Source organism: Trichomycterus rosablanca, chromosome 12 (assembly GCF_030014385.1).
Source record: "Trichomycterus rosablanca isolate fTriRos1 chromosome 12, fTriRos1.hap1, whole genome shotgun sequence".
Taxonomy (NCBI): domain Eukaryota; kingdom Metazoa; phylum Chordata; class Actinopteri; order Siluriformes; family Trichomycteridae; genus Trichomycterus; species Trichomycterus rosablanca.
In genome coordinates, this window is record NC_085999.1 from 22007282 (window position 1) to 22284655 (window position 277374).

General features: G+C 39.0%; 2 protein-coding genes and 1 non-coding gene across 3 annotated transcripts; 1 reads left to right on the forward strand and 2 right to left on the reverse strand.

Annotated features, from left to right (window-relative positions):
- Nucleotides 1–24025: 24025 nt before the first annotated feature.
- On the reverse strand, nt 24026–24189 carry LOC134324765 (U1 spliceosomal RNA). Its single transcript, XR_010014226.1, has one exon. It is a non-coding gene; the product is annotated as a U1 spliceosomal RNA (small nuclear RNA).
- A 61169-nt stretch (nt 24190–85358) lies between these two features.
- Nucleotides 85359–241736, reverse strand: pou2f1b (POU class 2 homeobox 1b). Its single transcript, XM_063005372.1, has 15 exons — nt 241691–241736; nt 136357–136422; nt 132581–132672; nt 130908–131090; nt 116454–116462; nt 111724–111844; nt 111566–111657; nt 111215–111388; nt 108652–108793; nt 108184–108329; nt 107662–107841; nt 105488–105596; nt 105067–105409; nt 88761–88849; nt 85359–85651 (listed from the first exon to the last, which is right to left on the reverse strand). The coding sequence occupies exons 1-15, from the start codon at nt 241734–241736 to the stop codon at nt 85359–85361; spliced, it is 2085 nt and encodes a 694-aa protein (XP_062861442.1).
- On the forward strand, nt 179459–182117 carry LOC134324342 (uncharacterized). Its single transcript, XM_063006154.1, has 2 exons — nt 179459–180534; nt 182031–182117. The coding sequence occupies exons 1-2, from the start codon at nt 179534–179536 to the stop codon at nt 182071–182073; spliced, it is 1044 nt and encodes a 347-aa protein (XP_062862224.1). The 5' UTR covers nt 179459–179533; the 3' UTR covers nt 182074–182117.
- Nucleotides 241737–277374: the final 35638 nt, after the last annotated feature.

Sequence of the window (277374 nt, forward strand, 5' to 3'; positions counted from 1 at the left end):
GCTGAAAATGCATTGTTTCATAATCTGTCTCTTTAAGCTTATCTGACGCGAAAATTGCATTGTTAATGTCATTATCAACAAATTAACAATAACGTGCAAACATTACTAAAACACCAAAGATATTTGCATTAAGCGCTCATTTGAGCTTGTCTGACTCTGAAAAGACATTGTTCAATGTAATTTCTTAACAGATCAGTAAGAACGTTTAAAAAAAAGTAAACTCTAAATTGCTGTGTAAATATTTCTTTAACCTTGTCTGTCGCTGAAAATGCATTGTTTAATGTAACTCATGAATGAAATAGGGATGTACAAAATTACTAATACACTGCAGAAACGTGCTAAAAGCGCTACTGTGAGCTTTTCTAAAGCTGAAAAGGCATTGTTCAGTGTCATTATCAACAGGATATAAAAACTTTCATGACTGTGATTAAAGTGATTCGTTTAGCTTGCCTGACGCTCAAAATGCATTGTTGAATGTCATTATCAACAAAGTAATAGAAATGTACAGAATTATTAAGGCACTACAGAAATGTGCTTCCAGCTATTATTTAACCTGTTCTGACGCTTAAAAAGCATCTTTGAGCTTGTCTAATGTTAAAAAAGCATTGTTAAGTGTAACTATCATCAAAGAAGTAGGGATGTACAAAATTACCAATCCACTGCAGAAAGGTGCTTCAAGCGCTCATTTGAGCTATTTTGAAGCTTTAAAGGCGTTAATCAATGTCATTGTCAACAAAGAAAAAGGAATGATGAAAAATACATTGCAGGACTTTGCTGAAAGTGATACATTGAGCTTTTCTGATGCTATTAATGCTCTGTTATCAACAAAGTAACAGAAATGTACAAAGACACTGAGACACTAAACAAATGTGTTTATTCTTTTACTACATCTTTTTTGAGGACGAAAAAGCGTTATTAAAAGTCTTTTTCTACTGAATATTAAGATGTTACAATATTAAGATTATGTTCAAAAACACTAAACACTTTAATCCTTTGCCTGAAGCACTTCTTTGAGCTTGTCTACGCTAAAAATGCATTGTTTAATGTAACTATCAACAAAGAAACAAGAATGTACTAACACGTAAATCACAGAAATTGTCTTCAAACGGTGATGTGAGCTTGTCTGAAACGGAAAATACATTTTCAATGTCATTATCAAAAGAATGAGTATGGTGGAAACTGTTTAAAACCTTGTTTGTTGCTGAAAATGCATTATTTCATAATCTGTCTCTTTAAGCTTATCTGACGCGAAAATTGCATTGTTAATGTCATTATCAACAAATTAACAATAATGTACAAACATTACTAAAACACCAAAGATATTTGCATTAAGCGCTCATTTGAGCTTGTCTGACTCTGAAAAGACATTGTTCAATGTAATTTCTCAACAGATCAGTAAGAACGTTTAAAAAAAAAGTAAACTCTAAATTGCTGTGTAAATATTTCTTTAACCTTGTGTGTCGCTGAAAATGCTTTGTTTAATGTAACTCTCATGAAAGAAATAGGGATTTAGCTTTTCTAAAGCTAAAAAGGCATTGTTCAGTGTCATTATCAACAGAACATAAAAAATTTCATGACTGTTATTAATGTGATTCGTTTAGCTTGCCTGACGCTCAAAATGCATTGTTGAAAGTAATTATCAACAAAGTAATAGAAATGTACAAAATTCTTAAGGCACTACAAAAATGTGCTTACAGCTATTATTTAACCTGTTCTGACGCTTAAAAAAAACTTTTAAAAAAGCATTGATAAGTGTAACTATCGTCAAAGAAGTAGGGATGTACAAAATTACCAGTCCACTGCAGAAAGGTGCTTCAAGCGTGGTAGTACATTCTTGTTTCTTTGTTGATAATGACATTCAACAATGCATTTTGAGCGTCAGGCAAGCTCAAAGAATCACTTTAATCACAGTCATAAAGTGTATTCTTTATTCAAATCAGCGTTTTAAGCAAATTTCTGTGGTTTACATGTTAGTACATTCTTTGTTGATCGTTACATTAAACAATGCATTTTAGCGTCAGAGAAGCTCAACAAAGTGTTTCAAGCACAGTCCTGACGTGCTTAGTGTTTTTGAACATTCATAAAACTCAGTTGATAATGACTTTCAAAAAAAGCCTTTTAAGTGAAAGAAACTATTAAACGAGAGCTATAAGCACATTCTCGAGGTGTTCTAATGATTTTCTACTACTTTGTTGATAATGACATTCAACAATGCCTTTTTATCGTCTGACAAGCTCAGAAGTGCTACAAGGAAAGGATTAAAGTGTTTAGTGTTTTTGAACATAATCCTAATATTGTAACATCTTAATATTCAGTTGAGAAAGACTTTAAATAACGCTTTATTAGCCTCAAACAAGATGTAATAAAAGCCTAAACACATTTGTTTAGTGTCTTAGTGTCTTTGTACATTCCTATTACTTTGTTGAAAAGGACATTTAACAGAGCATTTTTGGCGTAAGAGAGGCTCAAAGAATTACTTTCAGCACAGTCCTGAAGTGTATTTTTCTTCATTCTAATTTCTCTGTTAATAATGACATTGAAAAATGTCTTTTCCGTGTAAGACAAGCTCAAATGAGCGCTTGAAGAACCTTTCTGTTGATAGTTTGACCTTTTTCTTGTTGATAGTTACATTAAACAATGCATTTTTAGCGTAGACAAGCTCAAAGAAGCCTTTCAAGCGTCAGAACAGATTAAATAATAGCTGTAAGCACATTTTTGTAGTGCCTTAATGATTTTGTATTATTCTATTACTTTGTTGATAATAACATTCAACAATGCATTTTGAGCATCAGGCAAGCTCAAAAAATCACTTTAATCACAGTCATAAAGTGTATTCTTTATTCAAATAAGCGTTTTAAGCAAATTTCTGTGGTTTACATGTTAGTACATTCTTTGTTGATCATTACATTAAACAATGCATTTTTAGCGTCAGAGAAGCTCAACAAAGTGTTTCAAGCACAGTCCTGACATGCTTAGTGGTTTTGAACATTTATAAAACTCAGATGATAAAAACTTTAAAAAAAAGCCTTTTAATTTAAAGAAACTATTAAACAAGAGTTATCAGCACATTCTTGAGGTGTTCTAATGATTTTCTACTACTTTGTTGATAATGACATTCAACAATGCCTTTTTATCGTCTGACAAGCTCAGAAGTGCTACAAGTAAAGGATTAAAGTGTTTAAGTGTTTTTGAACATAATCTTAATATTGTAACATCTTAATTTTCAGTTGAGAAAGACTTTCAATAACGCTTTATTAGCCTCAAACAAGATGTAATAAAAGCCTAAACACATTTGTTTAGTGTCTCAGTGTCTTTGTACATTCCTATTATTTTGTTGAAAAGGACATTTAACAGAGCATATTTGGCGTAAGAGAAGCTCACAGAATAACTTTCAGCACAGTCCTGAAGTGTATTTTTCATCATTCTAATTTCTCTGTTGATAATGAGATTGAAAAATGTCTTTTCCGTGTCAGACAAGCTCAAATGAGCGCTTGAAGCACCTTTTTGCAGTGGACTGGTAATTTTGTACATCCCTACTTCTTTGACGATAGTTACGCTTATCAATGCTTTTTTAACATTAGACAAGCTCAAAGATGCTTTTTAAGCGTCAGAACAGGTTAAATAATAGCTGTAAGCACATTTTTGTAGTGCCTTAATGATTTTGTATTATTCTATTACTTTGTTGATAATGACATTCAACAATGTATTTTGAGCGTCAGGCAAGCTCAAAGAATCACTTTAATCACAGTCATAAAGTGTATTCTTTATTCAAATCATCGTTTTAAGAAAATTTCTGTGGTTTACTTGTTAGTACATTCTTGTTTCTTCGTTGATAGTTACTTTAAACAATGCATTTTTAGCGTCAGAGAAGCTCAACAAAGTGTTTCAAACACAGTCCTGACGTACAATGTGTTTTTGAACATTTATAGAACTCAGTTTATAATGACTTTTAAAAAAAACCTTTTAAGGTAAAGAAACTATTAAACAAGTTATATAAGCACATTCTTGAGGTGTTCTAATGATTTTCTACTACTTTGTTGATAATGACATTCAACAATGCCTTTTTATTGTCAGACAAGCTCAGGAGTGCTACTAGCAAAGGATTAAAGTGTTTAGTGTTTTTGAACATAATCTTAATATTGTAACATCTTAGTATTCAGTTGAGAAAGACTTTAAATAACGCTTTATTAGCGTCAAACAAGATGTAATAAAAGCCTAAACACATTTGTTTAGTGTCTCAGTGTTGTTGTAAATTTCTGTTGCTTTGTTGAAAAGGACATTTAACAGAGCATTTTTGGCGTAAGAGAAGCTCAAAGAATAACTTTCAGCACAGTCCTGAAGTGTATTTTTTCATTCTAATTTGTCTGATGATAATGACATTAAAAAATGTCTTTTCCGTGTCAGACAAGCTCAAATGAGCGCTTGAAGCACCTTTCTGCAATGGATTGGTAATTTTGTACATCCCTACTTCTTTGACGATAGTTACATTAAACAATGCATTTTTAACATTAGACAAGCTCAAAGATGCTTTTTAAGCGTCAAGAACAGGTTAAATAATAGCTGTAAGCACATTTCTGTAGTGCCTTAAGAATTTTGTACATTTCTATTACTTTGTTGATAATTACTTTCAACAATGTATTTTGAGCGTCAGGCAAGCTTAACGAATCACTTTAATCACAGATAAGAAATTTTTATACTCTGTTGATAATGACACTGAACAATGCCTTTTCAGCTGTAGAAAAGCTCACAGTAGCGCTTTTAGCACGTTTCTGCAGTGTATTAGTAATGTTGTACATCCCTATTTCTTTCATGAGAGTTACATTAAACAATGCATTTTCAGCGACAGACAAGGTTAAAAAAATATTTACACAGCAATTTAGAGTTTACTTTTTTTTTTAAACATTCTTACTGATCTGTTGATAAATTAAATTGAACAATGTATTTTCAGAGTTAGACAAGCTTAAATGAGCGCTTAATGCAAATTTCTTTGGTGTTTTAGTAATGTTTGTACATTATTGTTAATTTGTTGATAATGACATTAACAATGCAATTTTTGCGTCAGATAAGCTTAAAGAGACAGATTATGAAACAATGCATTTTCAGCGACAGACAAGGTTAAAGAAATATTTACACAGCAATTTAGAGTTTATTTTTTTTAAACATTCTTACTGATCTGTTGATGAATTACATTGAACAATGTCTTTTCAGAGTCAGACAAGCTCAAATGAGCGCTTAATGCAAATTTCTTTGGTTTTTTGGTAATGTTTGAACATTATTGTTAATTTGTTGATAATGACATTAACAATGCAATTTTCGCGTCAGATAAGCTTAAAGAGACAGATTATGAAACAATGCATTTTCAGCAACAAACAAGGTTTTAAACAGTTTTCACCATTCTGATTCTTTTGATAATGACATTGAAAATGTATTTTCCGTTTCAGACAAGCTCAAATCACCGTTGTAAGAAAATTTCTGTGATTTACATGTTAGTACATTCTTGTTTCTTTGTTGTTAGTTACATTAAACAATGAATTTTTAGCGCAGACAAGCTCAAAGAAGTGCTTCAGGCAAAGGATTAAAGTGTGTAGTGTTTTTGAACATAATCCTAATATTGTAACATCTTAATAATCAGTAGAAAAAGACTTTAAATAACGCTTTTTCATGGTCAAAAAAGATAGAGTAAAATAATAGACACATTTGTTTAGTGTCTCAGTGTCTTTGTACATTTCTGTTACTTTGTTGATAGGGACATTAAACAGAGCATTAATAGCTTCAGAAAAAGTCAAAAAATCACTTTCAGCACAATCCCGCAGTGTATTTTTCATCATTCTAATTTCTCTGTTGACAATAACACTGAATAACGCCTTTTAAGCTTCAAAATAGCTCAAATAAGCGCTTGAAGCACCTTTCTGCAGTGGATTGGTAATTTTGTACATCACTACTTCTTTGATGATAGTTACACTTAACAATGCATTTTTAGCATAAGACAAGCTCAAAGAAGCCTTTCAAGCGTCAGAACAGATTAAATAATAGCTGTAAGCACGTAATTTCTTAACAGATCAGTAAGAACGTTTAAAAAAAAGTAAACTCTAAATTGCTGTGTAAATATTTCTTTAACCTTGTCTGTCGCTGAAAATGCATTGTTTAATGTAACTCATGAATGAAATAGGGATGTACAAAATTACTAATACACTGCAGAAACGTGCTAAAAGCGCTACTGTGAGCTTTTCTAAAGCTGAAAAGGCATTGTTCAGTGTCATTATCAACAGGATATAAAAACTTTCATGACTGTGATTAAAGTGATTCGTTTAGCTTGCCTGACGCTCAAAATGCATTGTTGAATGTCATTATCAACAAAGTAATAGAAATGTACAGAATTATTAAGGCACTACAGAAATGTGCTTCCAGCTATTATTTAACCTGTTCTGACGCTTAAAAAGCATCTTTGAGCTTGTCTAATGTTAAAAAAGCATTGTTAAGTGTAACTATCATCAAAGAAGTAGGGATGTACAAAATTACCAATCCACTGCAGAAAGGTGCTTCAAGCGCTCATTTGAGCTATTTTGAAGCTTTAAAGGCGTTAATCAATGTCATTGTCAACAAAGAAAAAGGAATGATGAAAAATACATTGCAGGACTTTGCTGAAAGTGATACATTGAGCTTTTCTGATGCTATTAATGCTCTGTTATCAACAAAGTAACAGAAATGTACAAAGACACTGAGACACTAAACAAATGTGTTTATTCTTTTACTACATCTTTTTTGAGGACAAAAAAGTGTTATTAAAAGTCTTTTTCTACTGAATATTAAGATGTTACAATATTAAGATTATGTTCAAAAACACTAAACACTTTAATCCTTTGCCTGAAGCACTTCTTTGAGCTTGTCTACGCTAAAAATGCATTGTTTAATGTAACTATCAACAAAGAAACAAGAATGTACTAACACGTAAATCACAGAAATTGTCTTCAAACGGTGATGTGAGCTTGTCTGAAACGGAAAATACATTTTCAATGTCATTATCAAAAGAATGAGTATGGTGGAAACTGTTTAAAACCTTGTTTGTTGCTGAAAATGCATTATTTCATAATCTGTCTCTGTAAGCTTATCTGACGCGAAAATTGCATTGTTAATGTCATTATCAACAAATTAACAATAATGTACAAACATTACTAAAACACCAAAGATATTTGCATTAAGCGCTCATTTGAGCTTGTCTGACTCTGAAAAGACATTGTTCAATGTAATTTCTCAACAGATCAGTAAGAACGTTTAAAAAAAAAGTAAACTCTAAATTGCTGTGTAAATATTTCTTTAACCTTGTGTGTCGCTGAAAATGCTTTGTTTAATGTAACTCTCATGAAAGAAATAGGGATTTAGCTTTTCTAAAGCTAAAAAGGCATTGTTCAGTGTCATTATCAACAGAACATAAAAAATTTCATGACTGTTATTAATGTGATTCGTTTAGCTTGCCTGACGCTCAAAATGCATTGTTGAAAGTAATTATCAACAAAGTAATAGAAATGTACAAAATTCTTAAGGCACTACAAAAATGTGCTTACAGCTATTATTTAACCTGTTCTGACGCTTAAAAAAAACTTTGAGCTTGTCTAATGTTAAAAAAGCATTGATAAGTGTAACTATCGTCAAAGAAGTAGGGATGTACAAAATTACCAGTCCACTGCAGAAAGGTGCTTCAAGCGTGGTAGTACATTCTTGTTTCTTTGTTGATAGTTACATTAAACAATGCATTTTTAGCGTAGACCAGCTCAAAGAAGTGATTCAGGCACAGGATTAAAGTGTTTAGTGTTTTTGAACATAATCTTAATATTGTAACATCTTAATATTCAGTAGAAAAAGACTTTTAATAACGCTTTTTCGTCCTCAAAAAAGATGTAGTAAAAGAATAAACACATTTGTTTAGTGTCTCAGTGTCTTTGTACATTTCTGTTACTTTGTTGATAGGGACATTAAACAGAGCATTAATAGCATCAGAAAAGCTCAATGAATCACTTTCAGCAAAGTCCTGCAGTGTATTTTTCATCATTCTAATTTCTTTGTTTACAATGACATTGATTAACGCCTTTTAAGCTTCAAAATAGCTCAAATAAGCGCTTGAAGCACCTTTCTGCAGTGGATTGGTAATTTTGTACATCCCTACTTCTTTGATGATAGTTACACTTAACAATGCATTTTTAGCATTAGACAAGCTCAAAGAAGCCTTTCAATCGTCAGAACAGATTAATTAATAGCTGTAAGCACATTTTTGTAGTGCCTTAATGATTTTGTATTATTCTATTACTTTGTTGATAATGACATTCAACAATGCATTTTGAGCGTCAGGCAAGCTCAAAGAATCACTTTAATCACAGTCATAAAGTGTATTCTTTATTCAAATCAGCGTTTTAAGCAAATTTCTGTGGTTTACATGTTAGTACATTCTTTGTTGATCGTTACATTAAACAATGCATTTTAGCGTCAGAGAAGCTCAACAAAGTGTTTCAAGCACAGTCCTGACGTGCTTAGTGTTTTTGAACATTCATAAAACTCAGTTGATAATGACTTTCAAAAAAAGCCTTTTAAGTGAAAGAAACTATTAAACGAGAGCTATAAGCACATTCTCGAGGTGTTCTAATGATTTTCTACTACTTTGTTGATAATGACATTCAACAATGCCTTTTTATCGTCTGACAAGCTCAGAAGTGCTACAAGGAAAGGATTAAAGTGTTTAGTGTTTTTGAACATAATCCTAATATTGTAACATCTTAATATTCAGTTGAGAAAGACTTTAAATAACGCTTTATTAGCCTCAAACAAGATGTAATAAAAGCCTAAACACATTTGTTTAGTGTCTTAGTGTCTTTGTACATTCCTATTACTTTGTTGAAAAGGACATTTAACAGAGCATTTTTGGCGTAAGAGAGGCTCAAAGAATTACTTTCAGCACAGTCCTGAAGTGTATTTTTCTTCATTCTAATTTCTCTGTTAATAATGACATTGAAAAATGTCTTTTCCGTGTAAGACAAGCTCAAATGAGCGCTTGAAGAACCTTTCTGTTGATAGTTTGACCTTTTTCTTGTTGATAGTTACATTAAACAATGCATTTTTAGCGTAGACAAGCTCAAAGAAGCCTTTCAAGCGTCAGAACAGATTAAATAATAGCTGTAAGCACATTTTTGTAGTGCCTTAATGATTTTGTATTATTCTATTACTTTGTTGATAATGACATTCAACAATGCATTTTGAGCATCAGGCAAGCTCAAAAAATCACTTTAATCACAGTCATAAAGTGTATTCTTTATTCAAATAAGCGTTTTAAGCAAATTTCTGTGGTTTACATGTTAGTACATTCTTTGTTGATCGTTACATTAAACAATGCATTTTTAGCGTCAGAGAAGCTCAACAAAGTGTTTCAAGCACAGTCCTGACATGCTTAGTGGTTTTGAACATTTATAAAACTCAGATGATAAAAACTTTAAAAAAAAGCCTTTTAATTTAAAGAAACTATTAAACAAGAGTTATCAGCACATTCTTGAGGTGTTCTAATGATTTTCTACTACTTTGTTGATAATGACATTCAACAATGCCTTTTTATCGTCTGACAAGCTCAGAAGTGCTACAAGTAAAGGATTAAAGTGTTTAAGTGTTTTTGAACATAATCTTAATATTGTAACATCTTAATTTTCAGTTGAGAAAGACTTTCAATAACGCTTTATTAGCCTCAAACAAGATGTAATAAAAGCCTAAACACATTTGTTTAGTGTCTCAGTGTCTTTGTACATTCCTATTATTTTGTTGAAAAGGACATTTAACAGAGCATATTTGGCGTAAGAGAAGCTCACAGAATAACTTTCAGCACAGTCCTGAAGTGTATTTTTCATCATTCTAATTTCTCTGTTGATAATGACATTGAAAAATGTCTTTTCCGTGTCAGACAAGCTCAAATGAGCGCTTGAAGCACCTTTTTGCAGTGGACTGGTAATTTTGTACATCCCTACTTCTTTGACGATAGTTACGCTTATCAATGCTTTTTTAACATTAGACAAGCTCAAAGATGCTTTTTAAGCGTCAGAACAGGTTAAATAATAGCTGTAAGCACATTTTTGTAGTGCCTTAATGATTTTGTATTATTCTATTACTTTGTTGATAATGACATTCAACAATGTATTTGGAGCGTCAGGCAAGCTCAAAGAATCACTTTAATCACCGTCATAAAGTGTATTCTTTATTCAAATCATCGTTTTAAGAAAATTTCTGTGGTTTACTTGTTAGTACATTCTTGTTTCTTCGTTGATAGTTACTTTAAACAATGCATTTTTAGCGTCAGAGAAGCTCAACAAAGTGTTTCAAACACAGTCCTGACGTACATTGTGTTTTTGAACATTTATAGAACTCAGTTTATAATGACTTTAAAAAAAAACCTTTTAAGGTAAAGAAACTATTAAACAAGTTATATAAGCACATTCTTGAGGTGTTCTAATGATTTTCTACTACTTTGTTGATAATGACATTCAACAATGCCTTTTTATTGTCAGACAAGCTCAGGAGTGCTACTAGCAAAGGATTAAAGTGTTTAGTGTTTTTGAACATAATCTTAATATTGTAACATCTTAGTATTCAGTTGAGAAAGACTTTAAATAACGCTTTATTAGCGTCAAACAAGATGTAATAAAAGCCTAAACACATTTGTTTAGTGTCTCAGTGTTGTTGTAAATTTCTGTTGCTTTGTTGAAAAGGACATTTAACAGAGCATTTTTGGCGTAAGAGAAGCTCAAAGAATAACTTTCAGCACAGTCCTGAAGTGTATTTTTTCATTCTAATTTGTCTGATGATAATGACATTAAAAAATGTCTTTTCCGTGTCAGACAAGCTCAAATGAGCGCTTGAAGCACCTTTCTGCAATGGATTGGTAATTTTGTACATCCCTACTTCTTTGACGATAGTTACATTAAACAATGCATTTTTAACATTAGACAAGCTCAAAGATGCTTTTTAAGCGTCAGAACAGGTTAAATAATAGCTGTAAGCACATTTCTGTAGTGCCTTAAGAATTTTGTACATTTCTATTACTTTATTGATAATTACTTTCAACAATGTATTTTGAGCGTCAGGCAAGCTTAACGAATCACTTTAATCACAGATAAGAAATTTTTATACTCTGTTGATAATGACACTGAACAATGCCTTTTCAGCTGTAGAAAAGCTCACAGTAGCGCTTTTAGCACGTTTCTGCAGTGTATTAGTAATGTTGTACATCCCTATTTCTTTCATGAGAGTTACATTAAACAATGCATTTTCAGCGACAGACAAGGTTAAAAAAATATTTACACAGCAATTTAGAGTTTACTTTTTTTTTAAACATTCTTACTGATCTGTTGATAAATTAAATTGAACAATGTATTTTCAGAGTTAGACAAGCTTAAATGAGCGCTTAATGCAAATTTCTTTGGTGTTTTAGTAATGTTTGTACATTATTGTTAATTTGTTGATAATGACATTAACAATGCAATTTTTGCGTCAGATAAGCTTAAAGAGACAGATTATGAAACAATGCATTTTCAGCGACAGACAAGGTTAAAGAAATATTTACACAGCAATTTAGAGTTTATTTTTTTTAAACATTCTTACTGATCTGTTGATGAATTACATTGAACAATGTCTTTTCAGAGTCAGACAAGCTCAAATGAGCGCTTAATGCAAATTTCTTTGGTTTTTTGGTAATGTTTGAACATTATTGTTAATTTGTTGATAATGACATTAACAATGCAATTTTCGCGTCAGATAAACTTAAAGAGACAGATTATGAAACAATGCATTTTCAGAAACAAACAAGGTTTTAAACAGTTTTCACCATTCTGATTCTTTTGATAATGACATTGAAAATGTATTTTCCGTTTCAGACAAGCTCAAATCACCGTTGTAAGAAAATTTCTGTGATTTACATGTTAGTACATTCTTGTTTCTTTGTTGTTAGTTACATTAAACAATGAATTTTTAGCGTAGACAAGCTCAAAGAAGTGCTTCAGGCAAAGGATTAAAGTGTGTAGTGTTTTTGAACATAATCCTAATATTGTAACATCTTAATAATCAGTAGAAAAAGACTTTAAATAACGCTTTTTCATGGTCAAAAAAGATAGAGTAAAATAATAGACACATTTGTTTAGTGTCTCAGTGTCTTTGTACATTTCTGTTACTTTGTTGATAGGGACATTAAACAGAGCATTAATAGCTTCAGAAAAAGTCAAAAAATCACTTTCAGCACAATCCCGCAGTGTATTTTTCATCATTCTAATTTCTCTGTTGACAATAACACTGAATAACGCCTTTTAAGCTTCAAAATAGCTCAAATAAGCGCTTGAAGCACCTTTCTGCAGTGGATTGGTAATTTTGTACATCACTACTTCTTTGATGATAGTTACACTTAACAATGCATTTTTAGCATAAGACAAGCTCAAAGAAGCCTTTCAAGCGTCAGAACAGATTAAATAATAGCTGTAAGCACATTTTTGTAGTGCTTTAATGATTTTGTATTATTCTATTACTTTGTTGATAATGACATTCAACAATGCATTTTGAGCGTCAGGCAAGCTCAAAGAATCACTTTAATCACAGTCATAAAGTGTATTCTTTATTCAAATCAGCGTTTTAAGCAAATTTCTGTGGTTTACATGTTAGTACATTCTTGTTTCTTTGTTGATAGAACAATGCATTTTTAGCGTCAGAGAAGCTCAACAAAGTGTTTCAAGCACAGTCCTGACGTGCTTAGTGTTTTTGAACATTTATAAAACTCAGTTGATAATGACATTCAACAATGCCTTTTTATCGTCTGACAAGCTCAGAAGTGCTACAAGCAAAGGATTAAAGTGTTTAGTGTTTTTGAACATAATCTTAACATTGTAACATCTTAATATTCAGTTGAGAAAGACTTTAAATAAAGCTTTATTAGCGTCAAACAAGATGTAATAAAAGCCTAAACACATTTGTTTAGTGTCTCTGTGTCTTTGTACATTCCTATTACTTTGTTGAAAAGGACATTTAACAGAGCATTATTGGCGTATGAGAAGCTCAAAGAATAACTTTCAGCACAGACCTGAAATGTATTTTCTTCATTCTAATTTGTCTGTTGATAATGACATTAGATAATTGCTTTCAACAATGCATTTAAAGCGTCAGGCAAGCGTAACGAATTACTTTAATCACAGACATGAAAATTTTATACTCTGTTGATAATGACACTGAACAATGCCTTTTCAGCTTCAGAAAAGCTTACAGTAGCGCTTTTAGCACGTTTCTGCAGTGTATTAGTAATTTTGTACATCCCTATTTCTTTCATGAGAGTTACATTAAACAATGCATTTTCAGCGACTAACAAGGTTAAAAAAATTTTTAGCCAGCAATTTAGAGTTTACATTTTTTAATTATCCTAACTGATCTGTTGATAAATTACATTGAACAATATCTTTTCAGAGTCAGACAAGCTCAAGTGAGCGCTTAATGCAAATTTCTTTGGTGTTTTAGTAATGTTTGTACATTATTGTTAATTTGTTGATAATGACATTAACAATGCAATTTTCGGGTCAGATAAGCTTAAAGAGACAGATTATGAAACAACGCATTTTCAGCGACAACCAAGGTTTTAAACAGTTTTCACCATTCTGATTCTTTTGATAATGACATTGAAAATGTATTTTCCGTTTCAGCCAAGCTCAAATCACCGTTTTAAGAAAATTTCTGTGATTTACATGTTAGTACATTCTTGTTTCTTTGTTGATAGTTACATTAAACAATGCATTTTTAGCGTAGACAAGCTCAAAGAAGTGCTTCAGGCAAAGGATTAAAGAGTTTAGTGTTTTTGAACATAATCTTAATATTGTAACATCTTAATATTCAGTAGAAAAAGACTTTAAATAACGCTTTTTCATGGTCAAAAAGATGTAGTAAAAGAATAAACACATTTGTTTAGTGTCTCAGTGTCTTTGTACATTTCTGTTACTTTGTTGATAGGGACATTAAACAGAGCATTAATAGCATCAGAAAAGCTCAAAGAATCACTTTCAGCACAGTCCTGCAGTGTATTTTTCATCATTCTAATTTCTCTGTTGACAATGACATTGATTAACGCCTTTTAAGCTTCAAAATAGCTCAAATAAGCGCTTGAAGCACCTTTCTGCAGTGGATTGGTAATTTTGTACATCCCTACTTTTTTGATGATGGTTACACTTAACAATGCATTTTAGCATTAGACATGCTCAAAGAAGCCTTTCAAGCGTCAGAACAGATTAAATAATAGCTGTAAGCACATTTTTGTAGTGCCTTAATGATTTTGTATTATTCTATTACTTTGTTGATAATGACATTCAACAATGCATTTTGAGCGTCAGGCAAGCTCAAAGAATCACTTTAATCACAGTCATAAAGTGTATTCTTTATTCAAATCAGCGTTTTAAGCAAATTTCTGTGGTTTACATGTTAGTACATTCTTGTTTCTTTGTTGATAGAACAATGCATTTTTAGCGTCAGAGAAGCTCAACAAAGTGTTTCAAGCACAGTCCTGACGTGCTTAGTGTTTTTGAACATTTATAAAACTCAGTTGATAATGACATTCAACAATGCCTTTTTATCGTCTGACAAGCTCAGAAGTGCTACAAGCAAAGGATTAAAGTGTTTAGTGTTTTTGAACATAATCTTAACATTGTAACATCTTAATATTCAGTTGAGAAAGACTTTAAATAAAGCTTTATTAGCGTCAAACAAGATGTAATAAAAGCCTAAACACATTTGTTTAGTGTCTCTGTGTCTAACATTCCTATTACAAAGTAACATTCCTATTACTTTGTTGAAAAGGACATTTAAGAGAGCATTTTTGGCGTATGAGAAGCTCAAAGAATAACTTTCAGCACAGTCCTGAAATGTATTTTCTTCATTCTAATTTGTCTGTTGATAATGACATTAGATAATTGCTTTCAACAATGCAATTTGAGCGTCAGGCAAGCTTCACGAATCACTTTAATCACAGTCATGAAATCTTTTATAATTTGTTGATAATGACACTAAAAAATGCCTTTTCAGCTTTAGAAAAGCTCACATTAGCGCTTTTAGCATGTTTTCACAGTGTATTAGTAATTTTGTACATCCCTTTTTCTTTCATGAGAGTTACATTAAACAATGCATTTTCAGCGACAGACAAGGTTAAAGAAATATTTACACAGCAATTTAGAGTTTACTTTTTTTTAAACATTCTTACTGATCTGTTGATAAATTACATTAAACAATGTCTTTTCAGAGTCAGACAAGCTCAAATGAGTGATTAATGCAAATTTCTTTGGTGTTTTAGTAATGTTTGTACATTATTGTTGATTTGTTGATAATGACATTAACAATGCAATTTTCGGGTCAGATAAACTTAAAGAGACAGATTATGAAACAACGCATTTTCAGCGACAAACAAGGTTTTAAACAGTTTTCACCATTCTGATTCTTTTGATATTGAAAATGTATTTTCCGTTTTAGACAAGCTTAAATTACCGTTTTAAGAAAATTTCTGTGGTTTACATGTTAGTACATTCTTGTTTCATTGTTGATAGTTACATTAAACAATGCACTTTTAGCGTAGACAAGCTCAAAGAAGTGCTTCAGGCAAAGGAATAAAGTTTTTAGTGTTTTTGAACATATTCTTAATATTGTAACATCTTAATATTCAGTAGAAAAAGACTTTAAATAACGCTTTTTCATCGTCTAAAAACACATTTGTTTAGTGTCTCAGTGTCTTTGTACATTTCTGTTACTTTGTTGATAGGGACATTAAACAGAGCATTAATAGTATTAGAAAAGCTCAAAAAATCACTGTCAGCACAGCCCTGCAGTGTATTTTTCATCATTCTTATTTCTCTGTTGATAATGACATTGATTAACGCCTTTTAACCCCTTGGCAGTCCAGCCTATTTTTGTGCATTTTCCGTCTGAAGGGCATACTCAAATTTTATTGCTGTTTATTCACAAATTACATATGATATTAGAAAATTGATGGTTTAATGTGACTGAAAACCCCATAAAGTATCAGGAAAAAACTGCTTAAGCTTCAAAATAGCTCAAGTAAGCGCTTGAAGCACCTTTCTGCAGTGGATTGGTAATTTTGTACATCCCTACTTCTTTGATGATAGTTACACTTAACATTGCATTTTTAGCATTAGACAAGCTCAAAGAAGCCTTTCAAGCGTCCGAACAGATTAAATAATAGCTGTAAGCACATGTTGATAATGACATTCAACAATGCATTTTGAGCGGCAGGCAAGCTCAAAGAATCATTTTAATCACAGTCATAAAGTGTATTCTTTATTCAAATCAGCGTTTTAAGCAAATTTCTGTAGTTTACATGTTACATTAAACAATGCATTTTTTGCGTCAGAGAAGCACAGTCCTGACGTGCTTAGTGCTTTTGAACATTTATAAAACTCAGTTGATATTGACTTTCAAAAAAAGTTTTTTAAGTGATAGAAACTTTTAAACAAGAGCTATAAGCACATTCTTGCAGTGTTCTAATGATTTTCTACTACTTTGTTGCCTTTTTAGCATCAGACAAGTTGAGAAGTGCTTTAAGCAAAAGATTCAAGTGTTTAGTGTTTTTGAACATAATCTTAATATTGTAACATCTTAATATTCAGTTGAGAAAGACTTTAATTAACGCTTTGTTAGCGTCAAACAAGATGTAATAAAAGCCTAAACACATTTGTTTAGTGTGTTACGGCCTAGTCTAGGTTAGGCTGCAACACATATAAGGAAAATGGTATAGTTAGGGGAAAATAGACCACCAAGAACAAAAGAGTAAGTTTTAACCAAGTGTATTTACAATTGTGAGACAAAGCAAACCAGTATACCTTCAGGAGTGACCCAGGCCAAAATAACAAACAAAACACACACTATCTAATGTACCCACTAAAACTAGCTTCCCTAAAACAAAAGAAGAATTAAAATAAAAGACAAAGTACTTCCCTAACTCCCTACCTAACATAAACAGAGCACATAACATAGATGACAAACAAAATGGCAGCCACTCCCTACCACTGGTGTACAAACAACATAGCTATATACAAGTGAATTATTTACATAGCAATCTAAATCCAAATCAGTAAGCTTTCTCAGTAAAATGGTCATACACAGGCAACAAGGCAATAGGCAACAGGCAAATTTAAACAAGCAAAAGGCAATGGGCAAAAAGGCAAACACACACAACAAGCTCCAAACAAAAGAGAGAGAGCGAGGCGGGGCTCCTCAGCTCCTTTTAAAGGTGAATGGCAGAGATGAAGACCTGGGGTGGATCTGATCCAGGAGGGTAGGAGGTAGACTCTGGACTGGATCCTGGAACACATATATACATATACATATACAACACAACATTTTATGGACATGACACCTCCCCCCATAAAGTTGAACTTTACAAAAGTTCATTCAAGGGGTCATAACAACGTGACAAGGCATCAGCTACAATATTTTCAGAGCCCTTTCTGTGAAGGATAACCAAATTAAAACCTTGAATAATTAGCGACCAGCGCATAAGGCGTTGGTTTGTGTTTGACATGCGTTGAAGAAAAACCAGGGGATTGTGATATGTGTAAACTGTGATGGGAACCAAACTACTACCTAAATAAACCTCGAAATGTTGCAAGGCGAGAAGAAGAGCTAAAGCCTCTTTCTCGATGGTACTATAAGCAAGTTGGTGTTTGATGAATTTTCGGGAGAAATAACAAATAGGATGATCAATTTGGTGATTGTCCTCTTGTAATAGGACAGCGCCGGCACCCGTTTTGCTCGCGTCCACTTCCATTTTAAACGGCTTATCAAAATCAGGTGTGGCAAGAACAGGAGAACTACTCAATAAAGCCTTCAAGGAATCAAAAGCAGATTTGCAAGCAGAGGACCAGACAAACGGGACATTCTTACCTAAAAGGTTAGTAAGAGGCAACACCACATCAGAAAAGTTTCTACAAAAACAGCGATAATAACCGGTCATCCCCAAGAAGCGTCTAAGCTCACGTTTTGTTTTAGGTGCTGGGAAGGAGCTAATAGCTTGGATCTTTGCATCAAGAGGTCGTACAGTACCATTACCAACAGTTTTTCCAAGGTAGGTTATCACACCTTTTCCAAACTCACACTTTTCGAGGTTCAGCACCAGGTTAGCATCTCTAAGTTTGGTAAAGATCGTTTCTAGTAATTTCAGATGGTGCATCCAAGAATCTGAGTAAACAACCACATCATCCAGATAAGCTTCACAGTTTGGTACATCACCTAACACTATATTCATTAGTCGCTGAAAAGTGGCTGGAGCGTTTCTTAAACCAAATGCCATTACGGTATACTGAAGAAATTTATCTGGTGTAGCAAAAGCAGAGATCTCAGAAGCTTGAGACGTAAGGGGAACTTGCCAGTAGCCTTTTAAAAGGTCAAGTTTACTAATGACTTCAGATGAACCAATACGGTCAATACAATCTTCTAGTCGAGGAAGAGGAAATGAATCAGGAATCGTCACAGAGTTTACTTTCCTATAGTCGGTACAAAATCGATAAGTATTATCTTGTTTCGGGACCAGTATGCACGGGGAACACCATGGGCTATTACTAGGGATCGCAAGATTGTTTTCCACTAAATAATCTGTTTCAGCATTAAGGAGAGCACGTTTGTAGGGGTTAACACGGTAGGGATGTTGTTTAATAGGCGAGTGTCCATCAACATTAATGTCATGTTCCAAGACCGAGGTGCGGGATGGAACATCGGAGAACAGTGTCGGGAATTTACTAATTAGAGATCTGATCTCAGACTGAGCATCGAAAGGCAAGTGTGACAGTTTTTCAGAGAGTCGCAACAAAGCATCAGAGTTAGGGAGATGAGAGCAAGGAACAATATTGCGACCTAGATGAATGTCATCACTTTCAGGAGCATATTCCAATATTGAGGCGACAGCTAACACCTTAGGCGAAGAAGGTGAGGGCAAAGACCCAGAAAGATCGCCCGTATCAATGGAACTGCGATCAAGGTAGGGTTTCAACAAATTCACATGACATATGCGAGTCTTACTACGGCGATCTGGAGTTGCTAATATATAGTTACTGTCAGTTTGCTTTTCAATTATTTTATAGGGACCGGAGAATCTGGTTTGCAAAGCGAAACCAGCAACAGGTAAAAGTGCCAGGACCCGATCCCCAATGTTAAATGTGCGACTGACTGCCTTGATATCGAAGTGAGCCTTCATTTTCTTTTGAGAAGAACACAGATTTTCACTAGCAATTTTTCGGGCCAAGCAAAGACGTTCACGGAGATTAGTAACAAACATTTGAAGGTTATCACTTTCTGTTGATGATGAGGATAGCCACTGCTCATAAAGCACTCTAAGTGGGCCACGGACAGACCGTCCAAAAACAAGAGCATTTGGGCTAAACCCAAGGGATTCTTGTACTGTATCCCTAATTGCAAACAAAAGGAGGGGTACTCCCTCATCCCAATCCTTTTGTGTTTCAAAGCAATATGCTCTTAGCATATTTTTCAAGGTTTGATGAAAGCGCTCAAGTGCGCCCTGAGATTCAGGATGATACGCACTAGAGACCGAATGTTTAATTTGTAGTTCACGTGTTACTTGTGCAAATAGTTTAGACATAAAATTGGTACCTTGATCCGACTGAATGCATTTTGGTAGACCGAAGGTTGTATTATTAAGGCCTTAACCACTGACTTTGACTTTATGGAGCGCAATGGAATAGCCTCTGGAAATCGGGTAGCAGCACACATTAGTGTTAAAAGGTAACAGTTTCCTGAGCGAGTCTTTGGCAAAGGACCTACACAATCAATTAGTAATCTTTCAAATGGCTCTCCAACAGCAGGTATGGGATAAAGTGGAGCCGGCGGAATAGACTGATTCGGTTTTCCAACCATTTGGCAGGTGTGACAGGACCGACAATAACGAGTCACATCTGTTTTAAGAGAAGGCCAAAAGAAATGCTGAATGATGCGATTAACAGTTTTCCAAGGAGGTGGAGTTGAAGCGGTTGAGCTTAGCAGGTAGCAGTCCTATTCCTCGACCACGGAGCAGGCTCTCTCCTGCGGCTCACATCCCAGCCCATATCGAAGTCTCGACACCTGCTGCACGTGCAGCAGGTGTCGAGACTTCGATATGGGCTGGGATGTGAGCCGCAGGAGAGAGCCTGCTCCGTGGTCGAGGAATAGGACTGCTACCTGCTAAGCTCAACCGCTTCAACTCCACCTCCTTGTCTGCCTCCACCTTTACTGCTTTTAGGCGCAACCCCTCAGCCTCCCGCTCTTGGATTTTAATTTCCAGCTCCAACTCCTTAAGCCGGATTGCCAGCATTGGGTCAATCCCGGAGAAAAAAGTGCTACTGGGATCCATGCGTGTCCGCACCACTGGGGCGTCTGCAACCTCAGTGGCTGCCGCACCCAGGGAAGGACTTGAAGCAACACCCAGAGACTCTTCCTTTTCCGGTAATATCCCCCTTTCAACCAGCTGAGTGCTCAACTCCTGCTTAATCTCATGTTTTGGAGCATGACGAGATATGGTAGCAGAGAAAAAGTCAGCCACAAGCAGTAAATCAGCCTTTCGACACTGATCAAACTGTTCCCACGTAGGGAAAAGGGTAAACTGGGTGAAATCAAATTTTTCCATACCTTACACAATCTGGTTTAAACAGAGAAACGATTTAGGAGAGACTCTAACAATAGGTACAGAAAACTGCCAAGAAAACTACTCATGTATCCCGGACGAGCCCCCATTTATGTTACGGCCTAGTCTAGGTTAGGCTGCAACACATATAAGGAAAATGGTATAGTTAGGGGAAAATAGACCACCAAGAACAAAAGAGTAAGTTTTAACCAAGTGTATTTACAATTGTGAGACAAAGCAAACCAGTATACCTTCAGGAGTGACCCAGGCCAAAATAACAAACAAAACACACACTATCTAATGTACCCACTAAAACTAGCTTCCCTAAAACAAAAGAAGAATTAAAATAAAAGACAAAGTACTTCCCTAACTCCCTACCTAACATAAACAGAGCACATAACATAGATGACAAACAAAATGGCAGCCACTCCCTACCACTGGTGTACAAACAACATAGCTATATACAAGTGAATTATTTACATAGCAATCTAAATCCAAATCAGTAAGCTTTCTCAGTAGTCACAAATACAGGTAAAATGGTCATACACAGGCAACAAGGCAATAGGCAACAGGCAAATTTAAACAAGCAAAAGGCAATGGGCAAAAAGGCAAACACACACAACAAGCTCCAAACAAAAGAGAGAGAGCGAGGCGGGGCTCCTCAGCTCCTTTTAAAGGTGAATGGCAGAGATGAAGACCTGGGGTGGATCTGATCCAGGAGGGTAGGAGGTAGACTCTGGACTGGATCCTGGAACACATATATACATATACATATACAACACAACATTTTATGGACATGACAAGTGTCTCAGTGTCGTTGTACATTCCTATTACTTTGTTGAAAAAGACATTTAACAGAGCATTTTTTGCGTCAGAAAAGCTCAACGAATAACTTTCAGCACAGTCCTGAAGTGTATTTTTCATCATTCTAATTTCTCTGTTGATAATGACATTGAAAAATGTCTTTTCTGTGTCAGACAAGCTCAAATGAGCGCTTGAAGCCAATTTCTGCGGTGTACATTTTCTTCATTATTTTAAACTTAGCATGTTGATCGTCAGAACAAATTAAATACAAGCCCAAACATATTTCTTTAGTGTCTCAGTGTCTTTGTACATTTCTGTTTCTTTGTTGATATGGACATTAAACAGAGCATTAATAGCGTCAGAAACGCTCAAAGAATAACTTTCAGCACAGTCCTGAAGTGTATTTTTCATCATTCTAATTTCTCTGTTGATAATGACATTAAAAAATGTCTTTTCCGTGTCAGACAAGCTCAAATGAGCGCTTGAAGCAAATTTCTGTGGTGTACATCTTCATTCTTTGTTGATTGTAACATTTAAGGATGCATATTTAGCGTTAGAGAAGCTCAGTCCTTCAAGCACAGTCCTGACGTGCTTAGTTTTTTCGAACATTTATAAAACTCAGTTGATAATCACTTTTAAAAAAAGCCTTTTAAGCGACAGAAAATATTAAGCAAGAGCTATAAGCACATTCTTGCAGTGTTTTAATGATTTTCTACTACTTTGTTGATAGTGACATTCAACAATGCCTTTTTTAGCGTCAGACAAGCTGAGAAGAGCTACAAGAAAAGGATTAAATTGTTGACTGTTTTTGAACATTATCTTAATATTGTAACATCTTAAGATTTCGTTGAAATCTTATCGTCAAAAAAGATGTAATAAAAGAATTAACAAATTTCTTTAGTTTTTCTGTGTCTTTACATTTCTGTTACTTTGTTGATAAGGTCGTTAAACAGAGCATTCATAGCGTCAGAAAAGCTCAAAGAATCACTTTCAGCACAGTCCTGAAGTGTATTTGTCATCATTCTAATTTCTCTGTTGATAATGACATTGAACAATGCCTTTTCAGCGTCAGAAAAGCTCAAATAAGCGCTTTAAGCACCTTTCTGCAGTGGATTGGTAATTTTGTACATCCCTACTTCTTTGATGATTGTGACACTTAACAAAGCTTTTTTTTACATTAGATAAGCTCAAATAAGCTTTTTAAGCATCAGAACAGGTTAAATAATAGCTGTAAGCACATTTCTGTAGTGCCTTAATGATTTTGTACATTTCTATTACTTTGTTGATAATGACATTCAACAATGAATTTTGAGCGTCAGGCAAGCTTAACGAATCACTTTAATCACAGTCATGAATCATAAAACAAAGGACGTGATGGTAAACGTGTCCATTTTGCCAGTAAATGGTATGCACATGAGGTTTGTCTTGGTGTTGAGAGTGGCGTGAGAGCTTTATCTCGGACATGGAAAGACGTAAATTTCGGGACATATCATCAGTAGTGTACCTTTGAATCAAGGGGTGTTTCGGCCTTTCAACACTAAACACCCTCATCAAAGGTGGCCAGCTACAGGGTGATCAAACCTGAGCTTGTGTCCCATATCCAATCATGAGAATTGCCTGGTTATTTATTCCACGGGACTATGCAAGGCAGGGGGGTGTCCACTTCCCTGAGTCAAGCCTAGCGTTAATCTCATACCTTGTTCATTCTCCTCCTAGAGACTTGTGACCTGGGTTCTCTAATGGGATGGGGTAGTGAAGGGATTAGTGAGTGGGTCCTGTCGATGCTCTTTGAACCCAGCAATGGTCCTACCGCTTGATCCATATACTGATCCGAGCTGCAAATCGAAATACGACGAATCAGAATGAAAATCATACAGAACAAGAAAAAAATGAATACGGTCTCGCTCAATTTTACAAGCTCTTGCTTTGCCACCACAGAAATCAAGGGAAAGCGCGAACGCGGTCCCTCATTATCAGAAATTAGCGTTCTATTTCACGTTTGTATCAACAAGCTTTTTATGTAAACGCTGCCTATCCAAAAATAGCTCTGAACGACCACTTTTTTCCCCACGAATCCGTCCAATTGATCGGAACTGCACGCAAAAGAACAACGAATCAGAATGAAAATCATACAGAACAAGAAACTAATTGAATACGGTCGGCTAAAATCTACAAGCTCTATCTTTGCCACCACAGAAATCAGGGGAGAGCGCGAACGCAGTCCCCCACTAACTTTATATATAAGTTAAATATCCTACTGTGTTTTTTCATTTTTTATTTTATTAATAATTTTGGCGATGGGTGCCCTTTTTTTGGCTTGAGCACCTGCCCCCAAAAATGTCTGTGCACGTGCCTGGCCCAGTGCTAAAGCTGATTTAAAATACCGGTCTCTTTAACGTTTGTATCAACAAGCTTTTTATGTAAACGCTGCCTTTCCAAAAATAGCTCTGGACGACCACTTTTGTCCCAACGCAAAAACGCCACAAATCCGTTCTGCTGCACATCGAATAACGAAGGTCGGCTAAAATCTACAAACTCTATCTTTGCCCTCACAGAAATCAGGGGAGAGCGCGAACGCAGTCCCCCACTACCAGAAATTATGCAGTCGAGATTCCCACATTTGGGGAATTCGCAGCGGTCAGCACAACCGGAGTGCAATGGCTGAGCCTCGCTCTGGGAGAACCACCTTCTTGATCATGGTCTCGCCCCTGCCAGGTAAGTATGAGATGTAGAGGTACCGCCGAACAGAGACACCGAATCACACACCGTTCAAACTCACGGTGAGCTCCATTCGTCTGTCTACTCATCACACCAGCACAAACCTCACCGAACACAAACGCCGCTATTCTGCAACATCAAAACGACCACGCCGACATTTGCCTGAAAATAAGAAAAAAAAACACTTGGTTCAACCAAAACAGAAGAAAAAAATGATCATTTCAAATTGATCTACAAAAAAGAAAACCTGCCCTTTACAGGTTTGGCATAGCTCAATCATGAAACGGTCAAATTAGCCTAAGAAATAGTGCAAACGGCTAATTATGTGCCCAGTGCTAAAGCTGATCTAAAACACCGGTCTCTTTAACGTTTGTATCAACAAGCTTTTTATGTAAACGCTGCCTATCCAAAAATAGCTCTGGACGACCACTTTTTTTCCAAGGCAAAAACGCCACAAATCCGTTCTACACTGTAAGCCCGGATAAGTTCAATCTACTTAAAAAATTTGAGGAAACCGCTTGCCTTAAAAAAGTTAAGTAATGTATAATGAAAACTTGAGTTAGCATAACATAAATCATTAAGTTATTACATCTAAAAGGCAAGTTGATTAAACTTTATTTTTTTGTTATACCAACTGGTTTTCCCAATAATTCTACTTATTATCTTGAGCTCAATGGACAAAAATATTGATTTCTTCTTAGTTTTCATGTTAATTACGTTTTACATATCAATTAGAAATGTTTATAGAAAAACAGACAGAATAATAACATTATTTTTCTTTATTTCACTTCAGAAGTATTTACTTAAAATACAACATGTCAAGAAAACATCTTAAAAACTGTACAAGCTGTATATAAAGTTCTGAAACACAAACAGCTCTTCACAGCAACCATGAACCTGTACTCAGTTTCACACAGCAAGCTGATTTCTTAACGTTTGGCTGCAGCTCTCTAAAACAAAACAAAAAAAAACAAGAAACAGAAGTATTAATATCAACATTAATACCATTCATTTAAGGAATAAAATAAAGTACAACACTTACCAAAATTAGACGGAAGATGAAAAAGTCCCATCAGACTGGTGTACATGCTACTCAAAAATAGCATAATGAGTAAGAAAATGTTCGTCCATTTAGTTTAACAAAGGTTCCACTTCACAAAAGACAAGTTTACTTTTGCAAAAAGCCTTAAATGAAAAGTAAAAAGTAATTTGCAACAATAGGATATAAAAGTTAAAACAAATGGCTATCCGAACACAAGAAAATCATTTTTGCCTGATTCACCAACAGCAAGCTGAAAAAAGGCGCAATGGTGGGCGTTTTTCTGTTTAATTACCTTAACTTAACTTCTTTAAGTTAATCTGATAGAAAAGTCTTTTTTTGTTTGTTTAGTAAACTTAAATCTTTTAGCACATTTAAATGTGTACTCAAATGAGTACAATGTACTCTGCATTTTATAGTAGGGCAAAAAAAACTTAAATATTTTATGTATGTTGTACTAAAAATGTTTGATTAGATATAAAGTCCGGGCTAACAGTGTGCTGCCAATTCTGTGTAGCACAGTTTCATGCGCTCATTGGCCTCTTCTGTTACATTCTCCCACGGGACTGTGAGCTCTATGATGTAAACAGACTTCAGTGAAGGGGAACAGAGTACCAAGTCTGGCCTAAGGGTGGTGGCTGCAATCTCAGGTGGAAAAATTAGTTGCTGGCCAACATCGACTTTGTATGAAGTGTATTCTTTGAAATTTTCACTGAACAATGCCTTTTCAGCTTTAGAAAAGCTCACATAAGCGCTTTCAGCACGTTTCCGCATTGTTTTAGTAATTTTTTAAATCCCTATTACTTTGATGATAGTTACATTAAACAATGCATTTTTATCGACAGACAAGCTGAAAACAATTGCTTAATCTAAAAAATGTAGTGTTTTTTAAACATTCTTTTATTTTTTTTTATTTTTTATTTTTTTTAAATTTAGCGCGTCCAATTTCATCCCATCTATCATCCTCTCATTAGTGCGGATTCCTGCTCCTGATTGGGGCTGAAGAGGCCGTTCCACGCCTCCTCCGAAACGTGCACAGCCAATCGACCGTCTTATCACCCACACTTGACGAGTGTAGCGTGGCAGAGTACTGTGCACGGAGGATCACACACTCCGCCGCACCCCCTCCCGTCTCCATACAGGCGCCACCAACCAGCCAGCAGAGGGCGCAACCGCCCCGTTCCTGAGAGAGCATCCCCTACGGTCTCAAGTCCCGCCCCCCACCCGGACAACAGGCCAATCGTTGTCCATAGCCGCCCAGCCTCGACCGTGAAGGCAGAGCTGGATTCGAAACGACGCTCCTTCGAAATCCAGCCCTGGTTGCAGCGCGTGTCTTTTTACCGCTGCGCCACCTGAGCGGCTTTAAACATTCTTAATGCTCTGTTGAAAAATGATATTGAACAATATCTTTTCAGCGTCAGACAACATTAAATGAGCGCTTGTAGCAAATTTCCTTGGTGTACTAGTAATGTTTGTACATTTTTGTGTTTTTGTTGATAATGACATTAAACAATGCCATTTAAGCCTCAGAATAGTTCAGATGAATGCTTTAAGCACCTTTCTGCAGTGTACTAGTAATCTCGAACAACCTACTGTTTTCATGATAGTTACACTTAACAATGCATTTTTAGCATTAGACAAGCTCAAAGAAGCCTTATAAGCGTCAGAACAGATTACATAATAGCTGTAAGCACATTTTTGTAGTGCCCTAATGATTTTGGATATTTCATTAATGCATTTTTAGCGTCAGGCAAGCTCAATGAATCATTTAATCACAGTCATACTTTATGACTGTGATTAAATGATTCATTGATCTTGCCTGACACTAAAATTTTTTCTTAATTTATTACTCTGTAGCAGTGTATTAGTAATTTTGTACATCTCTAAACAATGCATTTTCAGCAACAGACAAGGTTAAACAAATATTTAATCACAGTAATTTAGTGTTTTTATTTTTTTTAAGTATTCTTAATACTCTGTTGATAAATGATATTGAACAATTTCTTGTCAGCGTCAGACAAGCTCAAATGAGCGCTTGAAGAAAATGTTTGTACATTTTTGTTACTTTTTTGATAATGACATTAACAATGAAATTTATGCGTCAGACAAGCTTAAAGAAGCACGTGTCTTTAGTGTCGTAGTGATTTTGTACATCCCTATTATTTTGAAGACAGTTACATTAAACAATGCATTTTCAGCAACAAAAGGTTAAAAAAACATTTAAATCACAGTTTCTTTAATTTCTTACTGTTTGAAAACATTCTTATTACTCTGTTAATAATGACGTTGAAAAATGACATTAAACAAAGCATTTTAGCGTCAGAAAAGCTCATGAATAGAAAAGTTGTACATTTCTATTTATTGTGTTGATAAGGACATTAAAAAGAGCATTTATCAGTCAGAAAGGCTCAACGAATCCCTTTCAGCACAGTCCTGAAGTGTATTTTTCATCATTCTAATTTCTCTGTTGATAATGACATTGATCAACGCCTTTTCAGCTTCAGAATAGTTCAAATAACTGCTTTAAGCACCTTTCTGCAGTGGATTGGTAATTTTGTACATCCCTACTTCTTTGATGATAGTTACACTTAACAATGCTTTTTTAACATTAGACAAGCTCAAAGAAGCTTTTTAAGCGTCAGAACAGGTTAAATAATAGCTGTAAGCACATTTTTGCAGTGCCTTAATGATTTTGTACATTTCTATTACTTTGTTGATAATGACATTCAACAATGAATTTTTAGCGTTTTAATGTCATGAAGTGTATTTTTTGAAAAACATTTATTACTCTGTTGATAATGACAATGCCTTCTTTGATGATAGTTAAATTAAACAATGCATTTTTAGCGTCAGAGAAGCTCAAAGAGGTGTTTCAAGCCCAGTCCTTACGTGTTTAGAGCCAAAGACTCCAAAAAGCTTAACAAGCTTATCAGGATGGCTTGTTCTGTGCTGGGTTTTGCTCTGGAGCCCCTAGAGCTGGTTATTGAGGAGAGAATTTTGCACAAGCTGCTCAACGTAATGGACAATACCTCACACCCGCTACACGACCTGCTGATTAAACAGCAAAGTGCCCTTAGTGGAAGGTTCCGCCAACTTCGCTGCAACAAAGAGCGCTATTGGAAGTCATTTCTGCCCACAGCGGTGGCTACCTATAATAACTCTCACTGGTGCAAGAGAAGGACGCAGAACCTATAACACCCACGAAAGACAATTAAACTCACATTTTGCACAGGGTACTTTTTTATTTAAAATGTTTTAAATTGCACAACGTCTGTAACTGCACCTTTAGGCTCCCCCCCTTTTAGTTTTTAGTTTCTTTTGTTCTTGTCCTGTTAGATGTTTTTATATTCTTATTTTTTATATTATTATATTATATTCTCTTTATATATATATATTTTTAGATTTTATATCTTACTTGTATTTACATTCGTCCTAATTTTTTTGATTCTTTATTTACCTCATTGTAATGTCATTGTGTGATGTTCTTTGTCATAATTGTTATTGCTGCTGCGACACCACAATTTCCCTTCGGGGATTAATAAAGTACTCAATCAATCAATCAGTCAATATACGTGAGACCTTTTAGATTGCAATGATTGTGTAGAAGTTCCTCTATCTCAGTCAGTTCTATTCTAAATGTATCCCTCCCCTGTAAAAGTTTGATAAAATGGCGAATTTGCAAATACCTAAAAAATTCAAGTTCAGAAAACCTAAATTCCTGTGAAAAAGACTTCAGAACATCATCTGAAAACAATTGTGATATTTGTAAAATGCCTGCAGAACTCCATCTGGAGAGTTCTGTATTTGACAGTTGGTAGGGTATGTCAGGGTTATAAGCAATTGGAGATTTTAGTGATAAATACGGGGGGATCTTAAGGTATGACTTAGCATCTTTCCATGCTAAAAGTTTGTTAAATACTACAAAATTCTCAGAAAGGTGGCTCAATTTATGAAAACTATGTATAAATGGCAGTAGTTTGATTGGTAAGGGTGAACAAATTGTAGACTCTATATTTAGCCATAAAGATTCCCTCCTCTCATTACCCCAAGTAACCATATTTTTAATCTGCACGGACCAGTAATACAATTGAAAATTAGGTACACCAGCACCACCTCTATCCCTAGGTTTCATTAGAGTTACAAATTTGATTCTGGGCCTTTTATGATTCCAAAGAAACCTAGAAAATACCTTATTGAGGTTTGCAAAAAAAGAAGCATCCAAGTAGCAAGGTATGGACTGGAATAAGTAGAGAAATCATGGAAGGATATTCATTCTCAATACATTTATCCAGCCAAAAAATTCAAATTGTAAGAGAGCACCAATTATTTAGCTCCGTCTTAATTGTGTTTATGAGAGGTGTGTAATTTTTGCTATAAAGATCCTTTAATAATGGACTGACAAATATTCTGAGATATTTAAAATCACTTTGCGCTAATGGAAAGGGACAATAAGAGGGATTACTTGTGTCAATATTTAAGGGCATTGCTGAGGATTTGGAAATATTTATTTATATCCGGAGACATTACCATATTGTGTGAGGCATTCCAGTAGTGCAGAGATTGATTGGGTTGGCATGGACATATATATCAGAACATCATCGGCATAAAGAGATATTTTATGCTCTTCTTCTCCCACCAGAATTCCTGAGAGGTCTTTATTCATCCTAATCATCTGGGCCAGAGGTTCTATTACCAGAGTAAAGAGTAGAGCTGAAAGTGGGCATCCTTGCCTTGTTCCCTTCTCGATTTTAAAGGGCTTTGACAATACGCCATTAGTAGTTATTGCTGCAATTGGATCTGTGTATAGATGTCTGACAAGTTTAATAAGGTTATCCCCTAAATTATACCTTCTAAGGCAGGGGTGTCAAACTCACGGCCCGCGGGCCAGATCCGGCCCGCCGCGTCATTTGATCCGGCCCGCGAGAGCTAAAACGACTGTATGATTGTTGTGATGGTTCGAGTCGTTACAGAGACGCGCTTATAATTTAATGCGCTCCTGCGCCTTTAAGAGACAACGTGACATCGTAGTCATGACAACTAACTTTAACCTTCGCTAAGAAGCCATGTGACTTTTACGGCAAAAGAACGCGGGGTAGCGTAGTCAGTAACGTAAACAATAATAAATAAATACAAATAATTATCTTGCAATATAATACCCAAGCATTGTCTGTAAGTAGTGGCGTTTATATTCTCAGTTGTTAGTAAATGTTTAGTGAGTATATCACAGCATTTTAGTTACAAATTTACCGTAATTAAATACTGTTGTTACGTTACTTTAGCAATTAGTATCTTTACACACAATTTTAACTCGTTATTTTACGTTTTGTTAAATCTCATATTGTACCAGATGTAACACTTGACTACAGCTGTGTGCTTTTACTGTATTAGGTTCTTTATTGTTTTTATTGTTTGTATTTTTACTTCATTTTGATGCACACAGCTGGGGAGCAAATAAACCGACTGTATTCTGAAGGGAGCTGTCTGTCTGTCTATCTGTCTGTCTAGCTGAGAAAGGGGGATAAACTATTAGTGAGGGCAGAATGATTGTCTTAAAAATACACTGTAAAATCCTAAATAAACTGCATCTTTCAAAATGCATGCTGATTTTGTGACCTGCAAAGTGACACATCCCGCCAGTAGATGATGTTACAAATATTTACACATGATCCTAAAATGTACAAAAAGATAATTAAGAAAATTAAGCATGAGGAGGAAATTTAATAAAAGTGAAAACAAGTTTGTGCTTCAGGAAGAGAAACCGGTGCGTCTCTTGTGTTATGAGGCCGTGTCTGTGGTAAAGTAGAACAATATAAGTGCAGAATTCAGCCTCCAAGAAAAACAGCAATGTGACTGCAATCACAGCAGGATACGTTACAATCGGCCCTTTGAGGCCCACCAAAATGCTGATGTGGCCCTCGGTGAAAATGAGTTTGACACCCCTGTTCTAAGGACAGTAAATAAGAAGGGCCATTCAACTCTATCAAATGCCTTTTCAGCATCTAGTTTTTTTTATATCTTTGCACCTCAATTATATTCAATTATATTTAGCAATCTACGTATATTATCAGATCCGTATCTCTTTTTAACAAATCCACACTGATCAGGGTTGATGATTTGGGGTAAAACATTTTCTAATCTTCTAGCTAGTACTTTAGCAAATATCTTACAGTCTACATTAAGCAGACTTATAGGTCTATAAGATCAATAGGTCACAAGATAATAGGTCTTGTGGATCTTTATCTTTTTTAAGGATTAAGCAAATTGATGCTAATTTCCAAGTGTCTGGGATAGAGCCTTGATCCAAAAAATGCTGGAGAGCAGGAAGCAAGATAGGCTGGAGTTCTGGCCAAAATTGTTTATAAAATTCAATTGGATAACTATCTGGTCCAGGTGCTTTATTGGAAGGTAAGGACTGGATCGCATCCCAGACCTCTTCGGGGGGTAATAAAGGTGTTAAGTGCATCCCGTCTGTGTCTGAAATAGTAGGTAAATGTATATTATTAAGAAATGATGATATCTCATTTTCAGAAACCGTAGTTTGTGATTTATATAGGGACTTGTAGAATTCCCTAAAAGTGTAATTGATTTTTATAGGGTCATAGTGCCATCCAATCCTGTTAGAGATTTAACAGATTTTTCAGTTTGTTCCTTCCGTATTTGGTGTGCCACTAATTTACCTGCTTTGTTACCAGATTCGTAGTATTATTGTTTTGAGAAAAATAATAGTTTTTAATATGATTTGTATGCTCCAAATTTAGCTTGGCTCTAGCACTGCACAAGGACATCCAGTTGGATTGATTGGGTGATGCTTTATGTAACTGCTCTAAATTAGTTACCTCCTTTTCCATTTCTCTGCGTTTTATTAACAGAAGCTTTTTATGATCTGATGAATAAGATATTAGACGTCCACGTATTGTAGCTTTAGCGGCTTCCCAGAGTGTAGCAGATGACACTGGTGAATGTTTATTATTTTCCCAATAATCGACAAGCCACTGTCGTACATTGTTAACAAATCCATGATTGAGTAGCAAAGAGGAGTTAAATCTCCATGTTTTGCCACTATATGTGAAATTTGTGAGATTAATATCCATGAATACAGGGGCATGGTCCGATAACACTATTGAGCCTATCTGGCCTGAAGATATCAAGTGGATGTAATTATTTGGTATGAAGATATAATCAATCCTTGAGTATGAGTTGTGAGGATTGGAGTAAAAAATATAGTCCTTAATTGAGGGGTTTAATTCTCTCCAAACATCTGCAATACCAAGCTCTTTACACAACAGATTAAGAGTAGAGGAAGACTTAATGTTCACAGAAGAATGAGATGTTTTATCTAAATCCTGGTTAAGAACACAGTTAAAATCCCCTGCCATGATGCCAATTCCTTTACAATACTGATTGAATTGTAAAATAATATTAGACATAAAATGAGGGTTATCCTCGTTTGGGCATAGACATTAAGCATTGTAATGTGATGCCCATAAAGATGGCCAGTGACAAGGATGAATCTACCCTCAGCATCCACCAGTTGGTGCTCCAGAGTAAATGGTAGATTTTTATTAATTAAAATAGCTGTCCCTCTTCTCCTAGGGTTTAGTCTATAGGCAGAGAAATATGCCTGTCCCACCCAACCCACACTTAATTTGAGATGTTCTTGTCTTGACAAATGTGTCTCTTAAAGAAAAGCTATCATTACTTTGTCCCTTTTTAAAGACGTGAGAATTTTTTTCCTTTTAATCACGTGTCTCAAACTTTTTACATTCCAGGTAATGAATTTAAGAGAGCTAGCCATGTATATAAAAACGTATCTTACCTATTGCCAGTATGTACCAACGGAAATGTATTTGTACAACATTGCAAACCTGACGTGCTTTAAAGTTTACATCGTAGAACTGGGAACAGTGAGAACAACCCTCCCTCCCCCACCCTAGCCCCGATTCCGAACAGCGAGGCACCCTACAATCTGATTGGTCATAGTGTCCTGTCAGCATTAAATCAGATATCTCTCAAAACAGATGAACAACAAAAAGTCCAACTCGCTCCAGAAAACTGTCCAGAGGAGAAAAGATATATACATATAAATTGTCCTGAGCACAACAGCGAAGGCTACCTGGTTATTCAGCAACAGTGAAAAAGTTAGACTAATGACAATGTTATCTTAACACAATGAAAGTTGCATTTAGATTAGCCTGAATCTAAAACAGAATAATTAACAATGTTGTACACCTTGCTCGTAACTTTGAATAAACGCAACAACTGCATATAAACATTAGCCAAACCTGAGGAAGTCTGATTTCTTTTCGTCCGGACAATTTGTGAATCCCTGTCAATAAAATATTCTCAAGTATACCTCCAACGTAAATACCAGTGTTCCGATGGTTTCTTAGGATTCCTTGACAGAGTTCAAGAAAATTTGTACTGCGGCTGGTGATGGAAATACCAACATCTCATTTTTGTGCATGCAAAGCAGCTTCTGGGTCTGCAACAGATTTAATACACTAGACATCAGCTTTGTTAGTTTTACATGCTCCTTGTAATTTCTGTGCACATTTCTTAGACTCAGTAACCCACATATCAAAACCTTTACATTAATACATCTCTTTTTTTTTTTCCCATTTTTTTTTTTTCAACATTTCTAAGTGTCTCTCACTAAAACTACCTTTGGAAGAAAAACCACACTCTTTTACCCAAATTCAAATTTAGTCACTGCTGCTTTACCATAATTAACATACTTAAAAAAAAACATTTGGTTCGTCACCTGATTCAATAATTTCTGTTTGCTTTTGCCACTCCCCATTATGGCTTTTCATGTTAATCTATCCAATTTAAATAGTCCATTGTGAATCACCCACACACACAGATACCTCGTATCTTTATTAAATACCTCGTATGTAATTTGTGTGTATCATCTAAACACATAAATACACCTTGTATTTATATACCCCATATTTAACTTCTGTGTTTAGCACTGACTTGTTTTTTCTCACAGGAGACGAATTGCACTAGGTTCGTCAACCTGTGGCAGATTTTCTATCTAAGAAATACTGCTAAACCGAGCCGACACCCCATCGACCCTTCCTGGCCACCCCGACCATGAACAAAATCCAAGTCTAAATTTTGTTACTTGTGTGATTCACCACGTACAGTTATATTAAATATTTAATTTACTTACTTTCTATAAAATGATACTAACCCCGGTACCAAGGCGGCAGACGGAGTCTGGTCCTGCAACGCAGAATGCCAATTGGGCGTTTCAGATGAAGTGAAGTCCTTCAGGATACCAACGTCTGTATCCCCCAGAACTTCTCAGCCGTCCAAGGAACGGGGTCCCATCTGGTTGGTGCCATGTTTGTTGTGGGAATTTAAAATAACCCTTAAAGATTGGAACAGACAACCGGAGTAATAATAATAGCAAAATAATCAATTTATTACTCAGTATTTATGCCCCGCTTTACTGCCCCTTCAGGTTAACTCTGCTCAGCGACCCAGCTCAAGGCCAACCTTCCACACCAAACTTGTTTATCATTCTACAAGAATAGTCAGCTTGTTAGTAACATGGCATACTTCCATAAGAATACATAAGTATCAAAACTGTGTGTGCGGGGGTGCCCATGCCAAGGTCAACATATCTCTGGACCACAGAAACCTTCCAAAAGTCTCTTCTACCTCTGCTAATTGAACTAAGAAAGCAAAAACTTATGAGTTTAATGCAAATAACTAATAAAATATAAATTTTCCAGTCACAATGGCATGTGTAAAAGCACAAAAACAATCCATTAATACAAGAATGAAGTTATTACAGTATAAATGGTTAATGAGAACCTACATCACCCCGGTTAAACTGAACCGCTGGTCACCTGATATTCCAGACACTTGTATTAAATGCTTAAAAGGAAAAGGAACTCTATTTCATTGTGTTTGGGACTGCCCAAAATAAAATAAAAAATTACTGGAAAACAGTTGTTCAGATGATATCTGAGATTGTTGGTGTGAAGGTATCTCATCAAGCAAATCTGTGTGTTTTAGGAATATATCCAAAGTTTTATTTATTTATTATTATTTATTTATTTTTATGTGAAATATGTAAAATATTATGCGTTTTGCTTTGTTCTTGTTTGCTTGTTGATGGTGAAACCCTGACATGATGTGTTTTACTGTTTTGTTGAATTGTTGTTATTATGGTTATCTATTTATATGTTTGAAATATATGTAAAATTCAATAAAAATATTGTTTAAAAAAGAGCAGTGCTGGGCGTGTCTGGGTCCACCAATTGGATATTGCGATCAACACACACTACATAGGACAATTTCATTCTGTACACATTGCAAACAGGACTGTACTGAACTTGGGGGTCATCAGTGGGTTTCCAGAGTCGCCCATCAGGCCCATGGACGATGTGACTGAGCCAGTTCCCTTTGTCTTTCTATTTCCCACCAGATGGTTTAGCTGAAGATATGCTGGTACCCTACATAGGTCACTCTGACAATAATTACACCTCTCTGTAACACCAAACGATGACCCATTCCACATTCTAGGCCTCTAACAACCATTAGTACATTTATTCAAAACAACTAAGCATGCCACAGATACTTCTGACCAATACAAGGCACCTAATAGTCTAACCTAACTTAATAGTTTATCATGTACATAAGTGGTGCAATGCAGACCTTCAGGTTTCATAAACAAAGAGTTTTCTGAGCTAATCTTTCTCTTTGCTAGTGTCATCAAATGTGTAGGTGTGTGCGTGACATCAGCTACTAATTTCCATTTGGGCTTAATTTTACTAGGCTCCAAGACCCTGACCAGTGTCCGGATAATTTATCCGGAGCAGCTTCCAACTTAATTCTTAGGACGCACAATTCTTGTCCCATCAAATTAATTGGGCAGGTTTATCTGTTTTGTCTGGCCTTCTTCGGACTCCAGTAGTGGTGGGCGGATCAATCCAAATATCGATAGTATCGAAACCAACGTTGGTATTGGAATCGGATCTATACTAACATGATGGGATTGATACTTTAGTTTCAGTTTTTTCTCTGCTATATTCAGTATGTTTCTCCCGTTTTATCGAAAAGTAGGCGTGTGTGCAAACGCCACTCTTTTAAGAGCAAAGCACACTTTCTCCTCCCTGCTCTGCTCTGTTTTGTTGTCATGCCATCACATGACTAGGTGGCACTGAGAGAAAATACATGTAGCAGTAAGTGAAAGGTGGATATTTTTCATCAGTAAATAAAAAAAAACTAAATTAAATGAAAAAAAGTTTTAAAACATTTGTTCTTCAGTAATAATTTGTTGTACTGTACTTTTTTAAGCCAGAGAAGAAGTTTAGCTTTATTATATTATTGTTTATGAACAAAAACCCTTTCCTTAGAAAAAGAATTTACGTTCTTTAATAATTTTGTGTACTTCGTTTATTTTACAATTATATAATATAATTGTTTCTGAATAAACATCTTAGACTTCATTAGAGTTCATTACAGTAACAAAAAAATTTTTTATTCGCCTAAGAACTTTTCTGTAGTGGGTTTTAACATGCACATAAGTAATAAACGCAAAATCATTTAGTCGTCAAAGCATATTAATGATACTTTCACCTCATACATCATGACACACTGCTCTTTCCTACATAAAAAGTAAATAAGTTGCCTTTTTATAAGGTGTCCCAGTCTGTGTCCTCGAGCGTCAGTGCAACATCAAGCGCAACAGTTCAACAGGAAGCTGAGGCAAGAAGCCATGAGGGTGCCATTCCACCTAAAACATGCCAGTCAGGGAGTAGATACGACCCAAACAAGATTATTTAAATACAGCTTATTTTTACCCAAATATTTCGATTAAAACTAATAGTTGAGCAGAACATTTAAGGGTTAAAAATGCCACACGTTTGGTTAAACTCTCTTGAGCTGATATATATCTATGACTTGAATGTACTACTCAAATAAAAAAAATTGGGACAGTATAGCAAATGCAAATGAAATGAATGCAGTGTTTCTTACATTACATCGACTCTTATTCCATCGTAACCCAAAATATTTCATGTTTTGTCTGGTTAACTTCATTTAAACTCTTAACATACATAAAAGTAGTATATATCATACACTAACTGTCAAAATATGATTTATGACCCCTGATTTATGACCCCCCCTCTGCCCCAAACTCTGTGAGCGACAGGCTAGTTTGATTGACAGATCATTTTGACCGACAGGCCATGGTTCCTCACAGCCCCCCTCCCTCCCACCCCACACACCCCATTCTACTCACACACACACACACACACACACACACACACGCCACACCCACCCCACACCCCCATCCCCACACACCCACCCCAACCACAGACCCCCACCAGCCCCACACATCTCTCCCTACCACACCTCACAATCCTTGAATGGAAGGTAATGTTGACTGACAGAACAAGGGTTTTTTAACAGAACAATGTTTTTTAACATCAAAAGTTTTTTATGGAGCCCCAATGCTGTAACAATGTCTGTATGTAGTATGCATTCGTATACTGATGAATTTCTAGGTAAAAAACTTCAAAATGTGTATTGTATGTGTAAATCAGACACTTTTTTAGATATTCAACAGGTACACCATCTGTAGTTCTAGTGTTTGTGATACCAATTTGGTTTTGTACCAAGGAGAAAAAGATAGACAAAGCCTTTGACGGTATGCTTAGCAAGTATTTTAAGGAAAGTTAAAATAAAACAATTTGATTCTCTGGCTTACGATGTTTGTAGGGGGGCTGTATAATGAGTGTCATGGTATGCCTTATTTTGTCTGTTAAAAGAAACATCAAACACATCGCTCCACACTACTCATACACAATAGTGGTTTAAGTTAGTGTTTTAAAGTATGCATCGTTGATTAATGCTAGCTAAATATAAAAGTGTATTTTAAATTAAATGTTTAATAAACAAATACATTAGAAACTTTTAGATTTCTTCACAGGCCAACACAATATCATAAACATATCCACACACCCCAACACCTCAAGGGCTCATCTGGCTAGGTTACCTCATAGTTTCTAACATCAAAAGTCAATTAGGTGTGATGTCTCTATATATGTTAATGTTTAAGGTTTAGGTTTAAGGCTAAGGGGTTATCTTTACTACAAAGGATTTGCAGATGTACACCCCCACCCCACAAATGGTGGGGGCACAAACACATTTCCAAAGGTTTACGAAACCCCATATCACACAGACTGCTAAATCTTTTTAGATATTTTACAGTTACACCGATTGTTAGTTCTTGTGTTCGTGAAACCAAACTGGTTTTTGCACCAAGGAGAAAAAGATAGACAAAGCATTTGACTGTAGGCTTAGCAAGTATTTTAAGGAAAGTTAAAATAAACCAATTTTATTCTCTGGCTTACGATGTTTGTAGGGGCAGTATAATGAGTGTCATGGTATGCCTTATTTTGTCTGTTAAAAGAAACATCAAACACATACACCTACACATCACTCCACCACTACTCATACACAATAGTAGTTTAAGTTAGTGTCTTAAAGCCAACATCATGATTAATGCAGTCTAAATATAAATTTATATTTTAAAATAAATGTATTTATGAAACAAATAAACGTGAAACTTTTTCTTCACAGGACAATACACAGACACACACACACTCACACACCTATTGTTAATCTGGTTAGGGCTCCACTAGATCTCTACATTAAATGGTTAATAGGAACAGTGTGTCTATATGTTAATGTTTCATTTGTATTTATAACAATGTCAGGATGGCAGCCAGGTATGGTGTGTCTTTACTTCAAAGGAGTTCCAGACGCGTATTCTCAACCCACTCCAACAAGTGGGGGTCACAAACAAGACCCATGGTTTATGACACATAGTCCATATAGATAGGCCAATCGACCACAAAATATTTAAATATGTAAATGTTAAGAGGTGTGTTCCAGGTAAAACAGTATGTATAGCCGTTGTTTCATAGTTAGTTCACAATCGGTCATTCAAGACACGAAGCCGCTAAGACACCAAGATACCATTTGGAAAATCTGCAATGGACTCTAGCATTCTTGGTAAGTGTGTTGCTGGTACAACCTTTCTACTTATTTCTGTTGTTATTTCTGTTGTAAGAATTTCGGGGGTGTTATAATGTTTTTCTTACTTAACAGGTTTTTTTATTGTGTAGGCACATCTGAGCTTGAAACAATCCAGGCTATTAGAAGCATTGAAGGAATATCTCAGCTTTTTGAAGGTCTGTTTTCTGTGTTTGTAACATTTAATTGTTGTTGATGTTTATTTGTTATTCAAACATAATATTTCATACATTTCTACAGAAACAGCTGACATATCCTGTTATGTACAACCACTTGGTGAGTTATGATTCATGCTGTAAATTGTTTGTATGTTAATGTGTGATGCTAATTATATGTTCTGTAGGAGGGCTAACGCGACTGGTTTTGCTGCCGTAATTGACACGCCCCCGTTGGCAGTATCGCGGGACACTGCATGCGGTAACCACGGACACACGGCAGACAATTTTAACCCCTGTTCGACTAGCAGCCCTGAGGGGTCACAGAGGTTCCAAAACCCGCAACGGTTCGACGGTGAATCGACTCTGCGTGGAAAACGCGTTTGTTCCGGTATCGTCGATGTGCGTGAACAAAATCCAAACAGAAAACGTCTTAGATGGCTAGACGATTGTGAACGAGATGGTAAGAAAATACATACGAATTACTATTTGTAGTTAGCAACTTAAGGTATGTGTGTAAAGTATATTAATATGTAATTGTTTTTAGATTTGAACGACGAACCACTGCTGATGCAAGCCCCCCGCGTTGACACAGACCAGAACAACTTTGAATGGACTGATGGACTGTTGAAAACGTGGAACGATAATAGTTTTACGGACTTTGATTCTACGGTCGTACGGAGTTTGCATCCAGATGTGCAGCGCGGAGTAAGAGACCCCGCCGAGGATGATTTAAAGCCTAACCAAAACCACGAGAGGCTACACCAGGTTAGCACCGTTAATTCTACAAAGTTTAAGGAGTTGAGTCTGGTACAGAATGTTTCTAAAATAGCCATCGAGCAACGTAGACAAGCCGCGCTAAAACGTAAAACAGACAATACTTTTCGAAAAGAAATTGCCGACTTAAAATCTACGATTTCTAATTTAGGTCACGTAATTGGAGATATGCAACAAACTATTTCAAATTTATTTGTAGAAAATCAAAAATTACGGAAGGAACAGGCTTCACACAATAGCAACGTGTACAATACATTGTACAATTTAAACCATTTTTTACAACTAAAAGTATCATCGTTAATACCCATAGCAGGTCCATCTGGTTCTAAATAATTGTTGTCGTTAGTTATTGTTGTTGTGGTTGTTGTAGTGTTAACGGTTGTTGTTTAAAGGTTTTAAATAAATCAGCTCGTCAGTACAAGCTCAAACAATTACGTATCAACATTATTTTGGTATAAATAAAATGGCGTCTAAAAGGTTTTTGGGGTCAGACAACGACACAAGCGATGACCCCGCTTTTAAAAATTTCCAGCAAATGTCTCACGACGAACAAGCAGCTTGTCTAAACCAACAGTATACAACTGCTATAAATGTTATACAAAATAATTCACAAAACAGTGTTAATAACGCTGATAGTAACACCCGTGTTTTTTTGCAAAATACACTGGACACTTGGTTAACAAACAGTAGTAGTCAAACTTCACAAGAAACATCCGCAAAACGTTGTAGAATGGATAGTAGTTCTGAGCAAACGTTATATTTAACATGTAATGATGCAATTTTTGAGGCCTTCCATCATATGTCTCATGACGAACAAGCTGCGTGTCTAAACAACGAGTATAATTTGTCTATAGCCGAACTAGAATTTAATCTGCAAAATAATAGACAATACATAAACATAGAACAGACAGGAGGCGGGGCTTCGTCATATGGTCACACGCCCCTCGATACAACAGGTCCTAACTACGGTCTGTCGGAAAGCGATATAGCGACGTTGGTGACAGACGGGGGCCTGTTTAACAGTGTTGTACTACACAGATCATTGAGTTTACGTGATGCGCCAACCACTGATATGGCGTCATACACTTCATATATACACAATACACTATCAGAAATTGTGTCTTTTTCCAGGTTGCTAGCTGGTGATGGTGGTGTTATTGACATTACTCTAAGAGGTGGTAGTTTAACATCTGATGTTAACACGGTGTTGTCTTCAAGAGACGGTTACAGTGTAGATAGGTTTTCAGATGCTATTGAAAGAGTTATGCAGAGCAACCGTTGTATTAGAACAGACGATAGTTTGGTTTTGATTGTCTCGATAGCCATGTGTAAAAATGGTGGTGTTCGTCGTAAGGTTCGTGACCTAGCACATAACCAGGTTATTGAAAAAAACAGATTGAATCTTTTCTGTCCAACAAATGTCTCAAATAACTTGTGCTTTGCTATTTGTATTGCATCATTTCTAAACCCAAACGCCACATATAACACGTTAGAAACTATAGCTAAACAACTGCAGACAAATGTTGGTTTTTCTCAGGATCATAGAGTCGGGTTTAATGACGTTGGTCGTTTTGAATGTATGTATGGTGTTAAGATAGTTGTTTTTCACAAGAGTGTTTCGGGTGATTTAGAGAAGTATCAAACTAGCGACAGACCACAAAATAAGACGGTGTTTTTGTACCTCCACGATGGTCATTACTACATGATAAAAAATTTGAAAGCGTTCATGGGTGTGCCGTATGTTTGTACGTTTTGTTATAGGGGCTACACAAGTGCCCGAGATCATAGCTGTAAATTTCACTGCGATGTGTGTCAAGACGCATTGTGTCATACACACCCCAAAGTTGTCAAATACTGTGCCAGTTGCTCACGCTACTGTAAATCTCTATACTGTTATGAACAGCATAGAGAAGAAAAACCACAGCCCAACACAGGTGTAATGGCTTCTTCATGCGATCTCACAAAGTATTGTAAAAAATGTGGACGTCGTTACCATGTTAGTTTGACAAAGCCCAAACGCCATAGGTGTTTGTCTGACCGCTGTTTTCATTGTGGTGAAGATTTAATTTCAGACACCAAGCATGAGTGATACATACAGCCGCTCAAATTAAAAGAACCCAGCGATTCGTACATCTTTTTCGACTTTGAGACACGATTTGAAAACGGTAAGCATGAAGCTAATTTTGTCTGCGCTATTACATTTGACGGTGACGAATTCACAGCTGAGGGTTCTGACTGTATAGAGAGACTTGTCAAAAAGTTTAGACAGCCCAAATATCAGGACTACACATGGTTAGCACACAACGCCGCTGGTTTTGACAACTTCCTGTTATTGGAATATTTTTCAAAAGTGGGGCTTACGTTAAAAATTACTATGATGGGGTGTAGACTGATTGCGATGTATGACGAAACGTATAAACAGTGTTATATAGACTCTTACTCATTCATCCCTATGCGTCTGGCTAAAACAACATCGGCCCTAAATCTGACATGTGATGAGAAAGGGTATTTTCCACACAAATTTAATTTAAAGTGTAATGAGGACTATGTAGGGTCGTACCCTGAAAAAAGTTATTATGGATATGACACAATGAATGACAAAGACAAACATGATTTTGACGAATGGTACAACACTGTCTCTGGTGATGTGTTTGACTTTAAAAAGGAATTGCATGTTTATGGACGGAATGATGTCGTTTTACTGCGTGAAGCTTGTATCAAGTATCGTGACGAGTTTATTCAATGTACAAAGCTTGACCCATTCAATTATACGACGTTAGCATCCTGTTGCATGGCTGTGTACAAGACACATTTTCTCCCGAAAGACACGATAGCACTGACACACAACAATGCCTACATTACTCAACACAAGACATTCTCGAATGTTTCGATCGAGTGGCTTGAATACATTAAGCACACACGAGACGTCGATATGCATCATTCCCTAACTCATGGTGAAATGAAGTTTGGGGCATATTATGTGGATGGTTATTATGAAAAAGACGGAAAACGAAAGGTCTTAGAATTTAACGGATGTATGCACCATGGTCACGAATGCTGTTACAGACCGAATCAGGCACATCCGATGTCAAAAGTGTTGTATGGTGAATTGCGAAAACAGTTTGACACCAAGGTTGAGATACGACACACTCATTGATCTTGTTGATCATTATTTGACAAATCGCGATAGTAGTCGTCACATACTCGCTCGGGCAGACGGTATAGTGCGTAATAAAAAGAACCTCACACTGAAAAATAAGTCAGTAGTGAAGCGTTTCAAAGTCGTGTACAACAAACGTGTCCTGTTGTCTGATTTTTCAACGCTTCCCTATGGATACTAAAGACGTTCATGGCTATCGCGGTGTTATAGAGGTTGATGGTTTTGATTTCAGATTACAGCATCCGTTTTCATGTGTAATAAGCGGGCCATCAAATTCCGGAAAAACATTTTTTGTTAAACAGTTGATTGAGCGTACTGATGAGTTGATTTCAAAGAAAATAGAGAACATTGTATATATTTATGACTGTTGGCAGCCTCTTTATGATGAAATGTTAAAAATAAGAAATATTAATTTTGTTCAAGGAATACCGACATCACTAAATGATGACACAATTCTACCGCTTAACAGGAATAATTTGTTAATAATTGACGATGTTATGAAAGATGCTAGCAATAATACAGAGGTGGAAAAGGTTTTTACACAGTATGTACACCATAGAAATTTAAGCGCTGTTTACCTAATGCAAAATTTGTTTTTTCAAGGAAAATCTAGCAGGACAATTAGTTTGAACACTAAATAGTATCTCATATTATTTAAAAATCCTAGAGACAACAATCAGATTTGTGTATTAGGTAGACAGATGTACCCCGGCAATACCAAATTTTTCATGGAGTGTTTTCAAAATGCTGTAAGTAAACCGTTCGGCCACCTTTTGATTGATTATAAAGCAAAGACTCCTGAAAACTTTCGTCTCAGAACAGATCTGCTTTCAAACACACCTGTTGTTTACATCCAGAAAAAACTTCGCTAGACCAACATGTCGGACAGACTATATAAAAACCTACCGCTTCTTAAACTTTTATTTAAAGCTAAACCGGCGCAGAGACGTGTTATTTTACAAACAGCATCTAATGAGCTCATCTTAACTCTGTGTGAAGTAGCTCTTAACGTTCTTAACGGTACCATACCTCTCACGCACAAACAATATCGTACGTTAAAAAAGAAAAAGACTGAAATTAAATTTTTTGCTGATAAAAAAGTTTGCGTTTCACGGAAAAAGAAAGTAATTAATCAGAAAGGAGGTTTTCTTCTACCATTGTTAAGCGTTGCTTTACCATTTATAACAAGTTTGATAACATCCAAACTGTAAAGATGGAGTTTGCTGAAAATTTTTTTCTGGTACCGCAACACCAGCTGGATAAGTTAAAGAACGATGACAACCGTGGTGTTATCAGTAAATTTGTGGAAAATGACTTGGACGCGTCGATTAGAAATATTTTGGCTAGGAGTGATCTAGACCCCCATGAGAAGGCCAAGTTTTATACGGCTGTCTTGCAGAGATATTTAGCTGTTGCTAAACACCGTGATATGGAGACCAAGACTTTAACACTGGCGTTACCGCTCGTGGATAATGTTAATAAGGAAACAAATGTTATTGACCAGACCGGTGATGAAAATTCTGTAATCAGCGATGTTCTTAGAAATGTACCAGCTCGAAGTAGGCGGAATGTTCAGTATGTTTTAGATAAAATGTCTAAGTCAAAAGATGTGTCTTCCTGGAATGATTCGGGAGAGTTTGTCTTAAATGGACGTACGATCCCTGGGTCACATATACTGGACCTGGTAAAAAGCATCACTGCCCCACACAGGGTTAGTGATGATCGTAGACCACAGGGCTGGGGTGAGTTTCTAGAGGCTTTTGCTGTTTTAATCATACCTCTTTCTACAATACCAAACAAACATGTCAGACAAAAAATTAATTTGTTAAAAAATAAAACGCCTGCTGATTATGCGACGCCGTTGAGCGACGTATCACCTGTTAAGACTGTCGAAACCCCCAGATTATTTGTCTCACCCGCTCTAGATGGCTGTAATTGGTTAAACTTTTAATTTTCTTTTTAAATGTTGTATATTATTGCTGTGTATATTGTTTACATGTTTATGTAAATATTCTTTTTCACAATGTTTGAAAAACAATAATTTGTTGTTTACTGTTGTTACATTGTGTATATTTGTAAATAAAATGAGTCAAAGTTAAAAATATTTGCATTGTTTGTTTTTTATTTAACAACTATTACATTACACACAGAGAATAATATGTTATACAATAAACATCTCTCCTTTTTGAACATGTTGCACACAATTAAACAATCTGTTTTTACAAATACATGGATACATGTGTTTCACAAAAGTTGACACCATTTTGTCATTTTTTACTAAATCAAAACCATATTTGGACATCACTTCTTCATAACGGTACCCTTTAACCATGTGGTATAGAAAAAACACACAGTGTTGACCGCATGTGCTTGATGTGATGGCTTGTACTTGTCTGTTAGAATAATATTGTGTTATGCATGAGGTTTTAAGAAAATCACTAATCAGTTTAGAAAACATTTCATAGTCTGGAGCGTTTCCAAAACTGTCAAAAAAATACCCAACACGATCTTCGTTTATGTATACGGCTAACCAGTGTTCGCCAGGAAGATCAGATGTGTGTGTATTAATAATCGTCATTGTTGGTAATTTCCTTATGACATTTGTAGGTAATTGGTCGCATGCTAACACACCGAGAAAATGTGTATTGACGGTCACTTTATCCATGACAGCTGTCAGTTCTAAAGTATTCATCAGTAAAAATCCACCAAAACTTGTCTTCGGTTAGACACTTCGATGATACTATCAAAAACGGCGTACACAATCAAATTTACAGTATGTGGTAGTGGTTGTCTGAAACGGGCCTCCAATCTAATATTACCCGATTTGACCAAGGACACATGTTGACCGCATTCTTCATCAGGTGTGAGATTAAACGCATACAGTGTGTAGCCCTGTAAGAATTCCTGTCTATTAATAGACAGAGCTTGGTTTTTCAAATGTCTTCCTGACGCGAGGGCTAACTGGAAGAACTCTCGCACTGCCGAGCCGGATTGGAAATCGGGTTGATGTGGTTTAGATGGAAATTGTTGTCCGTCTAAATAGACGGCTAGAAACTCCAAATCATAATGTTTAAATGCAAATGGGTTCCTATTATAAGCACCCGTAAAAGCCTGGTTTTCCACCATACACAAAATGATCGACTTTGGTAACGTTCCTAAAAATAAATTTTCATGATTAGAGACGCGTGTCCCAACAGGTATTGAAAATTTTTTTACACACACTCTATCAATAGGGTATTTAGCGGTTGTCGACAACAATGCCTGTGCATGACCCAGCCTTACACCCGGTGACACAGACACTTTTTTAACAAATAATGATGCTGAGAGAATATTGACTTTGTATGCTAACGCATCATTCCGCATTAGGCAAAATTCATCCTTACAGCGTGTCATTCGAATTTTTATATCAACACCATTAAGCATCAATTTCTCCTGAAAAAATATGTCGCTATGAATTGGGGTCAACAGTTCCACTACATTGCTGCCATCTGTAAATGCTGCCCTCGTTGTCAAGCCTAGGTTGTTCCCTGCAGGGTTTGTTTCGTCCATATGCCCCGCCGTGTCCTGATAAAATAGCCCCGCAGAAAAAACAGTTTCTAGGGTATCTTTCCCATAGTTGGCGAGACATTCTATTATGCTACGGTATGGGTATGTACTTGAACTCTGCGATATCAGCCTGTCGCCTAGTGACACATCGACCTGTGAAAATATTGTAGCACCTGGATAGTTTATCAACCCCACAGCTGCACCATCATCGATGTCGGTTCCATCAGGTCTTGTGATTTTAAGATGCAGGTACAAGAGTGTGTTATTTAGATCCGTATAATCTTCGCCATGTCCGGCTATGAAAAACTCCAATGGAGCTGTGTCGGATATTGCTGACAACGGCGGGATTTCGACATAGGTACTTTTCTCTATAGCTGTTTGTGTTAAAGGTACTGTAAACAAGTCCAGTTCTGATTTAATACACTCTTCAGACATACGATGAAGTAGAGCCATGATTAGAATATGGTATTCAAAGTCTTTCTGCTGAATGGGGCCCGCGTCTGTTTACCCTTTCTCTTCCTTTTTGACACTATGTGTTTTTTTGTCGTACGCTTGGTTTTCTTAGCAGGACAGCCACGCCTCTTACCAGGTGGTCGTTTTACAGATTTTCGTGCCATCACCAGCATGCCCGAACCATCTTGATTGTGTTTGTGTTCTGTCATACGCGACAGACCATTGCTGACAACGTCGCTTACAGTGTTTTTAGCTGCTGTTTTTAGATGTGGTTTGGCTATACTAAATCCTCTCTTGAACAGCGGTATAGCCATTCTAAATAAATTTCTAAAAATCCCACCAATCCCACTACCTGTATAGCCCGGCATGAGACCTCCGGCCTGATTTTGATAGTAAGAAATGTAACGTTCTGGGTCCATAGCTTGTCTGTTGAAAGTATCCATTTTCAAAACCTAATTGTTTGTTTTACAGGTCTAAAATGTAGCTTTACAACCACTTTCCCGTAGCAAAAATGTACGTGTTGGTTCTGGTCAGTTTTCACTTCTATGGCGATATCGTTTATCTGTGTCTTTGCTATCGATACGTAGTGTGGATTGTTGTATCTAATAGTGACAGTATCATGGTTGTCCCCCGTTATATGTACACATCTTAACAAGGGTACAAAACTGTCACCTACCATCTGGTAATCAATGATGTCTGTGTAAACAAACAACGCATAGAAACCACCATAGATGTCGGCCGGGTGTGGCGCGTACTGTGGCGCGTACTGTTTCTGTTCGACATCTGAATCTTTCGTTTTAACACCACACTCTAGTAAGACCTCAGATGTAAAACCTAAAATGATGGCTAGTTTACCATAAAATTTCAGCCCTATATCATACCGCGTCTTAATAAAAACCTTGTGTCTTATTTGGTCATAACCAAGAACTATCGAATGTTCTGCTATATGAATGTTAATCTCGTCAACCAGTGTTTGTATATTGTTATAATACCCCGTGGGTATCATTATTTTTGTTGTTTTACCCAATTTTTTGTCATTTACTCTAAATGTGGCATCTGTCTCGCAAAATGTCTTCCATGTTCGTGGGTACTGAAACTCTAACACACCTACTTCCCAGTCACCTTTTAAATCGAGGGGTTTAGTTAGTTTTGTTCTATAATTAGAAATTTGGTTGTCCGGGTACACAGACCTAGACGAGTTGCACGGCAAAGTGACACAAAAACTGTTGTCATCCATGTTGTCCAAGCATGTAAATGATTTATTTTGCGTAGTTACACATCTTTTAAGGCCTTTCTATGGCCACTACATCATTTTCAGAAACCCAACTGTTAAATTTTGATGGCCATCCTAACCATTTCACTAATACCATTGTTTTTTTACCCTGTTTCTTTTTTTCTAAAATTTTTTCAACTTTAAACGCTTTATCCCTAGACATGTGGATTTTTTGCAACTCTTCTTCATAGAAACAACCTTGTATAATATCACCGTCATAATCTTCCAATCTATATACGGGCGGTTGAATACATTCTGATATGGTGAAATACTCCTGTGTATAGTTCTCTTCATAGCCCTTTGTAAATGGACCCCTGGCTTTAGAAATACGCACGACATCACCAACCTTGTACCTCAAGGCAGTTTTCTTGTCTAGTTTGTTTTGTTCACCATACAATGTTTCAAACACAATAGATTCATTTTCTTTTGCCACTTCGACAGGCTTCATTTTGATACTACGGTGGTAACTATCGTTGTAACCATGCATTATATCTTGTAAAACATCAATGTACCTTTTGGAATTTATAGCCGTTAGATATCGCCACATACGACTTTTTAATGTTCTGTTAAAACGTTCTATGACGCTGGCTTTTAGCTCGCTACCTGTGGCAAAATGTGTAATTTTGTTTTTTGCTACTAATTTTTCAAAATGTTTGTTGAAAAACTCTTTACCCCTGTCAGTCTGTAACTTTTGAGGAACTCTATCTTCTTCTTCTAGTATAGACGCAAATGCCTTTGAGACTTCCAAACCTGACTCATTTTTTAACAAACGGGTCCATGCGTATTTGCTAAATACGTCAATACACGTCAACATATATTTATAATCATCATTTTCCCTAGAATATGCACTCATATCAACAAGATCGGCTTGGAATTGAGAGTCAATCCCGTATACTATAACCCTGTTTCTTTTGTAATTATGTCGTATGGGTTTGTGAAGTGTGTACGCATCCTCACCAGCTAGCCAATCTGAAACCTGTTGATCAGACAGACACACGCCTGTATTCTCTAAAACACCCCGTTTCAAACGATTTTTACCACCTAATGAACCTGAATTAGCCGGTGTGTAATAAACAGTTCTTAAAAGATTTGCCATGTTGATAGATGACATTGCAGAAAATAATGACCCCCAGATTTGTTTGGTTGACTGTTTTATTCAAAAATCACAATGTATCAATGAAATCTAGAAATTTTACACACACATCTACATTTCTCGCTACTAGATGTTCAACAAGTGTTTCAACCACTTTACAAACATTAATCGACTTCATTGTTGAAAGTTTTATCACACAAATGTCTAATATGTATGCGCATAGACAAAGCACATGACTGATTTTCACTGTATTGTCACTCGTAGACATAAGAGACAGAATTTTACTAACAGTCACATGGGCAGCATCGTTAGAATCTATACATAACTGTGTCAAATAACACCAATCATCTGACGTCGATTTAACAATATTTAATTGGTTCTTGAAATTTTGTAAACGTTTAGCATCAACAACATACATGCTATTAAACAATCTAAAATCATCCACACTATCGACAATACATTTATACAACAAACTTCTCAAATCATTGCTTACTCGATGTTTTAACAAGTGGTCTGACAACCCCTGGAAGCCGCAAACATTCCCCATCGTGACTTAAACAGCGCTGCAAGTCTTTAAACCAGATTTCCAACCGTCAACTGCGTCGGCTACAAACTGTTCGGATGTGTGATCAACCAGCTTTTCTCTTATTTCATCTAGCTTTTCCACAATGTATGGCTCGCACTGTAATTCACAGACAACTGTTTCGGCACAACCTTGAATTTTTAGAAGTGGTAAACGTATTCCAACATGCTTTAGAAGTTCTGCTATGACATGTTTTAACCCCGGTGTGAACAGAGACTCTGTTATATCTTTATAGTATTTTTCAAAAAAGAAAATATCCGGCTCAAACAGACACGAATGTCGAAGTTGACTGGGGTGATTCACTTCACAACCGAGACATGTTTCCTTCAGTTTGTTGTCTATTATGTGTTGCAGGATTACAACAACGGCGGTCTTTATTAGTTTTAATGCTGTGCTGCATACTTGTCCATCCACATCATCGATTGGCTCAGCTATAGCATTCGCTTCAAGAGTATCAACTATTGTTTCATTATCTTCATTACCATCTGGTAACTTCTGATGTCTAGATGCCGACCCCTCCAATGGATCTGGTGAAAAAGCCGCTGTCGATAGGTACGTCATATTCATATTTCCAAGATGGATGCCAAATTGATCCAGTGAGCAGTCGTCTGACAAGGTGTTGAACACCGCTGATTCATCATAGCTGTAGTTCACGGATCCACGGCTCATGTCGATCGGCACGTATTCAAGGCCCGGCCTTTGATATTTTCCGCACCATTCGGTCCCATGGTTGTCGGGATGGTCTGCTGGAAGAAAATCCTCAAACATGTCGTCCTGCGTGATGACTCCGTCTTGATGTTATACTCTGTGAATGTGGTTGATGTTTCTTTTAACAGCCAATGTGGGTAGGCAATGATACTGATTGCCCAACCCACAAACGTCATAAGCCCGAGAATCAAATAGGTTTATTTTAACATCCTTAAAGTTTTCGCGATGCTTACTGTCATACGCATTGACATATCTTTTTCTCCTTGGTGCAAAAACCAAATTGTTTTCACACTCACTAGAACAAACAGTTGGTGTAGACATTTTAAAGCTTTTCTCTTAGAAATCCGACAGTGTGTGAATGCTTAAATACTATATACATCGTCACAGCATGGGGTTTGTCATAAAACCATTGTTGTTAAAATCCTAGGTGTGTGTGTGTGTGTGTGTGTGTGTGTGTGTGTGGAATGGGGTGTGTGGGCTGGGGGTGGGAGGGGCTGTGGGAAGGGGGTGTCTGTGGGGTACTTGGCATGTCAGTCAACATGATCTGTCAATCAAACTAGCCTGTCGCTCACAGAGTTGGGGGCAGAGGGGGGGTCATAAATCAGGGGTCATAAATCATATTTTGACAGTTAGTGTATGATATATACTACTCATAAACATACATTTTAAGCTACAACACATTCCAAAAAAGTTGGAACAGGGCAATTTAGGGCTAGTAATAAGGTAAAAAAAATAAAATAATGATGTGATTTCAAACAGTTAATGTCAACAGCCTTAACAGGCTTAAAAGAACAATCTTAATATTTTTTAAAATTCTGACTGCTTCAGTTTATACCAGGGGTCATCAAACTACGGCCCGCGGGCCGTATATGGCCCGATGCTTTAATTTGACCGGGTGTTTTGTCGATTTATCCTACCCATCGATTTGTCCTACCGAGCATGCGCACATCAGTTTTTGACATACACATACAACAACAACAAACCATGGTTTACACCCAAACTCAAACAACTGCGTCGGGCCAAGGCGGACGCCTACAGGAGTGGAGATAGGGCCCTGTACAACAAGGCAAGAAACACACTAACCAAGGAGATCAGTGTGGCTAAAAGAAACTACACTGAAAAGCTGAAAAAAACGTTTTTCAGCCAACGACCCTGCTACAGTGTGGAGAGGCCTTGGAGAAATCACCAGTTACAGGAAACCTCCCCCACCCATAGATGCAAACAAAGACCTTGCAGATGACCTTAACGACTACTTTTGTAGGTTTTAAAGTGACCACTTCACACCCATCAATCTACCCACCTCAACTGCATCCGTTATCTCACCTCTGACAACACCACCACCTTCCCCCCCAGTCACCCAGGCGATAGGTGTCAAAGCTCTTCCGGAGACAAAAGACCAGGAAATTGTCAGGCCCGGACAACATCTCTCCCTCCTGTCTCAAAGCCTGCGCTGACCAACTGGCTCCAATTTTCACACGTATCTTCAACAGATCCCTGGAACTGTCTGTAGTTCCCTCCTGTTTCAAACGCTCCACCATCATCCCGATCCCCAAGAAACCCTCCATAACTGAACTGAATGACTACAGACCCATAGCTTTGACATCAGTAGTCATGAAGTCATTTGAACGACTGGTGCTAGCCCATCTGAAGGAAACCACTGGACACCTACTGGACCCACTGCAGTTTGCCTATAGGGCTAACAGGTCAGTGGTTGATACAATCAACATGGGCCTTCACTACGTCCTGCAACACCTCGACTGCCCTGGGACTTATGTAAGGATCCTGTTTGTGGACTTCAGCTCAGCTTTCAACACTGTCAACCCTGGAATTCTCTCCTACAAACTCTCTCAGCTCACTGTGCCCCCTGCCATGTGTCAATGGATTACCAGCTTCCTGACAGGCAGAACACAGCAGGTGAAGCTAGGAGAAGTCACTTCTCACACTCGGACAGTCAGTACTGGTACTCCTCAGGGAAGTGTTATCTCACCACTGCTCTTTTCACTCTACACCAATGACTGCATCTCCAGTGACCCATCTGTGAAACTCTTGAAGTTTGCAGATAATACTACAATCATTGGTCTGATTCGCGACGGAGATGAATCTGCTTACCAGCGAGAGGTCGACCAGCTGGTGCAGTCAGAACAACCTGGAGCTTAACACGCTCAAGACTGTAGAGATGACAGTGGACTTCAGGAAACACTCACCAGCATGGCTCCCACTCACAATTTTAGGCAGTCCTGTTTCAACTATGGAGTCCTTCAAGTTTTTGGGCACTATCATTTCCCAGGACCTGAAGTGGGAGTATAACATCAACTCCACCATCAAGAAAACCCAACAGAGAATGTTCTTCTTGCGGAAAATGCGAAAGCTGGGACTGCCACAGGAGCTGCTAAGACAGTTCTACACTGCGGCCATCGAATCAGTTCTGTGCACTTCAGTGGCGGCTGCTGGTCTTTCAAAGAGGGGAAGCTCATTGTCGGCTTACATCATAAAATTTGTCAATTTATTGATATATAAATTCTGCCCTCCATTCCTTTTCAAGAAAATGGCCTGAAATCGGTTGCAGTTTGTCTTTCGACTTCACTCGCAAAATCCGCGATGGGACTGAAGCTCCCAGTGATAGCTGTCAATCAAAACGGGATTCAGCCTTTCGACAGCCAATCAGACACAATCAAATATCATTTTGTTTAAAGATGTTGTTATATAGATATGCACCTTTTATGGTTAATATTAATGTTTATAAATTATTCCTACATTTATACAAATTTACCATATTTCTGATTAATCATCCTCATCTGTAACCACACTCAAACTGACTGATAAATTAGATAAGTATTACTTAATTTTCTAAGAAGTAAAACAGAATAAAAACCAATTAATGTATGTTTATTTAGAAAAGCATACAGCATGCATTTATCAGCAGATGATGACAAAGTAATTCACGATCTGATCATCCCAAATTAGCTGTTTATTTCAAGTTAGATTCAGTGTTTTACCAGAATATTTAAAATACTTTATATGTCAATATGAGAATGTTAAAAACAAGCAAAAATACTAAATAACTGAATTAACAGACTTTGTGAGAGAGGTGTAAAAAAAGAACACTTGTTTCAATGCAAGATTGCAAATAATTTGGGTATTTCACCATATACCATACATAATATTCTAAAAAGAATGAAAGGACCCAGAAAGATTCCAATTCTAGTAGGGCAAGGCTAAAAAACACTGTGAAATATGTGTGAGCTTTAAGCCCCTAGATGGCATTGCACTGAAAACCATCATGCTACTGTGATAAATATAGCCATATGGTCATGCTACTGTGATAAATATATCAAGAAATGCAAATAATGAAATTAATTATATGCAGAAATGCAGCCAAGTTATCTCGACCCAAGCTCATTGCAGATGGACCAAAAGAGAGGGGATATGTGTGTTGTGGTCAGCTGAGTCCAAGTTTTAGCTTGTTTTTGGGTGAAGATGAAAAGGATCATCCAAACTGCTGTCAGTGAAAGGTGCAGCAGTGTCCAAGGCATGGGTGACTTGAATATTTGTAAGAGTATCATTGACAGATGCTGCCATCAAAGCCATATGTTATCCTGGGAAGTCCATGTTTTTTTCAGCAAGACAGTGCCAGGCCTCATTTTGCATGTCATACAACAGCAGGATTTCATTGACACAGAGTCTGTGTACTTGACTGGCCCACCTGCAGTCCAGTTTTCTATTGAAAATGTATGGAGCATCATGAAGGAATGAAGCAAGCAACAACAACCATGGACTCTTGAGCAGCTGTACTCACCTGTATTAAGTGATCCAGTTGCAAAATTGCAAGTTAATTATGTGTAATTAATAGGAAAGGCAATGTAAGTGATATAAATATTGATATGAATCAGAGGGCAGAAACAAACAGACAGATCTGCCCTAAAGGCTTACCAGTGGTGTATAAAGTACCTGAAGTCCATACTTGAGTAAAATTACAAGTATCTTACCAGAAATTTACTTTGATAGAAGTAAAAGTCACCTTTTAAAATATTACTTGAGTAAAAGTCAAAAAGTATCTGATGTTTAATGTACTTAAGTATCAAAAGTATCTGATATTAAATGTACTTAAGTATTAAAAGTAGAAGTAAAAGTAAATGCTGTTAGTATAAACTGAAGCGGTCAGAATTTTGAAAAATATGAAGATTGTTCTTTTAAGCCTGTTAAGGCTGTTGACATTAACTGTTTGAAATCACATCATTATTTATTTATATTTTTTACCTTATTAAGAGTTTAAATGTTAAGAGTTTAAATGAAGTTAACCAGACAAAACATGAAATATTTTGGGTTACGATGGAATAAGAGTCGATGTAAATGTAAGAAACACTGCATTAATTTCATTTGCATTTTCTATACTGTCCCAATTTTTTTATTTGAGTAGTACATTCAAGTCATAGATATATATCAGCTCAAGAGAGTTTAACCAAACGTGTGGCATTTTTAACCCTTTAATGTTCTGCTCAACTATTAGTTTTAATCGAAATATTTGGGTAAAAATAAGCTGTATTTAAATAATCTTGTTTGGGTCGTATCTACTCCCTGACTGGCATGTTTTAAAAAGATTGGTATTCTTATTTTAAGAAAACATTGTTTGTAACTATAAGCAGCAGCTGAAATATCATCCATGAAAAGTTGGAAACGTTGAAAACTAGGAAAAGCAAAGAAATACTTTTTTTAAACATAATTTTCTTGTTGAGACCATTAAAGGGTTAAAGACGTGCATTTTTCTCAACACCATGAATGTTTCCTCTGCCGGTGTAATACAGAAATTAGATGAAGAAATATTAGTCAGCAGGTGAGTTTTTATAAATGGACATTTCTTCATGAGTTTTGCACTGAATTAATTCCAAACAAATTTTGTGAAACGTTATATCTGTGGTTTGGATGTAATCAGAAATGTAAGCTAGATATCTGAACAATGTTAATGTTAATAATAAGAAATAAAAAAAAACAATGGTGCGGCGAATTTACTTTGTTAATTATTTTTAACTTACATCAGCGTGTTAAACTGGAAGCTTCTGATATGCCGATATTTTCGTATCTTTGGGTGAACGACGTGCTTCACTTTGTTTGCACATGCGCATTAATGTGTGTAACCACCGATCTAACTTTCAAGCGCAGATTCGCCAAACCTGCTGCGGTCTGTCACACATCTCACATCATTTAGCTTATTTATTATTGTTATTTTGTTGTAACGAGTAACAAATATGTATCGGAGTAAAAGTACACAATTTCTTCTTATTCATGTAGTGGAGTAAAAGTGAAAGTTGCCGAAAATTTTTATACTTCAGCAGTGGCGGCTCCTGCCAAATCTCTCAGGGGGGGCAATGGGCTCTTTGCACAACTACTTCCGCATTTTCTTTAGTGCTGCTCCGGCGTTTCCAGTTTGGAGTTTCCGGTTTTCCACTACATTCGCAATGGCGGTATTTTTCAGTCGGTGTTTGCAAGAGCTTCAAAAAATGAACGTTAATGACGTTCATCGGATATGTAAGAAGACCAGTAAAGCCCCCTCTAGCAAGCTGGAGAAGGGCTTTAAATTGTATGCCTCGTCATACATACACAACTACGAAGGTAAGGAAATGCTTATCTTATATTTTAGTTTAGCCCGCGAAGTACGGAAAGAAGCTAGGTAGCTAGCGTTAGCAAGGGTAACTACATTAGTGTTAGCTGGGTTAGTTTGTCCTGTTGACAAGTGGAAGTCTTATGTTGAAACTGCAACTTGGCTGTTGTTCATGATATTCACTTCTAGGCATGTTTTCCATTAAAATTATTACGTTTTATGTCTTTTCACTCTGTTATGCTATAATGGTCAGTATTGCTAACACAGCTTAACAGCATGAAAACGTTGCTAATTTGTTTACTAACCATGAGGTATCTAGCTATCTAATGTACAAACTGCACAGTTAATTTGTATGTTATTTTTATTCAGTGTCAAATAGGGACAGGCTGTCAGGGGAGGTCAGTGTGAGAGCCTTGTGCTACAGATCCATGAAAAAGAACGAGTCAGCGCACAGTTTACGAGTAGGGAGGAAGTGTAGTGCTAAACCAGGGGTTTCAGACTTCACTCCTGTGTCCACAGCACTGCAGAGTTTAGCATTAACTTCATTTAATGTTCACTTCTTATTTATATAATGTCTTGTTCTAAAATTGAAAAAAGCTGTTGGCATAGTATGGTATAGGAACCCCTGATTTAAACAAAGTCATTACTAATTTTGCTTACCCCCTTACAGATCGGGCTACGTGATTCATCTCCTGTTGTGCTGACGCACACATGCTGTTCATGTGTTGCAGGCACTGCCCTATTCAACCACAGTGGCTTTGCTTTTTCAAACTGCACATATCTCTCAGCTCAGTGTGCCAGTAGTTCCCCCTGTGCACAGCTGTACTGAAACTGAACAGCGCTGGCACAAACCTCGGACAATTGTAAGTTTATAATAATCACACTTGATAAGCATTCTAATTTAATGCACTGTCTGAACTACATTACAGCAACTTTTGTCTCTCTTATTAGGGTGTAAAGCCAGGACCAATCAATAACATGATCACGAAACATGTGCCAAATCGAAAGTCTCAAGGCGTAGTTAGGTAAGGTGATTCATTACTTTACAAATCTGCTCATTAGACCTGCAGTTGTACAATTTACCTGCTCTACCACACCTGAAATGTATAAATAGTTATAATTAACTTTAATTTATTATTAACCTGAATGCTTATAGTTTGAGGTATTGTCTGTACTTATATTTGTAGGAGTGGACTCTACAGGGGCATGGTGGGCCCTTTACCGGATCCATGCATGTTTAGAGTGGCAGAGGCTTATGAAAAATTCAGCCTTGAAGACAAGCCGCTGGTGACCACCATGGGCATGGACCTCAACAAGCCAGCTGTGCAATGTGCATTTGGTATGGTGCAGGAGGGCAGTGTTCTGTCATATCAGCAGCCTGTTTTACCATTACGACACATCATGCTGCATCCTGATGTTCCATCAACCCCACTTCAGCCTCTGAAAGACCACCACCTTGATGCACCCACCTGTGCTTTTGTGTGCACTGAACAGGAGCTTTTTGATATGGCTCACAAAATTGAGGTGTCAACTCGGGAGCAGAGTTCTTGGGCTGACTGGCATCTGCTCCGCAAGCCTAGAGTAACAAATAATGGATAAATAATAAATAATAATAATAAACAATAATAAATAATGGAAACAGAATTTGTTTAGACTTAATGTTTTAATGTACAAAGAGTATAGAAAATATTTACAGAACCTGGTGTGTCTAAATATGCTCTTTTACAGTTTAATAAATACATAATTTGTGGACAGAAATGAGAAAATGTAAATATTGAATATTCTGTATACTTATTAAATTACAGGGCGGCACGGTGGCTGAGTGGGTAGCACTGTCGCCTCACAGCAAGAAGGTCCTGGGTTCGATCCCTAGGTGGGGCGGTCCGGGTCCTTTCTGTGTGGAGTTTGCATGTTCTTCCCGTGTCTGTGTGTAAATCAGGAGCTGAATTTAAAGTGCTGAGAAATACAACAGTATAAACTACAGAGGGCATGGGGTCCCTAGGACTGGAGTTGATAACTACTGCTTTATTTTTATTTAACCCATACCTTAACTAGTGCTTTGTTTTGATAGTTTGACAACAGGCATGCCACTGTAAATAACTGGCTAATGTTTACTGTATGGGAAAGGGAAATTAATTAGCCATGGAGCCTGAGTGCTGTAGCCGTTCCATTAAAAAAGCAATGGTACTGCACCCTTAGTCAATCTTCTCCGATTTTCTGGAATTTTTGCTTCAACCAAGTGGTCTGGTAAGAAATGTCTGCTATAGACCTTTGTATAAGGCGAAATAGTAAAGTGGTCCCGACGGATATTTATTAGCCACTGCCTCCTGAGGTCACTCTGAGCTGGGAAGCTATGAAAACTTAAACTTAAACTTCGCCGACGCCGAGCAAAGAGGCACACAACAGTGCTCTGAATATTTCTTGAGCTGTTTCTGGAAATGTTCCGATTTAAAAACTTTACGCCGGACACTCATTTTAATCTCACGAAGGTTTTGCGTATGCCAATGAATGTAAACAATACAACCGGAAACGATCAAGCCGCACTATTTGAAAACGGAAATGCGTCATAGCCTTGAGTGCAAGGAGTCCATTGTTGCGATGATGGCCAAGGTGACCCGTTCAATGGGTAAATTAATGCTTAAATAATTAACATCTTAAGTCATCTGTCAGTTTGCCCTCACCCATAACTTTAAACATGGAGAGAGAGCAGCTTTACCATTAATAATAAAATTAAGTAAAGCCTTCACACTAACAATTTAATTCAGTCTTCATCAGCATTTTATTTTAGGTGCTAGCTGCTCTAACTAGGGTTGCCAACTTTCAGAACTGTGCACCTATAAAAATATAACGGGTCATACACAGTTTTATTTAGGCTGTTTAACATTTATTATTTTCATTCTTTATAATAATAAATCAAAACTGTATTTTAGGCAAAACAACATGCATAAAGAACATCATGTAACATTTGTTCTCAATAGTGTAAACAACGTTTTTACATGATTCATCACACAGACATACAGCCCCGGTTCTGGACCGTGTTGCTTAGGGGGCAGTGAGAGAAGTACCGGACCTGCTTGTGTTACTTTACTTTCGCCCTACACACGGCGTTACTAAGACTAAAAGTGAACACTACTTACAATAATAACCGAACCCCTTTTAATTCCCACGGTAGCAGCAGTTTCCTTCAGTTTCATACACAGCGCCCGGTCTCAGTCTAATCTGCAGCGTTTCTCTCCCACTGATGAAAATACGGAACACCAAGTTTAGTTTCCAAATAAGGAACGATTACGTGTGACACAGGCACGTAAGTGCGAGCCCCTCCGGAAGTCATTCAAAATGCATTATAGCGCCTGAAATTCGAAAAAAAGAGCTTTAACATGAGAGTCTATGGGAGCGATCTGGGGCAATTCTGAATCCGAGCCCGATCGCCCCGAAAGGGGCGGTACTGTACGGAACACAACTCCACGCTGATTGGACTGCGATATTCAGAGACAAGACAGACTCCAAAACAGTCACAGATAGTTTAACACTGGTTGAACGTGATAGTAGTGCTGGACAATAATTCAATATCGATATACAGTATATCGCGATAGAAAATGTTTCAATAACGGTGATATGATTTTTAAACAAATTCGATCGATATGCATACGTCAGTGCGTGATGAAGTACGCCACAGGCATGAAGCCAGTGCTCAGCGTTACCGCTCTAATTACACTCCGCTACTATACTACACGGTGGATATTAGCGGCTAAATGAGTTCAACAGCTGTGAGTGAACGAGCATCCACAGTTTAAAAAGAAGCAGTAGAAATAGTTGATAAGAGAGGAAAAACTATACTCTTTTTTTTTTTCTGTAGTCTTCAAGCACAATACCTGATATAGCAAATTCTGCAGCAACTCTAAGCACTTTTGTTCGAAAATGTTTACATACAAGTAATAATCAGTCCATGTTGTGGATTAAAGTTGGGACCAGAGGTGGAAAGTAACATTTACAGAGGTGGAATTACATTTACCCGCGTTACTGTAATTGAGTAGTTTTTTTGTGTACTTGTACTTTTTAAAGTAGATTTCACAGCCTGTAATTTTACTTTTACTTAGGTATGTTCTGTATTAGGAATTGTAATTCGCTACATTTTAAATAAGATCCGTTACTGAGTAAAATAAAAACGCTAAAGAAATCGCGTCTGGGAAACTGCTGCAGTGAATTCTGCGACGGGGAGTCGAATCTTTTGTCTCGGTTCCTTTAAAGAGCCGTATATATACATAACGACTCCCAGAAGCGGTTCCTTTATTTCAGTTTAAAGGGCCGTTCAATAGATGCGAATCATTCTACGACACATCACTAGTGGTTATACAGTTTGAAAAAGTTTTATGGGACTAAAATGACACATTACACACCCCTAAATGTTTTAAATGTTGAATCAATTCAATCTTCTATTATATTTGAATTAAAAACAACTACTGTGAGATTTATATCCAATTGTCATGTTTGCATTACACAGAAGAGACACGCCCTCCTGTTACAAAAGTAACAAAGTGAAGTTTACTCTGAGTACATTTTAAATGAGTTACTTTTTACTTGAGTAGATTTTTAGACTAGTAACTTTACTCGTACTTAAGTAAAAATTCATTAAAGTAATAGTACTTTTACTTGAGTACAATATTTTAGTACTCTTTCCACCTCTGGTTAAGACATATGTTATTATATTATATATTGTCAAAGCTTATGTTTATTTGAGAATGATGTCGTGTTTTTGTCTGTATACAAATGCTGAATACAAGTAAAAGGTGAAAGCTAATTTATTTGTATTATTATTATTATTATTATTATTATTATTTCTAAAATATTATGTAGTTGTAAAGGGTGAGATTTCAAAGACTTTTTCAGGGTTCAGAGGTTTGCAGGTACAGCCTTTCAATGTTGATGTTCCTGGCAGTTTTTCTGACATTTGTATTATTCATATCGATATCGGAATTATATCGTATCGACCGAAATTAGGAGTTATATCGTGATATATATTTTAGCCATATCGTCCAGCCCTACGTGATAGAAACATTTCTTCCCTTCCGCACTTTGGTGGTGCGTCGCCCGATCGCCCTAATGAACTAGCCACCCCTGTACTCCAGTAAAGTACAGATACTCCAAAAAACTACTTAAGTACTGTAACGAAGTATTATTACTTAGTTACTATACACCACTGAGGCTTACCAAAACACTAAACTAAATAATACACAAACGTGAGAATGGTGGATATACACAAGCAGGCACGTGCACAGATAGACCCCTAGTGGTGCTCAAGCACCTGCCCTTTTGCCCTGGATGAGAAAAGTGCCCTTTCTGCTGGAGCCCAATTTTTTTCTACATTCATCAATATTTAAAAATAAAAATTATCCTCTCTGTCATCAATTCCCCCCAAAAGTGTTTTGATATCTGACGGGCATTTATTTGAGTTCTTGTGAGAATTCTGCCCTAATCTGATCCCCGCCCTGCCCCTCCTCCTCCTCCTCCGGTTAGCACTCATGCTGAGAGCAGGCCAAACCGCTGCTACACACTTACTACAGACAGGTAATGACAGTGTTTCATACAAAGAGCATCCATGCATAACGCATAGCCTACATGTTCTGTACTCATGAGTCATGAAAAACAAAGCCTTGTCCTGCTGTTTACTGACGTTTGTCATGTTTAATGAAGGTGGAGGGGGACAAACTGCAGCAGACAGACAGATAATTTAATGACAGTTTTACTGTTTTACAAATTAGACAAGTTCACTAGTTTTGTTTCATTTAAAATGTTACTTATTTTGATGTGAAAGCCTGAAGAAAAAAAAGCATGAGCACAAACATTTTGCAGGAGAATGTCAAGTTTAATATTCAACATTCGTTTAACATTCGCTATTCCGATCTATATAAATGGTTGAAAAAACATTTTCTACTTATTTTACAAATTTTTACACAGATTAAAGTAGGCTACATACTACAAAAAACTATTTTATAATAATTTTAAGGTTAAATGTATTTATTTAAAGAAAAAATAAAATGAAACCGCTGATCAAGCGCCAACTTCAGCTAATGCATTAGGGAGCGTAGGAAAACATAGGAAACATTTTCTCAGCACTTATTACAGAGAAATAAATCCATTCAAATCTTTTAATATATTGATGGAATCATGTCAAACTATTTTTTATAAACACATATTAATGTTCCTCACAACCTACAAACCTTGTTTTGTAATTACTGCTTTTATTTTTAATTTATTTAAATTTATACTTAAGATCAATGAATCCATAACAAGTGTATATCAGCGATAAATCGATTAAACTCTGATGTAATTTAATATAATAAAGTCAAACTATTTTTTATATTCACTTATTAATATTCTTCACAACCTACAAACCTTTTTTTATAGATAATGCTTTTATTTTAATTTAATTTTAATTTATAGTTAAAATCAGTAAATCCATAATACTTGCATATTGTAACTAAAATAATCTATTAAACTCTGATATGATTTAATAAAATAAAGTCAAACGATTTTTAATATACACTTATTAATATTTCACACAACCTACAAACCTTGTTTTATAGATAATACCTTTATTTTTATTTCATTTTAATTTAGAGTTAAGATCAATAAATCCATAATATTTTTATATTGGAGACAAATAAATCTATTAAACTCTAATATAATTTATTATAATAATGTAAAACTATTTTTAATATACACTTATTAATGTCCCTCACAACCTACAAACTTTGTTTTATAAATACTGCTTTTATTTCAAGTCAAGTAGCTCTCACAGTAAAGTGTTGAAAATAGATACAAACATATAATATTTTATAATTACAGCATCCTGGCCAAAACGCTGTGTAGGAAAAGTCACCTTTAGTCAAGGAGTTATTTTCATGCAAGCATTTATACTTCAACAGTTGAGGTTTACAAATGAAGAATAATTAACATTACAAACAAATACATGTAGAAGGCTAAATATAATGCTCTATAAAATAGAACAGCATACAAAAAATGATGAATAAATAGGAAAATGTTATTTAGCTGTTTATTTGATTTTATTGGCATAATTGAATTGAATTGAATAATAATAGGCCCATTATTAACATTAACTACCCAAAGTGGGTTTCTGATTTGAAATCAAAGGTAGGTCTTAAGTTGAGCTACATGACAGTCTGGTGAGGTAAATTGATACTAGTAATGGTATATTATTAGTGTAATGCTTCAACTCTGTCAGAAAAATTATGTATACCCTTTATGGAGGTTCAGTAAGCCACTCTTGATTATTATGCACAACATTGATTGATCTCCTTTACAAATTTTGCAGCATAATGCCAAGAAAAGAAAGGCTACAAAAGCAGAAAGAAAAGGAACTACAGCAAGCAGCTCAGGGTAGCAGCTCTCTTTTATCCTGGATTAGGCCATCTACCAGTAAAGCAAATGAGGGAGATGTATCAGTATCAGATGTTTGGTTATTAAAAAGCGCGCACAATATGGCCTTGTTTTTGCAGTTTTTCATTTATTTATGCAATTTGATAATTTGAGTTATTTGATTAGATGTGTATTGATAGTGTTAACAAACAGTTTTTTATTAATAATTTTGGCGATGGGTGCCCCTTTTTTTTTGGCTTGAACACCTGCCCCCAAAAATGTCTGTGCACGTGCCTGATAGTGTAATTTTCTTCTGACTGAGGAGCCAGCTATGAATGAAGGACATGGGAAAGAGCATTGGCTTTGCTATTCTTGGAACCAGGTCTCAGATAAAAAGATTAAATAAAAAGCCCACCTAGCTTAGCGAGGAGATGCATTTGGCAGTCTCAGATTTCGATGATCAGTGTACACTACAAGGAGGTGGACAGCCCCTTATTGCCAATGACGCCACTCTCCAAAGGCCTACTTGACCTTTTGCCAACATTGTATTTTTTTGCCAACATTGAGAACTTTTTAGAAAAGAAAGCTATGGAACAGAGCTTACTGTGGGTACCTTAATACCAGGATAGAATGGCTCCTGTTCAATCTCTGGGGCATCCACCTCTACCACAAAATGGAGATCAGGATCAGATTGATGAAGAATAGAAGCAATGGTGTATCTTTGCTTGAGGGAGGTGAACCCCTTTTCAGCAGCAAGTGGGTCAGTGATGAGCCCCCTTGAGGAGGGAGGTAAGAGGTTAGAAGGCCGAATACTGAGACGCTCTAGTTAGACAGCAATTGTGTCATCAGCTGTCTCTGTCCACCGCTGCAGTTTTAGCTTATTAGGCTAACAAAGTTAGCAGCATGATAGCTGCTTATTGGTTTGAATGACCTGAGGCGACACAACCACTAGCATGTCATCTAACATCTTCCTCCATGTAATGAAAACTGTTAAACTGTCACTGATAAACCAAAAATTAGCCCAAAACAAACACATACATTTTGCACACCCTTAAACCTTTATTAAAATACAAAATAATAATAAGTACTTACATTTGAAAAAAACTCTGATCACTGCCCTTCTTTTGCCCACCAGATTTGAAATGTTTTGGGAGAAAAGTTATGTCACACTTAGTGCTGGGATTGCCTTTGCTGCTGAGGAAGCACTCAATGTTCCCTTGTTACTCGATCAGAATATTTGTTAAAATAAGGCATATCAATAGTTAGCATTTTAATCTAAGAATTGAGACAGTTGGTTTTAGGCAGCACACATAGGATGATGTAGACAGCTCATTAGGTTTTGAGACAGACCCATTGTTTGAGGAGACACTACTTGCCAGGTTTATCTGGTATGGTCTATTGGGGCAGTCTTCACCTCCACAGTATAAGCATAGCGCATTCCTAGAGTGACACAGGTCCGTAGGTTCATGATTTTTGAGGAAGATTGGTTGGCCTGTAGAGTCCCATACAAATTGTTTAACCTGATTGATTGAGTAGGAAGGAAAGACAGTCATCTCGGCAAGCAAGCTCAGTTTTAAGTTCTAGATTAAGTCCTTGCCTGTATGCTATTATGAGTGCATGAATGCACTCTGTGAGGAAATGTCAGGGAGTTGACTCACCTCACTTGTTTTAACCGGGGAAGTTTTTTTTTTAATTTTTAGGTTGTTAGTTAAATTACAGTTGCATGATTTGAGATTTGCGGTTTGTGATTTGCTGTTGGTGTTATGGGTAGTCTGCTGGCAACATTAAGCCACTGGCATGTTTTTGGAAGGTGAGAAAAAACCTAGTCATGCAAATAAAGTCTACAATAGTAAATAGTAATACAAATAGTAAGAAGAAGAAGAACAATCTGTTGGTGGCCATGTTAGGGAAAACAAATCTCTCTTTTTTCTACATACACTAATACCTAGTTTACACTACATGATTTTTGCTCTGATTTTCGCTCACCAACAAGTGCACCAGTTTGGAGGCAATAAAAATCGGTTCTAAATCTTTATGTGTGAAGTGTTTAACGTCTTCATCTGAGCAGTTCGTCGATCACTCACAGACTCAAGAATATCTAGCATGCTTAATATCAGGAACTTAGCATAACTGAGCATTTTATACAGAAAACACCTGTCTTGAACATATTCTCATTGGGCAGTTTATGAGTTACACCTACCATATAGGTGCACTTTGTATACAATTACTAACTGAAGTCCATCTGTTGTTTTGTACACTTTGTCTCCCCTTCCTACCCATACGTTAACTGAAATGAGCAATGAGCATATGATGTTTGGGTGGTGGACCATTTTCAGACCAGCAATGATCCTAACATAACAGTAACATGTATTGTGAGTTGTTCCGATATAACTGTATCAGATGCACCAATGCTGTTAGGTTTCAATATACTGTTTAAACTTACAGGCATATTTAATAGGAATACATACTCCGTTAGCTTTAGAGACTAGAGCTATTTTCTATGTGCAATGTGTATTAATCTTCCTCTAGTCTTTAATTAGTGGATACTTTCTTATCACGGGATGTTGTTGGCTTTGTTTTTTTTTTGTTGGAGCACTATTCTCTGTCCAGCATAGTCACTGCTGCACCTATAACACACATTTTCATGTTCTTACCATGTGAGTGTCATTGCTCATCATGCTCCCCATCCAAATAATATCTTATCATTGGAAGACTGTAAGGGTCCCTTTACATTGTTGGATGGGGTAGATAAGGGTGACAACGTGTACAGAACAACAGATGTATTACAGTCTGTAATTGTAGACCCACACAGTGCATTTATGTAATAGGGGTAGCTCATAAAATGGCAACAAATTGTGCATTTTATACAGAGATAATTTGTTTAGATTTTAGTAGTCAAGTAGTAAGTAAGTTGTAGTGTAAGCTACAAGAGCACTTGAGTTGTGCAATGATCTCTTATGCTAAGTCCACCAGGGTAGAAAGCTTATCTTATGTGGAAAGGTGTTGCACACTTTCCAAATGTGTTGAAATTTTACACATCTTCTTTGTAACACATTTCTTCTTGAAATGTAATAACTTTAGCTTGTTTATGTCACACATATAGCCTCTGGCAGGTACAACAAATGATGATTACTAAGAAATAAAACTCAGGTGTGTGACTGAAGTGAATGATTACCTCAGATTTACAACCCCAAATCAGAAAAAGTTGGAACAGTATGCAAATAAAAATAAAAATGCAGTGTTCGTTACATGTATTTTGACTTTTATTTGATTGCAGACAGTTTGAACCCAAAATATTTAATGTTTTGTCTGCTCAACTTCATTTCATTTGTTAATATACCTCCATTCCTGCATTTCAGGCCTGCAACACATTCCAAAAAAAGTTGGGACAGGGGCAATGTAGGTCTAGTAATGAAGTGAAAAAACTAAATAATGATGTAATTCCAAACAGGTGATGTTAACAGGTGATTGTAATCATGGTTTGGTACAGAAGCAGCATCCAGAAAAGGCTGTAGCTGGACAATAGCTGATATAACCACATGGGCAAGGGAACCACTTTGGCAAACCCTTGTCAGGCACTACAATACGGAGTTACATGCACAAACGCCACTTAAAACTTTACTGTGCAAAAAAAAGGCATCTAGGATGGACCATCACAGAGTGGACATGTGTATTGTGGTCAAATGAATCAACATTCCAGGTCTTTTTTGAAAAAAAAAAGGATGCCGTGTGCCGTGTTCAAAGACGAACAGGACCATCCAGACTGTTATCAGCAACAAGTCCAAAAGCCAGTGTCTGTAATGGTATGTGTCAGTGCCCTTGGCAAAGCTCATTTACACTTCTGTGATGGCAGCAGTAATGCAGAATTTCATGCATTTTTCAACAAGACAATGCAAAACCACATGCTGCACACATTACAAAGGCATGGCTGTGGATGAAGAGGGTACAGGTACTGGACTGGCCTGCCTGCAGTCCTGACCTGTCCCCAATAGAGAATGTGTGGAGAGGGTACAGGTACTGGACTGGCCTGCCAGCAGTCCTGACCTGTCCCCAATAGAGAATGTGTGGAGAATTGTGAAACGAAAAATGCAACAACGACAACCCCGTACTGTTGCACATCTTAAGACATGTTTGCAGGAAGAATAGAAAAAAATAAAACCTGAAACACTAAATCGCTTGGTATCCTTGGTATAACTTTTTGTGGAATGTGTTGCAGGCCTGAAATGCAGGAATGGATGTTTATTATTAAATGAAATTAAGTTGACCAGACAAAACATGAAATCTCAGGTTCATACTGTCTGCAATGAAATAAAAGTCAAAGTAAATGTAAGAAAATGTGTTTTTTTTTATATTTGCATTTCCCATGCTGTCCTAAACTTATTTAGGGTTGTAGACAACAAGTTAAAAAGCTGTTGTGTCTGTGTTTGTCCACAGTCTCGCAAATCTAGGAGCAGAACTAACCAGGTAGGAAACAGATTTCTTGTTTTTTATTTTGAAAATAATACAGACATTCATATAAAATATTATATTAACGAGCTGTTATACTACTACTACTATGAATAATACTACTAATAATACTAATACTACTGATAATAATACTACTACTAATAATAATAACATAAGGGTGCAGGATAGTGTAGGGTGTAGTGTGGGTGCCACACACCTGTAGTTGTGTGGTTACTCAGGTTTGTCCGACCACTGAAAAAACATTCCAGCAGTTTGGCTACTCAAAATTGTTGCTGGGATTTATAAAATGAGTAAATGGGTAATTTTGAGATGCTTTTGTGTGATGATGATGATATATTTATGTCCAAGTAACTTTATTTAATAAAACATATCACGCTATTCTGCTTTACCATCTATATTTAAGCACACATTTAATATATACAATTAAATTTATTTAAGATATTTTTGCGTTTAAAAATGTGCAAAATTATTAGATTGTGTGTCTTTTTATAAGAAGAACTGGAGTGGAAACGTGTTTTAAAATAAATGAATTATGTGTTTCTTCTCTGTAGCCTCAAACTCAGAAGATTGCAGAGGAAGCCATTGAGATGAAGTCTGTTATTCCTTTACCCAAACGAAAATAAGCACATAATGTTCTGATTAATATTCCAGAAGGATTTTTCCAATTAATCTGATTAAACGCTCATTTTAATTTGCTATAATTTTACACATTTTACTCAGAGGAAAAGAAAAGTTGAAGGCAAGTGCTGGTAAAGTGTTACGTTAAGCTGTATTTTCTCACATCATAAACTCCTACTATCCCACTTTTATCTAATTGTTTTAACCCGTGTGGAAAAAAAATAACTGCCTCGACCCCCGCCCCAACCTAATAACTGCTTGTGCCATCCTTGGCAGTAACAACTGGAACAAAACATTAAGTCAGGACTCTCACTTCAAAACCTTAATTTTATTTCATTTGAGCCACTCAAAGGTAGACTTGCTTGTGTTCTTTAGATCATTGTCCTCCTGCATAACTTATTTGTGCTTGAGCTTTAGGTCAAACAGAATATATGGTTCCATCAATTATGGCAAGTCGTCCATGTCTTGTGGCAGCAAAGCAGCCCCAGACCATTACACTACCACCACCATATGGACTGTTGGTATGATGTTCACGTTTACATTTACAACGCCCATTTCCAAAAAAGTTGGGATGTTTTGAAAAATTCAATAAAATGAAGAATCTGTGATTTAATAATTCTCTTAAATCTTTATTTAACTGATAAATGAGGAAAGAAAAAAATTGCAAAGCTTTTACTGATCAAATTCATTATATTTTGTAAATAGAAACACATTTAGAATTTGATGCCTGCAACACACTCTGTCAAAAAGTTGAAAAAGTGGCAAAATAAGAGTCAAAAGTTTATAGAATATTTAAGTTACAGACTTCCACAATAAGCATTACAATTGTTAATTAATCACAGTGAAAATACTGGAAATCTGTTCTTTCTACTTTTGTCAGTTAAAAATTTTAAAGGTCAAAAATTCTTCTTTTTTATTGCATACTACAAAACGTCCAAATATTTCTGATAATGTGGTTTGTATATAAATATATATAGACCACCAAAACAACTGATAATTTAGTCAAACAGATGCTTTTTGGCAAGTGTGATTAGCCTTTGTGGTTTTTTTGATCAGCCATGGTTTGTGCCAACTCTCTTATGGGTGGCATTTTTTCCCCACTGTCTGTCTTATTGTGAAATTCTGTACCTTGTACTTAATTGAAGCAAGTGAGGTCTGCAGTTCTTTAAATGTTAATCTAAGTTCTTTTGTAACCTCCTGGATAAGTTGTCGATGAAATGTTGATAAAATTATGGTAGGCCAGCTAGTTTTCTGCACTACTTATGTTATATTAGCTGAAAGATCTGAAACCAAAATGTAACACTTCTTCACAGCAGTGTGTGTGTACACAAACCATTTCCAAAGTTTGGGACGTTTTGTAAAACACTATAAAAAACCTCTGTGATTTGTGCATTTTCTTTTTTTATCTTTATTTAATTTACAAAGGTAGAAAAAAAGTTGAAACAGACCTTTGAGCTAGTTCTTCAGGAAACCATTATCACTTAACACAGTCTGTCACTGCATCAAGAAATGCAATCTGAAACTCAGGAATAAATCAGTTCTCTAGGTCCTCGCTTATCTCACGTTCTTCTTTTCATTGTGTTTTACAAAACACAACTTATCTGGAAATATATTTGCTCTACCATGTATCCTGACTTATATTTCTACACCATTTAATTTTAAGATACAGTTAGCAATTTCAGTCATAAGCATTCATACATTAGAGTTTGTACACCAAGTATGGTGTTTACTGTTCTAGTAATACTAAGGATGCATCACTATTCCAGCCAAGTGGCTTACAGAACTAAGAAGTACAGAAATACAATCTACTTTGACTTCAAAGTCAAAGTCAAAGTCAAAGCAGGCGCCGTGGTAGCCTAGTGGGTAGGGCTTTGGGCTATCAACCGGAAGATTGGCGGTTCAAATCCTGGCTCTGCTATGTAGCCACTGTTGGGTCCTTGAGCAAGGCCCTTAACCCTGTCTGCTCCAGGGGCGCCGTAAGTTGGCTGACCCTGCGCTCTGACCCCAGCTTCCAACACCAGCTGGGATATGCGAAGAAAGAATTTCATTGTACTGTATATGTATATATGACAAATAAAGGATATCTTCTTTCTTTCTTTCAAAGGAAAAAGAAAATGAGATTTACCATTTACAGTCATTGAATGAAACACATTGTACATTATTAAGATCTTTTTCTTTTTTTCCTTTTTATACAATGGTAAGTTGAGCAGTGAAAGTGATCACATACACTGATACACGCAACATATAAAAATACTGTTTAAACTACTACTAGAGAGACAATTTTGCAGTCAACACCATGCTGTGACAGAAAAAAGACAACACATCCAACAAATGAAAAATTTTAAATGACAAACTTGAAAAATACCAAAATATGCATCTAAGCTGGTTTCTGTTCCTTAACACATGCTAAAGGGCTTGGAAGGAAAAGGAGGGGAATGATCTTTGGTATCTGCATTTGTCACACAAGTTATATTTGGATGTTTGCTTTGGGAATGAGCTTGTCATGTCTGTCAACCTCATACTCAATAATAAAGCTGCTAAGTGAAGTGTTGAAGACCCATATAGTAAAAAGTTGTCACACTGACACAGCCCCAGCATCAAACTGCACAACAATGCATACTTGCACAACTGATTAGTAAAACTACATAAAATCAAAGAGATAAAAACAGCAGACCCACAATGTGAGAATAAATCACATAAAATTAAAACAATGACGTAAAAATAACATTCAGTCCCCACCTGGGTGTCTTATCCTTTCCAATTATTAGTCCACAACTTTCATAAATACTTATTTCTGGCACAGCAGTCTAATTTCCTAGGCCATTACTAACAGATACAACTGACTATGCCTTGAAATGAAAAATTATCTCATTGCAGCAAAAACAAAAGTCTTCTACTGGCATGTGCTGCCAAGCCTCTTCTATTTTCATTACCTCTTTATCCTAGTCAGGGTTGGTTCTGGCATGGTTTCACTGGAAAACAATGGGCGCAACACAGGAATACCCTGGATAGGGAACTAATCCGTCACAGGTCTTCAGCTATCTCTCTTTCAGACATAGTCAATCATGTCTGTGTAGATGTTCAGCCAACTGATAGCACTGAGATTTTTGCACTAATACATAATAATAGTAGTAATGAATGTAGGAATCTAATAACAATTGTAGCAAACTGATGCATGCAAACTAAGAGAGTGAAATTCTCAGCTTTGAGGTTTCACCTCAATCTTTGGTTGTCAAAAATAATTTTAATAACAGCTTTCAACAAAAATCATTAGTAATCTGTCAATTATTAGTTAAATTAGCATAGGATTATTCTTGAATTATTTTGGATAGAATGATTATTTTTGACATCAAGCTTATGGTGGAATATAAGGAGAAAAGTCTGAAATATTCATTGTCAAATGTGCAATTTTCATGATTTAACAACAAACAAGCAACAAACATTTTTCGCTAGGATTGGTTGATTTAGTGTCAGTTTGTGATTGCTGTTTTCTGAATAGAAACACTGGAAAGATAAGAGATGGAGATAAAGTAATAAGACATTCATAGAAAGAGATTTGCTTTGCAAAATGACAGCTATAAAGACAAAGGCAGTTAGTCAAGAAAAAAATTTCTCTTGGGCAGTTTGCTGGTGTGAATAGGATGTCCTTTAGTGTGTACAAACTTCACCCAGACACTGAGGGGGTCAGTCCTTTAGAGAAGCCTGCCCACAGTCCATTTATTTCCAAGAAACAATGACATTCATAAAATTGCTTTGGATGCAGAAACAGCTGAGTGCATACAATCACTCTCTTTAGTTTACCACAGAGAATTAGGGCCGGGCAACAAAAGGGACACAAACAAAAACAATGCAAACCTGAAGCTATATTCACTGAAAAATCTTATACACGATTGTCAAATCAAAACACAATGTTACTAAAGACAAATAGTCAGGTGCAAAAAAACAACCAGAACAAACACTAAACAGACATAAAATGGTTTGACATTCATTATTGTGTATATATATGGTGTGTTTTGTAGAAATGTATACACCCACATGCTAAATTGACATTTCACGGACTCCACTCCCAGGATAATTTTTAATTCATATTTTTTTGTTTACTATTTAAAAGTAGATTAAAGCAAGTTTTTACTGAGATGAGGTATACAAAAGTTTAATTACCCAGCAAGCTCAACTCATTTGATGCAAGATTGCTTTTGCCTATGTCCTTTTCCAGCACCATACTACAGTCATACTGTAGCAAACCACTATCTAAAAACTATTCAGGTACCATTTATTCCAAAAGTTAAATGGTGAAAACTTTGATCTGATCAAGCACCAAAGCTATGCAGTAAGTTATATAAATCAATTCACATTGAAACTAAATTTATTTAAAGTAGAGACAGGCATTTTTCCTTAAATAAATAAATTACTAATTATAGTTTTCATAATTAATCTAGTATCCAAATATTATGTAATTACAGAGGTGCAGAGGTGAGTAGAGTGACAAAACCCATACTCAACCAAAAAGTTAAATTTATTAATTATATTACATCATCAAGTGAGAAAATATAAAACCACAACAAACTGGGCATTACAAAGGATCAGATCTCAAAACAGTAATAAGTAAAAAACGGAAAGGGGTTTAACACCCTCATGTATAAAATTAAATTAAATGTAAATAAAACAGGGTAAATACAGCTACCCATCTCTGCTAATTTGATGTAAAAAAAAACTCAACTTATTTTGGTATTCTGTTGATTTTAATGAAGTAGATTTTAAAGAGTTTAAAATGCAATGAACAAACATAAATTTTTTCTGATAAACTAATTTTAGTAGTATATTTTATCTGCATTTTCCTCATAAATAGTGACAAAAATGCAGTTGTGTCATGCCACAAAACAAAATTGTATATTAGTCAAATGTAACTGTTGTCCTTACACAAAATGAATATCCAAATAGCAAAAACAGGTAAACTGTCCATCCCTAAATAAAGGGTAAAAAAAATTTGTTAGAAGTCCTACTTTTCATCAATTTAAATATACTCCATTGTACCTTACAATAAAATGGCCACTGAAAAAATGCCCCAACGCGAAGTATCCCATTTACCTACACTACAGATGGACAGCTGGGTTTTTAGTAAAGCTTTTCAAAAACAGGTTTTCAACCTGCACAAATCTTACCTACAACACAGGTAGCAACATTTCCAAGTTCAAACATTCAAACAAGATTAGGTCCAATACTCACAGCATTTTCAACAATCATTGCACATATGTGACTTAGACATACAAGCATGCTAGAATGCATTGACTTTAACTCATACAAATACATACACAAACATACTTTATAGTGTGCTACAAAGTAATAATCCACAAAAATAATAAAAGGGCATAAAATATAAGTTAATTTTGTTAAAATAAGTAAGCAAGTAATGTTGCTCTCATGCTGCACAAAGAGGATAATTAAGTCAATAAAGAAAATAAAAATCATGGTCAGTAACAAAAAAAATAATAAAACATGGTCATAAAAATTTTAATATGGGGTGACTGAGTTCATCACCCAAGCAAAAAGTAAAAGCTAGGAGAATTATAACAGGCCCCAACCCTTTAGTTTAAAAGGGGTAGGGAATAACAGTCAGATCCACATCTAAGGGGTGTGGTCTTAATTTTTTCGTTTTGAATTTTTTTTAGAATTGCCATTATAAAAATGTTTTTTTTAATGTTTCTTTTCTTCTATTTAATAAGCATGACAAAACACTACATTCTGTTGCATAAAATATTACTGTATTACAAATATGTATATGTGTATATGTGTATGCACGCGCACACACGCACACACACACACACACACACACACACACACACACATACTGTATATACATATACAATAAGAAAACAAGATATTTATTGTTTCGTTTTGTCAACTTCATTTCATTTGTTAATATACATCCATTCTTGCATTTCAGGCCTGCAACACATTCCAAAAAAGCTGGGACAGTGAGGTAAAATGAGATAAAAAAATAATGATGTGATTTCAAACAAGTGATGTCAACAGGTGAATGTAAGAATGATGTGGTACAGTATTCACAAAAATTAGAGTCTTTAAGGAGCAAAGATGGGCAAAGGATCTTCAGTCAACAAATGTGTGAAAAAATTATTTAAATGTTTAATAATAATGTTCCTTAAAGAAAGATTGTAAAGGATTGCATATTTCTCCCTCTACAGTGCATAGTTTTATTAAACAATTTAAGAAATCTAAAGAAATTTCAGTGTGTAAAGGGCAAAGGCACAAGTCTAGCTGAACTTCAATTCCTCAGACAGCACTGGATCAAAATCTGTTATCCATCAATAGCTGATATATCCACATGGGCAAGGGACTACTTTGGCAAACCTTTATCAAGCACAATATGGAGTTACATTTACAAATGCCACTTAATGCCACTTATGTTACAGGCCTAAAATGCAGGAATCGATATATTAAAAAAAAAAAAAAGTGTGTGTGTATTGGTTGCTTCACTTTTTACTTAGATAAATACTTCAGTAACATTCCATAGTCTGGCACAATTCCAGTTACCATGCCACTGGCACTACAATAAGATAAGGATATATCCTTATCTTATTGTAGTGCAGTGGCATGGTAACTATAGATAAGTCTATAGATAAGTAACTACACAGTCCCATTGGACTATTTTGTAGCATAGGGTGACAAGAGGTAATGTGAGCAGCAACAACATATAACCCAGCTACATAAATAATGTCTTTCATACTTTGGCGGGACTAAAAACTATTTCACAGGACTAAAAACTATTTCTAACCTGAATGTACCCTATTAGTAGTAATAGTAGTAGTAGTACATTTACATTTTCAGCATTTAGCAGACGCTTTTATCCAAAGCGACTTACACAATGAGCGGGACACAATGAGCAATTGAGGGTTAAGGGCCTTGCTCAAGGACCCAACAGTGGCAACTTGGTGGTGGCGGGGCTTGAACCGGCAACCTTCTGTTTACTAGTCCAGTACCTTAACCACTGAGCTATCACTGGCCAGTAGTAGTAGTAGTAGTAGTTGTTGTTGTTACAGCATTAGTAGTGTGACTTGACATTAGTTCATTAGATATTTTCTGTAAATACATTACTGGAAAAAAAATTTATTTAAAAGTATTTTGGAATTATCAGATTATAAAATTTGCTTAAAATGAACCTTTCATTAAAGTGCTGATAAGGTAATTTATAAAAAGACAGCAACAATGCATAGAACTTGTTAAATAACAGAACAACAGAAAAATTTTTAAATAATAGTTGCCAATATAGATGTTGCAACAAAAAGTAGGGGGCAGAACTGGCCTGCTCAAGCAAGATTAGTCTGTCAGAAATGTCAGGAAAATGAAGTTCAGGGGTGCAATTTTTGTTTAAAGCTAAATCGCTTGGGACTTTGGCTGTAATTTGTAATGAAACTCAAGTAAGGCATGTATTACCACAAAGCTGAAAGACCAGAACAAGGACATACACATAACAAATAAATTTTAAACTAAAACAGTATATAGGATAATATTACAGTATGTACCATTACAGACATTTCTATGAGTGACAGTGCTGTACTCAGAAACTGATCTAGAACGACATAAAGCACAGCATTAAACCTAGGGACTTGTAAAAAGGTAAATTAGAGAAAGCCCTCTAAAAAAAACCTCAACAACACTTATAATAAAGTCCCTCAGTTACACTTCAAGGACCTTTTAGTAAAAAAAACCCAAAACGTTTTAGTTGGTACTAAATTAATAAAACAGTAAGAGGTGAAGTGAAGGTGTCAGTAGTGTAGAATAGTGTTAGTGTAGTCAGCATTTAACTGATCCACAGAGGCACAGCAGCAAGCAAAAAATGACTTTGGTTCAAGCTTTACGTCGTGGCTGATTATTAGTGGTAGAGTAAAAATATCTGTGTGCCCTAACCCTTGTTACAGCTTGAATGTTTTGACCCACCATGCCCATGAAAATTGAAAGCCCCTTTCACACATTAACTTTAATCTAAGAATAATAATCTAGGGCAGATATAATGCCTTAATTTTTGTAATAAACAGCTTCTATAGGCTAATGTGGGAAATATTTAGTGTGACCTGCCCTTACATTTAATGTTCACGTCAAATTGACTGCTGTAATTGTTTGTGCAAGACATGCTTGAGCATTATAGGCACATGTTGAGTTTAATTCATTTGAAGCTTGCTAATATGTTTAAGACCAAGTTTTAATCTTGCTTTATCTGGCAGCTTTATTGGGATGCCAAGTTGAACGCTCTACAGTCTGAAGAATAACGATCACATAAAAGACAGTCTATGTTTAAAGAAGCACTCTAGGAAGTGCTGAAAAAAAGCCTGGTATAACATTCCAGAAGATAACTTCAGAAAACCTCAGGACAGTTTCCCTAAAAGTTCAAAATGTGTTTACAGCCAAGGGAGGTGACAGTAAATATCTGTGTGCCCTAACCCTTGTTACAGCTTGAATGTTTTGACCCACCATGCCCATGAAAATTGAAAGCCCCTTTCACACATTAACTTTAATCTAAGAATAATAATCTAGGGCAGATATAATGCCTTAATTTTTGTAATAAACAGCTTCTATAGGCTAATGTGGGAAATATTTAGTGTGACCTGCCCTTACATTTAATGTTCACGTCAAATTGACTGCTGTAATTGTTTGTGCAAGACATGCTTGAGCATTATAGGCACATGTTGAGTTTAATTCATTTGAAGCTTGCTAATATGTTTAAGACCAAGTTTTAATCTTGCTTTATCTGGCAGCTTTATTGGGATGCCAAGTTGAACGCTCTACAGTCTGAAGAATAACGATCACATAAAAGACAGTCTATGTTTAAAGAAGCACTCTAGGAAGTGCTGAAAAAAAGCCTGGTATAACATTCCAGAAGATAACTTCAGAAAACCTCAGGACAGTTTCCCTAAAAGTTCAAAATGTGTTTACAGCCAAGGGAGGTGACAGTAAATAGTGACATTTAACTGTAGAAGACATTTTGTTCAGAATTTGTTTTTATTTTGTGCACATATTTCCTGTATTTTCAGTCTGTCTTAATAAAGAGACCTATATACCTGTACTGTATATATACAGTGTATCACAAAAGTGAGTACACCCCTCACATTTCTGCAAATATTTCATTATATCTTTTCATGGGACAACACTATAGACATGAAACTTGGATATAACTTAGAGTAGTCAGTGTACAGCTTGTATAGCAGTGTAGATTTACTGTCTTCTGAAAATAACTCAACACACAGCCATTAATGTCTAAATGGCTGGCAACATAAGTGAGTACACCCCACAGTGAACATATATATATATATACTATATATATATACTATATTGCCAAAAGTATTTGCTCGTCTGCCTTCACATGCATATGAACTTGATGTGATGTTGGCCCACCCTTTGCAGCTATAACAGCTGTAACTCCTCTGGGAAGGCTTTCCACAAGTTTTAGGAGTGTGTTTATGGGAATTTTTGACCATTCTTCCAGAAGTGCAATTGTGAGCTCAGACACTGATGTTGGACGAGAAGGCCTGACTCGCAGTCTCCACTCCAATTCATCCCAACGGTGTTCAATCGGGTTGAGGTCTGGACTCTGTGCAGGCCAGTCTCTCATTTTCCGTGGCCTACCACTTCGTGGCTGAGTTGCTGTCATTCCCAATCGCTTCCACTTTGTTATAATACCACTGACAGTTGACTGTGGAATATTTAGTAGCGAGGAAATTTCACGACTGAAATTATTGCACAGGTGGCATCCTATCACTGTACCACGCTGAATTTTCTCCCATTCTTCTCTGCAGATCCTCTCAAGCTCAGTCAGTTTGGATGGGCAGCATGTGTAGACAGCCATTTTTAGGTCTTTCCAGAGATGTTCAATTGGTCCGGGTTCTGGCTGGGGGACTCAAGGACATTCACAGACTGCTCCTGAAGCCACACCTTTGTTTTCTTGGCTGTGTGCTTTGGGTCATTGTCGTGTTGGAAGATGAATCGTCGCCCTAGTCTGAGTTCCAGAGCACTCTGGAGCAGGTTTTCTTGAAGAATCTCTTTATATTTGGCTGCTGTCATCTTACCCTCTATGCGGACTAGTCGCCCAGTTCCTGCCGCAAAAAAACATCCTCACAGCATGATGCTGCCACCACCATGCTTGACAGTAGGGATGGTGTTAGCCAGGCGATGAGCAGTGCCCGTTTTTCTCCAGACATGACGCTTGTAGTTCAGGCCAAAAAGTTCTATTTTGGTTTCATCAGACCAGAGAATTTTGATTCCTCTGGTCTGAGAATCCTTAAGGTGCTTTTTGGCAAACTCCAAGCGGGCTGCCATGTGCCTTTTAGTGAGGAGTGGCTTCCATCTGGCCACTCAACCATAAAGGCCTGATTGGTGGAGTGTGTTAGCAATGGTTGACCTACTGGATGGTTGTCCTATCTCCACAAGGGAACACTGGAGCTCTGCCTTAGTGACCATTGGGTTCTTGGTCACCTCTCTGACCAAGGCCCTTCTTCCCCGATTACTCAGTTTGGTCGGGCGGCCAGATCTAGGGAGGGTTCTGGTGGTTCCAAACTTCTTCCATTTCTGAATAATGGAGACCACAGTGCTTTTCGGGACCTTCAATGCTGCCAAAATTTTTTTGTATGCTTCCCCAGATTTGTGCCTTGACACAATCCGGTCTCGGAGGTCTAAAGACAATTCCTTTGACTTCATTGCTTGGTTTCTGCTCTGATATGCACTGTCAACTGTGAGACCTTTTATAGACAAGTGTGTGCCATTCCAGATTATGTTCAATTAACTGAATTTACCACAGGTGGTCTCCAATCAAGTTGTAGAAGCATCTCAAGGATTATCAGTGTAAACTGGACATTTTAAGTGTCATAGCAAAGGGTGTGAATACTTATGTACCTATTATGTTTAAATGTTTACATTTTTAAAAGATTTACAAAAATGTCTGAAAACATGTTTTCACTTTGTCATTATGGGCTATTTTATGTAGATTTTTTAAAAGAAAACTATACTCAAATCGGATTTCGAATATGTCTGTAACGTAACAAAATGTGGAAAAAGTTAAGGGGTGTGAATACTTCTTCAATGGTCAGGACTCTCCCAGGACCACTACAGAGTAGGTATTATTTGGGTGGTGGGTCATTCTCAGCACTGCAGTGACACTGACATGGTGGTGGTGTGTTAGTGTGTGTTGTGCTGGTATGAGTGGATAAGACACAGCAGCGCTGATGGAGTTTTTAAACACCTCACTGTCACTGCTGGACTGAGAATAGTCCACCAACCAAAAATAGATCCAGCCAACAGCGCCCTGTGGGCAGCATCTTGTGACCACTGATGAAGGTCTAGAAAATTACCAACTCAAACAGCAGCAATAGATGAGCGATCGTCACTGACTTTACATTTACAAGGTGGACCAACTATATAAATAGATATACACTCGTATATTACACATAATTCCTCTATTTTTGGATTGGGTCTTAATACAGAGACCAAAAAAAAGGTATGAAGGGGTCATTTGATATATACACCACAAAGCTATTGGTGGCCTAAGATTTTTGAACAGTACTGAATACTGTACACTGTGTGTGTGTATATACAGATAGATGGATAGATATAGCTATATACTTATATATTCAGTACTGTTTAAAAGTCATAGGCTACCTATAGCTTTGTTGTTTATACAGTGGTACCTTGAAACTCAACGTCAATTGGTTCTGGGAGTGGCGTTGAGTTTCAAGGTATATTATATATTATAATATTTTTATTTCATTACCAACATTTTATTCCTGTGGCAAATGTTGTTTACAATCACTATATCAAATTGTTAGCTTTTAACAAATTTTGATCTGAAGTTATTAAAGTTAAAGTAAAAAGAGTCCATGTTGGTCTCCAAGGGTCAAAGCCTTACAACACAAAAAACTGATTATGTTGCAGAAAAAATATGTAAGATGAATTATTTGTACACAATAGTGTCATTATTTAATACAATTGTGCCTTTTTGGCTCTAAAGCTTTGTCAGACTCACATGAAATTTACCCCTCCCCCATTTCTTCACATCAGTCTGTGAAAACAACAACAGTCTGTGAGTAAAAACAAGTCAGCAACGACTCTTTTCAAACAAATTATCAATAGTAATCAAATCAGGGAGCTGTGCTCCTATTTATGGTATTTTGGGTGGAATTTCAGTTGTTCCTCTAATCCAAAGCCAGATGTCCAATGTGTGTCATTGAGGTGAGCTGGCAATGAAAACCTCTCTCTTTATTGGTTGTAGAGTTATAAGTGACAGCTTAGATAACTAATTACCAGTTTTGATTTTTACCTTGAAAGCCGAGAGAATAAATGATCTGACTAAAAAGGTTTTCGTTTGTTAGGTGGAGAAACAGTTGGATATGGATTTATATATTCTGGAAACATACAAGATGACCACCAAAAAGAAAAAAATAAGTGGATTATATCCCTAATGGAACAACACACGGATATAGATTTGGTCTCAATTTGAAGAAGAGAAGCTCAGGTAAGCAGTGGTAATGATTTTATGATGCTGTGGGGTTGATCTGGGTCGTGGTGCTGCTGTTTACTGTTCACTTTTATTTTGCAATGATAGCAAAGCATTATCAAATATTGAACTTTTTCGGGATTTTTTAATGCTCATTTATTTAATGTAAAGAATAAATGTAAAGAAAGTGGAAATCGCACATACTAAAAAAAGTCGAGTTTAAAGGTACACATTTCTTAACGTTAAGTTACAAGCTGCCACTGTATATCAAAAACTCCACTTCCAGAAAAATTTGAACATTTTGTAAAATGAAATAAAAAGAATCTGTTAAATCCCCTTTGCATCGTTATGAAGGGCGAAAGTGCAAGGAAAGGATTTCCACTGCTTTCACTAATAGACTTCATTGTATTTTGTAAATAAAAAACTCATTTAAGCATGTTCTGCACACACCAATTGTTGCAGTAATGCAAGTGGATTTTTTTTCCATTTTTGCTTGATAAGAGTCTTCAGCTGCTCAACAGTTTATGGTCGCTGTTGTCTAATTTTCCTGTTCATGATGCATGGTACATTTTCAGTAGGGGACAGATCTGGACTGCAGGCAAGCACAAACACTCTGTGCGTATGAAACCTCATTGTTGTAGTGCTTGCAGAATAAGGCCTGGCACTGTCTTCCTAAAATAACCATGAACTACCCAGGAAAAGATGTCACCTTGATGGGAGCATGTGTCTCTCTAAAATCCCAAAATATGCCTCCACATCAATGGAACTGGCACTGATGCACCCCCATGACAGATGTTGGCTTAGCTGGGCCTAGCGTGTCTGTACAGAGTTATCTTTGTGCACCAGAATTTCAGGTTGCATTTCTTGATGTAGCAATAGACTGTGTTAAGCAACAATTGTTTTCTCCATTGTGACTATATTTAACACTGCATGACATTTTCTAATGTAATGCTGACTGAGGGTTTGAAGGTCACATACTTTTAACAGTGGTTTCCAGCCTTGCCCTACAATTTTTTTAAATCTTGCACTGAAATGTTCTTTTTGAACAGACTTAAAATTCTCCCATAAAGTTTGGTACAATGTGGTAACCACGACCTTGTGAACCTTTGGTGGACATTTTTTATACCCAAATATGATCCACTCACCTATTACCAATTCACCTGCTTATTGTGGAATGTTTTAAAACACTGCAACTTTAACGTTTCACTGCCCCATCCCAACTTTTGAGAGTGTTGCAGAATTCTAAATGTGTTTATATTTAAAAAATACAATAAAAATGATAAGTGAAAACATTGGCAATGTTATTGCATTTACTAGATGTCCCAACTGTTGTTGTGGAGCACATGTACAGTACAATGGAATAATTTTCCTGCAAATCTCAGCTTGTTTGGAAGCTGGGTTCTGAGCACATAACTATTGTTTGACATCTTTGGAGCCGAGATGGGTTAGGGCATTGCTCAAGAGCCCAACAGTGGCTGCAGGGCAGAGCCAGGATTTGAACCTCAACCATCTACTTTATGGCCCAAAGCTGCCACTTAGGCTGCCTCTTAGGCTGCCACTTGGATTCTGCATATATTGTTGTTATTGTTGTTAGATATCCAAATATAGTAAACCCTTTGCAATTAAGATAATATGATTTAAGAGACAGCTTATGAGACCATTTCTGAGAATGGAGAAACGTTTAAAAATAAACTAAAAATACCATGTTGCTTCACAGAGAAATGTGGGTTATAAAATTAACAAATTAAAAACAAACGAATTCTCCCAATCACATCATACTGACTAAATAGGTAACCAGTACACTAGTAATGATTTCTTTGCAATACTAAATTGACAGTGTACTACTATTTATTTATTTATTTGTTTGTTTATTATACCATTATGCGGTTGGGACATTTTTCCAAATTGTTTCCAGTCAGCAGTGAGAAAGTTTTGACACTAGTCCTGTTCTCTAGTCCTCTACGTCTTTCTTAATGTTGAAGACACACAAGGTATTCATGTGAGTGCTGCTTACATGAAAACTGCATATGCACACTTCCCAGGCTTTAAGTGTGAAAGGGGCTTCAGTCTATTGAGATCAAAACACAATCTGCCATCTACATAGATTTACAAAGAGCACAGAACACAAGAGTCTGTAAGGCAAAAACACATCGTTTTCATCCCCTTACACTACACTTATTAAATATATTAAATTTAAAAGGGAGAGGTAGGGCACCTACTCAAGCCCTACACCCTCTAACTCAAAGGTTTCTGCAATGAAAAGAGAGGATGGGCTACTTCCAGGTGTTATGGCTGCAGTGTGTTCTCATGACCACCTTTATTCCTTACAAAATGTTACCCTCCATCCTAGCCATCCACTAGGGTTATTTGGTTAGCTGCATGAACAAGACAGAGTAGAAAGCGCCATTAAACAAATAAAAAAAAGTTAGTCTTTGGAAATAATCTTTAGAATATTGCATTATAATATTTCCTGTGTTCTATAGAGAGCCTTTGCTCATAAACATTTAGACTAGCTACAATTGTAATATACAGCAACAGGTTTTAACAAATATTTTTGGTATATATTAAAAGCTAGGCCAAACAAAGACCATAAAAAGACTAAGAACAGTACAGTTTTTAAATTAATTTTGGTACAGATATTTTGTACAAGTAAAACAACAACAACAAACAAACCTTAATATCTTCCTGGACAAAACACAAAACCAAGCCTTTCTGTCAATGCTAAGGCCACCACCCATTTTATGGCATCATCCTTTATGACCAAAACCATGAGACAAGACAAAGAAAACCAACAGAAACCCAATAACACAACAATGAAATACACAAACATCAAACTCCAAGTTGGGAAGACCTTAGGAGACCACAAATACAGGTCACAGACTGGGCACCACCACTAAGCAGTAACATTATGCCTGGTTTATGCTTCTCACACTGCTTATTGAGTTATGGACCTTTTTTAAAATTTGGCATATTAAATCAGTGCTATGTGCTCCCATTGGCAACAAAACTACATGTGCAAAATGCAGTCTAAACATCAAAATAATGGCCACTGCAAAGAACGCAACCAACATACAATAAACAAGGCTTAACAGTGCACCATCATTCTAAGTGCATATTGTAAAGCTATTAATCCTATGTAATTATGCCACACTTAAGGTTCCCACTTTAAAACCAGACTATACTAAAACCTCTATTACCAAGTATTTAAAACTTTGATAAATCAGTGTTTGGAGATCATTAAAACAATAAAAACGTATCCCAGCCACTTTACACCCTTCTAAAGCCTTGTGAACAAGTGAATGTGAGCCAGCATTAAGCTGAATCAGATAAAGTAAGCTATAAAAGCACAAAAAAGCAGAATCAAAATCTACACTGTCCCCATCAGAAAAAACATGATATTTCAACAGTTAATGCACAATAAAAGAATGCGTGTTTGGTTAGGAGTGGTTCAAGACTTATATAAAGACAAATATAAAAGTACAAAAATGCTAGTGAAATGTCTATGCGTCACCATTTAAGCAAGCATACAACCAAGACACTGTTCATCTTACCGCTAGGTTAAGGTCTTTAGTAACGCGAACATTCATGAAGGTTGTTGCTGAAAAATCAAAGCAGGCAACAAGGTTCAAAAATCATTATCTTAAGTATAACATAGGAGAAGTTATATAAATAAAATAATACAAAGCCTCCTTTTGGTACATTTTTGGTGCTAGCAGGAAGATAAAATAATAATAATAAAAACGGAGCATGAGAAGGAGAATTGGTTTGGCCTTCATTGGGCCTTGGAGGCGGTACTGATGGTGGAGACAGCCACAGCTGCTGTAGTGGCAGAACTGTGCTGTGTGTCTGCAGTGACATGTAGGTTAAGAGCCGCAGCGGCACCAGCAGCTCCTGCGGCTGACACCAGGCTCACTGGATTGCTGGTGAGCAGTGACAGGTTCTGAGGGCTGAGGAAGAGTGGTGCTGTCACCAGGTTTGGGGTACTGCCAGAGCTGACATTTGCAAATAGAAAGTTCCCACTGCCATCCAAAGAAGTGATGGGCAGAGTCCCACTGGAGGTCAAAGCTATAAAGAAATTGAAAAGAAGATTAGCTTATTATTAGCTCATTATTTAACCTCTTTTATATTAGAGTGTTAATTAACCACTAGAGGATGGGTCCCTGCTGAGTCTGGTTTCTTCTAAGGTTTTTTTCTGTAATTTAAGGGAGTTTTTCCTTGCCACTGTCACCCCTGGCTTGCTCAACAGGGGGTTTTGCTCTGTCGGTCCGGGAATCTGTAAAATAAATTTGACCTGACTTGACAAGGTTCGAACTACTGCACAAAAAAGAATCCAAAAGCTAGTCCTGCATTTGGATGACCCCAAGACCTTTGAGCTAATAATCTGTGAAATGATGGGTTAAATGTGGAACTTCTTAGAATACATAGGTCCTGTTACATCTAGTGTAAAGTTAACACTGCATTCCACCATATGAACATCATACCAATAGTCAACCATGGTGGTGGCAGTGAGATGATCTGGATTTTAGAAAATCCTAAATATGATTTTGCCAGTCAGTTCATGACCTAAAGCTCAAGCAAGGTTTGGTTATGCAGCAGGACAACTATCCAGAGCACACAAGTACCACCTCTAAATAATTCAAAAGAAACAAAATTAAGGTTTTTGTGTGGTCGTCATAGTAGGCAGTTCATGCTCCAAAACCCTTCCATACTGCCAAATTAAAACTCAGCAGAAAAAAATGTGTGTTCACTTTTGTTGATTTTAATAGTTTAGGGTTTCTGTTCTCATATGATGTGTTTTAAAGTGTTACAATGTATTAAAAGAGAGATAGGTCAGGGCTGCAGTTAGAGGTCACTTTAGCACCTGCACTCTCTTTTAAAACCCAAGCTTTTGTAAAGTACTGAATGTGGTTTGTCATTAACTTGAGTATAGAAGCAGGACATTCCTTAAATATGGTGCCAAAATGGCAGCATATTTTGCTCAAAAATGTGTATGTACCCCTCAGCATTAAATGTAACTATAAGGTACCAATGCTATTAGAAACTTTGCTTTAGTAACAAAGGAAATAATTATTTTGCTCTTTAACCTGAAAACACAGTGTCCACTATTTTATTAAAAAATTAATAGCAGGACTTGTCCGACCACAACACACTCTTTTACTTTGTGTCACTTTATTGTTAATAAGCCTGAACCCAGTACAGTTGGCTGTATTTCTGAATGTTGTTATGTGGGTTATACCTTGCACACAAGTGAGTTAAAACTGCATTTGCATTTTGTAATTACAAAAGCATGTCAGTTTTTAATGCAGTGCCGCCTGAGAGATCAAAGGTCATGGGCATTCAATAAAGGTTCTGCTTTGTGAAACTCTGTGTTGCAGGTTTTAAACATAATGGTGCATTATAATATTAAAAAATGTCTTTAATGAAAACTGTTAAGATAATTTTGCCATCTCACTCACACTCACAGCATTAAAGAAGTACAATTAGCACAGTTTTGCTGAAAAGCTACCAGGTGAACTTAATGCTACACATACAGTGTATCACAAAAGTGAGTACACCCCTCACATTTCTGCAGATATTTAAGTATATCTTTTCATGGGACAACACTGACAAAATGACACTTTGACACAATGAAAAGTAGTCTGTGTGCAGCTTATATAACAGTGTAAATTTATTCTTAGCTCAAAATAACTCAATATACAGCCATTAATGTCTAAACCACCGGCAACAAAAGTGAGTACACCCCTTAGTGAAAGTTCCTGAAGTGTCAATATTTTATGTGGCCACCATTATTTCCCAGAACTGCCTTAACTCTCCTGGGCATGGAGTTTACCAGAGCTTCACAGGTTGCCACTGGAATGCTTTTCCACTCCTCCATGACGACATCACGGAGCTGGCGGATATTCGAGACTTTGCACTCCTCCACCTTCCGCTTGAGGATGCCCCAAAGATGTTCGATTGGGTTTAGGTCTGGAGACATGCTTGGCCAGTCCATCACCTTTACCATCAGCCTCTTCAATAAAGCAGTGGTCGTCTTAGAGGTGTGTTTGGGGTCATTATCATGCTGGAACACTGCCCTGCGACCCAGTTTCCGGAGGGAGGGGATCATGCTCTGCTCAGTATTTCACAGTACATATTGGAGTTCATGTGTCCCTCAATGAAATGTAACTCCCCAACACCTGCTGCACTCATGCAGCCCCAGACCATGGCATTCCCACCACCATGCTTGACTGTAGGCATGACACACTTATCTTTGTACTCCTCACCTGATTGCCGCCACACATGCTTGAGACCATCTGAACCAAACAAATTAATCTTGGTCTCATCAGACCATAGGACATGGTTCCAGTAATCCATGTCCTTTGTTGACATGTCTTCAGAAAACTGTTTGCGGGCTTTCTTGTGTAGAGACTTCAGAAGAGGCTTCCTTCTGGGGTGACAGCCATGCAGACCAATTTGATGTAGTGTGCGGCGTATGGTCTGAGCACTGACAGGCTGACCCCCCACCTTTTCAATCTCTGCAGCAATGCTGACAGCACTCCTGCGCCTATCTTTCAAAGACAGCAGTTGGATGTGACGCTGAGCACGTGCACTCAGCTTCTTTGGACGACCAACGCGAGGTCTGTTCTGAGTGGACCCTGCTCTTTTAAAACGCTGGATGATCTTGGCCACTGTGCTGCAGCTCAGTTTCAGGGTGTTGGCAATCTTCTTGTAGCCTTGGCCATCTTCATGTAGCGCAACAATTCGTCTTTTAAGATCCTCAGAGAGTTCTTTGCCATGAGGTGCCATGTTGGAACTTTCAGTGACCAGTATGAGAGAGTGTGAGAGCTGTACTACTAAATTGAACACACCTGCTCCCTATGCACACCTGAGACCTAGTAACACTAACAAATCACATGACATTTTGGAGGGAAAATGACAAGCAGTGCTCAATTTGGACATTTAGGGGTGTAGTCTCTTAGGGGTGTACTCACTTTTGTTGCCGGTGGTTTAGACATTAATGGCTGTATATTGAGTTATTTTGAGGGAAGAATAAATTTACACTGTTATATAAGCTGCACACAGACTACTTTTCATTGTGTCAAAGTGTCATTTTGTCAGTGTTGTCCCATGAAAAGATATACTTAAATATCTGCAGAAATGTGAGGGGTGTACTCACTTTTGTGATACACTGTACCTTGAATAGTGGCCAGGGTGCTGTTGCTCATCAGTGCTGGGCTCAATGCACTGCCAAGACCACTAGGAGCCAGACTCAGCAAAGCCCCACTAAACAGCATTCACAAACACATATGTTAACAAAAAATATTAACTTCCTAATTATATAAAAATTACTTAATTTATTTATGCAAATATGTTGAAAGAAATCTAAATTGGACACCAGAGCACTCACAGGAAAGCCAATGGACGAACAGGACATGCCAAACTCTTAACAAACATAACAGAAGCATCAAACCTATGTCCTTAGGACTTAAGTTGCTGTGTGGCACTCCCTTCACCAGCTGCGCCACTGTACTAACACTTTTCAACAATCTTGTTAAAACTTATTGTGTAGTTTTGAGTTACTTATTTAATTCTGTAAAATTAAGAATAAAAAACAAAAGTATTGTACTTTTAGGGATTTGTACAATTGTACAGATTGTAAGATTGTACAATTAGGGAAAGTTACATTTATTTTGACTTAATGTATTATTTCCTTGAGTGCATTAGCAGCCATAAAAGTATACAGAATAATTATGGCATTTTTTAAAATATCCAAACGCTAGTGCTTGCTTTCGAATGCCTTGCAATTTTGCAATCAATTTCTGTTGGAGATTACCGCTTACCTCTGCATTTACGCCACATGTGATATGTTGCAAAACCACTTTGTGCTAGCTGTCCAACTGAGCCATGAGCTTGAAAACACAATACTGCCTGACAGTTTTGACAGTTGCATTTTTTAAATGAAATGTATTTTAGTTTTAAGCAAAAAAAAAAAAGCTCTGGCAATGGTTGTCATTTGGAGATGTGAGAAAGAAAAAAATAAAATGGGTTAATAAAACTTTATTATTATTTTTTAAAACCATTTTCTTTTATCAAACCAAAAGATACAGAAACATCAACAGAGTAAAATACAGATTAACTCAATCAGCAATAGAGACTGCAAAATGTAAAAACAACCCCAAACACGAAAAAAAGGGGGTGGGGGGTGTCACGTGGGAGAGTAAGGACTCAAGTGCGGAGATTAACTTAAATAATAATTTTATTTTTTAAATGAAAAATTAAACACAAAACACAAAACAAAAACAAAACCAATAATGAACCCCGCTGGAGACCGCTGGGCGATGCAGGCAACGAAAACTGAAAAAGGAAAACAAAGATTAATGCAAGGCGCGAACCCGGGTCGCGCCGGTGCATGGCGGTTGTGTTGCCACCGCGCTAACGTAGCGCGGGTGAGGGGGTGTGTGTAGACGCTGAAGATAAAGCGCTAGGTATGAACCGGGTAATGGCGTTATAGCCGAGCGCTTGACGGCATCACCATCAGGCAGTTACTGAACCTACAGGCGCTGAAACATAAAGCGGTGGGTATGAACCGGGTAATGGCGTTATAGCCGAGCGCTTGACGGCATCACCATCAGGCAGTTACTGATCCCACTATCACTGAGAATAAAGCGGTGGGTGTAAACCGGGTAATGGCGTTATAGCCGAGCGCTTGACGGCATCACCATCAGGCAGTTACTGATCCCACTATCGCTGAGAATAAAGCGGTGGGTGTAAACCGGGTAATGGCGTTATAGCCGAGCGCTTGACGGCATCACCATCAGGCAGTTACTAATCCCACTATCGCTGAGAATAAAGCGGTGGGTGTAAACCGGGTAATGGCGTTATAGCCGAGCGCTTGACGGCATCACCATCAGGCAGTTACTAATCCCACTATCACTGAGAATAAAGCGGTGGATGTAAACCGGGTAATGGCGTTATAGCCGAGCGCTTGACGGCATCACCATCAGGCAGTTACTGATCCCACTATCGCTGAGAATAAAGCGGTGGGTGTAAACCGGGTAATGGCGTTATAGCCGAGCGCTTGACGGCATCACCATCAGGCAGTTACTAATCCCACTATCGCTGAAAATAAAGCGGTGGGTGTAAACCGGGTAATGGCGTTATAGCCGAGCGCTTGACGGCATCACCATCAGGCAGTTACTAACCCACCAAGCTGAAAGCGCTAAGGCACTACAGCAATATGACACGGGAGTTAAGGACTCCCGGACATCAATAGCCCCCCGCACGGCGGTGGGCTACGGGAAGGACGCGATCGGCGTGGCTTCGCTGAAGGTTGCAGCTAATGAAGTTCGCCGATCTGAAAAGAGAAGAAAAGAACAAATCAGTTAGACAACCTCAGAAGTGCGGATTCGAACCGGGGATGTTGACGCGAGAGCCGAACACTTAACGGCCTCGCCATCCAGCGGTTACGAAACCAAATGACCACTTAAGATGAGAGGTTAATGCGGATACGGCTGCAAGCGCTATCGCTTGCTGTTTAGCAGCACCGCTAACGCTAACCGAATAAAGAAAAGGCAGCACGAGGGCTGCACGGCGTCGCACCACGCTAAAGCAATAGGCTAAATAAAGATGTTACCTCGACCTTGCAGTCTACACACCCTAATGGCACATGCCACCAGGGGATACCGTCTGACCTATGAAAGCGTGGATGCGCTGCCACCAGAGAACTGAAAAAACAAACAAAAGAAACAAAAGCAGACAAAAGGTGCGACACCCGCTGCTGTGCAGAGCTGGCTTAAGTAAGCCAGCCCACAGCTGCAGGCAATTCGCCCTAATTGGAAGGCCTATTATTTAAGGCCTTCCTCTACTGAGCTCTGTAAGGCTCTGTGACATCAGGGAAGAGTGGTAAGTACCACTGACGCCACAGAACCTTACAGGGGGTGGTAGTGAGGGACAACCAGACATCTCTCTCCTAGTCTGAAATAATACAATGTTCCTTAATAGTATTAAGGACAGGCGACCAAGTTTTATAGAATGTGTGTAGAGACCCCAATCTGTAAGCCGGTAGCTTTTCCAGTTTGATGTTGGCCAAGAGCTCCTGGAGCCACCAGTTCTGGGTAGGCGGAGAGCAGAGTTTCCATCTCAGGAGAATGGCGCATCTGGCCAAAAGGGTACTGAAGGCCATTACCTGCTGTTTTGTAGCTGGGATCTGAGAATCCAGAGAAACCCCAAACAGCACCAAAATAGGACATGGGTCCAAAGTAAATTCTAGGCTAAGCATTTTGAAAATTTCAGTCCAGAAGAGCGACAATTTGGAGCAGGACCAAAACATGTTTGGATTATCTGCTGGTGAGTAGCCGCATCTGGGGCATGCATCACTGGTGAGGTGCAGTCTGTGTAGTACTTTAAATTGTAGTAGGCAGTGTCTAGCGCAGATGGATGATGAATGTACCCTTTTTAAAATAAGAGCCCACTGACATTCAGTAATAGATACACCTAGATCCCGTTCCCAAAATATTTTCTGAGAATTAGTAGGAACTGAAGAGCCAATTAAATTATAAATGGTGGAAATTAACTTTACTTGAGCTGGGTCAAGGGTGAGCAGATGATCAATTTTGGATTCAAGTGGGTGATTGGGAAAGTGTCTAATCTGGAAGAAGTGAAATAGATAGCTTTTGGGTAGATCAAACTTTGCAATCAAATCCGAGAATGACAAAAAAAACTCTTTCCTTCTGCATACAGGTAATTAATGGTTGTAATGTCCTTCTCAGACAATTTAAGCTGTATCCATGGCAGGCCATTACTGGAGGAATAACCCTTGGTCCAATATTACACGCCCAGTAGTAGTGGCAAAAATGTGGTAAGGCCAATCCCCCATCAGACTTCTGAAGCTGAAGAGATTCTATTCAATTCAATCCAATTTAGGCGCGGAGGTTTATTACTTCAAATAAAGTATGCTGTCCAATCTGGTTAAAAAAAGCTTTATTTAACTGTGTTAAATAATGTGAATGTGTTGGCACAAGTACAAAAAATGTTTCATCTTAATCAAATTAATGCATCCAATAAGTGACAAAGGAAAAGAGGCCCATCTATCTATGTAAGATACAGCCGTATCAAGCAAGGGCAAAACATTTTCTTTGAACAGGTCTGTAAGTGGCTTGGTAAAAGTGATACCCAATTATTTAAATTTCGTGTTTGCTAATTTGAAAGGAAAGAAAGTCAGAGGGATAGACAATGCTGCTATATTGACTGGGAAAAGTTTACTTTTTTGGAGGTTTAATTTGTAGCCCGGCAGACTGCCAAACAGTTGTAATATGTCTAATATTGATGGAGGGAAGACGTAAGATTGGAAATATATAAGAAAAGATCAGCATATAGTGAAAGTTTAAGGACCAAGTTAAAACGTGTGATCCCTTCAAAACCTTGATGTTGGCGTAACCAGATAGCCAAAGGTTCTATTGCCAAGCTAAACAATAAAAGAGAAAGAGGGCAGCCCTGTCGTGTGCAATGCTGAAGAGGAAAGGGAGGTAAAGGAATACCGTTCCGAGTGTAAATGGAGGCAGTTGGAGCGGAGTTTAAAAGACGGACTCAGAATATAAACCTAGGGCCACAGCCAAATTTGTTCAAAACGTGAAACAAGTAATCCCACTCCACTCTGTCGAAAGCCTTCTCAGCATCTAGAGACACCACAACTTTGGAAGTGTCAAAGAAGTGTTGGCTGGATTGTCTTAGTAGTATTTAAACTTTTTGTGTTGTTAGAAGTTCATATTCTGATTGAAGCTGAAGGCATTTCTTGTAAGGGGAGCACTCACAAAAATGATTTAGTGAAGTTTAATTTAATCAATTAAATCATGTTCAACTAACTTACAATAAATGTCATTGTTGATTTAAATAGTTTTATTCAAGTTGAACTGATGTACGTCTACCTTTGTGTAAAATTGTATTTCACACAAAGTGATTTAATTAAGTTAAATCAGCTGGGCATGCTGTCTGCTCATGTGCGTGTAGGCGAACATAACGTGATGACGTCACGGTACTGGCGGCAAAAGGATTCAGATTTCTCGGTTCCCTACCATTTTTTTTTCATGCCCCTAAGTATTCAGTAACACTAGTTAGTTAAAAAGAGCTTGGATATGTTATTAGATATCATGTTCGCTTGTATCAAAACTAGGCTCTTTGTCTCTATAAAATAGCTATACTCTAAAATATTATTAAAGTTTGGGAAGGGAATCAGCACTTTATCAAATGGGTAGTTCCGGTCCTAAAATGTGATGACTTTACTTATAAAACTATTAAATAATAAAAACCATTACTCAGACAAATCTTTGGACTTGTGTTGCTTAATAAATTGTTAATAATACATTACATTATTTATTAAGCACTGGTGTTTATCTTATTGTTTTTATCCCCGTTTTATAAAAACAATGTCACTTGAGGCCGTGCGTAGTGATTTTATCACAGTGCGGTGTTAGGAGCAAGAAGAAAGTGTTTTTCGCCTGCAGCTTCGGAGCTGCACGTTCTCCTGCTACCATGCTTTCAGGAGTCATGCTGAGCATGCGCATGAATTTGAAAAGTCTCCAAGATGAATACCAGACATGTCAACGTCAAATAAAGCACTGGATCTTTTCTAAAAATATTGAAAGGTAGAAAGGTGCATAACCAAAGTTTCCTTTGCTCAGCCTACAATAGATTTGCAAATCCCATTTTCTTTTTTTAAAAACTTCAGTTGCTGTCTGTTTTTCTTAAAGGCACCTCTTCAAAAAAATCATTCACCTGTTGGACATGTGGTTTACTGTCTAGGCCAGTGAAATAGGTAAGTTAATTACAATATGAAAAATTTCAACAAATTAAAATTGTCAACTGAATGTAACTGAAATTATTATTTTTTTCTACCCTAGGTATGCATGTGGCATTGCAAAGACTGCAATACAACCACAAGATTTCAATTATTAAAACATCCTCATTTTGGCCGTCAGCAGCCATATCCATGTACATATTTAGATTGTCCATGTACTTTTAAATCATGGAATGCACTTCGTTCTCATCTTTGCCGAGGTCATGCAAAGCAGATATCGACAGAATTAACTAATTTTAACTGTCATGTGTGCTTGTGCCATGAAATTGGTAATGAAAGAGATCATTTTGGCCATATAAATGCACATCTCAAGAAGCATGAAACTGTAATTTGTATGTTCAAGGGCTGTGCTTTTCAAACTAACATTTATGGTACACTTAAATCGCATAAAAACAGAAAGTGTCACACTGCTGGCCTCGGTGTGCTCGTGTGTGCCACGCCCCTCTTCTCGGTGAGCACACTCACTCCTGCCATGCCTCACTCCTGATTGGTCCCCCTGAGCAATCAGCCCCAGCTGATCCTAATCAGGGACCTTTTATAAGGAGAGCTGAGGAACAGGCTGGCAGGGGTTATTTTGGTTTATGGTGGTTATTTTTGACTTGTTTGTGTTGGACTTCCTCAGGTGATTACTTTGGTTTCTTTGGACTCTGGTTTGCTCTATGTTTCTTGCATTTGTTTGTAGTCAGTTCCTAGTTTGTGTTCCTAGCCTGTGTTTAGCCAGTGTTCCTAGCCTGTGTTTAGCCAGTGTTCCTAGCCTGTGTTTAGCCAATGTTCCTAGCTTATGATTAGCCAGTGTTCCTAGCCTGTGTTTAGCCAGTGTTCCTAGCCTGTGTTTAGCCAGTGTTCCTAGCCTGTGTTTAGCCAGTGTTCCTAGCCTGTGTTTAGCCAGTGTTCCTAGCCTGTGTTTAGCCAGTGTTCCTAGCCTGTGTTTAGCCAGTGTTCCTAGCCTGTGTTTAGCCAGTGTTCCTAGCCTGTGTTTAGCCAGTGTTCCTAGCCTGTGTTTAGCCAGTGTTCCTAGCCTGTGTTTCGCCAATGTTCCTAGCTTATGTTTAGCCTATGTTCCTAACCCGTGTTTAGTCTGTATCCCTAGTTTATATTCCCAGTCTGTGTTCCCAGTCCGTGTACCTAGTTCATGTTCCATACTCTTGTCATTCCCTTGTTTAAGCCTTTAATAAATATCTTGCCTTACATCTCTGCGTGTGTGTCCGCCCCCTTTGTCTTGTCTTTGTCTAGTCCTTAGCCCCACCGTGACAGAAAGCACCATTTGCATTGTTTCAGCGACTTTAAACCTGGAGTTAATTAATTGAAAATTCCCAGATTGTATCAGAAGTCTGTTGAGGAAACTCCTGCTGAACATTTAGATGTCCAAAACAATGTCCAACAATATATAGAATGTACAGAGAATTAGCAAATAACAATAGGACAGAAGTTTGCAGCACTTCTGTTGAAGTTGGAAAACATTTTCCATATCCCTAGCAAAGCTCTTGATGAGTTTCTTTAAGAATGGCACTTTTTAGTAAGCTCTGCCTCTGTGCCAGTGTCAAAAAGCATTATTAGTGAAATTTTCAAAAAAAAACCTCATTCTTGAACAGTCAGTAATGATGAAATTGCTGTTGCAGTGTGCTCTAATCCTTTGATAAAAACAGTAGGTGATGATGGGATACTTAACACTGCTTTTAAACATAAGAAATATTACATAGAGAAATTCAGAGTTGTTCAACCAATAGAATATATATTAGATAAAACAAACACACATATCAGTATGTACCTTTACTGCAGTTGCTGCAGCAGCTTTTAAGTCACAAACAAGTACTTGATAAAGTCATTAAAAACTGTAGAAAACGGCAAAATGTAAGTGAACCAAAGTCATATGAGGATGGGCTATATTTTAAATGAAATAAATTTCTGTCTGAAGGAGAATTAAGAATTTCTGTGACTTTGGATGTTGATGATTTTGAGATTTGCAACCCACTAGGTACATCTCGCAAAAAGCACAAACTTTGTGGAATATACTGGGTTTTAAGCAACTTGCCACCAGGGTCGCATTCATCTGTATCATCCATTTATTATCCTTCATTGTCTTATGCAACAGTGTCTATGTCAGGGGTGTCAAACTCACGGCCCGCGGGCCAGATCCGGCCCGCCACGTCATTTTATGTGGCCCGCGAGAGCTTAAACGACTGTATGATTGTTGTTTTGGTTCGAGTCGTTACAGAGACGCGCTTATAATTTAATGGGAGTCCTGCGCCTTTAAGTACAACTGGCGACATCGTAGTCATGGCAACTAACTTTGACCTCGCTGAGTAGCCATGTGACTTTTACTGCAAAAGAACGCGAAGTAGCGTAGTCAATAACGTAAACAATAATAAATAAATACAGATAATTATCTTGCAATATAATACAGAAGCATCGTCTGTAAGTAGTGGCGTTTATATTCTCAGTTGTTTGTAAATGTTTAGTGAGTATATCACAGCGTTTTAGTTACAAATTTACCGTAATTAAATACAATTGTTACCGTTACTATAGCAATTAGTATCTTTACACTAAATGCTAACTCGTTAGCGCTATTTTACGTTTGGTTAAAGCTCATATTGTACCAGATGTAACACTTGACTACAGCTGTGTGCTTTTACTGTATTAAGTTCTTTATTGTTTTTATTGTTTGTATTTTTACTTTATTTTGATGCACACAGTGTATCACACAGCTGGGAAGCAAATAAAACCGACTGTGTTCTGAAGAGAGCTGTCTGTCTGTGTCTGTCTGTCTGTCTAGCTGGGAAAGGGGGATAAACTATTAGTGAGGGCAGAATGATTGTCTTAAAAATACACTGTAAAATCCTAAACAAACTGCATCTTTCAACATGCAGGCTGATTTTGTGACCTGCAAAGTGACACATCCCGCCAGTAGATGATGTTACACATATTTACACATGATCCTCAAATGTACAAGAAGATAATTAAGAAAATTAAGCACAAGTTTGTGCTTCAGGAAGAAAAACCGGTGCGTCTCTTGTGTTATGAGGCCGTGTCTGTGGTAAAGTAGGACAATATAAATGCAGAATTTAGCCTCCAAGAAAAACAACAGACTGCAATCACAGCAGAATACGTTACAATCGGCCCTTTGAGGGCCACCATAATGCTGATGTGGCCCTCGGTGAAAATGAGTTTGACACCCCTGGTCTATGTGAAAACCTATGGCTATGAGAAAGTGCTGGAACCTCTTATTCAGGACCTTGTGACCTTGGAAGACCATGGAATTTTCATCCCATAGTTAGGATGGTACAGTACAGTGTGTAATGGCTGATAATCTTGGTGCCCATGGGCTAGCTGGATTTGTGCTCCTGTATCTTAACTGAAAGGCTTTCACATTTTGATGTTACAACAGGCTATCCCCCAGATATATTACATGATTATTTGAAGGTATTGTACCACTAGAGCTTGCGCTCTGCCTAGGAAAGCTTATTTCAAAGAAATATTTCACGCTTGACAGCTTAAATGAGAGAATTCTGCACTTTCCTTACAAGTGGGATGATAAGACTAATCGGCCACATGTGGTTCCATGCACATTTTTGAGCAAAAAGTCAATAGGTGGCAATGCAGTTGCGAATTGGACTCTCCTGAGATTACTACCATTCATGGTTGGGCCCTTCATACCTGAAGGTGAGCCTGCTTGGCAGCTAATCTTGATTCTAAAAGAGATTGTTGAACTTGTAGTTGCCCACATTCACACTGAATAGTCCATTGCATACCTTGACTGTAAGATCACTGATCACAGGCCAAGGGCTATTTCCAGGCCAAAAGCTGATGCCAAAGCATCATTATTTAGAGCATTATCCGCAGATGATACAATGCTTTGGTCCTCTTTCTGGTCTTTGGACAATGAGATTTGAGGCAAAACACAGCTTTTTCAAGCAAGTGTTTTAAAAACATTGCTCTTTCGTTAGCAACTAAACATCAGTTAATGATTGGGCAAATCATAAAGAGGCTGCATTTGAAGCCTCAGGTGTCTCAACAGTTCACATTGAAGTAATGAAAGATGAGATAACACTGGCTATTAGAAAGAAATACCCAAATGTGTCAGAGATCAATTTGGCCAAAAAAGTGTCTAGCAATGGTATTATTTATAGAAATGGAATGGTTGTTATTTATGGAACTGTTGATGGACTGCCTGAATATGGTGAGATAATCAGGATCTGCATTTTGGAGAGTACCTTAAGTTTTATTGTCAGGAGATTCTCTTCCTGGTTTAGGGAGCATTACCAGGCTTTTGAACTACACCCATGTCCAACTAGTGAGGTGTTTCTGGACCCACTCGGATGGTAACCCTTAAAAGACATCCTTACTTGAAAGGTGGGTGGTCTTCAGTAAAGTAAGATTTAAGATTTATTTTCTAGTACCAACCTATTGTGTCATGTCAAATGGCCACCAGTAGCACTGAAGGTTTAATATTTTGCTTCCTAAACTGAACTGTCCCAAAATACAAGCAAACTTTCATTTAATATCTGGATGCAGTTTGACTTGTGGGATGTTTTAGGGGTGTATTTTTAGCAGACTCTTCTACTCTTTATTTGCTAATTTAGCCCCACAGCACCAAGGTTACAGTAAATATTAAACATTTTTTGGACAGTCGTGACTTGGCTAATTGGTTAAAACTACATTCCTTTAAACCAGTGTTTCTCAAAGCAGTCCTTGGATCCACCACACAGTTCCACATTTTAGCTCTAATCTACTGTGTTGGGACAGGGGATAGAGCAAAAATGTGGAAACACCAGGTGGGCCCAGAGAATTGGGTTGAGAAACAGTACTGTAGGTGATGCAGGCTTTTGGTTACTGTTGCTACTGAACAGTATGCTTCTGTATGCTTCTCTAGAATCAATGCATCAATTCACTCTGAACACTTTTAGATTTATACAGTGTCATTTCTGATTATGCTTACCCTGTTTTGTTTGGTTTTCTCTCAGACTAAAACATTCTGGAGATGGCTGATCCAATTAAGCTGTGTGTGATACTTGATGAAAACAATGTTGAAAAGTTGGTTCTTTACTCTGGAATGCCTAGTTCTGTGGAGGACCTGTCTCAAGAGATCAAAAGACATTTCACTATTGATGGAGACATAAGACTCCAGTACATGGACAGTGATTTTGGAAATGAGTTTGTTAACTTGAATTTAATAAGTGATATTCAAGACAAGAGCACAGTGAAGGTACTCTACTTGGCAAGGGTGGAGATGACTTGTCCTAGTGACAGCCAAAGCACTGAGGACTCAACTGTGTTGTTGTCATTCCCTGAATCCGCTACAACCAGATCTCCTTGGCCTAGAGAGTTCCCAATCCCACTGTTCTCGTTTGATGCAGAGATGCAGCTTGAAAGAGGAAATCAGGCATTTCAAACAGATGGAACGCTCGTGGTTCCCAGTCCAAAGCTTAAATCTAAAATCTTAGAAAGTTTAGCTGAGCAGATTATGCAGTTTCGGGCATATCCTTCAAACTTAGATTTGGAGGCTGTTGCAGAAGCATAAAACACTCATGTTTAAGAGAACGGAATTCTGCTTGTGGATTTTATGGGTGGAAAATAAGCTTGAAATACAAGATGGCCAATTATAGAACAAAGTTAAGAAACCGAGGATGCCCTAAGCATCAATTCCCTCAAGCACAAACCTGCTGATAAATGCCAAGCTGCCCACGATGTCAAAAAACCAAGAAGGGCAGAGGTAAAAATTTTTCCCAGTTTCCCACTTGAACAGGAAAGACTCGAACTAATAACTGAAGCCAAGAAAAGAAAAGAATGAATGAGTTGTCAAAGACAAGATGGCAAAAACCTTTGTTCATAGAAGGCTGGAAGTGGTACAAGATAAACCCATGGTTGCAGAATTCAAGGCTAGATGGCCAGCATTGTTCACTTTGAGTGAGGTAAGTTATACATACAACTGTATAAAACTCCTGTTCACAGCCACATTGGTTGTTGTTGAGTCTTACATTTACATGTGAAAATGGTAATCAGACAAATTAGTTCACTGTATAAATCAAGAATAAAGCTGTTTACTGATATGGTAAACTTTGATGTTTCAGCTGAATACAGAGTTTTTAAAGAATCACAACAGTTCCTCTCTAGTCCTCTCTAAGGTTCCTGTCTCAGCTTGACAGTTATTCTAATCGATTTATAAAGATGTTCAAAAAGAAAAGTGGCTCTACAGGACAGGCACTCAAGACCATCTTGGCAGGCAATAAGGGAGAGGTACAGTATGTGCTTAAAGTTGGAGCATCTGCGACCCATGACATAAATAAACAAAGGTGATTTTCAGAGGGGTGGGATTGCTCTAATGAGGGCCCTGTGTGACGTAGATATCAGTGGCGGCTGCTGGTCTTTCAAAGAGGGGAAACTCATTGTCGACTTACATCATAAAATTTGTCAATTTATTTATACATATATTCTGCCCTCCGTTCCTTTTCAAGAAAATGGCCTGAAATGGGTTGCAGTTTGTCTTTCGACTTCACTCGCAAAATCCGCGATGGTACTGAAGCTCCCAGTGATTCAGTGAAGGTGTAGATCTCAAAATAGCTGTCAATCAAAACGGGATTCAGCCTTTCAACTGATCCTCCAATCATCTTGCAGAAGCTCAGCGTCCAGACCCGCCCACAGCTCCATTCACCCCCAGAGACGCTCAGCATCCGGGGCCGGGACAAAATCGTGGCATTTATCCAATGACTGGCGAGTTTCAAAGCAATGAAAAAAACCTTTCCATGCAGTCCCATTGAAGTGAATAGACACTCAGCTTCTGCGGGCAAATGCATTGACGCTAAGGGAATGTATGAGCAGTTTGAGTCAGTCGATTTGTGATAAGTAAATGATTCTGAACGAACTCGTCTTCGAGATGAACGTGTTCTATTGCATTTGTAGTCAATGAAATGTTAACACAACTGTACATATTTGACCATTTAATTTTTGACATTTTAGGGGAATCTGAGCTTCCCCTGCAGTCTTAGAAAAATCGCCACTGGTAGATATGTCTGCAAACTCAGAACGACTGGTTGAATCCCATGTTTTCTTTTCTAGTTAACCCACACAAAATTGACTGGGTGGTTTCATTTTAAAGTCTATGGGTTGTTAGGCTGTCCAGATACACAAATGACTACACAAAAACTGAACAAAAAATATGGAACCTTTTCCATATGTCCCCTTCAATTAAAGTACTTTTTTCTGAGAAGAAAAATTCAAGCCAATTATTGTGGAGGGTAATGTCTATGTAAAAATGTGGTGTGTGTCCTTCAGGATGACAGCATTGAATGCAAAAGAGAATGTGTCTTGAAAGGACTTTGCATCTATCTGAAGAGTACCTGGTATGTACATTAAATAGCAATTGTTTTTTTTACTCATTGTAAGGGGCTAGCACTGTATACCCCATGTTGTCAGTGTATTTGGTACATATGCACTTGTAAAAGCTCATCCAATAATATTGACTGTATTACATTATTTTTCAGCCACTCATTACTACATCCTTAAATGGAAAGGAACCTTGGGGCCACTGCTGGCCAGATATTATTTAGGTGGGGGAACATTTTGTTTTTAGTTCAGTTAAACTAATTAAAGTAACTTTTATTTAAATACAGAATTAAATTAAAATTGCTCATATATATTATTTTAACACAACACATTTGGATTAATTTGAGACAACTAATTTAAACTGTGTTCATTTTAATCAAATACATTTCATTAGTAGTAACTGAAAAGCTTGTTCAATTTACATGAATATGGCACATAATGTGGTTGGGATTAAATAATTGAACAATTTAAACAAAACATATAATTTTTAATTACCATTTACTTAATTAAATTACGTGGAACCTGTTGACATGATAATATTAATTAAATTCAGTGATTCATTTTCACTGAGGGTGAGGCCCACAAGGCATAAGCAGTATCCACATAATGCAGTTCATCTAAAAACAAAACATTGTGGCTTGCAGAAATTACTCTGTAGACCTGAACATGAATATCATACCAAAATCACCTTAAACTGGGTAGAAACTAGTAACTGTCAATAGAAACACAATCCATCAGATAATCCACAAAGTTAAATCAGTTTATCTGGACACAAGTTTGTTGTAGAGATACATTTCGTCACTCATTCAAATTACTTCTTTAGTCTGAGCTGGTGGTGACTACCCCAACCTTATATGCAGTTGATTTGCATAACGACCGATCACCACCGATTGCATAACAATGAAACCCGGTGATTAGGTCCATATGCAAATGACAATGACCATTAATTACAATGGCCATGTGTGCCTTTCACATATGCTTGGGGTACAGCTCCTATCACGGCAGATGTACTCTCAGGCCCCCCCTCGGTTCAGGAATGGTTGTTCCCTCTTCACATAGATGGCCTCTTTGACTACCCATTCAAATCCTTTTTGTCAAGGATCTGCACATCTTTATCATTAAATGGGTGACCGCTAACTTGCAGGTGAGTGTAAACTGTCGATCATTCGTTTCGCAAGTGGTTGTTCAGTTTCCCCAATGTACAGTTCCCGGCAATCCTCCCGGCACCTAACAGCATACATTTCGCTACTCTGTTTGTGTCAAGGGACCCGGTCCTTAGGGTAAACTAATTTCTGGCATAGCGTGTTTTGGGGGTTGAAAGCAACTGAAACACGGTGTTTGGAGTATATCCGTCTTAATTGTTCTGATGCTCCCGCCACATACGGAATCACCACTGGTGTCGTCTACATATCTGAACCCAGGACTCGGTGGTGTCCTAGAGTAGGACTTTAGTGCCTTCTTTTCCACTTCCTCCATGTACAGGTTTGCAACAATAGGTGAGACTGGGGACCGCACAGCACACCCATGTTTCTGTTTGTAGAACTGCCCCATGTACATAAAGTAGGTGGACTGAAGACACAGTTCTAGGAGTGCGCACACCGGGTCTGTGGTAAGGATGGAACTTTTGCTCAGAGTGGGGTCGCCTTGTAGTTTCCTACGGACTACCTCCACTACCTCAGCAACCGGAACGCATGTGAAGAGGGATGTAACATCATACGAGACCATTGTTTCATCCATCTCCATAATGACGCCCTTCACCTTGTCCACAAAATCCATGGTGTTCTGAATGTGATGTTCCGTGCTACCTACCAATGAGTTGAGAATCGATGCCAGAAACCTAGCAATGTTATAAGTCACAGAGTTAATCATACAAACAATGGGCCATAAAGGTACATTCTGTTTGTGTATCTTAGGTAACCCATACAGACTAGGTGTAGCCTCCCCCGGATTTAATTTGTAGTACAAAGCTCTGTCAATAACATTGTTCTGTTTTAAACGTCTTAGACATTCTATCACCTTTTTTCTTGTAGCCAATACCAGGATCTCGTTTTAGCAGCTCATAAGTGTTAGTGTCTCTAGTAACAAGTAACAACATCAGTTTCTCATGATAGTCTGTCTGGTTTAACAGAACAGTACATCAGCAGGAAGTATGATGATGTTATTGTCCTTACTAAGTGTAGTCAGTGCATACCTCTCGTCTCTGCTGATGTTGGATGGCGGTGGCTTTGCATTACTAAGCCAGGCTGACACTTTGATCCGCAACTGTTCAGCTTCCAGATCAGGGATGTTTTTGTTGCAGATTGCTGAATCCGTGGCTGACATCGATTGTGAAGTTAGTTTGTCTCACCCGTTCATTCAGTAGCTGGTTCTGTGCCTTTTGAATGATCTTGCTAGCTCGGTGACCCTTGACAGAAGATCAAGGGGGGGGGGGGGGGGGGGGGGGGTACATCTCTCACCATCTTACAACGCCGTGATAGGAGCTATACCCCAATCATATGTGAAAGGCATTAATTAATGGTCATTGTCATTTGCATATAATGATCACCGGTTTCATTGTTATGCAATGGGGGTGGGGGAGGGGGTGATCGGTCATTATGCAAATCAACTGCATATAAAGTTTGGGGTAGTCACCACCAGCTCAGACTGAAGAAGTCACTTGGATGAGTGACAAAATGTATCTCTACAACAAACTTGTGTCCAGATGAACTTTGTGGATTTGTGTACCTGGATAATTGAGCATGCATCAAGAGATCCCTCAGATAACCTTGAACCAGGCTTGATTCCAAAACAGTCTTTATTTTTGATGTTCTTTGTTGCCGGATTGGCTAGATTTTAGAAAGTCCTCTGCTTCTGCAACCGAGTTAAGTCTCAATTTGCCACCATTTTGCGATGAAATAAACAGCCTAACAGGAAACTGTAACACGGGCCTATGGCCCGCTTCATACAGCCTCCTAAACACTTAGCGATATTTAGGACGCTGCTTAAGCACTTCGGGAGCATAGTCCTCGCAGATGGCAATGGGGTGACCACGGAACTGTAATTTACCTCTCCTGGAGCATGCCTCATGGATGATATTCTCCTTTACTTGAAAATAGTGAAGTCTAATGATGACGGCCTTTCTGCCTTTCACCCTGTTAATAGTTTCTCCATACCATGACTGTGCTTTGCTTTTAAACAATGTGTTTCATTGGCAGCGCTTTGAAAAGTTCAGTGGCAAACTAGGCCAAAGTTTAGACCACATGCATTTGGCCCTATAGCATATTTACCAAAAACTGGAGGTAATAGGAGCACAATATATAGGACCAAACATACAGATAAAGCCACATACCTTGGAGTGAACTGTGAGGAGGTCATGAGGCTCGGGTTAAGGCCTGCAGCTGCTGCCATGGCAGCAATGTTGGCACTGGTGGGTAGCTGAGCAGCTCCTTGCAGTGCAGCGGAAAGGCCAGGTGCTGCCACCATCACCTGACCTGTAGTTAGCGTGTTAGCCAGTGTTAAGGGTGCCTGGGTGACTGTTCCTGTCTGCTCCTGAGCCAATCCAGACTCAGCCGACAAGGCCTGAGGTGCACTGGGTAAGAGGCTTAGCGAGGGTGATGATGTTGCTGCAGTCACAGAGGGCACTGTAGAAATTACAGATGCAGTGTTGGTGGTTGCTGAGCCTACAGTGGTTCCTTAAAAAGTAACAGAACAGTAAACATGCTAATCATACTAAATTCATGGATGCACTGTACAACCAAAGAACAGCTTACCAGCGAGGCTAATGCTGGAGACACCTGTGTTTGTAAGAGGCAAAGCATGATTTGCAGTTAGTGTAGTTGAGGTGCTACTGGTCACAAGACCAGTGGCTGTGGTAGGCACCTGAATAAAATGAAGACACTGAGCTTTAGTCCTAAGATAAAAAAATTTTTTTTTTTACTTTAAAACATGGTTATTTATAACACATTGGTTAAGCAGGCACTGCAAAATGAGTCTCCAGTTTGTTTCCTCTACACTTCATCTTTTTATGGAGAGCAGGTAAAGTTCCTGCTTGTACAATTGCAAGAAACATTCTGAAACAGTGTGGCTTCACAGTAAGAGAGTGCAGGTGCTAGATACAATGCAGTCCAGGCCTTCTTTTAATGAAAAAATTTGTCATTATAAAGAAAAATGTAGAACAACAGATCTTCAGAAACCTGAACTGCTGAGCAGCATAAATATCAGATCAAGCAAGGATGGAAGAAATCCACTTTTACTACTGGTGTACTAACTACAACAATTGGTTTTGTAAATTCCCAAACAATGACACTGTTTAACTGTTGTTAAAAGGTAGGTACTCAGGTGTCTAATGTGGTACGCCCAACACCACCGAGCTCTCAAGTTTTAGTTGTGCGATCATGAGCTAACAGCTCACTGCATGCATAAGGGCTGGTTTGATATTGACAGTGCAAAAGCTTTAGGCAAAAGCTTTAGGCAGGTGTGGTAAAAATACTGCAAAGTAAGAATGCTTAATAAGTAAATTCTTAATAAGAATGCAAAGTAAGAAAGTGTTAATAGTTTATTTTGTCAGTTATTGCAAAGTGAATAAATAAATAAATAAATAAATAAATAAATAAATAAATTAAATAAATAAATAAATAAATAAATAAATAAATAAATAAATAAATAAATAAATAAATAAATAAATAAATGATTTTTAACTGAGTCTTTTACTTGCAAGAAACCTCCATCATGCTTCACTGTTGCCTGCAGACACTCATTTTTGTATTGCTCTCAAGCCATTTTTGGTAAACAAACTGCCCTTCTGTTACACACAAATATTTAAATTATTTTGACTCATCACTTATGAGAACCTTCCATGTTGAAGGTATGGCTGTCTGGCCACAATTCTTCCATGAAGACCATTTCTCCAAACAGTAAATAGGTGTAGCTGAGTGCTACTGGTTTTTGTCAGTTCTGAGCTGGTGGCACGATCTGAGCATGTGTCTTTCATCTGCTCAAAGTTTTCTTGGCTGATCACTACGTCTACAGACCTCTGACATAAACTGGCTGAGGAAGAGCCAAACTCTGCTACAAAAGTGAGGTTGTGGAGAACAGTTTTATTGTCAAATGTTGTACACCATGGCACGACCGAGCACAGCAAAAAGACCTAAGGTAGTTAAACTGCATCAGCAAGGTCTCTCACAGGCAACGATTTTGACGCAGACTGGGGTTCCAAGATGTGCTGTTAAAGGTCTTTTGAAGAAGCACAAAGAAACGAGCAAAGTTGAGGACCGTAGACACAGTGGTTGGCGAAGGAAACGTACAGTAGATGAAAGACAGAAGGAAGTTTGTTTGCAGAGGGGCTGGAGAGCGGTACAATAACAATGTCGGCAACAGTGAGGCATGGTGGAGTTTCCTTGCAAGTTAGGGGCTGCATTTGAGCAAATAGAGTTGGGGATTTGAGGATTAATGGTGTCCAAAATGCTGAGAAATACAGGTTGACTGGCTTCAAATTTATTCTACAGCAGGACAACGGCCCCAAACATACAGCCAATATCATTAACAACTATCTTAAGTGTAAAGAAGAACAAGGAGTCCAGAAAGTGATGATATGGCCCACACAGAGCCCTGATCTTAATATTATCAAAGTATGTCTGGAATTACAGAAGGATTTGAACAAAACTTCATCCACAGAAGATTTGTGGTTAGTTCTCCAAAATGTTTGGAACAGCCTCCCTGCAAAGTTCCTTCAAAAACTGTGTGCAAGTGTACACAGAAAAATCTATGCTGTTTTGAAAGCAAAGGGTGGTTACACCAAATATTAATTTAATTTAGATTTCTCTTTTGTTCATTCATTTTGCATGTTAATTAGTTTGAATCATTTCAGTTCATCATTAAAACTATTGTCAAAAAGTGATTGGCAAATGAAGCATTTGTGAAAAAATTAAATGTAGATTCAGTGTACCAGGGGTGTGGAAGAGGTGAAGATTGCTTTAATGGGTGTGCTGATGGCACTGCCACTGCTGGGCGGGTTGATCCTCTTCTCCTTCTGCCGGCGATTGCAGAACCACACGCGAATCACCTCCTTCTCCATGTTCAGCTGGTCAGCAATCAGTGTGATTTCCTCAGAGGTAGGTTTTTGGTTCTGCTTAAAGAGGACAAAACCATCATAGATGCATTTTAACATTAGACAGTCATGACAATTTCTTTGACACTGAAAAGTTAAAGTTTCTACTTAACATCAAACTAGTGTCAAAAACTAAAAATGTACTTTTTGTACACTGATAAAAACACTGAGGCAAAACTGCTGAACTGATCATTAAGTGATAGATTAATTTGGGATTTTATACTATATTTATTATTAATTAAAAGTTAATTAAAAAAACATGTGTCTATAATTTCTCTAAATATGAGAAGTATTGCATCTTGCTATGAGGTCAAGGCTAGTTTTAAAGTACATTGATCTGATGTACGTGATATTGCTTACCTCTAAAAAGCTATTTTCTAAGGCCACTCTAATGTTGGTCTCAATGCTGGTTCTTTTTTTGCGACGACGGTTTAGTCCTTCCATGCCCAGCCCAGGGGAGCCAAGAGAGCTGGGGATAGACAAGGCTTGGTCTGAAGTCTGGTTCTCTGCACACACAGTGTGTACAAACACACACACACAGACAGGTATAAATATCTGAGACCACCTTTACCTCATGCAATTTTCACTCTTAATAAATAGCATTTTTTTAAAATTAAACTTCTGATGAATTGTTAGTTCAACATTCTTACAAAATCTAGACACACAGCCAGTGAAGTCATAAAACTGACTATTGTTTATTTAAAAAACCTTACCTATTAGCAAGACTGCCTGTTGTGACAGGATTCTGCTTAACACCCCATTTAGAATTAATTTAATGTTAACCTGGTTCATTTAGGGGGAAGAAAAAAGGCCAGAATAGAGACTTACCTGCATCACTGAGCCACTTCTCCAACAAAGGCTTCAGCTTGCACATGTTTTTAAAGCTTAGGTTTAAAGCCTCAAAGCGAGAGATGGTGGTTTGGCTGAAATCATTTCCATATAGCTTTCCCATTGCAAGGCCAACATCCCCCTTTTACAAACAAAGGAGGAGAATTATAGATATTCTAGATTTTCATTCCATTTCTAAGATACAGTTAAAGTAGTACTAAAGAAAAAAAAATCCATTAAACTATGATAACTACTTTGTTGGCTGGTTGGCTGAGTTAAAAAAAAAATTCATTAAAGTATTCAGAACTTTCATCCAATACTTTGTCCAATACTACTTTTTCAAAATATATGGTGATTGTCTGTGAACTGCAGTCCTCAGGTTTTTCCAGATATGTTCACTGGGGTCTAAGTCTGGTCTCCAGTGATGTTTTTAGTTTGTTCAGGTCATTGTTGGATTGAAATGTAAACCTTTGCCCAGTCTGCGATGATGGCAGAGATGGTTTAACAGGTTCTTTTATTTCTGCACAGGACTTTTGCACATGGCCTACTAGTGACAGGTTGTACCTCCTAGAAACATGTAGTTTCAGATGTTGTTTCATATTTTATCTATAATCTATGTCCTGTCAAAATTTGTCAGTTCCTTTGATTTAAGACTAGGTTTTTTTTTTTACTGACAATGCATTGTAAATTGTAATTTGTATGGGCCAGTTATGCGCTTTTCATTTCAATTCAAATTTAAATTCCAACAGGTGAAGTTTTAGACACAAAGCTAATTAAAGCAAAAGGATGCACCTGGTCCCAATTTAAAGTGCCAGCGCAAAGGGTCTGAACACTTGTCAACAGAAATGATCAGTTTTGGACTTTTTAATTAATTCTAAATACCCCAAACATTTTTTTTGTCATAATAGTTAAGTAAGTGTAGACTGATGGGTAAAAAATAATATCAATGTAAAATCAAATCCACAACACAAAGTTTGCAATAACTCAAAGGATCTGAATACTGTCAGTTATAGCCAGTGCCACACAGCTTCTCGATTCTGGGGACCTAGGTTCAAACATGAAGGGTTGGTTTCCCAGACAGGGATTAAAGCTAGTCCAGGACTACAATTTGCTTTAAATGGAGAATCTCCATTCAAAATGCTGTGTAGTCTAGGACTAGGCTTAATCCCTGTTTGTGAAACCCTGAGTGTGCTGTTTTTTGCCCACCTCTCAAAAATATGCAGCTCATGGTCATGTGTCTGTGGGAATTTGTTTTCTTTAAATCAAAACAGCATTTAGAGTTTTAGACACTGACTATAAGGCCTGGCATTTAATTTAGGCAGATGCTATTTGCACCCCTGGTGTAAGCAGCAAAGTGTACAATTTGCACCCTGGTGTAAACAGCAATTTATACTATTTACACCCAGGTGTAAATATCACAAGATTACAAATAATTTTGCTATTTTTTATATTATTTTCAGATTGTATTATTTACATTATACATTATCTACACTCAGGTGTAAAATAGCAATATATACTGACATGCCAAAAGTGTAAATGTAAATGTAAAAAAAGTCTTGGTACAGGAACTAGTATCATCTTAGGTACTCCTTTAGCCTGGCTAAGTGCAGCAGGCATTGGTTCCACAAGTGGACGGAAATATCTGGAGGGGTGTTGACCCGTGCCATCTGGATAGCCACCCACAGGTCAGTATTTGTAGGTGCAGGATCTCTGGTCCCTCTATGACATATTCCCAGTACATGTGACACTGGGACCCACCACCCGTCTGGTACCCACAATCTTGCCTCACTCAAACTCCATTAATTTGCATCGCCTTGCCATGAGCACACTGGCCAGTGGTCAGCCTTACTTACAAGATAATACCTCACAACTTGGGCATTCCCAAGTCGTCCCCAGGTAACGCCACTTCATGATCAATTTACTGCTATCTCTTGACCTTTAGCATGTCCATGTATAGTGTTTATATACTGGTGTGAAACTGAAAAATATACAACCTGAAGCAAACAGCAATTTATACATCCATGTGTAAACAGTTTCTGTTAAGCTGCTTTGTGACTATGAGGCTTGTCACACATAAAAAAAAGTACATTTAAATTAGCAGTGGTGACACTGATAATTCCAAAGAGCTTTTGTTGGAAGTGTTCAAACTTTCAAAGTGGCGCTTTTTCTGCAACTCCGCCCTACAGCAGAGCAGTCGTTGGTAGACATGCGCAGTTGAGTTTGTTTGCTCTTTTCTTTTTGGGGTACAAATAGCTGTACTGTGTGGGGAATGCTATGTGTACCCGGGTGCAAATAGACACTCCGTTTAATTTATCCCAAAGGGGTTATGTGGGCTTAAAGTCAGGGTTCTGTGCAGGCCTGTGTTTCTTCACACCAAACTCATCCAACCATGTCTTTATAGACTTCATTTTGTACACACGAGCCCAATCATGCTTGATCAGAAAAGGGTCTTTTCCAAACTGTTGCCACTACGTTGGGAGCTGTAACAACTAAATTGAATAATTAGATGGAGCGTCCACATACTTTTAGCCATTTAATGTATTCTAAACATATAGTGGGTTACCTGAGTGAAGCCCAGTTTGATTCTCCTTTGTTTGAAGGTCTTGGCAAACTGTTCTAGTTCCTCTAGGTCACTTGGCTCCTCCAGGCTGGGGGTGTCAATACGCTTTGGTGTTGTCTGGTTGTGAGGCAGGGTCTGAACTGGGGTAGCTGCTATCGTGCGAGTTGGCATCTCCGGCTAAACAGGAAGAAGAAAATATCAAGATGAGATCCTGAAGCCATATCTAACCTAGGTGCTAGTACATCTGGTTCAAACATGAGTCACCAATAAAACATTAAGGCTACACTGTTTCCTCATTAAAAAAACTTAATAAAGTAATTGTACTTATCTGTGGTATTCATATTCATTTCTGACCTGTGTGGCTAAAGTAATACTTGGCTGAGTCTGCAGGAGGTTGGCTTGACTTTGAGGTAGTTGAGTTAGAAGATTCTGGGCTTGCAAGAGACCTGTTAAAAAAGAAATCAGTAAAGCATTTTGTGTAGATGTCAAAGGTGAATATGTTAAATGCTTACTTTGCTGTGGCGTCTGTGAGATGATGAACTGTGGTGACTGCAGCTGGGCAGCAATGGAATGGCCAGGCTGTACCAGTACAAACTGCTGAAGGCTGAGATTTGACTGCAGCTGCTGCAACTGCTATGACACAGAGAGGAAATTCTACTTACTTGAAACTGAGCCAGATTGAGCCCATGGTTATACTTAATATGATAATCTGCACCTTATCATACCATGCCTCGTGATCACCTGCCTCGTGATCTCCACAAGACCTATTCAAGTGTTAAGTCCTGTACGTTGCAAGGTGGGACCTTCATGAATCAGACTTGTTTGTCTAGTACATTTCACAGATGTCATGAATAGGTGAACTTGCTCTGCAACAATGTTCAGGTAGGTGGTACATGTCAAAGTAATGTCAACATGAATGCCAGGATGGGTTTCCCAGCAAAACATTGCCCAGAGCATCAGTCCTCCACCAGCTTGCATTTTTCACATAGTGCAACCTTGTGCCATCTCTTCACATCCCAATGAAGTGACTGACATACGTCCACATGATGTAAAGGAAGACGTAATTCATCAGACCAGACCACCTTCTTCCATTGTATGCACAGCAAGCTGCAAAGAACTTTGTTTTGAGCACCTCTCTTTATCAGCTAACGTTAACTTTTTCAGCAATTCGAGACCAGACAGACAAATTTTTCTTTGCTCACCACTGAAAAACATAATTAACAATTTGGCTGTTGTTAAAATGCTTTGCCTATTTTCCTGTTTCCAAAACAATAACTTCACAATAACTGTTTACTTGCTGCTTGTATATACCAGTCCTTGACTGGTGCCACTGTAACAAGACAATCACAGTTAGTTGTTAACTTGACTTGTCAGTTAACATTCATGGCACATAGGGTTCATAATTCCCTTGAAATGTTTCAGTCTATAGTCCCTGTGCAGTCCTTATGCTGTTCTGTTGGTCTTCAAACGTGTGTTTTCAAACAGTATTTGTGAGGAGTTTGAGAACTGTATTTGCTTTGGTTAAAAATGTATTTCATTGTATTAGGTATAACAGGTTTCTGACATTCTCAGAAGAATGTTGGGCAGTCTAATAAAATGTGTTAGAGGTAGGTGTTTGGCAGGGATTCTTCTTCTTTCCTTATTAGGTTGTGTTAAAAAGCTGTGTCAGATACCATTTATGCCAGAATCCCATGGTACCCAGCACATTGTTATGCTGCATTTGCAACTAGTGAGTCCCTGTTTATTGATTATTGCTAGAAGTTAAAAAAGGTCATTTAAATTATTTTCAGCTGACTCTCGATTTAAAAAGTAAGTGAGAGTTATGACTTGAGACTCACCCTCACTCACCCTTATAGTATGTGCATCAGTTCTGTGTACAAACTCATTTAGACAAAATATTTGAAAATAAATAATAAATACATATTTAAAATAATAAAAGGAAGCTGTTTTGTGTCTGTGGATTCCGACTACATTTCGAACTTCTCACATGTACGTAGATGTGTGTACAATGTTTTTTTTTCCAAAAACAATGACATGAATAAGCTTTAATAAACTGACTACATCTTTTTTTTTACATTACAATACATGTTAAGTTAGCATTTGTAATAAACTGTAAGCTACAACTTAAAATCTACATTTTAAACTGTAATCTCGATCTGCTCACAGTGTTTATGTTTATCTTACTGTTCTACAATACTGCCATTTTCACTATGCTTATTTTTGTTTTTATTAAACAATACACACAATGTATACTGCTCCTTTCATCAAACTCATTTTGACAGCTTTTAGGGCGGGGCTTCCAGGGGCATAGGTAAAAGGTCATGGGAAATATGTTATGAATGTAATTATGGTCAAAGGTCATGTCACTTGAGATGTTAGGCATATGGTTATTAAATTAAAAACAGATGTGACATCCAATAAATCTGTCAATAAATCCATCACATACAGTGTATCACAAAAGTGAGTACACCCCTCACATTTCTGCAGATATTTAAGTATATCTTTTCATGGGACAACACTGACAAAATGACACTTTGACACAATGAAAAGTAGTCTGTGTGCAGCTTATATAACAGTGTAAATTTATTCTTCCCTCAAAATAACTCAATATACAGCCATTAATGTCTAAACCACCGGCAACAAAAGCGAGTACACCCCTAAGAGACTACACCCCTAAATGTCCAAATTGAGCACTGCTTGTCATTTTCCCTCCAAAATGTCATGTGACTCGTTAGTGTTACTAGGTCTCAGGTGTGCATAGGGAGCAGGTGTGTTCAATTTAGTAGTACAGCTCTCACACTCTCTCATACTGGTCACTGAAAGTTCCAACATGGCACCTCATGGCAAAGAACTCTCTGAGGATCTTAAAAGACGAATTGTTGCGCTACATGAAGATGGCCAAGGCTACAAGAAGATTGCCAACACCCTGAAACTGAGCTGCAGCACAGCCAAGATCATCCAGCGTTTTAAAAGAGCAGGGTCCACTCAGAACAGACCTCGCGTTGGTCGTCCAAAGAAGCTGAGTGCACGTGCTCAGCGTCACATCCAACTGCTGTCTTTGAAAGATAGGCGCAGGAGTGCTGTCAGCATTGCTGCAGAGATTGAAAAGGTGGGGGGTCAGCCTGTCAGTGCTCAGACCATACGCCACACACTACATCAAATTGGTCTGCATGGCTGTCACCCCAGAAGGAAGCCTCTTCTGAAGTCTCTACACAAGAAAGCCCGCAAACAGTTTGCTGAAGATTTCATTGAGGGACTCGTTCTTTGCCATGAGGTGCCATGTTGGAACTTTCAGTGACCAGTATGAGAGAGTGTGAGAGCTGTACTACTAAATTGAACACACCTGCTCCCTATGCACACCTGAGACCTAGTAACACTAACGAGTCCCTCAATGAAACGAGAACATGAACTCCAATATGTACTGTGAAATACTAAAGCAGAGCATGATCCCCTCCCTCCGGAAACTGGGTCACAGGGCAGTGTTCCAGCATGATAATGACCCCAAACACACCTCTAAGACGACCACTGCTTTATTGAAGAGGCTGAGGGTAAAGGTGATGGACTGGCCAAGCATGTCTCCAGACCTAAACCCAATAGAACATCTTTGGGGCATCCTCAAGCGGAAGGTGGAGGAGCGCAAAGTCTCGAATATCCGCCAGCTCCGTGATGTCGTCATGGAGGAGTGGAAAAGCATTCCAGTGGCAACCTGTGAAGCTCTGGTAAACTCCATGCCCAGGAGAGTTAAGGCAGTTCTGGGAAATAATGGTGGCCACACAAAATATTGACACTTCAGGAACTTTCACTAAGGGGTGTACTCACTTTTGTTGCCGGTGGTTTAGACATTAATGGCTGTATATTGAGTTATTTTGAGGGAAGAATAAATTTACACTGTTATATAAGCTGCACACAGACTACTTTTCATTGTGTCAAAGTGTCATTTTGTCAGTGTTGTCCCATGAAAAGATATACTTAAATATCTGCAGAAATGTGAGGGGTGTACTCACTTTTGTGATACACTGTATATGTGAAAATGTGTCAAGGGGTTAAAAGTTATGTTACTTGAGATGTTAGACAATATTAAAAACATATGTGCACCTTGTGAGCCTCCAACTTTTATCCCCATTCTAATCTTGTCCAATTACCCTGATTGCATCCTCTATACTGATTCGACCCTTTTTGCCGTCGACTGAGGACGCCACTCAACTGACTTGCACCCCCTCCGGCACGCAGTCAGTACAGCCGGCATTGTTCACCTGCACATGCCGAGTTCATACACTGAGAGACACTGGCCACGGAGGGTCACACCCCCCTCAATGTTATTCCTCAGCTCTGTGCAGGCGCCGTCAGTCAACCAGCAGGGGCCGCAGTTGTACCAGTTATGAGGACTCTACCTCTAAGCCCCTGAACAACAGCCAAACGTTGTTCATACTGCCGCCCAACCCAGTTGGAAAGGTAGAGCTGAGTTTCGATACGATGCATCTAGAAACCCAACTCTGGTAAGCTAGCGTACTTTACCGCTGCGCCACCTGAGCGGCCGCAAGTAATGTAATGTTGACACCACAAACACACACACACAGTTTAAGTTAGTGTCTTAAAGTAAGCATCATTTGAATAATGCTAACTAAATATAAAACTTTATTTAAAATTAAATGTATAATAAAACAAATAAATGAGAAACTTTAGTTTTTCTTCACAGTCCAACACAAGCAATCAGATCCACACACGTTTAAACAACAGACCCCCACCCAACACCATAAACACGCATTACCTTTCACTTTCCAGCACTCAGACACATAAGAGACACATAAGTTAGTGACTTTATGTAAGTTCCAATTAATGCTAACTTATTATGAAACTATATTTAAAAAAATTAAACCAGATAAAACAATTTAACGTAGAATAAAACAAATAAATGAGAAACTTTAGGTTTTCTTTCCAGTCCAAAACAAGCAATCAGACCCACCCACCATCATAAACACATATTACCTTACACCTCCTAACAGACCCCCATCCAACACCATAAACACACATTACCTTCCACCACTCAGACACAAAAGCGATTTAGGTTAGTGTCTTAAAGTAAGCATGATTTGAATAATGCTAACTAAATATAAAACTATATTTAAAACTAAATGTATAATAAAGCAAATAAATTAGAAACTTTAGGTTTTTTTCTTCCCAGTCCAATACAAGCAATCAGATCCACACACGTTTAAACACATGCCCCCTACCCCTCCCACACACACAAATCCTGCCCACCCATCCCCATCTCACACACAAACGCACACACAGACCATCACGAATAAGGTAAAATTTAAGGTATAGTGCTGCTTCCTAAGTCTGAAGACATTTTTCACCTAGAGATTTTATTTTTGTGAATGACAAAATACATTACTGGGATTGCGCTGTCAAATTTAGTTTTATACAATGTGGATAAAGGTTCCACATACATTTTGTTATTAGCTTATTAACCTATAGAACTACACACTAGATAAATACTTAATCACAAAATGAAAAAGTTACCAAATACATTTTTCATACATGTATAACACATGTATAACTTTATAATACATCTATAGCCATATTGCTAATACACTGATTACACTTAAAACAATTACAACTTAAAATACTACTGAAATTTAGCTTGTTGCCCCCAAAACTTTTTGTAGTATTTAAGATGATTTTACTTGCTGTTTTTGCGTTAAAGTAGTTAGCTTGCTACACATTTGTACAGCGTTTTGTGTAAAAATAATATTATGTTAATCATTAAGCAGTTTAAGTTTTTTTTCCTAACTACACTTTCTTAAAGTGTTTCACCTGTGGTTATCAACAAATTTGTTTGAGTCTAATCATGTTGTAAGAAGGTGTGATGAGTGATGCTAATGAGGTGGCATGGTAGGTAATAAATGTACCCAAGTCATTGTTTTTTTGTTTTTTGTTTTGTTGTTCTTTTCTTGGTACAGGAAATATTTCACTCCTGCTATAGAATGGTGCATAAGATAAGATTATAATTTATTCCTTTAACATAAATTTAACATTAATGCTGGCACAATTAAACCTTTAACTTTAATCATATTCTTCACAACTCAGCAGTAGTACAATCCAAAGTATGAAAAGTCACACAGGATCACTTTTTAAAATGACAAAACTCTTAACTCAGTACATGCATGGCTGGATTACTGACCGGGCCAGTGGGGCCAGCGCCCAGGGGCCCTTGAGGTCAGGGGGCCCCGGGGGGGCCCTGGCCCAAAACATTTTGCGATGCCTATCAACATTTACAGTATGATACAATATATTTTTATTTCCGAGGGCCCTCCATTTTAAGGATCCTCTGACTATTAGGGACTTTGACCCCAGGGCCTCTTGGGGGCCCTAGCCATGCTTTTGGGGCCCCTAGCCATGCTTTTGGGCCCCTTATGAAAATGGATGAGGCGTTGTGGCACTGCTCTGACTTCGACTTCTGGCTATTAGGGGTCCTAGGAAAGAGGGGGGCATATTTTTTAGAGGGCCCTGGTTATGAGAGCCCTTACCAGGGGGCCCTAGAGAAGAGCAGGGCATACCATTAGAGGGCCCTTGATCACGAGGGCCCCTGCTATGGGGCCCTTGACTTCCATAGAAGTTGTTTACCATGGCTCCTTGACTTTCTAGGGACCTACAAATTGCCAGGCAAGCTACCATATTTCATAACAGACGTTTTGTTGCAAATATGCGATTCAGGCCCTTACTTAATGTTTCTGAATTTGTATTGTTTCAAAATTATTATGTTCAATTTCTCTTAAGCGCAGAGACACAAATTAATTTAGCAATTTCGCAATTATTTAAATTTAAGACAAGCAATTTCAAGCAGTTTGAATGCATACACACACTTAACTGAGCTGTTTGATGTTCTTTTCATGCCTGACAATATGTCCAACAGTGAGCTCACTTTAAAGGCTAACTCACTCGCTGCAGCATATCCTTCAGATCTGAACATGAGCCTGGCAGATGAATTGATACAATACAAATCATTCATAACAGAAAAAGAAAAATGTCCTAGTAAAATGCTCAAAACCATGATAAATTTGAATTTACAGGCAACTCTTTGCCCAGGGGCCCAGACTATCCTTAATCCGTCCTTGAGTACATGCATCACATATGTTGTTTAATTATTCTAGTTAATTATTGTTCACTACATATAATTGGTTATCAATAATGCTGTGCAGTACAATGCATTTGGGGTGCTTATTATTGTTGTTTATAAATATTAAAAACTTAGATCTATATTATTCATAGTATTACAGAATTGACACAGAATGTTGTAGAAGACCTTTAAGTTTAAATATGTCTTAAAGAATTATTTAAATGTTTTTACATCAACCTATAAAGCTGTAAGTCCTTGCTGCAACTAAATACAAACCATTTAAAAAAAACTGCTGTATGCAGTAAAACCAAAGAAAAAATAATATAAGACAGTCAAGAAAGACAGGCCATATTCATCAGATAAGGTCACTCTTGTGATCATGCAAACTGATTGCAACTGAAGACACGCAAATTGCTAGATCGGATGTCGGTGAACAAATACATTTTAAAAATGTATTGTTTATATAATTTTGTATAGTTAGTAACTAACAAGACTGACTGATCTTGTAATTCTGACTTTGTAAAGTATCATCTATTGTTCTTAACTAAATACGTTTATCCTATCTAAAATCTTGCTTGAAATAAAAAAGATTATGTTGAAATACATGATTGTAACTGTAAGATTAACACACAAAAAAAAAAAGAAAGACAGAAAAAAAGCTAAATAACATATTTACACCTCAAACTCAAGAAGGGAAATGTCTAAACATTCACTTATACTGTTCTGTCTACAAACCAGCTGGCAAACTTTGTTAGCTACACATTCACCATGAATGATGGGTATATGAAACAAGAAAATTACTATAATAACAGAAATATTGTAATTGTAGTGATTCTTGCCAAATGCAGAGCTTAACGGGACACAGGAGTCATCAGGATTTCCCCCCTACTCTTTCCTTAGAAACAACAGTCTGGGTTATTTTATTATCATCATAAAGCAGGCAGTGTTAAACTTTTCTGGTTATAACAAGAGAAAGCCAGGTGCAAGGTATCAGATACGTATGTCGGATTGTACTTGATATCAGTACTTGATATCACCAGATTCAGTTATCATTGTTCATCATCGCTTCATTAAAACAGATGAACTTTTACTGATCATTACTGTAAAACTGATTTCATCAAGGGGAACTTGCAATGTGATTGCTAAATGTAACTCTCATGTGGTTTTTGATACAAAACACAAAACACACAAAACACAGCCAGCTTTAGTCATATTTAAAGATCATAGAACTACAAGTATCCAAATAGTCATGAGGTTATGCATGTACAGTGTATCACAAAAGTGAGTACACCCCTCACATTTCTGCAAATATTTCATTATGTCTTTTCATGGGACAGCACTATATACATGAAACTTGGATATAACTTAGAGTAGCAGTGTAGATTTACTGTCTTCTGAAAATAACTCAACACACAGCCATTAATGTCTAAATAGCTGGCAACATAAGTGAGTACACCCCACAGTGAACATGTCCAAATTGTGCCCAAATGTGTCGTTGTCCCTCCCTGGTGTCATGTGTCAAGGTCCCAGGTGTAAATGGGGAGCAGGGCTGTTAAATTTGGTGTTTTGGGTACAATTCTCTCATACTGGCCACTGGATATTCAACATGGCACCTCATGGCAAAGAACTCTCTGAGGATGTGAGAAATAGAATTGTTGCTCTCCACAAAGATGGCCTGGGCTATAAGAAGATTGCTAACACCCTGAAACTGAGCTACAGCATGGTGGCCAAGGTCATACAGCGGTTTTCCAGGACAGGTTCCACTCAGAACAGGCTTCGCCAGGGTCGACCAAAGAAGTTGAGTCCACGTGTTCGGCGTAGACACATAAAATAGACACATGAGTGCTGCCAGCATTGATGCAGAGGTTGAAGACGTGGGAGGTCAGCCTGTCAGTGCTCAGACCATACGCCGCACACTGCATCAACTCGGTCTGCATGGTCGTCATCCCAGAAGGAAGCTGACGCACAAGAAAGCCCGCAAACAGTTTGCTGAAAACAAGCAGTCCAAGAACATAGATTACTGGAATGCCCTGTGGTCTGACGAGACCAAGATAAACTTGTTTGGCTCAGATGGTGTCCAGCATGTGTGGCGGCGCCCTGGTGAGAAGTACCAAGACAACTGTATCTTGCCTACAGTCAAGCATGGTGGTGGTAGCATCATGGTCTTGGGCTGCATGAGTGTTGCTGGCACTGGGGAGCTGCAGTTCAGTGAGGGAAACATGAATTCCAACATGTACTGTGACATTCTGAAACAGAGCATGATCCCCTCCCTTCAAAAACTGGGCCTCATGGCAGTTTTCCAACAGGATAACGACCCCAAACACAACCTCCAAGATGACAACTGCCTTGCTGAGGAAGCTGAAGGTAAAGGTGATAGACTAAACCCAATTGAGCACCTGTGGCGCATCCTCAAGTGGAAGGTGGAGGAGTTCAAGGTGTCTAACATCCACCAGCTCCGTGATGTCATCATGGAGGAGTGGAAGAGGATTCCAGTTGCAACCTGTGCAGCTCTGGTGAATTCCATGCCCAGGAGGGTAAAGGCAGTGCTGGATAATAATGGTGGTCACACAAAATATTGACACTTTGGGCACAATTTGGACATGTTCACTGTGGGGTGTACTCACTTATGTTGCCAGCCATTTAGACATTAATGTCTGTGTGTTGAGTTATTTTCAGAAGACAGTAAATCTACACTGCTATACAAGTTGTACACTGACTACTCTAAGTTATATCCAAGTTTCATGTCTATAGTGTTGTCCCATGAAAAGATATAATGAAATATTTGCAGAAATGTGAGGGGTGTACTCACTTTTGTGATACACTGTAATTGATTTGGTAGATAAGTGCAAATAACTTGTCTAAATAATTATTTTTTAAACCCACATAAAACTACTCAAACTGAGCAAATAAAAATAGAAGGAACAAATAAAGCAGTTTAAAAGTCAATCTGATTTATACATTTAGCTCCATTGTTAACAGAGCTAAACAACTCTAGAGCAGACCTCAAATGATCATAATTGTAAAACATTATTAAAATAGACAATATTTCATTCTTAAAATATTGTCTTATGTCACTTTTTTCATATTTTTCTCCCTGTAAAATGTCTGCATGCATTCCTTTATCTTTTTAAAAGATTTACCGTATGGCAAACTGCCTAAAATCCAAGAAGCTGTATTAAATCATGAATTTTTTTGACTCTAATATTCTTACACACATTATCTGTGATGCAGTCATTACCCACAGAGTTTATCAATCATAGTAAATGTTGATAAATTTAATGTTACAAAGTAATGTTGACAGTACTTAATGACATGTTAAGTAGTGGTGGGCAGATTGATCCAAATAACGATATTATTGATACCAACATTGGTATTGGTATTGGATCGATACTAGTGTGATGGGATCGATACTTTAGTTGTACTTTTTCTCTTCTACATTCAGCACGTTTCACCCGTTACATCAGAAAGTAAAGTACAGGCGCTGCTCCTCTCACATCTTACATGCTCACCTTACTCCTCCCATCCTGCTCTGCTGTGTTTTGTTGTGGTACCGTCACGTTGTTATGTTGTTAAAATCCTAACAGACATCAGTACATTGGTATGCATTGGAAGATTGTAAGTTTTTGAATACTTTGCTTTGCAGATACAGAAATAGTGGCGATTTTATGGAAATAATAGTGTAAACTATACGTACGTAAAGTACGGATGCACCTTACGCACATGAATCAGAGCATGCGTAGTGAGGCTCTTATTCCGTATTTTGGTGAATAAGTGCTCTTTTCTTTTGACTTTGTGCTTATAAATGTAAACAGAATAGCATCGATTTTTTATTTTAAATGAACAAGGACACATTTATTTGGTCACTATTAAAAATTTACAAATGTATTCACCCAACAAACACAACTATGCGTTAGCCGCTTTGTGGTGATACGCCATGATGGTAACGTTGTGAGAAAGTAAAGCACCAGAAACAAGAAATCGGACTGCTTTAAACCCTACTGATAGCAGCTACTTACTAACAATGTATGTATTACAATAATACACTTAAATGTCATGAAAATTCACTCAGATTTAGCAATTTGAAGTTGCATCTACCTTAATTATTAAAAAGTATCGGTATCGGCGATACTGGCCCTGTATTTACTTGGTATCAGATCAATATTAAATTTTGCAGTAACGCACACCACAAATGTTAAGTAAGAAAGCATGGTATAGGTGTAATGCCTAGTTCACAAACCTCTGTGTGAGCGAGTGAGTGTGTTGGGGTTGGGTGGGTGTGGAGTTTGTTAGAAGATGGTGACGACAATTGGAGTTCCTTTTTCTTTGAAAAGTGTCTAATGGTGGCTTTTATGTTAAACTGAAGAAAAAAAAACAACTGTTATCTTCTGCGATATAAAGTATCTGTAAATTTACAAATACATGCTTACAAAAATATTGAAATACAAAATCATGACAGACATTTTAACAATGTTAATTTCACAAACTTTAACCTTTGAGTTAAATTATTGTAACATTATTGTTTTATTAGCATATACAGTGGTGTTAAAAAAAATAGCAGTCCAACACCATTAACCTGATAAATCACTGTTTTTAGAGAAGTGATATTTCAACATAATTTACTTGAAAGCAGGGCTGGACTGGGAACAAAATTCAGCCCTGGACTTTTTTCTTGACTAGCCCACTACAAGCACATCGCGCCACACATATCATGCCCTAATCAAATGTTAGATGATTGATATTAATAGTTTTCATCTATCTTACCACTAAAGTTAATAACTCACTATAATAAAAATTAAAATAATAAAAAAATAACTACAAACAAATATATATATTTCCAACACTTTCCTTTGGAATTAATAGTTCTATCCATCTATCACACACATGAAATTTACAATTTCTTAAATGGTTCTATTGGATTTCCCCATCCTGTCTCATTAAACCGCAAGAAATAAAATTAAACCTTTCTTTCATTAAACTTTAACACTGGTAAATATGCTTTTTTCGCACTTTTATTCACACGTGATTCACGTTTGTTCCAAATTAGTGCATTGCTCCGATGAGCAAAGAAATAAATACTTTATATGTTGACAAGAGAAATTAACCATGTGAGCTATGCACATAATCACTCTAAAAAATTTCCTGAACAACTGCATTTTTCCTTTCTGTATTATAGAGGACAAGATAGTGTTTACTTTTTCTGAAGAGCAGAGACTAATGGTACCATCTCAAATTATATCCACCGCCCTATGTAGTGCACTATGTTGGACATGACATCATAGAACTTTTACAAAAATCGTCCTTAAAACGGCTGGTTTAAAGCCCCTGATATCCAACAGTAGCTTAGATAACTACTTATTAATCATTCAGCGACTGTTAAAAGAAATGTTTTGTACTGTTAGGAAGTACCCTAAGTAGGGCATAGGCAACATTTGAGATGGGCCCACAGTCTCTTCTTAAACGGCGTTACTAACAAAGCAGAGTCACTGAACACTAACTTTTCCTTTTCTGCTCTCTGGCTGTGCTGTAGTTCCTCACTGCCAAACAGGTTGTCCAGTTTCCTGCACTTTTCTGCATCTGCTTGCAGCTTTTTTTGTTTTTTTCTGTTTTTTTTCTGCACCTCCTTTACGCTTTTTCGACCCTTTCTCCATCTCGCACTCATTCATAGTTTTTGTACTGGTGGTTGTGATTACGGTTTATCCTGGGGGAGGGACATTTCTGTGATTGGCCAATAGACATGCAGTGAGGATACTGTGGTGGGCCAATGCACACTTCAGGATTATTATTCAGGAATATTTAAAACAGAATTTATTTTTCACTCTCTCAGCGGCCCACATACAGAGCGGCCCACCGGGAAAACTCCCGACCCTCCCGATGGCCAGTCCATCCCTGCTTGAAAGTGTAGTAGAGTAATGAAAACATAACAAACCCAACAATTAGGACATGCATGCCGCTTATTCTGAGTAATAGAAGCATTGATTGAAAGGGGGTTGTTCAAAATAATAGCAGTGAGGAGTTCAATTGGTAAAGTCATTCATTCTGCAAAAAAACGGGTGTCAATTTTGGCCCTTATTTAAGGTAGGAGGGTGGCAAATGTTGCACAGGTTGGTCACAGCGCTTTTCCTTCTGAAATACTGGGTAAATAGAGTTGTTCCAGACATTGTCAGCGATGAACAGCGTCTTTCAGGTTTTGGTTTTCACTTTAAGGCATTTGAGATCATTTTAGCTGAGCAGCCAATAATTTGCTGCACTTCTCTGTATGTTTTTCCCTCTACAATAAACTTTTTAATCAAAGCTGTTCATCCAAACAATTGTCTGGTCTACTTAACATTAGTGGTGTGCGTTACTGCAAAATTTAATATCGATTTGATACCAAGTAAATACAGGGCCAGTATCGCCGATACCGATACTGTTTTAATAATTAAGGTAGATGCATCTTTAAATTGCTAAATCTGAGTAAATTTTCATGACATTTAAGTGTATTATTGTAATACATACAGGGGTTGGACAAAATAACTGAAACACCTGGTTTTAGACCACAATAATTTATTAGTATGGTGTAGGGCCTCCTTTTGCGGCCAATAAAGCGTCAATTCGTCTTGGAAATGACATATACAAGTCCTGCAAAGTGGTCAGAGGGATTTTAAGCCATTCTTCTTGCAGGATAGTGGCCAGGTCACTACGTGATGCTGGTGGAGGAAAACGTTTTCTGACTCGCTTCTCCAAAACACCCCAAAGTGGCTCAATAATATTTAGATCTGGTGACTGTGCAGGCCATGGGAGATGTTCAACTTCACTTTCATGTTCATCAAACCAATCTTTCACCAGTCTTGCTGTGTGTATTGGTGCATTGTCATCCTGATACACGGCACCGCCATTGGATGCACATGGTCCTCCAGAATGGTTCGGTAGTCCTTGGCAGTGACGCGCCCATCTAGCACAAGTATTGGGCCAAGGGAATGCCATGATATGGCAGCCCAAACCATCACTGATCCACCCCCATGCTTCACTCTGGGCATGCAACAGTCTGGGTGGTACGCTTCTTTGGGGCTTCTCCACACCGTAACTCTCCCGGATGTGGGGAAAACAGTAAAGGTGGACTCATCAGAGAACAATACATGTTTCACATTGTCCACAGCCCAAGATTTGCGCTCCTTGCACCATTGAAACCGACGTTTGGCATTGGCACGAGTGACCAAAGGTTTGGCTATAGCAGCCCGGCCGTGTATATTGACCCTGTGGAGCTCCCGACGGACAGTTCTGGTGGAAACAGGAGAGTTGAGGTGCACATTTAATTCTGCCGTGATTTGGGCAGCCGTGGTTTTATGTTTTTTGGATACAATCCGGGTTAGCACCCGAACATCCCTTTCAGACAGCTTCCTCTTGCGTCCACAGTTAATCCTGTTGGATGTGATTTGTCCTTCTTGGTGGTATGCTGACATTACCCTGGATACCGTGGCTCTTGATACATCACAAAGACTTGCTGTCTTGGTCACAGATGCGCCAGCAAGACGTGCACCAACAATTTGTCCTCTTTTGAACTCTGGTATGTCACCCATAATGTTGTGTGCATTGCAATATTTTGAGCAAAACTGTGCTCTTACCCTGCTAATTGAACCTTCACACTCTGCTCTTACTGGTGCAATGTGCAATTAATGAAGACTGGCCACCAGACTGGTCCAATTTAGCCATGAAACCTCCCACACTAAAATTACAGGTGTTTCAGTTATTTTGTCCAACCCCTGTACATTGTTAGTAAGTAGCTGCTATCAGTAGGGTTGTAGATAAATTAAGTTGTTAATTAATTAATTAACACTGCCTGCTTTATGATGATAATAAAATAACCCAGACTGTTGTTTCTAAGGAAAGAGTAGGGGGGAAATCCTGATGACTCCTGTGTCCCGTTAAGCTCTGCATTTGGCAAGAATCATTACAATTACAATATTTCTGTTATTATAGTATAATTTTCTTGTTTCATATACCCATCATTCATGTACGTCTGAATTAAACATAATTTACAATAATGTATTTCAACATAATCTTTTTTATTTCAAGCAAGATTTTAGATAGGATAAACTTATTTAGTTAAGAACAATAGATGATACTTTACAAAGTCAGAATTACAAGATCAGTCAGTCTTGTTAGTTACTAACTATACAAAATTATATAAACAATACATTTTTTAAATGTATTTGTTCACCGACATCCGATCTAGCAATTTGCGTGTCTTCAGTTGCAATCAGTTTGCATGATCACAAAAGTGACCTTATCTGATGAATATGGCCTTGTCTTTCTTGACTGTCTTATATTATTTTTTCTTTGGTTTTATTGCATACAGCAGTTTTTTTAAATGGTTTGTATTTAGTTTCAGCGAGGACTTACAGCTTTATAGGTTGATGTAAAAACATTTAAATAATTCTTTAAGACATATTTAACCCTTATATTGTGTTAGAAAGCTGCCCACATCTTTAGTGTTAGCGGGTCAAATTTGACCCGATTTAAAACAGCCTCAAAAAATACTCAAAAACAATAGTTATCATCCAATTTTGTTTCTCACCTGATAGCTAACTTAGTTTGTATTTAAATCCATGTAAACACTGTTTTTAATTTTATTTTTTTGGCTCCATAAACTTTTCATCTCACAATATACCACTCATTTTCAATAAAAAAACCCTGTTTAAATACATTGTAGTGAATTTCCTATAGTGAAGAAACAATGTAAGGATATTATCTGAGTCTAACAGACTAATATCAAAGCACACTGAGCAAATATTGTTTGTATTTTTTATTTTTATCTAAACATTATTATCTATAGTGACATCAGTGCTGCTACGGGTCAATTTCGACCTGTATAGATTTTTTCACTTTTTCATAAAACCAACTTTATTTTACTCAGAATGTGTAAATTTAAAATTAAACTATAAATTGAACATAAAAACAATATTTTGTGTGTGTGCATGTGTGTGTGTGCATGTGCATGTGTGTGTTGTTTACATGCATATATCACAGTATGTGATTGTTTTAGTGTGCTCCTTGCAGATGTGTTTCTTACATGTGTGGCAAGTGGTGCTAGTTTTTCTGTCCTTGTTGAAGGGGCAACACTGGCACCTCTATCTCTTGTTCCCCCTAGCATCGCCTGTCTGGTTCCATGTACAGGATGCTGGTGTGGGTGTAGCCTGAAGCTCTCTCACCAAATTGACAGAGGCTTGGGTTCGGGGCAGCCGCTGGCGTCTTTCAATGTGGGGATATACCAGAGTCCTCCCCAACTATTCCAGAAAAAGCCTCCTTTTGAAGGTTTTTCTGATGTTCCATCCAGGATTTATTTCCGTCCACACCACAAATGCATTGTATGCAGAAACATACAATATATTATAAAAGACTGCCATTGGCCACCTTTTTGTCTTTCGCTTGCATGTGTATGTGCCAGTGACCTAGTCCAGATTGTCAACTCCTCCTTTGTTTTTGTTATAATCCAGGATCATATCTGGCTTTTTGTCCTCCCTACTGCTCACAGCAGCATCCTTGTGGAGAGTGGACATCACAATGACATTTCTGGGGTTTTTTTGGACAGTTTGACACAATTGTGGTTCTCTCTAAGAATGCAAACTTCGAGGAGAGAGGTGCTCTGTCCTATGTTCCAAGCAAGTGCAAGAGGAAGCTCAGGTTTGTTTTTCCTGACCGTTCCCACCATGGTCAGCTTTTTCTTCAGCAGTTCTTGGTCATAGGACGTGAAGAAATAATTACATGTTATATTGTGCCCCTGAAGACCATTTGTCATGTCTAGGACCACTTGCTTGTGTGTGTGTGTGTGTGTTTGTGTATGTGTGGTGGGGCAAATTAAAGTATTCTAAAAGTATTCTATGCCGGGTCATATTTGACCCATAACACCACAAATGTCACTTTTTTTATTAGAGACATTCAGAATGGACTAAAATTATGAAAATGTATTTTGTTGTGTTAAAATAGTTGTTTCTGAGGATATCATGAAATCTTGTTCCAATACTAAAAAGCAAAGGGTACTTTTTACATACCTGAACTTAAAAACGGGTCAAATTTGACCCAAACACAATATAAGGGTTAAACTTAAAGGTCTTTCTTCTACAACATTCTGTGTCAATTCTGTAATACTATGGATGATATACGTAGATCTAAGTTTTTAATATTTATAAACAACAATAATAAGCACCCCAAATGCATTGTACTGCACAGCATTATTGATAACCAATTATATGTAGTGAACAATAATTAACTAGAATAATTAAACAACATATGTGATGCATGTACTGAGTTAAGAGTTTTGTCACTTTAAAAAGTGATCCTGTGTGACTTTTCATACTTTGGATTGTACTGTACTACTGCTGAGTTGTGAAGACTATGATAAAAGTTAAAGGTTTAATTGTGCCAGCATTAATGTTAAATTTATGTTAAAGGAATAAATTATAATCTTATCTTATGCACCATTCTATAGCAGGAGTGAAATATTTCCTGTACCAAGAAAAGAACAAAAAAAAAAACAAATAAAAAAAATAAAACAATGACTTGGGTACATTTATTACCTACCATGCCACCTCATTAGCATCACTCATCACACCTTCTTACAACATGATTAGACCCAAACAAATATGTTGATAACCACAGGTGAAATGTACAGGGGTTGGACAAAATAACTGAAACACCTGTCATTTTAGTGTGGGAGGTTTCATGGCTAAATTGGACCAGTCTGGTGGCCAATCTTCATTAATTGCACATTGCACCAGTAAGAGCAGAGTGTGAAGGTTCAATTAGCAGGGTAAGAGCACAGTTTTGCTCAAAATATTGCAATGCACACAACATTATGGGTGACATACCAGAGTTCAAAAGAGGACAAATTGTTGGTGCACGTGTTGCTGGCGCATCTGTGACCAAGACAGCAAGTCTTTGTGATGTATCAAGAGCCACGGTATCCAGGGTAATGTCAGCATACCACCAAGAAGGACAAACCACATCCAACAGGATTAACTGTGGACGCAAGAGGAAGCTGTCTGAAAGGGATGTTCGGGTGCTAACCCGGATTGTATCCAAAAAACATAAAACCACGGCTGCCCAAATCACGGCAGAATTAAATGTGCACCTCAACTCTCCTGTTTCCACCAGAACTGTCCGTCGGGAGCTCCACAGGGTCGATATACACGGCCGGGCTGCTATAGCCAAACCTTTGGTCACTCGTGCCAATGCCAAACGTCGGTTTCAATGGTGCAAGGAGCGCAAATCTTGGGCTGTGGACAATGTGAAACATGTATTGTTCTCTGATGAGTCCACCTTTACTGTTTTCCCCACATCCGGGACAGTTACGGTGTGGAGAAGCCCCAAAGAAGCGTACCACCCAGACTGTTACATGCCCAGAGTGAAGCATGGGGGTGGATCAGTGATGGTTTGGGCTGCCATATCATGGCATTCCCTTGGCCCAATGCTTGTGCTAGATGGGCGCGTCACTGCCAAGGACTACCGAACCATTCTGGAGGACCATGTGCATCCAATGGCGGTGCCGTGTATCAGGATGACAATGCACCAATACACACAGCAAGACTGGTGAAAGATTGGTTTGATGAACATGAAAGTGAAGTTGAACATCTCCCATGGCCTGCACAGTCACCAGATCTAAATATTATTGAGCCACTTTGGGGTGTTTTGGAGAAGCGAGTCAGGAAACGTTTTCCTCCACCAGCATCACGTAGTGACCTGGCCACTATCCTGCAAGAAGAATGGCTTAAAATCCCTCTGACCACTGTGCAGGACTTGTATATGTCATTTCCAAGACGAATTGACGCTGTATTGGCCGCAAAAGGAGGCCCTACACCATACTAATAAATTATTGTGGTCTAAAACCAGGTGTTTCAGTTATTTTGTCCAACCCCTGTATGTCTGCATCACTTTAAGAAAGTGTAGTTAGGAAAAAAAACTTAAACTGCTTAATGATTAACATAATATTATTTTTACACCAAACGCTGTACAAATGTGTAGCAAGCTAATTACTTTAACGCAAAAACAGCAAGTAAAAGCATCTTAAATACTACAACAATAATAATAATATTAAATAACTCTATTCATATACATTTTTCACATACTCAGCGATACTTATGATAGGTATAATGAAGGAGAGGAAAACATAAAAAACAGTAAGAAATGAAGAAAAGTAATGAGCAGTAAAGAGGAAAGTTTTTAGTTGACCTTTGAAGAAAGAGATGGAAGAGCAGAACAGAAATTGTGGGAGAGAGTGGGCTCCAGAGTTTGAGTGCAGTGGATCTGAAGGACAGATGCACCATTCACATTCAAACAAAGACAGTTGTCTGTAAAAAGTGCCAAAATTTGCATCCCTAGATCATGAAATAAAGGGTTATTAAAATGACTACACTACTAGGTACAAACACACTAGTTCTCCATTTTAGACCTGATTAGATACTTTACTGTGCATTATTATGACTCAACAATTAACACACATCATTTTAAAATATCAAACAGGCACATACATGTATGTACAGTTGTTAATAATAAGTATAGCATATCTTAGGATTAAGTGTAATGTAAAGTGAGTGTTCTTACAGGTGTGATCTGGACAGGCTGAGAAAGGGGTATCTGTGTGATCGGCGTTGCAGCGGAGGCAGAGATGTTTGCTCCTGTGGTGCTGTTTTGCTGGCTGGCTGAGTGCTGTTGCACAGCTGCAGCCAGGAGCTGTGCCTGAGCCTGCTGCAGCAACAACTGCTGCTGCGCTGGAGTTAGTGTCAACTATAGTAAAAAAGCAAAAAAGAAGTATAAGGCAATTAGCCAGTGGTGCACAGAATTGCTAAAACAAGGGTTCACACATTTAGTTATTTCCAAATTCTAAGACTATTCATGACTTGCCCAACACCCACATTTTAAAAATAAATCCAGGTTTGAAAGTGTTCTAGTACTCATGATGACTAAATATGAGCTGTACTGTAATTCAGGGGGGTTTCCCATAATTCATTGTAAATACTACATACTTAGGGCTATTGATACATGGTTGATTGTAATCATTTTATATTAATGTAAACATATTTAGTGTAGACATATTTGCACCATAATTTTTATTAACAAATTAATAATAGCCAATTACACTAAGCTTGTTGCTGTGGCTCAGCTTGCAGAAAGGTGTTCTGAATAGAGAGGGCTGCAAACTGAATCTAAATGTGTGAAGCAACACAATTCTAATATTTTACCAGAAACATAAAAATACTCTTAGCTGTTTTTTGGTTTCTGAAGTTTGTAAAAGATAAATAAATAATTATTTAATATTTGCAGATTTTTCCTAATACTACCTAATACTCAGCAATCAACAAGACCATTATTAGACCACATATTTTAGTACTTAGAGGAGTACTTTAAAACTCAACAATGTTGCTGCACCCAAAATACTTTTACTGGGGTTATATCATCAACCATGGTATCATGTCAGTGCCACTGCTGTGTTGAAAAGCATACAAATAATATTTGTTCATAGGTGGTGGAGGGTGGCTGACAAATGAAAGCCCGAGATTAGTTGTAGGTACCTGATAAAATAACCAATAACTTTAAGTGCAATGTAGATGTATCTAATAAACTGGCAACTTTACTTTCCTAAAAACTGAAAACTGCACAAAAATGTCTACGTAAACTAGTATGCAATAGCATTTCTGCAGGGAAGAAATATGCCAAAAGACCATAAAACAAACAAAAACATATAGCTCACATTTATCAATGCACTAATGTTCATAAAAATACACTGCATGCCTTTGAGATTTGAAGAGACATGTGGTGTACATGCAAATTCTGCACTGATTTGCATATTTTCCACCATTTGTTTTAGAGCAACTGCGGAGCAGCTAGTTAGCATATAGGTAAAATACATTTTCTTTGTGAGAAGGGAATAGCACAATTTTCTTCATTTTCAAACCTGTGTAGCTTCTATCTATAACTTTTCAACAAATCCAACATTAATGTAGTTTGGCATGAAAAAACATTCATCATCAAATGCAGATGTAATTTAAAGGAACGATAATAATGGAGTGGACCAGAAAGCACATAACAATGACCCTGGTGACATCTTGACATTCCAATGGGTCTTTGTGCTTATTTACCGATAACTTTAGTTTTGCACGTTGGAGTTAGACAAGAATAGAGAACAGGAAAAATTAAGTACACTATTGAGTGTAATAATAATGAAAGAAGGAGCCAAAAAAAAAAGAGAGAGAAGAAGAGAGAGATGGAAGCTGTACCTGTTGGAGCAGGGCTTGTGCTTGTGCATTGCTAATTGCACTTGATGTTTGCACTATCTGCCTCTGAAAGTCCATTCCTTTTGTTTGGGCACCTGAAAGGAAGGAAACAGGCAACTGCTAAATACAACCCCAAATCAGAAAAAGTTGGGACAGCATGAAAAATGCAAATAATGATAATAAAAAAAATTACTTTGACTACTTTTACTTTTATTTCATCGCAGACAGTATGAACCTGAGGTATTTTATGTTTTGTCTGGTCAACTTTATTTTATTTATTAATAAACATCCATTGCTGCATTTCATGCCTGCAGCACATTCCAAAAAAATTCAAGACAGTAAAGCATTTTCCACTTTGTAATGTTGCCATTTCTTTTCACCATTTCTTTTCTGTTTTGACACAGAGGATACCAAGAGATTTAGTGTTTCTGATTTAATTTGTCCCATTCTTCCTGCAAACATGTCTAAAGATGTGCAACAGTACGAGTCGTCGTTGTTGCATTTTTCGTTTCAAAATTCTCCACACGTGATGCCGGTGATTGGTGATGCCACTTCTGGACATGGTTACTATAAGGCTTCTTTTTTGTACAGTAAAGTTTTAAGTGACATTTGTGCATGTAACTCTGTATTGTAGTGCTTGACAAAGGTTTGCCAAAGTTATTCCTTGCCCATGTGGTTATATCAGCTATTGTTAAGTGGCAGTTATTGATGCAGTGCCGTCTGAGGGATCGAAGATCACAGGCGATTCCTTGAATTGTTTAATGATATTATGGACTGTAGAGGGAGAAATTTGTTCCTCTGACCATCTTTGCTCATCTAAGACTCAGCCTTTCCTGAATGCTGCTTTTGTACCAAACCAGGATTACAATCACCTGTCGACATCACCTGTTTGGAGTCACATCATTATTAAGTTTTTTCACCTCATTACTAGCCCTAAATTGCCCTCGTCCCAACTTTTTTGGAATGTGTTGCAGACCTGAAATGCAAGAATGGAGGTACATTAACAAATTAAATGAAGTTGAGCAGACAAAACATGAAATATCTTGGGTTCAAACTGTCTGCAATCAAATAAAAGTAAAAGTAAATGTAAGGAACACTGCATTTTAATTGGCATTTTCCATACTGTCCTAACTTTTTCTGATTTGGGGTTGTAGATCCAAGCCATAACAAATCTTCAACAGACATGGCACAACTCCTGATCTCTGAATTGAAAACCTCTCTACTTCCTCAAACTCTCAACACTTCTGAAGAAAGAAAATTTGTTGGAGATATTGTAACAACAGATTAAGTATATACACTGAAAAAACAAACTTTTTGGTATAGTAAAATATATTTAATTAACTCTCATAAAGTCTACACTGTAATATTAAAATTAAGTGAAAACTAAACATTTTTAAGTAAGAATATAAATATATACACAATTTATTCACGTAATAAATGAACTGTGTGGGGTGAATATATCTTATTATAAACATTCTAGTTGTGTTTACATGTTTTTGTCATTGTACATAAACCTAGAAATACTAAGTAAATTTTAACCAAAAAGTACATCACGTGTAACTCCGCGCATGCGCGTTGAACGAAACCTAATACGCACCATTTTTGAGCGGAGCTGAGGCGGCACGGAGTTACACGCGATGCATTAGGAGCTCACCTTACACCCCACGACTGGATCCTGTGGGGTGTAAGGTGAGCTCCTAATGCATCGCGTTCATGTTAAACAAATAAAATGTATATAATGCTCTCTTATTAATAAAACTAGTAAAATATTCAAATGAAATGTTTGTAAATTAAAACATTAACCATTATTAATTATTTTGGAAAACATTTCTTGATGAGAAGAGCTTCTTTCTACATCACATACATTTACATTTTCGGCATTTAGCAGATGCTTTTATCCAAAGATAAGGGCCTTGCTCAAGGGCCCAACAGTGGCAACCTGGCAGTAGTGGGGTTTGAACCAGCATATATCATATTAATGTGTATGAAGAAAACCTAAATGGACTTTACATAATTAGTTTAAGTACATATAACTTTTGACTTCAATATAATTAAGTAACCTTTATTTAATATCTTCAGAGAGGTTAGTTTAGTGGTATGTACACTTTACTTGATTTTTGCAAGTAAGTCGTACTTAATATTCCAGCAGTAAAATTTACTAAAAAAATGCTAGTGCAAATTGTTACGAGCATTTAATCAAGTAAATCATACTAATTCGTTTTTTCAGTGTAGCTTTTAATTTGGGCTGGCTTGATACCACTTATTTATGTCCGATATCGATACTGCAAATTGAGTATCTGCCGATACAGATACCAATCCGATAACGTCATTTCTCCTCTCAAACAACTAAGCAGTAATAATACATGTCTCAATGCACCATGGTTAAACTAGCTATCTAAATAACAATGCTCAGACTGTGAAACAAATAGCTAAAAGGAATAAATACATAACCTACAACATCACAGTTATGAAAAACTGCTGTTTTTATTTTAAGAACATTTAGTAGTATTTTTGGCTTTTTTTTTTTTTTCTCCCACTTTTTAGCGCATCCAATTTCTTCCTGTCAATCATCCTCTTACTAATGCTGGTCCCTGCTCCCGATTGCGGAGGACGAGGCTGCTCCACACCCCCTCTGAGACTTGCACAGCAATCGAACATTTTATCACCTACACTTGATGAGCGCAGTGCGGTACGGCTCTGTGCGTGGTGGGCCACACCCCCTACCGCACTCCTTTCCCATCTCCGTGCAGGCGCCACCAACCAGTCAGCAAAGGTCGTAATCGCACTAGTCCCCATCCGGCTTTTAGTCCAGCCCCCTATCTGAACAACCTGCCAATCGTTGTTCATGTAGCCACTCAGCCTTCAGCCGGCAAAGGCAGAGATGGATTCGATACAATGTATTCGAGATCCAGCTCTGGTTTCAGCGTGTGTTTTTACTGCTGCGCCACCTGAGCGGCTTTGCATTTTTGGCTTGTTTAACAAACGTTTCTACAATTGGAAGATGTGGAGGTCAATCAAACGTGATGGACCAATTGGAATTGACGCAGAGCTGAGATTTTCCATTAAAGTTCTGTCACGTTTTTAGATTATTGAAAACCAAAGCGCGCTTATTAAAAACCCTGCTGGATTTTGAAGAGGACATCTGTGGCTAAACGGGAAACGGTGTAGTTTGTTTTATTTCATATTACTAATGAATTAATCACTGAGGATGTGAGATATCTCCAAGCCCGAACAAGATCAGTTTACTTTATCTCAAGTGAGCGATTTATCATTTATAAAGCGTTTTTTATTGTGTTTAAATAGTGTTTTTAGATGTGGCAGTAGTAGATGATTATTTAAAATGCTAAAAATGGAAGTAGATCAGTAAGTAGATCATCCATTTCTAAATGGCTGTTGCAGATGAGTTGTAGATCAGTGGCACATGTTAATGATGTCATGAAAATGCATCTTGTTACGGCAGTTGTCGAGTGAGCTGGCAATAAACGCCGCTCTGTTGGAACGTGTCTTTGTGTTATTTGCTTTACACACAAACAATGGCCTTATTTACATTAAGTGTTATTTACATTAAGCAACAGTATCGGATCAGATTACACATTTTGTTTTTCTTCCGATATTTGATCCAGTGATTTGGGCCAATATCAGACCCTACTTTTAATAATGGCTTTGTGAGAAAATCTACATTAAATACATTTTTAAATACAATAAAAACAACACCTGCAAGCAACACTTACTAATTAAATTGTGAAAAATCATTTAAAGAGATAGTCTAAGTAACTTACCTATGTTTGTGTTCTCATTTTCCATTGCGCATTTACTTGTTTCTGACAGATTATTTATTACAGAATCTGAAAAAAAAAAAAAACAAGGACGGATTTAAACTACACTACCCATTTTATAATCAGCACCCTTTTCAAACTAAACTTTGCATGACTTAAGATGACTTACGGAGTGTCATTATCCCCAGCATTTTAAAAGATTTGACACATTTTCCACTGCCATGTTTGACTGCTGGTATGATGTTCTTGGTGGAATGTGATGTTAGGTTTACACCAGATATTACATGTCTTCAAGAAAGTTTCACATTTGATCAGTTCCCAGAACATTATCCCAGATGTCTTGAAGGTCATGTAGATGTTTTTTGCATATGTGGAATTATTAACACTGACCTTAGCTGAGGCAAGTGAGGCCTGAAGTTTTTCAGATGTTTGTCTGGGTTCTTTTGTGACCTCCTGAATGAGTTGTCGATCTGTACTTCGTAGGCCAACCACCACTTTTCTAAATTTTCTTAATTTGTGGGTAATGGCTCTCACTGTAGTCACTAAACATTTCTTAAGAACATTTTTGAGACCTTATAGCCTGCTTCACATTGCTAGACAGGTTTTATGTACGTGATGCTACTGCAACTACTGCAACTCCCTCCTGGCAGGTGCTCCTATGTCCACTATTAAACCCTTGCAACTAATTCAAAATGCAGCTGCTCGTCTGGTTTTTAACCAACCTAAACAATGCCCACTGCTGCGTTCTCTTCACTGGCTTTCTGTAGCTGCACACATTCAGTTTAAAACACTGATGCTCGCCAACAAAGCCAAAAATGGACCAGCCCCAAGCTACTTTCGAGGTCTAATCAAACCACGCTCTGTACCACGAAAGCTCCGAGCCACTAGTCTCGCTCGACTTGATCCTCCACCCAGGACCCGAGGAAGACATTCATCAAGGCTTTTCTCTGTACTTGCACCCAAGTGGTGGAACGAACTTCCTGTCTGTCCGAACATGAGTCTCTTGCTGTCTTCAAAAGATGATTAAAGCACTTAAGCTGACATGTACTTACTTACTAACACTATTAGAAAAAAAGAAAAAGAACCTTTGGTTCTATCAGGGTTTCAGTAGATTTGTGTTCCTGAACTGTTACTAAAGTAAGGTAATGTTTACTGTGGAAGCACTTCTGTAAGTCGCTCTGGATAAGAGAGTCTGCTAAATGCCGAAAATGTAAATGTGATGCTTAGATTTAACAGGGCTGGCAGTAATCATGCCCAAATGTAACTAGTAAAATTTAAACCAATTGTCAGTTGAATTTGGTTAACTGGTTGATTTAATAACTAACAGGATAATTACTTTTTCATATAGGGCTAGGTATGATGATTAGTTTATACAATAAATAAAATCAGCATTTAAAAAAAATTCTGTGTTTACTTGGGTTATCTTTGACTAATATTAAAAGTAGTTTGATGACCTGAAACATCTGTGTGTGTGACAAATATGCAAAAATATAATATACTTGGCAGGGGGGCAAATACTTTTTCACAGCACTGTGGGTGACATGGCCTCCTACCATCTTGTCTGTGATTATGAATGACTACAGCTAATGATCTTGGTGCCCATATAAAGTTAGTTTGACCACATCTGTACCACAAACATTTTAGTGGGAAATCATAAATTTTTACCAATACTTACTTTAGTAGTATGCTATGGTGCTGACTTGATGCTGGCTAATTTGCTATATTGCATTTACATTTACGGCATTTATGGATGCTTTTATCCAAAGCAACTTACAGTTGAGACAGTATACAATCTAAGCAATTGATGGTTAAGGGCCTTGCTCAAGGGCCCAACAGTGGCAACCTGGCAGTGGTGAGGCTTGAACCAGCAACCTTCTGATTACTGAACCAGTACCTTAACCACTAGACTTAACCATTTGGATGTATTAGCAGGACAATGAGCCAAAACTCACATAAAATAAATTTTAGAAAATTGTGTTTGAATCACGAACAAAGGCCGGAAGATTATTCAAAAAGTTGAGGGGTTGTTTAGAGGAATGCTCCTCCCCTGCTGTGTTTTTTTTTCTAATACTAGGATCTAAAAGTAACCCTGCACCCTGTGAACAAAGTAAACGTGTTGAGTGCTCAAAAAGTTTACTTAAATACTGTGGCGCCAGGCCATTTAGTGCTATATAGGTTAGTAAAAGTGCAGAGATGATAAAATAGGACTAATATGATCAAACATTAAAAAGCATCTAAAGGCCAGCCGCCACAGTATTTGAGTAAACTTATTGAACACTACAACTCAGAATGTTTACTTTGTTCACAAGGTGCAGCATTCTCCCACACAGCCTCTCAACTTTGGAATGTTTGTAATCCAGACACAGTGTCCATTTTCATGTCCAGATTGAAAACATACATGTTTACTCTTGCTTGTAATTAGTCTGTTCAATCTAGGGCTGCCACTAACGACAGTTTTTCTATCGACTAAAATCTATAGACTATTTTATCGATTAGTCGATTAACCTAACGATTAATTTTCCTTCAAAAAATTTAATTCAGAATCTCATTTACGCTTCTTTTATTTCAACCAGTGGCGGCTGCTGGTCTTTCAAAGAGGGGAAGCTCATTGTCGGCTTACATCATAAAATTTGTCAATTTATTTATCTGTAAATTGTGCCCTCTGTTCCTATTCAAGAAAATGGCCTGAAATGGGTTGCAGTTTGTCTTTCGACTTCACTGGCAAAATCCGTGATGGGACTGAAGCTCCCAGTGATAGCTGTCAATCAAAACGGGATTCAGCCTTTCGACTGATCCTCCAATCATCTTGCAGAAGCTCAGCGTCCAGACCCAAAATCGTGGCATTTATCCAATGACAATGACAAAAAAACATCCCAAAAAAACCATCCCATGCAGCCCCATTGAAGTGAAGAGACGCTCAGCTTCTGCGGGCAAATGCATTGACGCTCCGGGAATGTATGAGACGTTCGAGTCAGTCGATTTGTGATAAGTAGCTGATTCTGAACGAACTCGTCTTCGAGATGAACGTGTTCTAACGCATTTGTCAATGAAATGTTAACACAACTGTACATATTTGACCATTACATTTTTTACATTTTAAGAGAAGCTGAGCTTCCCTTGCAGTCTTAGAGAAATCGCCACTGATTTCAACAACAAATTGTCTGGCATAATAATATGGCACAAAACTAAATGTAAACAGAGTTTATGTCCATATTATCAAATTCTTAAGTGCTTCATATTAAACAAAGTGCAGCATGTGTTTAATGCATTTCGTACACAAAGCAAAGTGCTTAAACTTATAGCAGAAACAAAATAGAGGTGGGCACGTCTTATTAAGTCCAACGTACAGTAAAGACAGAATGAGCCCAGATTCTAACCTACACATTCAGTCAAAACGTTCTTCAAATTCTAAGCCATGTAAACGAAGTGGTAAGTGTTTCACATGAGAAGCTTTTTGCGCTTTGATTGCCACGGCAACTGCAAAAATCGCAAGCCCAACACGGTGCGTGTGAATGCGCCCTAACTGAACTTGCTTAGAAATGCGGTATTCCAAGATCTCCGCAATTAAGAAGCTTAATAAAACAATATATTAGTAAAATGTGCCTTTTATTTCAGAAACGAAAGGCAAAATTACATCTCTGAATACCCCAGCAAGAAATGGGTGAGGCGGCCTATCTTTTAGGCTATGTCTAAGACATGGCCGCCATCTTGAAAGCCGCCATATTGGATCAGGGGCAAGTTTTTCCAATGGGAAGGTGGTCATGTAGCATATCAAAGCAGACCAGAATATTCTCAGAAATCGATCAGATTTGCAATATCTCTTGTGGTTCAAAAGTTATCAACACAGAAATTCAAAACTTTTGTTGTTCGTTACAGGTAACCGAAGATGGAATTGACAAAAGAAGAGAGGATTGAGGTGATTCTGATGTCCGGGGAGCGCAGCTGCCGTTTCATAGCCGCAGACTTCAACAACCAACACCCAGAAAGCACACTGTTAGCCCGGACTTTATATTTAATCAAACATTTTTAGTACAACATACATAAATTATTTAAGTTTTTTTGCTCTACTATAAAATGCGGAGTACATTGTACTAATTTGAGTACACATTTAAATGTGCTAAAAGATTTAAGTTTACTAAACAAAAAAAAGTTAAGGTAATTAAACAGAAAAACGCCCACCATTTACATGTAAGTCCGCCTTTTTTCAGCTTGCTGTTGGTGAATCAGGCAGCCATTTGTTTTAACTTTTGAAAACTGTTGTTGCAAATTACTTTTTACTTTTCATTTAAGGCTTTTTGCACAAGTAAACTTGTCTTCCTGAAATGTCTTTTGTGAAGTGGAACCTTTGTTAAACTAAGTGGACAAACATTTTCTTCCTCATTATGCTATTTTTGAGTAGCATGTACACCAGTCTAATGGGGCTTTTTCATCTTCCGTCTAATTTTGGTAAGTGTTGTACTTTACTTAACAATTTTGTTTAAAATAAATGATCTTAATGTTGACACTAAATAAATAATCAAACAGCGCTGCTTTATTTGCCGTATTTAGGCTACATGCTAGCATGTTAGCATGCTAGCCTTCATACGAAGCAAAGAGTGTGCTGGCTTGCTTTATTTTAATCCTTAAATTAATGCTGTTAATGTTGTTTTAATACTTCTGTTGTTTCTTTTTGTTGTTTTACAGGTTCATGGTTACTGTGAGGAGCTGTTTGTGTTTCATCAGAACTTTATATACAGTTTGTACAGTTTTTAAGATGTTTTCTTGACATGTATTTTAAGTAAATACTTATGAAGTGAAATAAAGAAAAATAATTTTATAATTGTGTCTGTTTCTCTATAAACATTTGTAATTCATATTTAAAATGTAATTAACATGAAAACTAAGAAGAAATCAATAGTTTTTTCCATTGAGCTCAAGATATTAAGTAGAATTATTGGGAAAAGCAGTTGGTATAACCAAAAAAAAGAAAGTTTAATCAACTTGCCTTTTAGGTGTAATAACTTAATGTTTTAAGTTATGCTAACTCAAGTTTTCATTATACATTACTTAACTTTTTTAAGGCAACCGGTTTCCTCAAATTTTTTAAGTAGATTGAACTTATCCGGGCTTACAGTGCAATTTCACACAGCACTGTTGCATCCCTCATAGCCAAATTCCGAGAAACCGGGACTGTGGACAACACAGTAGTGGTCGTCTGAAGACTGCTACCGAAGAAGAAAACCTCAACAATGGTTTTGGCAGTCTTTGCAAAAAGTCCACGACGCAGCACGCGACATGTCGCAGCAGAATGTGGTGTCAGCCAGTCATCCCGTGTACGGATTCTTCATACCAATAAGTGGCACCCCTTCAAGATCCAGCTGCAGCAGAAACTATCAGAGGATGACCCTGATAGACATGTCGAGTTCTGCACCTGGGCATTGGACCAACATAAACAGGTTCCCGCATTCGCACAGGGCATTCTGTTTAGTGACGAGGCCAATTTTTATGTCAGTGGTGAGGTCAACCGCCAGAACATGAGGTACTGGAGTGACAAAAACCCTCACTGGACGGCAGACACCAAAGTCGTAGGTGATGTGAAGGTTATGGTGTGGTGTGGAATATGGGGCACCCGTGTAATTGGACCCATTTTCATCGACCAGACCCTTAATGCTCAGCGCTACCTGACAATGCTACAGGAAACAGTGTTCCCATCCATTCTGACTGAAGATGGCAGTTTCACCTGTTAATTCCAACAGGATAAGGCTCCACCACACTACGGAGCTGGTGTTGTTCAGTGGCTGGATATTCAATTCCCTGGTCATTGGATTGGCCGTCGTGGTCCTGTGGAATGGCCGCCCAGATCACCCAACCTCACACCACTTGACTTTTATCTCTGGGGTCATCTCAAACAAATTGTGTATGCTAAGAAAATCCGCAACAAACACCACCTTCAGCACCTCATCGTGGAGGCTTGTGACAGCATTTCTTCAGAGATTCTCATGCAGGTTCAGAACGATTGGATCCAGCACCTTCAGCTCTGTGTTCAGCACCAGGGACAACACACTGAACATGTCAAATAGCTGTGCATCACAGGGAACGTTCCCGGTTGTTGTTGCAACTGTGTTGATAACTTTTGGACCACAAGAGGTATTGCAAATCTGATTATGGCAATCATATGAAAATTCTGGTCTTCTTGATATGCTACATGACCACCTTCCCATTGGAAAAACTTGCCCCTGATCCAATATGGCGGCTTTCAAGATGGCGGCCATGTTCCGGACATAGCCTAAAACAAAGATCACCAACCTTTGCGAAACAGAGGGCTACTTTACGGGTGCTGAGTAAGCCGAAGGGCTACTTGTAGGATACAAACTTCCTGAATACCATAAAGTTGCATGGTTCACCTTTAATGATAATATTAAGATTAATAATAATAATAATAATAATAATAATAAATATTCATATATGTGAAGAGACTGTCTGATCACATGTTAATCATTCCTCACAATAATAATAAACAATGATTTACCATGGCAGAAAACACACATATACTGTATATAAACATGTAACATTATTTATTTCTGTTAATCTCAATCAGTTTTAATATTTGAAAGTCAGAGTCATTACATCTCTGATATTTTTGTAAATATTGTTCTTGACAATTTTGTATGAATGAGCACATTTTTAGCATTTTGATCCATATCACACCTTTTTTTTCCACAAATGATCACTTCTGTAGCATTTTTAAGGAAATCATTAACAGTCACATCTTCAAGTCATGTCCTGTTTGTACTTATCCCGTTTGTAAAAATCATGTCCCGTTTGTACTTATCACTACCTTTGTAACGTTTTAGAACAAATCATGAACTCGGTCCCATGTTTGTACAAATTATCAGTTAAGTAAGATTTTTTTTTAAAGCTACGATTTAAATGGACGCCCCAGCTGCTCTTCATTTGGGAACAGTTACAAGGAGAGCTGGGGAACAGGCTGGTTGGAGACTATTTTGGTTGTGACTCTGTCTGTTGGTTTGGTGCTCGTATATTGTATGGTATCTCTGTTTGAATTGGCTTCTGTTTGCCTGACTCCTGTCCGTTTGCCTGATTCGCCTTGTTTTGGTTTGTTTGTTTTGTTAGTCTTGTTAGTCCTGTGTAATCCTGTGTAGCCGTAGTTAGCCTTGTTAGCCTTAGTTAGACTTGTTACCTGTTTAGCCGTAGTTAGCCTTGTTAGCCTGTTTAGCCATAGTTAGCCTTGTTAGCCTTGTTAGCCTGTTTAGCCTTAGTTAGCCTGTTTAGCCTTAGTGAGCCTCGTAAGCCTGTTTATCCTTGTTTAGCCTAGTTCACCTTGTTTAGTCAAGTTAGCCTTGTTTAGCTGTGTTTAGTCTTGTTTAGCCTCGTTTGTTCTGTTTGTCCTGTCTTGTTATTAATAAATCTTAGTTTTGTTTTCACAACTCTGCGTGTGTCCCCGCCCCTCTCTGTCTCGGCCTAGCCCCCGCGTGACATAATAGTCTCCCACTTAGGATGCAGCGAGATGTCGTTTGTTCAAAAATTCCCTGAATTTGACTCCATGTGGTTCCCTCAGACCTTCCCGCTCAGTAGGCCAGCTCCCTATGATGGAAGCAACCCTTGGGTCGAGGGCTTCCTTCTTCAGAGCCAGCTCTACCTGCAAGACCTTCTTGACCCTCAGCCTACTGAAACACAAAAGGTGTTGTTCATGATGTTTCGGCTGAGGGGTGCTGCTCGAGAATGTGCTAGGCAGCTCTGGTCTGATAGGGGAGCTGAGCTGAACTCGGTAAAAGTATTTGAGGGCCTCATGAGAGTCAAATTTCCAGGAAAAAAACCCTATGAGTTTGGTGTAGGGAAGTTCGCGAAACCTCCCGTGCCCACTGGTACTGCTCGTGATCGTCCCATGTCCACTTTAGGAGCCAGCCAAAATTATTTTTGTCCTATTTCTCGTTTTAACCCCATAGGCTCCAGGCGTCCCTATGTATTTCCGTATCAAAGGGATCCAAGTCAAATTAACTCGAAGGTCTTAGAATAATTCATTTTCATGTTTGTTTAGGCTAGAGATTTTGAAGGGATCCAAATTTGCTACAAATTCAAAGATTTCAAGACAAGGTTTTGAAATAATTTAGATTCCAAGACAAGGTTTTGGAATAATTTAGTAAGGGATCCGAATTTGTTACAAATTCGAAGATTCCAAGACAAGGTTTTGGAATAATTTAGTAAGGTATCCGAATTTGTTACAAATTCAAAGATTCCAAGACAAGTCCAAAAAGTTGAATCAGTTCATCTGGACACAAGTTTGTTGTAGAGATACGTTTCGTCACTCAATCCGAATGACTTCTTCAGACTGAAGAAGTCATTCGGATTGAGTGACGAAACGTATCTCTACAACAAACTTGTGTCCAGATGAACTGATTCAACTTTGTGGATTTGTGTACCTGGATTATTGAGCATGCATCAACAGATTCCAAGACAAGGTTTTGGAATAATTTAGTAAGGGATCCGAATTTGTTACGAATTCGAAGATTCCAAGACAAGGTTTTGGAATAATTTATTCTCAGGGCTGTGCAAACTAGAAAATTGGTGAAGGGATCCGAATTCACTAAAGAATTCGAAGATTCTAAGACAAGGGACCCGGGTTCATAGGAACCTGAAGATTCCGGAATAAATATATATACGTCTTAGATTCGAAGATTCCAAGACAAGGTTTTGGAATAATTTAGTAAGGGATCCGAATTTATTACGAATTCGAAGATTCCAAGACAAGGTTTTGGAATAATTTAGTAAGGGATCTGAATTTGTTACGAATTCGAAGATTCCAAGACAAGGTTTTGGAATAATTTATTCTCAGGGCTGTGCAAACTAGAAAATTGGTGAAGGGATCCGAATTCACTAAAGAATTCGAAGATTCTAAGACAAGGGACCCGGGTTCATAGGAACCTGAAGATTCCGGAATAAATATATATACGTCTTAGCTTAATACATAAATATTATAGTACTGTCCAGACACCAATTACAAAGGTGTGATATTAATATTATTTATAATAGCGCTAAATGATTACTCTATTATTAATATTATATAATTAATATTATTAATTACTATTACTATTATTTAAAATATAAAAGAGAAGGGGATTGGTGACTTGATTTAACATTTTATTGAACTTGTGTGTTTGTGTGTCTGTGTTGTATGTGGCAACATATGTTTGATGAAGTAAGATGTAGGAGGAGTTAGATAATAGTTGTGTTGTCTTTGTTGTTTGTGTTGTAATTGTGTGTCCTTGTGCTAACATTTTACACAAAATTTTAAATAATCTGTCCAGGTGGACTTAAGCAGTACAATGGGTAAAAGTAAGGTGAAAGTTTGTGGAAAAACGATTACATGTTAAAATTAAGATTATGTGTACACACATTAGTGTTATATTTATGTTGAAAACTATGACAAAAATGCTGTTTCACATTTTGCAATGTGGGTAGAGAAAAGTGGGTTTTAAGAAAAAAGGTGGTTTTAGTAAAAGACAACTAAAAGAGTAAAACGTAAGTTAGAATAGAAGGAATGTGCAAGTAGGGAGGAGAGAAGATGGTATAAAGAGAAGTAAAAATGAGAAGAAGAAACAGAGAAAGTGTAGGGACAAACTTAACCAACTTATGTGTTAAGTAATAGTTACAGGTTAAACCTCATCTGGACTCCTTCCCTGCCAGAAGGAGAACAACAAAGAACCAGGAAGAACCAACAGTAGAGGGAGGAAATACAGGAGAAGCCATGATGTCAGCACCCCCAGCATTCTATCCTGAGGTGCCACAGAACCAAACTTCACCTCCCCGTTACCACTTAGAGATCAAAGGGGCTGTTATCATCACAAGCAACACGTTCTGGCCTGCAGACTCACCAGTGGGGGCAGACAAAACGGGAAAAGTGCATGCGATTCTTTAATTGCTGGAGATGGAGTTTTCTGGTCCAGCAAATGTGATTTTGATCAACAGACTATGGACTATTGCTGATATCAAAGATAAAATGACACATCTAACCAGCCTGAAAAAAGGTATCCCCAGAATAATCTCAAGAGGATGAGTGACGTAGACTGGAGGATGACAACGATGGCGCATATAGAGATGTGGTCAGAGGACTACTGGGAAGAATAAGAACTGTGTTTCCAGTAAAGATAACAGCCTTTACACACCAGGACAAAGAGACTGTGCAGAATTATCCTGAACGACTGGAAAAGGTACATAGTACTGATAGTGGACTGCAGGCTTTTGTTAATGTTATGATACAAGCTGAGAAATAACTTCCTGAATGAACTGAACCAAGCAACAGGGGCAGAGGAAGAGGCCGTGGTCAAGGAAAATCATCATTCGCAAGTGCTGTGTGTTACACCTGTGAAATAACAGGTCACATTGCAAAACAATACAGGATGGACTTACAAAAGTTTATTGACAACAAGGCCTGTTTTCAAATGTGGATAAACTGGACATTTTGCCAAAGACTGTGCACAAAATATACCTGGTTACAACAACTGAGGACTGGAGTCCAGAGAGAGAGGCAACCTAACCAACAGCAGATGAGTAGCCATACACCCACAGACACAAAACTATTGGGATTATTTAAATATGATACATACACCTACACTGTAAAAAGTGAAAAGTGACAGTGGTTGGTTGAAAGCGTTTTGGTGATTTTGATTAACTCAAAAGTAAGTTTTTTTTATCTGAACTGATTTTCTGGTTTGTGTACACTTAAATGTACGTTTAGTTCTACAAAAGTAACTTTAATGCGTCAATAAGACTTGAATAAATCGTTTTTCCATGTGTGATGACGTTCGACGTTTTTAACGCACTTATACGTGCTCACGTATGCGCATCGTTTCCCACCTGCTGTATCGGAGGCAATCGGACTGAGGCCCTTCTTTGCATGGAGTCCAGTTTTCAAAATTGTTCATCGCAATTAAACGGCAGGTACATTCACTCTTTTAATGTTACTTTATTTTTTCGTGTATTTTTGATATTATTTGTGCATATATTTAATCGTGTGTTGCATATTTAAACTTGTGTAATCGATAATGTTTCTAGCAAGATTCCGACCACTGCGAATGCTGACCGTTACGCAAATGTTCAAATACGTTTGTCGAAACTGGTGAAGTAAATATCTTCTGTTGTCAAAACAAGTTGAACAGTTAATAAAAACTTATTACATTACTTTTTGAACTGATTTACCATCTTATTTACAGACAATACCCCCCCCCCCCCCCCACGTCAACCATCGCACAAAACGAAAGCTCTTGACAAGCTAAAATAATTAGCGTTGTGCACATCATACACACGATGCAATTTTGATGATTGAAAATATTACTTCAAAAAGAGAATACAGCCAGATCCCATCTGAACCGATTCTATTAGCACGTTATATAAATTCGTGGTTCACTTTCGTAAATCATGAGCGGTTCTTGCTTTTGATGTAGATGAGAGCAGAAAACGTTACAGAACCAATCAGAGACAAAAGTTGGTTGTTAGTTCAGGATAATCTGCTCTGACTGACTAAACTTTTAGCTCCACAGACAGAACGAGTCTGAGTCGGTTATCTCTCTGAGCTTTTTAAGGTAAGCGAGTCACACAAAATGTTCTGTAGTAAATGGTGTTTATTTTAAACCGCTACATTCATTAATAACAGTAAAAACGGAGAGATAACTGTGAAAAGAAACTTACGATTCGCTTCTTATGAACCGACTCATGACTCACTTATAGCGACACTGTGAACAGAGCATCTCCGACACCTTTCTTAAAGACACACACACGTCCTATAACAGCAGCAATTGTTTTGTCACCTATTTATCTTCACAGTTAGCCGTATTTTTAAATTGGATAACATTAAACGTGCGTTTGTGTGTGGTCAGCAAGACTAATTTGTTCTCTGTGGATAATAAATGAATTGCTTTAGTTTTAAAAGTAAAAAAAAGAAATCTCATAATGCCACGCCCCCTGGACCGGGACTCGCGCCTCCCTAGACAGGTACCACAGGTTGAAAACCCCTGGTCTAGTCTCATGAAAATATTTTGTTTACTTCAGATAATAAATACAGTGAGTAGTTAATAGTATTAGAAAAATGTGCTTTAGAAATTTTGTTTTTATGAATTTATTTATTTATTAGAAATTATAATGCAATCAAGTTCATTTTCAGTGGGGGTGTTCCTGGGAATCTTATGTTTGGGGTATTTCAAATCACACAGCCTTTACCAGACAACCTGGCCTGCGACTCATCGTATTTAAACTTGTGTCCAGATAGATTCCAGAAACAAAATCACTGAAGATGTGTTCAGTTCAGTATCACAAAAGTGAGTACACCCCTCACATTTCTGCAAATATTTCATTATATCTTTTCATGGGACAACACTATAGACATGAAACTTGGATATAACTTAGAGTAGTCAGTGTACAACTTGTATAGCAGTGTAGATTTACTGTCTTCTGAAAATAACTCAACACTCAGCCATTAATGTCTAAATGGCTGACAACATCAGTGAGTACACCCCACAGTGAACATGTCCAAATTGTGCCCAAAGTGTCAATATTTTGTGTGACCACCATTATTATCCAGCACTGCCTTAACCCTCCTGGGCATGGAATTCACCAGCGCTGCACAGGTTGCTACTGGAATCCTCTTCCACTCCTCCATGATGACATCACGGAGCTGGTGGATGTTAGACACCTTGAACTCCTCCACCTTCCACTTGAGGATGTGCCACAGGTGCTCAATTGGGTTTAGTCCATCACCTTTACCTTCAGCTTCCTCAGCAAGGCAGTTGTCATCTTGGAGGTTGTGTTTGGGGTCGTTATCCTGTTGGAAAAGTTTTCGAAGGGAGGGGATCATGCTCTGTTTCAGAATGTCACAGTACATGTTGAAATTCATGTTTCCCTCTATGAACTGCAGCTCCCCAGTGCCAGCAACACTCATGCAGCCCAAGACCATGATGCTACCACCACCATGCTTGACTGTAGGCAAGATACAGTTGTCTTGGTACTTCTCACCAGGGCGCCGCCACACATGCTGGACACCATCTGAGCCAAAAAAGTTTATCTTGGTCTCGTCAGACCACAGGGCATTCCAGTAATCCATGTTCTTGGACTGCTTGTCTTCAGCAAACTGTTTGCGGGCTTTCTTGTGCGTCAGCTTCCTTCTGGGATGACGACCATGCAGACCGAGTTGATGCAGTGTGCGGCGTATGGTCTGAGCACTGACAGGCTGACCTCCCACGTCTTCAACCTCTGCAGCAATGCTGGCAGCACTCATGTGTCTATTTTTTAAAGCCAACCTCTGGATATGACGCCGAACACGTGGACTCAACTTCTTTGGTCGACCCTGGTGAAGCCTGTTCCGAGTGCAACCTGTCCTGGAAAACCGCTGTATGACCTTGCCCACCATGCTGTAGCTCAGTTTCAGGGTGTTAGCAATCTTCTTATAGCCCAGGCCATCTTTGTGGAGAGCAACAGTTCTATTTCTCACATCCTCAGAGAGTTCTTTGCCATGAGGTGCCATGTTGAATATCCAGTGGCCAGTATGAGAGAATTGTACCCAAAACACCAAATTTAACAGCCCTGCTCCCCATTTACACCTGGGACCTTGACACATGACACCAGGGAGGGACAACGACACATTTGGGCACAATTTGGACATGTTCACTGTGGGGTGTACTCACTTATGTTGCCAGCTATTTAGACATTAATGGCTGTGTGTTGAGTTATTTTCAGAAGACAGTAAATCTACACTGCTATACAAGTTGTACACTGACTACTCTAAGTTATATCCAAGTTTCATGTCTATAGTGTTGTCCCATGAAAAGATATAATGAAATATTTGCAGAAATGTGAGGGGTGTACTCACTTTTGTGATACACTGTATATTAGGAAATATTAAAGCTAAATTAACCAAATTTTATTTCACAGAGCGAGCTGTTGCTTCAGGGATTGAAATTGACATCTACAACTGGTAAGTTTCTGAATAATGTGAAAATGCAAAGACTGTGACGTATCACTTTCAAGGAGGTCTGAGCTTCTTAAACACTATCGACTTCAACATCAGCACTATGGAAGAGGCCATTCATATCCAGGCACATACCAGAAATGCCCGTGTCGCTTTAAAACCTGGAATGCATTACTAAGCCATTTATCGAGAGGCCATCCTACTGAACAGTCTTCTGAAGATTGTGTTGTATTTAAATGTCACATTTGTGACTGCAATGAACTCTCTTCAAAAAGAGATTACTTTCAACACATTGGTGTACATCTGAAAAACCATGAGACTGTCAGTTGCATGTTTCCTGGTTGCTCATATATAACCAACATTTATAACAATTTTAAAACTCATAAGTACAGAAAACATCATGACAGCACATTAAAAGACTTTAAACCTGACATTGTTATTGGAAGTGAGACTGCTGAAGTTTTGTCTCCTGAAGCTGCTGAATCTTTTGAAGCTGAGCATGTATCTTCTGATGAACTGACAAACTTTGTTTGTGTGGACAGTGACAATTTGTTAAAGGCTATTGAGCTCAAGCTTGCTTCTGTGTTGCTAAAATTGGAGAACATATTTCTCGTTTCAAGCTCAGCTGTTGATTTGCTTTGTGAGCCACGATACTTAGTTGGATCAGACTCTGTGCCAGTTATTCAGAACACTATTGTTCAGCTCTTGCAAACCCACAGTTTTCATTTGGATGAAGTTGTTATTCAGGAGTTAGCCACAACACTTTCCAAGTCAAATCCTGTTTATGTTGCAATTGGAGATCAAGGTCCTCTTTCTACTTCATGGAAGCGTAAGAGGTATTATAAAAGTCATTTTCGTGTTGTTGAACCAGTCGAATATGTGCTAGATGCAAAGAAAAAAAGGACTTTTCAATATGTACCAATATTGAAATCTTTGCAGCAAGTTCTGAGTTGTAGCTCAATACTTGATCAAGTGGTAACCTTAAATGACAGAAACTCAACGGAAGTGTGTGAAAAAACAGTTTACAAATCATTTTATGATGGGCTTAATTTCAAACAGAATACATTTTCTTCACAAGGCTCAGTGTCTGTGGTACTGTACATAGATGATTTTGAAATTTGCAATCCACTCGGGACATCTAGAAAAAAACATAAAGTTTGTGGAATTTATTGGGTTTTAGGTGGCCTCCCCCATGGTTGTAATTCCACTTTGTCATCAATATATTTGGCAGCATTGGTTAATAGTGATGATGTAAAATGTTATGGGTATGAGAAGGTACTGGAGCCACTTATAGATGACCTTGTGAGTTTGGAGCAGCATGGTGTCTTTGTTAGCAAGTTGGGAAAGACTGTGAAAGGTACTGTTCAGTTTGTTGTTGCAGATAATCTTGCTGCCCATAGCATTGCAGGTTTTGTAGAAAGCTTTTCTGGATCATATATGTGCAGATTTTGTACAGGAGAGAAATCAGATATACAATTAAAGGAAGTGAGAAGTGGTGCTTTTGTTCTCAGAACTGAAGAAATTCATGAAGGGCATCTCAAATTAGTTAAAGAAAATGCAGTCTCCAGTCACTATGGTGTAAAAAGATCCTGTGTATTGTCAGAAAGACTCTCTTTTTTTGAAGTAACAACTGGATTTCCACCTGACATTGCCCATGATTTATTCAAAGGAATTGTACCAGTTGAACTTGCTCTGTCTGGCTAAACTAATGTCTAAGAATTATTTCACACTGAACGATCTTAATGAGTCAATACTAAAATTTCCTTTCAAGTGGACAGATAAAGTAAACCGCCCACATGCAGTTCCCGTCAATTTTGCCAATTTTGATTGGGAGTAAAGTTCCCACTGAGGAACCAGCATGGCTGATTCTGACTGATTTAAAAGATATTGTTGATCTTCTTGTTGCCCCCCTTCATACTGAAGATTCTATTGGATATCTTGATTTTAAGATCTCAGAACACAGAATTAGATTCAAAGAGGTTTTTCCAAGCACAAACCTACTGCCTAAACACCACTTTTTAGAGCATTATCCCCAACTTATTCGACAGTTTGGTCCACTTGTGGCAGTGTGGACAATGCGATTTGAATCTAAGCACAGGGTTGTCAGGCACACAAGGTGCTTTAAAAATGTCCTTCAGTCTTTGTCTGAAAAACACCAATTTCAGAATGCCTATTACCTGCATATGGCAAATTCTTCTTTAGAAGTAGCAAATGTTTCAGTACTTCCATTAGATGTGTTGAATGATGATCTTGCACAAGCTTTGAGACAAACCTACCCAAACATCAAGGAAGCAGGTTTGTCAAAAAAAATTTCTTACAATGGACTAAACTATAGAAATGGGATGATTTTGGCCCATGGTTCTCTTGGAGGACTTCCTGAGTTTTGTGAGATTGTCCAAATGGTTGTATTAGAGGACAAGCTCTCATTTATTGTCAGAAAACTAAGTGCATGGTACTTGGAACACTACAGAGCTTTTGATTTGAGAAGTTCACTAAGCAAAGAAGTTTTACTTTTAGAGCTTCATGAATTAACTGATGTGTACCCACACATGTGGTTAACCACAGTTAAGAGATATATACATGTTTAGGTAATTAAATTATTGTATTTAAATAGTGGATTACAATTATATACGTATATACTGTACTTGTGAATGTAAAATAACTAAATTTGTTTGTTCTTTTCTGTTTTTCTCACTTTTTCTTAGATAAATGACCATGGCGCAAACTGGAATGATACGTCTTAGAGTAGTTTTTAGCAAAGACAATGCAAGTAAAATGATCATTCCTGATGGGATGCCTGCCTCATTGGATGACCTAGTTGAGGAAGTAAAAAAGACTTTCAAGTTGCAAGGAAACATACGGTTACAGTACATGGACAATGATTTTGGGGACTTTGTAAATATAACAGCCATTTCTGACATTCAAGATTGCAGCACCATAAAGATCATTCAGCTGCAAAGTCTAGACTCTCCTGTTCAAAGTTCAAGCTCTTCAAGTGCATCTAGTTATCCTTTGGAGAAAGGTGACTCTTCATACACAAATTGTAGTGATTCAGATGATACTGTGATTATTTCATCTCCTGACACTATTCGGACACGAACCCAGCCATGGCCTAAGGTTTTCCCCATCCCGCGCTTTTCTTATGAGACCGAGCTTCAGCTGGAGAAAGGAAACAAAGAATACCAGGCCAGCAAAACGATGTTGACTGTTAGCTCAAAGATGAAGTCTGACATATTGCAAAAGTTAGCTGAAGAAATTTTTTAATTCAAAGCATATCCATCAGAGTCTGACTTTTGTGAGGTGTCAGAAGCACTAATACAGAAGCACCATTGCTTGAAGGAGCCAGGGTCTTACAACGGATGTTATGGATGGAAACAAAGACTGAAATATAAAATGGGCAATTATCGAACTGAACTTAAGTTGCATGGCTGTGCTGAGCTTGCTGTTAATTCTTTTAAGGCCAAATCAGATGAGGATGCAAAGCCTGCCAAAAATGTGAAAAAACCACGGCGTGCCGAAGTGAACTTTTACCCCACTTTACCAATTGGTGAGACAAGAGAGAGCCTTGAACAAGAAAGGACATGCCTTTTACGAGAGGCTAAGAAAAAAAATAATGAAAAGGTTGTCCAGGAAATGATGACAAAGACTTTTGCATATAGGCGACAAGAGGTGGTGCAAGAGCAGCCAAAGATTGTAGATTTTATAAAGCGCTGGCCAGCTCTGTTCAAGACAAATGAGGTGTGCTTATTACTTTTGTGAAACAGCTTTCTATAGGTTGTTGGTGTTTTGTTTATTATCACCTTTCTGCTTTTCTACTTGTTTTTAGATCAATGCAGAATTTCTTCGGATCACAACAGTTCCGCTCGAAGCCAAGTTTTTTGCAGAGTTAGACAGACTTTCTAATAAACTCATCAAACTCTTCAAGGACAAAGGTGGAGCCACAAGGAACAAAATCAACAACTACATAGAGACGTTAGATGAGGTATAATGTGACTTGTTCCTTCAATATAGTGTATGTACCTGCCTTAAGAACTGTAAATAAACTGTATAAAGTGACTGTTTTTGCAGCCAGTGTCTTTCCCCTGCCTCCTGTAATAAGACAGTTAGTTAGTATAAGATGTTAGGCAGAATTCTTGAATTTTATAATATATAATATAATATATTTTAAAGCAGTAATGAATATTCAGCATAAATTTACTTTTTGTGAATTTTACCAGACTCCTTCTTTTGTATCAGTGCACTATCAGTCCCACTGATAATCTTCTAACATGGACTGATGGCTGTCTCATTATAGGAGGAAAAGTAGAAAAGACCGGCTGCAAAAATTATATTTAAGTATCTGGTCTGGAATGGGCTGGGAACCTGCGTAGGGTGTTTCCCTCCATTCACCCCATGATTGCTGAATGTAATTAAATCCCATCAGTTTCCTGATTTAGTGAAAACTGACTGCAAATAACCAGCTTTGCATTTATTGCATTTGTTTCTACTACAGATGTTTCTACTAAAACATTTGCCAATCCCATGTAATTTGTTGCTTTATAGTTACTGTAAATGTTAGTTGTAGTTTCATGTCTAGGTTTTAAATACATCTAATTTATCTGCAGACCTGTGAGATTAATGTGATAAGGGAGTGTGTGCTGAGGTCGCTCATAATCTACCTTGGAGAAGATGTCAAAGATCTAATAAAGGAATTTTCGGTAAGTGATTGATCCACTGTAAAAAATTTCAAGTCTCTCCAACTTAAAAATTCTTAGTGACTTGTTGCATCTAATTTTTTTAGTTGGCCTAATTTAAGTTCTCTGAAATGCATAATATAAGTTCTGCTGACAACCATAGAATGTAGGACCAACTAAAAAAAATAAGTTGTGTCAATGAAATTCATCAAATACATCTTGTTGGTCCAACAATATATTTTAATTTCTGCTGACAATTCTACAATTTTGGACAAACTAAAAAAATAGGTTGTGTCAATGAAATTCATCAACTACATCTTGTTGGTCCAACAATAAATTTTCAATTCTGTCAACTACATTTGTTTAGTCCAGTTAATTATTAATTAGTATCGAAGTAAATGTAAAACATACTGAATAAGTGAACACTGCATAGCAAATGTAAATTCTTAACAAATACATTTTATTTGCATGTATCATATAAACAATAAATTTTTTTAAACATTCAGCATTCACAAGCAGCAAACAAATGACAAGTTATACATGTTATAGTGTGTAATTGAAACAATTTACATTAGAAAATGTAAGTAGAGCCTAAATGTAGTTTTAGGGTGCACGGGCAACTACAAATTACAAGTCAACTTAGCACCTAAATGTAATTGCTAATTTTTAAGGTGGAATAAAAACCAGTTTGGATGGTTTGGTGTCTTGAAGGCATTAGTGTAGTGGGGCAGGTTGTCCATTACTACTTCTTCTTCAATTACAACTGCAACATTGACTGCACTGGACAGTGATCTTGATAAAACAGCACTCTCCTTCACCACTTCAAGAATCCCCGTTTTCATGTTCTTTGTGGTCCTGTAATGCTTCTGTATCCTCTGGAACACAATAATAATATCAGAGCCTCATTTATGTGTAAGAAATTGCATATTAACACAAGCACTGACATACTAATAAAATGGTACTTGTAGTACGTCAGTCAGCACGTAAAAATAAAACTGAAGTAAGAAAGGTTTGCTTAGATTCCCCAGAGATTAACAAAGCTTACTCAAATTAAATGAATTAATTAATGCTTTTTACTTACATAATGTGCTGCGTTTAGAATTTCTCCACTCGTTTCAACAACTACAAATATCTCTACACCACGGTTTGTTAACAACGTTTATAAAAGCGAAGTCACTGTTTCACACACGCATGTGGATGCAGAAGCATCTGACAGCAGCATCCAGTTGCTTTAACGTTATTTACAATCCAGTAACTCAACAGGCTTCCAAATATTTTAGTAAAATGCAGAGTAACGGTCCACGAGTCGGTTCACTAACAGTGTAAGAGTCGGTTCGCTAACAGTGTAAGAGCCGGTTCCTTAATATACACGGCTAGTGGTGAAAAGTTCGTTTTACGGAACCGATTCTTTAATTTGACTCCGATGTTACAAGGCTGTACAGAGTTAACTATAATAATAACAAAAACTATTTTATTTGAGCTATATTTAAAAAAACCCTGGATGTAACTGCTACCTGATTTAAGGTGGAACGGTGAACTTCAGCAACAAGCTGCAGGTGCTCGATTTGAACAGCCACAATGAATCATTTGAATCAGATGAAAATAAATGAACAGTCATACGAATCGATTCAGTAACTCTATCACTAGTTTGATACGGTGTTTTATCACAGCTTAACAGACTCTGTTTATAGTTATTTAGTATTCAGCCCAAAGTAAAAGAGGCAGTAATTGCATGTGGAGTTACATTTAAAAACATGTTAAAATGATGAACACGTCCTCTGTGCAGCTTTCAGTTCATCAATTCAAAATCAAACAAACCACAGAGTTGTTCAGATTCGTTAAACCCTCCACCTTAACGTGAATAAGATGTAATTATGTTAAGAGACTTACTGTTTGTTTGAAATCTTCTTGTTAATATAAAACGGTTGTTTGAAAGTCCTCTTCTCTACATAAAAACTGGCGCGAAGACGTCCCTCTGGAGCGCATGCGCAGAAGTTTCCTCATTCCCACTGTTGCTCACCCAAATCAATTTTTTTTCATTGGACTTGAAATGTTGAGTGAACACAGTTGTACTCGTTTACTGAACCTAACATTTTAAGTTGAAGAGTAAAACTACTACAGCTGACGACTGTTAGGACGAATCTTTTAGTTCAAGAGGTCCTGAAGAAGCAGTCGGGAAGTCCAGAAAGTACTCTTCAAAACACTTTATTAAGTGTAAAAATGATCTGTGAATATATGTCAGAGCTAAGCCAATCGGCGCTCCTTTCTCCTGCAGTCTAGAAACACAACCACCAAAGAAAGAGCCCCGGCATCTGAGCGCGCCCTTCTTTTAAACTAGTCTAGGCTCCTCCTCCGCCGCTGCTGTTGGAGCCAATGAAATGTGCTAAAAAACCCAGGGCTCCGCCTCCCCCCCCTCGGTAGGAGTCAGGGAGGGAGCCTGGCCGGCGCCATTTTGAACAAAGGGAGCATGGCCGGCGCCATTTTGAACAAAGGGAGCACGTGGGTGATTGCCGGAAGACTTCCCATATTAAATGTACGTTTTTATGTTCCGAAAAACCTAACACGACACAACAAATTTTTTGATTTTGGACCAACTATTTCCATAATTCATGTTGTGCCAACATCTATTTTTACATTCTCAGAACATAACCAAACAAGAATTTTTTACAGTGCACAATCAATGTTTGTGTTGTTGTCACTCAACATTTTATTAGATAATCATGTCAGTTACAAAATAAAGGTTCACTTATTGTTAATGAAAATACAAATCTCTTTGTATCAGGGTTGAGCCAGATAAGTAGAAGTTGTGTGTAGATACAGATTAGTTTATTATAGAACTGCTAACTGTATATTTTATTATTTAACAGGATATCCAAGCTGATGAGGCAGTACAGGATCTGCAAAAACTCACTTTGGCCATTTTTGTTGTTCGAAACGGAGATGCAAGACTGATTCATGCACCTGAAGATGTGGGAATTATTATTGAAGGTGTTGAAGTAATTAATGAACTTCCTTCAGTTGTATCTGCAGTTGCCGTGTTGTTTGGACTAATACATGCACTAAACCTGAGCTATCCAAAAGAACTAAAATGTACTTTTGAGGTTATCCAAAAGGTCTTTATGCAGCTGGAGCCACAGAAGAAATCGTGCAAAGTACAAACTTTATGTACCAAACTTCTTTCTGCTGAAACTGAGTGATCGGGATCTGTCCAAGTGTTAAAGACAAGTGAATTTATTAGGTACATCTTGTTGTGCATTTTATCAGCTCTGCCTACCATTAGGGGTGGGTTTATAAAATCGATTTTTCGATTCGAATCGATCTTTATTTGAACGATCCGATATCGATTCATATAATCGCGAGATCGATCTTTTAAATACGCCCCTTTTTACGGTGCACACGGAAATCTGTTACCCCCTTTAATTTCGCGTGACCAGCCAGTGTTTTTTCATGCAACGAGATCTGACCTGCACATCAGTTTAGCATGGCAGAAGCTCAAGTTATGACCACTACACAACTTTTTGCACTGATTTTCGCTCGGCGACGGGTCAGTGCTGCATTCGGGAGGAACTCGGTGTTCGCTCTGCGATCAAAACTCGGCTCTCAATCAATGTGAGAAACAGCGAGGGGAAACACAGGGGGGAGGTTGTAAACAGGTGGTGGAGCGCAATATAGTTTCTATCAGAACGCGAGTTTTACAGTATTTCTGACCTGATCGTTCTCTACAAACAAAATATTTATTAACCTCCAACTCACTATAGAACAAGCCATGCTGCTCGTGTTGCCAAATCCACTCAGATTCATTTATTTCATCAGCGCACAAACTTTCATCTCTCGCTACTTGTTGATGTGCATGTTTGGACGTCGTATCATTAAACCTTTCATCACTTCTCACGTGTGTTTTCGTGACAAAACTTAGTTTTGGAGACCAGAGAAGCTTTCCTGTGATTCTCCCTGGTGATAGATGGTGTAGTGTAAAACCCCCCATCGCCGATCAGTCGTGTAGTGTGAACATTACAGCGACCAGGTGTTAATCAGAGTGTCGTGTAGTGTAAACTTGGCATAAGCTGTTCAACAGCCAGGTGTATGTTTACATTACATTTACAATGTTGTAGCGTGTCAGACATATAAAATAATAATAAAAAATGAATGTTACTGTTTTCTGTTTTGGATTAATTATTTATGTAAACAAAATACACAAATATTTTTAATAATGAATGTTCTTTGTACAATTATCACATTCGTTCTCTGAACATCTGTACATATTTAAACAAAACCTGTTAATGTAACTCAAATATGCCTAAATGTGTTGAATCGAAGTTGAATCGAAAATTGAATCGAATCGAAAATCGAATCGAAAATCGAAGATCGAATCGAATTGGGACCTTGTGAATTGGAATCGAATCGATCCAGAAAATTAGTGGCGATACCCAGCCCTACCTACCATATGGATGCACTTTGTAGTACTTCAGTTACAGAATGTTGTTCATCTCTGCATAGCTTTTTTTTTTAAAATCATTTTCCCCCCAATTTTTCTAGTCTTGTCCAATTACCCTAAATGCTTCCTCCAATGATTTAACCCTTCACCGCTGATTGAGAATGCCTCCAACTGACCCAGCCCCCTCTGATACGTGCTCAGTAAGGACTGCATTTTTCACCCCCACGAGCTGAGTTCATATATCGGCCCGCACTGTGCACGGAGAGCCACACCCCGACCGGGAATTATTCCTCAGCCCTGTGCAAGCGCCATCAACCAGCCAGCAAAGGTCGTAATTGCACCAGTTATGAGGACCCATGATCCGGCTTTCATCCCAACCCAATTAACAACAGTCAGTCGTTGTTCATGCAGCCTCCCAGCCTAGCCGGATAGGCAGAGCCGGGTTTCGATGCCATCTCTGCATAGTTTGTTAGCCTTGTTTGTTCTGCTCTTCACTGGTCAGGTGGCACAGTGGCTAAGTGGGTAGCACTGTCACCTCACAGCAAGAAGGTCCTGGGTTTGATCCACTAGGTGGGGCGGTCCGGGTCTTTTCTGTGTAGAGTTTGCATGTTCTGCTTGTGTCTGTGTGGGTTTCCTCCAGTTATTCCTCCTACAGTCCAAACACATGAAAGTGAGGTGAAAAAATTGGAGATACAGAATTGTCCATGACTGTTTGATATAACCTTGTGAACTGTTTAATTTTGAGTAATGAGTGGATGTAACCGAAGGGTGTAAAACATGACGTTAAAATCCTAATAAACAAACTTTACTGGTCAGGACTAACACAGAGCAAGTATTATTCGCGTGGTGGATGGTTCTCAGCACTGTAGACACACTGATGTGGTGGTCTGGTTAGGATTTTAATGTCATGTTTTACACCCTTCAGTTACATTAATGACAAACGGTAGTTACTTATTACACAAGATTCATCAGTTCACAAGGTTATATCAAACACATTCATGGACAATTTAGTATCTCCAGTTGACCTCACTTGCATGTTTTTGGACTGTGGAAGGAAACCAACGGCAGATGTTTTTTTTTTAATCCAAAGCAGCTTGCAGTACTGTGACAGTATACTTTCTAAGCAATTGAGAGTTAATGGCCTTGCTCAAGGGCCCAACAGTGGCAACCCGGCAGTGGTGTGGCTTGAACCAGCGATCTTCTGTTCCTTAGTCCATCAACTTAACCACAAGGCTAGCACTGCACCAAGTGTTTAAAAACTCCAGCATCCACTAGTACCAATTTGACACACACTAACACACTGAATCATCCACCACCCAAATAGTACCTGCTTTTTGGTGGTCCTCTGGGGGTCTAGACCAATAAAGAACAAAGTAAAGCGGGCCAAGTATGCAGTACAGCAGATAGACTATAGCCTCTAATTGCACGACTACAAAGTTAATCTGTATGGTAGGCAGAGCTGATGAAAGGGTAAATAAGTGTAGAAACAAAACCTTTCAGAATGTTTCGGAAGTGTTTTGTAAAGTTTGGTGTTTGGCTTTTTGTGCCCTGTTCTGTCTGCTTGTTGCAAACCTGGGTGAGGGAGGGGTTGGTTGTGTTGTTTATAACATTTTATAATGTCTCCAGAATACTGAAAAACTAACTGGATTGTGTTTTTGGATTGAAAAATAAAAATTTGAAAACAATGCATTGTGTCATCTATACTATCTTTGTTATTTAAAAAAATTCAAATATTGGGTAGGTCAAATTAAGATCTTCAGTTTACAATAATCTAACATGGTTAAGTTGCATAAAAGCAAAAAAATTAATTACTATTAATAAAATAAATGGTCTAATTGATGTATAATTTAGCTTCCATACAACTTACTATTTTAAGTTCAATGAAATTAATCTTTTTAATTATATAATCTAAACTATTTAGGTTGAACAAAACTAATTCAATTGCTTGTTACCACAAGAAGTAATTTTTTTAAAGTAAATCCAACGAAATACTTTTTACAGTGTAGGTATCTACTGTACAGCTAATAGTGCAGTATAGGGATTTTCAGCAGACTTAGGAGCTACCCACTAATGTATTCATAAAACATAGCTTGATGCACCACTTAGTAAGGAATTCATTTTGACTATTAGTGCTACTGTGGTAAATTCTGATGAGTACTCGGTGCTCGATTATATTGGGCTGTCAAGATCTGTGTTCTGTGTAATCTGTTCTGTGATTGATTACTGGGGCTGTGTATGTCGTGGGGTTTGAGTAAAGATGTTGTATACCATCCTTGCCTCCGTGAATACTCATTGCAGTAATAAGTAACTAAACTGGTAAAGTTACACAACGAACCCGAGGGTCACAACATGGTGTCAGAAGATGGAGTTGCGGAGTAAGATAAGGACGGTACTGTAAAAAAAAAAAAAAAAAACGTACCGGCTAAGCTAAAAGAGAGCGAGATGGATAAGTACAAGCCACCGTCAACGCTGTCTCTTACAGGCAACTTGGCTGAAAACTGGCGGAGATGGGAACAACGGTTTAGGCTGTATATGGTCGCTTCAGGTGCGTCAGACAAAGGAGAAGAGGTTAAAAAAGCCATTCTACTTCATACTGGCGGCGAAGATGCGTTAGTGTATAACACGCTCACCATTGCATTGACAGGAGAAAATGGCGCGGTTACAATGGAGGACATTCTGAAAGCATTCAGAGATTACTGCAGCCCGCAAAAGAATGTTGTCTTTGCACGTTATCAGTTCTGGTCGCACACGATGTCAGCAGAAACATCAGTGGACAGGTTCATCACAGAGCTACGCCAAAAGAGCAAAGACTGTGAGTTTGCCGTAAACAAAGATGACATGATCAGAGATAAGTTAGTATTCAGCATAAATGATGCTCGTTTGAAAGAGAGATTGCTAAGAGACACTAACTTAACCCTGCGCAAAGCCATAGAAATCTGTAGATCTTCAGAGCTTGCTAAAACACAAATTAGGGCAATGCACCAATCACCTATTGTTCAGGACACATCTGTGGATGCATTAAAGAACGGTATCGCACAAAAATGCACAGGATGGAACAGAGGCAAAGTATACCATAAGAAACAAACAACATACGACTGCCATAAGTGTGGAAACAAGCATGAGCCCAGACAATGCCCAGCTTATGGTGCAGTATGTCATAAATACGGAAAGAACAACCACTTCTCGAAAGTATGTAAAGCTGGCACTGATAAAAGCAGGGGCAGTAAAACAAAGACCGTGAATAACATAGAGAGTGAAGTGGACTCTTTATACGTAGGCACTGTGCACCATGATGGAAAGAAGAAGGCAAGACAGACAAAAGGCACTGCATGGCATGAAAAAAACATAATTAGAGGCATAGAGATAGACTTCAAGCTAGACACAGGAGCAGACGCAAATGTGCTTCCCATATGCACCTGTATCAGCAGTTACCTGGTCCATCTCAGTTACGGCCCACAAAGACTATGTTGATCGCCTTTGGTGGTACCCGCCTGCCCGTAGATGGTGTTGTGTCTTTAGAATGCAGGACGACCAAATGCAAAGCCTTGCTTGATTTCCACGTAACCAGGCACGCAGACAAACCAATCTTAGGTGGAGATGCATGTGAGGAGCTGCAGCTGCTGAAAAGGGTTGAAGCACTCATAGCCAAGTCCCCACAGCCAAGGTCACCAATAGCCACCAAAGAGGAGCTACTGCATAGATACGCAGAGGTCTTCACAGGTCTGGGTGAATTTCCCGGAGTTCACCATATACACACTGACCCAACGGTCATGCCGGTGATCCATGCTTGCAGGAATGTGCCTCTCTCTATCTTGGATTCGTTAAAAAAGACACCGACTGCTCTGCAGGAAAGGAGAGTGATAACCCCGGTCAGTGAGCCAATAGAATGGGTTAACAGTCTTGTCGTTACGAAGAAGAAAAATGGTACGCTTAGGGTGGATCCTTGCGACCTGAATCGAGCTGTTAAACGCCAGCACTACTCCATTCCTACTCCTGAAGATGTGCGCAGCAAGCTAGCCGGAAAATCCATCTTCTCCATCTTGGACGAGAAAGACGGATACTGGCAGATCAAGCTAGACGAGCCATCATCAAAGCTCTGCACCTTTAACACACCATGGGGTTGCTTTCGCTTCCTCAGACTACCTTTTGGGATTAAGTCAGCAAGTGAAGTTTTTCAACAAAAGAATTGTGAGACTTTCGGTGACATCCCAGGTGTACACATCATAGCCGATGACATGATCATTGCAGCTTCATCGGAGCACGAGCACGACAAAATCATACAAAAGGTAATGGAGAGAGCAAAAACAGAGAATGTGAAGTTTAACAAGTCCAAAATTCAGTTCAAAGTAGACACAGTGAAATACATGGGACATATCATCACAGCAGCTGGCCAGAAAGCAGATGACGCTAAGGTCAAAGCAATTGTGGACATGCCAACCCCAAAGGACAAGCAAAGTCTCCAACGTCTGTTAGGCATGACAAAGTTCCTGGCACAATACATTCCAAATGAAGCTTCACTCACGGCTCCTCTCAGACAGCTACTGAAGAAGGACGCAGTTTGGCAGTGGTGTCCTCATCACAGCGCAGCTCTGAAGGTACTAAAGGACACACTCACACAAACCCCAGTGCTCAGGTACTATGACCATAAGAAACCACTCACACCACAAGCAAATTCCTCAAAAGATGGGTTGGGAGCCTGTCTGCTACAGGAAGGTCAGCCAGTGTGCTATGCTTCACGTGCACTCACAGAGACCGAAAAGAGGTACGCACAGATAGAAAAAGAATTACTTGCCATTGTGTTTGCAATTAAAAGATTCCACCAGTATGTCTACGGCAGGCCAGTGACCGTGCAATCTGATCACAGGCCGCTAGAGATCATCATACGCAAGCCGCTGAGCAAAGCGCCAGCAAGGCTGCAAGGAATGCTGCTACAACTGCAAAAATATGACCTACATGTCACATACACACCAGGCAAGGACATGCACATTGCTGACACTCTGTCACGTGGTAGAGACAATGAACATGTCGATGAGAATCCCTGCGAGGAGAAAGTTGTATATGTCTTGAAGAAACACTCAAAGGATTGAAAGAAGCAACAGCCACAGATAGCGTGTTACAGGCGGTGTGTGAAAAACACATGAAAGGCTGGCCTACAAAGAAGTGCAGTCTTGACCAGTCCCTACACTGCTACTGGCCAATGCGAGACGTTATCAGCATCCAGAATGACATCGTCATGATGGGAGAGAAAATCGTCATACCACAGAGCTACAGGACAGTAATTTTGAAAAAACTTCATCTTGCACACCAAGGAGTGCAGCGCACAAAAGCCAAAGCAAGAAAAATCCTTTATTGGCCAGGCATGGCACAAGATATAGAAACAATGATTGAGAAGTGTGCGCAATGCCAGCAGTTACAACCCAAATATCAGCGAGAACTGCTTATTCCCCATCAGGTTCCAGAGCTTCCATGGATGAAAGTCGGAGCAGATATCTTTAAGCTGAAAGGTCAGTCATATCTGCTGCTAGTTGATTATCTGACCAAATATCCAGAAGTGCTCAATTTGCCTGATACAACAGCTCACACAGTCATTCAGAGAATGAAGTCGGTTTTTGCAAGACATGGGATCCCCAGAGAGCTGGTGAGCAATCACGTCCCTTTTGCCAGCTACGAAATGAAAACATTTGCAGCTTCATGGGAGATCAAGCTCATTCACTCCAGCCCAGGTTTTCCATCTTCAAATGGAATGGCCGAGAGGTCAATAAAGACTGTGAAACATGCGCTGAAGAAAGCAATGCAGAGCGGCACTGACCCACATCTTGTGCTGTTGTCGCTGAGAAACACACCGGTGACGGGACTGAACATGTCGCCTGCGCAAATGTTGATGGGAAGAGTCCTGCGGAGCACACTTCCTTGTTCCAGTGCCGTGCTGAAACAGTCCACACCACAACATGTACAAGAGAAAATACATGACCTGCAATGTCGCCAGAAACAGCACTATGATCAGCGTGCAAAGCCACTTTCTGTGCTGAGCCCAGGTGACACGGTACACATGCAGACACGTCGAGGTTGGGAGCCCGCAGTTGTCATCCAGCAGAGAGATGAACCGCGCTCCTACACTGTGCAAACACCAGTGGGTAGCACACTCAGGGGGAACAGACAACATCTGAGGAAGATACACCACAGTCTGTTCAAGGACGCTCACCTTGACGATCAGATTGATTTGGAGGTATCGCCTTCCCAGATACCTGAGTCAGTTCCTTCACAGAATGACACAACAAACATTATACCTTCATCGAGCAAGGACGATGACCCTACATACCACTCTAGGTCCGGTAGGGCAGTCAAACAACCTGCCAGGTACAGAGACTGATTCTGTGTTTAGTGTTCAACATGTGTTTGGTTATAAAATAGTAATAAAAAAATAAATAAAAGCAAACAGAAAAAAGGAAAGAAAGGTTTAAGTTGGAAAGATTCATGTTGATGGGGAATGTTCATTAACAGAGAAGCCTAAACACAAGGGTGGACAGAACACAACACGATGAATGAAAATGTTTGGTAATGATTAAGTGAAGGCCAATTACTCACTGAAAATATGTTCTATAGCATTTTGGAGTACACATATTGAAAAGTCATCGAGTTTGAGTTAATGCTTATCAGTTCATGCTTTATGTTCAGATGACTAGATTCGTGAGCCACGTCTCAATCTTGGGAAAAGAGGGATGTGGTATATTCTGATGAGCACTCGGTGCTCCATTATATTGGGCTGTCAAGAACTGTGTTCTGTGTAATCTGTTCTGTGATTGATTACTGGGGCTGTGTATGTCGTGGGGTTTGAGTAAAGATGTTCGTGAATACTCATTGCAGTAATAAGTAACTAAACTGGTAAAGTTACACAACAAACCCGAGGGTCACAACAGCTACAGGACATAATTCTACTAAAAATTTTTTTCCTTCATTTCCACTCATATTTGTGTATACAGTAGAGAGTTTAAACATCAGTTCCTAATTTTCGCAATTTGTCCTATAAATATTATGGGGTGTGATCTTATGTGTGCCCTTGGAATTAAATTTTAAACAATGCCTGGAGGTATCACTATTTATGTAAAAGACAGGGACTCTGATCCCTCCTAGAGCTGTGAAAATGTTGCCAAAATTGTCCACTGTATTGTTCTGAATGGAAGTTGGTAGCTGATGTTTGGACACAAACAAATAATCATTTAATTTCTTTGGTTAGGGAAAGAATTCATCTGGACTGATTAGATTATATACTACTAAACGAGTTGCATTATACTGCTTATTTACATCGAGGACTAGATAAAGTTTTGTTTTTGAGTGCTTATACATGATATACATAATGCTGGATTTTTTCTTTACTAATTGGAAGTCAGTACTGCCTCTTCACCCCCAAATTAATGGAAATACCATTATTAACATTAACATTTCTAAAGTTTTACATCTGTTTCACCCTGGGGGGTCTCATGATTCCTGTGAACAATGCATGGTCAATGCATGGACATTTGTCATTAGCCAATGAGACTACACCACAAACTGTATGCATTTCATGTTGAAAGTATAAAAGACACAAGTGTTAACATTTCGGGGAAGGTCTGGTCAGATTTGTTCTGAAGCCTTCCCGCTGGCGTTACATTCTTAAGAATAAAGGGTATTCTTAATTCCTAAGGCAAAGTGGTCTGGTCTGGTTAATATCACGGAAAAGCATTTTTTGCCACTACACTCCGGACGCCTCTCCAGGGTCCCAGCAGCTGACTCCGGACGCCTCTCCAGGGTCCTCGCAGCTGATTCATGAAGTTTCTCCAGGGTCCAAGCAGCTGACTCTGGACACCTCTCCAGAGTCCCAGCAGCTGATTCAAGAAGCCTCTCCAGGGTCCCAGCAGCTGATTCAGGATGCCTCACCAGGGTCCTCGCAGCTGACTCTGTACGCCTCTTCTCCAGGGTCCTCGCAGCTGAGGAATGGGGGGAAGAGGGCGCTTCTGGTCTCAAGACTGGTCTCCAGGAGTAGTGCCTTTAGGGAGGGGCTTCTGTCACAATATGCTCCTGTGTGCCACGCCCCCCTATCCGTGAGCACACTTGGTCTCCTGCCACACCCCTTTTCTCATTGGTTCCCCTACTAATCAGCCCCAGCTGCTCTTCATTTGTGAACCGTTACAAGGAGAGCTGGGGAACAGGCTGGTTGGAGACTATTTTGGTTGTGACTCTGTCTGTTGGTTTGGTGCTCGTATATTGTATGGTATCTCTGTTTGAATTGGCTTCCGTTTGCCTGACTCCTGTCCGTTTGCCTGATTCGCCTTGTTTTGGTTTGTTTGTTTATTTTGTCATTAGTCCTGTGTAATCCTGTTTAGCCATAGTTAGTTTTGTTAGCCTGCTTAGCCTTAGTTAGCCTGTTTAGCCTTAGTTAGCCCTGTTAGCCTGTTTATCCGTAGTTAGCCTTGTTAGCCTGTTTAGCCTTAGTTAGCCTTGTTAGCCTGTTTAGCCTAGTTCACCTTGTTTAGTCTAGTTCACCTTGTTTAGTCTAGTTAGCCTTGTGTAGCCTAGTTCACCTTGTTTAGCCTAGTTCACCTTGTTTAGTCAAGTTAGCCTTGTTTAGTCTTGTTTAGCCTTGTTTGTTCAGTTTGTCCTGTCTTGTTATTAATAAATTTTAGTTTTGTTTTCACATCTCTGCGTCACAAGAGACACAATATTTACCACTTTTTACGTCCTCCAGACCTCAAAGAAGTACCAAAAAAAAGATCGCTGACCACGAAGAGGCTGCGCCACTACCTACAGTTTCCAACGACTTGCTCGCTGAAATACGGGAGGTCAGCTCCCGATTGAATACCATTTCAAATCGTCTTGATGCCATGGACAGTCGCCTAGACCAGCCTTTCTCAACCGGGGTGCCGCGGCACCCTGGGGTGCCGTCTGGCTTTATCAGGGGTGCCGTCAAAAATATTCTGATAGTGATGGGTCGTTCGCGAATGATCCGATTCTATTGAACGGCTCTTTAAAAGGAACCGAGTTGCGCTTCTGGGAGCCTACATATATGTTTATTTCTGCACAGTTCGGCTGTAATTAGAGGGAATTAATCAGTCATAATAAGAGCTGTTTATTGTCGAAATTGTAATCTGAAAACGGAAAGCGGAGAGCGAGCGAGTGAGAGACACACACACACACACAGAGCGCAAGAGAGAGAAACTCAAACTCAAAAGAAGCTTTACTGGCATGACAAATAAAGACATTCGTATTTCCAAAGCAAGTTACAGAGAAATAATAAAAATAACAATAAGAAAGGTCCGTGTACCTTTGGTAATTCGTTTTTCATCTCAAATACCAAAGTTGAAAAACAAGAAAACGGGTCGTTTTTTGTTTTTCGTTTCAAAAACCAATATTAAAAAACGGGAAAACGGGGCATTATTCGTTTTTCGTTTTAAGATCAAAAATCAAATAACAAATAAGCAGAAATTGAAAAACGGGTCATATTTTAATTTTCCAAAATCAAAATTTTTTATCAGTTCAACCAGAAATAAAAGTGCGAGCGCGTGCACGCGCTGATGTGCGTATACATGCTTCATATAAAGTGTAAATCAGGTACAAGTGTTGAGAAGACGGAGCAAAAAGTTATAATAACGTTACGCCGCATCCCCTGTTATATTACCGTATAGAACTCAATTCTGTAATAGAAATAACTAATCGTACATGTCACGGTGAAACTATTACAACATCTAATGCTTTTTTTTAATCAGCGTTCTGCTTATTATTTACCAAATAACTTTTTGAAATATATTTGATTGTTGTTGCTCCTTGTTTACTGCAGAGTTAGTTCGTGCAATTTTATTAATTTTTGGATGCTTATTGGCCGAGAACAAGAAATATTGAATCGCCTCGGTTAGGGATTCGAATCTTCGTACTGAATCAGGAATCACGAGTCCGAGATCTGAATGAACCCGAATCCTATGAGTCCTCTGATTGGCACTGGCTCTGAGTGTACAGAAGATAAGTGATATTTGGATGCATTTTCATGCAGTAAATCAATCGCACTCAAGATGTCAGTACAAGTGACTTAAGTGAACCGAATCACATCACTGAGTGACTCAGACTAACCCGAGTCCATAAAATGAACCTAATTTACCACCACTATGTGACATGTACGATTAGTTATGCCTGTATTACAGAACTGGGTCCTATACGGTAATAATAATAATAATGTAAAAAAATAATGCAGCATTCTTTTTTCTTGGAATGGCCCTCTATTTTTTTTTTAGGATAAATAGTTCTTGTGTGAATTACAAGGGCAGGAAAAAGTACGGCAGACACAAAAGTCAGAACAGGGGACGCGGCGTAACGTTATTATAACTTTTTGCTCCATCTTCTCAACACTTGTACCTGATTTACACTTTATATGAAGCATGTATATGCACCTCAGCACGTGCACGCGCTCGCACTTTTATTTCTGGTTAAACTGATAAAAAATTTGGATTTTGGAAAATTAAAATACGACCCGTTTTTCAATTTCTGCTTATTTGTTATTTGATTTTTTATCTTAAAACGAAAAACAATATTGGTTTTTGAAACAAAAAACGAAAAACAACCCGTTTTCTTGTTTTTCAACTTTGGTATTTGAGATGAAAAACGAATTACCAAAGGTACATGGACCAAGAAAGAACAAATATATACAAAACAGTTACATGTGCAAAAAATATAAAATAGAATAAAATATTAATAATTTAATATTTAAATTATTAATATATAAAACACACACACACACACACACACACACAAAAAGAGAGAGAGAGAGAGAGAGAGAGAGAGAGAGAGACGCACACACACAAACTGATAGTTATTACAACCTCAATAATGTAAATATTATAATTTTTGCAGTTTTTATTAATATTTTATTCTATTTTATATTTTTGCACATGTAACTGTTTTGTATATATTTGTTCTTTCTTATTGTTATTTTTTATTATTTCTCTCTAACTTGCTTTGGCAATACGAATGTCTTTATTTGTCATGCCAATAAAGCTTCTTTTGAGTTAAGAGAGCCGTTGCCGAGCTACAGAAAGAACATGCAGAAAAGAAGCAGTGCTTTTAGTATAATGACAAATAATTGAGAAATAAACTATAAACTCATTTAATTATGTTAAATCTGATTCGTTCATGGCGCGAACTGAGCTTTTCGAGCCTAACTTACATCAAGAACAAGTACAGGGAGCCACTGAGGGCTCTGGACCAGGAGCTCCGCGTCTGCCTCTCATCCATCCCTGCCAGAATAGGGCGATTGTGTGCATCATCCCAGGCTCAGGTTTCCCATTAAAAGTCACGTTTACCCCTCCCTCCCTAAATTACACCTTATGGTGTGTGTGTGTGTGTGTGTTAGCAGTCCGAGGGATGCAGAGTATATGTTTTTTAATACATTTTAGACTGGGGTGACTTGAGATTTTGCATACTTTCAAAGGGTGCCGTGACTGAAGGTTGAGAAACACTGGCCTAGACACCATTACAATGTCAATATCATCTGTGCAAACATCACTTAACGAACTGTCCGAGAGAGTAGAATTGAACGAGGCTAGGCTAACAGAAGCCGAGGCCAGAGTTTCGGCGACTGAAGATAGTACACAAGCTCACGAGGGACAACTCTCTGCAATGAAAAGCCACATCACAGTTACAGGCTAAAGTTGATGATTTGGAAAACAGAGGACGACATAAAAATATCAGAATCGTGGGCTTACCGGAGAAAGCTGAGGGAAGCATGACTCTTGCCAAATTCCTGTGCACGAAATTATCGGTTGGATTTATCACCTGACATGCAATTTGAAATAGAACGGGCACATCGCTCACTGGCACCTGCTATAGGTGCCTATATGAATGAGATATCCTATATGAAAATAACCGCTTAAGGTTTTTTCAAGATCTGTCATCTGAAGTTCTAAGAAAAAGGAAGGAGTTCAACGTGGTGAGGAAGGCTCTTGTTGATCTCAAAATGTTCCGAGGATTTGTTTACCCTGCGAAGCTGCTTTGCATGCACAAAAATGAGATGTTGGTATTTCCATCACCAGCCGCAGTACAAATTTTCTTGAACTCTGTCAAGGAATCCTAAGAAACCATCGGAACACTGGTATTTACGTTGGAGGTATACTTGAGAATATTTTATTGACAGGTATTCACAAATTGTCCGGACGAAAAGAAATCAGACTTCCTCAGGTTTGGCTAATGTTTATATGCAGTTGTTGCGTTTATTCAAATTTACGAGCAAGGTGTACAACATTGTTAATTATTCTGTTTTAGATTCAGGCTAATCTAAATGCAACTTTCGTTCTGTTAAGATAACATTGTCATTAGTCTAACTTTTTCACTGTTGCTGAATAACCAGGTAGCCTTCGCTGTTGTGCTCAGGACAATTTATATGTATATATCTTTTCTCCTCTGGACAGTTTTCTGGAGCGAGTTGGACTTTTTGTTGTTCATCTGTTTTGAGAGATATCTGATTTAATGCTGACAGGACACTGTGACCAATCAGATTGTAGGGTGCCTCGCTGTTTGGAATCGGGGCTAGGGTGGGGGAGGGAGGGTTGTTCTCACTGTTCCCAGTTCTACGATGTAAACTTTAAAGCACGTCAGGTTTGCAATGTTGTACAAATACATTTCCGTTGGTACATACTGGCAATAGGTAAGATACGTTTTTATATACATGGCTAGCTCTCTTAAATTCATTACCTGGAATGTAAAAAGTTTGAGACACGTGATTAAAAGGAAAAAAATTCTCACGTCTTTAAAAAGGGACAAAATAATGATAGCTTTTCTTTAAGAGACACATTTGTCAAGACAAGAACATCTCAAATTAAGTGTGGGTTGGGTGGGACAGGCATATTTCTCTGCCTATAGACTAAACCCTAGGAGAAGAGGGACAGCTATTTTAATTAATAAAAATCTACCATTTACTCTGGAGCACTAACTGGTGGATGCTGAGGGTAGATTCATCCTTGTCACTGGCCATCTTTATGGGCATCACATTACAATGCTTAATGTCTATGCCCCAAACGAGGATAACCCTCATTTTATGTCTAATATTATTTTACAATTAAATCAGTATTGTAAAGGAATTGGCATCATGGCAGGGGATTTTAACTGTGTTCTTAACCAGGATTTAGATAAAACATCTCATTCTTCTGTGAACATTAAGTCTTCCTCTACTCTTAATCTGTTGTGTAAAGAGCTTGGTATTGCAGATGTTTGGAGAGAATTAAACCCCTCAATTAAGGACTATATTTTTTACTCCAATCCTCACAACTCATACTCAAGGATTGATTATATCTTCATACCAAATAATTACATCCACTTGATATCTTCAGGCCAGATAGGCTCAATTGTGTTATCGGACCATGCCCCTGTATTCATGGATATTAATCTCACAAATTTCACATATAGTGGCAAAACATGGAGATTTAACTCCTCTTTGCTACTCAATCATGGATTTGTTAACAATGTACGACAGTGGCTTGTCGATTATTGGGAAAATAATAAACATTCACCAGTGTCATCTGCTACACTCTGGGAAGCCGCTAAAGCTACAATACGTGGACGTCTAATATCTTATTCATCAGATCATAAAAAGCTTCTGTTAATAAAACACAGAGAAATGGAAAAGGAGGTAACTAATTTAGAGCAGTTACATAAAGCATCACCCAATCAATCCAACTGGATGTCCTTGTGCAGTGCTAGAGCCAAGCTAAATTTGGAGCATACAAATCATTAAAAACTATTATTTTTCTCAAAACAATAATACTACGAATCTGGTAACAAAGCAGGTAAATTAGTGGCACACCAAATACGGAAGGAATTGGATTGGATGGCACTATGACCCTATAAAAATCAATTACACTTTTAGGGAATTCTACAAGTCCCTATATAAATCACAAACTACGGTTTCTGAAAATGAGATATCATCATTTCTTAATAATATACATTTACCTACTATTTCAGACACAGACGGGATGCACTTAACACCTTTATTACCCCCGAAGAGGTCTGGGATGTGATCCAGTCCTTACCTTCCAATAAAGCACCTGGACCAGATAGTTATCCAATTGAATTTTATAAACAATTTTGGCCAGAACTCCAGCCTATCTTGCTTCTGCTCTCCAGCATTTTTTGGATCAAGGCTCTATCCCAGACACTTGGAAATTAGCATCAATTTGCTTAATCCTTAAAAGAGATAAAGATCCACAAGACCTATTATCTTGTGACCTATTGATCTTATAGACCTATAAGTCTGCTTAATGTAGACTGTAAGATATTTGCTAAAGTACTAGCTAGAAGATTAGAAAATGTTTTACCCCAAATCATCAACCCTGATCAGTGTGGATTTGTTAAAAAGAGATACGGATCTGATAATATACGTAGATTGCTAAATATAATTGAATATAATTGAGGTGCAAAGATATAAAAAAAACTTCACTTATAGTTTCACTAGATGCTGAAAAGGCATTTGATAGAGTTGAATGGCCCTTCTTATTTACTGTCCTTAGAACAGGGGTGTCAAACTCATTTTCACCGAGGGCCACATCAGCATTTTGGTGGCCCTCAAAGGGCCGATTGTAACGTATCCTGCTGTGATTGCAGTCACATTGCTGTTTTTCTTAGAGGCTGAATTCTGCATTTATATTGTTCTACTTTACCACAGACACGGCCTCATAACACAAGAGACGCTCTCTTCCTGAAGCACAAACTTGTTTTCACTTTCATTAAATTTCCTCCTCATGCTTAATTTTCTTAATTATCTTTTTGTACATTTTAGGATCATGTGTAAATATTTGTAACATCATCTACTGGCGGGATGTGTCACTTTGCAGGTCACAAAATCAGCATGCATTTTGAAAGATGCAGTTTATTTAGGATTTTACAGTGTATTTTTAAGACAATCATTCTGCCCTCACTAATAGTTTATCCCCCTTTCTCAGCTAGACAGACAGACAGCTCCCATCAGAATACAGTCGGTTTATTTGCTCCCCAGCTGTGTGCATCAAAATGAAGTAAAAATACAAACAATAAAAACAATAAAGAACCTAATACAGTAAAAGCACACAGCTGTAGTCAAGTGTTACATCTGGTACAATATGAGATTTAACAAAACGTAAAATAACGAGTTAAAATTGTGTGTAAAGATACTAATTGCTAAAGTAACGTAACAACAGTATTTAATTACGGTAAATTTGTAACTTAAACGCTGTGATATACTCACTGTAAATAACCCCAAAGAATAACAATGTTTTTGTATTTGTTTAGTAAGTGCTAATTATTTTGTATTTTATTGCCTGTGAATTTAACCACCACATACAGTATGTTTGTATGAGGGACTTTTATTGTGAAACTAGGTGAACTCAGGTTAACGGTAAAAAACAGATTAGTTTGGCGGCAGAGCAGCAGCTGAAAGGAGCAAATAAAGCAGCTTTTATATGGTTTTAGCCCCCCTTTAAGAGGCACAAGGTGTGTAAGTTATGTTTTATTGTTAATTAGTATGTTTATATTATCTATAAGTAAAGTTTGATAAATGCGTCTGTCGGAAGGATCCGCACATTAGCGCGAATGCTAAAGCTAACATTGCCCAACGTATGTATGTAATGCAAGAGGGTAGTTTTGTATGTTTGCAAGGGTATGTAACGAATTGTTATGTTAGTTTATGTGCTTATGTACATGTTTATATGGAAAGGTTGTTCTAGAAGAATGTGTCATAATTGTTTGTATGTTTTATTTCTTTCAGCTCTTACGGTGGTTTATTTTGTATTAATGCTCAGAAGGTTTAACGTAAGCTGTCAAGGAGAAGCAATAAATGCAATTTATACCATCAGTCAAGTCTCAAGCCATCATTTAAAGGGGGATGCTACAGTAAGAGCTTTGGCTTTCACCGAATTACTGTGCTGCAAAATAAAACGGCTTGTACGGATAAATACACGGACAGCACAGAGTCGGTGTGGTGGTCAAGAAAGTTTTAAGGCACACTGCTACATTAAGACCTGAAACATGTCCACGTCCACATCAAACACAAAGGACAACGAAGAGCAGATTATTACTCTTCAAAGAGAGATTGAAGAAGGCAGAGACATTCTCCAAAGAGAAACTACAGAGGGCGCAGTAAGACGTGAAATAAAGGAAAGCATACAGACTAAAGAAAAAATTCTAACTGAACTAAAAGGTAACGTTCAAAACACTAAAGAGCTGCCCAGAAGATCTGAACGCCCACGAGTTCTTACAGAAAAAATGCAAACTTATCAAAAGGAGGAATTTCATAAAAAAGAGAAAAGACTTTTAAGTTTGTATGAACAATGGAAAGTACAAGCCCGAAAGGCAAGGCAAGAATTGAAATTAGATATTTCAGAAAGGCATTTGACATCGCTAATAGACAGTCTCGAAGGGGCAAAGGGTGACATTAACAAACTTTATGACGAATTAAGAGAATACATTCCACCTGCTGCTGATGTAAGGCGTAAGGTTGATGCCTGTGATGCCGTGACTAAAGACATTATCAAAATAATTTATGAGAGATTAACTGGTGTAAATGGAGAATTTGATGCTGAAATCGAAAGGCAACGTCTGCGTGAGCTACTTGTTCCTGACTACGCTTGTTCCATATATGGTTCAACAGCTTCACAGTCAAGCATCAGTCATCACTCCGATTCCTCTTGCATTGCAGCCAAACGAGCAGATGCAGCTGCAGAATTAGCAGCAAAAGAGGCTGAATACAAGGTCTTACAGGAGGAAAGGAAAGTTAAGGAACGGATAAGAACCATGGAGGAACAACAGAAAAAGGAATTAGAAATTCACAAGTCCGAATTAGAATGCTTGCAAGCTGAAAAGAGCGTCAAGGCTGCTCACGCCAGACTAGAAGCTTATGACAGAGAAGTGAAACAAGAAAATGACATTTATTCAGTTCACAGGGATCCTGCAAGTCAAAGTCATGTGTCTCACTCTGCCAATCAGCAGTCTAATGAAGTCCGATCAACTTCAACAAACGACATATCTTTCTTAGCCCAAGCTGTTCAAGACAGCATAGCCATGAACAGACTGCCAGTTCCAGAACCAACAGTGTTTAATGGCAATCCACTTCACTTCATTGAATGGAAAGCTTCATTTATGTCACTAATAGATAGAAAGAACATCCCTGCATCGGACAAACTGCACTTTCTTAAGAGATATGTCAGTGGTTCGGCCCAAAAATATCTTGAGGGCACCTTCTATCGTAAGGACGAGGAAGCTTATAATGATGCGTGGAAGAAGTTAAATCGGCGATATGGCCAGCCATTTATAATTCAAAGAGCCTTTAGAGAGAAGCTGTCAGATTGGCCGAAATTACAGTCCAAGGATGCTGAAGGATTAAGAGATTTCTCTGATTTCTTGAATGCATGTCTGCAGGCAATGCCTCATGTGAAGGGTTTGGACATTCTAAATGATTGCGAAGAAAATCAAAAGTTGACACTAAAATTACCAGACTGGCTAGCTACTCGATGGAACCGTCAGGTCACAATAGCCCTCACAGAAGGAAAGGAATTTCCCTGTTTCCAGGATTTTGTTCAGTTCATGACACTAGAAGCAGAAATTGCCTGCAATCCAATCACTTCCACTTTTGCACTACGTTCATCTGAGTCTTACAATGATCAAAGGAACACAAAGATTAAAAGGAATAAGGCCAGTGTCTTGAACACTCAAACTCTTGAAGACAGTAATGATCACCCAGCAAATCAAGAAAGAAAGAAAACTCAGTGTATGCTGTGTCACGATACCGGTCATTATCTGCATAAGTGCCCAGAGTTTATGTCCAAGTCTCTAGAAAGCAGAAGGGCTTATGTTAAAGACAACAGGCTGTGCTATGGTTGTTTAAGGCTGGGCCATGGTGCCAAGGAATGTCGGCGTCGACACACATGTGAGTTGTGTAAAGGTAGACACCCTACTTGTCTCCATGACGACAACTATAAGAAAACCACTAAGGGACCCTGGCAAAGCAAGGATTCGCGACCAAAGCATGAAACTGAGCCTACGGCTGTTATGTCACTCAATGTCCATAGTAAAGGTCAAGAAGTTAGTACCTCAATGATAGTGCCGGTATGGGTGTCTTATAAAAGGAATCCATCTAAAGAAAAGCTTGTTTATGCGCTTTTGGATACGCAGAGTGACACCACCTTTATTGATGAAGATGTAAGCAAGGAATTACAGGTGGCTACACAGCCAGTAAAACTAAAACTTACTACAATGATGGGAGAAAATAGAATCATGAAAAGTGAAAGAGTTTCGGACCTTTGTGTAAGAGGCTATGACTCCACTATACATATTGACCTCCCTTCTACCTACACAAAGGACTGTATACCTGCAAATCGAGAGCACATACCAACTCGTGAGACGGCAAAACATTGGGAACACCTCACAACCATCGCAGATAGTTTACCTCCTCTTCTTGACTGTGAGGTCGGTCTCCTAATTGGATACAACTGCCCCCGAACTCTAGTCCCAAGGAGGGTCATATCTGGTAAAGATAATGAGCCATATGCAATTCTTACAGATTTGGGGTGGAGTATTGTAGGCTGCTCAACACTGCAAGCTGGTACATTTATGGCAACTGGTCATTGTCATCGAGTAACTGTTAAAGAGCTCCCTGCAATGACACCAGTCGATGCAATCAAAATTCTCGAGTCTGATTTTAAGGACACCCATGGAGATGGCAAAACTGTCTCTCAAGAGGATCTAATTTTTCTGGACATACTGAGGAAAGGCATAAGGAAAAATGAACAAGGACATTATGAAATGCCCCTGCCATTTAAGGAACGACCATGTCTGCCTGACAACCGGCAGCTTGCTATAATAAGACTCAATCACCTAAAAAGGAAATTCTCTGTAAATGAGAAGTACAAGGATAATTACATTATCTATATGAAGGATCTCATTGAAAGAGGTGATGTAGAGGAAGTACATGAAGAAGGTGCTGGTGGTGAAAAATGGTACATTCCTCATCATGGAGTATATCACTCAAAAAAGCCGGACAAGTTGCGAGTTGTATTTGACTGCTCTGCAAGACACAAAGGTAACAGCCTCAATGAACACCTACTGTCAGGTCCGGATATGATAAACAATCTAACAGGTGTTCTCATTCGCTTTCGCCAGCATCACATTGCTTTGATGTGTGACACTGAGAAAATGTTCCATCAATTTCATGTCCCAATTAAAGACCGTGATTATCTACGTTTCTTGTGGTGGACAAATGGAGACACTAACACACAACCCCGAGACTACCGAATGAAAGTCCATCTATTTGGTGCAGTGTCTTCTCCAGGTTGTGCGAACTATGGGCTAAAACAGCTGGCAAAAGATAACAGTCATTTATATCCAATGGGTGCACAATTCATTGCAAGAGACTTTTATGTGGACGATGGAGTAACAAGTGTAGAGTCAGCAGAAAGGGCTATTGAGCTGGCACTAGAAGCACGTGAACTATGTGCAAATGGTGGTCTCCGTCTTCACAAATTCGTATCAAATAGTAATGTGGTCCTACAGAGTATTCCTCCATCAGAACGTGCAACAGACACTAAAACGAAAAACCTCACATTGAATGATATGTCTCTTGAGAGAGCACTTGGAATTCACTGGGACATTGAAAGTGACAGTTTCACATTCAAAATTACAGCAAAGGACCAACCAGCAACACGTCGGGGCATACTGTCCACTGTTGCCTCCATCTACGATCCCCTGGGTATTGTCGCTCCATATCTCCTTAATGGCAAAGGGATCCTGCAGGAGATGTGCCATCAAGGTACTGGTTGGGATGATCTACTACCTGAAAGACTAAGGCCACGGTGGGAGAGATGGCTAGATGATCTCACAAACTTAGAAAGAATTAGTATAGCCCGATGTTATGTACCAACTAACTTTGGGAAGGTGAATAAAAGGGAACTACACCACTTTTCAGATGCTAGCAATAAGGGATATGGTCAATGCTCCTACCTGAGGTTAAAAAATGAAAAGGGAGAAGTTCATTGTGCTCTCATCATGGGCAAGGCCCGTGTTTCTCCTTTGAAGGTAGTTACCATACCCAGACTGGAACTGACAGCAGCAGTAGTCTCAGTCACAGTTAGCAACATGCTCAAAGAAGAGCTAAGCTACACCAACGTGGAAGAGTTCTTTTGGACGGATTCCAAAGTTGTATTAGGGTATATAAACAACGATGCTCGACGCTTCCACACCTTTGTAGCAAATAGAGTACAGAAAATACGCCACTGCTCGAATCCTCAACAGTGGGCCTATATATCAACTGATGAGAATCCCGCCGATAATGCCTCCAGAGGAAGAACGATAGATGAGCTACTTTCATCTAATTGGTTTACGGGCCCCAAGTTTTTATGGGAAAAGGAAATTAAACCTTCAACAGAATTGATCCATGATCTTCCAATAGGAGATCCGGAAGTCAAAAGGTCCCATGTACTTCAGACAAGGACCAAAGAACAAGTGACCCTTGCAGACAGGCTGTCTAAGTTTTCCTCATGGTCACGAGCCATCAAAGCAGTAGCACGTCTTTTACGTCGTGTAAAGAAAGACAAATCAAATACACTCTCCACGGTAAAAGAAAGGCAAAGCGCAGAGCTTCTTTTCATCAAAGATCTACAAAAGCAAGCTTATGAAAATGAAATAAAGCTGTTGAGCAAGGGAAGTCAATTGCCAATTCACAACAAACTGTACAGTCTTGATGTCTTTCTGGATAAAGATGGTGTACTCAAGGTGGGAGGAAGACTTGGTCATTCATCCTCCTCAAGTTCATTCAAACACCCAAAGGTCATCCCTAAAGGTCATCACATAACCAGTTTGATAATTGCTCATTACCATGAGAAGGTAAAACACCAGGGCAAAGGCTTCACTATCAATGAAATCAGATCCAATGGCTATTGGATTACTGGACTAAACAGAGCAGTTGCATCTCACATTCATCAGTGTGTTACATGTCGAAAGCTCAGAAGACCAGTTGAAGGTCAAAGAATGAGTGACCTACCTACAGAACGGGTAGAACCCTCACCACCGTTCACTTTTTGCGGGATGGACTGTTTTGGTCCATTTCTGACTAAACAGGGCAGAAAGCAACACAAAAGGTATGGTTTGCTCCTTACTTGCTTTTGTTCTCGTGCCATTCATATTGAGATGTTAGAAGACATGTCAACTGATGCATTTATTAACAGCTTGAGATGCTTTATTGCATTACGAGGTACTGTTCGTCAGATAAAGTGTGACCAAGGCACAAACTTTGTAGGTGCAAAGAATGAATTGAAGGCTGCATTACAAGAACTTGATATGGATAGACTGAAAACCTTTCTTACGGAAAATCAGTGTGAATTTGTTTTGAATGCACCTCATTCCAGCCATGCAGGAGGAGTATGGGAGAGGCAAATAAAGACTGTGAGAAACGTGTTAAATGCCACACTTCTACTTTCGTCAGGAAGACTCACCGACTCATCTCTACGGACCTTTCTCTATGAAGCTATGGCAATAATTAACAATCGTCCACTCACTGTCGACAATCTGAATAGTCCCAACAGTTTGGAGCCTCTCACACCAAATCATCTAATCACTATGAAATCCATCACAGCTTTACCTCCTCCAGGTAAATTTGAAAGAGAAGATCTGTATGGTCGCAAAAGATGGCGTCAAGTTCAGTATCTGACAGAACAATTTTGGAGTCGTTGGAAAAAGGAGTACTTGCACAACATCATAGCAAGACAGCGTTGGCATATTACTAAAAGGAACTTGCAAATTGGAGATGTAGTGATAGACTCACAGGACACTTTACCAAGGAACTGCTGGAGACTCGGAAGGGTCATAGAGACTGTTATTGATAAGGACGGTCTGGTTAGAAGGGCTAAAATCTCTTTAGGAGATAGAAATTTAAACAAAAAAGGTGAACGTCTTGGAAAGCCTTCAGTGGTAGAACGACCAGTTCAAAAGTTGGTTTTATTGCTAGAAGCGGTTTAGAATGGTACAAGGACTGTAAACTGTGAAACATTAAGAGTTATTTCAAATGTGGAAATTATATGTGCATGTTCTTTAGTTAAAACACATAATTTGGTGGGAGTGTAAATAACCCCAAAGAATAACAATGTTTTTGTATTTGTTTAGTAAGTGCTAATTATTTTGTATTTTATTGCCTGTGAATTTAACCACCACATACAGTATGTTTGTATGAGGGACTTTTATTGTGAAACTAGGTGAACTCAGGTTAACGGTAAAAAACAGATTAGTTTGGCGGCAGAGCAGCAGCTGAAAGGAGCAAATAAAGCAGCTTTTATATGGTTTTAGCCCCCCTTTAAGAGGCACAAGGTGTGTAAGTTATGTTTTATTGTTAATTAGTATGTTTATATTATCTATAAGTAAAGTTTGATAAATGCGTCTGTCGGAAGGATCCGCACATTAGCGCGAATGCTAAAGCTAACATTGCCCAACGTATGTATGTAATGCAAGAGGGTAGTTTTGTATGTTTGCAAGGGTATGTAACGAATTGTTATGTTAGTTTATGTGCTTATGTACATGTTTATATGGAAAGGTTGTTCTAGAAGAATGTGTCATAATTGTTTGTATGTTTTATTTCTTTCAGCTCTTACGGTGGTTTATTTTGTATTAATGCTCAGAAGGTTTAACGTAAGCTGTCAAGGAGAAGCAATAAATGCAATTTATACCATCAGTCAAGTCTCAAGCCATCATTTAAAGGGGGATGCTACACTCACTAAACATTTACTAACAACTGAGAATATAAACAAGCGCAGGAGCGCATTAAATTATAAGCACGTCTCTGTAACGACTCGAACCATCACAACAATCATACAGTCGTTTAAGCTCTCGCGGGCCGGATCAAATGACGCGGCGGGCCGGATCTGGCCCGCGGGCCGTGAGTTTGACACCCCTGCCTTAGAAGGTATAATTTAGGGGATAACCTTATTAAACTTGTCAGACATCTATACACAGATCCAATTGCAGCAATAACTACTAATGGCGTATTGTCAAAGCCCTTTAAAATCGAGAAGGGAACAAGGCAAGGATGCCCACTTTCAGCTCTACTCTTTACTCTGGTAATAGAACCTCTGGCCCAGATGATTAGGATGAATAAAGACCTTTCAGGAATTCTGGTGGGAGAAGAAGAGCATAAAATATCTCTTTATGCCAATGATGTTCTGATATATATGTCCAAGCCAACCCAATCAATCTCTGCACTACTGGAATGCCTCACACAATATGGTAATGTCTCCGGATATAAATAAATATTTCCAAATCCTCAGCAATGCCCTTAAATATTGACACAAGTAATCCCTCTTATTGTCCCTTTCCATTAGCGCAAAGTGATTTTAAATATCTCGGAATATTTGTCAGTCCATTATTAAAGGATCTTTATAGCAAAAATTACACACCTCTCATAAACACAATTAAGACGGAGCTAAATAATTGGTGCTCTCTTACAATTTTAATTTTTTGGCTGGATAAATGTATTGAGAATGAATATCCTTCCATGATTTCTCTACTTATTCCAGTCCATACCTTGCTACTTGGATGCTTCTTTTTTTGCAAATCTCAATAAGGTATTTTCTAGGTTTATCTGGAATCATAAAAGGCCCAGAATCAAATTTGTAACTCTAATGAAACCTAGGGATAGAGGTGGTGCTGGTGTACCTAATTTTTAATTGTATTACTGGTCCGTGCAGATTAAAAATATGGTTACTTGGGGTAATGAGAGGAGGGAATCTTTATGGCTAAATATAGAGTCTACAATTTGTTCCTTCTTACCAATCAAACTACTGCCACTTATACATAGTTTTCATAAATTGAGCCACCTTTCTGAGAATTTTGTAGTATTTAACACACTTTTAGCATGGAAAGATGCTAAGTCATACCTTAAGATCCCCCCGTATTTATCACTAAAATCTCCAATTGCTTATAACCCTGACATACCCTACCAACTGTCAAATACAGAACTCTCCAGATGGAGTTCTGCAGGCATTTTACAAATATCACAATTGTTTTCAGATGATGTTCTGAAGTCTTTTTCACAGGAATTTAGGTTCTAAACTTGAATTTTTTAGGTATTTGCAAATTCGCCATTTTATCAAACTTTTACAGGGGAGGGATACATTTAGAATAGAACTGACTGAGATAGAGGAACTTCTACACAATCATTGCAATCTAAAAGGTCTCACGTATATTGATTGATTGATTGAGTACTTTATTAATCCCCGAAGGGAAATTGTGGTGTCGCAGCAGCAATAACAATTATGACAAAGAACATCACACAATGACATTACAATGAGGTAAATAAAGAATAAAAAAAATTAGGACGAATGTAAATACAAGTAAGATATAAAATCTAAAAAAAAAAATATATATAAAGAGAATATAATATAATAATATAAAAAATAAGAATATAAAAACATCTAACAGGACAAGAACAAAAGAAACTAAAAACTAAAAGGGGGGGGAGCCTAAAGGTGCAGTTACAGACGTTGTGCAATTTAAAAAATTTTCAATAAAAAAGTACCCTGTGCAAAATGTGAGTTTAATTGTCTTTCGTGGGTGTTATAGGTTCTGCGTCCTTTTCTTGCACCAGTGAGAGTTATTATAGGTAGCCACCGCTGTGGGCAGAAATGACTTCCAATAGCGCTCTTTGTTGCAGCGAAGTTGGCGGAACCTTCCACTAAGGGCACTTTGCTGTTTAATCAGCAGGTCGTGTAGCGGGTGTGAGGTATTGTCCATTACATTGAGCAGCTTGTGCAAAATTCTCTCCTCAATAACCAACTCTAGGGGCTCCAGAGCAAAACCCAGCACAGAACCAGCCATCCTGATAAGCTTGTTAAGCTTTTTGGAGTCTTTGGCTCTAATGCTGCTTCCCCAGCAGATAGCTGCATAGAAAATTGCACTTTCGACTACAGACTGGTAAAAAATGTGTAGCATCTTGCTGCATACATTGAAGGACCTGAGCCTCCTTAAAAAATAAAGTCTGCTCTGGCCCTTTCTGTAGACAGCCTCGGTGTTGCACTTCTAGTCCAGTCTGTCGTCAAGATGGACACCAAGGTATTTGTAACTTTCCACCACCTCCACATCCTCCCCCAGGATACAGAGGGGTTTTAAAGCAGTCCTGGTCTTCCTGAAGTCTAGGACCATCTCTTTTGTCTTGGTCACATTTAAAAGAAGGTGGTTGTTCCTTGACCACGAGACAAAGCGGTCAACCAGATCCCTGTACTCACTCTCATCTCCACCCCTGATACCCCACCACTGCTGAGTCATCAGAGAACTTTTGTAGATGACAGGACTCAGAGTTGTACTGGAAATCTGAGGTATACAGGGTAAAGAGAAAAGGTGAGAGAACAGTCCCCTGCGGTGCTCCTATGCTGCTAACCACTTGATCAGAAACACCTCCTTTCAGTCGCACAAACTGCGGTCTGTCTGTCAGGTAGTCAGTAATCCAGGAGGTTGTGAAGGTGTCCACTTGCATTAATTGGAGCTTCTCTTTAAGCATTAAAGGCTGGATGGTGTTAAAAGCACTGGAGAAATCAAAGAATATAATCCTCACAGAGCTGCCAGCTAGATCCAAATGCGAGTGTGCTCGTTGTAGCAAGTAGATGATGGCGTCTTCAACACCAACCTCATGGCGGTAGGCGAACTGCAGTGGGTCCAGGGAGGTGGTCACCTGGGGTCTGAGATGGGCCAGAACAAGTCTCTCCATTGCCTTCACAATGTGTGATGTTAAGGCAATCGGTCTGTAGTCATTGAGGGCAGAAGGAGAAGACTTCTTTAGTACTGGAACGAGGCACGATGTCTTCCACAGCACTGGAACCTTCATAAGACGCAGGCTCAGATTAAAGACATGCTGCAGAACCCCACATAGCTGGTACGCACAGGTTCTTAGGACTCTGGGGCTTATGCCATCTGGACCAGGAGCTTTGTTCCAACGTAGTCTTTCCAGCTGTCTCTTCACCTGGCTGCTGGAAACAAACAGACAGGGGGAGGGTGTACTGGAAGGCTCAGTTGTGTGAGACATGGAGGAGGGTGATGATTGAAGAGATTTTAAGTCCAATGTGCAAGTACAAGTGAAGGATGTAGAGGAGATGTGTGAATTGTTGGTACTGATGGCTGGAGAGGTGTGACAGGAACACAAAGGTGGTACTGATAGCTGGAGAGGTGTGGCAGGAGAGGTGTGACAGGAACCCAAAGATGATGGGTCTGTGTGGTTGAGGGGGGAAGTGAAGGCTGAATGATCAGTGCTGAACCTATTAAAGAAATTGTTCAGCTCATTAGCTCTAATTCTGTCACCCTCCGTCTGATTCATCCTTGCCTTGAACCCCATGATTGTTCTCATACCTGACCACACGTCCCTCACGTTGTTGTGTTGAAGCTTATTTTCGAGCGTCCATCTGTACACCTCCTTGTTCTCTCTCAGCCTCACTTTCAGTTCCTTCTGTATTTTTTTTAGTGATTCAACGTCACCATCTCTGAAGGCTTTCTTCTTCCTATTTAACAGCTCCTTTAGATCACTGGTGATCCACGGCTTGTTATTGGGGAAGCATTGCACTGTCTTGGTGGGTATGATGTTGTCCACACAGAAATTGATGTACCCTGTTATACAGTCAGTTAAGGCATTGATGTCATCGCCATGGGGCTCACAGAGTGCATCCCAGTTAGTGGCCTCAAAACAATCCTGCAGAGTCTCATTTGCTTCCTGTGTCCACCTCCTTACAATATGGGTCGTTGCGGGTTGCTCCTGAACAATGGGTGTGTAGGTAGGGGTGAGAAGAACAAGGTTGTGATCTGATTTGCCCAAGGGGGGGAGGGCAGTGGAGCTGTATGCATTCTTGACATTAGCATACAGTAAGTCCAGTGTTTTATGGTCTCTGGTGGGGCATTCCACAAACTGTTGTAAAGTAGGGAGTGTTTCAGAGAGTGAGGTGTGATTAAAGTCACCAGAGATAGCCAGGAAGGCGTTTGGGTGCCTTGTTTGAAGTCTAGCAGTGACTGTGTTGATGACGTCACATGCCGCGTCAGCGTCAGCAGATGGCGGAATGTAAACAATAACAATGATGGCGCATGTGAATTCCCTCAGCATGTAGTAAGGACGCAAACTCACGGCTAACAGTTCAATGTCCGGGCTACAAAACTGCTCTTTAACGGTAACATGTCCTGGATTACACCATTTGTCATTCACAAACAATGCGATCCCCCCTCCTTTCTTCTTACCGCTCAGTCTGCAGTCTCTGTCAGCCCGTACAGTCCGAAAACCCATAATACTGCATTCCCGATATTCCCGCTGCGTTCGCGTTAGTACACTGAGTTCGTCCATCTTATTTGCCAGAGATCTCACATTCCCCATAACAATAGAAGGAAGATATGGTTTATATTTCCTTTTTCTTGCTCTCCGTAAAGCACCAGCCCTGCTTCCTCTGCGTCTTCTCCTCAGCTCGTCCGGGATTTGCGGTCTTGCTCCAGGCGGTAGCGTGGTGTTCGAGAGCGCGAGCAGCTGGTCGCGATGGTAAACAATGCTCACGCTCCCATTCACATGACGACCCGGCACAACAAAAGTTCAAAACACCAAAAGGATGAGTAAAAAACGTTTCAGCCACATGGTATCCATTGTGTAATATCAGTGAAGTTAGTCCGAAAAACATAAAATAAAACACGACAGTAACGGGAGCTACTACGACAGGCAGCCACTCGTGCGGCGCCGGAAAACAAACTACTATATATACAGTATATACAGTGGGGTCAAAAAGTATTTAGTCAGCCACTGATTGTGCAGGTTCTCCTACTTAGAAAGATGAGAGAGGTCTGTAATTTGTATCATTGGTACACTTCAACTATGAGAGACAAAATGAGAAAAAAAAATCCAGGAAATCACATTGTAGGATTTTTAAATAATTTTTTTGTAAATTATGGTGGAAAATAAGTATTTGGTCAATAACAAACAAGCAAGATTTCTGGCTCTCACAGACCTGTAACTTCTGACTTTTTTCTGCAAAGGGGACAGGACAACTGATCCGTGTTAAGGGAAGAATGAACGGGGCCATGTATCGTGAGATTTTAAGCCAAAACCTCCTTCCATCAGTGAGAGCATTGAAGATGGAACGTGGCTGGGTCTTCCAGCATGACAATGATCCCAAACACACCGCTCGGGCAATGAAGGAGTGGCTCCATAAAAAGCATTTCAAGGTCCTGGAGTCTCCAGACCTCAACCCCATAGAAAATTTGTGGAGTCCGTGTTGCCCAGCGACAGCCCCAAAACATCACAGCTCTAGAGGAGATCTGCATGGAGGAATGGGCCAAAATACCAGCTACAGTGTGTGCAAACCTGGTGAAGACTTACAGGAAACGTTTGACCTCTGTCATTGCCAACAAAGGTTATGTTACAAAGTATTGAGTTGAACTTTTGTTATTGACCAAATACTTATTTTCCACCATAATTTACAAAAAAATTCTTTAAAAATCCTACAATGTTATTTCATGGATTTTTTTTTCTCATTTTGTCTCTCATAGTTGAAGTGTACCTATGATGAAAATTACAGACCTCTCTCATCTTTCTAAGTAGGAGAACTTGCACAATCAGTGGCTGACTAAATACTTTTTGGCCCCACTGTATATTTATATATATATATATACTGTATATATATTTAAATATAAATATATATAAATATAAATATATAACTTATTGTCTGTTGCCTGTATCTCTTCACTACCTCACTTAAAGAGTTTGTGGGAAAGGGACCTTGAAATAGATATAAACGATGATACTTGGAAAACCATATGGCGTGACCTATATCCTAAACTAGGCTCACTATCAACCCATGAAATTAACTATAAATGTATTAATAAAATGTACCTCACTCCAATTTGCCTCCAAAAGATCTCCCCTGACTATTCTGGTCTCTGCTTCAAATGTAAACAGGAAAAGGGGACACATTTACACTGTTTTTGGTCATGTGACAAGATACAGTCTTTTTGGAAGGGGGTGCACCATGAACTTGAGAAAATATTGAAGGTCCAATTAACCTTTTGTCCTGCTCTTTTACTGTTGAACTATGATATAGATTCTGTGCTTGACTGTAAAACAAGACATTTATTTTTCATTTTAGTATCTCTTGCTAAGAAATGTACAGTATTTTACTCTTATGGTCAACTCCTCAAGTTCCATCTGTTAGTTTCTGGCTAAACCAGGTTACAACAGTGCTTCCACTGGAGCAATTGACATATAACTTGCATCAGAAAACACATAGATTCTGGCAGATATGGCAACTGTTGATGTCCTATCTTGAATTGTCTTAAACTGCTAATCTTATAGCAATCTTATAATCTTATATATCCATTCTATTATTTAGTAGTTTGGTTTTGTTTTTTTTGCTGTGGCATGTATATTGGTAATGATTAGCCTGTATGTCCAAAGATAACTGTACTTGTGAACCTGACTCTATATGTGCAAAAAAAAAAAAAAAAAAAAAAATGTTATATTCAGTGTTGTCGTTTTCAAATCGACATCAATGCAAGTGTTATTGATTAAAAAAAGAACAGCAACACAAATACAATTTTTAGACAGAGCTCTATAGTTACTAGTGCTATTTTAGAACATGCCCTTCGGGCAACTTACGTGGTTCCTGCAGGCGACCAGGTGCCCGTGGGCACCGGGTTGGTGACTCCTGGCCTAAAAGATAGGCCCCCTCACCCATTACTTGCTGGGGTATTCAGATGTCATTTTCCCTTTTGTTTATGAAATAAAAGAGTGTCCTGCGACTTTTGACTCACCCTGTATTAGTAAAAATGTGCCCTAACTAAGAAATACGGTATTCTAGGATCTCCGCGATTAAAAAGTTGAAAAAATATAGATTTGCAACATCGTGCTAGTGCTCTGTGGTACCATCAAAGCAGTGTACAAAACACCTTTTTATTTTGTGCCAGTTTTAAGTATTCCCATACTTTTGATGATTTGTGTCTTGGAAAACGTTTAGCTTTTCTTTGAAAGCTCTTTACAATCGGCCTCTGACTGCTGCAGATGGCATTTTTTAAGACTGCGCTTAATGCTGGCGTAGTGCTGAGGGAAATCATATGAACAGTTATATGAATGGAAACATTGTAGAAATTAAAAAGGATAATTTATATAAGCATAGTTTTAAAAACGATGCATCAACGAAATATTGACATCGATGCATTTCGCGGCAGCCCTAGTTCAATCCAAAGATGTGTGGCTCCGTTCCGGAGGATCTGTGAACTGGGCAGTCTAGGGCTCTCTTTTAAGTAATTTTGTATTTGAAATATTAACAATGATGAACAATGTTTAATGTTAAACCTGCAAAATCAAATAAAATACAGTCACATTCACCAACCATAGCTGCACCTGTTCTCTCCAGCATAATCCTCCAAGCATCTCCTTACGCATACAAACTCTCCCATCTCTTACATAAGAAAAACAAAACCCCCTAAACCAAAACAACAACTTTAATTAAAATCAGTACAACCTCCTACTTCAAGAAACACAAAAAAGTATTGACTACTACTGTCATCTACAACCAGTTTATTATTGGTGTATTACTGTTATTAGTATTACTAAGTCTACAGCTCTTCCAATTGTTAAATGTCTCTTAGCACTCACTCTCTCTCACTTCCACTTACTACCACAGCTTGGGTGTGAAAACTTTTGCTCCAAAAAATTGAAAAAAAAATAATAGAAAAGCAATAATGTGCAGCTGGCAGCAGCCATAATGAAGCATAATCAGTATTTAGCTAATTAAAGTAATGTGCAAATTCCTTCTGCCTTGTTAGCGTTGTTGAAGCTTCTTTTCACGCAACACTTTGAAGTCTTTCTGCATAATTCAAGATTTTCATGAATATTTATCATTTTTTATCATGTTCATTGGATGACTTTGGACAGAAAAAAGAGGAAAGAAATAGCCTATACAGCGCAGCTCAACAGTAAGATCAAGACTCATACAAGCCCAATTACCAGTAGAACAATGCTGTTACATTTCATAAAGAAGGTAAACAAGGTACCTAGACCTGCCACGTACAGAAACTATTATTATTATAACAGAACTAAAAGCTTTTGTGGATTGTGCTGGCCCAATGTTGAGAAATAATTGGTCATCAGCGTGAGAACTGGCTTGACGGTGCATGCCCTTGCTTACAGAGATCATGTCCTTTGCTACAAGGAAGAATTGCAGAAAGCCAAAACACAATACTATTCAAATGTCATCCAGGATACCCATGGCAATTCTAGAGCTCTCTTTTTTACTGTCAACAAGTTAATACATCCTGTGAAATGTTTTCCTCTGGCTCCATCACCTGAACTTTGCTCTCAGTTCATGGCCTTTTTTAACCAAAAAATAGACACCATTTATACTCAGTTTCAGCCTATTCCAGCTTTACTGAATTGTCATCTGCCATCTTCTTAAATTTGTTTTTCCACTTTTGCTGCTGTGCAAGAAAAGTTTTGTACTACAGCTTATCAAGTCCTCTAAAGCCACTACATGCCAGTTAGACCCTATGCCAACTCACTTACTCTGATTATTAATGCATCACAGAGTTCAGGATTAGTCCCAGCATGTTTGAAATTGGCTTCCATTACCCCGGTTCTCAAAAAGAGTTGCCTAGATCCTGAGAACTTGGCTAACTACAGGCCTATCTCCAATCTCCCATCCCTCGCTAAAATACTAGAGCGGACTGTAGCTGTCCAGCTAACAGACCATATTGATTCTAATGATCTGTTTGAGGTCTTCCAGTCTGGCTTTAGGAAAAACCACAGTGTTGAAACCGCTCTTGTTAGGGTGGTCAATGATCTTTTATTGGCAGCTGATCAAGGGTTTGTAAATCTACTTGTCCTGTTGGACCTTACTGCAGCTTTTGACACAGTTTGTCACAACCTATTAATATCTCGGCTTCATAATTTGATTGGCATATCTGGAACTGCACTTGCTTGGTTCCAGTCATATCTGGGTGACAGGCAACAGTTTGTCTCGATCGGAGGTCATAAATCTGACCCATGCTCTCTGTCTGGTGGTGTCCCTCAGGGCTCAGTCCTTGGCCCATTGCTCTTTATACTTTACATGCTACCTCTTGGCAACATCATCGGGTGATATGGACTGCAGTTTTACCTTTTCTCGGATGATGTGCAGATCTATATATATACCAAACCATCACACAGTCAACCACCATCGGTTTTGATGGACTGTTTAGCTGATGTGAGGTCCTGGATAAAAGAAAACTTTCTGAGTCTGAATAGTGACAAGTCAGAGGCCATATTGATTGCCTCTCCAGCTACTATTAAGAAGCTTAATAACATCACTGTTTCTATTCTGGATTTTACAGTTTCATCATCTAGCCAGATTAGAAATCTGGGAGTGATGTTTGATTCCACTCTGTCTTTTGAGCCCCATATCAAAAATATTTGTAAGGTAGCCTTTTTCCATCTTAAGAACATTGCCAGTATCCATCCCTTTCTTTCGTATGCTGCTGCGGAGACTATTATCCAGGCATTTGTAACTTCTAGAATTGACTACTGCAATGCTGTACCTCATGGACTCCCTGCTAGGGTTTTGAACAGGCTGTAGTATGTACAAAATTCAGCTGCAAGGATTTTAACCCATACTAGATCTTGGGAGCACATCACCCCAACTTTAAAACACCTACAGTGGCTTCCAGTACAATACAAAATACACGGCCTCGCGCCTTCATATCTTGGAAGTCTGTTCACATCATAGTCTCTTCGCTCTTCCACCTTGCATCTGTTAAAAGTTCCCCCTTCTAAATTACGTACTTTGGTGACAGGGCATTCAGTGTCGCAGGCCCCAAGTTGTGGAATAGTCTCCCTCTTGAGCTACGTGCCTGCTCACCTGCAGCTGTGTTCAAAACCCATCTCAAAACTCATCTTTTCCAGCTGGCTTTTGGGTGACCCAGAACTGTGCCACATGTTTGGTGTTTTCCATGTTTCAAATTTGTATTTTATTTATAATTTTGCTTAGATTTTAGTTATTTTTATTGTACAGTTTCCTTTGGTGTCATGAAAGGCGCTTTTCAAATAAAATGTTATTATTATTATTATTTTTCTGAATTGTACTCACAGCTGCCTCCAGCATTAAGGCACTAAAATTACAACCTGGCTCCTAAAGGCATTAACAAAGGCCTCATGATGCTTCGAGTACCACTTGCTAAAGACCATTTCGCTACCATCATCTCAGCCTACGCACCGACGCTAGATGCAGAAGAGAGCGTGAAGGAAACTTTCTACCAACAATTAAACAATATCATCTTGCGCGTCCCCACCGAGGACCGCCTTCTGATCCTTGGCGACTTCAATGCCAGGGTTGGAAGAGACCATCAGCTCTGGCCCAACATCATCGGCAAGCAAGGCGTTGGGAACTGCAACGACAATGGCCTTCTCCTTCTTGGCCTGCAGGACATGAACTCACTATCACGAACACCTGCTTCCGACTACCCAACCGACTCAATTCTACATGGAGGCACCCTCGATCCAAGCATTGGCACATCCTTGACTACATCATCGTGAAGCAGAAGTTCAGGAAGGACGTCCAGATAACCAGGAGCATGCCAGGTGCCGACGACTGTGCTGACATCTCTAAACTGAAACTGAATTTGAGACAGAGACCTCGAATGCATACGACAAACCAGATGAGAAGAAAATATGACATCAGCAAACTGAACGACCCTGCTATGTCGGCAAAGCTCCAGGAAAACATCAAGCAACGTCTGACCTCGAACCCTGCCAACCCACCCTCGATCAAGGCAGAGTGGACAACACTACGTGCAGTGATCAATGATGCAGCCAAAGAACCATCGGTCTGCAGAGAAGGAAGCATCAAGACTGGTTCAATAACAATGATCTGGAGATCACAACCATAATAGATGAAAAATGGAAAGCAAAGATCACTCACAAACAGGATCCATCAAATCATGAGAAGAAAACCAAATTCCAGCAACTGAAACGACAGTGCCAAGCGCGGCTCAGAGAGCTCCAAAACAACTGGTGGCAACAGAAGGCAGAAGAACTCCAATGCTTTGCTGATAAAAGAGACACAAGGAACTTCTACGCGAGCCTCAAAGAGATCTATGGCCCAAGGAGATCCTCTGTTGGAACACTTATGTCCTCTGACAACTGCACACTTCTAACGGACAGCCAAGCCATCCTAGACCGTTGGAAGGAACATTTTGACACTCTTGTTAACCAAAAGTCATCCGCTGCCAGAGACTTCCTGAGAAACGTCCCCCAACTGCCCCCACGACTTGAACTGACAGCACCTCCGTCCGACCAAGAATTCGAAACAGCTCTAAGCCTCATACGATGCAGAAGAGCCGCTGGACCCGACAACATCCCAGTCGAGCTCCTTGTACATGGCGGTATAACACTCAAGACCCGCCTCTTCGTACTGATGCTCCGAATGTGGGAAGCAAGACAAGTCCCTGACGACATGAAGAATGCACTGATTGTGACGATCTTCAAAAAGGGTGACCGGAACATCTGTGGGAATTACCGCGGAATATCCCTGCTTTCCATTGCTGGGAAGATCTTCGCCCGGATCATCCAAAATCGTCTTCAAAAGGTTGCAGAAGAAATCCTTCCGGAGTCACAATGTGGATTCCGTACAACCAGAGGAACAATCGACATGATTTTCTGTGCAACCCCTCTTCCTAGTCTTCTATAATCTGGAGAAGGCCTACGACAGTGTCAATAGGGCTGCCATGTGGGAAGTACTACGACGCTTTGGCTTCCCCAACCCCTTCATCCAACTGATCCAAGCCCTACACGACGGCATGACAGCACGAGTCATCCATCAGAACAACATATCCGAAGAATTCCCAATCACATGTGGACTGAAACAGGGATGTGTCCTTGCACCTACCTTGTTTGCCATCCACCTTGCCGCAATGATGTATGAGATACCACCCAATAACCCTGGCATTGAAATGAGGTACAGGCCGGACGGAGGACTATTCAACCTGTCCCGTCTGAGATCCAGAAGCCTGGTCTCCACCATCAAAGTCACCGAAATGCAATATGCGAACGACAACGCTGCACCAACCCACTCAGTCAAAGACTTACAAACATCAGTCAACAACTTCAACGCAGCATACACACGCTTTGGCATGACCGTGAACGCCTCAAAAACCAAGGTCCTTGCACAACCGCCTCCCGGGACTTCCCTACCAGACTTCAACATCTCAATCAACGGGAAGACCCTAGAATGTGTGGACCACTTCCCGTATCTTGGCAGCATCCTGTCCACCCAGTGCACATCATCTAAGGATGTAGAGAACAGAATCCAAGCAGCACACCGAGCCTTCGGAGGACTCACCAGCCGTGTCTTCTGTAACAAGGATCTGACTATCTGTTAATGACGCCGAAAAACTGATCCATGCGTTTATAACGTTTAATAAGATTATTGTAATGCTCTTCTAACAGGATGCTCTGGTAGATCCTTAAACAAACTCCAGTTAGCTCAAAATGCAGCAGCTCGAGTGCTAACTAGAACTAAAAAATTTGACCATATTACTCCTGTTCTATCGTCTCTACACTGGCTGCCAGTTAAATTTCGCATTGATTACAAAATACTTTTACTAACTTATAAAGCGCTACATGGTCTGGCTCCACAGTATCTGAGTGAGTTTATTAATTACTACAACCCAGCACGTCCACTTCGTTCACAAGATGCAGGGCTACTTATAGTTCCTAGAATTAAAAAGATCACGGCTGGTGGAAGAGCGTTTTCTTACAAAGCTCCACAACTTTGGAATAATCTTCCTGCCTCTGTTCGGGATTCGGACACAGTCTCAATGTTTAAGTCTAGACTGAAAACATATTTATTTTCTCAGGCTTTTGATTAGTATAGACAAAGGCGCAGAGCTTGGGGGTTCTTGGTCATAGAAACTTGTGGTGATCAGGGATGTTGGGTTGCTGTCGTCCTGCCTCTCTTGTCCGATCACTCAGGTTTGATGACGGTGGGGAGATGGGCGCTGATGTCCTGTGAAAGACTTCATGACCTTGTTACCTGCTTGCTCTCCCTTTTAGTTATGCTGTAATAATTAGGGCTGCCGGAGTCTAAAACTCTCTGTAAAACTGTTTGTCAACTAGCATTGTACATTATTAACTACATTCTCTGTTGTTTTACCCCGAGGGCATTCTGATGGAAACCTGTTTACCCGCCGAGGTTAAGGATTAAAGTCGAGACTGCCGGGACAACGATGCTGCTCCTGTCAGATGTGACGGGTCTGGAGTAATTGCAACGACAAGAAATCACTACAGACTTTATTGAAGACTAGAGCGGATAACAACTCTATTATTATTTAATTGTTTATTTATCTATTTATTACCAGTTATGACTTTTAGATCATTTAATTCTGTGTTTGTATGATTTGTGTAAATCGTGTATTTATTTAAAGTATCCTCCAGGCCACCCAAGAAGGATGGGCCCTGCTGAGTCTGGTTCCTCTCAAGGTTTCTTCCTGTAATTTTCAGGGAGTTTTTCCTTGCCACAGTCGCCCTCGGCTTGCTCAACAGGAGTTTTTGTATCTGTTGGTCCTGGATTTTGTAAAGTTGCTTTGAGACAATGTATATTGTAAAAAGCGCTATATAAATAAAGTTGACTTGACTTGACTTGACCCATGAAACAAAATTATGGTCTACAACGCCGTCATCGCATCCACTCTTCTGTATGGATGTGAAACCTGGACCCTCTACCGAGCAGATCTGAAGAAGCTGGAGCAGTTCCACCAACAGAAGCTGCGAGCCATTCTCAACATCAACTGGGATGATTATGTGACAAATAATTCTGTGCTGGAAAGAGCTTCCTCTGTCAGCATTGAAGCATCCATCAAGAAACATCAACTCTGGTGGATGGGCCACGTAACTCGAATGTCAGGAGACATTGGTGAACTTGCATGGGTGAAGCGACCCCTCGGTGCCCCACTGAAACGCTACAAAGATCAATTAAAGTGGACCCTAAAATCCACAGGCATCGACCCCAAGAATCTGGGAAGCATCGACTCAAGAAAGACCTCTGTGCAGAAGAGCGGTCAAACAAGGAATTACAAACACTGACGGAGAACCAAGCATCGCACTAGAGATCTATCCTTGGACTACGAGGGGACGCCATCATAATCCACTTATTTTTCTTCTTGGCAATCATTTTGTATGTTTCCAGAATATTTCCAGAATATATAAATTCATATCCAACTGTGTTTGTCCAGCTAACTAACGAAAAAACCTTCTTAGTCGGACAATTTATTCTCTCGGCTTTTGTGGTAAAAATCAAAACTGGTGATTCATTATCTAAGCTGTCACTTATACCTCTACAACCAATAAAGAGAGCGTTTTTCATTGTCAGCTCACCTAAATGCCACACATTGGAGAAATCTTAAAAGAATTTGCATATCTGGCTTTGGATTAGAGAAACAACATTGATCCATTGAGTTGTTTATGCATGACATAGAGCACATGTGTCAAACTCAAGGCCCGTCGGCCAAATCCAGCCCGCCACATCATTTTATGTGACCCATGAGAGCTTAAAAGACGTATGATTGTCTTAAAATACAATATAAAATCGTACATAAACTGTATCTCCCACAATGCATGCGAATTTTGTGACCTGCAAAGTGACCGCATCCTGCCACTAGATGGCAGTGTTTCCACATCAGCGTTTATTTAAAACCGTTTTCCAACAAGTGATGTTGAGAAATATTTACAAATAATCCCAAAATGTACAAGAAGAGAAAAATTAAGCAGAAGGAAGGAAATTTAATGAAAGGTGGGAAAATGAATGCAAGTTTGTGCTTCAAGACGAAAAACCGGTACGTCTCTTTTGTTATGAGGCCGTGTCAGTGGTAAAGGAGTACAATATAAATGTAGATATACATTATAAATATACAGTATACATTTGGCATTTTGACACCAAACACAGAATTTAGGCTCCAAGAAAAACAACAAATTGTCCAAGACTTAAAAGGCAGACTAAATATCACAACAGGATACATTACAGGTTACGTTACCTTGGTGAAAATGAGTTTGACACCCCTGACATAGAGTAAGCAAAATGAATGAATCTTTACCACAGATCAGAGCACAGCTTCCTAAATCAATTCCTATGAATAATTTGTTTGAAAAGAGTCGTTTCTGACTTGTTTTTACTCAGTGATTCAGTTTGCTTTTTCAAAGTCTGATGTAAAGAAATAATGAAGGGGTCTGACAAAGCTTTAGAGCCAAAAAGGCACAAATGTATTGAATAATGACACTATTAAGTACAAATAATTTATCCTGCATATTTTCTCTGCAACATAATCATTTTTTTTATGTTGGAAAGCTTTGGAGACCAACATGGACTCTTTTAACTTCAACTTCAATAACTGCAGATCAAAATGAGTTAGAAGCTATGTTTGATATAGTGTGCAATAGAAAATTATGAGTAAGGGGCTTTTTATAGTCATATAGGGTATTCTCACATATTTAGTAAGAAATTTAGTAAGATATTTTTAAGAAACTCAGTAAGAGCTCTGCGACGTAGGTCACGAAGAAAACAGAACATCCTGATGGATGGATGGACGGACGGACGGACAGACAGACAGATAGATTAGATAGATAGATAGATACTTTATTGATCCCGAAGGAAATTAGAGTCCCAGTAGCATTGTACATCAAATCAAATCAAATACACACTATAAAGAAAAAAATGACAACAATATAAATTCGAGAAAGTACAAAAACTTTTGACAGATTGAATGTAACCTGAGTTTTACATATACTGCATAGCTACAGAGCAGTTATTAATGATGAGGATGGATTGAGTGTAAATAAACAAAATAACCAAATGGAATTGAATTAAAAGTAAAAGTGCAGGAAGGTGTGGTTCCAAGTATACAGTACACGGTCCAGATTAAATATAGATTAAATATTAAATATAAAGTGATAAGTGACAAGTATTGCACATTGGATTGGGCCAATATAGCCATAACTATATATACATTAGCATACATATGCATTTGTATGAATATACAGTACTTAGGTACACATACTGTATATACATGTATATATGCTCAGTCCTTAGTGATCACCCGTTGTCCACGAATGCTGGAGTTATAGAGCCTAATGGCTCAGGGGACGAATGACCTTTTTAATCTGTCTGTGGAGCAGCTCAGTGACAGCAGTCTGTCACTGAACATACTCCTCTGTTTTACAACAACAGTGTGCAGGGGGTGGTTCACTTTGTCCATGACGGAGTGAAGTTTGCTTAGTGTCCTTCTTTCAGCCACAGTCACCAGAGATTCCAGTTAAATGCCGACCACTGCCCCAGCACGGCTGATCAGTTTGTCCAGCCGTGCTTCGTCCTTCTTCTTAATACTGCCACCCCAGCACAGCACAGCATAAAAAAGGACACTGGCAACCACAGACTGATAAAACATGTGGAGAAGTTTCCTGCAAATGTTAAAGGACCTCAGCCTTCTTAGGAAATAGAGCCGGCTCTGTCCTTTCCTGTTCAGGATGTCTGTGTTAGCTGACCAGTCCAGTTTGTCATCCAGATGCACCCCTAGGAATTTGTAGGTCTTGACCACCTCCACATCACTCCCCTCGAATTGACATTGGCTGTGAGGGTTGCCCTGACCTACGAAAGTCCACTACCATCTCCTTTGTCTTGGATGCATTTAGCTGCAAATGGTTAACCTGGCACCACACAGCAAAGTCTTTCACCAGGTTCCTGTACTCCTCTTCCTGGTCATCCCTGACACATCCCACAATAGCTGTGTCATCTGAAAACTTCTGCATGTAGCAGGTCTCAGAGTTGTAGCTAAAGTCCGATGTGTAGAGTGTGAAGAGGAAGGGGGAAACTACAGTCCCCTGTGGTACTCCTGTGCTGCTGACCACTGACTCTGATGTACAGTCCTTCAGTCTAACATATTGTGGTCTGTTAGTGAGGTAGTCAGTGATCCAGATTACAAGGTGTGGGTCCACTTGCATTCCAGTCAGCTTGTCTTTGAGTAAGAGAGGCTGTATGGTGTTAAAGGCGCTGGAAAAGTCTGCATCCCTTGTCCAGATGAGAGTGGGTTCTGTGGAGAAGGTATGTGATGGCATCCTCAACCCCCACCTTTTCCAGGTAGGCAAACTGTAGTGGATCTACAGTGTGTTGTACTTGGGGTCTGAGGAGGCGGAGTAGCAGACGCTCCATGGTCTTACTGATGTGCGAGGTGAGCGCAATTGGTCTAAAGTCATTTAGCGCATTCGGACACCTCTTTTTGGGCACAGGAATAAGACACGATGTCTTCCTAGTCGCAGACTTACGTTGAAGATGTGCTGAAGTGGTTCACCCAGTTCAGCAGTGCAGGACTTCAGTAGTCTTGAACATACTTTATCCGGACCCGCTGATTTCCTGGTACGAATTTTCTTCAGTTCACCTCTGACCTGGTCTGCAGTGATGATAGGTGGAAGGGGCGAAGGGGATACTGTGTTGAGGTGTGAATCAGTAGCTGTGGCGGGGGGGGGGGGGCTCGTTCGCTTTCTGCACGTTGCCATCTGCTGCCCTGTCATTACTCTGCTTGTAGCCTGTAATGGTCCTCATACCATCCTAGACCTCCCTGATGTTATTTTCCTGCAGCTTCCGCTCCACCTTCCTCCTATAGGACTCTTTCGCTTCACGCAAGCAGACTTTGAGCTCCTTTTGTACGCTCCTTAGCTCCTCCTGGTTCTTGTTTTTAAAAGCCCTTTTCTTCTTGTTCAGGAGGTCCTTGACATCACTGGTTATCCAGGGCTTGTTATTAGCATAGCAGCGTACAGTTGTTGTTGGAACAGCAATGTCCGTGCAGAAGTTAATATGGTCCGTTACACAGTTTGTAATCCCCTCAACATCCTCATCCCATGATTCCTGCAACACGCTCCAGTCAGTGGAGGCAAAACAGTCCCGAAGAGCCTCATCTGCCTCTGGAGACCATTTTCTGAAGGTGCGTGTGGTTGTGGGTTGTCTTTTGACAAGAGGTTTGTACTGCGGCTGTAGGTAGATGAGGTTATGGTCTGATTTTCCCAGTGGGGCAGTGGTGTGGTGGTGTATGCCTCTTTTACATTGGCGTAAAAAAGATCAATTGTCCTGTCTTTTCTTGTAGGGCAGTCCACATACTGATGAAACCCAGTTAATGTAGAAGCCAGTGTAGTATGGTTAAAATCTCCAGATATAACAATGAGAGCGTCCGGGTGCTGTGTCTGTAGTCTTGCGATGGTTGCGTGTGTGACGTCACACACAGTATCAGCGTCAGCCCGTGGTGGAATGTAAACACACACAGCAATGGCGTGGGAGAACTCCCTAGGCATGTAGTAGGGTCGCAGACTCACTGCTAGCAGTTCAATGTCCTGACAGCAGATCACCTCCTTCACTGTTACATGTCCAGGGTTGCACCATCTGTTGTTTACAAAAAGCACGAGTCCTCCTCCTTTCCTTTTGCCGGTGAGCTTAGCGTCCCTGTCCGCTCTTACTGTCATAAATCCGGGGATGTTTACATTAGCATTGGGAATGTTGCCGGTTAGCCACGTTTCCGTAAAACAGAAAAAACTGCACTCGCGGTATATTTTCTGATTACTAACCAGCGCCGCTAGCTCGTCGGTCTTATTAACTAGCGAGTTTACATTCCCCATCACCACCGAAGGAGCAGATGGCTTAAATCACCAGCATTTCTCCAACCGCTTAGCCTTTAGCTTAGCACCAGCTCTGCGTCCCCTGTGTTTATGGGATGCATTGTGCCGGCGTGCCCCATTGTTCTTAGACAGAGCAGCTCGTCCCTCGAATAAACGAAGTATTTGCCACTCTCTTGCGTATAAAAAGACTCCATATCCATAGGATATACGAAAATACACAAAATACACACTAAACATACACTATATAACAGAAAAAGAAAGAAAATTGCCATAATAGGCAACGCGAACACAGAGCTACCAGGAAGGCTGCCACTCGTTGCGGCGACGGAAGTTAAGATAACGTGAAACGTGATAACGTGAAAGTTAGACAAGCTATCGCATCACAAGACCAGAATTCTTTAGAACATAGCAGACTCTATGCCACCAGATGTATTTTTTAATTTATGAATGACACATTTGTATGTTTTATGACCTCTGTGTGTCCTGCCTTGGGGAGGGGAGTTAACAAATTGGGCCGAGAGAGCTATAAAAAGACCTATGTAAAATTTCTCATGTAATCTTACTGTGGTATGCCTCTTATGCTGTATGTTAGAATCCACAATTGTGCTTTCAATAAACTTCAATCCAGCTACGAAGAATTACTTGTGTCTGTGTTTGCTGTCTGACCAAAAAGTTACACTACAAAATTGGCGACTCAGATCGGACTCGAAACCCACTATCCCCAGCTCAACTGTTCCGGCATCCAGGTGTTGAACGTGGGTCTGAGGACGCTCAGTAAAGACTAACCTGCAGCCTTAACCATCTGGTTCAGAGAGAGGGGATTGGTGGTCACCTGTGGTGTTGGCCAGCGCAGCTGCTTCCACGAACCAAGGTCAGAAACATTTGGTTTGTACCTTTAATTCAGTTGGTATATGCTAATATCTGAGTTGTGTGGCTGTGAGTAATCTAGGCAAATCTAGGATTTGGCACTGGTTTACTGTAGAACAATCAGGGGTATTGTTCTGGTTCCTGAATTCAGGGTACGTGACCCTAAGTGTTTTACCCAAGGTTTTTAAAGAGGAAACCTGGTACAAGCAGAAATTCTTGTATAAGAGAATTGAGTAAACTCACCTCCTTTAGGAAAAAGGGAGGGGGGGAGGGTTTGGAAGAGGTCACTGCAACACAACTCATGCAAAAAAAAAATTTGAGACTACAGCTGGATTGAAGCCACCTTTTTGTCTGTGATTTTACTTTGTGTTGGTGAGAAAACTTGTGAGTTGAAGTAGTTTGGACCTTTCTATATATTAAAATTTTGTAAATTTTTTTTTTTAAAATGTTCAATCAGTTTTTAAACAAGTATTGATTCCTGAGTGTAATAAGCAGTGCAATGGGTAAGGGCCAGAGTAAACCACAGCCTGATGTAAAAAAAAATACAGACTACTAATAAACTAAGCTATGAGAATCACATGTATAAACACCCTAATGTTTTGTTTATGATATAAAAAAAAAAGTATGGTCAGGCCTCTGTGTCACAATTCCATGTGTGGGTAGAGCAGTGTGGTTTTTCTGAGAAAGGTAGCTTTAGTGAAAGGTAGCTCTAAGAGTTGAGGGCTAAATTAGAGCACAAGGAACAAGCGAGCAGACAGAAAAAAGAATATAAGGAAAGTAAAAAAGAAAAAAAAGGGGAAAAAGAGTAAAGATGAACCAGAAATTTTTAGGGAAGATTGGAAAGGCAAATAGCAGAAAAAATAAAAAAGAAGGAAAGGGACAGGATAAGGCAGGCGTTAACTGTGTTTTATGCCAAGCCTGATTACAGATAAATCCTGATTTGATCACCAGCTCTCACAGATGCAGAATGAGGCCAAACCAGGAAGTGGAAGGCGCAGCACGAGCGACGTCCTCTGAAACCACCCTACCCAATAGATCAGGGGTGTCAAACTCACGGCCCGCGGGCCAGATCCAGCCCGCCACGTTGTTTTATGTGGCCCGCGAGAGCTTAAACAACTGTACGATTGTTGTGATGGTTCGAGTAGTTACAGAGACGCAGTTATAATTTAATAGGACACCTGTGCCTTTAAGCCTTTAACTGTTGACATCGTAGTCATGGCAACTAACTTTGACCTTTGCTGAGAAGCAAAAGTAAAGACTTTTACGGCAAAAGAACGCAGGTAGTAATGTAAACAATAAAAATAAATATAAATAATTATCTTGTAATATATTACCAAAGCATCGTCTGTAATAGTGGCGTTTATATTCTCAGTTGTTTGTAAATGTTTAGTGAGTATATCACAGCGTTTTAGTTACAAATTTACCGTAATTAAATACCGTTACTATAGCAATTAGTATCTTTACACAAAATGCTAACTTCTTACCTCTATTTTACGTTTGGGTAAATCTCATATTGTACCAGATGTAACACTTGACTACAGCTGTGTGCTTGTACTGTATTAAGTTCTTTATTGTTTTTATTGTTTGTATTTTTACTTCATTCTGGTGCACACAGTGTATCACACAGCTGGGAAGCAAATAAAACCGACTGTATTCTGAACAGAGCTGTCTGTCTGTCTGTCTGTCTAGCTGAGCAAGGGGGATAAACTATTAGTGAGGGCAGAACAATTGTCTTAAAATACACTGTAAAATCCTACATTAACTGCATCTCTCAAAATGCATGCTGATTTTGTGACCTGCAAAGTGACACATCCTGCCAGTAGATGATGTTAAGAAATATTTACACATAATCCCAAAATGAAGATAAGTAAGAAAATTAAGCAGAAGGAGGAAATTTAATGAAAATGAAAACAAGTTTGTGCTTCAGGAAGAGAAAACGGTGGGTCTCTTGTGTTATGAGGCAGTGTCTGTGGTAAAGGAGGACAATATAAATGCAGAATTTAGCCTCCAAGAAAAACAACAGACTGCAATCACAGCAGAATACGTTACAATCGGCCCTTTGAGGGCCACCATAATGCCGATGTGGCCCTCGGTGAAAATGAGTTTGACACCCCTGCAATAGATGAACCAGTGACAGCAGTGAGACCACCTCCCTACAACACCCCAAAGAAAGAGGACACTCCCATAGAAGCAGAGACTGAGTCAGTCATCATCTCTTCTAACAGTGAGATTAAACAATTAGGCCAGCTACATGCTGATGTAAAAGACATTGCACAAGCAATGCTGATGAACTACACATATTCTGCAAAGAGTTTAGACCCACAACCATGGAACTCAGGCACCTCCTCATGCGAAAGATGGGTAATGACTAGTCAAAACCGGAAATACAGGAGATGGTCAAAGCCACCTGCATCACATGGGACACTGGAAAACTGAAAAGACATTGAAAGAGAAGGAGAAGAAGAAAGCTGATCAGAGAACAGAGGAATTGCACGCAGCAAGCCTCACCATGATGCAGGGCGTGGCAAAGCAGGCAGAGAGAGGTGACAGAGGCAAAGGGTTGATGGAGGTTGAGGCAGAACAAAGTCTGTATGCTGTGGGAAGGCCGGTCACATTGCAAAAAACTGCAGGGGGCGGCAAAGATCTGCTGTGAGCGGTGGGTGTTTCAACTGCAGCCAAAAACTGCCCTCAAAAAGCAACTAAGGGCTGAAGTCTAGTGGTGTGCAATGCTACAAAATTTGGTATCGATCCAATACCAAGTAAATACAGGGCCAGTATCGCTGATTCTGATACCGATACAGATACTTTTTACTTATAAAAAGGCAACTTATTTACTTTTTATGTAGGGAAGAGCAGTGTGTCATGATGTATGAGGTGAAAGTATCATCAATATGCTTTGACGACTAAATGATTTTGCGTTTATTACTTATGAGCATGTTAAAACCCACTACAGAAAAGTTCTTAGGCGAATAAAAAAATTTTTTGTTACTGTAATGAACTCTAATGAAGTCTAAGATTTTTATTCAGAAACAATTATATTATATAATTGTAAAATAAACGAAGTACACAAAATTATTAAAGAACGTGTTAGGGTGCCTGCGACGTCTGGTGAGAGTAACATCAGGTCACAGCGTCGCAGGCGTTACAGAGCAACAAAGAGCTCGGCTTTATATACCAGGCCAGCTCGTTAGGTGCAAACGCGCGGCACCTGTGATTCCCCTATTTAAGGGGGCGTCACCAGGTTGCCGGAGTCGCACCTTTTGTCTTTTGTTTCATAACCATGACTGCCGAAGTCGCTTCTTTTGTAGGGTCAGTACGGTACCCCGGGCACTATTTAGAGTGGTCGGGTGTGTAAATCGAAAGATTGAGGTAACGGTAGGGTTTTATTTCTGGTGTAGGGAAAGCGGTGCAACTTCGTGCAGCCCTCGCGCTGTGTTTGTTTTTGTCAGCGCCTTTATCTGCCTGCTACAGGGCGGTTAGCCTCTTGGCTAAAGCTAGCCAAACAACCGCGCCCACTGTAGTTGGTCTGAGCCTCCCGCTACGCGGATCCTTAGCAACCGCTTGGTTGAGTGGGTTAAGTCACGCCCACTCAGCGCTGGTTCAGATCCGCGTTTCACTAACGCTGTATTTTCTCTCTCGCAAAACCGGTTTCTTTCCAGCGGCATAACACCGCTGGTGACAATACCGGTCTCTATTATCCCCACTGGTGTGGGAATACCTGGTAGCGAGCTCGTATTGCTCCGAGTACTCACTACTCTTCGCGCACGCTTTTAGTGCGCTCATTCTTTCAATACAAGCGCTCTCAGTTAGCGCCGCGAGTAGCGCGAACGCCCAGCGTCTGTGCGACCCGGGTTCGCGCCTCGCATTTTGTGTTTTGTTTAACCTTGTTTCTTTCTCCTCTTTTTCAGTTTGCCTGCGGCGCCAGCGGCTTAACTCGGCATTTAGCCTGAGTTGTCCTTTTGTTCTCATTTTTACTTTAGTTTTAAAAGAACTTATATATATATATATATATATATACAGTGTATCACAAAAGTGAGTACACCCCTCACATTTCTGCAGATATTTAAGTATATCTTTTCATGGGACAACACTGACAAAATGACACTTTGACACAATGAAAAGTAGTCTGTGTGCAGCTTATATAACAGTGTAAATTTATTCTTCCCTCAAAATAACTCAATATACAGCCATTAATGTCTAAACCACCGGCAACAAAAGTGAGTACACCCCTTAGTGAAAGTTCCTGAAGTGTCAATATTTTGTGTGGCCACCATTATTTCCCAGAACTGCCTTAACTCTCCTGGGCATGGAGTTTACCAGAGCTTCACAGGTTGCCACTGGAATGCTTTTCCACTCCTCCATGACGACATCACGGAGCTGGCGGATATTCGAGACTTTGCGCTCCTCCACCTTCCGCTTGAGGATGCCCCAAAGATGTTCTATTGGGTTTAGGTCTGGAGACATGCTTGGCCAGTTCATCACCTTTACCCTCAGCCTCTTCAATAAAGCAGTGGTCATCTTAGAGGTGTGTTTGGGGTCATTATCATGCTGGAACACTGCTCTGCGACCCAGTTTCCGGAGGGAGGGGATCATGCTCTGCTTCAGTATTTCACAGTACATATTGGAGTTCATGTGTCCCTCAATGAAATGTAACTCCCCAACACCTGCTGCACTCATGCAGCCCCAGACCATGGCATTCCCACCACCATGCTTGACTGTAGGCATGACACACTTATCTTTGTACTCCTCACCTGATTGCCGCCACACATGCTTGAGACCATCTGAACCAAACAAATTAATCTTGGTCTCATCAGACCATAGGACATGGTTCCAGTAATCCATGTCTTTTGTTGACATGTCTTCAGCAAACTGTTTGCGGGCTTTCTTGTGTAGAGACTTCAGAAGAGGCTTCCTTCTGGGGTGACAGCCATGCAGACCAATTTGATGTAGTGTGCGGCGTATGGTCTGAGCACTGACAGGCTGACCCCCCACCTTTTCAATCTCTGCAGCAATGCTGACAGCACTCCTGCGCCTATCTTTCAAAGACAGCAGTTGGATGTGACGCTGAGCACGTGCACTCAGCTTCTTTGGACGACCAACACGAGGTCTGTTCTGAGTGGACCCTGCTCTTTTAAAACGCTGGGTGATCTTGGCCACTGTGCTGCAGCTCAGTTTCAGGGTGTTGGCAATCTTCTTGTAGCCTTGGCCATCTTCATGTAGCGCAACAATTCGTCTTTTAAGATCCTCAGAGAGTTCTTTGCCATGAGGTGCCATGTTGGAACTTTCAGTGACCAGTATGAGAGAGTGTGAGAGCTGTACTACTAAATTGAACACACCTGCTCCCTATGCACACCTGAGACCTAGTAACACTAACGAGTCGCATGACATTTTGGAGGGAAATGACCAGCAGTGCTCAATTTGGACATTTAGGGGTGTAGTCTCTTAGGGGTGTACTCACTTTTGTTGCCGGTGGTTTAGACATTAATGGCTGTATATTGAGTTATTTTGAGGGAAGAATAAATTTACACTGTTATATAAGCTGCACACAGACTACTTTTCATTGTGTCAAAGTGTCATTTTGTCAGTGTTGTCCCATGAAAAGATATACTTAAATATCTGCAGAAATGTGAGGGGTGTACTCACTTTTGTGATACACTGTATATATCATTTAATAAACTTTATTTCTATACTCTGCATCCTTGGGTCCGTCTGTCTCCTTATAACAGTAAGGTGCGACCAATAATGGATCCAGCAGAGTCTCACTCCATGGCCGATGTCATGCGGCACCAGGGGGTAACCCTGGGTAGGCACGAGCTGGCGCTCAATGAGCTCGTCCAGCGAGTGACCGAGATCGCCCAACTGCTGCCTACATTGGGCGCCAGCTCGGATCACCAGCCTCCGCGCCCCCCTGCTCCCCCAGCCTTTACCACCGGACCGGAGACCCCTATGCCGCCTCCCGAACGTTTTTCGGGGGAAGCCAGAAAGTGTAGGGGGTTTCTCCTCCAGTGCTCCCTCATCTTTGAGTTACAGCCCGCCCGCTTTCCCTCAGAGCGCTCGAAGGTCGCGTATATTATTTCACTGCTGACCGGTAAGGCCTTGGAGTGGGCCACGGCCCTCTGGGAGCAGGACGCCCCTGAGTGTTCCTCAGAGTCTTTTTTTAGGGAGGCACTGAGGGACACATTCTTCCACCCTGTGGGAGGAAAGGAGGCTGGCCCACGTTTACTGGAACTGTCTCAAGGGGGGCGGTCAGTCGCGGAGTACGTGATCGAATTCCGTACCCTTGCGGCAGAGTGCGGCTGGGATGAGGGGGCGCTGCTTGCCATCTTTCACCGCGGGCTGGGGGAGAGAATAAAAGACGAGTTGGCCACTCGCGAGCTCCCCACCACACTCAAGGCCTTTTACACCTTGGCCACCACAATCGACACCAGGCTCCGACAGCGGGCCCGGGAACGGGCGTCTCACCCACCTTGCGCTCGACTATCGAGCTCGCCCCGTCCGGTGCCCCGCTTTCCGGATCCCGAGCCCATGCAACTAGGGACAACCCGAGGGCCCACCTTACCACCTTCCGAACCCTCCTCGAGAGGCCGGGCTCGGTTAAACGAGTAGGCCGCTCTCGAGGCAGGGAGTCGAGGGCGGGCCGATCCACCATCCCTGATCACGGTCTGTTCCTGGACGCAGTGTTGCTCTGGGGCTCGGGCTCTACGGACCTCCGGGTTTGTGTCGATTCGGGTGCGGTGGAGAGCTTCATCGATCACCGCCTGGTACACAGGATGGGGATTGCGCTCCAGCCGCTACGGTGGCCCATAACGGTTCACGCTGTGGACGACCGAGTGGTAGCTGGGAGTCCCATAACTCACCAGACGCGTCCTCTCACGATGCGTCTGGGGAACCACGAGGAGCGGATCACCTTTTTGGTGACCCAAGTCCCTCAGCTCCAAGTGGTCTTGGGACATTCATGGCTCAGAAAGCACAATCCTCAAATTGATTGGGTAACTGGGTCAATCTTTGCCTGGGGAACCAGGTGTCAAGACGCATGCTTGCTGCCAGCCAGTATGTCGTCGGCACCGCCATCGCCTGAGGCGATGGTCCCTGATTTGGCCCAAGTACCTCCTGTGTACCATGACCTACGTGAGGTCTTTAGCAAGTCCCGGGCGCGGGACTTGCCCCCCCACAGACCCTTCGATTGTGCCATCAACCTGCTGCCTGGCACAACTCCTCCTAGGGGGCGCCTTTTTTCTCTGTCGGCTCCCGAAAGGCGAGCCATGGAGGAGTATGTCAAGGAAGCACTCGATCAGGGGTTCATTCGTCCGTCGTCCTCCCCAGCTGGGGCAGGCTTCTTCTTCGTTGGGAAGAAGGACGGATCGTTGCGCCCCTGTATCGATTATCGGGGTCTGAATGCTATCACGATCAAGGATCGGTATCCGCTGCCGCTGATGGCCACGGCTTTTGAAGCCCTTCAGCGAGCTTCTATTTTTACTAAGCTCGATTTACGCAGCGCGTATAACCTGATCCGGATCAGGCGGGGGGACGAATGGAAGACTGCGTTCATTACACCCACGGGACACTACGAGTACCGGGTGATGCCCTTTGGGTTAATGAATGCCCCCGCGGTCTTCCAACGCTTCATCAATGAGGCTTTGCGGGAAGCCCTTGATAGATACGTCTATGTATACTTGGACGATATCTTGATCTTTAGCCGGTCCATTGAGGAACACGTCAGGCACGTCCGTCGGGTTCTCCAGCTTCTGCTCGAGCATCGTTTATTCGTCAAGCTGGAGAAGTCCGTTTTTCATGCCCCATCTATTTCGTTTTTGGGGTTCATCATTTCCCAAGGTGCCATACGTATGGATCCGGCCAAAGTGAAATCTGTGGAGGATTGGCCAACTCCTAGTTCCGTACGCCAAGTGCAGAGATTTTTAGGCTTTGCAAATTTTTTCAGGCGATTCATTCGGAGCTTTAGTACAGTCGCCGCTCCTTTGACGGTCCTGACGGGTAAGGGACCGTTCAAATGGACGATGCAGGCCCAGCAAGCCTTCACCAGGCTAAAAACTCTCCTAACCACTGCTCCGGTTTTGCGGTTGCCCGACCCAGAGGAACCTTTTGTGGTAGAAGTGGATGCCTCTGACGTCGGAGTTGGGGCAGTGTTGTCCCAGAGAGTGGGTCCCGAAAGGAAGCTCCACCCTTGCGCTTTCTTTTCGCATCGTCTAACTCCTGCCGAACGTAACTACCCGGTAGGAGATAAGGAGCTCTTAGCCATCAAGCTAGCGCTTGATGAGTGGCGACATTGGCTCGAGGGGGCGAAGCATCCCTTCCTGATCTGGACAGACCACAAAAATCTGTCGTTTATCCAGCAGGCCAAGAGGATGAACTCCCGGCAGGCTCGGTGGTCTCTATTTTTTAGTCGCTTCCACTTCACCCTGTCTTTCAGACCAGGGTCAAAGAACGGTAAGCCTGATGCTTTATCCAGGCAGTGGGAGACGACCGGACCCAAGACCGAGCCTGAGCCTATCATTCCCCCGAGCCAGATTGCTGCCCCTATTACCTGGGGCATTTCAAAGGTAATCAGGGACGCCCAAGCTGTGGAGCCCGACCCCGGTGGAGGTCCACCTGACCGGCTGTTTGTTCCGACTACAGTCCGGCGTCAGGTGTTGGAATGGGTCCATGCGTCCCCATTTGCGGCTCATCCAGGAGTTTCAAAGACCCTGGAGTTACTGCGCCGAAGGTTTTGGTGGCTGGGAATGGAGAGTCAGGTCAAGGATTTTGTCCGAGCCTGCGCTGTCTGTGCTACTAATAAAAGCACTAGAGAGCGTCCTAGGGGACTTCTCCACCCATTGCCAGTACCATCGAGACCGTGGTCCCATCTGGCACTGGATTTTGTTACGGGCTTGCCCAAATCCAGGGGATTCACGGTGGTACTGGTGATTGTAGACCGGTTCACTAAATCTTGCCTGTTCGTTCCGCTGCCTAAGCTACCGTCAGCCATGGCGACCGCCCAGGCTATACTGCAACATGTGGTGAGAGCACATGGGGTCCCATCCGACATGGTGTCGGATCGGGGCCCGCAGTTTATCAGCCAGACCTGGCGGTCCTTCTGCCAACTCCTTGGGGCAACGGCAAGCTTATCCTCGGGGTATCACCCCGAGTCCATCGGGCAGTCGGAACGAGTAATTCAAGATCTGGGCAAGATGCTTCGGTGCCTCACTGCAGGTAATCCAGCCACCTGGGCGGATAAACTGTTGTGGGCTGAATTCGCCCACAATACCCTGCACCACGCCGCACTCGGAATGTCACCGTTTGAGGCACAGTTTGGGTACCCTCCTCCTCTGTTTCCGGAGCAGGAACAAGAGGTGGCGGTCCCAACCGTGCAGCATCACGTCCGTCGCTGCCGTGCCGCTTGGCGAAAAGCAAGGCAGGCTCTTTTAGTCTCGCAACGCTCCATGAAGCGTGTTGCTGATCGCAAGCGACAGCCGGCTCTCACGTTCCGGCCGGGCCAACGAGTTCTCCTGTCGACGAGGGATCTCCCCGTCAAAGGTGCCCCTCACAAGCTGGCACCCAGGTACATTGGCCCGTTCAAGGTGGTTAAACGGATCAATCCGGTGACATATAGGTTGGAGTTGCCCCCCAGGATGAGGGCACACCCAACCTTTCATGTCTCCCAACTTCGCCCATTTGCGTGCGAGGGAGCTAGACCCCCCCCCCAACCTCCCGCCCCTCGTATCATCCAGGGTGCCCCTGCATTCACGGTACGCCGCCTCCTGGATAGCAGGAAGGTGCAGGGTAGCACCCAATACTTGGTGGATTGGGAAGGTTACGGCCCCGAGGAGCGTTCATGGGTACCGGCTCGCCAGATCCTGGACCCTGAACTGATCCGTGAGTTCAGGAGGAACCGAACCGCGGATCTTGGGACCTCAGGAGCTGTCCCTAGAAGGGGGGGTACTGTTAGGGTGCCTGCGACGTCTGGTGAGAGTAACATCAGGTCACAGCGTCGCAGGCGTTACAGAGCAACAAAGAGCTCGGCTTTATATACCAGGCCAGCTCGTTAGGTGCAAACGCGCGGCACCTGTGATTCCCCTATTTAAGGGGGCGTCACCAGGTTGCCGGCGTCGCACCTTTTGTCTTTTGTTTCATAACCATGACTGCCGAAGTCGCTTCTTTTGTAGGGTCAGTACGGTACCCCGGGCACTATTTAGAGTGGTCGGGTGTGTAAATCGAAAGATTGAGGTAACGGTAGGGTTTTATTTCTGGTGTAGGGAAAGCGGTGCAACTTCGTGCAGCCCTCGCGCTGTGTTTGTTTTTGTCAGCGCCTTTATCTGCCTGCTACAGGGCGGTTAGCCTCTTGGCTAAAGCTAGCCAAACAACCGCGCCCACTGTAGTTGGTCTGAGCCTCCCGCTACGCGGATCCTTAGCAACCGCTTGGTTGAGTGGGTTAAGTCACGCCCACTCAGCGCTGGTTCAGATCCGCGTTTCACTAACGCTGTATTTTCTCTCTCGCAAAACCGGTTTCTTTCCAGCGGCATAACACCGCTGGTGACAATACCGGTCTCTATTATCCCCACTGGTGTGGGAATACCTGGTAGCGAGCTCGTATTGCTCCGAGTACTCACTACTCTTCGCGCACGCTTTTAGTGCGCTCATTCTTTCAATACAAGCGCTCTCAGTTAGCGCCGCGAGTAGCGCGAACGCCCAGCGTCTGTGCGACCCGGGTTCGCGCCTCGCATTTTGTGTTTTGTTTAACCTTGTTTCTTTCTCCTCTTTTTCAGTTTGCCTGCGGCGCCAGCGGCTTAACTCGACATTTAGCCTGAGTTGTCCTTTTGTTCTCATTTTTACTTTAGTTTTAAAAGAACTTATATATATATATATATATATATATATATCATTTAATAAACTTTATTTCTATACTCTGCATCCTTGGGTCCGTCTGTCTCCTTATAACAGAACGTAAATTCTTTTTTTAAGGAAAGGGTTTTTGTTCATAAACAATAATATAATAAAACTAAACTTCTTCTCTGGCTTAAAAAAGTACAGTACAACAAATTATTACTGAAGAACAAATGTTTTAAAACTTTTTTTAATTTAATTTAGTTTTTTTTTATTTACTGATGAAAAATATCCACCTTTCACTTACTGCTACATGTATTTTCTCTCAGTGCCACCTAGTCATGTGATGGCATGACAACAAAACAGAGCAGAGCAGGGAGGAGAAAGTGTGCTTTGCTCTTAAAAGAGTGGCGTTTGCACACACGCCTACTTTTCGATAAAACGGGAGAAACATACTGAATATAGCAGAGAAAAAACTGAAACTAAAGTATCAATCCCATCATGTTAGTATAGATCCGATTCCAATACCAACGTTGGTTTCGATACTATCGATATTTGGATTGATCCGCCCACCACTACTGGAGTCCGAAGAAGGCCAGACAAAACAGATAAACCTGCCCAATTAATTTGATGGGACAAGAATTGTGCGTCCTAAGAATTAAGTTTGGAAGCTGCTCCGGATAAATTATCCGGACACTGGTCAGGGTCTTGGAGCCTAGTAAAATTAAGCCCAAATGGAAATTAGTAGCTGATGTCACGCACACACCTACACATTTGATGACACTAGCAAAGAGAAAGATTAGCTCAGAAAACTCTTTGTTTATGAAACCTGAAGGTCTGCATTGCACCACTTATGTACATGATAAACTATTAAGTTAGGTTAGACTATTAGGTGCCTTGTATTGGTCAGAAGTATCTGTGGCATGCTTAGTTGTTTTGAATAAATGTACTAATGGTTGTTAGAGGCCTAGAATGTGGAATGGGTCATCGTTTGGTGTTACAGAGAGGTGTAATTATTGTCAGAGTGACCTATGTAGGGTACCAGCATATCTTCAGCTAAACCATCTGGTGGGAAATAGAAAGACAAAGGGAACTGGCTCAGTCACATCGTCCATGGGCCTGATGGGCGACTCTGGAAACCCACTGATGACCCCCAAGTTCAGTACAGTCCTGTTTGCAATGTGTACAGAATGAAATTGTCCTATGTAGTGTGTGTTGATCGCAATATCCAATTGGTGGACCCAGACACGCCCAGCACTGCTCTTTTTTAAACAATATTTTTATTGAATTTTACATATATTTCAAACATATAAATAGATAACCATAATAACAACAATTCAACAAAACAGTAAAGCACATCATGTCAGGGTCATCAACAAGCAAACAAGAACAAAGCAAAACGCATAATATTTTACATATTTCACATTTAAAAAAAATAAAATAAAATAAATAAATAAAAGCATAACAAATATCAACAACATAAAGCACTCAACATCACACGGTACTTTCAAATGTTTGTGTATCTTGCAATCTAAGAAACTCTAATAATGGTTATATAAGTCAGTCTTTCCAGTACAATACAAGATGCCATCTCCTTCAACCACACAAGTTGTGAAGGTGTATCCATTTTTTTCCAATACAAAGCTATCATCCTCCTGGCCTGCAGGAGTCCAAAGTCAATTAAAGTTACCTGTTTTGAGTTAACAATAAAGTTCTTTGGATATATTCCTAAAACACACAGATTTGCTTGATGAGATACCTTCACACCAACAATCTCAGATATCATCTGAACAACTGTTTTCCAGTAATTTTTTATTTTATTTTGGGCAGTCCCAAACACAATGAAATAGAGTTCCTTTTCCTTTTAAGCATTTAATACAAGTGTCTGGAATATCAGGTGACCAGCGGTTCAGTTTAACCGGGGTGATGTAGGTTCTCATTAACCATTTATACTGTAATAACTTCATTCTTGTATTAATGGATTGTTTTTGTGCTTTTACACATGCCACTGTGACTGGAAAATGTATATTTTATTAGTTATTTGCATTAAACTCATAAGTTTTTGCTTTCTTAGTTCAATTAGCAGAGGTAGAAGAGACTTTTGGAAGGTTTCTGTGGTCCAGAGATATGTTGACCTTGGCATGGGCACCCCCGCACACACAGTTTTGATACTTATGTATTCTTATGGAAGTATGCCATGTTACTAACAAGCTGACTATTCTTGTAGAATGATAAACAAGTTTGGTGTGGAAGGTTATTAGCATGTTAGCATATATAGCATGTTATTTGCCATGGTGATGGTGGACGCTGGCGCATTTGGCTGCCGCTACCGTTACCGTATTTTACCGTATTTTACCGTATTTTATTGTATTTTTATCGTTTTTCGTTTTCATCTTTTTACACACCTTGTGGATCTATTTCTTTTATGTTACTTTTGATACTTTTATTTGTGCTTTTGATACTTTTTGTTCTTTCTACTGTACATCGCGTCTGCGGCCGGTGGTGAACGGTGGCTGAGTTTTCCTGGGATCGGCACGATGTTGAACTATTCCGTTGACCAGCTGAGGAAGTTCAACAACTGCACTACTCCATCGTGTATTTCAGTCATCAAACAGCTTGGACTCCTTCGCCGGCCTCGTTATATTCACAGGGGCTCCCGGAGAAAGCTTGTTTATCTTCGAAACGGTAACGCTATTCCATCCTTCTGGTCAGCCGTGCGCACTGTCGCTCCGCAAACACGTCATCAGAGCGCTGCTGCCTTGCACACCAGTAGCGGTGTAGTCTCCATGACAACGCTGTCCACGGAGTGGGATAGGAAACGCGGAGTGGACTTAGCAAATCTCCGTTCTCTTCCTCGTTCCTCACAGCCAACTACACAACAATACCACTTGAAAATGGCATTGCTTAATGTTCGTTCACTCAACACAAAAAGTACTGTACTCAGTGAATTTATATCTGACAGTGAACTAGACTTTTTCTGTCTCACTGAAACTTGGCATAAACCCTTGGATTATTTTATGTTAAATCAGACCACGCCAATGGGATACTCGTATATTGATGAACCTCGTATGGAAGGGCGAGGTGGTGGTGTTGCTGCAGTCTATAGGGATGATATTAAAATAACCACTTTGTCTTTTCCTGCTGCTCTTTCTTTTGAACACCTGGCTTTCAAGTTGTCAGGGCCTACTCCTCTGGTCACTGCTGTAGTTTATCGTCCGCCAAAGCCAAACGCTTCCTTTCTCTCTGATTTTTCAGATTTTTTAACCCAGCTTAGTGCCCTCTCATCCTCTGTACTGCTTATGGGTGATTTTAACATCCATATTGATGACAACAACTGTAAATTTGCCAGGGAATTTTTGGAATTGTTACAGTGTTTTAATTTCACACAACATATACATTTTCCAACTCATAAAAAAGGTCATACTCTTGACCTTGTCTGCTCTACTGGTGTCCTAGTTCATCAGCCGTCCAGCCATGACCTTACTGTCTCTGATCATTTGACAATCATCATGGACATTGAGGTCACTAGGCCCATCACTAGAGCTAAACGTAAAATATCCTTCAGGAATCTTCAATATATCTCTCCCTCTGCTTTCTCAGATTCTCTTGTTAAAAAGATGTCTGTCTGTCCTGTACTGTCTAGTAATTCATCTGACCTTGTCGATTACTATAATGACATACTCGCCTCATGTCTTGATGAGCTGGCTCCTTTGAGAACCAAATTTGTTTCATTTAGTCATTCCGCACCATGGTACACAATTGAGCTTCACCAAATGAAATCCCGTAAACGCCAGCTTGAAAGACTTTATAAGAAAACCGGTCTAACAGTACATTATCAGATTTATTCTGATTATCTTCAACATTACAAAGACGCTCTTACGGCAGCCCGATCCACTTACTATTCCGAACTCATACATGCTGGATCAACAAATCCTAAGACTCTCTTTTCCACAATAAATAAACTTCTCAAACCAGTTGACAATACTACCAATTCCTTTACAGTTGACAAGTGTAACTCTTACCTCTCATTTTTTCAAACAAAAGTTGAGAATATCCACAATTTTCTGACAGTTTCCCCTGTCATCTCTGTTTCTCCGCCTATCTCATCTCAATTTATTACCCAGCCTCTGTCTCAGTTCTCACCTGTGTCTCTTTTGGACCTATCTGAGATCTTAACAGGGATGCGAAGCTCCACTTGTGTTTTGGATCCTGCTCCATCAAAACTTGTTAAGGGTTGTTTTCCAGTTATCTCATCACTTATCACAGAGATAATCAATTCCTCTCTTAGTTCTGGCTCAGTCCCTCAATCACTCAAATTGGCTGCTGTTACTCCCATACTTAAAAAACCTGGACTTGACTCTAACATTATGAGTAACTTTCGGCCCATTTCCAATCTTCCATTTCTGTCGAAAATACTGGAACGTGTTGTTGCCTCACAGCTCAAAGATCACCTAAATTCCAATAATCTATTTGAATCATTTCAGTCTGGTTTCCGCCCCCAGCACAGCACTGAGTCAGCCCTCCTCAAAGTCACAAATGACCTTCTTCTTTCCTCAGACTCTGGACAAATTAATATTCTCGTCCTCCTTGATCTTACTGCAGCTTTTGACACCATTAATCACTCCATTCTTCTGTCCCGCCTTGAATCCTCTGTCAACATCACTGGTACTGCCCTTTTGTGGTTAAGGTCATATCTCATAAACAGACAACAGTTTGTTAATATCAACAATTGTAGTTCTGCCATTGCTCCACTGTCCCAAGGCGTTCCCCAAGGCTCAGTGTTAGGTCCCCTTTTGTTTATTCTTTATATGCTCCCCCTTGGTGACATCATACGTCGGCATGGTTTACATTTCCACTGCTATGCTGATGATATTCAGCTTTACATCTCCTCCAAATCCATTAATACTGAACTTCACTCCACTCTGACAAATTGCATCACTGAAATGAAATTGTGGATGAAAGCTAATTTCCTCAAATTAAACTGTGAAAAATCAGATATGATCATCGTAGGTCCTACAACCCTGGCAAAAACCACAAAAAATTTTCAAATTACCATTGATAATGACACTTTGTCTCCGTCTTCTAACATCCGAAATCTTGGTGTAATTTTTGATAGCAACCTCTCTTTTGACCGCCATGTAAATCACATCACCAAAACTGCTTTCTTTCATCTAAAAAACATAGCACGTCTACGTCCATCACTCTCCTTTTCTGCCGCCGAAACCTTGATTCATGCTTTTATTACATCCAGAATTGATTATTGCAATAGCATCCTTTATGGTACATCTAACAAAATCCTAAAAAAACTTCAGTATATCCAGAATTCAGCTGCTCGCCTCCTTACTCATACTCGCTCCCGTGATCATATTACACCTGTTCTACAAAAACTTCATTGGCTTCCCGTTGCTCAACGCATTCAATTCAAAATTCTTCTATTCACTCACAAAGCTCTCCATAATCAGGCCCCATCCTACCTCACCGACCTGCTCCATCAGCACATTCCCTCCCGTAGCCTTCGCTCTTCTGAGGCTAACCTACTGTCCATACCCTCTAGGACCAAGCACCGGACCTGGGGTGACAGGGCCTTTTCCATAGCTGCTCCATCTTTATGGAATGCTCTCCCCAAACACCTACGAGATTGTCCTGACCTGTCCAAATTCAAGTCACTTCTCAAAACTCATCTATTCAGAGTGGCATTTAACTTGTAACAACACAAAATAAATGCTTTTATTTTTGCTATTCTTTTTAATAGTTTTTATACTTAGATCACGACAGAAATGTGAAGTCCTAGATCCTAAAACTTGTAAAGTTTTCAGTTTCCTGATTGCATGTAAATCTGTCCTGTTTCTGTCTAATTTTAAGAAATTGTTCTATATTTGTTGTTCTCTCTCATAATTTAGCTAATTTTTAATGAACTGTCTTATGCTGCTCTCTTTGTTTTTATCTTAATTATTCTTGATGTTGATGTACTATTTTGATTTTGTACTATGATTTGTATGGTGTATGTACGTATTTGTTTTGATTATTTGTCTTATGTAAAGCGTCTTTGAGTATCTTGAAAAGCGCTATATAAATAAAATGTATTATTATTATTATTATTAAGGTTGGCCTTGAGCTGGGTCGCTGAGCAGAGTTAACCTGAAGGGGCAGTAAAGCGGGGCATAAATACTGAGTAATAAATTGATTATTTTGCTATTATTATTACTCCGGTTGTCTGTTTCAATCTTTAAGGGTTATTTTAAATTCCCACAACAAACATGGCACCAACCAGATGGGACCCCGTTCCTTGGACGGCTGAGAAGTTCTGGGGGATACAGACGTTGGTATCCTGAAGGACTTCACTTCATCTGAAACGCCCAATTGGCATTCTGCGTTGCAGGACCAGACTCCGTCTGCCGCCTTGGTACCGGGGTTAGTATAATTTTATAGAAAGTAAGTAAATTAAATATTTAATATAACTGTACGTGGTGAATCACACAAGTAACAAAATTTAGACTTGGATTTTGTTCATGGTCGGGGTGGCCAGGAAGGGTCGATGGGGTGTCGGCTCGGTTTAGCAGTATTTCTTAGATAGAAAATCTGCCACAGGTTGACGAACCCAGTGCAATACGTCTCCTGGGAGAAAAAACAAGTCAGTGCTAAACACAGAAGTTAAATATGGGGTATATAAATACAAGGTGTATTTATGTGTTTAGATGATACACACAAATTACATACGAGGTATTTAATAAAGATACGAGGTATCTGTGTTTGTGGGTGATTCACAATGGACAATTTAAATTGGATAGATTAACATGAAAAGCCATAATGGGGAGTGGCAAAAGCAAACAGAAATTATTGAATCAGGTGACGAACCAAATGTTTTTTTTTTAAGTATGTTAATTATGGTAAAGCAGCAGTGACTAAATTTGAATTTGGGTAAAAGAGTGTGGTTTTTCTTCCAAAGGTAGTTTTAGTGAGAGACACTTAGAAATGTTGAAAAAAAAAAAATGAAAAAAAAAAAAAGAGATGTATTAATGTGAAGGTTTTGATATGTGGGTTACTGAGTCTAAGAAATGTGCACAGAAATTACAAGGAGCGTGTAAAACTAACAAAGCTGATGTCTAGTGTGTTAAATCTGTTGCAGACCCAGATCTGGTGTCCCAGTCTGTGTCCTCGAGCGTCAGTGCAACATCAAGCGCAACAGTTCAACAGGAAGCTGAGGAAAGAAGCCATGAGGGTGCCATTCCACCTCCTGAACAGCACCGCCCAAGAACTCAACGTAATGTTCTAAAAGACCTGCCTCCTTAACCTGAAGCAGGAAGCTCTGCTGTGCTAAGTACAACCTATGACCCGCCCAGTGAGGATAGAGAGGACCTGTTCTAATCCAACATGTTTTCGTCCCTTCACACTCGCTCGATTGGTGAATATGGTTTGAAGGAGAATAAAGATGTACAATAAAGACATGATACACTTCCCATGATTGAAGTAGCAGGACCTGATGGACATGCAATGGTGCTTCATCGTCCGTGGACGGAGAATGACATCACTGAGGTGGTCACAACAACTGCCAGATCCTCGTGAAGTTGGAGGAGTAAAAGTTGTCAGCGAAGCTGATTAGATTGTGAACAAAGTTTCAACCTACCACAAATGAACTCAGACATCTAATGGGTCGGAAGCTGGGCGTGGAATGGACTGGACAACAGACAATGTCACAGAGCAAAATGTGACCTGGAGTCATAAGGACAATAACAAATGCTTCATTTGCAAGAAAGAGGGACATTGGAGGAGGACTGGACTGAGGACAAACCAAAAGGGTCTGGTGAGTTAGAATTTTCTATGCTTTGCAAAGAAGAATTGTTTAAGCTAACACCTATACCTGTTAAATATAAATGATAAGACCGAAGTAGCTATAAAACATCTAGAACAAAAGTATTTTCCTGAAGAAACATATGCTAAGTATTCTGAACCTAGTTTTGTTAAAATGTTTCAATGTTTGTGAATGGTACTGAGATACGGTTTTTGGTAGACTGAGGAGTGAGTCTGAGGTAATCCCAAACAAAAGTGGAAGATTCATGTAATTCAGTTGGGGCATCAGGAGTCACAGTTACTGAATATCATTCAGTGCTGTCAAAATGCCATTTGCAAGGCCTTGAGCCTTTCAATTTTTCCTTTCTAGTGTCAGATCATTGTCCAGTAAATTTACTGGGGCAAGATCTGATGTGTAAAAATTAGGTATTACCCTGATCAGTGAAACTGACGGGCTAAAAATCCAAATTACCCAACATAACTCCTTTCAGGGTGTAATGATGAACATTAGACCCTTACTTTATGTTTATTCGTGACAACTCTGCAACCACAGCATGAATGAAGTGAATCTGAAGCTCACAGAACATGCTTACTTACTTACTAACCAAGTGAAAAATTAAGATTTGCATTGCACCGCACAGCTCCAAGAGGGGGAGTCAGATGACCAGTATGAAATGGAGTGTTTCAGAAACTTAGATAAGACTGATAGACTGGCGTTGAAACATTTGTTTTGGAGTGGAAGTAGGAGCGAAGTTGAAGTTGACTTGTTTAGAATTTATGAAAGGGAAGGCCAACCACACCTGTTTGACATAAAAGGCTGCGTTCCAAACGTGTCACTGTATAAAGGTTGTAATGAATAATGGAGTGATTTGGGTCCTTGAGGGTTGGAACTGTTGTCGTGTGTTGGTTGAACAGACATTGTGGATACTTTGGTGATTGAGAATAAGCAAAATGTCTGATTTCTGTATTAAGTTGAACTATGTCTCTCATGAGGAGAGGACAGTTGAGTTGTATCCAAATGTGTACAAAGGACATGGCTGATTGTGTCCAAAAGGTCCCAGTGAATGTTTGTTGGCAACTCCAATGAAGGAGCAATATGAAAATGACACAGTGAAACTATTATGTCACCTAGCAAAGATAAAGACAGCCTTTCAAAATTACAATTAGTAAAACATGAAGTTAAATTCCTAGATTAACTGATCTCTGTTGAAGGTAAAAGATTAGAAAATGGCATTTATTACAGAACTTTCATCCCTAAATATGAAGTCCTCAAGGCTCCCTTAAGCGAAATTGCTGATTCGCTTAGTTGGAACTTACAGTGCACTTAGTTGGAACATCGAAGCGCACAAGGCCTTTGAAACATCAAAAAGAGCTCTGAAGACAACAACAACACTGGGAATCCCGGATCCAAACAGACCATTCAGTCAGACAGTGAATGAAAAAGGAGGGTGTATGAAGTCAGTATTACTCCAGGGTCATGGAGGTAAACTAAGACCAGTAAACTATTTTTCAGCTAAATTAGACCTTGTACTAGCAGGTCACCCAATTTCTTTGAGAGCTGTGCCAGCTGTAGAAAAAAAGTGGTAAATGATTCAATAGACTTAGTAAGTTACTGAAATTTGACCTTGTTGGTACCAAACTATGTTTCTCAATTGCTGAACAAAGAAACAAAAAAAACTGATAACATGACGGCAGCTAGATGGCTGAGGTATGACAATGTATTACTTGAAATGCCTAACATCCAGGGCCGGCGCTAGGGGGGGGCTGAGGGGGGCATTGCCCCCCCAAATTGTGTCTTTGCCCCCCCAAGCAAAGCAGTCCAGAACCGGGGCTAGGGGGGGCTGAGGGGGGCATTGCCCCCCCAAATTGTGTCTTTGCCCCCCCAAGCAAAGCAGTCCAGAACCGGGGCTGCTAACATCACACCTAAAATAATGTATTTAATCCTGATACTCTTCTTTCTAAAGAAAATGAAGGTGAACCAAATGATTGTTTTAATGTTGTTAATAAAGTTTGCTCTCCTAGACCAGATTTACAGGAAACTGCATACATAGGATCTGCATACAGAAGCAAAGAAACAGGAAGAAGGGGTATCATACCCCTTCTTCCTGTTTCTTTGCTTCTGTATGCAGATCCTATGTATGCAGTTTCCTGTAAATCTGGTAATGACAAAAAAAAATGAAACCATTAAAGCAAAATCACCACCATCTCATCTGTCAGTTTAAGCTGATGAATTTGTAGCACTGTAAATTGGCTAAAGGGAAAAACTGTTAACATTTTCACTGACAGTAGATATGAATTTGAAGTAGTACATGAGGCTTTTTGACCTATTCAGGTAAACCTATCACACACAACCTGATTTTTGCACTCCTGGATGGCATCCTATTTCCAAAAGCTATTGATGTATGTAAATGTGAAGCTCACACCTCACGTTCTGATCCCATTTCACAGGGCAACAACAGAGCAGACATGGCCAGAAAAAAAGGCAGCAATGAAAAGTAAAGTACAGTAGATAAAGATTTTGTGCTGTGGAAAAGTGACTTTTCTGTTTCAGCTGACCTGACAGCCATCCAGTCCGTCACCAAGGCAGAAGAAAATGCAGAGTGAAAGTGAGCTGGGTGTAACAAAAAAAAAAAAGACGAGGTTTGGTATGGTCCAACTGGTAAGACAAATCTTCCAAAAAAATTATTTCTAGATTATGATAATTTGACACATGGTCGAAACCATGTGTCAAAAGGAGGGATGCAGGATACTATCTCAAGACATTGGTACATTAAGGGCTTAACTAGCTTTACTAATTACTCCCAAAATTTTTGTAAATAACGTTAGTAGGGGTATTAAAACTCCTTAAAGTACCCAACCACCGGCTGATTGACCATTTCAGTGTTTCCGGATTGATTTCATTAAATTGGATCCAAGTGAAGGGAAAAAGTTCTGTTTGGTAGTGGTTGATATGTTCTCCAAATGGATTGAAGCATTCCCAACATCAAAACAGGATGCAAGTGCAGTAGCAAGGGCACTTATAACTGACATAATCCAAATGTGGGTGGATCCCTGAAAGAATTGGCAGTGACAATGGTACTCCATTTGTCAGCAAAGCATTACAGCAGGTCGTGAGTATTTAATTTATTGATTTAAAACAACATTCTGCCCATCACCCAGTCTGTGGAGCTGTGGAGCAAGAAAATGGCACACTTAAAAACAAATTGACCAAATGTTGTTCAGATACTGGTCTGACATGGGTTAAGGCCCAGCCTTAATATGAGTATATGAGAACCAGAAAAAGGGAAAAACATACCTAAGCCCTTTTGAGATCCTATTTGGCAGGCCTCCAAAAACAGGAATTGGGCCCAAAGAAACTCCAAGGCCACTCACGGATGAGTGTGAGTGAAATGTTAAGTTATTGTGAAACCTGTCCTGTGTGTTGTGTGAAGTTCACAGGCAGATGAAAGACATCCTTCCAGGACCAACGGGTACCTATCTACATGATCTGAAACCAGGTGACTGAGTGATGGTGAAAGAGTTTGGGAGAAAAAGCTGGAGAGCCAAGAGGTGGCTAGATCTGTTCCAAGAGCCATGTGGATCCATGCTAGCCATTGCAGAAGAGTACCTGGACCAACGGAAACCAGCCCTGAGACACACACAGAGCAAGATTAAATGGGTCAAAAGTCATCTAAACGTGTTGAGCCCAGGAGAGGGGTACCTGATAAAAGAGAAGGACGTCATTGAGCCAGCTGACGTTGGAGGGTGTGAAATAGCTGATTGATCGAACTGAAAAACCTTTGAACACTGTGTAATAAAGTACATCTTGAATCAAAATCCAGAACATTTAATGAGACAGATTTTCACCTGAGCAACTAATGAAAGAGTAAACTGCAAGCTTTTGTGAGATTTTATTCTGATTAAACAGGATCACCGAAGTGACATTCAAGAGTGGGACTTGAGGATAACACCTGCGTTGCAGAAAATTGTTGTAGGCTAGATAACCTTTAGAGGAATGGTGTTTCTAAGCCTTGGTGAGGTGGGACGAGAGCTGACTGGGCGTCATACGTTAAAAATGGCAAAGACTCACCTAACCTAGAAAATTCAAAGTCTGACAAAAAATGAAAGCCCATTGTTTGACACATGGTGTATTGCATGTTAGTATGTCTAAGATTGGATGTGGCTTAGATAGGTTAAATTAGGGAAAAGATAGCTAAATTTTTAAACAGGTGTTCGAGAATTCAGGTATCAGTATTTCTGGTTATGAAAAGAACTAAAGTGTTAAATAATTGATGTAAATAGTTTTTATTCACCTTTTGAGTTTCTTTTGACTTAAGAGTTTTTGTTTTGATTTTAATAACCTTACAAGTTTATGATTTAATGTCTTTTGAGTAGTTGGTTTTTATACTCGTATACTGATATTTACTGGCAATTAAAAAAATATTTTTTTTTTCTTTATGAAAAATTTTGGAGCATTTAATCAAGGTAGAATGATTGTCTGATAGGCTTAATCATATATTCCATTTTATGTGTAATCATTTATTATGTAAGTCATCCTGTGCTAAACTCAGGTGTCGAGTACACTATCGCATCAGGTAGGTTGGTTGGTAAGATGGGTAGGGTGTGGAATTTTTCCTAAATTAGAAATAGATTGATAATTATCTCATGAGAATTGTCTTGTGGGCCTGAGGGTTTTTCGCCCACCCCTGGGGGATGGCAGGCTGAACAAGCAGATGGCATGTATCATTTATATTAAGCAATTTTATTAATCATTTATATATTCAGACTTTATTAATCAATTATGGGTTTGTCACAAAAAGAGGGGAATCTACTCTAGTGATATTTTCAGAAATATTCCTAGCAAAAAACAGTATATTCATTTCATGAAATTTTTTAGGCGTGTTTACTTTATGATAACGGTACTTTAAAACTCTGACAAGGGAAGGGTATGTGTTTGATGTTAATTGTAAATGAAAAGTTTGTTTAGTATATAACATTTTTTTTGTGTTGTCCAGGAAGGACAAAAGGAGGGATTGTGACTGGAAAATGTAAATTTTATTAGTTATTTGCATTAAACTCATAAGTTTTTGCTTTCTTAGTTCAATTAGCAGAGGTAGAAGAGACTTTTGGAAGGTTTCTGTGGTCCAGAGATATGTTGACCTTGGCATGGGCACCCCCGCACACACAGTTTTGATACTTATGCATTCTTATGGAAGTATGCCATGTTACTAACAAGCTAACTATTCTTGTAGAATGATAAACAAGTTTGGTGTGGAAGGTTGGCCTTGAGCTGGGTCGCTGAGCAGAGTTAACCTGAAGGGGCAGTAAAGCGGGGTATAAATACTGCGATAGGGCAGACGGTATCCACCTTTCTCTCCTGTAAAGGCATGTGTGTGTGCATTACGAGACTGGTCCTCAGCTGAGTAATAAATTGATTATTTTGCTATTATTATTACCCCGGTTGTCTGTGTCAATCTTTCTTTCAAGGGTTATTTTGAATTCCCACAACACAATTTCCCAATCAGTTTCTTGTATATTCTCGTGAATATCTAGTCTCCATGCCTCTAGCTTGTCAAGGGTGGACTCCTCATCATATGACATCAAGGCTGTGTAAAATAAAGAGATCTGTCTTTTCCCGTTTAGGTTTAGTAGTGTGAGATTTTCGAGGTGTGATAGTGGTGGATCAGATATTATGTGTTTATATTTTGATCGTATGAAGTGTTTCAATTGCAAATGTTTAAAGAAGTGTTTTTTAGGGATATTGTATGTCTGGCACAAATGTAAGAAGATTACCATTCATATAAAGGTCCCCTATTTTCTGCACACCTTTGTTTGCCCAGATTTTGAAACCACCATCTGCTCTTCCTGCCCTGAAGTATGTATTACCCCATATAGGAGAGAATTGAGAAATAGTAGGGATATCCCTGATATGCTGATGTGCTTTATACCATATGTCAATAGTATTTTTCAGGAAGGGGTTCTTTGTTGATCTTTAAAGATTTTTTAGGTTTGCAGAATACATACACAAGTTTAGTGGAAGATTTGGTACTGATGCCTGCTCAATATTAACCCAGGCTGGAAGAGCCTCCATTGAAAAGTAAAACATTGCAGAACGTAACTGAGCAGCCCAGTAATACCATTTCAAATTTGGGAACTTTAATCCTCCCCTTTCATAAGGCAGGTATAGCAGCCTAGGTCTCAGTCTAGATTTTTTGTTATTCCAAATGAATTTACAAAAAATACTATTAAACTCATTAAAAAATGATTTTGGTAGTGGGAGAGGGAGTGACTGACAGAGGAATAGAAATGTTGGTAATATGTTCATTTTGATCTTATTTATACGGCCAATCACTGATATGGGCATTGTCATCCATCTGTCCAATGTTTCTTTCACTTCACCCATTAGTGGATCATAATTTGTTGGGATGATGTCTTTAATCTCTGGGGTGATTTGAATGCCAAGATAGGTGAATCCATCCTGTGCATTAATAAATGGGGTTTTTACGACTGGTTTTAATCTTTCTTCTTTACTCGGAAATAGTATTGATGACTTCGAATTATTGATATCATAACCAGAGAACCACCCAAACAGCTCATTTTGTTGCATTCATTTTGGATTACTGACAGACAGATTTGTTAAAAAAATAATCATGTAATCAGCGTACAAAGATATTTTATGCTCCTGTCCTCCTAATTGGATGCCGGACAGGCCTGTCTGTGTTCTTATCGCCATGGCCAAGGGCTCTATAGCCAGAATGAACAACATTGGTGATAGGGGACAGCCCTGCCGAGTTGATCACTCCAAAACGAATGGTTTAGAGACTATTTGTTAAGACACTAGTCATTGGATTTGTGTATAAAATCTGAATCCATCTAAGGAAGCTCTTCCCGAATTGAAATCTAGATAAGACATTAAATACATATGGCCATTCTATTCTATCAAAAGCCTGTCGAGCATCCAGTGTCAATACTGCTGTATCTTTGACATTACATTTTTCATGAATTATATTAAGAACTCTTCTAATATTATGGAATCCTTGGCATTTTTGCAATAAGCCATTCTGATCATTATGAACAAGATGTGGAATATAAGGTTCTAATCTTCTTGCTAGGGCTTTGCAAAGTATTTTTGTGTCAGATCCAATCAAACTTATTGGTCTAAATGAAGAACATTCTGTAGGAGGTTTTCCTGGTTTCAAGATCAGGGTTAGAGAGTTAGAGAGAAGAGGGTGGGAGAGTTCCGTTTTGATAAGTTTCCTCATACATATTTAAGAGTGGGACTAGAAGTCTTTTTTTAAATGTTTTATAGAATTCAATTGGTAGGCCGTCGGGTCCTGGCACGTTACCGCTATTGATATTTTGGATAGTCTGTGATATTTCTTCAATTGTTAAACCACTATCTAACTCCTTTTTACATCTTCTGTCAGCATCTGAAATTAAAGCTGATCGAGAAATGTGTCCCGTTCTTCTGAGGCTTGAGGGCATTCTGATTTGTATAGACGTTAATAAAATTCTCTAAAGCTTGTGAATTTCCCCACTGTGGGACTAATGAAGGATTATCTTATCTTATCTTAAATCAGTTATTAATTTGCAGTGGGTCTACTGTTAAATTTCTTGAAGAAGTTATTATACTGTTAATTGCTCTGTCAGTCTGTATTTTTTTAATTCTCCATGCCAAGAGTTTCCCGGCCTTTCTCTTTGATCGTAGTAAGATTTCTTCAGCCATATCAAGTTTTTTGCAACTTTATCAACAGATAATTTATTATATTTGGCTCTCAAAAGTAGCAGATCTCTTTGTTTTGCTGGGTCATCTGTTTCATTTACATCCCTAAAGATTTAATTTGCTTTTCCAAAGTTTCCATCTCTATTTTTTGTTGTTTGGCCTTGGACCTTGTATAACTGATGATTTCTCCTCTGATGTACGCTTTGAATGCCTCCCATCTCATGCTGGCACTAGTTTTATTTGTATTTAACTAAAAGTAACTATTTATTTTAGTTTCCACAAATTTAACAAAGTCTGGGTTCTCTAACCATCTCACCTGGAATCGCCAATTAGGAGGGGTGTGAATAAACTTATCTATATAAATATTCAGTAAAATAGGAGCATGATTGCTTATTCCCATGCTATCATAGCAGCAGTTTTTAATCTTTGACAAGACCGCTCTTGAAACAATAAAGTAATCAATACAAGAACGGGATTTACCTGTGCTTGAGTGGCAAGAGTATTCTATTTTGCATGGGTTCTGTTCTCTCCATACTTTAACCAAATTTATATCCACCATGTATTGTTTTATTAATTTTCCAGTTTGTACTTTATAGGTATCGCAGCCTGTAGGGCAATCCATTGTTGGGTTTAAAGTACAGTTAAAGTCTCCTCCAATTATATAAAAACCTCGTAGAGTAGACACAGTAAAGAGGAGTTAAAAAATTTAGGATTATCCTCATTTGGACCGTATATACTGACTAAGTTTAATGTGAGAGAAAGGATATTACCCTTGAGTGATAACATACCTTCCGTTTGGGTCTTGGATTTTATTCAAAGTTTGAAACGGTATTGTTCTATGAATAAGGATGAGTACACCTCTCGCATAATTATTATATGATGCATATATTACTTTGCCAGGCCATCTATTCTGTACCAGTTTAATATCTGAAACCGTCAAATGGGTTTCTTGAAGAAAAAATATTTTTGACTTAAGTTGTTTAATTCTATTTATATCTCTTGTAATCAGGAGTCTTTCAAGTCGGTGTAACTTTTACACTACATGACTGATCGGCGATAGGGGGTTTCACACTACATGATCTATCACCAACTGGAATCGCAGGCGAGCTTCTTCAAAACGACGTTTTTGTCACTAAAACTAACGCGAGAAGTGACGAGGGGTTTAATGATACTATGTCCAAAAATGCACGTCAACAAGTAGCGAGTGATCACAGTTTGTGCACTCATGTGCAGCATAAAAGCAAGTAGGAATGAATCTGAGTGGACTGGGCTACATGGCCAGCAGGCTTTAGACAGCAATTACATCAGCTTTCTCTTACTAAGCTAACACAGCCATTCAAACAAATGGGATGAGGTGGCATAATGCGCTAGCATGTCAATTAACGTCTCCCTCCATGTACCGAAAACGACTAAATTGTCACTAACAAGCCCAAATTTGCAAATAAATGACACTTGTACACGTTTATACAAATTAAAATTAAAATATAATTTATTTTCACTTAAAAATAACTCTATTACCATTCATTCAAAATACGAATAAATTAAAGAATGTCTCGGAGAGCTTTGTTATATCTAATACATTGCGCGCATGGAAAGAAACAAAAACATTTCTTAAGGTACCAAAAGGCCTCTCCCAGCTCTCTCCAGTGGCATTCAACCCAGATTTTCCCTCTCAATTATCAGATATTGGGCTCCCTAATTGGAGTAGACGTGGTGTATCACAGATTTCTTGTTTATTTTCAGAGGGTGTCATGATGTCATTTTTGGACCTTTCGAATAAGTATAATTTGCCAAAGACAGACTTTTTCAGATATCTTCAATATCTTCACTTTATTAAAGATATCTTCAGATATAAAGATATCTTCACTTTATTAAAGCTCAGCTGGATGACAAGACTTTGAGAACTGATGTGACAGAGATTGAGTATTTTATATCCAAGCAACATGACCTGAGAGGTCTGATCTCAAGGTTTTATGTTATGCTATCTGATGGGTGTCATTCTTCTTTTGTAAACCTTAAAGGCATTTGGGAAAGGGACCTGGAGGAGGTTATAGACGAAGAGGTCTGGTGCTCTATTTGTTCTAATCTGTACCCTAAATGCACTTCAATAAATATACATGAACTTAATTTTAAGTTTATTAACAGGTTTTATCTTACTCCAGTGCGTCTACATAGGATATTTCCAGATAGATCTGATTCATGTTTCAAATGTCGATCTCACAAAGGCACTTTTTTTCACTCTTTTTGGACCTGTAATAGAATTAAAACTTTTTGGGAGAAGGTACATATACAGTGTATCACAAAAGTGAGTACACCCCTCACATTTCTGCAAATATTTCATTATATCTTTTCATGGGACAACACTATAGACATGAAACTTGGATATAACTTAGAGTAGTCAGTGTACAGCTTGTATAGCAGTGTAGATTTACTGTCTTCTCAAAATAACTCAACACACAGCCATTAATGCCTAAATAGCTGGCAACATAAGTGAGTACACCCCACAGTGAACATGTCCAAATTGTGCCCAAATGTGTCGTTGTCCCTCCCTGGTGTCATGTGTCAAGGTCCCAGGTGTAAATGGGGAGCAGGGCTGTTAAATTTGGTGTTTTGGGTACAATTCTCTCATACTGGCCACTGGATATTCAACATGGCACCTCATGGCAAAGAACTCTCGGTCTGCATGGTCGTCATCCCAGAAGGAAGCTGACGCACAAGAAAGCCCGCAAACAGTTTGCTGAAGACAAGCAGTCCAAGAACATGGATTACTGGAATGCCCTGTGGTCTGACGAGACCAAGATAAACTTGTTTGGCTCAGATGGTGTCCAGCATGTGTGGCGGCGCCCTGGTGAGAAGTACCAAGACAACTGTATCTTGCCTACAGTCAAGCATGGTGGTGGTAGCATCATGGTCTTGGGCTGCATGAGTGCTGCAGGCACTGGGGAGCTGCAGTTTGTTGAGGGAAACATGAATTCCAACATGTACTGTGACATTCTGAAACAGAGCATGATCCCCTCCCTTCGAAAACTGGGCCTCATGGCAGTTTTCCAACAGGATAACGACCCCAAACACAACCTCCAAGATGACAACTGCCTTGCTGAGGAAGCTGAAGGTAAAGGTGATGGACTAAACCCAATTGAGCACCTGTGGCACATCCTCAAGTGGAAGGTGGAGGAGTTTAAGGTGTCTAACATCCACCAGCTCCGTGATGTCATCATGGAGGAGTGGAAGAGGATTCCAGTAGCAACCTGTGCAGCTCTGGTGAATTCCATGCCCAGGAGGGTTAAGGCAGTGCTGGATAATAATGGTGGTCACACAAAATATTGACACTTTGGGCACAATTTGGACATGTTCACTGTGGGGTGTACTCACTTATGTTGCCAGCTATTTAGACATTAATGGCTGTGTGTTGAGTTATTTTCAGAAGACAGTAAATCTACACTGCTATACAAGCTGTACACTGACTACTCTAAGTTATATCCAAGTTTCATGTCTATAGTGTTGTCCCATGAAAAGATATAATAAAATATTTGCAGAAATGTGAGGGGTGTACTCACTTTTGTGATACACTATAGCTATACAGGAAATTCTTAATATACGGTTCACATTGTGCCCTAAACTATACCTGCTTTATAGTCAATTAGAAGCTATATTTGACAACAATGCAAAACAGATCTTCACCCTCTTAGTCTTCATTGCAAAAAAATTTATTTTGCTGATTTGGTCTACCCCCGGGTCCCATCAGTAAATTTATGGCTCTCTCAGATAGCATCTTTTCTCCCTCTGGAGAAGCTAACCTTTGACTTGCATCGGAAAACTGAAGAATTTTGGCGAATATGGTCTCCTCTTTGGAATTACATTGGAAATCTTTGAATGATTTTATTTTTGGGGGGGTTTTCTTGTCCTTTCTTGTTTTTCCTTTTTATATGTATGTGTGTGTGTGTGTATATATATGTATATGTGTATATGTATATATATATATATATATATGTATATACAGTACAGGCCAAAAGTTTGGACACCTTCTCATTCAATGCGTTTTCTGTATTTTCATGACTATTTACATTGTAGATTCTCACTGAAGGCATCAAAACTATGAATGAACACATGTGGAGTTACAGTATGTACTTAACAAAAAAAGGTGAAATAACTGAAAACATGTTTTATATTCTAGTTTCTTCAAAATAGCCACCCTTTGCTCTGATTACTGCTTTGCACACTCTTGGCATTCTCTCAATGAGCTTCAAGAGGTAGTCACCTGAAATGGTTTTCCAACAGTCTTGAAGGAGTTCCCAGAGGTGTTTAGCACTTGTTGGCCCCTTTGCCTTCACTCTGCGGTCCAGCTCACCCCAAACCATCTCGATTGGGTTCAGGTCCGGTGACTGTGGAGGCCAAGTCATCTGCCGCAGCACTCCATCACTCTCCTTCTTGGTCAAATAGCCCTTACACAGCCTGGAGGTGTGTTTGGGGTCATTGTCCTGTTGAAAAATAAATGATGGTCCAACTAAACGCAAACCAGATGGGATGGCATGTCGCTGCAGGATGCTGTGGTAGCCATGCTGGTTCAGTGTGCCTTCAATTTTGAATAAATCCCCAACAGTGTCACCAGCAAAACACCCCCACACCATCACAGCTCCTCCTCCATGCTTCACAGTGGGAACCAGGCATGTGGAATCCATCCGTTCACCTTTTCTGCGTCTCACAAAGACACGGCGGTTGGAACCAAAGATCTCAAATTTGGACTCATCAGACCAAAGCACAGATTTCCACTGGTCTAATGTCCATTCCTTGTGTTTTTTGGCCCAAACAAATCTCTTCTGCTTGTTGCCTCTCCTTAGCAGTGGTTTCCTAGCAGCTATTTGACCATGAAGGCCTGATTTGCGCAGTCTCCTCTTAACAGTTGTTCTAGAGATGGGTCTGCTGCTAGAACTCTGTGTGGCATTCAACTGGTCTGTGATCTGAGCTGCTGTTCACTTGCGATTTCTGAGGCTGGTGACTCGGATGAACTTGTCCTGAGAAGCAGAGGTGACTCTTGGTCTTCCTTTCCTGGGTCGGTCCTCGTGTGTGCCAGTTTCGCTGTAGCGCTTGATGGTTTTTGTGACTCCACTTGGGGACACATTTAAAGTTTTTGCAATTTTCCGGACTGACTGACCTTCATTTCTTAAAGTAATGATGGCCACTCGTTTTTCTTTAGTTAGCTGATTGGTTCTTGCCATAATATGAATTTTAACAGTTGTCCAATAGGGCTGTCGGCTGTGTAGTAACCTGTCTTCTGCACAACACAACTGATGGTCCCAACCCCATTGATAAAGCAAGAAATTCCACTAATTAACCCTGATAAGGCACACCTGAAAACCATTTCAGGTGACTACCTCTTGAAGCTCATTGAGAGAATGCCAAGAGTGTGCAAAGCAGTAATCAGAGCAAAGGGTGGCTATTTTGAAGAAACTAGAATATAAAACATGTTTTCAGTTATTTCACCTTTTTTTGTTAAGTACATAACTCCACATGTGTTCATTCATAGTTTTGATGCCTTGAGTGAGAATCTACAATGTAAATAGTCATGAAAATACAGAAAACGCATTGAATGAGAAGGTGTGTCCAAACTTTTGGCCTGTACTGTATATATACTGTATATATGTATGTGTGTGTATATGTGTGTATATATTTACTGTACATTTTTTGCCATTTGTGATGTTTCATGACTGTGTATTTTTATTTTTTTTCCTATACCTGCTTTTGGGGACCCTTCTCTCTCCGTTCCTTTCATTTGGAAGAAATTGTATCTGTAAATGTGCTTGTGTGTATTATGTGACATGTGTCTTAATAAAAAGTTAATAAAAAAAAATAACTCTATTCGCTTCGCATTCGTCTGCCATATATAAATTTTTTTTTTTGTAAAAAATAGTTGTGACACACTGAATGCTGGGATTTCCTTTACCGCTATGGAAGCATCGGATGCTCCCTCGTTATTTAGTCAAAATACCTTTCAAATTTAAGGTACCTTATCTAATTTTTCACTTAACGTAATAGGAAATGTGATGAAACACCAGACTAAACATGCTTCTGACCTAGGGCTGGGCGATATATCGAGATTTTTTAAAATATCAATATATTTTCATACGCGATATAAGATAAGAAAATATCGCGTATATCGATATAGATGTTGTGTTCCAATAAGATCCGACAGTTCGTCTTTCTCTTCTCCCAGTTAGTCTCTGCACATGTTCACCTGCCCCGCCTCTCTCACTGAACACAACTCGCCCCTCCCCACCGCCAATTCTTTCTGCCCTCTGAACACATTTCTGTAAGTAAAACTCCCATGATAGCATGGAGACGGTTGAGGAGCTGGTTAGTAAAAAGAATAATAATGGCTCAGTTATTTGGAGATGGTTCAGATTCAGTGGTGGAGAAGTGTCAGATGAGCAGCAGAATAATGTATTCTGTAGAGAATGCCGAAAACAAGTCTAGACAAAAGGTTCCAGCTCTGTGTACCTTCATTCGATCATTCGTTTTTCACTTCAAATCCCAAAGTTGATAAACAAGAAAACGAGTCGTTATTCGTTTCAAAAACCAATATTGGAAAACGGAAATACATACAAGTGCATGCACGCGCTGACATGCACGTGTTTACTTCATATATAAACAGTGTAAATTATGCACAAGTGTTATAAACAGTAATAATAACGTAACGGTGCAGCCTCCGTGAAGCTGGCCCCCCATGTGGTCAGAAATGGAATATAAATATTATTACTCGTTTGTGCTGCGTTCGTGCTGGTTTGTGCCGTAGGAATCATCGTTTATGCTGGCACCGTTTTAGAGAAATTACGTATTATATTTTATTACCCGTGACGTCACTCAGCCCCCCATCAGAGCCCAAATTGCACCAAAACCATCTCATTCGTTTGTGCTACGTTTGTGCTGCTAAAAGAAACATTTGTGCTCTTTTAATTCTCAAGTTATTACGCTATAAATATTACACCCGTGACGTCACCAGCCCCCCATTAACGTCCAAATTGCATCAAAAGCATCTCATTCGTTTGTGCTATGTTTGTGCTGGTTTGTGCTGCTAAAAGAAACATTTGTGCTGTTTTAATTTTCAAGTTATAGGCTAAATTCTCTCTTTTTTTTTTTTTTATTAAGTGAGGACACTTAGCCCCTAACAATGTTAAAATTGCATCACAGAGTGAAATTTATTATAATCAAATTACCTTTAAAAACCTTTAACATTTTAAATGTTAAAATGTTATCCATAACATTATCCATACACATGTTACACAGCTAAATTGATTTGTGAATTCCAAATGTTAATGTTATTTTAAAGGTTTTAAATGCTTGTGGGCCGTCAACAAGTATATTCTACCTACAGACTCACCAAATAATCAAAATGTAATATAGCTTAAAAAAAGTTTAGTCACAGCAAAATTCCATGGTTTGTGTTATAGCTCTGTTGTCTTTGTTATTCTATTTATATAGGTCTTCAAACCAGAGTAAGAAGTAAAGGCTTTAACAAGACCACCCAGTAATGCAAGAGAGAAATCAGAAACAACTTTTTTTGGTACAGGTGCTCCTCCTCTAAGCCATTCAGAGACTCAGTTTGATATGGCGTTAATGTCATGCCGCTCAGACAGCATTTGCACCACTGATGTGAATAGAAGTATCTCCATGTGAGGACAGAACTCCTTGATATGGAAATATATGTCCAGATGTGAGCCTTTTGACTACTGTACCTGTAGCATCAAAACTTACACTTGAGTCTTTACTAGTATTTTGTAGACTAGTAGTTGAGAGGGGGTCCAATAGTGGCATAAAGTATTTGTCAAGGCCGATGTCATGAATACTGCCCCTATGAGGCACACTGTATTTTATTAGATGAGGGGGAAAGGATGGGGTGTTTGTGTTCTACCTCCCTATCCCCTCTCTCTTGTTTGGCTTTTCTTAATGTACTCAGGCTTGGTAGGTGGGTAGCTCTGGGTTACCGAGTGGCATTATCTTGTAAGCCTCTGTGGCTCGCCACACATGTAGCAGTTTTTTACCCTGCCAGAGTTCTTCAGAGACCGGCAGTCTTTTCTCTCCAGATAGCATGTGCTTTGCCTTTCCAGTATGAAGACTGTCATCAATGTAATCAATTCTGCATTTTAGCACTGCTGGTGTGCTCACCTCTGGTAGACTCTCACTGGAAATGGACAATTTTGCAGTACAGTGGCCAGTAATGTCAATGCACTTAGATGCACTGTGTGGGTACACTTTTGCTCTCTTGAAACTAAGTATGCAGGCTAATCTGGTCATGTTCCAGATCTCTTCATTTAGGACATGAGACCATGTGCCAGAATTAGAGCTGTCACTGTCTTCATCTACCTTTACCTTCATCTATATTTTTGATGCAATCATTTTCAATTTCAGTTGATTTGTCTTTCACTTGCCTTTTAATGTGTATGTACAGCATATGTTTGTTTTATATTTTTCACAGAACTGTCCAATCTTGTTTTAAATGTCATTAACATGATTAAAATTCTCAGAGGACTATTACAGGGTTTTATTAGAAGCAATAAATTACTTTAAAATGAGAATTATGTGTTTATGCGCTATGAAAACTCTTTCCTGGAATGTCTCTTCCAACAGTTGCCTGAGGAGAGGACAAAAGAAAAGTATGCTCAGACCTTAGTCAAACGTGACTACCAACTTTTTGTTGCTAGGACAATGGTCTTTCTCATATGTGTTTTTTTTTTTTTTTTTTTAAATAAAGCTTGCATAAAAATAATGTTTTATCATGCCATGCCTTGGGTTGTTGAAGCCCAGTTTACTGGCCAGTGAGCATAATTGAAAGGTCTTTATAATAACGTGGTAATGTGGTGTATAGTGGAGCAGAATGACATTCTGCCAAGGTTTTGGTGCAGCATGCTATCTAGTGAAAGTACAAACAAAATGAATGAGTGCAGTGTAATTAGACAAGGCAGTGCATCTTAATACAATAAATATGCAGGGCAGCATGATGGAAAGTATAAATGTGTAAAGTATGCAGATTTGTGAAGACCTAACAGAACTGACAGCAAGTTGCACAGGGAGATGGATAAACAAGTATAACCTTAATGACTAATATGACGTTATATGGTGAGGGTTATATATTTTTGTGTTTTTTCTGCAGTAGATTCTTGCAAACAATGTTAATGAGCCAAGGATGCTTTGGGGTTACTTCTTTACAATGTCATTACAGTGATACACGTATGGGAATCCATTGCCCCAACCATGAAAACCATAAATTTCCCACAGTCCAGCGAACCATTTACTGATCACCAGTAAACTGCATGTCAAATTAGACATGCATTGCATTCTTCATAAAATACTTGTATTCATACAACAAACAATCCAACTCTGCCTCAATATTTTATTACTAATGTTAAGTCTACTTAGACACTTTTCTCTTCATAAAGTGACAATAAAGTACAAAATATTGAAAATAGGTCATATAGGAAACATGGCTTAAAAATAAAGATTCCCACCGTTAAGAAGTCACATAAGGACAATTGGTTTATTTATCAAAGGACTTTTGACATTAAAATTATTGATGCGACTAAATAAGAATGAATAGAGAGAATGCCATGTAAAACCTATACTTTTGTAGTGTATATTTCTGTAGTGTTAAGTGATTCACAATTTACAAACGTGTGGTAAGTTATGTTCTGCCATAAGTTGTGTATATTGCAGGAATATCAATTAAAACATGAAAACCAATTAAAACTGCGTGTTTAGTTTCAAGAGGATATTGAAGAGGATTGCGCAGTATGGCTGAGTGCTTTGACATATCTGTGCAAAGTGGAATCCACATCCAATGACGTCACCCAGATGAGATGACGTCAAACAAAATGATGTCAAACAAATGAGATGGTTTTGATGCAATTTGAACATTTTATTGGGCTAAATGTCCTCAATTTATTTAAAAAAAATATTATTTAGCCTATAACTTGAGAATTAAAACAGCACAAATGTTCCTTTTAGCTGCACAAAGCAGCACAAACGTAGCACAAACAAATGAGATGCTTTTGGTGCAATTTGGACATTTTTAGGGGCCAAGTGTCCTCACTTTATAAAAAAATATATTATTTAGCCTATAACTTAAGAATTAAAAGAGCACAAATGTTTCTTTTAGCGGCACAAAGCAGCACAAACGTAGCACAAACAAATGAGATGCTTTTGGTGCAATTTGGACGTTAATGGGGGGCTGGTGACGTCACAGGTGTAATATTTATAGCGTAATAACTTGAGAATTAAAAGAGCACAAATGTTTCTTTTAGCAGCACAAACCAGCACAAACGTAGCACAAACGAATTAAAGGGTTTTGGTGCAATTTGTACGTTAATGGGGGGCTGGTGACGTCATGGGTGTAATATTTATAGTGTAATAACTTGAGAATTAAAAGAGCACAAATGTTTCTTTTAGCAGCACAAACGAATGAGATGGTTTTGATGCAATTTGGATGTTAATGGGGGGCTGGTGACGTCACAGGTGTAATATTTATACCGTAATAACTTGAGAATTAAAAGAGCACAAATGTTTCTTTTAGCAGCACAAACGTAGCACAAACGAATTAAAGGGTTTTGGTGCAATTTGGACGTTAATGGGGGGCTGGTGACGTCATGGGTGTAATATTTATAGCGTAATAACTTGAGAATTAAAAGAGCACAAATGTTTCTTTTAGCAGCACAAACCAGCACAAACGTAGCACAAACGAATGAGATGGTTTTGGTGCAATTTGGGCTCTGATGGGGGGCTGAGTGACGTCACGGGTAATAAAATATAATACTTAATTTCTCTAAAACGGTGCCAGCACAAATGATGATTCCTACGACACAAACCAGCACAAACGCAGCACAAACGAGTAATAATATTTATATTCCATTTCTGACCACATGGGGGGCCAGCTTCACGGAGGCAACGGTGCATCTCCTGTTGTTCTGACTCGTGTTTGTATATGTGATGTGCATGTATAGATATTTGCTATATCTGTAAAATACAAACATTATGGGGAGTGATTTTTGTACTGGATGTTGTACGTGGACGTGTTAGTTTATTCGTCCGATGTCCGAGACTCGTTTATTTATTTATCATGTATTATAGTATTTCTTGTTCTTGGCCAATAAACAACCAAAAATTTATAAAATTGCATGTACTAACTCTGCAGTAAACAAAGAGCAAACATTAATTAAACAACAAATAAAGCTGTTAAATAATAATAAAGTGCATGAAGCAGAACGCTGATTAAAATGCATGAAATGTTGTAATAGTTACATAGTAACATGAAGGATTAGTTCTGCCTGTATTACAGAACTGAGTTCTATATGGTAAAAAAATGTTGTGGCGACATACATAAAATAATGTATAAAGTGCAAACATGTGAGGGGGGTTTAACGAGAACGCTATATTTAATGTCACACAAGCTCAGTGCAAAACAACAGAAGAACACGAGCACAGAGGGAAACGATAAATTCCGACACCTTCCCGACACACTCGCTCCCTGCGCCCTATAGTGCACTTAACATTATTAAAGGGCCAGACAATATATTTGTAATTCACAATTTTTTTTTTTTTTAAAGGAAAAATAGTTCTTGTGTGAGGCTTCCCCAGCATGAATGTTGTCTTTTCAGAAGTGTCTTTTTGTTATTACCTTATGGGATGAAAAAATATTGAGATATATATCGTATATCGTGGTTCAGCAAAAAAATTTATTACGTTTGATCCATATCGCCCAGCCCTATTCTGACCCATCATTTTTGTGTGTTGCAGGGATCAAATTCTAAATGTTTTTTAGAAACTACAACAAAATTGATCAGTGAAAACATCAGAAATCTTTTGTTTTTATTTGTATCAGTGAAACAAAGACTTGAGAGAATTAACAAATAACACATTCTCCTTTTTACTGCATTTTACAAAACATCCCATCTGGAAGGTTCAACACCTTTTTGCTTCAGATAAAGAACAAATTATAAAGCAATAAGCCACAAGAGACCGTGCATTACTGCGATTTTATCACGGGGAAGGATGTTTTTGGCACGACGCGAAGCGGAGTTGCTGTTCGGCAACAGTGCTACCCACAGAGCCACTGTGCTGCCCAATTATAAAATGTAAAAAAGATGCCTAAATGACACTGCTTTTAAAATGTCCCTTATAACAGTGCAGAAGAGCTGTAAATCAACTAACCTTGAGTGCAAGTCAGGGTATTTTTCAATTTGGGGACACCTATTGAAAATTACACTTTCTAATGAGCCAGTGTGTGCTAATGAAGCCAGGTTTATGCATTCTGTATTGGTAAACAAACACCTTCCCCAATCCAAAAGCCCAGTAGCTTTGAACTGAAGAATAATATGGGACCAAGTTTTCAGTCTCCACATAGTTTGCATAGTCTACACTGCTAAAAGACAGTGTCAATATTGATCTTATCTGGATATTTTTATTTGAAATGTTTTAAATAAGCCTTAAAACGATTTTCGTTCTTTTGGAAATTATTTTGCATCATACAGTGGTAAAATTGCGGTTATGCAGGTTAAAAATGCAGTTTATCAGTTTAGTCCGCAAGGCAATACGCCACCTGAAAGACTCGAGAGCCACAAGCGATCATCGCTACTAAAGAAGCAAAATATGTGCACGTTTTGTGTTTTTATTTGCAATGAGATCTGGGGTGAAAACAAAAAACACACTTAACATTTTGTATTTGCAACAGTAATGACTAATTAAAATCACTTACATGCACTAGACTGGGCCTATTACGTAAACCTACTGTTTAATGCAAGCGGCAGCAAGAAACTGCATCAGACAGAACAGAAATCTCGGAACAAGAATCTGGGAAAAAAGATTATTCTTACAAATCATTACATCCTATGTTACACTATGCATTCCAACGTATATTTGGTGCAAAGCACGACATCTGTGTAAAATGTACTCATTGTACACATACAATGCCGTAGCTCTGACAGAATGGTTCGCATGTATCACCGGGCAACAGCGAGCACAAAGACCCTAAAATCCTACAAAGCCGTTATTCGCTCTTTAATCGTACACTGAATAACAACTGTCAATAGCCTGGCATCGCACATTAAACAGCCCTAATGCGCGATTACAAATTAATATGCAAACCTATCGGTACAGTGCTTAGACACAAAGCAGCTGTATCAGCATTAGGCACTGAGCGAATCTTGCCTAAACAGTGCACTCTCGCTGCCTTTAGCCGACGACACAAAAATTATGTCGTCTTTTACTAATAAAAAAGGCTAAAGGCATACACGTGTGTGTGTGTGTGTGTGTGTGCGTGTGTGCGTATGCATACACTGATCGGTGTGCTGCACGAATTGTGCAACTGCTATTTACTACACGTGCGGCACTCCGCGCCTGCTTCCTTCTCGCTGAGAGATAATTTTGAATATGAATGTAAATATGCAGTAATGATTACCTGGTGCTGCACTCTCATCTTGACTCGCTGCTCCTCCGTCCGCCATTTTGAATATTTAAGACTAAATCTTTACCCAACACAAACAGTAAATTAGAGCGGCTCATTTAAGCACAAGTTTTATATGACTGATTAATTAAGACGAATGCTGTTTGTTCAAAATACCGTTCTTGTAAACGTTTACTGTAAATGATCTCTAGAGTACCACTCTGCGCGGTACTCCAATGCACGGTCCGTTTTTAAATCCATGGTCATACATTTAGGCCGTTTCCACTGCCAAGTGACCTGTACTGTACCCGTCAGGGGCGTTACTACCGGGGAGGCAGGGGGGCAGGTGCACTGGGGCCCATAGCGGCGGGGGTGGGCCCGGGGGCTCCACGACATAAACTCATAAATGACAATGAAATATAAGAATACATGTAATCAAATTATACAGTGAGTGCACAGCTAGGGATTTTGGGAATCTGTGTAACCTGCTTAACGTTAGCAGACCAATATACACCGATAAACCATAACATTAAAACCACCTCCTTGTTTCTACACTCACTGTCCATTTTATCAGCTCCACTTAGCATATAGAAACACTTTGCAATTCTACAATTACTGACTGTAGTCCATCTGTTTCCCTGCATTCTTTTTTAACTAATATAACTAATATAATTAATTAAATTATTTTGTTTTATTTATTAAATCAGAATTAAAACACACAGCTAGGTGGACAACATTAGATAGATAGATATCCTTTATTTGTCATATATACATATACAGATGTACAGTACAATGAAATTCTTTCTTCGCATATCCCAGCTGGTGTTGGAAGCTGGGGTCAGAGCGCAGGGTCAGCCAACTTACGGCGCCCCTGGAGCAGACAGGGTTAAGGGCCTTGCTCAAGGACCCAACAGTGGCTACATAGCAGAGCCTGGATTTGAACCGCCAATCTTCCGGTTGATAGCCCAAAGCCCTTATTAAATAACAACTATGCACAGAGGACATCTGCTGTTATTGATAATCAACCTGTTCCTCAGCCTTCAAAACTTCTACTTTTAAACCTTTGAGAACCAAGAAATATCTTTCAAATCTAAATGAATAATTAAAAAAATATACACTGAATGTACTGAATGTAAATAACTGCTGGTTTGCTTTCGGTAAACCATTATTTTTGCCTATGTGGTACTCTAAAATCATTTAATAAATACCTGGCATGCAGCACTATACTTGATGACTTTATTTCTTTTTCTTGGCAAATCTTTTACAAGCAGTGATCATAGTTGAGGATCTGACCCAGGTCCTCAGAACCCAAGTTGATGTGTGGCATCCATTCTACCAGCTGTGCCACCATGACACCCAACTTTATGTGAACACATTTTTTATTCATCAAATAAAAATAATTTTCCCTACATGCTGGGGATACCATGCCAACCACATATGCAGACAACCTATTAAAATGGCACATTGATATGAATTAAACAGATTGACATGATTTTATTTTTATATTTAAAAAGCATTTTAGTTAGATGAATTGTAAATACAATAAAGATTGCCATTGTATCATGTTTAAAAAAGAGCCCTTATCTTGCAGTGACTAGGTCAAGGTCAAAGGAAATTATCAAATACCATCACTATACTCATGAAGAACACTTCTATTTTACTTCTCACATGTGTTTTTGTGTCAAAACATAGTTTGGGAGACCAGACAGACTCATCTGCAATTCCTCCTGGTAGTGTGTGACCCCTATCGCCAAAAAATCGTGTAGTACAGTGTAAACTGTACAGCGATCTGAGTTAACTTGTGAACACAACAGTGACACAATAAATAGTGAGAGATATACAGATGGCACAGATTCTTACCATCCAAACTGACGCCCTGTCCAGAGTGTTCCTGCCCTGCACCCAGACTCACTGCAACCCTGACCAGAATAAAGCAGTGATGAAATTAAATATTGATAAATAGTAAAAAAAATTACATGGTGCATTTTCTCTTGCTTTGGAATGTCATACTACTTGATTTCTGGTTGTTTAGATAAATACCTTTATCTAAAATCTTTCATTTTAATCAATTGAAAGGAACACATTTTTTATGGTTTTGCATAAAACAGCTGTACTGGGTGGAATTTTGAGATTCCAGACAAAAATAATGTTTTATTGCTTTAAGAAGAAATCATACCCCATGGGTTCTCATCTGGCTTCTCTTAGTCTTTGCAACAACAGTAAATTGAAAGTACAAGCACAGCAACTCCAGTAATGCTGCTGTACATCCTATTTACACTGTAGCTAAATAAATCTAATGGTATTAGCAATAGATGATAAAGTCAACTGAATTTAAATAGTACCATCTGAGCTGGTCATTTTTAAATGTTAAATATATAACAATATTTTTGCTTCCATGACCTATGTTTCCTATATATCACAGCTTCTCTCTGTCTATTTTTGCAAGCTTCTAAGTTGGCATACCTGCTTTTAGATTGTTCAGTCTGGTCCAGTTTTCTGCTGATAAAAATTTCAGCATTTTGTTTATTTCTTGGAACTCTATTGTCACGAATTATTGGGCATCACAATGGAGATACCCTGGGAGAGCAAACTGCCCCAGAGGTGGCGTGACAGAGGGACACAGCAAATGTGGAGCAGCTCTTTTGATGGGTGCTACTACATTACCAAGCCCACTCCCTAAAAACAATACTGTGGCACAAAGCCCAATAAAGGAACAATTGCAAAAAATAAGCAGCCAAGTTAATAGAAACAAAATGACAAAGGAAGGACACGAAATGAACAGTAATATTATCCTTTAATAATAAGAAATATGAATAAACATCTGTTATTTAAAAAGAACACCACTTGGTAATAAAATATACTCTTTTAAACACAAATATTTTTTTCCTTAATTCTTTCCCCCTAAATCAACAGGTTTACAAGCATTTAAATAATTGTTCAATTGTAACTGGTAAAAGCCCAGGTTCACAAATCGCTGAGAGCAAATGTGACAGTAACTGTAAACAACAAAAAGACGCATTTTTATTTGTCCCGCTGTGGTTGTTGTGGTGTTTAATTTTATGTTGCTTTTTCTCGGTTACTGTTGTTTTTTAAGTTTTCATGATTTTAATGTTTTTCGTGTTTTAATAAAATCTGTTACAGTTGGGTTTTAAATATGGCGCTTGTATTGTCTCACTCTATTAGTGATTATTTTTGATCATTCAACATTCTTTACCATTTCTCATGTTTCTGGTCTTGGCTTGGTCACTGGTCCAGAAGGGTAACCAGGTACAGTATGGGTACCAGTGGTGTAACTAGAAGCTCATGGGCCCCAGTGGAAAAATTTGGGCCCCCTCAACAAAATGCACATACTGTATATATATATATATATATATATATATATATATATATATATATATATATATATACAGTATATACTGTATATATATATACAGTATATATACAGTGTATCACAAAAGTGAGTACACCCCTCACATTTCTGCAAATATTTTATTATATCTTTTCATGGGACAACACTATAGAAATAAAACTTGGATATAACTTAGAGTAGTCAGTGTACAACTTGTATAGCAGTGTAGATTTACTGTCTTCTGAAAATAACTCAACACACAGCCATTAATGTCTAAATGGCTGGCAACATAAGTGAGTACACCCCACAGTGAACATGTCCAAATTGTGCCCAAAGTGTCAATATTTTGTGTGACCACCATTATTAGCACTGCCTTAACCCTCCTGGGCATGGAATTCACCAGAGCTGCACAGGTTGCTACTGGAATCCTCTTCCACTCCTCCATGATGACATCACGGAGCTGGTTGATGTTAGACACCTTGAACTCCTCCACCTTCCACTTGAGGATGCGCCACAGGTGCTCAATTGGGTTTAGTCCATCACCTTTACCTTCAGCTTCCTCAGCAAGGCAGTTGTCATCTTGGAGGCTGTGTTTGGGGTCGTTATCCTGTTGGAAAACTGCCATGATGCCCAGTTTTCGAAGGGAGGGGCTCATGCTCTATTTCAGAATGTCACAGTACATGTTGGAATTCATGTTTCCCTCAATGAACTGCAGCTCCCCAGTGCCAGCAACACTCATGCAGCCCAAGACCATGATGCTACCACCACCATGCTTGACTGTAGGCAAGAAACAGTTGTCTTGGTACTTCTCACCAGGGCGCCGCCACACATGCTGGACACCATCTGAGCCAAACAAGTTTATCTTGGTCTCGTCAGACCACAGGGCATTCCAGTAATCCATGTTCTTGGACTGCTTGTTTTCAGCAAACTATTTGCTGGCTTTCTTGTGCGTCAGCTTCCTTCTGGGATGACGACCATGCAGACCGAGTTGATGCAGTGTGCGGCGTATGGTCTGAGCACTGACAGGCTGACCTCCCATGTCTTCAACCTCTGCAGCAATGCTGGCAGCACTCATGTGTCTATTTTTTGAAGCCAACCTCTGGATATGACGCCGAACACGTGGACTCAACTTCTTTGGTCGACCCTGGCGAAGCCTGTTCCGAGTGGAACCCGTCCTGGAAACTCGCTGTATGACCTTGGCCACCATGCTGTAGCTCAGTTTCAGGGTGTTAGCAATCTTCTTATAGCCCAGGCCATCTTTGTGGAGAGCAACAATTCTATTTCTCACATCCTCAGAGAGTTCTTTGCCATGAGGTGCCATGTTGAATATCCAGTGGCCGGTATGAGAGAATTGTACCCAAAACACCAAATTTAACAGCCCTGCTCCCCATTTACACCTGGGACCTTGACACATGACACAATGGAGGGACAACGACACATTTGGGCACAATTTGGACATGTTCACTGTGGGGTGTACTCACTTATGTTGCCAGCTATTTAGACATTAATGGCTGTGTGTTGAGTTATTTTCAGAAGACAGTAAATCTACACTGCTATACAAGCTGTACACTGACTACTCTAAGTTATATCCAAGTTTCATGTCTATAGTGTTGTCCCATGAAAAGATATAATGAAATATTTGCAGAAATGTGAGGGGTGTACTCACTTTTGTGATACACTGTATATGCATTTTGTTGAGGGGGCCCAAATTTTTCCACTGGGGCCCATGAGCTCCTAGTTACACCACTGGTACCCATACTGTACCTGGTTACCCTTCTGGTAATGCATGGATCAGACACAGCAGTGCTGCTGGAGTTTTTAAATACCGCCCCAGTGGAAAAATTTGGGCCCCCTCAACAAAATGCACATACTGTATATATATATATACAGTATATATATATATATATATATAGATCCATGCATACCAGCACAACACACACTAACACACCACCACCAGTGTTCTGAATGATCCACCACCTAAATAATACCTGCTCTTTGGTGGTCCTGTGGGGGTCCTGACCATTGAAGAACAGGGTGGAAGCAGGCTAAAAAGGTATGTAGATAAACAGATGGACTAATTGTAGAGCTACAAAGTGCTCCTATATGGTAAGTGGAGCTGATAAAATGGACAGTGAGTGTAGAAACAAGGTTACAAGGTTTTAATGTTATGGCTGATCAGTGTATATTTTTTTAATTATTCATTTAGATTTGAAAGATATTTCTTGGTTCTCAAAGGTTTAAAATTGAACCCAGGACCTCTTTGTCACTTGTACTACTTACTACAACCACAATGTAAATTAAACGTCAGCATGGGTACAGTGTGTAAAAAAAAAAAATTTTACAAAAATAACAAAAATTAACGAGGGTTGTAGTAGTTAACTGGACACCTGTAACACCTACTACAACCACGATACATATAAAAAGTCCTACAGCATGGGTACAGTGTGTGTAATTAAAAAATAAAAATAAAAATATCGAAAAATGCAAATTTTTATAAGATGAGGGTTGTAGTAGTTAACTAGTCACCTGTAACACCTACTACAACCACATTACATATTAAAAGTGTAACAGCATGGGTACAGTAGGTAATCAAACATTTTTAAAAAAAAATAACAAAAGTCGAAGAAGGCAAATTTTGATAAGTCGAGGGTTGTAGTAGTTAACTAGTCACCTGTAACACCTACTACAACCACAATACATATAAAAAGTCTGGTCCTGCTGTCCCCCAGCACTCAGCACAAACTGGACCTGCTGCAGCAGTACTGTCAGACCTGGGCCCTGACAGTCAACCTCAAAAAGACCAAAATTATGACATTTCAGAAAAGAGCCAAATCTCAGGGAACCAAACACACATTTAAATTAGGACATCATGAAATTGAGCACACTAAAGATTATACTTACCTCGAACTAAACATTAGTTCAACAGGAAACTTTCACCCAGCAATAAATGAACTGAGAGAAAAAGCTCGCAGGGCCTTCTACGCCATAAAACGACAAACATTCGTGGAAATTCCTATTCGAATCTGGCTTAAAATTTTTGTATCAATAATTGAACCGATTGCTCTATATGGCAGTGAAGTTTGGGGTTAGCTTAATATGACTGGAACTATTAACACAAGCTTACACACCATCAATTTTATAATTGGGACAAACATCCATTAGAGACCCTGCACACAGAGTTCTGTAAAACCATCCTAAAAGTGCACAGACACACCACGAAAAATGCGTGCAGGGCAGAATTAGGCCAATTTCCACTAATTATAAACATACAGAAAAGAGCAATCAATTTCTGGAAACATCTAAACGAGAGCGACCCTCAATCTTATCATTATAAAGCCCTGAAACACCAAGAGCTGAGCAAACATACCAGTCCCCTCATCCAACTGGTCCTGAGTCACTACACTGATACACCACTAACACACACAGACACTCTAATAACACACACAGACACGTTACTAACACACGCCGACACACCACTAACACACACTAACACAATAAAGACTCAGGAACAGGAGAAATCTGCAAACCCAATTAGAATAAACCAAATTACACAAAGACTAAATATCTGAAATATTGGGAAACTGAAACTAAAGTTCAAAGTAAAATGCAGTGTTATTTGGCCCTAAACAGACACTACAGTACAGCAGATTATCTGACCACAGTATCCGACCCCAAATTAAGAAACACCTTGACGAGGTACAGCACACGACCTGGCCGTGGAGACGGGGCAACACACCCAGTCCTGGCTGCTGGAGGTTGTGCCAGCACTGCACTCTCAGTACAGTAGAGACGGAGCTGCACTTCCTCACCCAGTGTACCAAGTACCACCACATCCACTCCCAATTCTTCCCTAAATTTAACACTGTCATCCCCAACTTCACCTCCCTCCCAGACCCTGACAAACTGCCCCACCTACTGGGGGAGCACAGAGAGAGCTGCACACTAGCAGCACTCTATACACACACCTGCCACCAGGTGAGGGACAGTGGGTGACCATGTCCCATACACACACACATACACACACACAAACTGATCGTTATTACTACCTCATTATTGTAAATATTATAATTTTTATTGTTACTATTTTGCACTGTTTTTATTAATATTTTCAGAATCAGAATCAGAATACTTTATTGATCCCAGAGGGAAATTGCAGTTTTTTACAGTAGCACCCATTTATGTAAAAATAATAAACACTCTACTCTCTTGAAACAAAGAAAAAAGAAGAAAAATTTAAAGTTAAAGTTAAAAAGTTATATACACACAATTAAATAATTAAAATGCTTACGTTATTATTATTGCACATATGAAAACTGAATATTGTACATATGAAAACTGAATATTGCACATATGAAAAACTGAATATTGCACGTTAGAAAACTGAATATTGCACGTATGAAAACTGAATATTGCACGTATGAAAACTGAATCTTGCACATATGAATACTGAATATTACACAGATAAACCATAGTGTCACACATTAAGGGAGGAATTATAGAGTTTGATGGCCACAGGTAGAAAGACTTCCTGTGGCGCTCTGTGGTGCATTTTGGTATGATGAGTCTTGCACTGAATGTGCTCCTTTGTCTCATAAAGTGGGTGGGAGCCATTGTTCATAATAACCTGCAGCTTAGACAGCATCCTCCTCTCCGACACTGCAGTGAGAGAGTCCAGCTCCACACCAACAACATCACCGGCCTTTTTATTATTTTTATTCAACATTTTATTCTATTTTATATTTTTGCACATGTAACTGTTTTGTATATATTCGTTCTTTCTTACTGTTATTTTTATTATTTCTCTGTAACTTGCTTTTGCAATACAAATGTCCTTATTTGTCATGCCAATAAAGCTTCTTTTGAGTTTTGAGTGTAGGGTTGGGTAAAGACGTGTGAATTGTTGGTACTGATGGCTGGAGAGGTGTGACAGGAACCCAGAGGTGAGGGGTTTGTGTGGTTGAGGGGGGAGGTGAAGGCTGAAGGATCAATGCTGAACCTATTAAAGAAAATGTTCAGCTCATTACCTCTAATTCTGTCACCCTCAGTCTGATATTATCTTCGCCTTGAACCCTGTGATTGTTCTCATACCTGACCACATGTCCCTTACAATGTTTCGTTGAAGCTTATTTTCAAGCTTCCATCTGTACGCCTCCTTGTTCTCTCTCAGCCTCACTTTCAGCTCCTTCTGTATTCTGTTAAGTAATTCAATGTCACCATCTCTGAAGGCTTTCTTCTTCCTGTTTAACAGCTCCTTTAGATCACTGGTGATCCAGGACTTGTTATTGGGGAAGCATCACACTTTCTTGGTGGGTATGGTGTTGTCCATGCAGAGGTTGATGTACCCTGTTATACAGTCAGTCAAGGCATGATGTCATCACCATGGGGCTTACAGAGTGCATCCCAGCTTGTGGCCTCAAAACAATCCTGCAGAGTCTCATTCGCTTCCTGTGTCCACCTCCTTACGCTATGAGTCATTGCAGGCTGCTCCTGAACAGTGGGTGTGCAGATGGGGGTGGAAAGAACAAGGTCTTGATCTGCTCTGCCCAAGAGGGGGAGGGCAGTGGAGCTGTACAGTTAAGGTCAAAATTATTAGCCCCCCTTATGAAATCAAATAAAACCCTTATTCTTTCAATGACATGGGCCATAACCTTAAGTGTTTATAGTTTGTGTGTGTCCACAAGAACAAAGACAACATCTGCATGAGGTCAAATGAACATTTTTATTGGTTTGCTGAACTGAAACAAGAAAAAAGCAAAAAATGCAATGGTCAAAATTATTAGCCCTCTGACAACTAATAATCAATAGTGTAGCCTTTCTGATCCAAGACTGACAACAATCTCTTCTGGTAGTGTCTAACTAAGTTGGCACATGTCTCCTGAGGGATTTTAGCCCATTCTTCCTTGGCAAATTGTTCAAGATCATGAAAATTGCTCGGTCTCCGAGCATGGACCCGAACCTTGAGCTCCCTCCACAGATTCTCGATAGGATTGAGATCAGGGCTCTGAGAGGGCCACTCCAGAACCTTGATTTTAGTGTCTTTCAAAAAGTTTTTGACTAACTTGTATGTATGCTTCGGGTCATTGTCTTGTTGGAAGACCCAGCGACGACCTAACCCTAGACTGGCAGCATGTCTTGATGTTATTCTTCAAAATATCCACATAATCCTCTTTTTTCATGGTCCCATGCACCCGAACAAGGTTTCCTGTCCCTGAAGCAGCAAAACAGCCCCACAGCATTATGCTTCCACCAGCATGCTTCACTGTGGGGACAGTATTTTTAGGGTTGAAGGCCTCGCCCTTCCTACGCCAAACAAAAGCAGCATCCATATGCCCAAACAGCTCAAGTTTGGTTTCATCAGACCAAAGGACAGACTTCCAAAACTCACCCTTATGTTTTAGATTGTCTCTGGCAAAGTTCAGTCGGGCTTTGGTGTGCCGCTGTAAAAGCAACAGGGTTTTTCTTGGACGATGACCACGAAGTCCACCACGATGAAGAGCCCTCACAACAGTCTTGCGTGAAACATCAAGTCCAGAGGAAGCCAGCTCAGCAACAATCATCTTTGCAGAGGTCCGGGGATTCTTGTTGACATCCCTGATTATTTTTCACTGCAAAGTTTTGGAAATCTTGCGTTTTCGACCACGGCCAGGTTTATTTTTAACAGACTTTGTTTCTTTGTGCTTTGCGATGATGCAACGCACAGCTGTTCTAGAAACCATGAAACGCTTGGAAATGGCAGTATATCCTTCCCCCTGAAGATGAAGGTCCACTATCTTCTGTCTGAGGTCCATACTGAATTCCTTGCTTTTTGGCATGATGATATTGCTTCTTACAAAGATTATTGAGCAACCCTAGAGTATCCCTTTCATTCAAGCAGTCAAATTATACTAACTCTGCTTCTTGGAGTCACTTAAATAAGGTTCAGTGCTAATTGATTGCTCAGGTGTGTTTTCAAACCTAATTGACTGCTCAGGTGTGGTTTCAAACCCAGTTCATTTGTTTTGAAAGCACAAAATCACATGGGGGCTAATAATTTTGACCATCTCAGTTTTCACCAGATTTTTCATAAAGAAATCTTGAATATTTATTTTACATTCTAAAGTGCACCAAAATGGGGCCATATCATTGATAAATGATTTACTATATGAAATTTTATGAATATTGCAAACATTGGGCAGTATTTTAGGGAAATATTCAAAAGTTCCTAGGGGGCTAATAATTTTGACCTTAACTGTATGTATTCTTGACATTAGCATACAGTAAGTCCAATGTTTTATGGTCTCTGGTGGGGCATTCCACAAACTGTTGGAAAGTAGGAAGTGTTTCAAAGAGTGAAGAATGGTTAAAATCACCAAAGATAGCCAGAAACGCATTTGGGTGCCTTGTTTGTAGTCTGGCAGTGACTGTGTTGATGACATCACATGATCAGATGCATGTGGCAGCAGATAAAAATTTTAAATGAAACTTGTATCCTGCTAGTCGCGGCTTCGAGTTGATTCTACCACCACCATCGCCTTTCACACAGGCAGAAAAGCTGCCGCTGGCCTGATGGATTTCCTGGAGGAAGCTCATCAAAGCTAACAACCCCCCAGGACACAGATGAGGGACCATCTACCTGCAGAGCTAAGCTTAGAACAGTAAAATGTCTTACAAATTATCTAAAATACTTAGAACACAAAAAGATATTGGTTTAATCATAACATGCTATTGTCTCTTCCTTTCAAGCTGGCTGTAAAGGATTTATACAAGGTCCATCTGAAGAAACAAATTGCAAGTGTGATCCTCAGATGGATCACATCAAGCTTTAAATAAAACAGAAAGGGATATAAATGTAGTTACTTGAATATAAGTTAAAGGTGGGTGTGGGTGATGTGGGTATACACATTTGAATGCTGTTACTAAAAAAATAAGGACAGGGAAATTATCTTGTTGGTATTTTTTATTTTCAGGAAACAAGAAAATTGTGAAAGCAAATAAATCTCAGCATTTATTTGGGTTATGACAGGGTGTTCTCCTCTGATGGTGGCAATGTTGTGCAGTACCACACATGCCACTATGTCACATGCTTTCTATGGGGTGACCCTGAGCCTCCTTACTGAAACCTCGTCTTGAGGATCCCCATGGCCATTTCAAACCCTGTTCTTGTTCTGCAAAGGGCCAAGTTATAGGGTGATTGTGGGTGACTTCAAGGTCAGGGTATGGCGACATCAGGTATGGCATGCAGGGATACAGTCTGTCTGCAAGGAGGAGTTGCAAAAATGTAAAATTAAAGCAATGTAACATTACACTGAATGTGAACCACATTCCTAGCCAAAGTATCACAGGCTTACCCTGATCAAAATTTTTGTATAGCTCATTTTTTGAATTATGCACAGAGCCTGGCCATTCTGGGTAGCATCACATACAGGTATGATCTTGATGAAGAACAGTAAGTTGTATTAAATGTTTTTTATTTAAAACATTTGTACGTTACAGAAAAATTTAAATTTACACTAGAAGTATTAATACATAATCAATTACTCCTTAGAAAATGTAGATATGCTTAGGGCATTTTTGCCAGTAGTCATATTCCAATAATACTGCTACAATAGAATGTTAACATGATGTACGTGATAAAAAGTGCATCAATTGCTTTATATGACCTCCAAAACCCAGTTCTAGCTGGTTTAAACCAGTTCCTATGTTCTAGCTAAGAAATCTCTTTTAACATTGGAATCTTCTACTGTCCTACAAGGTCACCAACAAGTATAAAAAGATGTTTGTTATAATTATCCTTATTTCATCCACGGAGCTTCTATGTGAGACTTGGTTGGTGTGATCCTTCTCTGCAAGAATAAAACTTTTATACTCACAATCCAGACTCTGAGGTATTTTATTAAGGGTTTTCCACCACATAAATTTTTAAGATAATGGTCACTACCTGTACATGGAAGGATTTTCTGTTCACATAATACTCTTCATTTTCTGCTTTTATAATCTGTGATTGTTCTCTTTTTCACCACAGATTTCTGTTTTGCGTGCACAGGCCACCATTCTGTGCACACTGACGTAACGCGTGAGCAGACACTGTCAGCTTTTAACTGTTCTCTCAAATTGTCCATATACATATAATTAATGGGTAAGCTTTCCATAACACAATCCACATTGATGCTGGTGCTTTCCATTGACTCCTGATTTTTGGTGGACATATATGTTTTCACGTGCACAATACAGTACGACTAGCGCATCAGCCTCATCCTACAACACTAAATTCTTGGTGGCAATAGATCTAATGCTTGGGCTCCCAACAGGCGGTTTTTGATCAGTCTCCAGGCAGAATTGTTTCCTGATAAAAACTGTAGGAGAGTTTACATTTGTCCACATTGTCTCCTGGGTGTTTTGGGAATATGGCACAGCCTCTGCTTTAAGCTTGATAGCATATGACTGCGGTACCACACCTAAACCACTGCATAACTCATTTTTACTGTGTTTATGCTATCAACACAAACTATTAAGTCAAGGGCTACAGTGGCTGGTTGTGGAGGAAGAGTAGCCACAATTTATGACAAAGACATAGGCCTAACTGTAGTCCTTGTTGCTGACATAGCCAATACCAATTTTCTTTTGATAAAACTAGTATGTTTACGCTGATTACTATTTATCAACTATAGGCATTACCAAAAATGTAACAGGACCTACTTACTGCTGTAAACATACCTTAGACTTAATACTAAGTTATGCAATAGACATAGACAACCTGGTTGTTTTACCACAAAAATACTTGATTTTTGATCACTCCCTCCTATTATGTGTCCCTGTTCAATAATTTACAGCGACTACATCATTTTAAATCTAAGCATATTATTTGGTCTGCAACAGCAGCAGCGTTCATAAACAGTCACCAGAATGATCAATTATGCCACCATCAGAACTTAAAGAACTAGATCAGACAGCTCTACATTTAGAGTCCATATTCCGCACAACAATAGACGATGTAGCCCCAATTAAAACTAAACTTGTTAGGGGGGAAAAGCTTGCTCCATGGTACAATGACCACACACATGCTCTAAAACAAGCAGCATGAAAATTAGAGCGCAAGTGGTGGATCACTACATTGAAAGTGTATAATCGCGTGGAAAGATGAGTTTAAACATGCACTTATAAAAGCTAAATCTTTATATTATTCCTCCTTAATAGAGAATAATAAGAATAATCCTAGATTCCTTTTGTGTCCAAACTACTACAAATGTCAATGAAACTGAATCTAATATTCCAATTGACTGTACCAGAGATGATTTTTAAAAATTCTTTAATGATAAGGCAATATTAGGCATCAATTCGCTTTGAGCAGCATGGGTGATAATAGTGACTTAGCTAACAATAATCCAACTAAATTCCTTTAATTCAATTTCCCAAACTGAACTAACTGCATTGATTAAATCATCAAAGTCATCGTCATGTGTACTTGACCCGTTCCAACTCGTTTACTTAAAGATTTACTCCCAGCCATTGTAGAGCCCCTGCTTACTTTAATAAATGCATCCCTTAGTCTTGGGTAATGTGCTGTTATTAAACCCCTGATTAAAAAACCTGATCTCAATCCACATGTTCTATCTCATTATAGGCCACTTTCAAGCCTTCCTTTTGTCTTCAAGATTCTAGAAAAAGCAGTTTCTAAACAGTTATGTTTTTATTTGCATGAAAACAGTATTCATGAAAAATCAGGATTTAGACCTAACCATAGTACCGAAACTGCATTAATTAGGGTAGTTAATGATTTATTAATGTCCTCTGATAATGGATGCATCTCTTTTTTTGTTCTATTAGACCTTAGTGCAGCATTTGATACTGTAGATCATAACATGTTTCCAATCACCCCTAGGTGGGAGCAGCATCTCATTGCAGCAAAAAAGCTCATTTGTGAGTAGTACAGTTATTCTACAGTATTTTAAAGAATAGAATAGAATAACTGCTAATAATATAATAATAAATTATAACTTATATGAAACCGGTCTGTGGTGCAAAAAAGGTTGGGAACACAGCGTGAATATAGGGAATGCTGTATTATGTGTTTTACTGAGACATGGCTGCAGGAACATATTCCGGGCTCAAATTCTTCCATCCCCGTTTTTCGGACTGTACTGGCTGACAGAGACTGAGCGGTAAGAAGAAAGGAGGGGGGATTGCAGTGTTTGTGAATGACAAATGGTGTAATCCAGGACAAGTTACTGTTAAAGAGCAGTTTTGTAGCCCGAACATTGAACTGTTAGCTGTGAGTTTGCATCCTTACTACGTCCCGAGGGAATTCATATGCACCACAATTGTTATTGTCTACATACACGCCAATGTGGCATGTGACGTCATCAACACAGTCACTGCCAGACTACAAACAAGGCACCCAAATGCCTTTCTAGCAATCTCTGGTAATCATACTTCACTTACTGATACACTCTCTACTTTTCAACAGTTTGTGGAATGCCCCACCAGAGACCAAAAACATTGAATTTACTGATATTGTCACGATAGCGGATCAGATCACAACCTTGTTTTTCTCACCCCCACCTACACACCCATTGTTCAGGAGCAGCCTGCAACGACTATGGTAAGGAGGTGGAAACAGGAAGCAAACAAGACTGTACATGATTGTTTTGAGGCCACTAACTGGGATGCACTCTGTGAGCCCCATGGTGATGACACCAACTGACTGTATAACAGGGTACATCAACATCTGTGTGGACAACATCATACCCACCAAGATGCTTCCCCAATAACAAGCCATGGATCACCAGTGATCTAAAGGAGCTGTTAAACAGGATGAAGAAAGCCTTCAGAGATGGTAATGTTGAATTACTGAAGAGAATACAGAAGGAGCTGAAAGTGAGGCTGAGAGAGAACAAGGAGACGTATAGACGAAAGCTTGAAAATAAGCTTCAACACAACAATGTGAGGGACATGTGGTCGGGTATGAGGACAATCACAGGGTTCAAGGCAAGGATGAATCAGACTGAGGGTGACAAAATTAGAGAACATTGTCTTTAATAGGTTCAGCACTAATCCTTCAGCCTTCATCTCCCCCTTCAACCATACAGACCCCTCACCTCTGGGTTCCTATCTCACTTTTCCAGCCATCAGTGTATCAGCGGTGGAGATGAGAGTGAGTATAGGAATCTGGTCCGCTTTGTCTCATGGTTTACAAACAACCACCTTCTCTTAAATGTGGTCAAGACGAAGGAAATGGTCTTGGACTCCAGGAAGACCAGGGCTGCTTTGAAACCCTTCTTTATTCTGTAGGAAGATACAAATACCTTGGTGTTCATCTTGACGACAGACTGGACTGGAAGTGTAACACAGAGGCTGTCTACAGAAAGGACCACAGCATACCTCATTTTTTTAAGGAGGCTCAGGTCCTTCAACATATGCAGCAAGATGCTACAAATTTTTCATCAGTCTGATGTAGAAAGTGCAATTTTCTATGCAGCATCAGTGCCAAAGGCTCCAAGAAGCTGAACAAGCTCATAAGGAAGGCTGGCTGTAGATCGAAAAAGTTTTAAGATGAAGCAGAGACCTATGGCTGACGCGTGTTCCACTGATATCCAGTCCACCTGATCCATCAAAAAAGGTCATACTTTTCTTTGTTTGTTGAACTTTGTGTGTAATTAAATTATCCAACTAAAAGAGACGCCAAGACACGGTCAGAAAACCGTTAGGCTCCATCCTCATTCATCTTAATCTAACCTGCACCATCACACTGTGCGTATCAAATATGACTGTCATTCTTAAAGTGACAGCGATCACTAAACATGCTAAATATCAAAGCTTAATATTAACAACGTGGACATCCAAATTCAGTAATAACACAATAATTTCAATACAAAATAAATATCCACAAACAAATACAACATAACACAATAAACTAAAATACCTAGGGGCATTTTGGCACCTACATTATAATGAAACGACGGATGGCATTAATACATGAGTCTGTGTCTAATGACGATGCAACTTCAATGTGAACTGCACGAATAGTCATGCATGTAAAGAGTACACCATATTTTTAATCATTCTTCTACCACATCTCACCTCAAATGGACCAAATAATCAATTCCGACTTTGGAGAAAGATGAATCATCTGAGACCACTCTATCTTGGGGAAGATCTGCCATCTTCTATTTACCTACTGCTCCATGCAGATGACGGCAGATCACCCATTTGCTGAGAACCTTTCTAATGGCTGTATTAGCACTGGGAACCCAGTATTTCTGTCTCAGTATAAAGAGGATGTGATTCCTTCCTCCATGTCCAATATCTTTATGAATCTTTCTGATTATCAGATTGACAATATGCAAGTCATATGTAAGTCTTCCACCAACACGTAATACTCCATCTTGAAGCACAGGGTTGAGCTTGTATAGATGGCTTTTACGATTTACATACTGTCCCTTGCTAAGAGTTAAAATCTCATCAAAGAATTTCTCTTTCAGTATTTGATGATCTCAGTCTCTGCTTCTTCTAGCTCTTCCACTGAAAGACATTATCAAAATTATCCATTGCACTCTTTACCCACTGGGCCCACTGATGTTCATTCAAGGTGTTTGCTTTGGAAACGGTGAACAATTCTTTTCTTTTCCGACACAGAGCTGTATGCTGTATGCTGTAACTCTTTTTAGTTTTGACCATGAAGAGTAGTAGTTGAATAGCTGCCAAACCGATTGAAATAGGTGTCAAACCCATTTCATTTTCCACCAAATGTGTATAATTCATTGCTACTCTCTTGATCTCCAGATGGTCAAGCATGGATTCTCCATTGCTAATGGGTTTCTTTGGTCAGTATTTTAATGGGCCACATAGAACCAGAAATTGGGACCAGAAATCCAGGTTTTGTATTTCATGAAATCTTTTGCACTTAGCCCTCTGGAGGCGCAGTCAGATGGATTCTCATTGGTGCCAACATACACTGATCAGCCACAACATTAAAACCACCTCCTTGTTTATACACTCACTGTCCATTTCATCAGCTCCACTTACTATATAGAAGCACTTTGAAGTTCTACAATTACTGACTGTAGTCCATTTGTTTCTCTACATACTGCTTTAACCTGCGTTCACCCTGTACTTAAATGGTCAGGACTCTCCCAGGACTACCACAGAGCAGGTATTATTTAGGTGGTGGCTTATTCTCAGCACTGCAGTGACAGGGACATGGTGGTGGTGTGTTAGTGTGTTTTGTGCTGGTATGAGTGAATCAGACACAGCAGCTCTGCTGAAGTTTTTAAATACCATGTTCACTCATTGTCCACTCTATTAGACACTCCTACCTAGTTGGTCCACATTGTAGATGTAAAGTCAGAGACAATCGCTCATCTATTGCTGCTGTTTGAGTGGGTGAGCCTCTAGTCCTTCATCAGTGGTCACAGGACGCTGCCCACTGTTGGCTGGATATACTTTTGGTTGGTGGACTATTCTCAGTCCAGCAGTGAAAGTGAGGTGTTTAAAAACTCAATCAGCGCTGCTGTGTTTTATTCACTCATACCAGCACAACACACACTAACACACCACAATCATGTCAGTGTCACTGCAAAGCTGAGAATGACCCACCACCCAAGTAATACCTACTCTGTGGTGGTCCTTTTCCCATCATAAAGGCACAATGCACTTGATTGTACTTGTTTCACAGAGGAAGATAGCTAGCAAGCCAATTAGATCACATCTGTCTAATGTTCACTGGCAGTTCTTAATCCCATCCAATCTTTAACCTACACATGTCTTGCAAAATAATTTTAGTTTGCAGGACCACAGGTGACAATATTCCTAATGGGTCATAAACTGAACTGGTGACTAACAACAATCCTTTTTTCGTGAGCAGACGGTCTCTAACTGTAATCTTAAACATGAAAGTGTTCGATTCAATGCACCAGTTCACTCCTAAAGCTCTCTCTGTAGGTAACTTATTTTGATCCAAATCAAGATTCTTCATCTTACTTGCCAGTTCACACTGTGGGAGGGAATTGAGCACTTTTCGGCTCAATTGAGCACTTTCTAAATGCAAAGCTGGCACAACTCGGGGAAAATGCAGCACCAAACAGATGCACAGTCAATTTTTGTTCAGTCAAACCTTTGCTGCAATCATCTTCTGCCCACCAGAGAAATCTGAGGAGGTCAAAGTCATCTTCATGTAATTTGGAACATGGAACATGGCCTCCACATCTGCCATGACAGCCACAGAGTCTTGATTTTGTAGATAACTGGTCCACCTTTGAGGAAAGGCCTGGTCTTTTGAAGCAGGATGGTGTCCACCCCACGTGGGAGGGTGCTGCTCGCATTTCTTGCAGCATAGGTGACAGGCTTTACCACCGCGTTAGTGTAGCGGCAGATAGTGTTAAATGACTATCCAGAGCCAAGACCAGGCAGCAGACTAACAGGCCTAACCGACTGTCTGCGAGTCGCCATCGGACGTCACCCGGAATCCTTAGGTCACAAACCATTGAGACTGTGTCTGTTTACCGTGGCAGGTGTAAGCCAAAACAAAATCAAAAAGTATGTCATAATAACTTAATTAAAATTAATCTAAATGAGCATCATGAAAACCATAGTAAAGCTAAACTAAAGTTAGGACTTCTAAACATCAGGTCACTTGCATGCAAAACAGTAATTGTAAATGAAATAATTACAGATAATAGTCTTAGTGCACTTTGTTTAACTGAGACCTGGGCTAGACCTGATGAGTACCTAGGTTTAAATGAAGCATCTCCTCCGGGTTACAGTTATGAACATAAGCCACGTCTTAGTGGTCGTGGTGGAGGAATAGCCGCAATTTATGACAAGGACATAGGTCTTACTGTAAAATCAACTCCCATAACAAACTCGTTTGAAGTTCTTATCTCTGACATAACCAATAAATGTTCATCTGATAAAACTAGTATGTTTAAGCTGGTTACTGTTTATCGACCCCCTGGTCCTTACTCAGAATTTCTTAACGAATTTGCCGATTTTCTTTCTAAATTAGTTTTATCAACTAAGAAAGCTTTAATTGTTGGTGACTTTAATATCCATTATGAGGATAAATGTAATCCACTCAAAACTGCGTTTTATTCTATTTTAGAATCTTTAGGCATCACCCAAAATGTAACAGGACCCACTCACCGCTGTAAACATACCTTAGATTTAATACTTACTTATGGTATAAACATAGACAACCAGGAAATTGTACCACAGAATGACTTAATCTCTGATCACTCTCTACTAATTTATGAAGTGTCCCTGTCCAATAAGGTACAGCAACCAAATCGTTTTAAATATAAGCGCACTATTACATCTGCAACTGCAGCAGCGTTCATAAACTGCCTACCAGAATTACCAAATATACCAGCATCAGAACCTAAAGAACTAGATCAGGCAACTCAAAACCTAGAGACTGTATTGCGCACAACCTTAGATAACGTAGCCCCACTCAAAACTAAACTGATTAGGGAGAAAAAACTTGCTCCTTGGTACAATGACCACACATGCGCACTTAAACAAGCAGCACGGAAATTAGAACGCAAGTGGCGTCACACTACACTGGAAGTGTATAAGATTGCTTGGAAAGATGCTCTAACTGAGTATAAACATGCACTTATAAAAGCTAAATCTTTATATTATTCGTCCCTAATAGAGAAAAATAAAAACAATCCCAGATTCCTTTTTGAGACAGTGTCCAAATTAACTAAAAACGTTAATGAAACTGAATCTAATATACCGCCTGACTGTACCAGCGATGATTTTTTAAAATTCTTTAATGACAAGATAGAAAAAATACGACTTCAGAGTCAGAGTGTGTCACTTGCCAATGTTAAGTATGGACTCACTCCGAGCAGCATTGGTGATAATAGTAACGAGTTAATCCAACTAAATTCCTTTAATCCAATCTCCCAAAATGAACTAACTGTGTTGATTAAATCATCGAAGTCATCATCGTGTATACTCGATCCTGTTCCAACTCGTTTACTTAAAGATTTACTCCCAGCTATTGTAGAGCCCCTGCTTACATTAATCAATGCATCCCTTAGCCTTGGATATGTACCTAAATTGTTTAAAAGTGCTGTTATTAAACCCCTGATTAAAAAACCTAATCTTGATCCACATGTACTAGCTAATTATAGGCCAATTTCAAACCTTCCTTTTGTCTCAAAGATATTAGAAAAAGTCGTTTCCAAACAGCTATGTTCTTATTTGAATGAAAATTGTATTCATGAAAAATTTCAATCAGGATTTAGACCCAACCATAGTACCGAAACCGCATTAATTAGAGTAGTTAACGAGTTGTTAATGTCTTCTGATAATGGATGTGTCTCTTTTCTTGTTCTATTAGATCTTAGCGCAGCGTTTGATACGGTCGATCATAACATTTTACTGGAGAGGCTAGAAAATACAGTAGGTGTTAAAGGACTCGCACTCTCTTGGTTTAAATCATATCTGACTGACCGATCTCAATTCGTTTATGTAAATAATAAATGCTCGGAAACTACAAAAGTAAAGTATGGTGTTCCACAGGGGTCGGTACTGGGACCGCTATTATTTACACTCTATATGCTTCCACTAGGTGAAATTATTCATAAACATGGCATAAACTTTCACTGCTATGCAGATGACACACAGCTGTATATATCAGCCAAACCAAATGATACTGACACAATCAGTAAGATAGAAGATTGTGTAAACGACATAAAAAACTGGATGTTGTGTAATTTTCTTTTACTTAATTCAGATAAAACAGAGGTTTTACTTGTTGGCTCTAAAGCTGCAAGAGACAAGTTGTCTAACCTGGTGCTAAACTTAAACACGTTCTCTGTTACTCCCAGCCCAGATGTAAAAAACTTAGGTGTCACAATAGATTCAGATCTCTCATTTGATACACACGTTAATAATATTACTAGAGTTGCTTTCTATCATTTGCGTAACATTTCTAAAATAAGAAATATACTATCTGTTAATGACGCCGAAAAACTGATCCATGCGTTTATAACTTCTCGGTTAGATTATTGTAATGCTCTTCTAACTGGATGCTCTGGTAGATCCTTAAACAAACTCCAATTAGTTCAAAATGCAGCAGCTCGAGTGCTAACTAGAACTAAAAAATTTGACCATATTACTCCTGTTCTATCATCTCTACACTGGCTGCCAGTTAAATTTCGCATTGATTACAAAATACTTTTACTAACTTATAAAGCGCTACATGGTCTGGCTCCACAGTATCTGAGTGAACTTATTAATCACTACAGCCCAGCGCGTCCACTTCGTTCACAAGATGCAGGGTTACTTATAGTTCCTAAAATTAAAAAGATCACGGCTGGTGGAAGAGCGTTTTCTTACAAAGCTCCACAACTCTGGAATAATCTTCCTGCCTCTATTCGGGATTCGGACACAGTCTCAATGTTTAAGTCTAGACTGAAAACATATTTATTTTCTCAGGCTTTTGATTAGTATAGACAAAGGCGCAGAGCTTGGGGGTTCTTGGTCATAGAAACTTGTGGTGATCAGGGATGTTGGGTTGCTGTCGTTCTGCCTCTCTTGTCCGATCACTCAGGTTTGATGACGGTGGGGAGATGGGCGCTGATGTCCTGTGAAAGCCTTCATGACCTTGTTACCTGCTCGCTCTCCCTTTTAGTTATGCTGTAATAATTAGGGCTGCCGGAGTCTAAAACTCTCTGTAAAACTGTTTGTCAACTAGCATTGTACATTATTAACTACATTCTCTGTTGTTTTACCCCGAGGGCATTCTGATGGAAACCTGTTTACCCGCCGAGGTTAAGGATTAAAGTCGAGACTGCCGGGACAACGATGCTGCTCCTGTCAGATGTGACGGGTCTGGAGTAATTGCAACGACAAGAAATCACTACAGACTTTATTGAAGACTAGAGCGGATAACAACTCTATTATTATTTAATTGTTTATTTATCTATTTATTACCAGTTATGACTTTTAGATCATTTAATTCTGTGTTTGTATGATTTGTGTAAATCAAGATGCTTCCCCAATAACAAGCCATGGATCACCAGTGATCTAAAGGAGCTGTTAAACAGGATGAAGAAAGCCTTCAGAGATGGTAATGTTGAATTACTGAAGAGAATACAGAAGGAGCTGAAAGTGAGGCTGAGAGAGAACAAGGAGACGTATAGACGAAAGCTTGAAAATAAGCTTCAACACAACAATGTGAGGGACATGTGGTCGGGTATGAGGACAATCACAGGGTTCAAGGCAAGGATGAATCAGACTGAGGGTGACAAAATTAGAGAACATTGTCTTTAATAGGTTCAGCACTAATCCTTCAGCCTTCATCTCCCCCTTCAACCATACAGACCCCTCACCTCTGGGTTCCTATCTCACTTTTCCAGCCATCAGTGTATCAGCGGTGGAGATGAGAGTGAGTATAGGAATCTGGTCCGCTTTGTCTCATGGTTTACAAACAACCACCTTCTCTTAAATGTGGTCAAGACGAAGGAAATGGTCTTGGACTCCAGGAAGACCAGGGCTGCTTTGAAACCCTTCTTTATTCTGTAGGAAGATACAAATACCTTGGTGTTCATCTTGACGACAGACTGGACTGGAAGTGTAACACAGAGGCTGTCTACAGAAAGGACCACAGCATACCTCATTTTTTTAAGGAGGCTCAGGTCCTTCAACATATGCAGCAAGATGCTACAAATTTTTCATCAGTCTGATGTAGAAAGTGCAATTTTCTATGCAGCATCAGTGCCAAAGGCTCCAAGAAGCTGAACAAGCTCATAAGGAAGGCTGGCTGTAGATCGAAAAAGTTTTAAGATGAAGCAGAGACCTATGGCTGACGCGTGTTCCACTGATATCCAGTCCACCTGATCCATCAAAAAAGGTCATACTTTTCTTTGTTTGTTGAACTTTGTGTGTAATTAAATTATCCAACTAAAAGAGACGCCAAGACACGGTCAGAAAACCGTTAGGCTCCATCCTCATTCATCTTAATCTAACCTGCACCATCACACTGTGCGTATCAAATATGACTGTCATTCTTAAAGTGACAGCGATCACTAAACATGCTAAATATCAAAGCTTAATATTAACAACGTGGACATCCAAATTCAGTAATAACACAATAATTTCAATACAAAATAAATATCCACAAACAAATACAACATAACACAATAAACTAAAATACCTAGGGGCATTTTGGCACCTACATTATAATGAAACGACGGATGGCATTAATACATGAGTCTGTGTCTAATGACGATGCAACTTCAATGTGAACTGCACGAATAGTCATGCATGTAAAGAGTACACCATATTTTTAATCATTCTTCTACCACATCTCACCTCAAATGGACCAAATAATCAATTCCGACTTTGGAGAAAGATGAATCATCTGAGACCACTCTATCTTGGGGAAGATCTGCCATCTTCTATTTACCTACTGCTCCATGCAGATGACGGCAGATCACCCATTTGCTGAGAACCTTTCTAATGGCTGTATTAGCACTGGGAACCCAGTATTTCTGTCTCAGTATAAAGAGGATGTGATTCCTTCCTCCATGTCCAATATCTTTATGAATCTTTCTGATTATCAGATTGACAATATGCAAGTCATATGTAAGTCTTCCACCAACACGTAATACTCCATCTTGAAGCACAGGGTTGAGCTTGTATAGATGGCTTTTACGATTTACATACTGTCCCTTGCTAAGAGTTAAAATCTCATCAAAGAATTTCTCTTTCAGTATTTGATGATCTCAGTCTCTGCTTCTTCTAGCTCTTCCACTGAAAGACATTATCAAAATTATCCATTGCACTCTTTACCCACTGGGCCCACTGATGTTCATTCAAGGTGTTTGCTTTGGAAACGGTGAACAATTCTTTTCTTTTCCGACACAGAGCTGTATGCTGTATGCTGTAACTCTTTTTAGTTTTGACCATGAAGAGTAGTAGTTGAATAGCTGCCAAACCGATTGAAATAGGTGTCAAACCCATTTCATTTTCCACCAAATGTGTATAATTCATTGCTACTCTCTTGATCTCCAGATGGTCAAGCATGGATTCTCCATTGCTAATGGGTTTCTTTGGTCAGTATTTTAATGGGCCACATAGAACCAGAAATTGGGACCAGAAATCCAGGTTTTGTATTTCATGAAATCTTTTGCACTTAGCCCTCTGGAGGCGCAGTCAGATGGATTCTCATTGGTGCCAACATACACTGATCAGCCACAACATTAAAACCACCTCCTTGTTTATACACTCACTGTCCATTTCATCAGCTCCACTTACTATATAGAAGCACTTTGAAGTTCTACAATTACTGACTGTAGTCCATTTGTTTCTCTACATACTGCTTTAACCTGCGTTCACCCTGTACTTAAATGGTCAGGACTCTCCCAGGACTACCACAGAGCAGGTATTATTTAGGTGGTGGCTTATTCTCAGCACTGCAGTGACAGGGACATGGTGGTGGTGTGTTAGTGTGTTTTGTGCTGGTATGAGTGAATCAGACACAGCAGCTCTGCTGAAGTTTTTAAATACCATGTTCACTCATTGTCCACTCTATTAGACACTCCTACCTAGTTGGTCCACATTGTAGATGTAAAGTCAGAGACAATCGCTCATCTATTGCTGCTGTTTGAGTGGGTGAGCCTCTAGTCCTTCATCAGTGGTCACAGGACGCTGCCCACTGTTGGCTGGATATACTTTTGGTTGGTGGACTATTCTCAGTCCAGCAGTGAAAGTGAGGTGTTTAAAAACTCAATCAGCGCTGCTGTGTTTTATTCACTCATACCAGCACAACACACACTAACACACCACAATCATGTCAGTGTCACTGCAAAGCTGAGAATGACCCACCACCCAAGTAATACCTACTCTGTGGTGGTCCTTTTCCCATCATAAAGGCACAATGCACTTGATTGTACTTGTTTCACAGAGGAAGATAGCTAGCAAGCCAATTAGATCACATCTGTCTAATGTTCACTGGCAGTTCTTAATCCCATCCAATCTTTAACCTACACATGTCTTGCAAAATAATTTTAGTTTGCAGGACCACAGGTGACAATATTCCTAATGGGTCATAAACTGAACTGGTGACTAACAACAATCCTTTTTTCGTGAGCAGACGGTCTCTAACTGTAATCTTAAACATGAAAGTGTTCGATTCAATGCACCAGTTCACTCCTAAAGCTCTCTCTGTAGGTAACTTATTTTGATCCAAATCAAGATTCTTCATCTTACTTGCCAGTTCACACTGTGGGAGGGAATTGAGCACTTTTCGGCTCAATTGAGCACTTTCTAAATGCAAAGCTGGCACAACTCGGGGAAAATGCAGCACCAAACAGATGCACAGTCAATTTTTGTTCAGTCAAACCTTTGCTGCAATCATCTTCTGCCCACCAGAGAAATCTGAGGAGGTCAAAGTCATCTTCATGTAATTTGGAACATGGAACATGGCCTCCACATCTGCCATGACAGCCACAGAGTCTTGATTTTGTAGATAACTGGTCCACCTTTGAGGAAAGGCCTGGTCTTTTGAAGCAGGATGGTGTCCACCCCACGTGGGAGGGTGCTGCTCGCATTTCTTGCAGCATAGGTGACAGGCTTTACCACCGCGTTAGTGTAGCGGCAGATAGTGTTAAATGACTATCCAGAGCCAAGACCAGGCAGCAGACTAACAGGCCTAACCGACTGTCTGCGAGTCGCCATCGGACGTCACCCGGAATCCTTAGGTCACAAACCATTGAGACTGTGTCTGTTTACCGTGGCAGGTGTAAGCCAAAACAAAATCAAAAAGTATGTCATAATAACTTAATTAAAATTAATCTAAATGAGCATCATGAAAACCATAGTAAAGCTAAACTAAAGTTAGGACTTCTAAACATCAGGTCACTTGCATGCAAAACAGTAATTGTAAATGAAATAATTACAGATAATAGTCTTAGTGCACTTTGTTTAACTGAGACCTGGGCTAGACCTGATGAGTACCTAGGTTTAAATGAAGCATCTCCTCCGGGTTACAGTTATGAACATAAGCCACGTCTTAGTGGTCGTGGTGGAGGAATAGCCGCAATTTATGACAAGGACATAGGTCTTACTGTAAAATCAACTCCCATAACAAACTCGTTTGAAGTTCTTATCTCTGACATAACCAATAAATGTTCATCTGATAAAACTAGTATGTTTAAGCTGGTTACTGTTTATCGACCCCCTGGTCCTTACTCAGAATTTCTTAACGAATTTGCCGATTTTCTTTCTAAATTAGTTTTATCAACTAAGAAAGCTTTAATTGTTGGTGACTTTAATATCCATTATGAGGATAAATGTAATCCACTCAAAACTGCGTTTTATTCTATTTTAGAATCTTTAGGCATCACCCAAAATGTAACAGGACCCACTCACCGCTGTAAACATACCTTAGATTTAATACTTACTTATGGTATAAACATAGACAACCAGGAAATTGTACCACAGAATGACTTAATCTCTGATCACTCTCTACTAATTTATGAAGTGTCCCTGTCCAATAAGGTACAGCAACCAAATCGTTTTAAATATAAGCGCACTATTACATCTGCAACTGCAGCAGCGTTCATAAACTGCCTACCAGAATTACCAAATATACCAGCATCAGAACCTAAAGAACTAGATCAGGCAACTCAAAACCTAGAGACTGTATTGCGCACAACCTTAGATAACGTAGCCCCACTCAAAACTAAACTGATTAGGGAGAAAAAACTTGCTCCTTGGTACAATGACCACACATGCGCACTTAAACAAGCAGCACGGAAATTAGAACGCAAGTGGCGTCACACTACACTGGAAGTGTATAAGATTGCTTGGAAAGATGCTCTAACTGAGTATAAACATGCACTTATAAAAGCTAAATCTTTATATTATTCGTCCCTAATAGAGAAAAATAAAAACAATCCCAGATTCCTTTTTGAGACAGTGTCCAAATTAACTAAAAACGTTAATGAAACTGAATCTAATATACCGCCTGACTGTACCAGCGATGATTTTTTAAAATTCTTTAATGACAAGATAGAAAAAATACGACTTCAGAGTCAGAGTGTGTCACTTGCCAATGTTAAGTATGGACTCACTCCGAGCAGCATTGGTGATAATAGTAACGAGTTAATCCAACTAAATTCCTTTAATCCAATCTCCCAAAATGAACTAACTGTGTTGATTAAATCATCGAAGTCATCATCGTGTATACTCGATCCTGTTCCAACTCGTTTACTTAAAGATTTACTCCCAGCTATTGTAGAGCCCCTGCTTACATTAATCAATGCATCCCTTAGCCTTGGATATGTACCTAAATTGTTTAAAAGTGCTGTTATTAAACCCCTGATTAAAAAACCTAATCTTGATCCACATGTACTAGCTAATTATAGGCCAATTTCAAACCTTCCTTTTGTCTCAAAGATATTAGAAAAAGTCGTTTCCAAACAGCTATGTTCTTATTTGAATGAAAATTGTATTCATGAAAAATTTCAATCAGGATTTAGACCCAACCATAGTACCGAAACCGCATTAATTAGAGTAGTTAACGAGTTGTTAATGTCTTCTGATAATGGATGTGTCTCTTTTCTTGTTCTATTAGATCTTAGCGCAGCGTTTGATACGGTCGATCATAACATTTTACTGGAGAGGCTAGAAAATACAGTAGGTGTTAAAGGACTCGCACTCTCTTGGTTTAAATCATATCTGACTGACCGATCTCAATTCGTTTATGTAAATAATAAATGCTCGGAAACTACAAAAGTAAAGTATGGTGTTCCACAGGGGTCGGTACTGGAACCGCTATTATTTACACTCTATATGCTTCCACTAGGTGAAATTATTCATAAACATGGCATAAACTTTCACTGCTATGCAGATGACACACAGCTGTATATATCAGCCAAACCAAATGATACTGACACAATCAGTAAGATAGAAGATTGTGTAAACGACATAAAAAACTGGATGTTGTGTAATTTTCTTTTACTTAATTCAGATAAAACAGAGGTTTTACTTGTTGGCTCTAAAGCTGCAAGAGACAAGTTGTCTAACCTGGTGCTAAACTTAAACACGTTCTCTGTTACTCCCAGCCCAGATGTAAAAAACTTAGGTGTCACAATAGATTCAGATCTCTCATTTGATACACACGTTAATAATATTACTAGAGTTGCTTTCTATCATTTGCGTAACATTTCTAAAATAAGAAATATACTATCTGTTAATGACGCCGAAAAACTGATCCATGCGTTTATAACTTCTCGGTTAGATTATTGTAATGCTCTTCTAACTGGATGCTCTGGTAGATCCTTAAACAAACTCCAATTAGTTCAAAATGCAGCAGCTCGAGTGCTAACTAGAACTAAAAAATTTGACCATATTACTCCTGTTCTATCATCTCTACACTGGCTGCCAGTTAAATTTCGCATTGATTACAAAATACTTTTACTAACTTATAAAGCGCTACATGGTCTGGCTCCACAGTATCTGAGTGAACTTATTAATCACTACAGCCCAGCGCGTCCACTTCGTTCACAAGATGCAGGGTTACTTATAGTTCCTAAAATTAAAAAGATCACGGCTGGTGGAAGAGCGTTTTCTTACAAAGCTCCACAACTCTGGAATAATCTTCCTGCCTCTATTCGGGATTCGGACACAGTCTCAATGTTTAAGTCTAGACTGAAAACATATTTATTTTCTCAGGCTTTTGATTAGTATAGACAAAGGCGCAGAGCTTGGGGGTTCTTGGTCATAGAAACTTGTGGTGATCAGGGATGTTGGGTTGCTGTCGTTCTGCCTCTCTTGTCCGATCACTCAGGTTTGATGACGGTGGGGAGATGGGCGCTGATGTCCTGTGAAAGCCTTCATGACCTTGTTACCTGCTCGCTCTCCCTTTTAGTTATGCTGTAATAATTAGGGCTGCCGGAGTCTAAAACTCTCTGTAAAACTGTTTGTCAACTAGCATTGTACATTATTAACTACATTCTCTGTTGTTTTACCCCGAGGGCATTCTGATGGAAACCTGTTTACCCGCCGAGGTTAAGGATTAAAGTCGAGACTGCCGGGACAACGATGCTGCTCCTGTCAGATGTGACGGGTCTGGAGTAATTGCAACGACAAGAAATCACTACAGACTTTATTGAAGACTAGAGCGGATAACAACTCTATTATTATTTAATTGTTTATTTATCTATTTATTACCAGTTATGACTTTTAGATCATTTAATTCTGTGTTTGTATGATTTGTGTAAATCGTGTATTTATTTAAAGTATCCTCCAGGCCACCCAAGAAGGATGGGCCCTGCTGAGTCTGGTTCCTCTCAAGGTTTCTTCCTGTAATTTTCAGGGAGTTTTTCCTTGCCACAGTCGCCCTCGGCTTGCTCAACAGGGGTTTTTGTATCTGTTGGTCCTGGATTTTGTAAAGTTGCTTTGAGACAATGTATATTGTAAAAAGCGCTATATAAATAAAGTTGACTTGACTTGTCTGAACCTTGTGATTATGCCAATTAGGCTGCTGGTTAAGTCCGGGCCCTGCAATAACTGCTCATTCAGTGATATGCCGTGATAGGAGGCAGCACAATCAAACCCAACTCTTTCACTGGATGGTATACACCATGGTGAGGAATATACCATATCCGTCCATCCTTGTGTTCCAGTTCTTTATCAGACAGCTGCACTACATAACCTTTTACAATCAAGTCATTTACAAAGTAGTGTATTTTTGATGGAAGTTTGAGTTTCTTTGTTCTTACTGCCCTTACTTAGATAACCATGCCTCAAGCATCCAAAACACAACCCTTTGCTCTGTAGGAATTTTATTTTTTTTGTGTGTGTGGCTTAATCTTTAACCTTTTACATGCTGTGTTCTCTGGTGCTTACACCATGTCTTCTCTGGTGCTTTAGTGCTGTTTACACTATCTTTCTTTTCACCTTACAAGGGTTTTGCACTTGTGGTGAATGCCTTATTTATTATGCCTATTATGCATCCTTTTGATCAGTTTGAGCCTTTGTTATTGGGCTATCCTTTATGTCACCAAAGACAGAGTGCATAGCAATCTTTACTTGTTTATTAATGAAGTCTAATAAATCCTTAAATTTCACTCTTCTGCTGTACCGATCCTGAAACTTACATGCATTGGTCCTCCATTTTGCTTATAGCTTGTATGGAAGCTTTGCTACAATGGCTTAAAGATTGGCTGCATTATCCATTTCTTTCATATAATTCACATCTGACATTGTATTACAGCATTCAGTTAAAAAGAGTGAAAAGGCATATAAGGAGTCTCTATCTTCTGCCTTAATAGGGACCCAGCTCAATTCCTTGTATTCATGTAAGCCACAGAAATCTTGTAATCATTGCCGAAATGTTCCTTGGGCAGCGCTTTTGCTTTGCAATAACCTGCATCTGGATTCATGTGTTCATGCAGCTTTTAACTAACTCTCTTGGCTGTCCACGTGTAAACTGCTCTAAGTAATACAAAAGTCTTTAGAGCTATCAGTACGTGCCTCAACTCTATGCTCAAATGCTCTAACAAATAAATGATAGTCAAGGGGATCACCATTAAAGATGGCTAGAATGTCTAATGGAGGCAACATAGACATTTTTGATGCTTCACTATGAGCTCAGTGATGTTGTGCTGACATTCCATTAGCTCACTTAATGCATGTGCATGTGGTGTTTTAACTGATTTGTGATCATCTTTCAAGTCAGCACAATGCTTGTGTTTCACTGAATTTGCATAGGCCGATTTAATGTCCATACCATGTGTGAAACTCACAAGTGATGGGCAACAATTCTCAAATTCATCCAGCACCTTCAGCTTAACATCTGTTGCAGCAATTGCAGTCTGTAGCTCTAGCCGATCTTTTATTTGCCCTTAACTCATTTTCTTGTCTTTCAATTTTCTGCCTTTGCTTCAATGCAACATTCTTTGCTTCCAATTCAGCTTTTTCCATCTCAGCCTTAAGACAAGCAGATGAAGACAAGGAGCTCCCTAAATCGGACCCTGGCCTTCTACTTAACATACTCCTCTTGTTTGAAGCAGCTGACACCAGTGAAACATCATCAGCATGGTTTGTTTTAAACGGCTTGTCTTGTTCACACTGCTTATCAGCGTGCTTAATCCACGTTTCCACTTTTTAATATCTGCTCAATTTTAAACATTAACTTCAGCAACAAGCTGGTATAAAACTCAATGTGCCTAGGCATAAGAAGGAATCTTAAGCTATTAAGGTAGGTATTACTACACATGTGATTGTGGCGCAGCGGTCAAACGTGCATTTGAATCTCGCATCTGTTAAACGTCTCAAAACCACTTTAAAACTAAAGCGACTATGACCCCTGCAGAGATCAGTGCATGCTTTTGCGTGAATTTATTGCTATGCACTACAAAGAATCGGGTTTAGAAAGACAGTAAGTTGAAGTATATTTTAACTCTAAAGTAAATATATTTGAAGTCAATTAAAAAAATATTTTAATGTACTCAAAGTGCACTTGGAATAAGGGTTAAATTTGCTTTAATTTCACTTTAAGTGTATGTGAAACATGGAGTTAAATACACATGCTGTAGTACACTGAAGTTGAATTAAATACAGTTTAGTAGGCTTAGTACAATTAAAGTCAAGCTTTTTTATTATTTTTGTACAAATAAAGTACAATAAGTACAAAAATAGTTGTTCCATTTTAGCACTCTTTTAGTGTATTGATCATTAGTGTGACAACAATACACTATAGTGCAATGTAGTAAGATTAGTATATTTAAGTGTACTTTTTTCACCAGGGGGATGACTAAACCCAGATATTTTTAGTTTTAGTTAGCATTCGAAACTTAAAGACCAAGTTTTTATTAATCTGTAATTTTTTTAATGCAGTACCTCTAAACAGGTTTTTTAAATTTTCATGTCTGAGCTTAATTTAAAAACAAAAATGAAAATCAGTAATTTTTTTGTAAAACCAGTCTCATGTTTTAGCCCTCTCCCTGCTGCCATCACACCATGCCTAGTATTATTAATACCAATTTCATATACCAATCTATTATTGATATTTAAGTAGCCCCAGTGGCCGAACAGTGTAAAATCTATTGTGGTTCCCAAACATATTTAAAATTAATAGTCTCTTCTAACAAGCTTTCGGGGTCAGTGGGTTTTATTACAGTAAATATTTTTCTAGTGACGATGTGTTTTGTTTAGGAGGCATTGTGAGCATCTTGTTCCAGCACTTGTTCCAGTTAGCTTGACAGGATTTCCAGTGTTGTAAGTTACATGCCATCTAAAAATGCCTAGGTTGTAGGGTGTCGTGTTTTTGTATAGCCATCACATCAAGCAATGTACAGTATTATATCAACTGCACATTCTTCTGACTGTGTTTTATTTTCTATATGTGAATAATAAGGTGGTGGCTAGTGCCCACTAGGACTGCTCTGATAAGAGCTGCACTGTAAGGTGGCCAAAACAACAGAAACAACGAAACAAAAGAAAGACACAAATCTGGACCAGAACAAGTAGGGTATCATGGCTTCAGAGAAATTTCTTCAGAGACCAGGCTTGCCAACAGTGGAGCTGGCATTTCTGAAAGTGAGAAACTGTAATATATAGAAAACTTCCACATGAAGTGAATTATTGTGTCATGATGACAGCCAGTGTGGCTTCTTTTTGTTTGTTTTCATGTCATACCTCTCAGTCTCTGCCTCCTGTTTCTGATTCGTCCTGTTGTTAATCACTTCCAACTGTTCCACACTGTCTGTCATAATGAGCATGTGTATATACACCCCTCAGGTGGTAACCTTTCTAGTCAGTCTTTGAATGGTATTGAATGTGAATGAATGTGTTGCCACGAACCTGAGTTTGAGATAGTGTTTCTGAGTTATTTTCTTAGCTTCTGTCTTGTTTCCTATCCTGGTCTATCACATTGCATTATGTCTGCAAATGTTTTAGTGACTGTTTGTTGAAAAAAAAACATTGTATTGAGTGTGTGCCATTACAAGAAGCTGATTTACAACCCCAAATCAGAAAAAAAGTTTGGACAGTATGGAAAATGCTAATAAAATAAAAATGCAGTGTTCCTTACATTTACTTTGACTTTTATTTGATTGCAGACAGCTTGAAACCAATATATTTCATGTTTTGTCTGCTTAACTTCATTTCATTTTTTAATTTACCTCTATTCCTGCATTTCAGGCCTGCAACATATTCCAAAAAAAAGTTGGGACGGGGGCAATTTAGGGCGAGTAATGAGGTGAAATAACTAAAAAATAATGTGATTCCAAACAGATGATTGTAATCATGGTTTGGTACAAAAGCAGCATCCAGGAAGTGCTGAGTCTTTGATGAGCAAAGATGGCCAGAGGATCTCCATTTTTTTTAATTTCGAGATATTGACGCTATTATAACTCTAAATCGTTGCCCCATTCACTTTTATTCACTCAACTCTACATCGTACGTCCCATTGATGACACTGCAACTTGTATATGATTTTTGGATACGCACACCCACTCACCCGCCACACCCATTTTGCTGAGCTGCAATCACACTCGCATTTTCTTCAGGAAATGCACCTCTCTAGTTAGTGTGATTGCAGTAGACTACTACAATTTTTAGATACATGCATCCACTCACCCTCCACACCAGTTTCTTTCTGCCCCATTCACTTCTATTTATTTTTTTACATTTTGAGATATCAGCACTACTCCAGATCTAAATCTTTAGGCCTGTTGATGACACCGTGACTTGTATACAGCTTTTGAACACGCACACCCGCTCACCCGCCACGCCCGTTTTTTTTTTTGCTGCATTCACTTCCATTCATTTTTTTAAATTTCGAGATATCAACACCATTCCAACTCCATCAATGAGACCGTGGCTTGGATACAGCATTAGGATACGCACACCCGCCATGCCCGTTTTTTTTGCCCCATTCACTTTACATTTAAATTTTCGGCATTTAGCAGACGCTTTTATTCTAAGCGACTTACAGTCTAAGCAATTGAGGGTTAAGGGCCTTGCTCAAGGGCCCAACAGTGGCAACCTGGCAGTGGTAGGGTTTGAAACAGCAACCTTCTGCTTACTAGTACAGTACCTTAACCACTAGGCTACAACTGCGACAAAACTTGTTCATTTAGTGGTTAAATATCTGTACACACCCTTAGTCTAATACTTGGTTGATGCACCTTTGGCAGCAATTACAGATTCAAGGCATCTTGGGAAAGAAGCTACGAGCTTGGCACACTTGTTTCTGGACATCTTTGCCCATTCCTCTTGGCATATCCTTGCAAGCTTTGTCAGGTTGGATGGGAAGCGTTGATAGCCATTTTCAGCTCCTTCCACAGATGTTCGATTGGATTCAGGTCTGGGCTCTGGCTGGGCCACTCAAGGACATTCACAGACTTTCACCAAAGCCACTCATTTGTTCTCTTGGCTGTGTGCTTCAGGTCGTTGTAATTTTGGAAGGAAAATCTTTGCACCAATCTGAGGTCCAGAGTGCTCTAAAGGAGTTTTTTTTGGCAATGTTACCCAAACATGAAACTTGTGACTTCCTTGCCTATTTCACACTACAACCACTACCATTTTATTTCTATAGCGCAGCTTATAAGGAGGCAATAGCTTTTTTTAAAAAATATTTAAAATATTAATATTTTAAACACTGGGCAGCACGGTGGCTAAGTGGGTAGCACTGTCGCCTCACAGCGAGAAGGTCCTGGGTTCGATCCCCGGGTGGGGCGGTCTGGGTCCTTTCTGTGCGGAGGTTTGCATGTTCTTTCCGTGTCTGTGTGGGTTTCCTCCGGGTGCTCCGGTTTCCTCCCACAGTCCAAAGACATGCCGCTAAGCTAATTGGAGACACTGAATTGTCCCATAGTTACCTAGCCTTTAGGATGCATAAACCACTGCGTTGTAGTGCCGGTCCCAAGCCCGGATAAATAGGGAGGGTTGTGTCAGGAAGGGCATCCGGCGTAAAACTGTGCCAAATCCCGCCGGCGATCCCTAACAGGAAGAACCGGAAAATGGGACAAAGGCTGAGGAACAAGAAGAAGATCACTGAAGAACACTGTTCATTAACAAAACTTAATTTAAAACAATTCAGTCTCACAAAATTATTTGTGCATCAAAGTTTATTTTAGTTTGATTAGCATTAACATATGTTTCATGATTTTTTTTACTTCCAGTAAGCTCGATAATACTATGGTAAATATCAAGAAGAACAAAGGGTGATCGTAACCATTTTCAACAAAACAGACTTTGCCACATTCTCTAAAGACACCAGCGCCTCTACAGTACTACATTAAATGATCACTGGATTAGGAACATTTGGCAGGTGGCATATAATCACTGATAACATGCCCCCAACTGGTGGTTACATCACAATTGGCTCTCTTATAATGTGTTAACCTGT

Coding starts and splice junctions, on each gene's coding strand:
- LOC134324342 (XM_063006154.1), top strand. CDS start 179,534: ATGCTCAAAGAAGAGCTAAGCTACACCAACGTGGAAGAGTTCTTTTGG. Junction 180,535..182,030: donor GGCAGAAAGCAACACAAAAG/GTATGGTTTGCT, acceptor TATTTCTTTCAG/CTCTTACGGTGGTTTATTTT.
- pou2f1b (XM_063005372.1), bottom strand. CDS start 241,736: ATGGCGGACGGAGGAGCAGCGAGTCAAGATGAGAGTGCAGCACCAG. Junction 111,389..111,565: donor GTATTACTTTAGCCACACAG/GTCAGAAATGAA, acceptor CTTCCTGTTTAG/CCGGAGATGCCAACTCGCAC. Junction 108,794..111,214: donor TCAAACTGGGCTTCACTCAG/GTAACCCACTAT, acceptor TGTTTGTAAAAG/GGGGATGTTGGCCTTGCAAT.